The 288,358-nt window shown below is 42.2% G+C and overlaps 2 protein-coding genes and 1 long non-coding RNA gene across 6 annotated transcripts; 2 read left to right on the forward strand and 1 right to left on the reverse strand.

The window, feature by feature from the left end:
- Nucleotides 1–798: 798 nt before the first annotated feature.
- On the forward strand, nt 799–218,333 carry Kair1d (Kainate-type ionotropic glutamate receptor subunit 1D). Its single transcript, XM_076801924.1, has 17 exons — nt 799–913; nt 7,616–7,771; nt 84,389–84,573; nt 115,526–115,683; nt 162,738–162,879; nt 176,792–176,959; nt 186,782–186,802; nt 189,182–189,334; nt 195,078–195,299; nt 199,670–199,961; nt 200,288–200,426; nt 201,775–201,912; nt 207,044–207,242; nt 207,972–208,203; nt 209,459–209,574; nt 209,948–210,103; nt 217,573–218,333. The coding sequence occupies exons 1-17, from the start codon at nt 841–843 to the stop codon at nt 217,765–217,767; spliced, it is 2,745 nt and encodes a 914-aa protein (XP_076658039.1). The 5' UTR covers nt 799–840; the 3' UTR covers nt 217,768–218,333.
- Nucleotides 218,334–218,372: 39 nt separating this feature from the next.
- LOC143362083 (uncharacterized) lies at nt 218,373–223,818 on the reverse strand. Its single transcript, XR_013083573.1, has 3 exons — nt 223,747–223,818; nt 222,334–222,550; nt 218,373–222,240 (listed from the first exon to the last, which is right to left on the reverse strand). It is a non-coding gene; the product is annotated as an uncharacterized LOC143362083 (long non-coding RNA).
- Nucleotides 223,819–223,871: 53 nt separating this feature from the next.
- On the forward strand, nt 223,872–235,426 carry LOC143362067 (glutamate receptor ionotropic, kainate 2). Of its 4 annotated transcripts, none has more exons than XM_076801903.1 (16): nt 223,872–224,012; nt 226,550–226,631; nt 226,988–227,146; nt 227,974–228,155; nt 228,758–228,909; nt 229,352–229,493; nt 229,909–230,211; nt 230,895–231,113; nt 231,634–231,840; nt 231,921–232,005; nt 232,345–232,621; nt 233,024–233,222; nt 233,834–234,059; nt 234,385–234,500; nt 234,573–234,722; nt 235,118–235,426. In XM_076801903.1, exons 2-16 carry the CDS (start codon nt 226,559–226,561, stop codon nt 235,298–235,300), a joined length of 2,673 nt encoding a protein of 890 aa, XP_076658018.1. In that variant the 5' UTR covers nt 223,872–224,012; nt 226,550–226,558; the 3' UTR covers nt 235,301–235,426. The 4 variants fall into 4 exon arrangements, with proteins under 4 accessions (XP_076658018.1, XP_076658015.1, XP_076658017.1 ...); XM_076801900.1 differs by having other exon boundaries at nt 223,876–224,012; nt 233,816–234,059; XM_076801902.1 differs by lacking the exon at nt 223,872–224,012 and adding an exon at nt 225,573–225,615 and having other exon boundaries at nt 233,816–234,059.
- Nucleotides 235,427–288,358: the final 52,932 nt, after the last annotated feature.

A 288,358-nucleotide genomic window follows, 5' to 3' on the forward strand; every position in this document is an offset into this window, starting at 1 on the left:
GGACAACTCCGTTGTCGTCCTCATTTCCATGAAGCTGTGTGGAAGCTTACGTTGGCGTGTCTTATACTTGAAATGCCCCGAGCACCTACTATTCTGCGTGTCCCAGCGTTCAAAGGAATTGGTTGGTCAACAGCACCTAAGCAGCCAATTGAAAAATGTATTGTACACAAAAATTCTAAAAATTTTTTTAATTTATTCTGTTTTTGTGTGTAAAAATATTTGTCACAATACTGCATAATATTAGACGACAGTGAAGCTGTTTCGGGACCAGTGTCCCCGACAAATGAAACCGTTGGTCACCGGAAACGACATTGTAGACGACTATGCGGCGGGTCTCGCGTCCCCGGTAATCTCGGTGCCATAACAGCCAGTTTGAACCGCGGTGCTCCATCGAACAGTGACTCCGAGGAATTTAAAACGAGCCCGAAATGGATGAGGACAGGCTTCCGGGGAGCTCGTCCTCGCCCAGGATCGTTCGTCCCGTAACCTCATTATCCCGTGGCCTCCTTTCCAACCGACGACGGCCGACCTGTCGTCCTCCTCGACTCTCCTAATCCGTCCGAAGCCGGTCGTTATGGTGTCAACGTCAGAAAGCTCCCCTTGCTTTCGTTCGGTGGAACGGGGGAGCGGGGGAGGAGGTATATATTCAGAGACCGGACGCGATGGTTTGCGCGGCGCATTTTAATGAACTCACCACCGTCCCATCTTGTTTTCCAGCGGCGTGAGTCCCTGCGGCAGGAGGGGGACACCAGCTCCCGCAGGGGGCGCAGGGGGCGCAGGCGGGGGCGGTGGCGGCGGCAGCGAACGGGGTAGAGACGTGGGGGCGAACCGGAACCGGAAATGGCTGCGAGGTGGCTCCTGCTGGCGCTCCTCGCCGCCCACGCCGCGGCTCTTCCTGATATCATTAGGATAGGTGAGTATCTTTTCCAGTCTCCGTTCTCCGGTTTAAAAGGCTCGGTCTTTCTCCCTCTTTCTTTCACCCCACCCCACCCCACCCCACCCCACCTCGCCTCTCTCCGCACCATCTCCCAACGTCCGCTTCTTTTCTACCCTGAGTCCTTTGCTAACCGCCGGATGACGCCCTAACAATGAAATCGTAATCGATACGTCTTCCGCGGTCGAAAATTTCAAGAGCCCCACTCTCTCGACACCTTACTCTGCCCGGTAATGAATAATATGGAGCTCAATAAAGTCGCTATTCAATTCCAAATCATCTCTCACTCGGGAAAGCTATTGCCACGGTAGAAGCGAATATTCTCGACAATATTCAGTGTGTTATACACTGGTGGACAAAATGATACAAGGTGTCCCAAAAATGTTGTGTTTTCTTGAAAGGGGTGGTTCCCGGGGTCACCTGAAGTAGCATTCTCATTTGCGAAAATAAAAATCGTGCACAGTTGGGGAGATACAATAGCAAAGCTGTCATGCATTCTTCGAACGCTAGGCACACAGATAACGATATACGCACGAGCATTGTGTCAACGAAGGACATCTTATTCGGCTCGCGAGTAAATAACGGTTTTTCTATTTGCAATTTAACACCGGGGCCCGGCAACGTTCGGACCACACGAGCAAACAGTGCAGTTCCTGGTGTGTCGCTGCGAGCGGACATTTCAGTGAAAAGAATGCCACGGTTGCTTTGCTTTCAATGTATCATTGTCCAAAGCTATTTTCAACGGACGACAACGTTTCAAACAACTTTTCGAGCACGCGTGAATGCGGAATATTGAGATCGAAATGGGCGATTTGTGGACGGAATTGGCCAAAACGGTGAATATTTCTGCAGAAAAATAATATGTTAAACGGACGATTATGTCTCCGGGGAACTGTTCGCGGAGTGTATGAACATTTTTAGTAAAGTGGAGCGTGGAAGTATTGGAAATACCGTGCTGTTCTATACATATGTACTACATATGACTACGTGTACCGCTGTGGTCGTGCGCGTTCATGGGAAAAATGAATTCAGCGAAAAATAAATTTGCGAAGACATTAGAGGAATTTGAAAATGTTGTTACATTATTCCGACGGCCGTGCATCGTCCAGATAGAACGCGAATTTTTCCCGTGCCTCTTAACACATTCCGCGGAACAGTGTATCATCTCTATTGAAAGCGGAACAGCGGTTCCCTATCAATTGTCAATAATTTCCCAACGGTTTTGCTGGGCACGCCGCGCTGCGCTGCGCCGTGCTGCGCGCCGCCGGTCCATGCCAAGCTGAAATTAAACGCACGACTTTGGCGTCGTCCGGTGTTGCCTTGTTTCGCACACGATTCAGCACAATTCGCAGGAAATTTCTCGCGCTAGTAATTAAACCGGCGTTTTGTGTACGACGTTAGCCGGATATACGGGCAACGTATCGAAACGGTATCAATTTACCGTTTTTGTTTGGCCGTCGAGAACCGTCGAGAGAACGGCCGAACGGCACGAAATAATTCATTAAAAATCAATGAATATTCAAGCCCTATTAATTCGGTGAAACGACGGAGGGATATAGAAAAAAAAAATATATATAAACGTAGAAGGAAAGAGAAGTGCGCGTGCGCGTTACGGAGTCGATCGACCGATGAAATAAAGTTAAGAGCGCAAGGTTATCGTGTATGTGACGTTTTTACGCGTCGAATGATAGCATCGGCGAGCATTTTATGCGCAACTGTAATCCGAGAAGGCTACGATTAACTGTTTTTTCACAGAGGGACTCTTTATGTTTTCCCCTTTTTATGGCCCATTAAATCAGTGTATCTTAGAGCATTAACCCAGACCGGCAGAAGTTATGGCGACAGGTTTGCACGGATTCTAATATCATGGGCTCCTCGGGTCCGTTCAAAATTTAAATTCTATACGATATTGTACAGGGTGTAAAGAAGCTATATGTCCCGACTATCGTAGCGAGATTCTACGCCCTCTGTTTGGCGAATATTGATAAAGCTGCGGCAAAATTAATTTTCAAGGGAAAAAGGTCAACCATTTTTCCCTTCTTTTTTATTCTAAATTGAATTGAAGCAAACATAGACAAAGCATACGATCTTCTTTCTTGACAATTTTGGAGATAAAGGCGGTCTAATTACTAGGTTTACGTGCTAATTAATTAGCAACGGGGTCAAATATCACCTACCCAGTTTTGTCATAAATGCGGAAAATCCGCACTTTCCTGGCTATTGATCATGGCAACAACTTTCTGTTCGTTTTCAGTATATGTGTAATACTCATTTCAACGTTGCCCATTCTTCTCCTCCATAAAATATCATTTCCTCTTCGTTATTTCCGCTCATTATCCAGTTTAACGCTCTCATCTGTAAATTTCATGCCCAAAATGTGGCACTTCTTCCTACGCAAACAGCTTCGCAAGCATAAAACTCGACAAACTAAGCTTAAATGCTAGTTTATAATGTTCATTAATTCTCTGTGCTATACGTACAACACTACTACGTAATACAACGTAAAATCGTCATTCTCAACGACCATATTCAATGCACACATCCCCATTATCGTTTCCATAAACTATTTCAACAATACAATTCTTCAAATTTATGACTGCAAGTTACAATACACTTTTACAATGTCATTAACAGACTGAAAATCTTTTGAACTAGTGATTTCCTAGGATTGAAATTTGGATATTCGGAATTTCCTCGCCAAAATCTACAGGATTACGTAAAAACGAGTTAAAAATGTCTGGTTTGCCGAGGTAAAGTTTAACCTGATGTCATAATACGGGACAGGGATGGTAAGCAATGTTGTGCATTAGGTATGCGTAAGAAGGCTTAGAAAGTTCGAGGGGTCCCGGACTGTTTATCGGGTTTTGAGAGTCTCCGTATTAAGGGGATTCCGATGATTTCAGATTTGGAAATCCCGGAGGTCTGAAATGTATTAGTCTCGGAAGATTCGCAGGTTCCAAGGACCTCTGGTAGCTTCAGAACGTCCACAGGGTTCTCGGGAACCCCTGAACCTTTAGATAACACTAGACCCACCGAAACTTTCAGCATGCTTACCACTCCCTTGGACTTCCGAGACGTTCGACTACCCTAACCCTTTTGAGATTATTGAGACGTACCTACAAGGTGTTACGAAGTGTTTTATCGTAAGTAGTACAGGCGAATCTTGTAGCCGTGCATCCGTCGAGATTTGTTCGAATCAGCTGAGAGTCTTCTCAAGCATAATTTTCAGACGGACGCAGTGCACGTTCTAGTGCAGATGACATCGCGCCATCGAAAATTGTAAATACTGGTCGATTCATTTATTCAGGGAATGGTAAAGCTGCGCGTTGTTTTATCACAGAGTTCCCGTTGGTTCGAGAGCACGAGGAAGATTTGTGCACGTCGCGACGGTCTTTTTTTTTCGATGGTCGTCGCCGACGGTTCGCTATATTCCGTGCCGCGTCGCCCCCTCGACGAAGTTAATCGATGCCCGCCCTTAACGAGAGACGTAAATCTATCGCGTAAATTCTATAAATTGTAGAGTCGAGCTGGCGCAGCTGTTCGACCGGTTACTTTATGACATGCACGAGATTAAAATCAATTTATGGCGCCAATTCCTTCCGACGTCTAATTCGAGACGCGCCGGATTCCAATCGATGCGTCTCGCGCGATTGATTTTCTTCGACGTTCCCGCGGCCAGTTTCCGCTCGGACGTTCAGCGCCGTGGGAATTATGCATCCGCGATGAGACTCCTGCTAAATAACTGTCTAAATCTGGGAAACCCCAGCAGCGAAACTCCTGCGCCCCAACGTCCACCATCTTGCAGATCCTGTTCAACTTTTTGCAAATCAAATTCACCCTCTCTCACGGTCCTCTCTCTTTGGCTAACTGAATTCACCCTTTTGCATCGAACGCACATTAAATTGACTCTACTGCGAATTAAGTTTCTGTGCAAATATGTTTTCTTAAACCATTTTTCGAACCATCGAATTCACTGAAAACGAATGAAAGCGAAGAACAATTATGTGTCGACATAATCATTGACATTGTTCCTGGGCAATTGGATGCAAGTTTGATGTCAAGGAATCCCGATGGACCACAATATTGCTGCAACCTGCGCGCAACAACGGGCAACACGTTGTCCAATTTCGAAACTGCACATTTGTCAAACAATTCAAAATTACTTTCGGCTAATAGTACACAAATAAACTTCCGAGTTGACGCAGAGCGAATTTAATTAAAACAGAAAATAAATTAGATAATGACACGGTTGTGGGAGGGTACGACAGAGTTTTTAAAAACTATGGCCGAAAAGTCACTGGACAATTTTAGAATGGAATAACTGTTTTATATTTAAAAAATTCACATTAATTCCTTCATAAAAAAAATCCAATTTTTAAATGGTCCGATTTTTGGACCACTCTGCACATTGCAGGATAATAACGATAACTAACTGCAAACGAGAATACAGAATAGTTACTGTATCAGATGGGAATAGGCCTGTTACTATAATTAACACAGTAACTTACGGAGCACATTATGAACGTTCTCATAGCGGCGCTGAAGGAGTGCATAGTATTAATATTTTAGCCGGCAGAGTTACCCAAATTTTGACTATTCCCAACCATCCCCCTTTCTCTTCGGACCGGCATGAATATCCCTGCTTTATTAAACATTCGCTTCCTTTTGTCCGCTCGCGAGCAGGTCCGAATTTTAAATAGGCGTAACGCCGTGTTCTTTAATTTCCAACTTTCCGTCGCGTCGGTCCATTTGATCGCGACTACGTTACGTTACCCCGTTCTGCAAGTTTTAACTTTCTCGTAGGCTCGGCTCCTCGAACCATCTTCCTCCTCGAGTTCATTGCATATTAATGCCGTCGGAACTATTTATCCGTTCTCTCGTTCGCAACGCGATTTTAAAGACTTCCTGCAGGCGGATATATTTTTTCGAAGACAGATTTCGGGATATTTCTTGCTGCACCTAATTAGTACGTGTAAGCAGCTTCGGATTAGCTCGCGGTTGCTTGCATTTTCCATCGAAGGATCGTTTGTTTCCCGATCTTTGTCGAACCCGTTCCCTGCCGCCGATTGTAGCAACATGCTTTGTGGCAGAGTGCAGCTTGCGTTCTGATGCCGTTGCTTTTGCGACGAATTAATGCCTCAAAGGCTGCATCGATGCGAACTGACGTTGTTACACGAATTCTTGCTGAGAGCGTTCTATTTCGGATTCATGTTTAATGGTTGAAATGGTTTTTGTCCGCTACACCGTCGATCTCTAAACTCCGAAATTCTTGGCACAATACGGAAATTACAGTTACGTGGAACATCATTCCACTGTATAATTTCAGTAAGTTGAGAGCGAAATGCGTTTCGAAATTCGTCTGATGTAATTTCCGATTGTCGAGAAATTGTCGATATTTAAACCGACATAATTCCTTAAAAACAAAAAAATATCACAACAATAGATCTGTGCTAATGTTAGAACTTTGAGTTAGATTTTTGAGATCTGTAAAATTGGGAGAAAAATTGTACCCCAGTCAACGTGAACAGGGGTGCGACGGAATAACATGTAGATACGGGCAGGGGGTGATTCTACATGTAAATATAACTCGAGAAAAAGGTACAACATTTCCTCGTTTGACGCCTCGTTTTCGAGAAAATCGAGTTTAAAGATCCGTCGGGTTCGCGTGCTGTAGTGTATGCAGGAAGTAGAATTGGTCGGTAATGATCAGACGCGTCAGACGATTCCTATCGAACAGCACATGTACTCGCTGCATTTTCGAACTCGGTTTTCTCGAAAACGGAGCTCCGTATGAGAAAATTGTATTCTTTATATTTCTCTTATTTTCTCATAAGGGAGCACCCTGTATAGCGATTGATATAAAGTGAAGTAGTTATTCGTCGAGTTCAGAAGAAAATGAAAAGTTTCTAAATAGAGACAATTAGACAGCGGATCTTTATGCATTTCTGACAAAAATAAATGGGTGTAATTTGACACAGTGAAGCTGTTAGAAGAATTTAAAAATACCGTTATATTGCTTTCAACCTATTAAACATATTAAAAAGGAAAATAAATTTTTATTTCACCCCAATTTGTTGGAATTCAGGTCGAAAATTTTTATTTTGCATGAAGATCAGCTGTCCAGTGATAATCGACTCTAATGACGAATGAACTGGTAATCCCCGGTTAAAATTTTAACAAATCCACCAACCACCGTTTTGTTTAACACTAGGTTTACGGGAGCCGTCAAAATGACGGGTTCTAATATTTTTAATTTACGATTATTGAGATTGTGAAGATGCATCTACGTGGAATTACTCAACAAACTTATTTCCTTAGGTATATATTATTTAAAAAATGGCTGAAAACTTGGATAGACACATTCTTCTTATTTTTATAAAGTAATGTAAAATACACACTTTTAATGCTCCGTAAACCTAGTGTTAAGTTATTTGGAACCGCCTCAGGAATTATTTGTGTTACACCCTTTGTGTTACACCCAGTATACCGATGTCGATTTACCAAGGGATATATTTAATATTCAAACCACGTAAGATATCAGAAAGCGGATAACTGGGTCGAGCGCGGAAAGGAAAGTAAAAAAAGGAGGCAAGCGGCCGGACGGTAGAAAATAAGAAACTCGGGATGCGGGCGCGGGTTCTCGTCAAAGTAACGCTTTAATATGGATGTGTGATTTCCCAGGTGGGCTGTTTCATCCGTCGGACGACAAGCAGGAAGTGGCCTTTCGTTATGCCGTGGAAAAGATCAACGCCAACCGGGACATCCTGCCCAAGTCTCGTCTCAGCGCCCAGATTGAGCAGATAAAACCGCAGGACAGTTTTCACGCCTCCAAGCGGGGTGAGTTGCTTCATTCACGCTCGTTCATTCCGCAATTAAACTCGTTCGTTCCGCCTGGTACCCGCACCGGCGCGTTTCGCGCATCCCTCTTGTTGCCATGCGAATGTTTGCACCGGGGAGAAGCGTTTTCAATTTTCTCGCGCGTAAACAACGGACTTCCTGCAAGCGTCTGATCATTGCGGTTCTGTTCTACTTGTTGGGAACGTTTTACCAGAGCCCCACCGGCACGCGGGTTATTGCAATACCGAGATAATTATCACTCGAAGGATTACTGTAATTATGTCTAAATAGCCAACCAGAAATGGAAACAATGGCCGCCGACGACCGTTTATTTTTAGAACTGTTTCTACACATGGAATTATTATCGTCGTTTCTCACTCACATTTTTATATTAATCCGATTTTTTTATTGAACTATTACCTCATTTTACTGCGATATCGTGGTTATATACGCTTGTTAACACAAACTTTTATTATTGATATCAAAGATAGGTAATTCGTAGAGAGGTAATTTATTAATACGAGGTTAACTCATTTGCAAAATGTATAACAGCATTAAAATACTAAATACAACTGCAGTACGTGGCGGAATCACAACATAAAATAATTTTAATATAATGTAGAAAGCAATGGCAGTAGGTAGTATTATCATTACACTTGTCTGACCATTGCAAGGACATTTCACTTTCTGCTTTTACGACGTTTTACTCGAAATTTCATTGTATTACTGTAACAGTGGATAGTTTATATCGCCAATTAGACTTCCTGTATAATTGTTGAACGTAATCACAGTTTAAAGACGGACCTCCATATAATTAAAATACTTGTTAACGACTTGCCTTTGTAATCAGTTTAAGATAATAGTCTGGCGACTCTCGTCGCAGTCCATGAAAATTACTTTCAGATTACAAGCACGAAGATTAAGTTGCACAAGGATGATAATAGAGTTATTGTAACTGCAGTTGAACTTCAATTATGTAATGCGATAATTTCGCGCAACAATGGGTTTCTTCTCTTAATTAAACGCTTCCGGCGGACAGAAAACTCATTTCTCCTTTCGGAATTCGAAATAATCGTAACTTCCTTCCCTAAATTCTTTTCTTTTCATCGACTCGATTTTGTCATAATTGTATAAAATTCGCGGTCCAATCGTAACAAAATTTTAAAACGTAAAACCAATAATTAACTTTTCGTGACAACCAGTATCCTTCTCACAAAATGCAATCCTGTTTCACGCAATTGGCCAGTTCTTCAACTTCGTTCCCCGCAGTTCCGAACTCGGTCTGCTCGGTCGAAATTATTTACAATACGCGCGCCGTGGTAGCTGCGCGTTTTCTTCGAGGTATCGCAAAGGTAATTCAACTTCCATAGAATTCTCTCTTTCCGAGTTCGGATTCCCCGAGTATTCCCGCGCCTGTGCGTTCCACCAACAATATTCAAACTTCTCCCAGTGTTCATGCATGGAAAATAGAGTTGCACCTTCGTACTGGAGATTTCCCGTGTCAGTTTACGCACGGTGTCATGGTTTCGTCAATGTTGCGTGCTGCCTGCAAACAAACTTTCGTAACGTCGTTACCTCGGGCTCCCGTTGTTTTCGTCAGCGCTTTGTGCAAGGCGCAGCAACAATTTTGAATACGTGTGTTATTTTCCAAAACGCGAGGAAACTCTATTCTTGAGAGCGACGCGATCAATTTCGGAGTTCGGAGATTTTCAGCAAAAATTTTTTGATGATCCCAGCATTTTTGAGAAAATAGCAGATATTTAGATTACATCAGGTTACCTCTATTCAAGATTCGCAGTTTCAAGTATGCACTATGTGATGCCATTACCTTTCAGTTGTATTTAATTTTGCTATTATACGGATCAAAAGGGAAGCAGGCTTAACTTCACCTCGGGAAACCAGAAATTTTAACTTTGTTTTATGCAATAATTTTCTGTAATTTTCTGTGATTAAGTGTCGGCAGAAGAACTGAAAAAAAAAAATGGCGCGTTAATTTACAGAATCCGATCCGGCGGTATAACTCGTTGTCGGTGAAAATATTCCTCGCGGCGGGCGGATTCTCTTTCGCAATCCAGGAGGCGGAGAAAAGATTGCGGGGTGGCATTAATTAAAAGCAAACGTCGTTCGTTCTTTCGCCGGTATTAATTACGGGCGAGTCGGTCGGCCGGGCCGGATTCGAAGCCGCCCGCGAAACGAAAGTAATTACACGATTAAACGGATTAGGAGTAATTGTTACCGAACTGACGGGTACGACGCGGCGCGGCGCGACGATGCGCGGCGTTGGAATACGATGCTCCGGGCGATTAATAATCGCTCGGTTACGGGAGCGCCGCGGAACGCGATAATTATTTTCGCGCGACATAATCAGCGGCGAGCTAATTGTCGACTCGAGGCACCGATTTATTAAACCCGGTCGGCGAGGCTTTAAACGTTGCCGTTGTCGGGCGGCGGGTGCATCGGTGCATCGGTGCATCGGTGCATCGGTGCATCGGCGACGCGTTAAGCTCCCCGCGAGTATCACGCATTGGCCGCATTCCCGTTCGATGGATTGAGATTTGGCTGTGTTCCATGGACGCGCCACCAGCGCGCACATCCTCCCTCTTGACAAATCTGTGTTCGCAGGCGATCATTTCGCCCCGACCGTAAAAACGGGACCGCCGCGACGTCGCACCTAATGCTGCGGCCCGGTAAACTGTTTCGATTTATGGCGGGTCTTTCTTCAACTTTATCTCGTTCGCGGACGATATATCGCAATGACGCCGCCGGAGACCGACGATGTAGGGACGTCCCCCCCAAGAAAGATGAACTTCGCTACCCTGATGTACGTACACGGCACAGATATTCGGGTGTCGCCTGAATCATTCGGTAAACGTCTCCGTAAATCACTGACCGAGAAGGACCCATCGGTAAACGAATATTGATCAGACGCGTAAATCATCCGACGCTCGCGGTGTGCGGATCCACCGACACCTGCTCATTCCGAGGAAATTGTCAAGTGTGGTGTGGCTGGGACGGTCGATCAAAAAAATTTTCACCACGTGCATCATTTGTACACCACTTAACACGGTGTTTCACATCGTACACGTTACCCACCGGCATAATATTTTCAAGTTCATAGTCCACGGTAAAGGACTCTTTTATAAATCACACCAGATCAACAGCAATTCTAATCGTGAAGCTACAGGACACCCTCAGTAACGTAAACTAATAATTTCCTTCCGGTATAACACTATTACTACAAATCTTATTAACCCTAAGCACTCGAATGGCGACTATAAGGCGCCACTAAAAATTGCTGTATCATTATTCAAAATGTTTTTGAGATTATTAAATTTGTTTGTATTTAATAAATTACTGTTGGAACATCAACAAAAGTAAGTCGAGTGTTGAAGGATACTGAGAGTGTCCTGGTATATTTTAACGGTCCTCGGGTCTTTATTTATTGACCCTGGTCAGAAGTGGAAGGCCTGCAACCTTACACTTAAAAGAGGCCCTGAGTAATAAATTAAGGGTCCTCCCACATCTGTTTTCCCGAGTGGACCCAACAGAGGTTTCTTTTCTTCCCCCTAAAACTTTCTCTGTATCTTCACTTCAGTTTCGGCTTGCAAACTATACAGACGTCTTCTGACTAGTTCTTCTTCGTTTTAATAAAGAACAGATACGTTGCATTCTAGTGCGTTATTTTCTTACATTATAAATACCCATTTCCATTAATTACTAAACACTTTATTATTGTACGTGTAAATTGCACCATTTTCGTACGTATAACATGAAAAAATATATATTGGAGAGAAATATTCTAGGTCTGAAGAAATGTTTCGTTTTGAGGTTAAAATAGCTTCTATTGCAAAGGGTTAGTAGGTTCCCGGTGAATAAAGTATTAACACTAGGTTTACGGAGCACTAAAAATGAGTATTTTACATTACTTTACAAAAATAACATGATTGTATCTATCAAAATTTGTGGCCATCTTTTCAATAATATATATCCAAGGAAATCAATTTATTACATAATTCCTCATGGATGCATCTTTACAATCTCAATATTCAGAATCTTTAGAAGTCTTACAATCTTTAGAATCCGTCATTTTGACGGGTCCCGTAAATCTAGTGTTATAATAATAACACACTTTCCAGTACATTTGCACTCTGGGAAATATGTTTAAAACATTAAGCGTGTAAAAACTTTTATGTCGCGATCGAACATGCACCGCATGACACCGATGACTGATCGAATCCGTCATCAAGGGAGACCATAACACTTTCCTCGTGAATCACGCGCACGCTCTGCCCTGGAAAGGGCATTTCCCAAGTTTCCCGGAGTCCCGAACGTAATCGTCCATAAAATCCACGACCGTTGTCCTCAATGAAATTCATATATTAATCTGGGTCACTGCAGACAGTCCGAGAAACTGTCGAAGAATCAGCTCTTCGGGGAGGCTTAAAACTTCCGGTCCGACGAGCGCTTCGACTCGCACGGACCGTTCGACACCGGGTTCCGTCGGGCCGTTCCGTTCCCCTCGTCATTGCATTATGTATCGCGAACTTGGCCGCGAATAATCGGCTCGCGTCTCTTGTATCCGCGACTCGTACGCCCCGAATAAGAAAAACGAACGAGCATCCCGAGGAAATTCCGACCCGGGAGCATAAAACCGTATTACGCGGGGAGCGAATTCTGCTGGGTCGAACAAAGGCGACGCTCGCCCTTCCGCTTCCGCGTCATATCGTAAAAACAGAGCGAAGAGCGAGGGGCGGGGGGAGGGGAAGCAGCATCGAAACGGCCTTCCAAGCTTCGCCGAAACGAAAGAGAGTTCGTTGCCCGGGACACACGCGAATGAGACCGGCACGGAGCAACCGGAACAACCGGGAGACGAATTCGAGACCCCGACGACCCTACCCTCGTGCCCAGTTTATTTGCGTTTAACCGTCAAAAGGAATTACCGGCTCGTCCCGTCTCGTCGAAACGAGATTAGAGCCGACTTTTTGTTGTCCCGAAACGCTGCCCCGAAAACGGGACCGTCGTGTCGACGGTAATTGCACACGGTGTACCGAGGCGATTCGGACGTCGCGTCCTGGAAGCTCCCGGTGAAATTGATCGGGCACCGGGAGTTAATTCTTCACCGTTGTGAACGCTCCGCGACGGGAAAAAGACTGTCTTCGAACGCGCACACTTCGCGCCGAACTGTTTTCGGATTCACCGTTCCGTGGAGTTTATGGAGACCTGGGTCGAACAGATTTGCGCCCTCCTTCAATGACTCACAGTCTGTGTGAAAAAGCACCCTTTGCAAGCGAATAACTGTTTTGGAATTGGACCGAACGACTCGAGTCTTTTCGGGGTGTTAGGAGGATTAATTTAATAGCATATGCGTAAATAATTTTTTTTTAAACTTCTCGCAATTGCGAAGGAGAAAGTTCTTGGGAAAATTTCGGGGGTGCCTTTTCTATAATGCACAAAGTTTCATCTTACCGATTTCGATGAATGGTACATTCAGTCGACCGACTCGATAAAAACATTTCTGCATCGAATTCTTATGGTTCTCTTATAGAGTACTGATGCTTCTGAATTGAAATTATACGTTTGGCGAAATTGCGGATAGTATTATTCTATTTTAACACTAAACCTACCACCACCAGTCAAAATGACCGGTTCCAGATTTTTTATTTCACAATTATAGAAATAATAAAATTGATTTCATAAGAAATTATTGTATAGATGTCTTCAGTAGAGCATGTATTACAGTAGGAGCCGCTCAAGGTCTAAATAAAATTAATCTTGTCATTTTTACAAGGGACCACGTACCAATTATTTTTATGGCTCACTAGTTTCAATATTAAGATGGTGTGTTTAACACTTTGACTGCCAAATTCGAAACCTCAAATATTCCATAAAATCGAAGTAAGTTATTTAATGAAATAAAAATTGAGAAAAATGAAATGTATGATATTCAGTAATCCTCCAACTTTTTTGAATTTGACAGATCCTAATCAAATTAGGCACAATGAACATAATAACGTAAAAATTCATTTTAAAACCTGGACAAATAATTCCGTCCCTCACATACGGGTGACATGGCAGTCAACGTGTTAAGATGCTGTAAGAAAGAAGGAGTTTCATCACACATGTTACAAAATATGTGCTGTTACTGTTGGAGGAACATGAAGCTCGTGCACGCCAAGGGTCTAGGGCCTAGGCGATTAAAATTCCGAAAGAAGGGTTGGCTTTCCCGAAGTTCCCGGGGATCGTCCGTTGTCCAACGAAGCGGACAAACACTCCGTTGTAACCGGATGATGGAAACCGGAAGGAAGATCCCGAATCTTGTTGGAGTTTCACCCCGAGGGCCCTTTCGGTCGGCGTATATGCATCGAAATTGGCCCGGGCAAAGGGATTGACTTGCCTGTAACCTCGTTTCACCTTCCCCCTTTCGAAAACCGAGGAACGAGTCTCCACCGCCGACATTGTTCGTTTCACTTTCGCTAAGCCAATTTTCGAAAACCACGCAGGGGCGGAAAGTTCCGGAACAACGGAGGGACCGTGGGAACAACGAGCTGCGACTGTCCGTCGCGCGGATATAGAGAACCGTGGCTCTAATTTCCCCCGTAACTTTTAAGGTTTCTTCTTCTCCTTCCCGCATAGTTCCCGAAGTTCGGCCCCTCCGACACGTATCGAAACGTCGAGAAGTTCTCGGCGCGTCGCCCGCCGGCGATTTTCGGTTAGCAGACCGGCGCGGCGGTCTTTCCTCTCCGACGGAATTGTGTACCGTCCAATTAAGCATAATGGAAGGAAAACATCGTTCCCGGTCACGAACGTGTCGTAACCCGCGAGGACGATAACGCGAGTCTACCCCTGCGATAGTGTGCCCTCCCTCGGAAAACTACCCCCTTTTCACCGGCACCGTGTAACGGAGACTCGTTGAAATTCGAATTAACTTTCGTCGAACGTTCTCCACCGTCTCCTCCCAAGATTGGGTGCCGCGATATTGCATCGTGTACCGAGATTTTCGAAATTTTTATGCTGGAACTTCCAAAGTAATCCCGCCGACAGAGGACCATATGCAAAATACCCTACGAAATTACCCACGTCCCATTTGCCACGAACTTTGCACATTAGTTTCGCTGTGTGGGTCCGATATCGACCCAGGAAATGGCTCACTGAGCTCGAAGGTCGAAAGTGAGGAGATAACGACGGCTTCTGATCGGACTTGGATAGCGTCTTGCTACTTGCACCGAGCAGTTTGAAAATCAAGAATTCCGTGATCCTGATTACTGTAGCTAATTGTTGCTTTTTGCACGCGTTCCGCCAGTCCGGCACCGTTCTACTTGGGTTACCCTGAGATCGTCGACAACTCATTTCACCGACACTGTTTTCATCGACACGATTTGACCGACATTAACTTTCGTGGACAGTATGTTTTCATCGACATGGTCAGATAGCCGACAAATATTTTCATCTACACGGTTTGACCGACACTATGTGTTCATTGACACGGTCAAATCGTCAACAAATGTTTTCATCGACAGTCTATATTTAGCGACAGAATTAAGTTCATTCGTTCCACTGATATAATCCGCTGCATTTCAAATTACATAAGTCTTGGCTCAAAAAATGTTTAACTTATAATCCTCATACAGGGTGTGGGCTTGGGGGGCGACGCGCCTTCACTACCGGGAAAGTAAGGGTTCAACTTGAAAAATACTGTCTACGCTCGGTGGTCTGCCATGGAAAAGGGGATGTCATATTTTTGTACATTTTTTAGGCCATTATCTAGATCTAGAATATGGAATCGAAAAAATAATAAGAATAGGTCTGGGTCAGATTTGAAATTGTGGCTGTCAATAAAGTACACATGATATAGCAAAGGTACAAATTGGGAAGTATAGTAACAATTTCTTAAGTAGCTATCAGTTCGTGGAAACGAATGAACTCAAACCCGTTGGTAAATACGGACAGTCGATGAAAACATTTGTTGACGATTTGACCGTGTCAATGAAAACAGTGTCGGTGAAATGAGTTGTCGACGATCTCAGGGTAACCCGTTCTACTTTGCGAACGTGCCCGTAAAGATTCCCGAGAACAAATCGTCGTGCATTCAACTCGCGCTCATCGGCGATGTTTGCGCGGCTACTAATGAGTAGAACGTGCGCCACCCGGCTGGCGTGTAATTACTCACGGGATTGGCCGTCACCGCGTTTAATCGTCGCCCACAAATCGACGACCGGTTAATGGAGAATAGTATAAACGGCGGAGTGAATGTTCAACGATATTTCGCGGCAAGCGGAATTACAGCGAGGGCGTCGCCGCGCGTCAGGACACGCTCGGAAGCGTCGGGATTATCGTTTGTCGACGAACGATTATTCTTCGGGATTTATCGTTCGGTCTGATTACGGAAGATCGTGATTCATGCCCATGACCGGTTGCTCGAACGCGCCCACGATCATCCCGGTCCCCCGTTAACCGTGCGCCGCATTTTCGATTTTTCGACCCGGCCTGCTTTTTTTTTCATTTCGTTTACTTTCGTGACCTTGTTTTTCGCGCGTTGTTGGCGTCGAGATTAATATCTTTTTGTTCTGTCGGCTGCAGGCGAGCGGAAGGCAATTTCACACGCTCGTCGACTCGTTCGCTCGATGGGCCTCTGACACTGTAAACTTTGATTTGCGGAGGTGAAATTGTTTCGAAGCTGTTTACGTTTGAATTATACCGCGCCGCGGGAACTCGGCTAATTCTACGACAGTTTCGATAAAGCTGATAAACGAAATTGCGTTTGCACGATTGCGTTATGAACTTTACGCTCGTTTCGCGAACACGCGCTCGCCCGGAAACTGTCGGGAAGGACCTGTCGCAATTTTTAGCGTTACACATCGATTTTCGGTGTGTGTGTGTGTGTGTGTGTGGTATATTTTCTGGCTTGTCGGCAACTTGTCAGAAAGTAAAGTAATATTGTTAATTAGGACATGTGAAACTGGTACAATGAGTCTGCGATAACCTTATTCCTTTCTTAGCTAGGATAGGATAGTCAACATTTCCATTGACAAATTCACAGTTTCATATACGTGTATGGTAGTGGTTAAGAGAAAAGTATAAAGATTGCGAGAGTGTAACAAAATCATTTTTTATTGCCAGACAGTATGGCAAAAATGGGTAGCTGCAGTTCGAAAGGGTACAAAAGTCGAGAAAATTTAAGAGTAAATGAATTGTATTCAGTTTTTTTGAAGTAATTCAAGAGGGAAACAAGCTTCTCGACGTAGACAAGACGTAGACGTAGACAATTTTTCTACTTATAACCCTGCAGACAAAAGGATCCCTCAACCCAAAAACTATGACTAAAAATCTGGAGTAATGCACCGCGCCTGGGCCTTTACATTGAAACTATTTTTCGACGGTTGTAAATCCACGACCTTGTATCGGCGGACAAATTTAAGAGAAAAAACACTCTGTCGCAAGTAGAGCCATCGGGCCGCAGGAGCGACAAAGCAGCCGGGTAATGACTGGTATGAATAATGTAAACCGCTTGTCATGATAGCGAAACGCTTATTATTCTCTCGGTCGGAAGGCGGATAACTTGGAGCAGAGGACTGGAAGAAGAAAAAGAAAAAAGAAAAAAGAAAAAAATAAGAGGAGATCGTAAACGAAGGGCAACCTGTAAGACACCGCGGGAAGATGCGCGCAACAGGAAGTCGAAGGTTGCAGGAAATTGTCTGAGGCGCTTTCAGCCGCAGCCACACGAGATAAGCGCCGCTTCCGACGGAGATTCGATTTTCTCGCGGAACGACGAGCCGGGACTACCTGTTTCAGAATGCACGATCATGTTAGGCGATCGCGACTACGGTTAATAAGCGAACTTTCGGCAGACTAACCCTCGGATCGGACCTGCGAGCACTCGGCGAACGTCGGTTACCGGACTTGCCCGGTGAAGCATGCGTCGTTCTGTTAAAAATGCGTGCCAGCTGTAATTTAGTTCACTACAACACGAATTTAGAAAGATCTGTGTGAGAAGAAGGTTGCATAGTTCACAGGAAATTAATTTTTGTTTTATTCAATCACGCGGTAATTACTGACACAATTTTTGTAATTGTATATACCAGAAACGTCAACAAAGGTCATCGGAGGTTAATGTAGGTAATTATTAACACGTTCGCGGACGCAAATGCTATAGCATTCATTTTCATAGTGATGCGAAATATCGTGAATGCTGTAGCATTCAAATTTTAAAGCCAATTTTTATTCATTTAATTTTATGCAACCTTAAGTTTTTGTAGTTAATATACATTTCAAATTGAAATTTGTTTTTGTAATTAATATACATTTCATTTGTCATTACTAATGACATTTAACTTATTATTATTGTTTATTTCCTATCAGATTTCCGATAGTACAACTAGTTTCAAGAGAAATTGCCTGTCTATTTTTGCAGCTCACTGAAATTTTTAATGTCCGTGAATGTTTAAACACTTTATAAAGGTCAATCAAATGTAACACAGTATTAGATTACATTTTACTGCAGATGTTGTTACACGAACAAAAATTCCAGCTTGATGTACTTTTTCTGCATTCATTTGTCAAAATTCGAGTCTGCATGCACGTCCACAGCTATGTTAATTTCAACGCGCTAAATAAATAAATTCAATTCAACCGTGACGTCGGAGCGCTCGCTAGTTCTCGCTATTCTGTCACGGTGAATACCGTAGCCGATTTCTAACTTAAATGCCTCGAGAAAGTTAAGCCCTTCGCCCGTAATTCGCTTTTCATGCGAGTGCGTGACGCGAGAAAGCGAGTGACAGTAACGCGCGGCTGTAATTACAGTTTTGAGCTTCTCAATTACCACGTCGACGCGACGACACCCACGAAAATGCGGTGGCCCCGCTGTGCAATTCAGAAGATAATTAAACGACTTCATTTTTTTTTTCTATGTCACCCGAAAATCGTGTCCGCTTCTTTCCAATGGTCCGGCGCGTCGCGTCGTTGATTGGATTTCTGTTAGTTAGCGATCCTATGAGCCTCTTTACACCGAATTAATTAATTCCACGCGGCGGACAATAGTTCGTTCAAAGAGCATTTGCACTTTGTTTCGAATTTGTTGGCGAACGACCGGCCGGAGTAATTTGTACCCCGACTTTCTGCGCGAAATTTTACACCGCCAGTGCAGGTTGCGGAGTAATTCACGCTCACCGAGAAATAACGTTTGTCCTTTTAGGCGTCTTTTTCAGCAGTTCATTCCGCGTACAAGGTTATTCTGTTGTTTTTTTTTTATTTAACTTGGCGCGGTAACGCGCACCCCAATAATTTGATTTAAAAATGCATTTCGAGCCCTGTGACGCCGGTCGCTGTCCGAAATTAGCCGAGACAGTTTCCAGTTACGAAACGGTTTGTATTCCCTCTCGTTACTAACAAATGTACGCTACAATCCGCTTGACAAATTTTGCACGGTTCAGGGAATTTATAGCTCCCTGTTTATAAGGCTTGATGGCCGAACACGCGCATACGCACACGTCCCATAAGCTTTGCAATAGCTAAATTAGAATAAACGATTCTCAATGGGCCTCGTAACAGCCAAATCAGGGCGAACAACACTAACCTACACGCACTCACTCGCGTTGCACAGTTTGTGTAGCATTCAAACAAAAATCGAACGATATTTTATTATTTTTAAATGGTATTTCATTTTTCTTATTACTTTTTGGGACACCCTGTGGACATATGGAATAAGACAAAACAAAAGTTAGTTTGAAGTTGCTTTTTTAGGAGAGCAGTTGAGACCCGTACGAGACTCTTGTTCTTCGCGATGAGTACTACAATAAAGAAACACATTTGACTTTGAAAAGAGGGCCTAGGTCAATGATTGCAGTCCATTGACTTTGTAACAGATCTCCAACTATAGGTGCAGAGTCACGCAATAGTCGCGATATACAGGGTGGTTGGTAACTGGTGGTACAAGCGGAAAGGGGGTGATTCTACGCGAAAAAAGAAGTCGAAAATATAGAATAAAAATTTTTCGTTTGAGGCTTTGTTTTCGAGAACATTGGGTTTGAAAATGCAGCCAACGCGCGTGTTATTCTATAGGAATTGTCTGCTGCGTCTGACCATGACCTACCAATTCTACTTCCTACGCATACTAAACCAGGCGAACCCGACGGATCTTTAAATTCGATTTACTCGAAAACAAAGCCTCAAACGAAAAATTTTTATTCTATATTTTCGACTTCTTTTTTCGCGTAGAATCACCCCCTTTCCGCTTGTACCACCAGTTCGACGGTGCTCTACACAATTGGTTTCAGTCACTGTCGCAAAGAACAATGCCGGTGACAGGGAGCATCGACGCGTCCTCTTCGGATTGAATGTTTAAATATTCGTTGGATCCTTATATCCGCGATTCACGGGATTGTGGCTGCTGTCAGCGCCTCGTGTATGATTTAGGAAACATGTCGTATGCAGCGGGTTTTGTCGAGGATACGTGAACGTTTAGCGTGTCCCCTGGAAACGCGGTTCGCAGATGCGAGTGCACCGGGCGAACCCTCGGTTGCCGCGATTTCGCGCTGGAATAAATTCGGATCGAGTTTTCCTAGGACTCGTGTGTACGGTAACACGTGCCCAGAAAACGGAGAAGAAGATGAGAAAGGAAGAAAAGGACGAAGAGGAAGAGGAAGAGGAGGAAGAAGAAGAAGAAGGGATGCCGCTTGAAATCCGAGCGGAAAGACACAATTCTCGGAGCGTTGCTACCAAAGTAAATGGACATATAGCTTAACGCTATATCTTCTTTCCGGGGAACTCGTTTCCGTTAAGCCGACGCAACGAGCTCGGATCACGCTTGAATAAAGCCGATACCGGGGGAGGAAACGTTTATTCTCTTAATTGACAAGTAAAGCTTCGAATCGTTGTCGGTTTACGTTTAAAACTTATTACCTGGAAGGTACAGAATTAGCTAATGCACTGCCTTCCAAGTTGCGTCGAGCATCCACAATCAGTGAAACGGAACTATCATATTGTTCAACAGACCTACGACTCTAACCACTCGTTCGCCGGAGTACTTAAAAGGAACGCTTAATCTGCAATAGTCCGTTAAGTAATACTTAAGCCTTTCGACAGTTGCAACCACGTTGCGAGCGAACCTCGCGAACTCTTTTACGAATCAACGAAAGCGAAAGCACGAAGAGTAAATGAATAGATTGTGAACAAATTCTCTTGATCGGATGTTCACTAGCGTGTGAAATATACAAACGAAAATGTATTACACTTTCGTGTTGAATATCAACGTGGCACGTGATTCATACCACTCGGGGACGTCCAAAATATGAAACAGCCCATGGGTACTGCTGCGTTTCATAATATTGTAAGTCCAACCGACTGCAGAAAGTTTCAACAACAGTGCGAATGTAATTAGTTTCCGCGTGCGATATAATTATCACCGTTGCAAATTAGTTTCGCATCACGGTCGGGCTTTCGTCAATTTTAGTTTTATCCGAACTTTCACCGAAAGATCATAACTGCGGCGCCGCGTATTCACGAATATTAATTACGGCACCACTCCGTTCGGAAAGCTTTTAGAATGGTTTTTTTACTGACATTTTGACAACGCTTCGGAAATTTCTTTGGATGAAAAATATTGTTCACAGACAGATTAAATTTCACGAGCTGGAAATTCGAGTGGTTCGGTTCGAACGGGACACCCTGTACATTCGGAGGAAGGTGCGCATCGACTTGAAGGGAAATTGAAACAGGAATTTCGTTGATGTGATTCTAGGAACTTTTCGAATAGAAAGCAGAAGGGGTTAATATTTGTTTTGAACATCTTGGCCCTTTACCAATTTAGGGTGATCCATTAACTGTGTTTTCCACTCGTGCCCTTCTCTTTTCATGAAATCTGAGGGCGGCCACTATCCGTCCAGCCTCGCCCAGCGATTGTATCTCCTATTTTCATTCCGGGCGAAGCGCGCGCGAGATCTACTCGTGTTTCCCTAAGAAATTAAAATAAATTTACGACGCTGGAAAGTTCGCTCGGCCAGGAGGATCCTCGTTATTTCGTAAATCTACTTGAAATTCTTGGATGCGGCTCCTCGGCGGCCGCCGCGGCGCGTCGCGTCGGGACGGGGGTCGAGCCATTTGCGGTATAAAACGACCCCGGCTGATGCTGCTCTATGAAACCGTATTACTTTGTCATGGAAATAACAGTGTAAATGGAGTTGTAGTTCGGTAATTAACAACTTTAACGGTCGGCGAAATGTGCGACCTGAGTGACACGAATACACTATTTATGCGGTCGCGGCTTCCCGAGTGTGTGCCCGTTCGAGTAATGTTCATTTGTGTGGCGAAACCCTGAAAATATAAATATTACAGGTGGCGAGCGGATATCTGTCGCGATGAAATTGCACCCGCGACTATTATTCGTGTATCATTGTACATTCCTTTCGCGAACAATTGCTTTTTCAGCAGTTTTGGTAGATTTTACTGAACATATTTTATGTAAACATGATTGCACCGATTCGGTGCCTCTTGCAAATGAGGCTCGTTGAAGGCAATTTGCGCAATCTGCCTGCTTTTGTTAATCGTTGGTAGTAAATTGCGCGATATTGGAAAATGTTTTGCGATGGTATAAATATTTTGAGACGTCGAAACAGTAGCCGGGGATTAAAATAAACAGTTATCTTTCGTTTTCAAATAGCGCGTTTCGGTTAAGCAGATATCTGTCCTTGAAAGCAGAATATTATGTAAAAATAACACTCTATAAAAAGCCTAATAGTTCTCAGCGACCAAAAGAAACTATTACCTTACATTACTGATAGCCACTTTTTGGTTTATACCATTATTGCCAATATGTAATGCACCAATTATTTGCTCGATATATGTCCCAAATGCCTAGCCGATAAAAGTCCTAGAACTATCCCCACTTCCGAGGCCTCTAGAGTTCAAAGAATAGTATCTCCTGGCCGATATATGTCGCTGGCTAGACCCTTTTTTGGACATCTATCGAGTAAACACCGTATATGTTATTTTTGTATATTAAGTTCCGCTTTGAATTCGTGGAGTAAAAAGTTATCTAATAAGCCGTCAACTATGGAAAGTCGCACACGATTTTTCATTGCACAGGACAGAGATGAGCAATGTTTCTAGCAGGAATTGTGGATCTAGAGTGAAGGAAAAGTACGATTAAAGTAAACACGTGGTGCAGTAGAAAAATATAGTACGTAAAACGAGAAAACGTAGATTGATATGCGAAGCAATGAGGTTGAATGAAACATAGCAGACAGAATTCAGTGCAAAGAAGAGGTTCGTCGTATTGGAGATGCTATTAAACTTTACCTACATGTTATTTCGCAAAGGTAGAACGTAGCATCAGGCGGTAAAGAAAAAAACCCAGAACAAATTTATAGAAGTGAAAATGTGTCTGAAAAAATTAATGAAATTGTGAACTCCAATTCCACGACCTACTTTTCTTGCCGCGTATTTTTGAATGTTCCTTAGCAACAAGTACAGACAGAAACGAGTAAAATAAAACGGCAACTAACAAAACTGCTAATTGTTTCTGTCTTGTTCCTTCAATATGTTTTGCCATTACTTTCTATCGTTACTTGCATCTCCATCAAAGAATTATTTAGTTAATACATAGTTGGGAAAAATAGGTTTAACACTCGGTAGCTTACGAAAATACCTCTTTGTAAAAATGAATGCCAATTTTGCTGTAAAATGTTTTTTACAGACGTCCCAATTCGCAGAATTTTTCAGGAAAATGGCTCTTCAGTTTCCTACCTGCTACATCGTGTAAAAAATACCTTACAGGGAGGAGAGATACCAAAAATCGAGAAAATTAATATTCTTATAACCTGAACCATCACAAATGAGAAATAATGAAAGAATAGAAAGACTTCACAGATCTGCTTACAACAGTTCAGGATTACATTTAAAATCTCTGCGAGAGCTACAAAACCGGAAAGTAGTTCTTTTAAAACTGCCTAAGTAGATGCATAATGTAGATGCCTTGGATCGAAACTCGAGGCGGATCGCCGCAACCGTTCCGCCCCCAGTCGAATTAAATTCTTTGAGGAATCATGTTGCAGTGAAATTGCCGGTTCGAGAACTGCGTAATTACCAGTTCTCCTATCGATTGAAATTACCCCTTCCGTTTAGCCGGCGAGCGTTTAACGACGAGAGGAAAAATTGATCGGCGAACCGCGCCCGGGAGCTTCGCGGGAATCGTTGCCGAAGCCTCTTTTCGCAGTGTCTGCGAGTCGTAGCGCTCTTTGCCATAGTCCGAGGACAGTATCGTCGGTTACCTGGCGACCGAACGGCACCGGCCGACACGATCGTATCGTATTACGTACCACTTAGACGGTCGTTTAACGTTTCCCGCCACGTAGGATCGTTCGCCAGGATGACACCGCGACGATGACGACACGATGAAACGCAATCTCGAGATTGAAGGTACCAACGGGGCGCCCCGGGTCGGCACGTTCGCAGCTGCGTTTAGTTGCGGATCAAACTGCACAACAGCTCCCGAAGCACTTCGAAATTTCTCGTCTATCTCCGTCGGCGAAATAAAATAGACGCGGAACCATCGCCGGGGGTGGGCGAGCGCCAGGTAAACTGCGCCGTCAGCTTTTAACCCCGTGCACTCGAATGCTCTTTAGCTGCGGGAAACTTCCAACTCGCGAAATGTGTTTGCCAGCAGATCGATCAAAATTTTAATACGCTCCGCGTAGAGACATGAATTCTTTACTACCCCGGCAGTAAAATTGAAATTTTAGTCGAAAATAATCACGTTGTCGAAATATTTACCCCCTGAAATATTCAGTTAATTCTCAAAACGGGCCGATTCGTTTATCACGTGTAAATACAATTTCTGAGAATTACACTGGGCAGGAGAAGCGAAAAGTAGACGAGAGTGATGAAAATTTCAAAAATAGGTTTTGTAGATTTATGTCATGTATGTTATGCAATCATTTCTTGAATTATGGAATGTATAATGAATACTTATGAAACAAAATAGGTCTTGTAGATTTATGTCATGTATGTTATGCAATAATTTCTTAAATTATGGAATATATGATGAATACTTATGAAACAAAATAGGTTTTGTAGATTTATGTCATGTATGTTATGCAATCATTTCTTAAATTATAGAATATATGATGAATACTCATGAAACAAAATAGGTTTTGTAGATTTATGTCATGTATGCTATGCAATCATTTCTTAAATTATGGAATATATGATGAATACTCATGAAACAAAATAGGTTTTGTAGATTTATGTCATGTATTTTATGCAATCATTTCTTAAATTATAGAATATATGATGAATACTTATGAAACAAAATAGGTTTTGTAGATTTATGTCATGTATGTTATGCAATCATTTCTTAAATTATAGAATATATAATGAATACTCATGAAACAAAATAGGTTTTGTAGATTTATGTCATGTATGTTATGCAATCATTTCTTAAATTATGGAATATATAATGAATGCTTATGAATCAAAATAGGTTTTGTAGATTTATGTCATGTATGTTATGCAATCATTTCTTAAATTATGGAATGTATAATGAATATTTATGAAACAAAATATGCAATGTCATTTTCACCCGTTTGGTAATTCTAAGATTAATCTGTTGGCTAGGCTAACTGTTACGAAAATTCCGATCAACTCTTGGTGCAGCTAGTGAGAATGTGTTTACTGTTCTGCACTTTTTGAGATGCATGAATATTGAGAACCGAATTAGCGGGACTGCTGCTCGAAATTTGCAGCGACAGCACCTATTGTAGCGGCAATGGATTCGCGACAGTATAATGTACGTGGCGGTTTATGCGTCTATTAAATACTCGCTGCTTTTATTAATATTCCCCGTTAGTTTATAAACTTTCTACAGCGTCAATAACCATAACTTTGTTTAGTATTTAATAAATTGGATGCCATCAAATATAAAATTTACGACACTATAGGGTTCTTTCAAAATGACAGACAGAGAGTGATCAACAATGCCAAACAAAAATAATGAGATTTAAGTGGAGATTGGCCGTAATTTAAAAATTGATTGTTATAGTGTAAAGTCGTCAACTTATGCAGGTAGTTCTAATGATTCCATCAGCGACTGTAATTTCGTCACGTTTGAAAATTCAGAGGTGCGAAACTAAAAATTACCTTTCGAGAAATAAATTTTTTTCTACACTTTTAGTACCCTGTTAAGACAGTCATGGAATTTAGAACGATATGAGCCAATACAATGGGTTACCCGGTATACGCGTCGCGAAACGCCTGGCGAAATTTCGAGTGAATAAGGGATTTCATAATGTTTCGCTTAAGTGCAGTCCAGAGGAATACGCCTTGTAAATTCTGTGTCCTAGAAAGCTGTCTGTTAATTAACAGTACAGTGAAATATGCAGGGATGCTTTACAGCTTTTCGGCGAGTTTCAAGACTTTTCGCGGACCTACTTTCGCACTCTTTTGTATTAATTTAACCGGATGGCGAACTTCTACGTCCATGAAACGCGATCCTTCCTCTCCCCGCGACGCTTCGCCCCTTTTGTCTTCAACGACTTCCCGCTACCTAACGATCCTGTCATCAGTGCAAAGAAGAAACTGTCCCGATGACTTTCTGTTTGAAGCGTTCCTATCATGTCGGCGACGGTTTTCACTAACGCCTCAACTTCTGACACAAGCGATGAATTCCGGGAAAGTGATCGCAGCTTTTTTTTCTGTCACGTGCGATTTAAAAAAGATCCTCTTTCAAGGCACGTAATCTTTTTTACAAATTCATCTCGACACGTGACGTGGCTTGAATAGATATGTTAGAAAAATTAACGTTCAAAATTTTGCACTTGAAGGCACTCTCTTGTTTAATATTTTCGGTAACATAAAATCAATTAAATTTAAAGAATTAGAGGTCTCGACGGCTCGGAAACTTCGTCCTTTAATAGAAGAAATGCATCTATACTTGACGTCCATTTCTCTGCAATTTTAAAAGATAAAAGGATTCATCGTATAGCACGTAGAAGAAGCACATTTTCATTCAACACATGCTTTTAGCAAATTGATTTAGAAGATCTTTATTCTGCTTCGCAGTGTAATTATGAATAAACTTTAAAGGCGCCGTTAGGCTGAATGAAAATATTTTTGAAAGATCAGTTCTGCCGATTCGTTGAATTTCCTCTTCCCTCTTTATCCAGAAATCAATTAGACTTGCGAACGCATGCGTGGGAATGCACAAGGGTGGGAATCCGCATGAATATTCGTGGTTTATGCATAATCTCGAAGTTTCTCTTTATCCTGGAAAATCGATAGAGAAGGTAGCGATTACTATCGCGATTATGTGGAGAACGAGCGGTGTCTGGCGGTCGAAGTTTCAAATTAAGTTTCCGGGTAGCCAATAAACATTTTATGGATTCGCCGTGCGATTTCCCGGGCGTTACGTGAACTCCGAATCGGGCCGTATAATTCCTCCAAGTTCGACGAAGAATTTTCTATAATACAACCGCACGTTCGACGTCCGCGTGTCCCCACCGCGATCGATTAATCGAACGAGAGAATATGCGCTCAGCCCGTTGCCCGTGCTCGGTTCGTCGTGCAAATCACAATTAACCGACACGTAATATTCCGATTCATTGTTCCCTCGTCACCTTCCCTGACCTGCGACTATTTATCCGCGATTTACTGCGAACGTTATGCGAATTACGCCACGGTTGCTTGTGATTTTGTTAACTCGTTTAAGCATGTAAATTACATCGACGCGCTGCGCCGCGAGATTCGCTTGTGTGTCGCAGTAAATGTCTTTCAACGATTATTCGATTGCGCGTGCTCATAAATATTCACGTAGAAAACTGTTCAAAATTGTATTTCCTCTGTTCACCCTTTTATCATTCATACGTCCAGCTCGATATTTATGAATGTGTAGTTTGAAAGAAAATGGCAAGTGCAGTTAACCCTTTGCACTCGGCGCTATTTTCATTCTAAAACTAAATTTTTCTTTCGTCTTAGAATATTTTCATTTTATTCATACGAAACTGATTCGATTTCCAGATATAATATTTAAATGTTTACTAATCTATTGAATACAAATTTTGTAATGTAACAAATATTTTGTAATTGTTTTTGTAATTTCCTTGAAATATTGCCACAACAATTTCCTCTGTTCACCCTTTTATCATTCATACGTCTAGCTCAATATTTATGAATGTGTAGTTCGAAAGAAAATGGCAAGTGCAGTTAACCCTTTGCACTCGGCGCTATTTTCATTCTAAAACTAAATTTTTCTTTCGTCTTAGAATATTTTCATTTTATTCATACGAAACTGATTCGATTTCCAGATATAATATTTAAATGTTTACTAATCTATTGAATACAAATTTTGTAATGTAACAAATATTTTGTAATTGTTTTTGTAATTTCCTTGAAATATTGCCACAACAATTTCTAGTGGTGCTTCAGAGTCACCACTCGAGTGCTAAGGGTTAAGAATAAAAATGAGCTGTAAATGCGAGAAAATCTTTAGAAAATAATTGTAGTTGTCAAATAAGATAATCTAAATTATACGGTGAGTTCATATCTGCCGTTCTTCGTCTATTACCGAAGCGTTACTTGTACAGCTGAGTAAATAAATGCCATTCCAACAATTTATTCGTAGTCACGGATTCCGTCGAATTCAAAGGAAATGAAGGAATATCTAAATGTTTCTTTAATAGATCGTGACTGTGCACATAATGAATCGAATCAATGCAGTCTGTCGACCAGGCGAAAAGTAGTTTGCCGAGTCTGCGCTTTTCTCGTAATGCCTGCATACATATTTCATACATGTGTAACAAACAGTCGTTCATGGACTTAGCACTTTGTTTCACCAAGAAACTCCTTGTACAAAAATGAACGGTGTTTTTCGCGAATTTTACGATGACCAACGATACAAATTTGCAAACGTAAACGGCGATTTTTAACGAATTGTCCGAATAAGTATTGTTATCTCGAATTAACCACCGACGGATATATTTCATGAAATATTCATTGCGATCGGGCACGGTCAATTACACGCTTATTCAGATCAAGTTTGCGTTCGAAGATCAGCGAATTTGCAACCGGCCCCCCGGATATAAATAAATCCTTTCGTGTTAATTGAACGGAGAAAAATCGCGGGGCCAACAATGGATATTTTTGAAAATTGCTTGCATCGTATGCATCCACGCGTGACCTCGTTAACCCAATTTCCAGCTCTACATTGAGTATTGCATATAAATTTTAATGGCTCCCTTTTTTCGCTACCGACGGCAAACCGGTCAAAGTAGTTTCGTCGCAAAAAATACCATCGCGTTTTGCAGCATGTAAACCGTTCTGAATTGACAATATTTATGCAGTGTTCAAAGTTTTTTGTAACCCTTTCATATTATTTTTGAGATTCTATAACGGCCGTCAGTGCTACGTAATTTTTTGAAAAAAGTTTTATTACGCTTCCCTCGATTGTGAAACATATCGGACAGAATATTTTCGAGTAAAACATTCTCGAAAGTCATTGAGACGCTATAAATAAGTTATACGATGAAATTTTTACTTTAATATCGCATGCAGCGCGGACGCGTTTACAGGCTGTCCTTACTTCGTGTTTAATTAATAAAACAGTCCTTCATCCCCGACGCGGTTAGATCGAGGAATATTTTATTGCAGGGCACAGGCAGAATGAGGTACGATGTTTTCAGCTCGAGAAAAAATTACGGCCCTGTCTGCCCCGAAAACCCATCAAGATTTAAAACTACCAACAAGTCGTTCCTAGCAGACGCGAACTCAACAACGTAGCAGGGTAAAGGATCACATAATTCTTCTTGGTTAGATAGAAGCTACGTCTGACAAAATTCTTACAAGGTAGAGTGCACGGAAGATAGGAGACTCGAGTATCCATCAAAATTATGTAATATTACTTTTCCGTTTTCCCAGGAGAATCACAATTTTATTATAAAATAAAGCAACACCTCCGGAGATTTACTTGGAAAATTATTCACAGCAATAGATATTGCAAACTAATATTGATACACTTTATTTATAAAACCACTATAACTGTATTAATGAATCAATTCACAATTTCCCTGCACATTGCAACGATATTAGCAACGAAGAAGATGTACTGTTATTGTCGCACACATCATAAATTCTTTATGTCCACGCAATTAATTCCTAACCGTAATAGGACACGGTGAGATTCGATCGAGCCGGCCAATGAATGGAGGAATTGCTCATTTTTTTTTTTCAAATGGCCATCGAAGTCGATGCGCGACCCGATAAAGCCATTCAATTTGCATGAGAATCAATTGGGGCTTTTTTTTTTAAACGATCGCGGTCCGCAACGCGATATACTGTTGCGCGTCGTTAGAATTGTTAATAGAAATGCGACGAGCGCTGTTTCGTTCGGGGAACGAGCTTCGAAATTAATGTTCTGCGCGGGCGGTGACAAAGCGAGCGAGGGTGTTCACAGGGTTTCGGGGGGGGGGGGATGTGGCTTTTCACAGCGGTGGAGGGGAGAGAGGGGTTTGTCGTCGGCACACCTAATTATCTCGATCCTATTATCAAAGGAAAATGTTTACAAGAAACAAAGTACACTTCGTTCACCCCGGCCGTGAAAGGAAAAATGATTAATTGCCCGCAGGACAATAGACAATGGTCGGAACCGTCCGCGATCCTCCCGCTGCTGGCCCCCGCCGCCTATTTTCGAGGGACGAAGACTTTTGTTCTTAAAACGGCTGAAAGAAAAGTTTTCCCGCGGTCGGCCGCCGGCTGCTTCCGGTAAGGAGAATAATAAATTACAATTGCAACGCGGAAGACGAAGAGAGGGGAGGAGAGGGGAGCAGCGGAAAGCAAAAGGAGAAACGAAGACCGGAAACGGGGGTGGGCGTAGAGAAAGGGGGATGCGTTAATTGGATTGCTAGTGGCAAAGCGCGGAAAGTTTAGCAATGAGTTTTGCCGGGTAAATATGTTGGAAATTCGTTGACGGTGCGTCGACGTCTGACTGGAGAATGTTATAAATAATTGATGCGTCAATAATTTGTTGCTTCGCGGAATAAACTGACTGGTTCCATGAATACCGAGGAGACCCGGTGTCGTGTGCTTAGGGGATGCAGCCCGAGACGCAAACTCATCGATCTTTTCCCGGAAGTACATTGAAACGTAATGGACACCGCCATTTTTATTATATTTTCTGAGACGAGCATACTTGGTCTAACCTTTAACTATTATTTTTTTTTTCAGTTATGAGCACAGAGAAAATGAATATGCCACAGAATGTTAGAAAAAAGGTTAATTTGAAATTGTATTTTTATTTATGACAACTTTGGAGTCGTGAAAAAATTAACATTGCAAGTGAAATATTTAGTTTCGCTATTTAGTGTTTCTGTATTTCCAGGATAAAATAAAACGGATGGGTTAAAAAATATATAAGAAATTAGATGCGCGACGATTTGAATAGATCGAACCATAGCTACCATAAACATGTCACAAGCATCTGACGTTCCAGGATTAATAATACAGTTGTTTCGGATACGCTAATCTTCACTGATAAATTAATAGCACGGAGTCATTTGGAGATAGATAGAACGTGAATAATGTATTTAGAAACGCACAGATATCACGGTCAAACTTTAATAGTTGTAACAACTGCAACTGTATACTATACGCGCCCGAATGCTGGCCATTATATATTATAAACTCGAAATTATAAACTCTTTCAATTTTTGCAACATTCGTACTTCGTTCTACGCTACGTGGAAATAATGATTGTACAGGGTGTATAAAAAGCAATGGTCCTAGGGGTGAATCTACACCTCCGGATCGGTGGACATTTGTCAAAGAAACTTCCCGCAAAGTTGTTCATAAAAATGTTACAAAATACGAAAAAAAACTTTGTATACAATGTTGTAAATATGAATACTAAACCTACATTATTAAAATACTAATGTAAAGTACACTTACGAATTTTTCAGAATAACCTCTCCCTCCGTCGGATCCACAGCACGCTATTATTGACTCAGGCGAATACGTCCGAATAATTTTAGACCAGAATCACTAAACTCTACACACTTAACGAAATCGTGACAGCGAACGAGAAGATGTTACTCCGACCACGAACAAAATAATACTGTGACGGTTAGGTTATACTGGGGAGGTTAGACGCCGCGGGTCTATAAACGCTGGAAACGAAAATATGGAATTCCGGGAAACAGGGTCGACAATTCAGAATTTTTTTACCTTGTTTTCGAATCTAGCCTTTCTAGACCCTCTTCGTCTTACCTGCTTAGTACAACCTGCCATAACACGTCCGCGGCAGCGAAGCGATTAAAGTCGCAGTATTGTTTTGATCGTGATCGGAGCAATTTCTTCTGTTTCTCTGTCACGATTTCGTAAAATGTGTTGTGTAATATTTAATTATTGTGTAGAAGTATGGTGTCTCGTGCTCCGAAACTATTCTCCGGAAGACAGACACAATTATTCGGACGTACTCCCATGAGTCAATAGTGTGCTGTGATCATGACCATTCTGAAAAATTTGTGAGTGTACTTTACATTAGTATTTTATAATGTAGCCTTAGTATCCGTATGTATAACATTTGATACAAGGTTTTCCTTCATATTTGTACGAACATATGCGAGAGAATGGACTTTGATATGCGTAGATTCAAATGCGCCTCAAAAGTCTGATGTAAGTAGCGCAACAGAAGAATGTCGCACGTATTCACGTTTTCATGAATTTTCAAGAGAAGCGTACGCACAAAGAGATGTAATTACTTAATTGCAGTTCACATTTGCAAATTAAAATTCGCAAATTAATTGAACAAAGTGGTCATTTGCGTTTCACTCGGGATTCATCCGTAATTAAGAAATTGCATAAATTCTTTTTGACGCTGCGTTGAAAACTGAAAACAGTATGACGTCCTTCGAGCATCCTTTAGATATTTTATTTCGAAACATCCTTTAATTATCTTGAAACAGAAAAAAGAGAAACGACATTGGACAAATTCAAAAATACTACATTACACTACTTTACTATTTCACTTCAGTTTTGTTGCAATTGCATTAGACAATTTTTATCTTACATAAAGGTTCGCTGACGTAGGGTTGAACGCATTCTAAGTGTTGACAAAGGAGAGTTTCACCGGTTCTGTTTTAAAAATGGGGAAACAAGAAGCAAAAATGCAATTGCATTAAAATTCAAACAAAATTCCAAGCATTTATGTGGACATCCAAAGAAAGTCGATCGAACGGAGAACGTTCGATCACGAGCGGATTTGCACAAACGCGTTAGTTTATGTTTATTCGGGTCTGTCGGTGTGCGTTCGGCTCGTGTGCATCTGCTGAATGCATTTAGTAAAAATGCGAGTATTGTGTAAGTTGTGGGTCGGGGGGGGTGGGGGAGGGGGATTCGGATTGTAGAAATATTCGTTAAACCGTTCCAGCATGCGAGGGCCGAACAAAAGGAAAACGGTTCGTCATCTCGTTGGGTCGTTGCCGTGGCGCGGCGCGGCGGTTAGCGGCGGGCTGCGGGGGCGACGCATGGTTGCAGCGTTAATCCGCAATTTTCCGATGCAAATGTTAGCCGGCGCGGCCATAACCCGGGGCCGTTTTCCCGCGAGAGATGCAGGAAGAATGGAGCTGGCGTTTTCCAGTGTTTCCCGTGTAAATCAATGTCGCGCGGCCCCGCGAAATGCGTCACGCAACGACACACACGCGGAACAAAGTTTCGCTTTAACGCAACCCTTCTTCCGAGCACTGTGCGACGCGAATGGCCGTTTCGACTCGATGAAACGATCGATGAAACCACCAGGCCACCAGTTTCTTTTTTCATTCCATTAGTTACCGATACGCACGCCAACGCAGCTTTGTAGAAATTTACAAAGTATTACTTGGCCAGGAAAATTGCTACCTGGTTGCCCATATGCATCTTGCAACTCTGACCGCATTTATGCAACCTGGACTATAAATATGCAAAAAGCGTACGTGGTTTGTGCACGAGAGATATGCAAATGTTAAAATACGCAATATTGAGCATACACTGACACAAATAATATTATATCGTAAATATTATGTAGCATATTGTCGTCTAAATAGTATTTATTCTAGTGTATAACACCTACACTTTTTTGGTTTGTGCACGAAAAATACGTAAATATTAAAATATGGAATATTGAGCATACACTGACACAAATAATATTATATCGTAAATATTATGTAGCATATTGTCGTCTAAATAGTATTTATTGTAGTGTATAACACCTACACGTTTTTGGTTTGTGCACGAAAAATACTTAAATATTAAAATATGCAATATTGAGCATACAGTGATTACAAATAATATTACATCGTAAATATTATGTAGCAAATTGTTGTCTAAATAGTATTTATTGTAGTGTATAACACCTACACTTTTTTGGTTTGTGCACGAAAAATACGTAAATATTAAAATATGCAATATTGAGCATACAGTGACACAAATAATATTATATCGTAAATTTTATGTAGCATATTGTCGTCTAAATAGTATTTATTGTAGTGTATAACACCTACACGTTTTTGGTTTGTGCACGAAAAATACGTAAATATTAAAATATGCAATATTGAGCATACAGTGACACAAATAATATTATATCGTAAATTTTATGTAGCATATTGTCGTCTAAATAGTATTTATTGTAGTGTATAACACCTACACGTTTTTGGTTTGTGCACGAAAAATACTTAAATATTAAAATATGCAATATTGAGCATACAGTGATTACAAATAATATTACATCGTAAATATTATGTAGCATATTGTCGTCTAAATAATGTTTCTTGTGTTATATAACACCTACATGTTTTTTAAATATTGTGTTATGTAATTTTGATGGTCTAACTTGATCAAAGGGAAAAATCCACCGCTGCTGAAAGTCGCGTCGAATTAAATCTCGTATCGCGGAGTCCTCGGAATGCTTGAATGCACCGCAAGTGCTTTAAGTTTCGCAGTCCGACGGTAACGGTTCAGCCGCCGCGCCGGTCCGGAGCGTACAAATAAGTAGAGTCGTGGACAAGTTCGATCCGGCCGCAAAATGAAGAGTAAGGTACACTAAATCTAGCATATTCGGTGCTTAAGCGAAAGAGCGGGTTGGAGCCGGCGCTCGTAGGAAGGAAGGAAGGAAGGATGAAACGAGAAGCGGAATCCGTGATGCGGCAACGAACGAGCACCACGAATAAGCATGTATGCAAAGCAGGGGACGGTCCGCGGGGTTGAAGCTTAATGAAAAATCGATGCTCCGGTGCCTGTGCCGCTGATTGCGTGGAAGTCGGGCAAGGGCGAACAGCGGGATGGAAAGGGACGGAAGAAGAGCAAAGTGGAGGGGAAACAGAGAGAGAAGGAGGGAGAGAGAGAGAGAGAGAGAGAGAGAGAGATTCGGTGAATGTATTCTTCGGGGGTGCCGGTGGCTGCAGACGCCAGCAGAAGCGGAGAGGTCGAAGGGATAGGGAGGAGGGTCGACACCAAAGCGCAGGGTAGATGGCCTTTTGCGCGATAAAAATCCCGCGGCTATGCAAATTCCGCAGCGTTGAAATCCCGCGGAAGATTAACAGAGACCCAGCGCCGCCTCCGCGTGCGGCTCAGGCCCTCGCCCTTCGTTTCGCCTCATTCTTTTTACCTTCGCTTCCGTTCTCTCTTTTCCTAACCCATTTCCCCCTCTATCTTTCACTCTCTTTCTCTCTTTATTCGTCGTCGCCCGTATCACTCCATGCGCGTGTCACGCACATGCTGAGGCTTGAATGAGAGGACGAAGTTGTATGAACAGCGAAGGATTCTTTGGAACATGAATGGACGTTGGTGATTCAATAGTTGTCTTATTAAAGAACTCGGTTTATGGTTACCGCGCGGTGCGCGTGACAGCTCGGGGAATAGGAAACTTTGTCGAGTGAAACGTGGCTTTTTCGGCAATTTAGGGGATATCTAATCATCATTCCCTTATCATTTCATAAACATGGATATTGTAAAAATTTTGTTCGATATTTTCTCATGTAGAATCAACCCCTCCACGTTTATACCATCTTGGGACACCCTATAGATATGGAATTATATAGTTTACGAAAGTTTAAAGCTGTTTTTTAAGAGAACCGTTCACTCGAGACACCTGTAGTTCCTTCGAGACTTTAGATCTCCGCGATGAGTACTATAAAAAAAATGTTTTACCTTGAAAAGGAAGCCAAGTTCCATTTATTCTTAACAGATCTCCACCTAGACAGTGGTGCAGAACCACGCAATGGTGGTAATATAATTTTGAAACACCCTGTAGAGGTACATTTTGGCCGAAGTCACGCGCCGAAATTTTGTAAGCGCGACACCGAGACACGGCGCGAAAGTTGTACGGGGTGCGCATTTTTATTTCGAAACGATAAACGAGGCCGGCACACGGCGTCCCCCTGTCTCACTTTTCTATTTGACGTCGAAACTTTCAGATGGGTTTCGCTACGTCCCCATATTAGTTCCAGTTGCGGGAGAATTGTGTTCTCGAAGCTTTCGTATTTCACTAGGAAAACATTCTGCCCGACAAATTGCTTTCACCGCGGCAGCGCCGGGGCGACCAAGCTTTCCATAATTCACCGGCGTACGATGTTGTTTCGTCTAATCGCTTCGCGGTCCGCGTCGAAACTTCGGGGAACCTCGATGAAATTGTAATCGGGCCCGGAGCGTGGTTACAACGCGAAACGAAGCTTTGTAAACCACGCGGAAGGCGTCGTCGTTCACTTATTTGGTAGCCGCCGCCACCCCCTCCCCCGCAGGCCGACTGTTCTTGGGGATGGGTAACGTTTTAATGGTTCCTTTATCTAACGCGACGCCGGGTGTTGATTATCGAGGGATGTAAACCCCCAACCCATAAACTCGGGTCGCTGCTCAAAGCGTTATCTGTCACCCGAAAAACCACCTTCATGAATATTCAGTTTGATTCTTGCTGCTTAGCTACTCATTCCACAGGATTGTTCTCACAAGGGTACTTGTGAAACCCCTAAATTCAAAAAATTATGCAACTTTGCACACAAGTATAATACAATTCTACTTTTTTTCGTGCCACTTCTCGCATTAAAGGGGTGAAATTAGCCCTTGAGAAAATTTCAATATTTTCTTGTTCAAGAACAACAGATGATATTAAAAATAAAAGTTCAAAGAAAAGTTGTCTGGTACTGTTGTATCTCCTAAACTGCGTAGAAAATATCTACAATTGCAGATAATAGTGGTGACTACACAGAGTGTCTCAGAAGGGGTGGTACAATTATAGGGTGAGGCGATGAGGTATAACATTTTATCGGTTGATGCTTCGTTTTTTAGAAAAGAGACGAGTTTAAATTTTCGACGGATTGGTGCGTTCTAGCGTTCGCAAGAAGTAGAAATGTCTGGTTTTGGTCAGACGCGTCAGCCGATTCCTATTCCTATTCAAAACGGATGCCACTGGACATAAATTGATTAATGCTGAAATTAACCACAGTATACTGTAAAGTTAGAATATCATTGTCAACTGCCAGACAATGTTGAAGAACAGACCACCAACTTTGCAAGTTACGAGAACAATGAATTCCCAAGGACGAGTAGATGAAACTCGAAACGGTGGAAGAATTAAAATTGCCAAAGCGGATTACATTTCTCTTCAACTCCTGTTTCTTACAATTGACGCAGAACACTTTTATGTTGCATAAAGGTCTGCCGACCAGTTGTAAATTACATTGGTCGCCTCTATGAACGAGACAGCCGACGCTTGTGTGGGAAACGCATAAAATTGTCGCGGTACTGAACGCGTTGTAGATGAAAATGCGACTTGTACGTAAGTAAACGAGTTCTACCGTACAATTACCGAGGCTATAAATTTTGTCCACGTTTTCGGTTTCGCTGTGCGACCTTCTCGTTATAAACCCAGCCCCGACCTTTGTCCTAACACCGGAGGAGACTGAAATTACGCCGGAAATTCAGGTGGAGCAGCGAAATATCGAGAGTTGGCTATCGGATCCGTCTCGTGTGCTCTATCCTCAAAGGATTCGCGAAGAAAGAGGAAATCGAGGCAGGGATCGCGGAAATTTTCGAGAGAAGAAATTCCATTACCCTCGGCGCGGCGTGCCGTCTTCGCAGTTTCGGGTTCCCTCCGTTCGGGTTTGATCTGTGGCGGATGGGCGAGGCAAGGCGAGGCGAGGCTAGGCGAGGCGACGCACGGAGGTGGAGTCGACGCGACGCTACGCGTCGAAAAGTCGCTCGTGAATCTGGCGGCGGCGGACGGATCGTAACGAGCACCGGCGGCGGCAAGTTGTAAGAACTTTTCCCTTTTCGCTGGTTTAATACCGCCAGGCCGCTGAGGTACAACTGGTCGCCGGGTTTGCGAACTTCTCCACGACGCCGTGATAAAAACTCCTGCCTCCACGGAACGTGTTTCCGGTGGAGTTGGAAACATAAACAGCCGACATGCCGATCCACAGATTGAATCAGCCACGGGGAAAGTATCGGTGATGTTTCCCACCGGCCGGTGACGGCAAGCCCCCGCCGCCGCGCCGATACGTGGATACGGTATCGCGAACAAGATGTCACGTTCCCCCGGAGAACTTTACGATCTCGGCTGGATGTTCGATGCACTTTCTTAGGAAACGCGGCGATCCACCAATATCCAAGTGATTTCATTGAAACGACGACGAGTGATTCCCCTTGGCTGGCGAAACCAACGTTTTTATCGACTGCTTCGGAGAAATTGGAATACCAGCCACTTGCTATATACACTCGCCGAAATTTCTATAAAGTCATCGTCATTTTCATAGATATTTTTAAAATATTACAATTTCTGTTGCTTTATCGTATCTGGCCTTGTGCTTTGTTGACACTCTGATAGAAGGACCGCGCACTCAAGACCGCATTGTTTACTATTTACGTTTTTTTTAATTATTTCTGCGTGGTGCAGAACACAAGTGCGAAGTTTCTATAAAGTCACTTAGTGTTTCTCTGGATTCTGAGCAGAGAACTACGGGAAATTGCAAACATTCTAAAAGTATTATTTTTAGAACTCATAGAAATCCTGTTTTTTATAATTTGATTCGCGTGTAGTACAATGCCGAGAGGAAAAGTACTAACAATTGAAGAAAAAGCATCGATCGATGCTTATAAAAATATGGGCTGCTCTAATCGCGCAATTGCTAAGAAAATTAATCGGTCATATACTGTGATTAATAATTATATCAATTTACGCGAAAATGACGGAAAAAATCATTTTAAAGGTGGTAATAAAAAATTGTCAAAGAGACAACATTCATTATTAATGAGGTCTGCGGCTAAGGAAACGAAAAATGCAGCACAATTGCGAGCTGAATTGGAGCTCCCAGTAACAAGAAGACGTGTGCAACAACTTTTAAATTATTCTGGGCAATTTGTGTGGACAAAAATGCAACGTAAACCAGGCCTTAAAGAAACACATAAACAGGCCCGTCTTGATTTCGCACGGGCACACATGTCCTGGACGAAAGAGTGGGAGTCTGTCATTTTTTTCAGATGAGAAAAAATTTAATTTGGATGGGCCTGATGGCTGTAAATATTATTGGCATGATCTGAGAAATGAGAAAAGTGTGACAATGAGTCGTAACTTTGGCGGTGGTTCCCTAATGATATGGGCTGCGTTCAAAGCTGACAAAAGGACTCCAGTGTGTTTCATAAAACACAAAATGAATTCTGAAAATTATACGGATTTGTTAGACATGGTTCTAATACCCTTTACAGAAAATATTGAAGATGACAATTTTATTTATCAGCAAGATAATGCTGCAGTGCACGCGTCGAAGCACACAAAGCAGTGGCTTCTTGAAAGAAATATCAATGTTTTGCTATGGCCTGCTTGTTCTCCGGACATAAATCTTATTGAAAATGTTTGGGGTATCATTGCGCGACATGTTTATAAAAACTGCAAACAATACAACTCCATTAGCGAACTAAGGGATACGGTGACTGAAGCATGGGCGTCTGTTAAAACAGAAACGCTACAAAAGTTAGTTTCGTCAATGCCCAATCGCGTTTTTAATGTAATTCAAAAAAATGGAGGTTACACTAAATATTAAAATAGATATAATAAAAAAACAATTGTTAATTTCAACTTTATCCCTATAAAACGAAACTGACATTATAGAAATTTCGCAGTCTGTTCTGTGTAAAATTATATTTTTGTTTTCTTTTATCAATAAATGTTATACTTATGTTTTTAAATCGGCGTGTATGCTTTCTTTATGTAATCCCGAAATGCTACCAAATACAAATTTTTCATTGGTAATGGTATAATTATAAGAATTCATTACAAAACACAGTGACTTTATAGAAATTTCGGCGAGTGTACAACCGTGTGTTCTACAATTTTCGAGGACTTCGCTTGCAACCACGGTTACGTCTGGATTTATGTGAATTTATCCTCGCTATCGTCGAACGTACTCGAACGTACACCCTCGATCGCCCGGGAGTGTAACAGAATCACATATATCCCTTGAAAAAATGTGGAGACCATTTTGTTTTTAATTATTTATTCATGAAACATTCACCGATATATTTGTGGCGTTTTGCTGATTAAAATGAGTCGAAACACGATACAGTTTCGGTAATATTTACTTTAATGAAGTGACAATTCAGTAGAACCTCGGTTCAATTTTACAGATTCACGAATAGAAATTAGTAAACATTTAATAGAATGCACTGATTAGTACGGATAATCGAGGCTCCAGTTTGTTGTGAATTAAACTAGTAAATAAGCTCAAACTGTGTCGTGTTTGGTGTTATTTTAATTAGACAAATGTCATATTTATTCTGATGGTTGTTTCATAGAAGAAAAAAAATTAAAAACAAGAAAAGTTTTGTTACGAATGTTGTGCTCTTTGGATTCCGTCATTAAAAATCGGCGAAAACATATATCACCGTTTTGATATAAGAGCGTTAACTCGACTAAACAAAGAGCATAGCCGATGACATTTGATGGGTCCATTTTTGATGCATTACATATTCCCTTTCTCAAATTCCAGATTCTGAAGTATCATCTGTCGCGTTTCCGAATTTGTTGAGTCCGCCTTTATGTAATCGATGAACCATTTTAAGCTTAATCTTTTTAATGCGTCATGTTTCATTTACCACGAAACATTGAAGTTGCAAACATAGTGAACGAAAGTATCGTGTTCCATAAATAAACTAAACGCTCGTTTTCCGTATCTCCAGTAGATGTAAGTCTACCGTATAAATCGATAATTCTACAGCGAAATTACTTTAAAAGTTCAACTTTTATACGGCTGCTACTAAATTCTCGTTATTTCGAATGCTTTAATAATGCATTTCAGCTCGTGAATAATGGAATTCTTATAGTTCTACATAGTGGTATACGGGTGTAGCGCAGAAATGGAAGAGGAAATATCTCGTGCAACATTAACGGGTCCATTTAATGAATTCTTAATGGATCATTACTGCACCACACCTAAGAGTTAAAACTGCAGCAGCCTATTTCGCTAATTAACATCTCTGACTATACACATAAAAATTACTCGGGTAAATTAAAGTTTACCCAGTAATGGAAATAAAACTTGCTAAATAACCCTAACCTAGTGTAGAATATCAAAACCCTAGTTGAAGTTGTTATAAATATCTTTATGGCACAGGAATGACTTAGGGAAGCTCCATTAGGAATATCTGTTTTGAATAATTAATAGAATGAACGCTATAGTAACAATTATTTTCCTTCCAGAATTACCCAAATTATAAATCATAAATTGTCATGATTAAAAAGCAATATAAATAGATTCTCGATGCAATTTAATGCAATGAGAATATTTAAAAGGCCCACTTTACATATTTTCGAACCTTGTATTTCATAGATTTTAAAGCGTATGTGTCCAGAACATGCTTCCCCTACCGATTTGAGCTCCGCTCTATAAAAGCGCGAAAACAATCCCGGGGGTGGTTTTACCGGAGCGTCAGCATGGCAAACGACGTGGCGGAAGTTCGGTTTTACGACGATTTTCCTCCGGCGACCGAGACAAAGATGTTATTGGTATTAATAATTTCAATCCAATTCGTCCCATTGAAATTCCGCCGGAAGTTCCTGCACGCAATTTCCTGGAGCGGCGTTCTCGGTCGCTCGAGTTCGCCCGGAATCGCGCGACTTGTCCCGGCGGCTATAACGCGTCGCCCAGACACGCCCGCTAATAGTGGCCTTGTCGCGAACTTGCAGATGTGTTTGCGACGTTGCATCGGAATTGCACACCCCGCCGCTTGTTCCTGCCAAGTGTGAAGTGTGTAAGGGCGCGAAATCGTTTCCATTTTCAACTACCAGCATACGGAACCCGTGCTACAGGATGCCGATGTTCCTAGAATGTTTATACGCCCCATCCGGTAAAGGTCGCAAAATTGTCTTTTCGCATTTCCATCCGAAACTGCACGCTCTCTCGCGAAACAACTGCACAGCCGTGTTCATCGATGTGTACGTATTTCTTAGGCGTCTTCCGCGAGTGTTTACGCCGGTTCGAGATAAGACGTCTCCCCGTTAGAATGCTCGTACTCCAGCGTTCTCGGAATAGGGTTTTAGTAGGATCGATCCTTCGCCTATCGACTCCCTACAATCATTCTCCCCTGGGAAGGTAACAGCGAGAGAGGAGAGGTGTGCTCACCTCAAATACTCGTCCCTTGTCGCGACCCTAACACCTGCAAATTAGCCACCAGTATAGTCTACAGTCGACTTTGAATAGTGTATTGGGTTGGTGGAAAAATAATTGCTAGGAGTTAAGGTAAATATTTTGCTGCATTTGTCCACCTCAAGTGTGATCTACATACATAGAGCTATTTCATTGCGTTTTGTCTAATAAAAAGCGTAATTACTTGCGGTGTGCCGCGGAAGATAAAAGGTTGCGTTACGTTAACACTTTGACTACCCAACTGGAAACCTCGAAAACTCCATAAAATGAACGAATGAATGAATATTTTATTCGATCCCCTCAGGGTTACAAATTCCTATCCGCATACAATCACTTAAACCTAACCGCTCTTAACCAAAACTCCATAAAATCAAAGTGAGTTATTTAATGAAATAAAAATTGAAAAAATTAACTGTATGATATTGTGTAGTCCTCCAGCTTTCTTGCGTTTTACAGATCCCAATCAAGTTTGATACAATGAATATATTAACATAAAAATTCATTTTGAAACCTGGACAAATAATTCCGTCACCGATATATGGGTGACATGGTAGTCAACGTGTTAATAGAACAGTAAAAGTGAAATTAATTCCTCTGTAATTGAATTACAATAATTCTTTTAAAATCCAAAAGATACGGCTGGCGCCGTATGAACGGCGCGAACTCGTGAGAGGACATCGAGGATACGCGGCGCGATCAACGAAACCGCGAAGAGCAAGAAGAAGTCTTTAGAGCAAACGAGCCGAGGTTGGCGGTAGCGTAAAAATAGTGGCCGGGAAAGTCAGATTCCGCTAAGTGGTCGTAATCATTCCGCCATTCGAAACGAGAACGATCCGCCGGTCTGTCTTGACGTCGGCGTTATTCGCGTGCTCGAGCTCGCGGCGAGACCATGGCGACGCGTCCCCGGAAAATGGAGCTTCACCCTCTCTCGAATGCCGGATGCCGCAGCGCACAACATACGTACCCACTTACATGCACGTCTTACTTTCAACGGCGTTCGAGCGAGCAACGGCGACAATCTACGACGTCTCGTGTATCTGAAGTGTCGCCGGCGCAATTGAGACGACGTTGCAGGAACCCGACTGCGATTTTGCCGGCGCAAGTACTATTATATCGTGGAGCGTGTTCCGGGGATCTTACTCGCCCAGCCGTGTCCTCGTGCTCGAAAGCATCCGGCTAAACCGCACGGGAAACCTCGTCAAGAATTTCGTGCCCCTTGCGTGCACCTTCAGACGGTGGATTAACGCGCGTCTCTGCGGGTCCCATCGATCACGCGACCGGTATCCTGGAAATTTCGTCCTCGCTCTTCGACCGAACGCCTCGCGCGAACCGTTGCGAGTAAATTTCCCATTTTCGTTAGAGTCACTTCGACTTTGGAATTCTTCTCGACTAATTCGAAAGTTCGTCGAGTTTTAGCATACCGGGGATGTCGCGTGAATTTTCCTTGTGCGCCCCGAAGTAGCTTTACAGATGTTCGGAACGCCTATCTCGCGAGCAATCGCCGGCCATAGTGATTAATTCCCGTACGGCACTGTGTCGGGGAGCCAATAAACACGAGGTCGGTGGCTCGCATGCAGGCAGCTAAGTCTCGTGACAGGGTCAGGGTTAATGTTTCCCGTACGTGTCAGCAATGACAGCATATCCCTTAAACAGAGGCCGACGTCAAGCAACGCCGCTCGCTATAAAAGCACCAGTTGCTCCCGTGGTACCTGGCGTAAAGGATCGAGGATGCTCCCTCGAACCGTCGATCAACGTTAATTAACGTCGCCGGGAATGGTCGGGAAGATAGCGGCGAGCGCGGCCGATAATTTCGAACATCGTGTAATTAATAGAAAAATCATCATCCTCTATTAAATTCGACCCGATAGGAGATCGGACGCCGTCTCGCGTCCTCCGTCTTTGTTGCTGCGGGGGTAGATTGTTATTACGTAGCCGGGACGGGGGCTGGAAAGTTCGCCAAGCGATTCGAGACTCCGCGGAAACTTTCCGTTTCCGAGGGATCGAAGATGAAGCACGTAACCGCGAGGAAAGAGGTGAAGAAGGTGTAGCGACGAGCCGATAATTAAAATGTTACTTCGTAACGAAATGACGCTGCCACGCCGCGCCCGGCTGCTCGCAGCCCTCCTCGAAAGTTGGATAATTAATAGAATTTACCTTTGCGCCGGGCGTTTCGACAAACGTAATCCTTTTATCTTTGTTCGCGAGCCGCGGATCCACGACGCTGCTACTTTCTTCACCGTCCCCGAAACTACCCCGTCGGATCCAATTTGCTCGCGTTCTCAAGTCGCCGATCTCTGAGGCGATCCTGGATCCTCGCAACATCGAATCGGACACAATACTGCAGTAGATCCTTCGGTGGTTTCCATTTACACTCATGCCAATATGACCCACGTGAATTATTATCATTCACCGGACACCAGGTCACCCTACATAAAGATTTAGAGGGACCCCGATGACGTACGTGAAAGTTATGAAACATTCGCTGACATGATGTATTGAACTCGCTGGTAATATTTCTACTTTATTCTTGGCAAGAAGAATTAGTAAACGAATTTTTCTTTTGTTTCTTCAATACCTGCCGCTTGTTTCGGCATCAACCAATTTCAATGAATTTCCCAGCGGGTACTGTTGCAATTTTCATGGAGGGCTCGGATAGAAAAAAAAAGCTGTAAAAAGCGGCGTTTACCATTTCCTTCGCGAATTTGACCATACGTATTTTTGCGAAAAATTTAATCCCTCCGTCGAGCGGAGCGAATTGCGTTTGTTAGACCATCGGATTGTAAATTGGCGTTGGTTCATGTAATGGTGTGTAACTTGCGTAAGCACTGTGCAGGTACGAGCAGGAAACGGGCGGGAAATACAAGAATTTATCGCTTCAATTTATGCTGCTAGGAAATTATGCAACTACTACTGTGATATGAAATCTGATGGACAAATTATTCAGTATACTAGCATACAATAATTAATTAACCCTACTTTCTGGAAAGTTAAGTTTCGCCATCAATTACAGCCTCAATAATGTTCGATAATGCTTGATAGATCTGCTTCCTCTAAATTCTATTTGCAATGATACATGATAACGTGCAAAACCTATATAATACATTTTACAATTTAATGGATATCAAATAATCTATAGCTTCAATAACTATACATTCTATAGCTCACTTCTGTTCGATCACACAACATGAATAAACAATAATAATAATAATAATAGCATAGAAACAGACACTATATACCAGCCAAAATAACACACAAAGCAATAATTAATAAATACCACACAGAACAAAACAACAAATCACACCATAAACACACACTGATCACTATCGTTGGGAGCGAAGAATATAAATTATACTAGGCCACAACCATGCTCGTAGAAACACGTGGGTGAGGGAAAATGTTTCAGTAATATGTGACGTACAACCCATGCTTAAAAGTGTCAATATTATTTATTGGTCAAGAGTCCTACCCCCTCCTCTACACTTAAAACGTCCATTCTGTAAATAAGTCTACCAACAATCATTTTCGCCGCAACGCAAACGATACCACGGGAACAACCCCAGAACCGGGCTTTATTTTTCAGGATCCCGCCATCGGATCGGCGGATATCCTCTAGATTCAAATCCGCGCTGTACCGGAGCTTCCGTTCGGCATTCAATGACCCGATTTCCGATTTGCACGAGTGGGAGCCGCGATAAACACGTTTCGCCGGTATCTCGGGGTACGGCTGACCGAATAAGATGAAGAAAAACGTGCGACGCGTTCCTCGCGCGATACCATAATCGAGCATAGCTGGCTAGTTTCGGCCATCGATTCCCATCTCGGATGCCGAAGGTCTGTACTTCCGCGCTGCAGCATTTTCCACGTACCACGAAATGCGGTGGCTGCCTGTAATGGGATTCTACGTCACGACGAGAGCAGCGTTCTCTCGTAGCTGTCTTCCTCGAATATACGCATTCTTTCGCCGTCTCTCCCCCCCCCCCCCACCCCCACCTCAATCCTGCACGACCGGGAAGGAAAGAGATAGGGACCTGTGCGAGAGGGTGGGTCTTGATACTCGGATAATGTCGCCCACGGACCATCTCCTTCGAGAACGTAATATAACTGAGACATTGGACCATGGGAAGAAGAAGCCTGCGGATTTAATATGAATACTTGAGCTAGACCGAGAACAGATAGCGGTACCGGAGTCTCCAATATTTTTCAACTTACCGCCAAATGCTTCTGGTACAAAGTTAGATCTCGATTCTACCCTTAGTTGACTGTTCTATCGACGGCGAAACGAATAAATACGGAGGTCAGTCAATTAACCCTTTGCCGGCCAAAGTTGTTCTCTTTTACTTCGGGGCTTCGTAGAAAATGACATAATACAGTTTTATTTCCATGGGTAGCTCTGCTAATCTGTTTAGAACAGTTTAGGAACGCTGCAGTTTCCTGCAAGGTCCTGGTCTCTCGAGATACAATGTAAATATAGAAAATTGGGTTAAACTTTGCCTCGGGAAACCAGAAAGTTTCAACTTTTTTTCATGCAGCCCTGTAGATTTTGGCGAGGAAATATCGAGAATCCAAGTTTCAATCCTAGGAGATGACTAGATTCGAAAGTTGTGACAGGTAAAATATACTGTGTATTTTTCCTCCTCCATTTTTTGTTGCTGATTGTCTGTCACAAGGTTAGAGTGGCTGCTCGACTCTCCTCCGCGTCTATTTCCGCGAACGGCGTTGATTCGCAAACGATTTTCACACTAGGAATTCGTGTCCCCCCGTCGAAATGACGCGATTTATTAAAAAGCCTCCTGCGAGCCGCAGACGTGTATAGCCGGAACGTTGCATCGGCTCGCTTGCAGTCACGCGCACCAGCATTTTCATATTATATTGTACTCCCGTCGGAGACAGGACTTTTCGAGCGTGTTTCCTGGCATAGTGAACTTCAAGTATTTCTTCTTGTTTGCCCTTTTTCTTCTTGCCAGACGGTTCGCTCGGCGGAGTAACCGCGCGTTCCCGAAAATCCGTGCCTGTATTCGTTCGGTCCGAAGTTGTTTGGGAATAATTGTTCGCGTTAAATTGTATGGAAACCGACGGAGTTTCCCTCGTAATCCCCGAATTCCTTCGTGGCAATTTAAGGAGCTGTACCTTAAATCCCGCTATCTGATCTCCGTGCGAGCGAGACCGGATTTAGGTTTACATAAATTTTTACTTCGACGAAACCGCCTTTCCACGCTCGCTCGTCTGTGAACCATGTGCTGGTTCCTTCCTGGCTGCGCCGACCAGATTCGAATGTATTTTTGCTTATCGACCGGGGAAATGGTACTTCACGGACGTACCGCCAATGTGGTTTCAATTCGAGAATGAACATCTGCTCAAAGCAATTCGAAAGTAAATAAGAATACGTAATTCATTCTCAAAATTCAATGAAATACTTTTAAGCTGATTATTGAGATGGTTTTGCATTGTAATTAAATATTAGTATAAATGTACTATGGGTTGTACTACCATCAAATTAAAGTATTTTAAATATTCCCTTTTACTTTTGCCACAGGGAAGAGATTTCAAAGTCATCGATACTATTTTGAAAATATATGTTTCTATCATTGCTGTGTCAAACTGAAGATCAATTCAATATGAAATATATTTATGATATAGAATATTATGTAGAAATAAGTTTTTCGGCAGTTACGTATCATCAAATTGTGTATCAAGGACTTCACACTATCCGCTGCATATAAACTACAATACTGCGTTTTTAAATTATGTTGCAGTTAGTTTATGAGTACTTACTTATCAGCAAATTGAGTATTAATGGCTTTGCAGTATTGGTTGCATATAAAGTATAATGCAGTGTTTTCGAATCGCGTGACAATTTGTTGTGTAAACACTACGGCATGTATTACTTCATGGAATAGCATTTTCGTGTACCATGGTGGAACCGTATAGAACAGAAATTCGTTGTTCATGCTGATAGTGGACGTTGTCTTACAATATGCCCAGAATGGTCCCGGGACCATTATATGGACGGTATATAATAACCCATGGTGTCTGCAGTGGACCACGTTTGTTGGAAAGCCTCTTCAGCTGGGCTACAGCTACACTCAGCTTATAGACTCTAGTTTAATTACAGCGCGAGTTAACGAGTATATAAGCCGATGGTAGGGACCCTCCAAAATTGTCGATAGCCGTGGGGCCTCTTCATTCAGTTGTCAAGCTTCGTCCTCGGTACAGCTCGGAAATTAAAAGGTTCATTATAGCGAAGCTATTGTACACACTGCTATAGTCAACGAAATATAAGGTTCACAAAGAAACATAAAAAGAAATATATAAATAATGTGAATTACTTGATTGTAAATTACACTATACGCTGTTAAGTGTACAAGTTAATTCGTGAACTTCACGAGTAATTAATAATAACTTAATACATAGAATATAGACGTGCAACATGGAGTTTGTAACATTGTTTAAGGTTTCGTCGTGCGTGTAGTAGAAAGAGCAGTATTTCATCGAGAAAAGGAGCAGCAACGTTTTCCCCAGGTTTATTGCGGCCGTCGTTCCCTTTTTGTAACGTGTAATTTACAGTTGGTCCAATTAAACGATAAATTTTAATATCTCACCTAGAGAACGAACACCGATAGGTCTGTTAAGTACTTGGAAACTGTCCAGATCTCCATTGCTGCAGTGTACCCGCCGTCACCATAACCGTTGTAACTTTTCATTTGCTTAAGCAATATCCGTTTGCTCGTTAACCTTCCATTTGCTTTTCCTTTTTAAAGGCAACGGCTGAGAAATGGCACAAGCTCCGCGGAGGCAACAATGAAACGAGCCCCGCGAACCTGAACTTTCCACCTTTATTCTGGACAAAATCAAGTTTCTTAATATTTCGAGTGAAAAGTGCACGCTGTCAGCGTGACAAAGCACGGCTCGTAATTAAGCGATGCGCCCCTGTTGATCTTTACGATGGAATTCTTTTAATTCATCCTTATGAATTGTGCGCGGTCGATCAAGACACCGGCAATTAATGGTTCAGCACGGTTTCGCCCTAAGATTCGACCCAAATTTCAGCGACCAGGTGGTTTAACATCAGATTAACGCCAGGTCATATTGCACTGTAATTTATTGTGTAACACAGTTGGCGTTACGTTCGATTTAATGGCGACCGCTGACTCGCAACGTCACCGATGATTTGTGTCGCATTGTTTACTCATCATCGTAAATCTAATTAAGAGACTAAATTTCGGGAAGTGATCGATAGAATTACGGGCAATATAGATTCGATCGTCATGTAGATAAAATAATATTAATTAACAGATATGTTGAGGAAATTTGCCAAACAAATGTGTTAATACATTCCAAAAACGTAAATTTGAGATCAACGCATCCATCTACTCGGCTTAACTTCACCTGTCCAAAACGCTGACAATCGCACGCCTTTACGCACGCATAACTTTCGAACTGGTGACCTCCTAGGACTGAAACTTGGATTTTGGGAATTTTCTCGGAAAAATCTACAGGACTGCATGGAAAATAGTTAAAAATTTCCGGTTTCTCGAAGTAAAGTTTAACCATTTACTCAACTTTAAGCAATACTGAATTTGAAGCATTTAATTCTGACTGTAAATGTTGTTTGCACGTTGATAGACAAATGCTGGCAATTAAAGGTTACTCATAACCATGGTATGTTCCAGTATAACGGTCGGAGGTCAATGTTCCTTGACATTCCCGTATCTTACTTCTCTTTGGCCGACACTGTGGCCACACGAACACAATTGATTTCAATGGACCGGTTGTTTGTTGTGACACGTACAGAACAAGAAAACGTACCGTTTATCGCTTCCGTTTCCCAAGGAGGCGACGTTCAATACGCTTTTCATCGACCACCGCCATCCTCTCTCCCTCTCTCTCTCTCTTTCTCTTTCTTTCTCTGTCGTTCGAGCAGGCCAGTAAAGTGGCTTTTTTCCACTCGGCGGAATGACAGCGCAGGAAGCTAATAAACGAGAAATGGTAGCAGGACGGTAGCATTAAAGTAGAAACGCGTGCACCTTTAAAAGGGACTGTAATTAAAACGGCGAAACTGCTCTTGATCAATTTAGCCGGCCATTCTTTGACGTTCCCTGAACCGGAACGCAATTTGTTCACATTAATAGAACGGCCAGCCATTTCGGGATTGTCTCATGACGCTTGTCGCGCGATCGAGCATCTTCCGACCCTACAGCTTCCAGGCCAGCCCACAAGTCAATGAACTTTAAGTTCAGACCAATTGCGTTCTACAAAGAATTTCGAAGAATTATTTACTCTACTGATCCCATGTTGTTGTCGCGTGTACGGCCATAAAAAATTGTGAAATATACGAAAGGAAAATTGTTTAGGGAGGAGGATTATTTGCGGTGTTGCTAAATAGATAACAGCTTTTCAGGTACCTCGGTAATCCTCTGCGCTTCCTTCGTACTCCGCTCGTGAGCAGCTTTCAAGCTGTAATGCCAGTGGAATACAGCTTCTGTTCGCGAACAGCCTGCGAGCAGCTTATAAACAATTCGCGAACTGTTTTCGCCGATGCGGACAGGACATTACACGCCTGTTTCCGGTCCGCGTTCACGGCGATTGATTTCGTTTGCTTTCCGGTCAGGCTCGGACTCGGGCGTGATCTCGCGACCTGTTTTCACGCGCGTTCGCGCTTGTTATGGGCCGGAAATATTGTTGCAGACTTTCGACCGCAACGAAAGTTCGCATTGTTTGCCCATTTTCGCGAAACAATGGCGCCACGCGAGCACCGACCGAGTGCATTACCCCGCGAGCCTGGAAGCGGTAATGGCAGTCCATGGTCCGGCATACATATATGTATAAACAACGATTCAATAGCCGGAGAATTTAATTCTGCTCGCTTCAACCTCTTCGAGCACCCCGCGCATGGAGCTCGGTTTTACGCTTCAATTCGCCTACTTAACGCTCAGTGTTCCACGATTTACCTCTCCATTCCCATTTCGTCCTTTGGACGACGTATGCTCGTCGAGAATTGTAATCTTTATTCTCCGTTTGCAACAGAGCCTCGGGGTACAGTGTTATTATTAACCACTTCGAATTAAATGAAATTTTCTGTGACCGAATGTGCCATTTGTTATTCCACGTTCGTGGAAGCTTAACAATGAATTCAAGAAATCGTCAATTATACAATTTTGAAATAGTGGTCACAATTTTCAAGTTATGTCAAAGAGTATTGTATTGTAACAAAGGTAACTCTACAAAGTAGGTCAGAGAAGGTCAAAGAAGGTTATCAAAGAGCTAACTGTAATTTAAAAGCAATTTAATGGCAGTAATTTAATCGTTTCAGAATTTTTCACGATTTTCCAAATTTAAAGGAAGCTGACAGTTCCATTCAGCCTCTGATAATAAATTTTTATACTGAAACTGGTTATGCCTAAGGCCGGTGAAAGTATCAAAACCGATTTTACTTGGATTTTTATTGAGATAAGTAATTTCTCACGAGACCATCTTTGCAATTGCATCGAGTGTTTCTGTTTTGCAACAAAGAACTGTTCGAACGTTCGACAACTGTGTAAAATAACTTTGCCCGTTTGCCAGCAGTGCCATGAGATTTTTTTCTGGCCAGCGATGCGTGTTTGCCCCGGCGATCGTGGAATCTGATGAGGAAATGCGCGCATATATTCATCCGGGAGAGCCTATGCGCCCGGTCAGAGCAGCTCACCCCAGGCATACCTTTCAGCGTATGCAAATATGACCGCACTGCTCTATTTGCATACCGCGGACTCCACTGGAAAATCATTCCTCGATCGGTGGCCGATCAAAAATCGCCCGGGCGTTTTGAATGCGTAATTCCCGGTAAATCTTTTACATTTGCTCGGCCGAGTGACACTCGCCCATGTGACCCCCTTTTCCTCTCCGCAATAACTCGACTCCTCCCTGTAATCATCGAATGCTAAATGGTACGATCGTTAAACACAACTTTCCTGAGTAACGTTCTACGAGGAGCATATAGTAACCGCAAGATTATTGCAAAAGAAAGATCTTTTGCACAAATTTGCATCAAATACTGCAGTTAGCTGCAGCTGGAAGTAGACATTTTCTTTTCTTTAGTAATTTCAGAAATATTCTTAAATTCCTTTAATCTTTCTTCTACTTGACGTGTCAAACACACATTTCATGCACTTGTAGAATTTTTAATCTTCTAAAACTCAGTATCGTAAGATCTTAGAGTACAATTAAGATTATTAAGATCGTAGCATGTAATTAGAATCCGTAACACAAAATTTTGCCTCGTTTCGTCACATTCCATAGAATTTATCCTGCACACTATCGTACGCTGTATTATGTAATAGATTATCTTCTAATTAGATAATATTCCATAAGTATCTCCTAATCTATAACATTGCTCGTATCGAATGGAGCTTGGTAATGCCAATAACATTATTTCGATATCGGTTTGATCCTCAGGAATGACACATATTGGTATTACCGAGAACGTCATTGAATTAGTTGCATCATTAGCCGTAAGTACTGTAAAAGCTATGCGTTTAGCATCATGTTGAAGTTAATCTAATCAGCGCAGCGCCATGATTAACGAAGCTTATTTAGTACATTATGTATTTTTAAAAGCCCTGGTGACGTGTCGAAACTATTTTTTAGTTTGTTAAGATGAACTGCATACCCAATACTAATTAATTCGCGAAGAAGCCGAATCACTGATTACTAGTTACAATTATTTTCTCACAGGACGTTATGGACACATAAAGTTTGAAGTATTGGCGTACCTGGAGAAATTGATTGGCGTTTCGTGCGCAGGCAATATAGTTTGTTGTGAACCGTAACCGAATCAACAACGCCTTTGTCCAATTGTCACGCATTCCGTCAGTAGAAACAAAGTGGCACGTTTTCCCGAAACTGTAGACAACAAAAAGGTGATTTGATTATACAGAATGTCTGTCGAACTGACGGTACAGTCCGGGAAGAGATGAATTTAAATGAAAAAAAAAATCAATCGAACGCGCATAACTTTTGAACTAGTGATCTCCTAGGATCGAAACTCAAATTTTCGGCATTTTCTCGCCAAAGTGTCCTGGATCACATGAAAAAAAGTTTAAAAATTCTGGTTTCCTGATGTAAAGTTTACCGTTACAGCCGTTTCTTACGGCCGTTACAACCGTTTTCTTTTGCGGCTTTAAACTTCACTTTAAATCGCAAATGTGAATTTTTCCCCATGACATAATCATTTTCATTTGTAGAAAACAATACAACAGCATCTACAAATCCTTCACACGTTTCTACTGTTCTGCATTTGATCCGCTCATTTTTGTCGCGAACTTCGCCGTCTATTCGTCATTGTCAAAAAAAAATTGCCATATTTCCATGTCGAGTATATTCGACAGATACACCTGAAGGGTTGGCCGACTCGCCCTGTGTACAACATGGAATAAAAATCCGCGCGAACTTATGGACCGGTCCGACAATTATTTATCACCTGATTTATGCAGTTCGCAACCGTGGGCCATCGACGGCCACCGCGACAGTCAATTTGTTAATGTCCCGAGCGAGATCGATCATCATTCCCGGTCCGGTTTTGCGGTGTCGGAGGCTGCAAAACGAATGCTAGTTATCGGCACGGGGCGTGTTTGGACTATCCCACGGTTTTTCGGGAATCATTGTCCAACTGGCGCGGCGGTAGCTGGGGTAAAAAAAAAAGGAAAAAATAATTCGTTTTACAGTGTTATCGGGCGTCGTCGTGCCCCGGGTTCCGAACCCGGGGGAATTGAAATCCGACGAGTAAATTGGTTTCGCGCGATCCGTTTTAATTCCGGCCGGTTATACGGGGCCGCGATGTCGGTTGAGGTCTGGCATCAATAATCGAGAGGTGAGTTAATGCGGATAAAGCGCTTTCGCGGCTGACGGATTTGGATCGCATGGGGGAGAGCGGACTTGGTCTGCAACGGGGACTACAAGCAACGCCGATAAATCGCGCCCGGCTCGGTGCTCCGATATCGAAGAACACTGGCTGGCTGCGTCTGTTCCCGCGGTCGAAACGAACGAATTTCAACAGGACAAAAGTGCTCGAGAACACCGTCGCCGATCCGCCCGCGGTGTCACCTCAGACGAACGATCGGAACCGAGTTCCTTTTTTTTCCGGTATTTCCTGACGAATTTTACTTCCCTCGCAAAAGCCCTCGCTTAATGCTCCCGTCGGAAGAAAAGCTCTCTCCTCTAACTCGGCAAGATTCTGCATTTCGCGAACTGATTCGGCGGGAGACTGGTCTTCCCAACACTTTGCGCTCCTCTGTCAAGTGCGACGTCGATTTTATTCGCAGAAAGTGCTGCGCAGAGTGCGGCTCGATAGTTTTCAATCGCCAATTTAAATTGGTATTGTATCCTGTGATATTACTTGTTTTTCTATTAACCCTTAAGATTTTCATTCGTCTGTGATTGTTAGACTGCGACTATATATGCAAAATAAATGGTGTCCCCACCAATTGCAAGGTATAGGAATCAAATATAAATTTTTTTCTTTATTCAATGATTATAGAAAATTTTCGGTTCCACGAACTCTTTGTTGTTGGGTAGTGTACAGGGTGTGGCCATAAGGGTGGTCCAACCAGGGGATGATTTTACATGTAAAATAAAGCCAAAAAAGAGAGGGATAACATTTTTTCGTTTGACGCCTCGTTTTCGAGAAAATCCGGTTTCAAGATGCGCCGGGTTCGCGCGTTCTAGGAAGTAGAATTGGTTGACCATAACCAGACACGTCAGACTGGACTTCCTCGATAATAAAGCGTCAAACAAAAAGATGTTATTTCCTTTTTTTGACTTACAATTGCTTGGCTTATTAGTTACCTGTGTGATGATATAATGTGCAGAAAATGGCACTAATGTCATTTTAATTGAAAATATTTATATAAATTTTAAATGAGGTTCTAGTAGACACTTGTAATTCTAAATTCGACATTCGTTCATTGCTTTTCCAGTGTACACGCGTTATTTTCCCTGATTACTATTTCAAAATTAATATTCAAACAACCTGTAACGTATAATTCTCGGATTTATTCTGATTTAGTGTTACTTTTAAACGGAACGGTGTACAATATATTACGCGTGATCCTCCAGAAACGTTATGTCCATGCGAACATTAGCAAACTCCAGAGCAAATACGGAATCTCTTGAATAGGCTTTCACTCTCAGCTTATGAACATAATCTTCCTAGAAATTAACGTTACGCTAACAACTACTCGGAACTGGCTAATGATCACTAAGCATCTCTAATTGCTTCTACAATTTTTCCAAATGGCACTGCCCTGTAATATTTCAGTTTATTAAATAATATTTCAAATGTCCGGAATCCTGTTTTGTTCCCTTGAACAATCAAAAATGTTTATGGATATTCGTCATCTTAAGCACTGAATACTTAACACTAGAACGACCGAGCAATAAATGCGACTGACGTATATTGCTTTGTAACAGTGACAAGACTGTGCCCATTCGGACTTCATACAACTTTTATTGTAATATGTGCTTCAATGAAGAGGTTCATTAAAAAATTTTTCGATGAAAACATTTTTACAATTTCAGTAATTGTAAAAGAAAAAATTAGGAAGCAGTCATTTTGACTGCTCCGGTCGTTCTAGTGTTAAGCAATTTGATACATCTTTGATTCCGGTACACTTTTCATTAACCCTCAGAGTACTGGGACGCGGAGTACTGCGCCGGGGTCATTTGTGACTCGCACCGACATTTCACTAATAAGGACACGTTCACGGTTCAACGAAAGAGGTGACCAATCATAGTGATTCGCCTCGCCGATTTTCTTCTCTTCTTAGACCACAATCCCCACCATGGGTTCCAAAACATTGACTCCGTGCAATAAGGTTACAACTATCGAGGTTCTACTGTACTCTGTCCCGAAAGGTACAAGGAGATTTTTCTTGTTTCAATTTCGGAACGACATCCGCAGTTTATTATCAGACAGCGCGATAAATAAACCTCGAAAGTTCGGCCAATTATTTACGTGGTGGCATAAACCTAAGAAGATTATGGTTAGGAGGGGGATGGCGGGTAACTGTTTCATGCGCCATGGAAAATCGTAAAACAGCGGGACCGACATCGCAGGGGCCTGGGCGTGCCAATTTGTTTTATCGTCGCGCCTTAAAGCACGGATAAAGGCGGCGGTCGGTATAAATTTCGAATCGTTCGAGGGCCTGACGTGGTGTATCGGTAACCGGGAAATGATGTCCCGCTTGATACCACATAAAATTATCGGAGCACGCGTAAACACCGTAATTCTCTGGCCACCGCGGCGTCCCCGTGGACAGCCATAGACGTACGGCGGCCACCTGTATTTTACCTGACGAGAATTAACGAGCCGTGGAGTAAATAAGCACTTTGCTTACGACGCACCGGCCCGGCCCGGTGTTATACCAGACTCGGCTCATAAAATCCATAAACCATGGTCCGTACCGGAGCCGTAACCGTGAAAATTCCGCGAACACAGGATTCTGACTCTCGCGTCCTCGCTTCTGCCTCGAAATTTACCTTTCTTCTATGATACACGTGTTTGCAACCCCCGTATTTTGCACACAGCGGGTGCCCATTCTTTTATTTTTTTGTTTTTTGCCACGGCGCGGCGCGCTCCCGTGTACACACGGAACGTGCTGCAACTGCATCCCGTAATATGATACAATGTTGCAATACCCTTTAGAAATATACCGATCCCCAGTATTTGACCCCTCGGTGAAAAATAGTTGCCCACTGTAGTAATTCGTTGAACGATAAAATAATGATACTACAGTCGCTATTAATATTCGAAATGCTCTTAAAAGGACGATAACTTTCTTAACATTGGACCGAACGAGTTGGATTTTCTTGAGAAATTACGACAATTACATACACACATGTGTGTACGTGAAATACACGTTCGGAGCAACGATCTATTTTAAGTCTATCGTAAATACGGCAATCTTCGCCATTTTTATGAAACCGCCGAGCACTGAAATGAATTTTCCTTTCATCTTCTTCAATCGCTTCCAATAAAACACAAAATGAAATCTAAATATTTAACACAAATTTAATACAGTATTCGATCGCTGGATTGCCGAGTTTATTGCAACCACTTAGAGCGACCATAAAATCCTCCCCAGTCATATAATGGTAGGTACACCATAATTCCGTTAGCCTGGTGCACCAATCGCAGGAATAAAACGAACTTTCCGAAAAAAAAGGTTCAGACCGTTGCAATTTCCTTCGACGTTTTGTAGAGCTCTTCAGGGTTGAGGGCTCTATTGCGCCGGTTACAATTCCTTGATTTTTCGAATGCCGACCCGCACGATGAGCGGGTACGTTATGAACCGTCGACGAGATTTCAATATCGACCGCGACGATTGTTAAAAAACTACAAATCACAAGAAACACGTGAAATAGGCATTCAGTTCACAGTCATTTCTTTGAGATGAAGAAACGACCGATATTTTCATTTTGCTACATTGAGTTCACCAGATACAGTATTTTATTTCCGACGCGGTTTTGTACTAGTCCAAAATGTCACTCTCACAAACACTTTTTGCAAAGCTTTCCACACTCGAAGTGGGATATTCTACACTATTTTTCGATTGCGATTCAGTTGGGGCTTTGTGCCGACCAAACTGAAACCTTGAATCGTTAAAAATTGGACAACTCTGGTTTTTGACATGTGTTTCATACCCTGGATCTATTGAAAAGATACACAGCAACAGTTACGAGCACACTTCGCCTCGCTATCCTCTTATGTAACAAATAAAATATATCCCTTTGTTAATACTTCGGTGCAAAATCGAGTGGGGAAGAAAAAATACTAATCCTTTCTGAAGCTGAAGTAAATCTGAAATCTGCTTCTTGAATTTTAATTAATACAGTCTTTCTAAATGTATCAACATTAATATAAATTCTTTAAAAAAGTTCCCGGGCGTAATATTTCCTTCTAAAAATTCCGCAGGAGCCGATATTTTCCTACACGAAATACACCGGAAGTTCGAACAGCATCTTTCTGGAAACAAAAAGTGCCCGTGCGCTGCGATCTCTGCAAAGAAAGTTCATCGCATTATTGCAAAAAGCTTTCACAATTCCCGCCTCGGTTTCTGTTTCCGTGACACTGTCGCGTGGTATTCTTTAACCGGAATCACCGGTGTTTTCCGGCCGCCTCTAGCTTTCACTTGTGTGTGAAATACGGAAACGGTAGACAAACGGATTAAACCGCAGCGCAGCTCGCGCGGAAATTGAAATTCAGCGATGTAACCTGAGCAAGGGTGGCCGCGCGTTTCGTGGATAGAATTTCTTCGTCGCGCAGGGGAACTTAATTTTGAATATTCGCCGGGCGTAATACGTTTCCCGCGTAAACTCCTTATCCGCGGTATTTCAGCGGGACGTAATGTTCGCATTACTGTCGTTTCCACCTTGATGGCTCGGGTTTTCCGCCGAAGTTCCCCGGTTGTTCCATACTGTGCTCGGGGGAATTTAAAAATTTTACGAATCCCGTCTTAATGACGTAAAATGGCACTTGCCGTTTCGAAAATTGAGAAATTGAATAATAAACCGCGCACGGATACGGTCTCCTCGCGGCGAACGAGGAATTCGGGGCTAACGTTTCGCATTGAAACTGTTTATGACAGCTCTCTGGCATTCATTCGGAAGAAACGCGAGGCTGTATACGCGGGCTTTCTTATCCCGATACCTCGGCGCAACTGTGCTCTTCAATTTACGATTATTTTCACCGCGACGTTTCCTGCGCTATTTTACTATTACGGCCGCCATTCCGATCCCTCTGTCTTTAGAGCTTCGGACGTCGCATTTGTGAACGGCATTGTTCTGATTCAATTCACCTGCGAAGCGTGTAGAACTCGTACGAAAGTAAACACGGATTTTAATAACGTTTTCATTCAAGTATTCTTCATTTTCTTGAGTTATTACAATTCATTCAAAAAATTATTTACTCAAGCTGTTCGGTCCAATTTTGATACTTTTCACGGTGACTGTAGCCACAGTGAAGCGGTGGTTGCAACCCCCGAGAAAAATGGTCGTTTCCCGCGGGTTGGATCTCGCCGGGAAGTGTATAATAAAATAGTATTCGTGTTCCATGGATTTTCGACTTGTCGTTTTCTATTTCGGTCATAAAGCAAATCTCGGGGACAAGGTACGTGCGACGCCTCCGTCCGCGATTTCTTCCGCGGCGGCCGTATCTCTCGCAGAACTTTCGGAATATATATGTGTGTGCGCGTTTCTTATCCCCCGTTCGTGTAACCGCGACCGCCTCCTCTCAATTTGGCCGCGCAACAGCGAAATCCCGGGACCATCCTTCGGAACGTCGCGCCTTTTCACCGGCAGAGAATCTCGGGCTAGAGCGGGCTCCTCGTCGCGGGAACTGTTTACGACAGCGGGTACGCGCGTTTAAGCATCTATTTGCAAAGAGCGCGCGGCGGCGCGGCGCGCCGGAGCGATAATAAACCCTATCCGAGACAGCCGGCAGCCAAGTGGAAATAAAGAGGCGGTCGGAGGCGAACTTTATCCTAAGAATAGCTGCGTGGCGAGAGTGCTCGTTACTTCTACTTGCTGCGAGCCCACGCCTCTCTGTCTTCGTGGTCGCCGGGGCTCCGGCGGCTGTTTCGGCAACCCCCGTCTCGGCTTTAAGGCTGTTAAACGTGCGCGAGCGAACTTCGCTTAGCTGCTCGAGGACCCTCGCTGGCTGGCCTCGTGCCGATCCACCGAGCTCAACAAGACTTGAGCGGGGAACCTGTTGAGAATTCAACAATTTTTTCGGAATTTTTCAACGATTTATTAAACCCACTGTTGCGACGCGTACCGACCAACAAATCGCTCAACGGTTTTCGGACTGTCCTTGAGCTACCTGCGCCCTCACCTTCCTTAACAATGGCCTAGGCGAGCCGTCTGTCCGCCACGTGCCTAGCGAAAAAACGGTTGAACGCCACTACCGAGACGCGTCCTTTTACAACCCTTGTAAATCCACATAAATTGCCGTTTATGACATAGCTATAATAAATCCCCGAAGCCATGGGACATAACTATTTAGCGTCCGATTTTCAACTACAAATTTCGTTCCCGGGCCATCTGTTTGCCAGTCCGCGCTATCCTATTCATCGCGTTTTTAACTTCAATGTCTTGCCAGGTCCGAAGCGCTTCCTTGGTTTATTATCTGCTACGGTCATCCTCCAAATTCAACTCCGCCAATCACAGCCCCTAGGCCGCTTTGAAAACTCCTCCCAAAAATGACGAAGGGAGGGAATCGCAGCGAGCGTAGGTATAAGTATCGCCAAGCACTAACATAGATCAGATCAGAACACCAGAAATCGCGAACAACAACTGAAATCGTATCGACCATCGTATCGTAACTCTAACACCGGGCAGTCGCTGGAACGCTCGTAGCATCGTTGTAACGCCGTATCGAACTGTAAACGCGAAGAATCGAATCGGCAAAGTCTACAATCAAGTTTCCTTGAGGTCAATTAAACTGATAAAATCCACAACGCCTCTATTCATTTCAATGAGTTCAGTTTTTCGTTAATTCGAAAACGAACAAGAGCAACGCGAAACGAAAGTCGCGGCATCGCTCAACACCCACCTTCCGTCAACCGTCTACCATTCACTGAACTACTGTACTGTAGGGTTATGAATGAGACACTGCATTAGAATGATTGTTTAGAGTGACTGTGGACGCGACATCGTGGCGCCAACGTGTTTGGGTCCTGCGTGAAAGGAAGTCTGTTTGGGCCGAAGTGTGAAAGAAGAGTGTTTGGGTCTCGGTGACAAGAGTAAAGTGTTTTGGGGCGCCAAGCGCAGGGCGTACGTGATTGTTTGGGTTTTCCGAATGGATGTGAAACTGATAGAGAGAGAATGAGAGTGCGAGAGAGGAAGAATGAAAGAGAGCCTCGTTATAAAAGGGGACGAATGCGAGGGATGTTGGGTCAATCGAGAGAGAGTCATTCGGTAGAGCGAGATTAGTAGAGCGAGAGTTAGAGAGTAGCGAGCGAGTGTATTAACGAAGTATCGTGTTATTATAATATATAAAGGACTTTAGCGAAATCGGTATGAGATAACTCCACCCGTTACGTCACACCTAGGACATAGGAGTTTCCCTTAAAATATTCCTACAGTACCAATATCTTTTAAAGCTCCTACAGTAGCGCGCAATTAGCCCTTAAGTGGACCTTCAAAACGTACAGGATGTTTCACCTCTGGATGCACCTTTGTATCGATGGAGATCTATTAACAAAAAAAAAATGAATCGCATGATTGACCTTGACCCTCTTTTCAAGGTAAAATATTTTTTTTTATTCCGTACTATAGTACTCGCGCGAACTGTAGGTCTCAAGTGAACCGTTCTCTTAGAAAACGACTTTAACCCTTTGCACTCGAAGCTGTTTTAACTCCAAAACGAAACATTTCTTCCGACCTAGAATATTTCCCTTCTATATATTTTTTGTCGTGTTATGCATACGCAAATGGTGCAATTTACTCGTACAATACGGAAGTGTTCAGTAATTTATTAAATACGAACAAATTTAATAATGTGAAAAATATTTTGAACAATGATACAGCAATTTTTAGTGGCGCCTTACAGTCGCCATTCGAGTGCTAAGGGTTAACATTTCGTTAAATTACTGCACAGTTGATTTTCATGCTGCTTTGATTTCGACAATTGGTTTTCTGTTTCCGTTTTCTGGAATAGCTTTTCTGTGGAGCAACCTCCCCCGTTGTTCGCTATTACTATGGAAAATATTTTTCGTATCCTCTGCGTTCATTGGATGCATGCTATTGCTAACAGGACTCGAAACAATGTACCGTACATGAAAATTGATCTGGTTTAGCAAAGTTCGATTTTCGATTTTATGGCTGACGAGGTTTTGGTTCCAACCAGTGGGATCAGACGAGATCAGAGAGATCATATTGTGTTCTTCCAGTTGAGTTCCTGGTCAATTATTTTTTATTTACCGTGAAAAGTTTTGTATAACCTTATTGTCCTATGATAGTGTGACCCTTTCAGAATTTTCGCAGAAAAGACTGCTGCTGTACGGCGATTTTTCCCCTAGAACGGGCATGAGCAACGAGCACTCTTCGCTCTGAGAGCACTATGAATTGCCCACGGCAGCAATGATGTCAGAGGAAGCGACGGAAGATCTACCTATCTTGCTCTCTTTTTCTGTGTAGAACGCTGTGAACAGACGTGGTTTCATTGCTCTTGATTTCGATTGTGCCAGAACAATGACCCACAGGGAAATCTGTACCCAAGCCTGCCCCGAAGCTTCGTTTGTACCTGGCCTGAGCACACGAGCTGCAAATAATGCAATATCTTGCTATGAACGTAGCGAACAATGCTCGAACCAAACGCAGTAAAACGTTGTTTATACGAATAGGATCGTGTTCAGCGACAGATATACGAACTCGTAACAGAGCGTCCATTATCAGAACCGCGGTGCAGCGAATTTTCAGTTTAACGAACGCAGACGTAATACGTTTGCGACGAAATTGTTTCATCAACCTCGGTTTCCCGAGCGTTGCACTTCGAGAAATGGGAGCTGGCCGAACATAATCATATTTCTTGTCATTTCTCGTCTCCAAGTTGAATTAAAAAGGGTGTAAACTTCACTTTGGCAACCCAGAAATTTTTCACTTTTCACTACATGATCCTGTACGTCTTGACGAGAAAATGCCAAAAATCGTAGTTTCAAGGCGAGGAATTAACTGGGTCAAAAGTCATGCGGTTTAACACTAGATTTACGGGACCCTTTAAAATGACGGATTTTATTTTCTTTAATTTACAATTATTGTGACTGTAACAATGCATTTACAGGAAATTTATTTAACACATTTATTCCTTGGAACATATATTATAGTGAAAGCCTGCTAAAAATCTGGCTGAATATATTCTTGGTATTTTTATAAAATAATCCAAACTGGCCACTTCTAGTGCTCCGTGAATCTAGTGTTAAAGTCGAGCGATCATTTGTTCTGGGACGAGCTATCCCTTGGAAATTTATTTCTTTTTCGTATGGATGGATACATTTATATACCTTCATATTTTTCAATTTCGTGCATTGACCTGTCTGTCGACAGGTTCGGATACAATAGCTTACAATTGGTTCACTCGGTTCAGGTGTTACGAAAAAGTCTCGCCGACTGTCGCTGCCAACAGTAAGGATATTTGCTCGCGGGGTATTTTTGGGGGTAAAAGGGCACTGAGAGATCCATTAGCGGAATTGTGCCCGATTAGCGGAAGTTTGCCCGATCACTGGGCGGACAGGAAAAATTGATCAACGTAATGGCGCGGGTATTCTTCCCGAAAGTAGATGGCGGCTGCACCAAGCTGGAAGCACCCTATTTTCCCGAACCGTTGCATCCCCCGTGGCTCCCTGGCGGCGATATTATCGTCCGCATTGTATTGGAAATCAACGGGCCACGTTTATTGAATCTGTCCGGCGGATAGGGCCTTAACGGGAATTTTATTCTAATTAGATCGACGACCGTGAGCCCCGTCGGCTGTACGCTCACCCCTATCCTTGGATACATACGACGGGTTATGAGTACAGGAAGTCGTTCGACGGGACGGTTCACTGCCTCTCCCACCAATAAAGTCTTATCATTCGTGCCATTGTAACCCCCCGATCAAAGTTACGAGGCACGCGCGCCAATAACGAAATCGGTGACCCTGTCTCTTTATTTTCCAAGCCGCCATAACCCTATGTCGCTCAACCGGCGTCGTCTGCCAACGAGAAATGATAGAGGAATGTAGGTTGTGGTCCGGGTTAGCCAGCCTGTACGCTGCGTGCCATAACTATAAAGCCTCCTCCATATATCGCAATTCAAATAATAACAAACGTGGTATGCCGTCATTAAGGCTGACTCCACCACTGCCAGTCTAATGAGGCCGTCAAAATTTTCATCTCATTATTATTGAAATTATAGGCAAAGGTGTATCATCCTCTCAAGCTCGTATCATATACTCCCAGATAGCACAGGTATGCTACCTTTAATTTCTCGAACACTTGACAAATCAAATGATAGAAATAATAGGAAATAAAGGACGGTGTACTCGTTATTAAATGAGCATTACTGAATATACATAGGTTGATGGTAGATTAAATAAATATCTATTATTTTACAAGTGTGCTATCATTCTGTGCTTGTTATTATGTCAATTACGGTGAATTCTCCATATATGTCGCCAAGGCCTGGGTGATAAACGTCGCGGAATTGTCCCCACTACGGGGTATCGACATAGAGTTCGATTGAACCAAAGATACTCAGCATTTTCGAAATTGGGACCTGTTTTATTTGAGAGGACAAACACCTGGAGGTACCAAACGGAAAATTTGATATAGCTTTTGGATTTTTTTTCGCGGACATCGGGGACGAGTAGAGTCCTTATGGAAGATAAGTTAACAGTTCCGGGAGGATCTGATCTGGAGGCGATTCGCGTTCGAGGCGTCGTCGAAAGTGCTCGCGAATTACAGCGTTGTCATCTCTCAAATCGGGCACGACGACGTCTCGTCGCGTCGCGTCGCCGCGCCGAGGATATTGCGCCACGGGAGATCGTTAAACGGAATAGGAAGCTACGTAAGTACAGGTAGCAGAGGCTATAAAGGGCCAGCTCCGCGCTGCAGCCTTAAGATTATGCTCGGCGGTGAAAAGTAGATCGCGCGGGGAATGGGCTACTTTCCTCGGCGGCGATCGTCGTAATTACGTGTCTGCTCCAGGTAACATCCAATATGTCGTCGGTCGAAAAGAATCACAGACGAAGAGGGAACAAAGCCACACACACACAGACACATGCACGGGCGGATTAAACAACGGAACGATCGTCGGTGGAACGTAAACGCTGCGCTGTCCCTGTTTACGGCCCGGTAACGTTATAATTCGCCGCGATGAAAATGTTTGAATACAGTGATTCACGGGTATCACTCGGAGTCCACTTTAGAATCACTCGGCCAGTAAGAACGTGCCATTTTCTCCGGGCGTTCCGCGAGCCTTACGGCGCGGTAAAGCGCGCACGAGCCGCAATGAAAAGAGAATAGCCTTCCAAAAGAGCATATCGTATATCAGCTCGACCCACATATGAGAGTACATAATTCAGCGAGAGGGCCAGGCCACTCGCAGCAGTCACTTCTGGTCGATCGGCTCGTATCGAATTTCCTCGTTCGCCGTTCGACTCTCCCCACCATTGCCCCCACACCCCTCCTCGCGTTCCTCTCGAGCGGAAACCAGGGTCAAACATCGCAATTTCACTGTAGCATAACCGAAATCTTACATATCTCAACACGATATTGTAGAGGCCCAATTTGGAAGTTCTATATCTCTTTGGGGCACGGTGGGATTAAAAATGTCCCACCTTTTTGATGTATTTTACGGCATGGTGAGACATTTCTTCATAGCTGCATGTGCATAGGCTTATATTTCGTCTTATTTACGTAAAGCCCAATAACAACAAATTAAATGAACTATTACTATTTTGTTATGTTTTTACATGATGTTTATTAATAAAAATATACCAATTTTGTTTCATTTGAAACCCGATAAAATTCCCGTGCAACATGGGTCTATTTTTTATCTGAAATCCTGTGCCGCAAAGAGATATACCGGGACAAAAAGAAGGGACGCCCGAGTAATTTTTGAATTTTTGAATTTTTATTTAGTATCGTTCCGTACGGTTTAATTTCGTACTTACACAGTTATAACACGAATGTCTGTAAACGAATTGCAATCCTACACCGCGCATCCAAACTTTGCGGCCATAGCCGTGATAAATGTCGATTACTTTTGACCCCGTTCTCCGCTACATTCGGCAGGTTCGACCGGCGCCGGATTCGCGGGGGCTTATCCGAGGCTGCAGTTTTTGCGTCGTCCGAAACTTCGGGAATTAGCTTAACGCATTAACACGGGAACGTCTCCGGCGAGGGTCTCTTTCTCTCCTCGTTTCCGGCGACTCCGGAGCTTCGCTGGAAGGGTTTAAACAGGTCCCCGGTGTCGGCAGTCCGGCCTATCGTTGGATCGCGTTACCGGAGTTCCTTCGAACCGGAGCGGCAACTTTTCCCGTCGCAAATGTCCATCGTTCCGCCGCCTAATTGCGAGCAGTTTCCCTCGAATCGTCTGACCGGGGCCCCCTTATTTCGCGCGTCGCTGCTGAAACTTCACCGTGAACGTAAAAATAACGATCACCCCGGTGAATTTGCCTCGGGGAAACTCCCCCTCTTCCCACCCCTCCCCATTCAGCCCGCCCACCATTACCGATAAAGTTGCGACTTTTAATTTTACCGCCGCGAACTGCGAGTAAGTTTTACGGGTTACAAGTTCCGGTCCGAGGGAAGTAACTGCGACCTCGTTGCTCTGCACACTGAACCGGCCACTTCTCTCTCTCTCTCTCTCTCTCTCTCTCTCTCTCTCTCTCTCTCTCTCTCTCTCTCTCTCTCTCTCGTTCTCTCCCATGCTCTCCGGCTCTCCCCTTCTCTAATTTTTTTCTTTTTCGAGAAGTAATTCCAGGGATGATAATGCGCCTGTACAGGGAACACAAAGGAGGAGCAAATTCGTAGCGGAATTTTAACGAGAGCGGCACGAGAGTTCTATATTTTTAAAAAGCTGATTAGCGTGATGAGAAGCAAGTGGCTGCCCGAAACATCTGGGTACCGTTGTTCACGGACGGCAACAGAGAATTATTCGACTTCTCTGCACATCTTTATGCTAACCTTTTAAATGATTTATTTCATTTCGAAAGCGTGTGTTTGCACGTTTAATTATTTTTAAGCGATGCACACCGTACTCCACAAAAGCCGAGCAGGCGCGCTCGCTGTAAAGTTGAAACGAATTATAATAACGGGTCGAATTTTTCCAAGTGCTCCTCCGCTGTAAAATTTGTGCTTCAACGATTCGTTAACATTGGATTTGTTAACAAAGAATTAAAATTTTGCTTCATTCGTGAACGAAACGAAAATAATTCGGTATTGAAAGTATTTTTGTACTCGATAGTAAAAATATTTGGAAAAGAATGATTCGAGACAAAGAATGTAATTTGTTTCTAGAGGGAGGAATGGTATTTTAATAACCCATGCTTTGGACAATTATCGAGTAGATAATGCACTTTTACATACCTAATAGTAGCACGTAGAAATATTTGAAAAATATTTTTAATCTACTAGAATTATTAAACAAAAACAAAAAACCACTGCAGCACACAAATCGTTGGTTTTGAAACAATTAGAGAACTGGCCACAATCAAGGCTGCACAAAATTACTGGACATCAGAAGTTAACGGCCGCTTATCTGAAGCAGAGCAAATGACATCGAACGTCGAACGCAATGGCGTCGACTGCTCGCGGAATGTCTTCATAGTAACTTCGAATCTTTCTAATGGTGCGGCAGATAAGACTTGAATTGTTCCAGGAACGACTGGCACTCGTTCCTCAGGAAACGTTACGATAAAACTTGGTTTATTCGGTTCAGAACGATCCAAATCTTGATTTATCGTAGTCAAGAGGAGAAAGAAAACGTTCCGCTTCTTTTGACTCGATCAATGAAAGTTGAAGCTCTAACTCGATAGATTTCCTCAAAGTTGCACACCTGTAAAAGGAATTCCGTTTCCGCGAGAACGCCGAAAGATTGATTCTTGATCCTTAAATCGGGGTTTTCTTCTCGCAGTTTTGTATCGTGACGTCGCACAGTGGGCCGGATTGGAAATTCACACGACATTTGTGAATAACTTTTGACTCGTAATAGATATCGCAATGAAATTTGAAATGAATACTTAGAACTATAATTCCGTTGCAATGATACATTTTTTGTTTGTTTAATCCATTTTTTTATTAATGTTATAAACAATTTTTTTATAGATTATATCATAAATCAAACATAAATTACATTATAATGAACATTATATAATATATGTATAATAAACTATATAATAATTAATAATATTTAACAATAAACTATATAAAATATACATAAGTACAAGAATAAAAAGAAAATATGAGAAAAAGAGAAAATAAAATCTATTTTTACTGTAATAAATTCAAAATGGTGGAAATAAAATGTAATGCTGTAAAAAAAAATAATTAAATTAAAATTAAGTTAGTTATTGCATAAACCATAAAAGAATAAAGTGTTAAAAGTAGAAATATATGTAATGTAACTTACGTGTCATGTAACTATATTTCTCTTAGTTAAATAGATAGCAATTCCATAGCTTCTGGATCCAATTTTTTCCGTTCTTTTTTTGTTGATTGTATTCTTAAAGAAGACATGTACGGATCTGACGTTAATAGAAGTCTGTAAAACGTGTCTTCATTTGTAGAGATCCTTGAAATTTTTCTGGTATTTTTCGTCCTGTATTTTTTAAAATCTTTGTGTCTGGTTTCTTGTGCTTCCTCGGACAATTGTCCAATAGGAAGCAATGCATGTTTTATTATATCTGCCCCGTGCAAAAGAAGTTCGTGGACAGACGGAGGCATATAATACCATCCGTAATTTTTAACAAAATGGTTTGCCGTTTCAAAAGTATATGCCTGAAATTTATCCGGATCTATTTCATATGGTGATGAGATTACTTGTAAAATGATATGAAATCGTTTTATCAATGTTATATCTAATTTTGTTATTTCTGCTGAGATTTCAGCATTTTCGAAGAAACGACGTGCGGTATTTCCGTCGTTTGAACTACCCCACCCTTGTTTTACATAATCGACAAAAAGACCTAATTTCTTTTTGAATAGTTCTTGGATTTCTTTTTTTCTTTCTGCTTGTAGCTGCTTCATTTGTGGCTTGGTTGCTGCCCATTTTTGAAATGGCAGATTATATGATATATGCAACAAGCATTCAAAACTTCGAATCCAGGCATGGAGTGATGAAATGCCAAAAGAATAGTTGTTCGTATTGCACGGTTTGGTAGAGAGCAACGTTAAATTGTTCATTTCTACTGGTGTAGCGTTGCAAATATAGCAACGCATTGTAGACGTTGTACCCGTGTTGGCGTTACATACTTTGTTATCAACCATTGTTAATAACATGTTATATTTTATTTGAATACTTCCTATTTGAACTGATTTTAAATTTTCTATTTCATTGTTAATACGGGTTATTTCTGAATTTAAAACTTCCGTGGTTTCTTTGATAAATTCAAATTTTATGGGACGACAAAACCACGGGGATGATGGGCGTGGATTATCCCATAAAACTTCTTGATTTCTTTCGTTATGTAATCTTAAAGGCACAAGACTAGAAATTAAAGTTGATTCTTCATTTATATCCTGACCTGTGTGAGATATTTGTTTGTATCTGGGTTGCCCAGAGGTTCCATCGCAACCCCATTTGCATGTCAAAATTAATGTGCTATTTTTTTCCAATTCCTTTAATGTTTTTACCAATCTTGAGACTGTATGATTTAATAAAGTTTGTAATTCCACTCTAACATAAGTTTCTGTAACTGTTATAGCACTTTTTGGAGGATAGCAATTTTGCTTTTCAGCCGCCAATTTAAAGTAAGAAGGAAATGGATTATTTTTGTATTTTATTGCCTCATTCCTAATGCTAATGTAATGATATTTTGAAAGATCTGCTAGTATATAAATGTTCAATGCTTCCGTTGTTGTAATTAATTTTCTATTTTGACACACTTTTTTCTCAAAAATGGCTTTAATCTTGTCATAATAATTATATCCTTGAAGGCAACGAATTAAATACGCTTGGTGATGCATTCCGCGCAGCTTGAAACTCAATTTTGTCGCATGTAGTAACTCTTCTAACGAGAAATTGTCAACTAAAGAGCGAGCTCTTCGCAATTGCTCTCTATCACTACAATCTAAAAACAATTTTTTTCCTTTATATATTTCCACAGTTGAGTTTCGTCTTAATGTTTTTGATGTTGAACTTCTTGTTGATGAAATGTTTAACATACTAGTGGGATAAATAAAATCTGTCTCTAACCATTTTTCATTTTGTTTTAAAAATCTGTGTTCAGTATATCTTGCTTTAATCCACTTCTGCTTCAGTTTCCAAGTAAATTTCATTAATGCATTTCGTAACGTTTCCAAATCTTCTGTCGGAATCTCAACCGTCTCTTCTATTTTTTCACTCAAAAACAAATAATCTTTAAAATCTTTCGAAGCGTTTTTTAATTGGAAGTACAAATCTTTATATTTGCGAAATGCCTCCATTTTAAAGTACTATCTGCATAATAGGTAAAAATTGATCACGTGAGAGATAGAAAATGACTTAGAAGTAGTTTATAGGAGAAAAATTACTTACCAAATATATGTAGTATGAAATGTAAAAATTAAATTATACGTATAGCTTATACAATAAATAAGACTTAAATAAACTATGACTCAGCTTAAATTGAGAAAAAACGTCGTGGAATCGTTGTGCACTGCCGAAAGGAACTCGTCGAACAGAATGCAGTTAAAACATTAAAAATAACTGAATGCAAAACATAAAAGCATCAAAAAAAAAAAAACGAAACGTAAAACAAAACGTAAATGCATTACATGCTAATAGCCTTTATTCGAATTCAACGAATTCAACGCGCACGTGTACGAGCGATGCAGTTGTGTTCAAACAGTAATTTCTCCCGGGGTGGTTTCGAGGGGGATGTGATTTTTGTGGCATTACATAGAAGAAGGTTCACTGAAAAGATCCTTACTTGTTAGAAAGTGGGATATAGTGGGAGTAAAAAGATCGGGACTGTCAAAGATAAAAAAATTTCACAATTGATTGCATTTTATTCAGCATTTTTTTTAAATATGTTATATATCATAATTGTTAATGAAAACTGATTTCTTATCAATAAAGGGTGTATTTTGATGTAGAAAAAAATTCAGGGCAAGAAGTTGCACACAGTTATCAGGACACTTTAAGAACGAACGACCAAATTATGTAGGGAAAATCGAGATTCCGAGAATGTCTAACTTTATGCGTGTATTGCAACTAAAACTGTTATTATATTTAATTAATTTTTTCATTTTCGTAGTCGGTGGACATTTAGGAATCAATAGCAATTGAAAAAATACCAAAATTAGAAAGTCGACTTTTTCGCAAAATGTCGTGTGAATCTCCAATCCGGCCCACTGTGCGTCGGTCGTCGTTCAGCCTGGAGCAACTGTGTTTGTGCGATCTGGCAGAGCCCGTTTCCGAACGCCCGACGTCTCTTGTTCGCGTCGTCGGATCCGAACGTGAAACGAGCACCCCTCGTTTCGCTTTTTCTCGCGATTGCTTCCGAGAGAATAGCTCGATCAAGCTTTTCACGGTGTTTCGTTGCCCGGCTATTGCCCCGTCCGTCGAATTTCCTACGAGGCTCTCATAAGCGTCGAGAGAAAGAGAAAGAGAACGCGTACCGCGCTCGTGTCTCAATGAACACGCGTGAAATGGAGGTAACCGCGAATATTTGGAGGTTTCCAAACTATAGTTGTTCCGCCTCCATTTCGGCATGTCTAAATAAATCCCTGTCAAATATGCTTTCACTCGAGTCGGGACGAGAGATAGGGAATTTTTCATTGAAACTGGAAAATTCTGACGTCTCTGACTCGCTCCGAGCACGCTCGTAAATACTGTTCAAATCCGCATCGAGGCGGCCGCGGAGATTCTTTTAAAATTGCAATCAGAGAGCCTGCAGTTTATTGGTGCATCAAAGCTCGGATCAAGGGCGCGGGATAAAAGACGTTTCGCCTGGCAGCCATTGCAATGTTTACGTTGCGCGGCCGGTCATCGAGCGAAAGAGGTTTGCGTAATGGAATTTTCAATTTTAATTGCAACGCGAGTTCAATTTTCGTCGGGAGAAGGCCGGAAGACTCGAGAGATACTGACGAACCGTGAAAGTAAGAACATTACGTATTGATACGTGAAGTAGATACTGCCTGAAGTGATCCTGGCGATTTCAATTTTTACGAAAGCTACCGGATGGTACAGCTGCGAATGTTCGCGAATATTAATTATGCAACGGCGTGGCCAGAACCTGCAACAAATTTCGGCTGAACGGAACCGAAATTTCAGAGCTCGTTAATCCCTGTTTACCTACAACAGCTTGATTGCACGTTGTAATTAGGCGTCTCATAAAACTAATTTTATTCGACCAGATGTCTAGCCGCAAACTAATCAAACGTGTACTACACTGATTATTCGGTAACGTTCACTTTGTTGGCAGGAATATGCACATTTTAATACCGTAACTTTCTATCTAATAAATAAATCATACGTTTATAGTGATGCAGTGGTTAGAGAAATTGAAACTTTTGCATTTTCTAATTATTATAATTTTCGGTCACTTAAGTTCAGGAGACGATTTGTTCAGATACCGCATAATTTATTAATACGACGTGAAGGAATTATATTTTAGGGTTTATGTTGTGGAGTATTTCCGTTTTGTTCGGGTGAAACATTGTCCACAGTTCTGGCGTATAATTAATATTTTCGACATTTTTAGAGTGAGGATTTTGGACGTTGTCAAATCGAGATTCGCCGTTCCCGACCGAAATAATGCGAATATCTCGATTCATCGTTGCGCCATTCCGAGAGAGCATTATATTTCTCAAGCTGTCATTTCCTGCGGCAGCTGCGACTATTTAAGTCGCGTCTGAAGGCTCTGCAAAGCATCGAATCGCTGCTACGGCCGTGAGGGAATTAGTTTCATCTCGAAGGCTCCCCGGAGCATTCGATTTCTCATCGACGTTGCCGGCTTATCGCAAAGAATCGCTCGCGACCGTAGATAAAGCACGTCTTTGCGCGACAATGTCCGCTTCGTTTAAGGGAGGACGCGTTATCCGCGCCGGTATCGATCCCTTTCACCCAGGGAAGCCGAGGTACGTCGGGGTTTTTTCAATGTTAACCGAAGAAAACCGGGTTAACAAATTGTTCGCTAAACACGCATAAAATTACATACACCATATCCCTTCGTGTTTCGAGCGAATCTTCGATAACGGATTAAAATTGTCTGAGCAGAATATTCAATATCGAAGTTGGCGGATAATTGATAGACAACTTGTTGAATTTTTGGCAGCTGTACTTTACTTCTAGAAATTATGCAGTTCTGCATAAAAATCCGCAGTCCACGCAGAATATACCGAGAAACACACAGAAAATTTTACATTTTTTAATCCTGGAACCAAATAAAGTGAAGACACACGTAGATACACATACAGCGTGCACGTATTGCGTATTTAGCTAGTGTCTATCATACCACACACCTCATTATTATTTGTATCTTTTGTAAAATCTTCATTCAAGTCTTCCTGCACTTCAATTATCAATTATGAAATATCCGTACCTACATCTAGCAAGCAGATTCGATTACACTCGAGTTTATTCATTACTTCGAGTGTTCAATGCAACAAAGTGCACATGCACACACGCACACGGAAGCTTGAATTCTTCCCAACAGGTACAGGAAGGTAGAAGTGATATTGCAAAGAAATGGTTCGCTTTGATTGGGTGTGCGGCGGCAGTCGATCGCTCGAAAAAGCACGGCGCAGGGAAGATTAAAGGACAATTCAGTCCTCATCGCGGAAGGATTAAAATCACTGTAGAATCTGCTTAGCGTCGTGCACGGTGCGCCATCCTTGTACTCTCGTTTCAGCTTTCTGCGTTTCCGTGGCTGCGCGCGGATATGAAACCGACTTGTCGTCCATTGTGTCGACGGAATTAGCATAATCCCGCGTTCGCGGATAAACGAACGCGCCTTCGCCGGGATCTCTGATCGCTGTCAAGGGCCCGCGATCGATTCCGCTTCGATTCGACGAGGCCGGGTAGCTTTTTCCGGGCGTAAATAGATCTTAGATACGGAGACGCGAGGAATTGGATGGACCCTGTTACAGGGAACGGCGAAACGAAACAGAATTGAATTTATTCCGGTTACTGTATTTATTCGAGCGTGCGGAAAGATACCGGGTCTGCGGGGCCGGGCTCGATCGTTCGTGTTTCAGGTGTAATTTTTCGAGCAGCGCGGATTCGAGCTCGATAAAGCATCGATGCGCATTGTTTTGTTTTTTCGTTAGATTTCATCTTGATTCGATTTCGCATTTCGAGAAATTGTGATCGCGGCCGTTGACGTCGACGACGATGCGCGGAATTGTTTAATTTGCAAGAGGCGGGAGTGGCCGTCCGTTATTTACTTTGCAGCATTTTTTTAATTTTTTGTTCAACCTCCCCTGGTGTTTGTGCGCCGTTTTATCAAGGCCATTTATTTTCGCGCAGAACCCCCACGTTTTGTAATCTCCGTTTCGAGAGCACGCGCGGAATTCTGTCAATCTCGTGCACCGGTGTATATTTATAAACGCGGAACGGACATAATCTTCTAAATCCATTATGATTCCGGCAGGTTCAAGAACGGCCGGTGACAGCCAATTCGTTAAAATAAAATGCTAATCTCAACGCAGTCGACATTAGCGCAAGAACCGTTATGATTTACGAAGAAGTATTAATGCGTCTCGTGAGTCGTACACCTGGACCTTCGTGTATTACAATATTTATGCCTTTGTGCCATAATCATTCAATGCACTGCTCCTATATTAATTTCGCTACGTTTCCGAATATCAGAGTGTTATTCTGTAGACTTTACAATAACTGTGTGACAGTTTTGTTACTTTTACCGCCAAATTGCTTCACACGTTTTTTGTAGAAAATATGCAACAGAATGATAATAAAGAAGGATCGGCCGGGACTGAAAATATTTTCACCGAAAACAGTCGACGAATATTTGAATAATTTCGGCCCGATATCCCTGCATCCCCATCGCATTGAAAATATTTTTCCAGAAAACAGTAATGAATATCTCAAAATGTTTCGTCTACAAATCCACTTACCATAAAACCAGTGTGTCCGCAAGCAAATTGCCAAGTATCAAAAAACCATACGCACAGAGGAGTGGGGGTCACGGTGAACGTTTAAAAAATTTACGAGATCGCGAAATTTTTTCGGGCAGCAGACATATCTATTCGTGAAACACGTCGGTCGGATTATGCGGCAAATTAGTCGTTATTAAATTTTCCCGCAGGACGTTCAAACCACGATTAATTATGCGCCGTATTAAATCTAGAGCGATCTAATCGGCCGGACCCGCCGCTGCTAATTGCTATTATTTAATCAGAATTTGCTCTCGTCGACCATAAATGGCCGGCGAAAATGGGCCCGCGTGGCTGGAACTTTGGGACGCGAGCGGAGGGGAAGGTGGCTCGCTTAGCGACACTTCCCGACCGGGCCGTACTATAAAATTATCGCGGTTTTACGTGTAAATTTCCATAAACCGCACCGCGCGATATACCGTCCCACGGATGCTGCGGCGACACGGAAGCTCCACCTGCGTCACGGAACAGCGCCACCGGAAGTATGAGTAAGAATACCTAAAATTCGCTTCACTGAATCTGTTACAGATAGAAATGCGTATTTTTGTTTCTAACTGCAGAATTCATGTATGCGAAATTGACACGGAATGAGATGTGAAATATTGTAAGAGATTAGTGGAGGATGGCTACTGCTAGTCACTTGATACGAAAATTGTGTATACCACAAAGAGTAAACACCCGAATCTCGTTGACTTTGGCGACTACGCGATAGCGTTTGTTGCATCTCAAGCCAATAGCGTGTAAAGATAGTCACAATGTGTCTATCTTAGGCCGCAAAAACACCTCAATTTGGAGAACTTTCTCACCTGAAGGGTTCTAGCGAGCACGGAAAAACCGAAAGGTGGATCCGGGGCCGCCAGGCTACAAAGGGTCGCGAGGTTCGGGTAAAAGGAAATATGATTGTAAATTAAAGCGATTAACCGTCCGGTGAAAGTCATTGCGCATGTGGCATGCAAGGATGAGCCCAGAATTTGTATACCTGGGACGACGATTTAAAATAAACAGTACAAAGCGACAGCTTTAACCTTTTCCACGAATCTCAGTTTAGTTGATAAAAGTAGGGGAACAGTATGTAAAGCGCGCGAGCGAACTTTCAGTTCAGTTGTCCATTCGTCGTCGAACTACTACGCAAATCCGAATTTGTTAAACGGGTGAAAATAAAGTTGTGTTCAGATACAGAATCCTTTCAAAATCTCGAAAAAATGTTAACCAACTCAATTTTGGTGTGCAAAAGTTAATTTCGCCTCCAAGCTCGCCCATCACATAATTTTCGGCTACGAATCTCTTCAACATCCCAGCGATATTATTTAAAAAATAAAAAGTATTACAGAGTTAGAGCAACCATCTGGATTCTGGCGCGTTCCGGGTCGTCGTCAGCGAAAATAAAATACCGTGGGCCAATTAGCGGGGCTGCGGACGGCTAAGACTTTGACAGGCCGTTGACGAGCGGATCCGCCATTTGTCACCGTACCGTTTTCCGGAACGATCGTTACCTGGCGGCGTCGGGACGCGTTGCGTCGCGTCGTTTCAGTGTTGGTACACCGATCTTCTCTGTTGGCGTCGCGCGGCGTGCAACGATATGTTTCCGCGCCCGTGAACGAGCGAGCGAACGAACGAACGCTCGCGGAATTTTTGGACTGCATGCTCCGAGCACCTTCGCCTCGCGGAATTTCAGCGTATGCTGGGCCGTGCGAGCGGCACGGGGAAACGACCGTGGGAAAAGCGAGACGACGGAGCAATAGGTAAACAACGGTAGGAGCGAAGCGGACTATTTTTTCAGTGAGCACGGTTGATCGGCTTTTTGACGGTGATACGCATTGTTCGAGCTCGGACGACGGGACGCGACGCGACGCGACGCGACGCGCCTCGCGCGAGACTAGGCGAGGCTAGGCGGATCGAAAGCGTGACAGGAACTGCCCCGGTGTTGGTGTTCGCCCGCGTTTTTCCCATTCGGGACCGGTGATCGGGACTCAATAGCGCAGAAGCCATAAACGTCTCTGGATCCCACGCTCTTTTCCCCCGTTTTCCATCCCCGTAAAATAAAGTGGCCCCATTAACCGCGCCGATATCCACCGGTCGGAAGCGATGGTGTTTTTCGCGGGCCCGGTATCGTTGACTATTATGTTAAGGATATTTAAGGAACAGTTTATGTCGGTGGCCGCGGCGGCAGCGGCGGCCGCTACGGCTACGTACTATCGATCTTCGCCGCGATACCATCGCGGGAAATCTGTGGGACGAGGCGAGAGACCGGAGCGTGTCGTATCTCAGCCGGGCTATCGGCTCGGAAACCATTCGGCGGTGCGGCGCAGATGAAATTCCATAGAACGAGCCGAGACGGGACGGAATTTACAAACCGTGCCCTTCGCCGCGGAGAATAAGAATTAAGGGCTCCCCCGAGACTTCCAGCCGAAAGAAACGCGGAGATCTTCGATCACTAAGCGGCAATGCTTACCGGGAAATTCTCATTTTTACCGGAGAAATTACTCCGCGACTTCGAAAACTCATAAGAGCTTAAATAATCGAGCTGCGAAAAGAAAAGTGTACAACACTGTTTGGGACAGCCTGTACGGAATAGTTCCTGCAACTGCGAAATTTGAGCACGTGGTTCCGAGGAGAACGGTAAAAAAGTTTGCAAATGGACAATTTAAGTCTGAATTTTGATGATGTCCCGAAACTTGATGAAAATTGAATAATAGGTAGAGTAGTCTGATTCATTTTTTTCGGGGCGGCGCGCATACGGCCGAATGACCAAATTACGACGACAAAAATATAAAATGAGATTTTATTTGAAATTCTGGTTAGAAATGCTTATAAGAAGACTGCTTAATAATTATCTTCGGAAAAGTAGCTACTTAGGGTTAATTGGGGCCATAAAAAGGGTCAAGGGTCCGTAGTATGTTAATTAAAACAAAACAATTAAATAAATTAAAACACTAAATTATTTCTGTAGGTTTTAGTGAGATATAATATGCAATAAGAATATTATTTTACAACCTCATTGTTATTTTCATCATTATCGTAAGCATCATCATCAAGCTCATCATCACCATTACTATAGAAAGTAGGCATTCTTAGCATACTTAATACAACCTGATTAAACTTTGCTTCTTAACTGTACGTTTTATTTGTATTATACAATGCTTATAAAGTTCACTAACACCAAACTTGTCGAATGTATACTTTAACAATCGTTCATTACACTTAAATAACGAAAACTTGAAAAACTGTTCACTTCTTAACACATCAAATAGTTCTTTTCTCGTAATCTTCATTTTCTTTACAGCACGGTCGACGCGACTACCTGTAAACAATTCGATCTATTGATAGACAGGGCAAAGATGGGGACTCATTTTTTAATTTTTTATATTAGTTACAAGCCATTTTTTCGAACTGGTAAAGAAAAATCGGTGTACTATTTGGAACTTTTTCTATAACTCTAGCTAAAGTAAGCATGTCGATATTTTTTAACCAAAAATAGTATATGATAAAACATACTATATTAACAGTATGTACAACTTATCTTTGTATTAGCAATAATTGCAGATGATAGCTTGAATATACATGTAGGAAACTTGGCGAATTTAAATTGGAGAAAATAGGATGAACGCAATTATGTCGTCAACAATACTGGCGCAAACAACTGAGATTCGCCGCCCGAACCATAACCTCACTTTGCGCATGCGCACGAACTACTATGTTGCATTAACAACAAAAATTCTCACGCTATATTGTAGGCCGTTTCTTAGAGTAGGTTATGATGGTATTTGTCATTAGTTTAAAGAAAATTTTTAAATCTACTTTTGTCGTCGTAATTTGGTCATTCGGCCGTATGTGCGGCGCACCCCCTTAAGGGCCCAGTGCGTTTTAAAACCAAACAGGGCGAGATGGTTCGGGGGGCGAGGACGAAAATACGGCGGATAAAGGGAGCTCGAGGGATTGGAAACGTTGGTGTACGCGGACTACCGGCTCTAATCTTGAATAAGGAAAGAGTACCGGTAGTCTGGATGAGGTCTGGGAAGCAGGAAGGACAGCGAGTCGACCGGCAGACATACTGAAACGCTCGAATGGTTCCGACAGAGAAAAGCCTCGGGAGGATAAAGACATATATCGCTTCCACGAGAAGAACTGTGTCTTCTCCGAGGAAAGCACTCGGAGAGTATCAGAAATAATAATTTCACCTGAACTTCCCTGGTTTCACGGACATTGCGTTTCGTTTGCTTTACATGCTGAATCACTGGCTGAATCTTATTCCGTTTTTGCTTGCAGTGAAGATAATTTAGTTGGAAATTGTATTAGCAGCGGGACGTTTCAACGAGCTGAACTGTTAACGTCGTAACAGTATTAAATACCGGAGAAATCTTTGGTCACAGTACGAACAATCTTTTTACAGAAAGTAGTTTTATTTAACACTTTGACTGCCAAACTAGAAACCTCAAAAATTCCATAAAATCAAAGTAAGTTATTTAATGAAATAAAAGTTGAAAATGATTAAATGTATGATATTGAGTAGTCCTCCAACTTTCTTGCATTTTACAGATCCTAAACAAATTTGGTACGACGAATATATTAACGTAAAAATTAATTTTAAAACCTGGGACAATTAATTCTGTCACCCACATATGGGTGACATGGCAGCCAACGTGTTCACGGTATGGTCACCGTCTTCGGATAATGTTACCGCTAACTAGAAACGAATTAATTGGTGAAACATTGGCGATATAACAGCACGAGAAGTGTTAAGGTGTTGATAAAAGAAAATAAATTCCCATTTTCACAGATTACTTTGCAAAAACTGTGTGATATGAAAGGTATTATCGGATACAGTTAAAACTTCGATAGCTCACAGAGAAAAAACATTTCGTGGCAAATTTCAACATTCTATCCCGACTAGGAATATGGACACAGAAAATATTCGGATTACCCAGGTTTCTTTCATTTTCCGTATTTAATCCCATGCAAAAATTCTGCTAAAAATCTCGGCACATTGCGCATGTTGAGATACATGCTATGGACCTTTTCCCGATGTTTTGGTTCGAAATCCCCCCATTAAAAAAAAAACCCGAAAAATTTCTTATTCATGTTGAAACACGAGAGTCCATGTATTTTTACAATAACAACGTATTGCTGCAATCTTTGAAGAAATAAAAAACTCGCTACGAGAAAAATAAAATGACAGTGTTACAAATATTTGCTGATACAAATGCTTTCATGTATCTGTCATATTACAAAAATATATTAAACCCTGATACTGAAATATTACACTGAATATTCGATCAAAAATCGATTCCATATTTGATACAGTGCATTTATCTGCAGCGTTACATATTTGCAACAGAAAAATACAAAGTTTCGGGAAACGTTGAATCTGCTTACGCACACAACAATAAATACAGTTCACGATGTTCGTATAATTAAGAATGGCAAATATACCCAAACTCGTTACACTCTTTTCAAGTATCAAATTAATCCCCTCAGATAAATACTGCCACGTTGAAAGCGAGTTGCTGGCTTCGTTATTAAAATTTTTGACGACACCGTTAACACCAGTTTCGCAAACTTGAATTTGCCAACAATCCGCCTACAAGTTTATATTTTATTGTACGGGAGGTCCCGGTTCGTAAAGCTGTCGTTCTAATAGGACCGATTGCAATTACAAACCTGCTGTTAATTGTCGCGTGTGCGGAGCCTGATGGGAAACCAAGGTATTAAACACTTCGCGCGAGACAAAAGAGAAGGGTCTGGCGTTTCTCGGGGTACACACGGCTTGCCAAGTGGCTTTGATACATTAGCAAGCGATAATCCTATCCGCTTGCAAATCCAGGATGATACCAACCGGATGCAGGCAACAGCACGGACCGCGAAATACGCACTCGGCTGCCGCGCAGCTATGAAATACTCTCCGAGACTGCCGTTCTCTCTCTCTCTCTCTCTCTCTCTCTCTCTCTTTATCCGCTTCTCCTCGCGAGCGAGGCACGCTGCGAAATGTCTCCAAGTATCTCGCATCTGCTTCCGCGCTTGCTCCGGCGAAAGAAGAACTTGGACGGGCGATGCCGAAAATGCTGGAACACATTTTCCCCGTCGGTTTTTGCCGTTCAAGCACTTCCTCCCCCTCCCCTTCCGCCGTTATTGGACAAAGGAGGAATATTTCGCGAAACCTTCTTCGCGTGGACCACCCTATTTCTCCGTTTCCACGGGGGGATAACACCGTGAATTTTTTACAGCGAGATGTGAGCGAGCTTTGACAGTTTCAGTCCCTCTCGAACGAAATAAATTCGCAATACTCCGATACGGTCCCATCGAGCGAAATTTCCTCTCTATCGTACTAATTCCTCCCCGGAGACGGTCCTTCTTTAAACAATACATTTGCCGTGGCCCAATCACCGTTTTTCCTAGTCGGCTAGATCGAGCTCGGCTATATCTTTTCTACGAGCGAGCCCGCCTCGCCCGAGGCCGTCCAGTGAAATTGCATCTGGAATTTCAATATAGCGCATATCATACTTCAACCTTAAAACGCCGCCAGCGTTGTCCGGTATTACTTTGAGGTTTCAGCCTCTGGAAAGCTGACTTTGCGGCCCGATTATAGAGATTCCGATTGAGAGGATGTACGTAAGTACCACAGGGGAGGCAGGCTCCGAAACCCTCGGTCGATCCTTCCCCCCCGGTATAAAATCAAGCCTGTGGGGGACATTAGGTGGATTTCCGCGGAATGAATGATCAAAAGCCGCGCATATAAATCTGTTCCCTATCGGTGACGCGCTATATCTCGACGCTCCCGTCGTCTCCTGTCTCGCTGCGTCGTTCCCTACGTACGGTCGCAAGCGGAATTCACGAATTCTTGCGGTCGCTGCATGCCTGAATAATTTTTAATGGCGTCGCCGGAGTCTCCATCCGAAAGGATCGTTCCGTCTGAAATGGCCAACATGCATTATCCCGATGGGACGTGCATTGTGCCCCGGGTCCTTCTCTTTACATTGCATCGTTTCGTAATTTCTGTCCTCTCGTGTCTCTCTCTCTCTCTCTCTCTCTCTCTCTCTCTCTCTCTCTAGAGATACTCGGAGAGTTTTATCTTGATCTTGTATATTATATTATTCTGAAAGCGATGCTGTCCTTGTCGTCTTCGTTTCGAACTTTTTCATCATGCAGCCGCAATGAGTCCCGCGCATATTCATAATACGAAAAATCCTGTACAAACTTTTTCCTACCGGAAGACCCGTACCGTATGCAGGATGGACCAAACCTTTTTACTTCGAGCGAGAATTAGGCGAAAATTTCAAGGCGAAAATCGCTTTTTCGAATTAATGCCGATTGAGCTGTAGCGACAGTACCTCCACCTTGCATTAAAATAAGTATTTTCCCCTGAATTCGTGCTCCCTCTCAAACTGCAAAATAGCAATTTTCAAACACGCTTAAGTCGATCTGCAAATTTCTTTCGCCGACGTCAATTTGGAACTCCAATTTCTGCCCCGGCTATTAAAGTCATTAGTCGAGATAATCAGACGCTATTTAATTCCAGTTTTCATAAATTATCCCGTGAATTTAAATTTGCATAAACACTCGCAGCCTGCACGTAATTGAATAATTAAGCTCCTCCCGGCATCTCGATGCCTCGCGCTACCCTAATTATTCATCCAAACGTGACTAAGTCCGTCCACTTGAAAGATTACTGGTCTCGAAGCTCAGGGATCTCGCGAAATCCTCTGAAACCACCGAAGTCAGGAAAAGAGGAAAAATTAACGTTGTTGCTGGAGAAACTGGCAGCCGCCGCCTCGATGCCTATTGCGTTCGCATGGGTGCAGGGGAGACAGAGTTTTCGGAGGCACTTTTAACGAGGAAGGAATCCAATTACGAAATATTATCTCTCTCGGCTAATTGTCGGATTGTGTAATTCGGTGTTTCGTGGCTGGGTAAAATGCGGCGATTAAACGTATCAATGCGAATCACAATACCGTGAACCTGAGCACAATTTCACCCGTAAAGGATGTCATTAAAGTCAGGACAATGGATTTATCTGGCCAAGGTCTTGACGAGCATGACAGTTCGGTTGTTATGCGCGACAACGTTTGTGCAAGTCCGCGGGAAACGGGGTATAGCGGAAAGTTAGCATGTCGAAAGTTGCCAGGAGTTCGCCTGATTAATCGATACCAAGCAATAGTTCCGCGTTCGGCAAGTTCGAGCTCTTCGGAACATAATCATGAATTACGCTCGCGAATCGCTCTCCTCGTACCGAGCGTGTCCGTTCTGAGCATCCGGGGTCCTTAAATAAAATGTAGCTTGCCGCCGGTAACGTGGCATTTCAGCGAATAAATCCCGAGATTATCGAATCGAAAGTGATATTTCTTTGAGAGTTGCTCAAGTACAATTTGTCACTTTGATTCATGCGGTCCTCTCAGCGCCGCGCCGCGCCGGCTAGATTTCATATTCGAGGGAGAAAAGATAAAAGCAGAAACAGAAAGTTAAGGATTCCCGCTAACAAGTGTGTCAACGACAGCGAAGTTGGACTTCCGGCGACGTTGAATTCAGGAAAAGTTTTCCAGCTCCGTGGCTCGGAAGTTACGGGCTCTAATTCGATATTCTAACCTCAAAACGCGAACCCGTGTTTCGCGTGACCGCTGATTTTCGAATTAGCTACCATTAGCATAGCGGCAAGGTTTCGGGCGGATGTGAGCGAAATGAAAACGATCCTTCTCTCTTACGGTTTGCTTAAACAAATAGGGACGACGGGCCGTGAATTGCGACGCAAGAATACCCAACGAGAACTTTTTTTGTAGAAAGCTTCAGAAAAATTAATTTAAATTTTAAAAAGAAAAACGGGAACATTTGATCAACAAGGTATGCTTAAATCGTCAGACAGGAAAAATTATAGAATACACACCATATTGATAATAACAGTTTAGTTGTAAATAATGATGCGGCGCGTGTCGCTTTTTGAGAACCAGTGGTGCACGTGTTAAATTGACACGAAGGGCGGTACGAGAGTTGGCAAAATAAGTTGGTCTGTATAGGGAAGACTCGTACACGTCTGTATCCCCTTTGACGACAATCCGAAACCGGCTGTTTGCACACCCTCAAAATTGCTCATAACAAACTGAAAGAGCAAATAACCGGCTGTAAGCCAGTGTACGTAATACGGACGTGTTTGATTTCAGTGTGTCACTTGCTTCGGAGCGGAGTTGCGGCGATTTTTGGGCCACAGAGCGCGCACACCGCGTCGCATGTGCAAAGCATTTGCGACACTATGGAAATTCCGCATCTAGAGACACGCTGGGACTACCGACTGAGACGGCAGAGCTGCCTCGTCAACCTTTATCCACATCCCACTACACTCTCCAAGGTACGTAAATCTTTCCACGGTAATACTCTTGTACAGACATAAGCGAAAATATGCTATGGCAAGGAACCATGATATTTGGCTATATATATTTCTTTCTAGTTCAAGTACAGCTACTCGCAAGTTACAAAGCACTGTAAAGTCCTGATCCAAGCCCAATCCTCGGGTCCGTGCTGTGACATAGATCGTGTAGGGCTACTATTTTTTACCGTCAATTGAACCACTAAATACGGTTCAAATTATATCGCGTTTAGTGTCATTTATGGAATCTGGAATCTCCACTTTAGCCCCACATACTTTTCTCTCAACCACTTTCTCGTATCATCAAAAATGATGAAGACATTTCCCGTGGTCTTGTCACTTTGTGCCAGGTCTGGAATCGAGGACAAGGGACTAGAATTACCGTCTCGATACTTGATGATATCGTATAAGGTCATCAGAGAGAAGCCTTACTCCGTCGTATAAGACGCGCGTCACCATCAGTCATTTGTTTCACGCTTGATTGACTCGAAAAGGGTAAAAAATGGGACGACAGTGCAATTTTCGAAAGTAACACGTCGGAAGCTTACCGTCGACAAATATTCGACTCGAGAAGGAATTAGTTTAAAGTCATTTGTAATTATTCTGTGAATCTTTGCGGGAACACATATTTTTATCACTAACTTCTGAAGCTCACATCAGAGGAAAATGCAATTTTTATTCCTAGTTTAAGTAAACTAATTTTTCAGTTGCTTAAATATGCTAAATATTGTGAATTTTTGTACGATAAAAATTGCTCCAACCAGAATATTTTTAAGTTAAATGAACGGATGCCTTTCTCTTGACAGTTACACTTTTGCAGTTAACTAATGCGCGGCTGTATGGCTCGAGAAATTTTTACTTTAAGGGAATGAACTCCTTAATGTCAATATCTGCTGAACAATAAAACAGTGAACATATTAACCCTTTGCAGTCGAAGCTATTTTAACTCCAAAACAAAACATTTCTTCCAACCTAGAATATTTCCCTTGTATACATTTTTCTTTCATGTTATACATACGAAAATGGTGCAATTTACTTCTGCAATACTGAAGTGTTTAGTAATTTATTAAGTACAAACAAATTTAGTAATGTAAAAAATATTTCGAATAATGATACAGCAACTTTTAGTGGCGCCTTACAGTCGCCATTCGAGTGCTAAGGGTTAAGTATGCGAATGATGCAATAAATATTTCGTCTACACAATTCACTTGCGCGATTTTTGGAATCAGTTCGTCGTCGGACTTTGCCTTACAAAACAATTCCGTAAAAAACGTTAAGGCGTCCTAGCCTCTCCGGGCGTCGTAAGACCATTCGTTCGTCCCTCGCGGAAAATCTTCCTAACGCAGAACGACGCTTTGCACTTCTGCCGGTAAGATCCCGAAGGCTTCGTAGTTCCGGTGCGTGCATTAAGATCGCCCGGTAAACGGCGCCAGGACAAAAACAAAAGAAAAGAAAAAAGAAAAAGAAAAAGAAAAGCCCGTCTAGAAATTATTCAGAATCAGAAGAAATGTGTTAAGTGGCACGAAGCTGCGCGAGAGCAAGCCGCGCTTTTTCACCGTAAAACGGCCAGGACGCGGTTCCGTCGAAAGCGACTTTCGTCCCCAGTTACGCGTTCTGGTTGCCGGTTCGCCGGCAGTCAGAAGTTCTAACAAAAGAACGGGAAGTTTCCGAATTTCTCTTAATAAACGAAAAGTTCCAGGCGTAAAGTGGCTGAAAGCGACGCCGCGACGCGGCCGCATTCCCCGCTTAACGAGAGTTCTGTCGCGGCGACGCGACGCGGCGTCGCACGAAATCTCGCGAACCTAATATTTGCCGCCTGCGAGTACCTGGGCTCTGGTGTACCCGCGACATTTTCACCGCTATTAATATTTTCCAACCGTGGGACTTATTTCCTCGAGAAAATCTTCGGCGCGTCCTCTCCTCCCCGCCGGATCCATGAACTTCGACGACGAGCTATCGACGCGAGATCTCTCCCATAGTCGGCGAACTTGCTGGAGATCGTTAGCGATATTAGGGGAAAATTTCGAGCTGCCGAAGGAAGCGTTCGATGGTGTCAAGCTTCGCCGAGCTCAGTCTGTGTCCCGGCTCGTTCGCCGACGAATAACGAATCAGCATCCCGAGAGATCGAACGTCTTTCGCTGACGTTGAATTCTTCACCAGCGGCGAAGGCGGCGAGCTTCACTAGATAAGCTCGTCGCTATTAGCATCCTAATGTATTCGGAAACTAGTCTAACTGGAAGAGCACACAGGGCGGGGCGGAAGTTTTGTTCACCTTCGATCCGAAAACTCTCGTTACTATTCCATCGCCAATGATGATCGACCTCTTGCTGCGAATGCTCCTGGAAATTTGTGTAGCTACTCACAGCCACGATTATTGGCAGAAAATTCAACGTTTGAAAACACAAATCGTCCCAGAATGTCATTGTACATCTTCGTGAAACATTGTACATCTTCGGACAGCTGTCTTAATCGTGAAAAAGTATCATTCGTTTTCATATGTCTGGAATATCCTCAAAATACGCCGAGAAGCAACGGCAACGGTAACGAATTGCACGGGAACAATGGTTAATTGTTCCGCTAATGCGTGCGTGAGTACAATGCACGGTTGCATTACGCGTCATTTTGGGTCTTCCGCCGTACGTCGTTCTCGCGGAACGCCATCTTTAAATTAATGCGCGCGTCCGATAAACCAAATGGCTAGCTAAATAGCGAACGCGACGCGTTAATGCGGCAACCTACGGGCGCGCGCTGCATCTTTCAACGCCGAGGACGCATTACAGCGCGCGGCGGGTCGGTTTAATGTTTTTCCGTCGGTGTTCGCCCGTCGACTGTGCGCAGGCCAAAAAGCCCCCGGCCGATGAAATAAATCTCCTAGTGAAATATGAATTACTAACGGGAAAACTGAACATTGACATCGCTTTACCGTGACCCGGGGGGGAAGGACGGTGAAACGGGATGTTTGAAATTTGCAACGCGACTGCAAAAACGCCGAACGGACCAGGAATAATGCAGCGAATTATGCGTTTCCCGTTTCAGCGGAACGCGTGATTTTGACAGTGAAAATCGCCCGGGTACAACGATAAAATAACGCGGTTTGTAATCTCGAATTCGATCGACATTACCCGATCGAATCATCCGAATACGCTCAATAAAAAAGGATCAGGGATATCAACTCGAGCTCGTTCGCATGGTCAAGAGTTTAGGGTTGACAAATATCGTGCGTTATCGCTTTGCTATTGTAACTGCTTAATTATTGGTGAAATAAATTTGCAACGCTGGTATTTATTCGATTTCGGAATTATCTTTTAGAAGAACGTTGGTGAAAAGAGAATCTACCATTTCCCATACAAATTTTAAATCAAATGAATCGAACATTTACACAGAGCAATGCAATATCATAATATGGATAATTTTTTTCCGCTTCAATTGTGAACCGATGCCCAATATTTTCTTAATTCTGTGTACAAATGGCGGATAATTAGTGCTGTGCACGGAAATAAAATTTTTCGTTAGTGCTGAACTATAAGAATGAATTTCAAGCTTTTTCTGTGCTATCAACGCGCCGTAGCCGACAGCGTTTCACACGAACCGTGTGTTCTAGGCGTAAAAAGAAATGACAATAGAAGATGTTCGTCATCCGTCCATTCTCCTGACGATATTATTCCGCTCGATTACGGCCGGCGATCGTTCGTCTTCGACTTGACTCGATTAAAAGTTCGAAGACTGAAGCATCTTCGGCAAGAAAGTGGCCTTGATCGCGCGATAAGAGTTTAATGAGCAACCGGCGAGCAGACGGGTGTCCGTTGATCATAGCGCCGTGTCAAACGGAAAAAGTGGAAACATCGTCGTTAATCGTCTCGCGTTTATGCAAAAAGTGTCGAGCTAATGGCGCCAGGGGAAAAGTAAACGATACAAGTCACGTGTAATGCGATTCCGAAAACCTTTGTGTTTTATTTCGCGCGGAGAGCACGTACCAATTCTGTCATCGGCTTTCGCTACCAACGGCGCATGTTTTTGACAACGCGCGATCTCGTAATTTCATTTAAAATCGCAACGTACGGCGTGACGTTCGAACGTGTAACCTACTGTTCTTTGTTGGAGTTTTCAAATATTTCGTGAAAAGGTTCTATTACGTTCGATAAAAATGTTTAATTATAACAATCATTACCAAACAAAGAGTGGTACGGAACGCGTTGATAATGAACATTCGACACGGCGGGTTTTGCAGTAACGCAGTCCCGTAAATGAATTGCCATGTTATTCAAGTATGAACTTCGTTAAAGCATTCTATCGCAAAAGAAAAATACTTTATGCTACAGAAGAAAAGATCAGTGGTTGTATTCAATTAATAATTATCTAAGTATTAGTATCAATGTTTGAGATTATTAAAACCAGTCCGTACGATACGAAAAATTCTATTATTCGAAGAACTATATATAACTATATACTAAAATATAATGCAAATTGATTAGGACGTTTACTTCTTTTTTCTTCGATTGCAATCGTTCAAGTGTAATTTATTTTTATGATTTACATCCACCTGCAAAAAGCGACATCCGTAAACGCGTACTATTATATTAAAACGCAATAAATAATTTTAAATAAATGTGTGTGCTTTTTTTACGCGTGCTCGCATCATTTTTATTTATTTTAAGGCGTAGGAACGATTTCAATGGTTTCACAGTTCTCGAAATGATCGAAGCAAGACTGCGAACGATGAATTTTCGACTGATCGTCGGTGAACCAATAAATGATGATTTCCGGTTGCGCGGTCCCGACTTTGAAGAACGTCGATCAAAGAGAGGCAAGCGATACCCGCGCGTCACAAAGAGCACACAAATTACTGCGTCAGAGTAAGAATTTCAATTATAGTCTAAACGCACACTACGAAATTGAACTCTAGCCATGCGTTAGACGTCACGGGGGGGGGGGGGGAGGTTCCATATCACGGCAACGATAGCGCGAATTCCTGGAATGCCGGCTGTCGAAATGCTTCAAGTCGGGCAAGTGTCGCCTGATAAAGGAACATATTGCGATCGGGCGAAAAATAACGATTGCTAGGCCATCCCGTTTGCAATTTGTCACTTTATCAGCCCCTCGCGCGTCGAGTGCTCGGATTCTGCTGGGTCATATTGAATCAACGTCAGTGGCAGGCTGGCATATAATCTGTTCGATGCACGAACAGAAGCTCGATAACCCAAAAGCATACCAGCAGAATCCCGAAGAAATCTTAATACAGTGCCGATCATAAATATCCGAATTTCTCTAAGCGAACGATAGAACGTTATACAATTCGGAAAACGAAAATTATTACGTACAGGAAACATTAATTTCACGTCCTCTGTATATTTCAAATGAAATTTTCCATCCAATATCTCTCACGTTGAAACTGTGAAAATTACGTTCAAGCTATGAGCTGGAACTCCTATGAAAAATAAAATCATCTTGGGAATTATACGGTAACGGGTCAAATTTATTTTTTAATGATTTAATTCCAAATAAAATAAAATTGAGCATTATGCCACTATTAAATCGTTTTTATACCACCGTCACACTTTTCTAGCAATACCAATCAACCACACTCAATTCTGAAATAAAATCACAATAAAAATCACAATTGTACGCAAACAATTAGATGAAAAATTCTAAAACTTCTACATGCACCTAGTAAACACTCGCACCAATCAATTTTGCCTAGCATATAGTTAAAAAATAATTTACGCGTTCACGTCCTGTTCAATGGTTGATGCGACGTACATGCTAAATTTATTGCAACTGGAGCTTAAGAAATGAAGGCGCCCGGAACGAACAATACATTACCGTGTAGATGTCTTCCCCTTTGAGTCGCTAATGTTTCCCGTAGGAGGATAGAAAGCAAGTAAGTTGTATCAGTTAGTCCCACCGCTGCTTCTTATCCGGTATCGCGGTACAACAGAACGAAGTTATTTGCAACGACTAAGCCCCTGGTTTTAGGGATTCTAAAAGGAACGGCTGTGTCCATTTTCCACGCAATTGTTCGTTGTTGCATCTCACGATTATACATCCGCCTTTCCTCCAAACGATACTACAGAATTCTGTCCTCTGGGGGTCATATTATTTGTATGCCTTAATCTGTCGCAGAAGACGCTCGACTTCTTTGATCAAAACTTCATCTTCGTTCCTGTAAGCCGTTTCTTTGATCTCGTCCTTGTATAATATTTGTTTATAATATTCTTGTTCGTCTTTATTTGACGGAGTGTAATAACAAGCAAATATTTTCGTTGCAATGTATGAATAACAGTGAGGCAATTCTGAAACCTCGTTCGTTTCATATTATTATTATAATCGTTGCCTTTTGGCTTAGGATGTCCGGCTACATCGATCTTAATTAGATTATCTTACTGCCAATCGATTTTTCTACGTTAAACGTGAGAATTTCAATTCTGAGTTTCTGAGAGCTTGCTTCTGAAAATAATAATGATTAATCGAGGATTATTCAACGTCTTCTGATATTTATGTTCAAAAGTGTGTTGAAACCATTGGAAATGAACTTAAAATTAGTTGATTTTTAGACGGTTGTAACTATATATCTATGAACAATATTTTCGTGGAACTTTGATCTTTCACCCCCGTACCATTTCTGCGGTAGCAATAAACTATAAATTACGATTTATATAAACTATATACTGTCTGTTTTTCTGTTTTGGTACTGAATTTAAAAAAATTGATTTATATAATTATGAACGAGAAGTGATGCTCAAAGAGTTTGCAGGATCTAATTTATTCGCGGTTTCTCGTAACCATGGTATAGGTTCTTGAACGTATTACTCGCAAATACGACGGCTCCGCTGTATTTTCTGCGCATCAAGTAACTCAGTTTACCGCGCGCCACTCTTTCTGAATATAATTTACCTACTTTCTCGGCACCGTCGTGAAGAAAAAATCATTCGGGCACCCTCGACGACCGGGCTCGTTGAAATTAAAAAATAATTGAACTTCCCGAATCTGTTACAGAGATGATGGCGAAATTGCCGAAAAAAAGTATACAGCATTATGTTTCACTGTTTTTAAATCAAACCATTTTGATTGGAGCTATTCGTTTGTTTCAATACCTCGCTTCTCGACACACTGATTACTGGCCACCATTATTCTGGAGGGCTGGAACATCTGAAATGAGATGTTCTGATTAATTTACCAAGAGAAATGAGATTTTTAAAGTGTTCGATCACCATACAAGTGGCAATTATTTCAACTTGTTTTTAATCAAAGAAGTTACCTTTCAATATTCATAGAAATTAAAATACTAGACACATTTACTTGTACTCGTTTACTAGGATGCAATCTATTTACCTATCGGCTGCTGTACTTTCGCGACATGTAAAAATTTTTAAAAATCTTAAACTTAAAAAGTAAACTTAACCCTTTGCACTCGAAGCTATTTGAACTCCAAAACAAGACATTCCTTCCGACCTAGAATATTTCCCTTCTATATATTTTTCTTTCATGTTATACATACGAAAATGGTGCAATTTACTCGTGCAATGCTGAAGTGTTTAGTAACTTATTAAGTACAAACAAATTTAGTAACGTAAAAAAGATTTTGAATAATGATACAGCAATTTTTAGTGGCGCCCTACAGTCGCCATTCGAGTGCTAAGGGTTAAGACTTAAAATCTTAAACTTAAAAAGAAGCTTAAAACGTAAAAATCGAGGAAAAAGGATTCGAATCCTCTGATTCGTCAGGGTGATCAGCTCCCTTCGACACTATCGGTTGGCTGGAGGGTCTTTAGATAAAGCCACAGCTGCCCGAGCGCCATCAACCGTTCCGATCCTCGGGAACGTCGAGGAGAAATATTCGGTTCGCGATGACTGAACGAGACCGATGTTCCACGCAAGGAAAATCGACGCTTGGTTCCTTTCCAACGTAATCACGGAGCCACTTCCTCCTGCTGAATTTTGTATTTCCGTTGGAAATAGCACGGGAACGGGCGCGGAAGGAAACACCGACTGAGAAAATGCAGTCAAAGGAATCACCTTGGCTCGAGCGTTGAAAAGACCGGGCATCCTACGAGCCACTTCCCCCTTTTCGCCGTGGTAAACTTACGAGCCGCCAACCAAAACGCGAAAAAATCTGGGCTCAACGAGTGCGCGCGCGCGCGCGCGAGAACACCCGACTACAAATAAACTCCCGGATCCCGACTCCTCTTCCTCCGCCGACCGAGATGTCTGGTTACCGCGTTCCCGCCATTCGTTCTGCCTTCCTCGAGGAAATCTGTTTTCCATGGTGCCTCTAAGAACTCGCCATTTCCAACGGCACGGAATTTTCATAAATTCCCGCACGGCGAAATTCATCGTTCGGCCTGGGACAAATTTTCATATCGAGTTTTCTCCCCGATTTTTCGATCTAAACTTTGAACAGTAGCGCGACGTATCCTTTGCGCAGATGGCACGGGAACTGTGAAATATTCACGCTTGCAAACGGACACCTGCATACGAATAACAAGATTTTCTTTTTACGGAGAATATACGGGCCCACTCCTCTGCAAAAAAAAGGAACTGTTCTTTTATTTCGAAGAAACGTACGATACGATTACTCACACTGGGCGTGCGATAATTTATTGCTCTGAAAGCTTTATTTCAAGCATAGAAAATTAATGCAATATCCATCATTGTGCACCCCATTATAAGCTTTCTGTCCCCATAAATGCGAATTGCGCGGAGCTTCTACTTCCGGTGATGGAAGCGTACAGGAACCAATAACTCGAAGGAAACGTTGTTAGCGTAATGACCGAGGAAATGTGGTTTAACTTCCTCGAAAATCCCACGGCTGAATGACTCTTGCCTCTAGACCCTCTCGCGTTTCTTTCTTTTATCCGAGGACGGTTTTCGAGACTGCGGAGACCGACCGAAGATCACATCCGAAGAGGATCCCCGTCGACTGTGAAATTGAAAGCGGGAAACGTCATGCGGAAGTCCGTGTGCGCGGCAGCGCGGAGTTTCAAGGATGTTACAAGTAAATTGAAAATTACTCCGTTTGAAAATCCGAACGTTTTCCATAATCCGGCGGCACGGTTACACAGCGACCATGCAGAATTCGGTCGTAGCGGGTCAAAGTATTCGGGAGGGGGGGGGTGGCGGGGTCGGGAAATTCCCGCGGAGATGAAATTTCGGCGCAGAATTTAAAACGGTTCGTTAGTGTGGACCATCTGGCTTTTGCTGGCCGGGCCCGGATCTGCATGAATCGCCGTTTCCTAACGTTATACGAGCGGAAACGGGGTGGCCGGGGGTTGGAGGGGGTGGAACGGCTATCGTCTGTAAACACGGTGCATGGAACCGTGTAATACTCGACGATATGACGAGGCACGCCGCAGCCCGGTAGGCAGCCGGCCGTATCAAAGGAATTTTCCTGATCGAAAATCTTTTGTAAGAAGCCCACGGTCGCCGCTCCCTCGATCGAGCCTGCAAAACTGATTGCAAACTGCAGACTGGGTTCATAGAAGGCCGCCTATCTCTCCCTCTCTCACTCTGCCGGTATTACGCCGATGGCAAAAGCGGAAGCCTAATAACCCGCATGTCCGAAACGCAAATAGCTTTGCCTGCGGCAAACAAGTCCGACGATTTTAAGACGACGGCCTAGATCAGTGATCAGCAGCGCGTGGCCCATCGCGCCCATCGATCAGCCACAATGCGCTCCAGTTAACCCTGTGCTACCGATCGAAATTTTTACCACTGCGCGGCAATACAAATTATTACTGTAGGGTTGTGAGTGTGACTGAGTCAGGATGTATGGTTATGAATGCGACTGTGTGTAATGCGAGACGCTGAGACCCGCGTCGATGTCGTTCGATTGGCGATAGCGTTTTGCTTTTCGAAGGAACGTTTTTGTTCTTCGTAACGTTTATGTCCTTCGTAACGGAGCAGAGTCAGTTGAGTGAGAGTCGCGAGCGAGTTAGTTGTCGAGACAGCGAATATCGAATTGTAGCTTGAGAACAGAGACGTCGAACTAAGATAAAGTATTTTAGTGAAATCGGTGTCGATCACTTCACCCGATACGTCACACCCGAGACGTAGGAGTTCAACATACTCCTACATTACGTTAAGTTCAACTCGATTCAAAATTTTCTTGACAGATAAAATATGCAAGGCAGTAATCGATTATTTTGTGACTGCTTTTGTAATTCGCGCGAAGAACAGGCATGCGATCGGTAGTACAATGAGCCAGAGAACCTACCGTACGCGAAAGACGGTAACAAAGGGCTGGATCGCGCAATGCTATTGATTGACTTTTATCGTTAATAACTCCGAAACGGAGCCGTTATACTGAAAACGTCATTCTTCATTACCCTGTTAAATTGGTTTGTAGAATCAGCCTTCACGATACTTGACACATGCAGCCGAACACCCTTCCACACAATATACGTACAGTGTGCATATTTTCAATCTGACAAGTTTATAAAAGGGTGGACACAGCACGCGAAAAAAAGTAAATCGAAAAATTTACAATACCGATTTTTCAATTTATTCGATAATATTTCGATTTAGGGAAAGTCGATTTGCAAAAATTGACAGGTTTGCGTGCCCCGATATTTACCAATAGAGCGGACAGGTTACAGACAGATATGCCCGCCAATCTCTACTCAATAGCACGCGTACTCGACGAATTTTCAAATTCGATTGTCTCGTAAACGAAGCTTCGAACAACAACATTTTATTCCACACTTTCCAATGATATTTCACGCAGATTTCTCCCGTTCGCATTTGTGCTTTCCCCCAAAATGGTCGTGCCGAATTTTTCCACGCTGTTTCATTTCTTCGAATTTTTGTCCGGAATTTTATTAATGCCCGATACAGAAAACAACGTACAAATGAATGGGCAACGAGAGAGATCATGTTATGTTGAAACGAATAAAATGTTTTCACCTTCTCAGGAAAACATTTTTGATAGTAGAAATGAAATTTTTGTGCTCGTTAGCGTGCTTAAAACTATATATTTAAATTAAAATTAGGACCTTAATTTCTTGATCAGAACGCTTCACGATATTTACATTCTAAAATTTTGTTTCATTAGCTACTGCCATCGGGATCGCGGATCTGGTGATTTAAAAATTTCCGTGACAGCGAAAGGGGCGTGACGGGGATTAACGCGACGAATCGGAAGCAGAAAATGGTGTCTTACGGCTTGACAATTTCAATAATCCGATTGCCGCTCGACGCCGTCGACGGCCAGGGTGGCCGCAAGCGTAGACGCAGCCGATATATCCTTGCCGCTCTAATGAACCGCGAAGTCCGGAATTGCCGCTGCCGTGCCAATGATTTAACGATCCTCCTTTTGACCGATAATGGACCGCCGTCTCCTCGCCCGCGCCCTGCGCCCTGCGCCGGCCGCGCCGAATACTCTCAGGCCGGACTCAGTTGCGCGATCGCTCGAATCAGCCGTTACGTTGCCGTTGAAATTCAATTTGTACTGTTTCGTAGTCGGCCCTTTGCTCGTTACGGTTTCCGTCGAGCACACCCGCGCAACACGCCTGCAGCGTCCACGCACACGTAGAGAGTTCAGAGGCGTGCAGAGGGTCACAGCCACGGGCGGCCAACACACAGAAGCAACGCGCACATTACGCCGATCCACCGATAAGCACTTTCAGGTCGATCCAGTTACTTGTACACGTTGCGCACGGGGATGGCTGGGCTCCCGTCGATAGGGCGAATCGCGTCTTCCACTCGTCTTTTCCACCCCCTTTTCCATCCCCGTATTTTTCCGTCTCCGACCAGTTTCCTTCCCACCGCACGGCCCGAGCTGACCGGCCGCGATACACACGGAGCCCCGGCCATTCTCGTTTATTTCCGAAAGTAGTTACTAATCAACGCCATTCAGGGAACACGCGGCCGGGCACGAACCACCACCGTCCTCTCACAGCCCGATTGAAAGCCGATTGCCTCGACTACCCTTCGGGAATGTTTGTTAGAACCAGTTATTTGCTGCGCCGCACCAGCACCACCCGACCGTTTCCCACCCCACCCCGCGCCCCCGCCGCTGTTTCATGTTTCTTCCGATCCTGGGCCCTGTTCGGATCCCGGACGCAATAATCGTTGCTCCTGCGACGGATCGCGTGAAAACGACGGTCCTTGTTTTGATCGGTGCACCGGGCACCGCTCGTTACCACCGACGCATCCCTCGTGGACATGTTTGCGCCATTAACGGAACGGCGGCCCTAGACGAGGCAATCTTACGCGTCTGGTTCAAGCTGTCCGGACTGCTGCATCCCTCTGTTGTCGGGTCGAACAAATATGATGACACGGTTCGTGGATTTAGCGCGCTACGGCTGACAATAGCGGGCCGGAGCCCTTGCGTCGCATGACATTCTTGAGCCTGTATCCTGATCGTCTGATCGACGTCAACGTTTTACTCTGACTTTTGTCTTTACGATCGATGCACAACATTTCTATTTTACCAATTACGATGACACGTGCTTGAGAAATACAGGGTGTCCCAAAAACTTTCTTCCCAGTAAGATATTCATTATGTCTCTCTAAGTTTACGAGAATCCTTTAAAAACAGCGTTCGTATAGAGTCTTATAAAGTTATATTACCACCGAATTTATGTCCTCTCGGATTATATTTTCAGAATGTATAACTCCAGATTTATATTGCGATAAAACCGAGCACGAAATCAATTTCTTGAAACCATGAAGCGAGATTGATCTTTTATGAGATTAAAATAGACAGAAACGGAATCTCCGTCAGCGGCAGTAGAATAAGGCGAGCGATAGCCAGACCCGCTGCTCAGCGCGTCGAGGCGGCAGTAATTTATTAATACGTCGTTAGAATCGTAACGTAACATGGCTCTGTATAAATATGTCTGACCCAGCTGAATTTTATTATGGCGATGGTAGCGTGAATGTAGACCGGCGGATGTATATGAGCCGCATATCGTCTGTCTCAGAGATCACGATGAAAGATCACGCGATACCATAAAGCGGTTTTACCTCCTCTCAAGTGAATAACTTTATCGTTGGCTCCACGTCCGACGATTCTGGCAAGGGAAACACAGAGTATAATGGGGATAACCGACGACACAGACTGACGATCAAAACGTCGAAGCCATATCGTCAGAGGATTATCTCGTGTGTGCGATAAACCGCAGTCAGTGGCCATTTCGTTTCGCGGCGTTTCGTTTCGCGGCATCCGGGCCTTGAACACGGTTCATGTTTAATAATTTAATACCGTCGCCTGGATTTAAAACGCAAACGAGCTTCCTGCGCCCAACTGCCATAACAGCCGTCCTGCGTTTCCAAGCGAATTCAGAGCACAACTAGTTAGTATGGGTCTCGATAATGTCGCGGACGTATTATGCCTACACTTGAAACTCGGATTTTCGGAATTTTCTCGCCAAAATCTACAGGAATCCATAAAAAAGAGTTAAAAATGTCTGGTTTCTTAAGGTAAAGTTTAACAACCGACGAATCAATACCATGTGGTTTTTATTGTGTGTGACTTCGTATGCCCAGTTCCAAAAGAGATATTCGAGAATGTTAGAATTGGTCTAGGCCAAGTAAAATTAATTCATAATTTTTTGATTTAATATAGAAACCAAATTTTCGAGTTTCGTTCGGCATTGAATCGAACAAAGTTCCCATGCGGTGGGAGTAGTTAAAAGTTCGAGTTTGTATCTTCTAAATTGACTTATACCTTCTAAAGTTCAAGTTTAATCCGTGTGGTCCAAACTTCTGAGCTAAAGTTCTTGGCCGTCGCGTTAAGCTTCTGCAATCTTGACCATTGGAATTTTTAAACATTCCTAGCAAAAGGTACAGTTGAAAACAGAACGAAGCAATCGTTATGAGAATTGTTTAAAATTACACATCGTAGGATTCCATGATTTCGGCGAACAAAAGATCCCTTTTTGGGGGGTAGTAGTGTACAATTACTATTTTTTTAGCTGCACGAATGTCCTGTATTTGCACACAAATCGAATGAAAATTGGAACATCCAGGAAAAGCCTTACTCCAGCAAACAGGGAACATATTTGAGAACATTTGAACAAACTTGTGTAAAAATCGGTAAATTCTACTTAGGCTACGGCGTTCAACGTTTCGTAAAATGGGCTTTCGAGAAAAACACCGTTCAAAGTTCTCGGAAGGTTTCTCTCCGCGAGAACTCGGTGCGCTGAGCTCACGTATTCAATGAATCGAGATAATTCCCGATTCGTATGCCGATTTTGAATAAATTACGTCTTACTCTTCAGATACAATATTGACGTATGAGAAAAATAAATCTCCGTTTTTTTTTTCTTCTGGAATCAGTCATATAACTTATTTTCGGATGAAATATTGATTCACGAGGAAAATAAGTTTCGCTACTTGTATGGGCGAATGTAACCTGTTGGAGTAAGTCCCGACAAACTTGAAACATTACGAGTTTTGGCGTTGTTTAATTTTGACCGTTTTCCCAGCACTTTTCGTGTTCGGTTTCCGCCAGTGATTTCCAGGAGGGACGGCGAATCCCGACGTTTTAGAAATGTAGAACATCGATTCGGACGGGCAGACAGCTTGGAAATGCATTATTTGAAATCGCGCGGAGCGGAGGAAGGCTCGTAGAAGGAACAGAATTAAAAGCGAACAGTACTCCGTTGATTTCGCTCGCTTCGCCGGAGAATGGGTTCGCGGAAGTTCGTGGAGGAGCCGTCGCGAATCCGAACGACGAATCGAAGGATCTGCGAAAAATGCATCCGCCAGGATAGGGGAAAGTACTGGCTGAGTGCATTTTTCCTCGGAGCATTAGGGAATCCAAATAGAAGGACGTTATTTGGAGGGCATTGTTTCAGAATACGAGTCTTGCGTCTGACGGCCGTAAAGGATTTGATTTACGCCGAATAACTTCTGAACCGTCCACGTTCGGCTCGCACACTTTCCCAATAAATTTAAATTAACGCGATCAACTCCGCGAGCCGTGAAGCTGCCCGCGCGAACGGGAATACTCTTTTTCTTGAAAAATAAATTATACGCGTAACGCGTTATAAATTCACGTTCTTTCTTCGCTACCGATCTCGTCGGAAACTAGTATGAAAGAAATTAATGCTTGGGAAAATGTGGAACGCGAAGAACACGTACTGAGAGGAATATTGAAATAATTTGGGAAATAAAAAATCTCTCACGAACACCCTTGGCTCACAGGAGTTTTTTTTACTATATTTTTAGTTTTTGTACCATAACTTGGGCAGATTTCTTAATAATTCATAATAATAAGAAGCAAACTATTTTCTTCGAACTCGGTAATGATACTGAGGAATATATAATTAAAAGGACGAAGTTTTAATTTGAGAATTATTTTTTATTTATTTACTTAATTTTTAATCTTATTATATCATCCTTATAAAAATTTTTATTTCATTTATCACAGAATGAATTTCTAAAAGAAAACGAGCACACTTTTTCGAGAGATGACAGAAGTCAATAGAGAATTTAGGTTATTAGTGCAGAGTTTTGTTGCATTCGTGTGTTTTTCAAAATTTCCTTAAAGTTTCTTAGCTGTCTCACTATCTTGTCCCAGAAAATAAAAACCACCTCTCCGTTGGTTTCACGGTTTGATGGTAGATTTCCCGGCGTTCTCTTTTTCGCCCTCCTGTGTTTGAGTTTTCCTCTTGTTCCCTTTTTCGGAACCGGCTCAACGATGTTGCAACGAAAATGGAGGGAGGTTTCACTGAAGTTTCGGTAAACTTACCGCAACTGTTGGAACGGACAATGCTCAGACAGATTCCGGGGGAACCGACGAAATTATAATCGACAACCCCTGACGACAGTAACTCGTTATTTCCGGAAACGTCGGGAAACTCCCGGCTCGTGTAGGGCCAGCATAGGACGAGACGATAAGGGCCTTGAACTTTCGCCACCGTTTCTGTCTAACAACTTCAACGGCGCGCGCAACTTTGTTTGTTCGGGAAACTTTGATTTAAGCACACAATGGCCAACGAATTTCCCTTTGAGCGCGACAAAACGTATTAGACAGCATTAATTTTCTAATTAACTTCGGGAACAGCGGAGGGATCGTCTATCGATTATGGAAACTCATAATCACAATATCATCATTTCGGGTTTGCTGTCGCGGCAGAGAATTTCCCGAACTTCAGCCATTGCATATTTATTAAACCAGAACCTTTTGTTCGCTACTTAACTTCCTCCAATTATCATTAAATTCCAAATGTTTAACCATAAAGCAAAAAATGCTTCATTTTTGCCATAAATGTATAAAGTCCACAGTTCTTGCATATTTCACTTCTCATTTCATTTGTCTATGCGAATAATTAAATTGATGTGTATTATTAAATATCCACAGGATACAAATTTTTGTTTATTTCTTGCCAATACTCAATGTGTTACAGATGTAAAAGTTTGGGATTGGCTTAGGTTTTTTTCTTTTTTAAATTTGTTCATAAAATTGAGAATCCACTTATCGCTGAAATCACATTTTCCTTCTTCCGTTGCAAACAGAGTCGAGGAACGAGGGGAGAGAAAGAAGGTATTCACACATTAATTTTAATATTGCACCACACAGATGCGAGGCTGCATCGAAGTTCCCACTCCAGAAAATTCCACGGCAGCGGAGCAAAGTTCACGCGAGTCTCGTTAAAATTCAGAGATCGTGAAACAAGCAAAAGGGCAAAATATCAAAAGTCTTCGAATGCAGGCCGGTATACGTGACTGGAGGGCACGTGAAACTTCCATGCCTGCCTTCAGAATTTTTCTCCATCGACACGCACTTTTCTTACGAGTATTGTTGGCCTCCGCGGTGTATGTCGAATAAAATGGCCGGTCGCTTGTTTCCGCCGGAATATTCTTCTATGAATTTTTACAGGACGGCGTACCGGCTGCTTTATATGTATTCATAAGCGGAACGGTGTTTGATAAAGCAACAATAGGGACCATCAAATGCTCGTCGGTTCGTCTTGCTTCGGATACAATATGACGAAGCTCCGCTGATGGGTTCAACATAATCCATTTAACTAGAAAATCCTCAAGGTAAATTTCCCTACAACTGGAACGGTCCAACCATAATTCTCGAATATGCATTATTGTTGCTCAACAAGAGATAGTAAAATGTATTAAATCAGGCAATGTGTACCTACGTTAAAAATTTAACTGATAATTTAACCGATAGTTTGCACAGGCGTACACGATAATAGATTTAATTGACGATGATGAGGTATTCTCTCTCTCTACATAATGCTTTGTCAATGCCTTTATGTTCGTTCTACCGTCCCTTAGTAGGTGTATCATGGCCGGTTAACTTGAATAGAACCTTAATACACGAGTGATTCTAAATAATGTATACGCGGGCGATGGAATTGCTGTTATAATGGAATGTTCGCGGAATCGTAGTGGGTATTCTGTACATAATCATGCTGTCAGTCCTAAACTGCTCCCCCACAGGAAGGACCTATAGTCTGCCTAGTAGGAACGTAATCGATTTAGTTTCTAAATTGACCACACTCTTGATTATTCACTTAAACTTAAATTTACTTAAATTTACACTCCTACTGCTACTCCAGTGCCCACGAGAATCATACAAAATCAAAACAACATATTTTACGGCTAAACTTCACTTTCTGGGACCAAAAATTTTTAACTTTTTTTATATAGTCCCGTAGATCTGGACGCGAAGATGCCAAAGATCGAAGTTCTAAGGCGAGGAATTCACTGGTTCAATGAATTAGTTTGTACAAAATACAAAACCGTGTTTAACAGTTGCAGTTGCGTAGAACGCGCTGTGTCAAAAAGCATCATTAACCGGATCTGATGCGAGGAACCTAAGCTCGTTCCCGAAGCGACTATCAATCGTCTGTTGTCGGACTGAAGCAAACGCGTACTCGATTACGTTGCCGCGGATGATGTTGAACCCGTTCACATTCCAAAGGGCCGAATCAACTGCCTAAACAACTAATCCGATGAACGCTTAGTCAGTCGAAATGCGCCGTTTCCGTACAGCCGGCAGCCAGAATTGTCCTCGTTGGGACTGGAACGCAAACACGCAGACAGTCAAGACGAATTCAGGATTACCGGTGACTGTGTCACCGACTGAATGAAAACTGGGCGTCAGAAGTGGAAGCGTGCGTCCTCGACGAATAATGTGACGCGCTTGGCGAAGTATCGTTCCCGTGGCAAGTGGATGTACGTATCCTAATTCGAGGACATCGCGACAGAGTATAGTCCGTACACACCGCGTTCCGTTCACTATTCTCCTGTCTACTGTCAGCGACAAAAAGATGGGATACGTTTCTTTGTGTTCCCATACGACAGCGGGAGAAAATGTGTATTTTAGTAAACTAATTATACCGTACACGTAGTTGTAAATATCTGCACGGAAACAATAAAAAAAAGTTATACAAATCTCTGCTCAAACGAATAATTCCCGCGATAAAAAATAGAGGAGGCTCTAGAAAATGTTCAATATTCCATTTTTTAAACACAGATCCTATAATTTTGTCGCATTGATTATTCACATTCTTTGCGTCTATCATATTTGTCATAGTCATGGCTTAAGATATTCTAATCATTCAATTCGAGACGTTCAGGAATCTGGACGTAGGACCTGCTGCGGGGAATAGCAATCTCCAGAGAATTGTAATGGGGGTGCCATTTACATGATTATTCTGCCCATGTATTGTATGTAAATGCGGCTTATTAAAAACGTGTGCCACGTCTGTGGTGTTGCATAACTTCGGTTCGGACTGCTCCCGCAGTCCAATTTCTTAAATGCTCTAAATATTTACCGTTTCAGCATGTGCCTCCTCTTATATTACTAAATAGTTAAAGCATTATAATACAATGAAAATCTTTCATCTTATCGTACATAAACGATTCAATTTGTATCTTCCTATCGTTATAAGTTTATAATTTATGTAATAATATAATTGAATTTTTCGTAGAAAAACATGATATTTTTTAAAAGTTCATTGATCGTTACAAGGTTCCAATACAATTGTCACGCAACAGTGAAGAAGATCTAAGAGGTGAAAGGGATCGAAGAGATCCAGGGAAAGGAAGTGTGCGTTAAGTATCATAAACTACAAAATGGCGCGGTCCTTTTCGAGATTTGGGTTAAAACGGACTCACAGTGTGGACGTTCCGGAGGCAGTAACATGATTTTCTTCTCCACGGGCGAAAAACTTCGGGATTGTTTCGCCTTAAAACGGGTTTCGATGTTACGGTTAACCTTTCGCGTTAGTATAATTCGACTAGCGTCGAGCGGCGGAAGATTAGCGGTTACAGTGACGACGAAATGAGCCGAAATGCCACTTTAATTTTGAGGTTCCCGTAGTGCATTAAGTGGAATCACTCTCGCGGCGATAATTCACAGGTAGAATTAAACGAAACGCCCGCAAATGTTGGGAACGGAATATTTTCGAAAGAGCGGGCAAAGAGAAAATGCGGGAATGGAATGAGAATTGGGTGTTACACAGATTACCGAGATTGCGTGTTCGAAGGGATTATTCAGATTAACTGGTGAAATATTCGGAATGGAAGATTTGCCGTCGGCTACTGCTCAGATTTATGCGCATACCCAATTAACTTGACCCTTGACCGCCGCGCTATACGACAGCAAATTTAAAGTGCGAGAAGTGTTAACCATCTGCCCGTTTACGTTGAAACAGATTCCGTATCGCGCACAGCGAATCCGGATCCGAATGATCTATATCAGTTCTATTCGGAGACGCTAACATGAAATAAAGAAAAGCTCACTATATTTCTACCTCTGCGCTTAGATTCTACCGTTCACCGATCTACTGTTAATGACTTTCCGAAACGGTTCTCGATTTCCTCGTCGACTGTACACCGTTCAATCCATCGTGTTGTGCTTTCACTCGATTCGAGAGACGACACGGTGAATCGATTAATTCACGCAAATGATGTCGAATTGTACGCGCCACGCTTATGCTATTTACATGCCGAACAAACGTCGCATTATTGCTCCTGTAAAGGAATTCACGTTTCATTAAATGCCGGCGCAATATTCATAAAATTATCGGTTCAGAAAACAAAACGGCGTATTCAACTGGGCGATTGCGGGACACACAATAAACATCGGCGAGTTGCATAATAAAAAGGTAACGCGACGTATCTCCGTTATAATAGCTGTATAATGAACCACACGCGATTTTGCGTAAACAAAAATCATATGAATATTCATTTTTCCTAAAGATCGGCGCGTCCTCTTTCGCCGGGTTTATAAATCGCAATACATTAGTAGATTTTATCCATACGTGTGACAGAAATTGTTGGGGTAATTACGAAACCGTGACAACATTATAAGTAGCGACAAATATTTATTAAACTTATTAGTTCTGGTATTTTCCAGCTGTTTCTACTATAGGCTAGGAAAAGCAAAGCTACACGTGGGATTTTAATTGAATTATATAGGGTGGGGCGGAAATCGTAGTCCAAACGGGCAAGCAGTGACTCTAAATACAAAAATAAATCGGAAAAAGGGAATAACATTTTTTCGTTCGACGCCTTGTTCTCGTGAAAATCGAGTTTAACAGTAGGTTTACGGGACCCGTCAAAATGACGGGTTCTAATATTTTTAATCCTTTGCACTCGAGTGGTGACTCTGATGCACCACTAGAAATTATTGTGGCATTATTTCAAAGAAATTACAAAAAATATTACAAAATATTTGTTACATTACAAAATTTCTATTTAAGAGATCACTAAACATTTAATTATTATATGTGGTAATCGGATTAGTTTCGTTTGAATAAAATGAAAATATTCCAAGACGGAAGAAAAATTTAGTTTTAGAATGAAAATAGCGCCGAGTGCAAAGGGTTAATTTACGATTATTGAGATTGTGAAGATCCATCTACGCGGAATTACTCGACAAACTTATTTTCTTAGGTATATATTATTTAAAAAATGGCTGAAAACTTGGATAGACACATTCTTCTTATTTTTATAAAGTAATGTAAAATTCTCACTTTTAATGATCCGTAAACCTAGTGTTAAAGTTCGCGTGCTCCAGGAAGTAGAATTGGTCAGTCGTGATCAGACGCGTCAGACGATTATTGTCTAGTAGTACGCGTATTCGCTGCATTTTCAGACTGAATTTTCTCGAAAACAATGCTCCGGAAGAAAAACAGCTATACCAAACTTTTTTATTCTTTTTCCTCGTAGAATCACCCCCTTGAATTTCAAGGTCAACAATTTTCTATTTACTTCATCGCAAGGATAAAAACTCAAGGCATTAATAGAAAGGAATAGATTTTTACGGAACCTCTATGTCTTGCAATTGCATCAGATAATTCCAGTTTCGCGTAAAGAAGCGCCCAGTGTATTTATAACAAATGCTCGCCGCACATCTCACGACATTGTCGAAAGATAATTATTCCAGCGGGCACAATGACGCCATTGGAACCCGCGCCCGATAAAACAGCGAGTATTAGTCGCGAACGGGGGGTTCGGACAAAATTAGTTTGGATAAATGGAGTTTCGGATAAATGGACTTTCACTGTATAGGAAAATGCATACGATAATCCGTGTCGCGTAAATAAATTTCCGTTTGGTTATCTCCGGGCGCATTCGTCGCCGAATTGGAAGCTACCCCGTTGATCCTACGCGGACAGGTTTCGAAAAGCAAAAGTCTCTTGTTCCCGGGCACACCGTGATACGATCGGCGGGCAATTTGTAAAATAGAAGGCCGAAGGCACGGACATTTCGTATTCTCCTCGCGAACCCGAACGGTGGGCGTGTAAGGGACCCGCGGACTTTCACAGACGATGTAAATTGCGTGGAAATATCTCACTACCGGCTCCGGCTGGCGAACCACGCCACGGCTATCTTTATCACGGTATCGGTGAAATTCAAGTCCAGGGACGAGCGTGTCCACGCGGGAACCACCAACGAAATTTATCATCGCTATTACGTTACCATTTCAGGCACGTCTGCGCCACCGAGCGTTTCGTACTTAACCTCTTATCTTTCTCAACGAGTCTATACATTACTTTATTACCATACAGTTATTTTCACATGCGGTAAATCACCGCCGAAATCATGTATCATAGAAACATCCGGACACATAGTAAATTCATGGATATTCTGGATTTATGCCACAACAACGTGTCTTTCCCTCGGTGAGAATAATGTGTTTACCGGACTTGAAATATTCTGCAAATTCTTAGCACAAAGTGATGCGAGAATATTTCAAACTGCTTTCTCTACGGGAGTACGGTGGATCCAAAAAGATATTAAATACTACATTTTCTCGAAAAATTATCAGTATCGTCATATCACTTCCATATACATTTTTGTTTACTTACATTGAGATTTTACAAAGTTAACGTATAGTGTTTACGCATTAACTAGGTTACTAAAATTTGTAAAAAACACATTTCTGCGTTAAATATTGCCTGCCTTAAATTAAAGTATTTTGAATAAATGAAACTGTGAAATTCATGGAAATGATTATTCAAATATTAAACGATTATACTACATTTTAACAGAGAATTATATTCCTCATACACGTACGACCAACAGGCAAGCCGAACACGTTAAGCACAAATGTGAGTTCCACCATTGTTCTTTTTCACATCGCTGATATCACTTTTGCTTCACTTTAAACGAAACATGGTAAACAAACTGTACCTCGCAAGAACATTCACGAAATTGTGTACCATGCAAATTTTTTCTGACGTTGCATCGGAGAATTCGTAATAATAAGTGAAACATGTACGCGCGTTGAACATTCCAAATGGAGGCAGGGATTCGTGAAAAAGTACGATATTCGGCAGCATGGAAATGGAAAAAGGTTGCTTTGAAACGCCGGTAAAACGCGTAAAACATCCGCCAAACTGAAGACAAAAGGGTATGGTGCTGCGCGGAGTTAATGGTAATCCATTTCAAGACATTGAAACAAAGATACCTTCATATTTTTGGGAGTACCAATACATATATATATTTTTTCCAATTCCCCTTTTTGCTCTCACTGACACTCGATTTGATTCTACTAAATTTTGTTGTATGACTGCCATTGAGTTGGATTTTATTAATTCATGACAAAAATGAGTAGGTGTAATTTAAAACACTAAAAATATTAAGAAAGGAAATTTTCTGCTTCACCCCAATTTGTTGCAATTCCGGTAGAAAAGTTTTATTTTGCATAAAGAAAGAAACGCGTTGCCTCTTATTTATTCACCCTCATTTGTTCACCCATATGCTGTTACTTTGACTTAAAATACAGTCGGAAATTTGTATTAAACTGAAGTAAAATTTAAAAACGACCAAATCATGTTACGAAATAATCGTTTCGGAATTAAAGTTTTATTTAGTGCATTTCGGGATCGAAGTTTTAAATGGAAATCATGCAACCCGAGATTTAACCGTAGCATGGGTTTTCGGCTTACGACCTCTCCAGGCACGAGATAACTTAAAACCATCAGAATAAAATGCAAAAATATTTGCTCGCGATGTATGCCATCTCGTTAAAAGGATTGAAGAAGGACTTCTCATTTCGTGAGAGCTTTATGCATTCTTCGCTTTGTTCTTATTAAAGTCCGTGTCACTTCAGCCTTGCTTCAGCTACAAACGACACTACGTGGATTTTATTGAAATGTCCAGAAAGCTACTGCTTAATAATGCATTTGCTGTAACGTTTCGAGTCAGGTTTCGATGGCGATAAAATCTATTGCCTTTCCTACTGTTTTGAATTTCATCTTTGTCATAAATGCATAATTCCGGTTTCATGAGACACCATTTATTCACGGACAGCATAAGCACCGAAAAACAACAGTCGGCCACATGCATCGCGTGTTCCTGTTAGGACGAATCGGTGCAAACAGTTAACGTTCGCTCGTACAACAGTGCTAATTGAATATCTGGAAAAAAGGGTAAGGGGGAACCAACCGGCCTCCGTACACGAGTAAAACGAACAGAACCAATTCCATTTCTGCGCATCGGTAGAAAAGTGAATACACCGACCATGAAACATCATCGATTTTTATTTCTGTTAAAAGCTCGGCACGATTTCTTGAACGGTTCGTCGTCCGTCGTGTTCTTTTGAAAAGGCGAGCCGCTAACCCCGGCTGCATTATGCTCTTACGCTCATGCATAAAACGCAAGTAACAGTGCGCGCAGCGCGTCATAGTGTCTCGCTGCTAACGAACCCCTTGGCAACGTGCTCGTGACGAGGGTCACAAAAAGAAAGCGCTCGTTTGCAGCTCCTACGGATCCTCCTGTCTATGCCTGTACGCACCACGGTGGCTCGAACTCCGCTCCTCTATTTGTCTCATAATTTTTCCACGTCGCGCGGGTTATCGTTTCCTTGAATGCCCGCCATTGTCCCGGCACCGGCGAATCCAACAAAGTACACGATGATTCAGAAGCACGCGGGGCTCTCTCTCGCGGACGCGATCGGTTAAATGCGTCCCTGGGTTTCCTCCAGCGGAAAATAAACAGTAGGGTCAAGAGCTGGCGTCTGAGAGGAATGTGGATCGTACTCGCTGAAAGATAGAAACTCTCGCGTTTTATGCTCCCGCTGTCTGATAAGTCAAGATTGTTCCCTAAGAGGACTTCCCGCTTCAACGACTTCAGAACACCAAACTTTTGTTCTGTGTTCCCTTGGACGCGAGCGAGCGAACTTCGGCAAACTGAATATTCCGATTTTTTTCCGAAACTTTGTGCAAAGTATTCAGAAAGGTATTGGAGAGTTTCAGGTTTTTCACTCTTTTCTGATTCTTCGCAGTCGAATCATCCCTTTACCTGTTATCCTGTTTGCCTGTGTATCTTTAACCCTTAAGTGGTACAGTGTTTACTCGAATCACGAGGTATCATACTAGGACCCCTCTAAGGTTGTGTAAATATTCCTAGATAAATTTGAGTACGTAATTTAGGAATAAATAATCCAGGTGTTCCAAAGTTACAGAAACTTCCTATGTCCTTCACAGTTAACGCTACCACGTTATAGTAAACTATATAAGAAAGACTGTAGGCAACGTAATCCATCGCATGGACAGGTGTTAATGGAGAACTCACAAATAATGAGGAACACAGAGGAAAGAACCGGGGAATCAGAGAAGGAACACGTGCTCGATATTACGATTGCTAGATTTATTTGAGATTCGATTGTTTCGATGCGAACAGGTTGAATGTAGTCGTAATACTAACGGCTCGACAGGACACGCCCGAAATCAACAACGAGAGTAAGGATATGTGGGAATGATCGCATCAGCTGTGAAGGCCATCAGCTGACCGGGTCGTTGCCCTCGCGTCATAAACAAGCGTCGCGCACCCGATCGTCGAATGCCGGACGTCTTTTGGAAAAACGCGACGATACGGTCGGAACCTCGGAACCACGGAAACGCGATAAACGACAGTACCACGAAAACGCGATCAACGAGAGTATCACGAGAACGCGATTAACGATTAGAACGATTACGATTCACGGCTTACGATAAAGGATTAACGATTACGATTACGATTTACGGCTTATGTTTAAAGGACCACGAATACGGATACGTTTATTTGTTCTTCTGTCGCGATATTATTGTAATTTTCGACACTTCTACAAATAAAGGGCAGATACTTTCTATCTATAAAAATCCTGTTCCTACAGATATGTGAATAGCTGTAAGAGAGAGTGATAAGAATGTATACGTATGTGGATATAAAGTGTGCATGTATATGTAGATCAAGAGACTAAGTATGAAACATAAACAGTGCGCGTTGCTCTGTCGAGAACGTTCGCGAGTGTACCGGGTGGTTTCGATTACTGAAGCGATGATTTTGCTGCAACAACAGGAGATGTATTTTTCAGACTGCGGCTTTAACAATAACACAATCGCCGACAGTGCCACGGCAATGGAACAATTATAATTAATATATCCGCACGGAGCACGTATTCCCGCGTAGTTTCGCGAAACATTTCACCGCTGATGGAACAATTTGCGCTCGCAGGATAATGTTTATCTTGGCCGGGCACGTTCGCCGGAAAAATGACGTCGCTTACGGGCGAATAAGGCGTCGACGGGCGGTGTCGAGATAAATCGGTTAGTTTGGCCCGGAACGATATCGTTTAAAAGGGGTTGCGGAGTAAATTAACTGGACGGTGTTGGTGTCGGTCTGGCAAGTAACCGGCGCGGAAATGCATGCGCACACATCACGACGGGATGGAAACGTGGTGAACAGCGGGGCGTTGGAAACGTGACTTTAGCGACTCACGATTTCCACATAGCGAGCGCGGAGGCACAAAAGCGGCGTGCCTGGGCCCGCCGCGAGTCTGCCCGGGCTGAAATGCCGGGCATGGTTGTCGCAGTCAGATTTACAGTGTATTTTCTGCGATTGCGGTAGACGCATGGTATTGCTCGGCCTTGAACAATCACGATGCACGCCGATTTATTCGCAGCCGCCGCGCTGCCCTTCCCCTTCACCCCTCCCTTCATCCCCCTCTTGTGGAGCCACCGACCGAGTCAGATGAGATTCACTACATGCCGCGAAACCGCGCCGGCATTTGCATACGCTTCCGCGCGGCGCACGCTCTCGCATTTGTCATTCCGTATCGCTGCCGCCGTTCGCCCACGATTTTCATGCTGTATTCGATATTAATCCCGAGCACTTCTGCCCCGGAAAAACGGGGCTAACTCCCTTATAGTTGCCAACGACGACAGAACGAAGAAACGAACGGGTCCGCCCTCTCGACGACACGTCGCGACGCCTCGCGTCGACTCGCGAGAAAATCCAATGCACGGCGACGGCGAGATGCCTGATGGAGTTCCTTGTTCGCGCTCGCAATCTTGCCGACAATTGACATGACCGCCGATCGACGCGCCCCGGGAAAATGGTTGTTACTTTGTCGAATTGATAATCGAATCGGTGCGAGCGGTGGTAAAGAATTTAATAAGTTGAGAAGAATATTTCGATGTGATTAAATTTCTCTAATGTTTTCTACTGTTTTCTATTTTAAATCATAAACACATAAAATACACAGTTTAATCATTAGAGTCAATACTACCGAATAACAAACATTTAGAGAAGCTATAAAATTGAGTGTGTAATTTTTCTGATATTTTGTCTACTTCTTATTTTGTAGAATTGATCGATTTGAAAATTTAAAACGAGTCGGGATTTGTTGTTGCACGATTTTTTTTTTTGACGATATCTATACAAAAAGTTTGCAAACATTTTTCGGTGTCGCTGCACGATTTGTTAAAGTTTTCGAACGCTTCTGTGTCTGGGACTCGTCGTTTGCTGCGGCGGGTTGACTTCTATTAGGGCGAGTGAATCCATAATCGATGCCCGAGAAAATATTCGCCAATCATCGATCAACTGTGTAGGTAATAAACTTAATTGGAGGTCCGATAATTAGATGGCAAGTTAATATAATGACACTTCAGGTCGAGGGAGTTGTAATTGGTGGAAACGAACAGTGTTCAAATTGAACGATCCATGGGAAAAACATTGGTGAACTAATTCATGCGGTCGAACAAGATATATCATAAATTTCAACTGTATAATGAGCGAAGCTTCGGTTTATATAAACTAACGTTGCTCCGGAGGCATTAATTGGACACCGGATTAATACAGTGTCTCCTCAATCATAGCAATAAACTTTGACTAACGCTTATTAAATTATTATGGAACAACGCCTGTTGTATTCAATATTTGCGCTCTGAGTATTCCGAATCTACCCTAAAATACGACTAGCAATTAGAGAAACACTAATTGTTGTGGTGGTCTGCCAATTGAATTAGGAATATTCGCGTTCCACTTTTGTAACGTGCATATAACAATTATGTCGTGTATTTCAGTAATACTAATTATTTCGGTTATGTCGGTTTATTTAATTGGGAGGTAGACAAAATTCGCCAATATGTTCGCCTCGCTATAAAACAAACAACGAATATACTCGTATCTGTGACTTGACCAAATTCATAATGAACTATATTCTCGTCGAAACAAACATTGCATTCAACTCGAATGTTTCACAGGTTATTATTAAACTATTAGGTGGACAAATTAACTCTCGGCCCTCACAATTAATCAGTTGTAACATTGTTTTAAATCCAAATCTTCCTCTAAATTAAAAATTCATTAACTATTCATAGGTTGGAGTGAATAAACGAATAAAAGGCTACGAATTCATTTTTACACTCGATAATATGAGAGCTGTACAATCGACGCTTCGACGCACATTCACACGGTGTATTAGAAACTAATTCCAATTAAACGCCGCATTATAACCACAATTCTACTGTTTCGCTGCGCGTGTAAACTTTACCCTCTTCCTCTTTCGAACAAACGTTAATTATCCGGAAACGCTTTCCGAGTTTGCAGCATCAGTGATTACTGTCAGCAAATAACGCGCCCCCCCCCCCCCCCCGAGGGAAATATTGACAAATAATTCAATTGTGTAACATCTCTCGGGAGACGTCGCGGAGCAATTGAATCGAGAACTTTCTATTAATAATCACTGTCGAGATCCGGTTGATCTCTGCGAAACCTGTCCCCGCTAATTACGCACTTCCATTCCGCGCGGCGCGCGAAACATTTACAACGAACTAATCAATCTCGCGCGTTGCGGGGCCCGGTATCAAAAGAAATTCTAATTAAGCAGCAGAACCTGCTCAATTAATTAGCACGTCGACCGTGGAAAAACTAATTAAAACCGATATCGCCGGAACAGTACCGGCGCGACGCGTCGCGTCGGTGAGATTAATTCATAGGCGGCGCGCGAAAGTATCACCGGTCAATACTTTGATCAACCGCCCCGCCGCAAATTACGATCGACGGATCGCCAGTTTACGAATGTTCCAGCGAAATCTGAAAATGAATTTGCCCCGACTCCCGGAATAAAACCAACACGGTAGCATAAACTCGGCGCGGCCGGGAGGGGGTTGAAAGCGGCGAGAGCAAGGGTTCGGAATCGGTGTAGGGGCGGAGGCACGGCGAAAGTTACTCGCCGGAAAATATACACCGACGCTTTTAGGAAGTTCGGATTATCGGAAAAGCGGCTTCGAAATGCAAGTTGCTGCCAAGGCGGGGATCCTCGTGGAAACTCAGCCGCGAAGTTGCTTCTCGGGGTCGACTCGGCCATTGGAGAGCGAGCGGCCGTGATAGTCGTTTTCCACGTAAAAGCGTGCGCCCGTGGAATCGCTGTATCCGCGGCCAAACACACTCTGTGCCCTTCGCAACGCAATGCCAACTTCTCGATTCCTCCAGTTGCCGGATAGCAGCAGCCCCGGCTGCTCTCGGTTTTTCACTTTCCATCGATGGGCTTGATGAAACGCTCTGCGGTTGCGCGAGAAACTTACTGCTCATGATTCGGCGGATCCCACCGGGAAAATGGTAGCGACGGCACCCCATTTCGAAAGCTGCTCTTTTCTGGATAGACTTAGGAACCGGGCAATGAAAGGGGTAAAGGTATGAATGAAGGGTCCAGGCGATTTGACTCTCATCAAAAGGTTCAATGAAAGGATCACATGCATGTATGAAGTCGTTGAATGCAAATATTATAAATCGTTTTCACCAACAAATATAACGAACATCAGGTTAAATGTTCACTGTAACATAGCTCTCTCTCACAGAAGTTAGACTGTACATTTTTATGCGGAATAAAAATTATGGGATAACAACTAGACCCTAGGTCGTAGCAGAATTGACAAAAATCTCATATTTAAATATTCCATTCCGGAATCCCTCGATTCTTCATCATAATATAAATTTGTACAATTTTATACAGGCTGTTCCAAAAACGTGCTCCCTTGAAAGAGATGATTCCTGAGGTAGTTTGAAGTAATTTAATTCGTTAAAGATCTGTAAAAAGATCCGCATCCGTCCATTTTTCAATCACCCCGTGTTCCCTGACACGGCCCTTTACGCCACTGAAAGGGGTAAAGGTATGAATGAAGGTCCAGGCGATTTGACTCTCATCAAAAGGTTGAATGAAAGGATCACATGCATGTATTAAGTCGTTGAATGCAAATATTATAAAGCGTTTTCACCAAGAAATATAACGAACATCAGGTTAAATGTTCACTGTAACATAGCTCTCTCTCTCACAGAAGTTAGACTGTACATTTTTATGCGGAATAAAAATTGTGGGATAACAACTAGACCCTAAGTCGTAGCAGAATTAACAAAAATCTCATATTTAAATATTCCATTCCGGAATCCCTCGATTCTTCATCATAATATAAATTTGTACAATTTTATACAGGCTGTTCCAAAAACGTGCTCCCTTGAAAGAGATGATTCCTGAGGTAGTTTGAAGTAATTTAATTCGTTAAAGATCTGTAAAAAGATCCGCATCCGTCCATTTTTCAATCACCCCGTGTTCCCTGACACGGCCCTTTACGCCATTGAAAGGGGTAAAGGTATGAATGAAGGTCCAGGCGACTTGACTCTCATCGAAAGATTGAATGAAAGGATCACATGCATGTATGAAGTCGTTGAATGCAAATATTATAAAGCGTTTTCACCAACAAATATAACGAATATCAGGTTAAATGTTCACTGTAACATAGCTCACTCTCACAGAAGTTAGACTGTACATTTTTATGCGGAATAAAAATTGTGGGATAACAACTAGACCCTAAGTCGTAGCAGAATTAACAAAAATCTCATATTTAAATATTCCATTCCGGAATCCCTCGATTCTTCATCATAATATAAATTTGTACAATTTTATACAGGCTGTTCCAAAAACGTGCTCCCTTGAAAGAGATGATCCCTGAGGTAGTTTGAAGTAATTTAATTCGTTAAAGATCTGTAAAAAAGATCCGCATCCGTCCATTTTTCAATCACCCCGTGTTCCCTGACACGGCCCATTACGCCATTGAAATTCGAGTCGCGCCGGGACCTCGTATGCAAACGAGCAGAGTGAGTCTGGCATTAGCTGTCGGCGGAAAGTATTCATGTAAAATCCCGCGGCATTGTTTGCGCACCGATCACGGCCAATGATTGACTACCTATGTTTCAGGCGTACGTTGATTTAGTAAAAGCCTGGGGCTGGAAAAGCTTCACCATCATCTACGAGAACAACGAAGGGCTGGTGCGGTTGCAGGAACTCTTGAAGGCGCACGGACCCAGCGAATTCCCTATCACGGTACGGCAACTCAGCGAGGGCTCCGAATACCGGTAAGTTTCCTACCGGTCTCAAACTAAAAGTGTTCGAAGCTGTCCGTGATCCGTCGTCGCTCAGTTAAACCCTAATTTAATTAACCGTCACGCGTGACCAGAATGTCCTGCGTGGAATGTCCACGGTTTGTTTAATTTCCGACGTTTCCTGAACGACGACCTGGTTGTTTAGAACAACCGAGCAACCTCAAAAATAACAAGACCAGTTGAAAATCTTTAAATTCTTAAAATCTTTGAATTACTCGTAAATATATAAACTCTGCAATCTAATGATTACACTTAAAATTACAAAGAAAACGAAATGTACCAGAATTTGGTTAAGCTTCACCTTCTGGGACCAAGAATTTTTAACTATTTTTATACAATCCTGTAGATCTTGACGAGGAAACGCCAAAAATCGAAGCTTTAATGCGAGGAATTGATTGGTGCGAAAGTTATGCGTAGATGTGGATCTACACACTGTTTTACAGTAAAAATGATCACATGTCACATCACAAAATTCTTGCTTAATGCTGGAGTTTGCTGTCTCCGTGCGGGGTCAACGTAGAAACTTAAACTAAGTTTAATATTTTCTTTTGTAAGTCTGAATTTCTCGGGAACTGTTGCGAGCATGTAGCCGGTGTTGTTCTGCAAAACAGTTCCTTGAACTCTGCGACAACGTTTTCGCGGAAATTTTGTACAGCAGCCTCCCTAAGTCCTTTAGTACACAAGACGGTTCCGTTTCAACTAGCGGTACCCGAAATCCCCTAAAGCGTAGACAGAGTTCCCTGTAGTCGGAATTCGCGATTAAGCGACTGCCTTGTAATTAACGCGGATTTGCGAGTCGGGGTTTTTGTTTGGCGAAAACGGGGACCGTAGAACTTGGATATTGCTGTGTCCTTTAATTGCACGGATGATAAGAGAATCGGGTGTTTCTTTTCCCGCGGCTAATCCTCTTAAGTAACGAACGCTCGGCACGCAAAAGAGAACCGCATTTTTCGCGGGCTGTAATAAGATTTGAATTTGCCGCTAATACGACGCACGCCGGCGATTACGTGATCGCGGCTGACCGGAGGAACGAATAGAATTAACCACTTAATGACCGAGATCGCGTGGTTAAAAGTTCACTCGGTAGAATCAACTCGTATCATCATACAACTACAATCACTGCAAAATAAAAACACTGTATTTGATTATTATAGATAGAGTTATATATATTAACAATAAAGCACTAAAATTATATATTTTTATTTTAAGGGCAGGGACGAATATAAAATCTTCCAACAATTGCAAGCAATCACTGGATTTCACACGAGTATTTCAAAATGCTAATATTGAAAAAAAATTTATGGAAACGTGTTGAAATAGTTAATATATAATATTTCATTCTGTTAATACGTAGGTCCACGGAGGTTTTGTTGCTATTTTCTATTTGGCAACTATTGTATGTATAAGCGCGTGAGTACAGCTGAGCACTCAGCTGATTAGAGTTTAAATGGCACGCCCCAGAACTCGTACTTTCAACTTTTAATTGTTAATAGCTCGGGAACGAAGTCTGAACTAACAGAATGGAAAAAGGAGACGCAAATAGAATATTTGCGTTGGGAGGCATTTGTGTTTCTGAGTGTTCCATATTTCAGACCACTGCACGTATCGCCATAGACGTAAAAAATTGAATTTATTATACTTAAATATAGTCTTCGTTTGCAACTCTAAATATATATATTTCTTGATATAGCATTTCCGTAAAAAGCCTCGAGAAATATCTAAAGAAATACTGGATTGAAATAGTCAATTTTATTCAATTATTTAGTATTCTTTGTAGAATATTTTCTATATCTGTCATACTTTCATTCGTATAAGAGCGAACGGTTTTTGGCAGCATTTCGCATTTTTGAGTTCAAATAATCCCCTTTCCCTGAAGGAATGGAATCTTCAAAGTCCTTTGTGACAAACACCAGTTTCATTCGTTCACTTAAAAAAAAATGTTTCGCTCTGTTTTATAGATATAAAAATTGAGAGATCTGGCACAGCAAACAAAGTTTTCAAAAACCTTCACCACGAAGTCTGCTATATCCATGATATTTTGTAAAAGTTTCCTGTGACACTTTCGAAACTCACTGCTCTACTACTTAAATCACAATTGCAATTTCTTCAAAATTTCTCTCACATCTTTAAAAAAAAGTCCGAATATTAAAAAAGAAAAGAATATTAATGCGAATATTATTGTACGTAACTCTTCACGGTCGTGCTTCTTCCAGCAGGAAAGGAATTCGCCCGAACGTTCCCGGTGAAATTGCAGGTGTGTGTAAATTCGATTGCGTACGACGTGTCAATAAAAGCTCTCTCCCCCTGCCCGTTCTGTGTATGCGACGCTGAAGACGCTTGTTTGTTCCCACGTGGCGTGGCGCCGCGACGCGTCATCGTCGCCGGGTTCCTCATGCTGCGCGGCGAATCCATTATTGCCGATTACTTTGGCCACTTTAAATCCCGCCGAGCGTGATAAATGAGATCGATTTGAACGGCGTTCCCAACCCTGGATTTAATCGAATTACGTTCCGATTTCGATTGCGCTCTATTTGACCCGTTAACGCTCGTGTCCATTGCAAAACCCATCCTCGTTCGATCGGAACGCTCGCACACGTTCTGTCGATGACTTTCACCTCTGTTTCCACGTCTTCGTGATACTTCGGTTCATTAAAGCCGAGTCGTTGATTTTTGTTTAAACATTTACATTCGAAAAATGATCGTGACAACGATAAGCGTCGTAGCAGATGTAGCAGTCGCGGAATATTTCGAATATTTTTGCGTCTTTACGAGTCCACAAATCAAATACAATCGCAAGCATTCTCTGTCTTTGCGAAAGAAAACTTAAGTATTCGAGCATACTTTTGTCAAGAACTTCGTCCAGATGTATACGTTCCATGAATACGTAAAAGCTTTTAACAGATCTTAAAGCAGATACGCAAATGCCTCCCGACTCTCGAAGTGACGTACATTTCTGTCATCTGCAAGCCACTGGAAGCGACCACGTTCTTGCAAATTTTGCTTTATCTATTATTCACGCGGCTAAGTTCCAAGAAGTCCTATTAACTTAACCGGATCCGCGTAACAGCGCCATTAACTTTAAAACTCGGTTCCTAAGCTACGAAACGTCTGCGCGTCGAGTTACTCACTCCGGGAATTTTCATCGAACGTTCAGCATGGGAAAGTCGGCCAATAAAACCGGCTGCATCCGGACGATCCATCAAGATCACTCGCAAAATGCAGTCAATCTATCAAATGTCATGCAACATAACTGCCTCCAAAAATGCGGATTCTAACAAGCCCGATCGTACACCGTTTTGCTCTTCGTTCCTCATAACTCTAAAGTGAATCATGTCTGCACTTTTCTCGCTCCGTGTCTTGCATCTGATCCAAAATTCAATAGATCAATTCTTTCATATTTAAACTTCTTTATCGTTGTACAGACATTTGTATCGACACATGATGTATCAATAATAAGACGCTTGTATTATTAAGTAACATAATACAATGCTATGATCTTTTTTCTCACACTTTTTAGACTCAATTAATTTTTATCAGCCTCAATTCACAATATTTAATAGAAATATAATTTTCTCTACATATTGAAATTTATGATTTACAACGAATTCAAGTTTTAGTATTAGAAGTTAGTGTCTTTCTGAAACTATTTTCGTAGAAATTCATTTAGCAATTTCTGCATTATATTAATTAATGTATATATTAACATGTAATTACATTGTGCTAACTTGAGGCATTAAATACTGCAATGGTGTGAAGAAAAAAGATGAAAAGAAAATGTTAAAGAATGTCATGATGCAAGAAACTTCGTGTTGACAGAAATGACCATTTCAAAATAATTTTATTCCTCATTCCCACATTTATGCAAGAACTTAGGAAAATAGGAGTTCGCATAAAGGTGTGTGTTCTAATTTTAGAGACTGCACAAATTTTAACAAGTTCGATTTTGAATATTCGAGGGTACGCAACGTTCGAGTATAGGTAAATGCAACACAATGCGTCTGAAGTGTGTGCTTTCTATGTTTCTGGAATGAACGTTCCCAAGTGCGGCTACTGTGCGGAGAGAGTCTGAGAGGTTTTGAGAGCCAGTGAGGTTAGGACTAAAGTTTGAGAGCCCGCGATTAAAGAGTGATTATCCGGTGAGTTTAGGGGGGGGGGAGAAACTAGAAACAGAGTACCGACTTAGCGAGTTTAGAGTATTTAGCTAGGCTTTTGACAAGAGATTATACAGGGAAACCTTTATAACAATATCATTTCCTAATTAAACAGAAATATGGCGCAACAAAAGACCAGCGAATATTTTTAAATATTCTCGCATGCCCTTTGCTCTCATTTAACACTTTGACTGCCACACTAGTAAGTTATTTAATGAAATAAAGATTGAAAAAAATTAAATGTATGATATTGAGTAATCCTCCAACTTTGTTGCATTGGTACAATGAATATATTAACGTAAAAATTCGTTCTAAAACCTGGATAAATAATTTCGTCACCCGCATATGGGTGACACGGCAGTCAACGTGTTAAACGAATCGATAAAATATCATGGCGTCAGATTCTTATGCCAGCCCTGCCAAGAACAGAATATTATACTGTGGAAACAACGAAGTGTATAAAATTAATTTGACAATCTCTAGGTAAACCGTAAAATTTCAGCATCTAGATTTTCGACGATCGATACTGGCCGGCACTCGAAGACTACACCATTACGAATTAAATGCAAGAATGGGCAAAGCCGCCGGTGATCTTCTTACGCGTGCACGGTGTGGGTGACGTATCGATCGCGACCGAAAAGTGTGTCAACCGCGTTTCACTCGGTCGAATAGAACAAATCTTCATCTTATTCGCCGGCATTATGGCTGGTACCGGGTCTCGGGTCTCGGGTTCTTAAAATCGAGCACACCTATGCTTATCTCCGTGCACTTTCCGCGGCGTCCCCGTGCCTGTCTTGTCCGTATCCACGCGAAAATAAGTTTTCCTGCCCCGGTCGTTGCATTATTCATAAAGCCGAACCAGCGACAGTGACTTATTGCGGCTGCCCTCTGGCATGAAGGGCAGAACGATAGGGATTTGAATAAATTCAGTTAGATTTTCTGCCCGGTGCTACGCAACCTACCCATTCCAGCTTAAAATTCATTGCTCCCTCTGTGCTTGGCTCCTCCGGGCAACCCGCTAATATTGAATGCATTGTGAGGAAATTGTTTATGCGCGCGCTCTCTGCATTCGCATTCTGAACCCGCGGTAACCCTTCAACCTTCGGTCCACGGACTCCGAGAGATCCAACACGCGCCTCATCTTCTTCTTCTTCTTCTGCTTCTTCTTCTGCTGGATATCGTATTTCAGCTCCGGATGCCCGTTTTGGCTTGTAATCATTTGTCTCGGGGTCAGGACGTGTGGAACGGAGATGACAGGGGGTGCGAGCACGCGGAGAATAAACATTTCGTATTGATATTGCACGTGTTTGGTAATTTTGTTATCACCATATTATTATAAAAATTATAGAAATTACAGCAAAAAAAGAGAAAAATAACCGGATAACTGCTGAATAAATTAACGTAGTGGCGAATAGAATATAAGAAAAATTAGATCTCTTCAGCGGGACATCTGTGAGCTTGAAATAATTGATGAGCAATACGATCACTATATAAATTTCAACACAGAACACCGTAAATGTTACGTTTCCGTTTAATTACGTTCACTCGCCGGACAGGTCAGGCTGGTGCAATTAAAAGTTCGAAAAAGCTGGCTTTTAGTTCAGCATGACAGCGGGACGCGTTCGCGGTTGCTTGTCGCGCGAGGTAACGTCGCCGCGGCTCGGACGCGCGAACGGTAATTCCGTGAACGGTCTGCGGTTTCAAGGTGAATAGACAATCGAAAGTCCTCGAGTGGCGGGATACGGCCGGCATTCGGGGAGCAATTGCTGTCGTTCCACCGACAGTGTCGTCCATCAAATCGAAAGCATCCTGGCCGGCCCCCGAACGGGACGCGGACGGTTGCGGCACGTTTGTGTTCCACCGTAAACCGATAGCGGCGAAGTGCGAGCGACAACAGAGCCGAGGCTTCATTTCGAAAATGGGTCCGATGGGAGCCGCTCCGGGGCTGCTCATCCCGATCGTTGGTCTGTCTTCGTGAAATCGATGGCCCGCGGCGGATTCGAACGCGCCAACCCCACACGGGACTACCCGGCGAAACTGTTGAAGAAACGAAGACCCTCCGAAACGAGATTTACACGGGATTCGTGATTTCTAGCGCGTTTAACAACGCCCCGTATGCTACATTCGTCACCGAAATTGTTTAGACACTACTTGCGATTACACTCGCTTCCACACTGTAGGGTTATGAATGAACGAGACACTGTGTTAGAATAATTGTTTAGAGTGACATCGTGGCGCCAACGTGTTTGGGTCCTGCGTGAAAGGAAGTCTGTTTGGGCCGAAGTGTCAAAGAAGAGTGTTTCGGTCTCGGTGACAAGAGTAAAGTGTTTAGGGGCGCCAAGCGCAGGGCGTACGTGATTGTTTGGGTTTTCCGAATGGATGTGAAACTGATAGAGAGAGAATGAGAGTGCGAGAGAGGAAGAATGAAAGAGAGCATTATTATAAAAGGGACGAATGCGAGGGATGTTAGGTCAGTAAGAAGAGAGTCAGTCGGTAGAGCGAGATTAGTAGAGCGAGAGTTAGAGAGTAGCGAGCGAGTGTATTAACGAAGTATCGTGTTATTATATTATATAAAGGACTTTAGCGAAATCGGTGTGAAATCACTCCACCCGTTTCGTCACAACTAGGACGTAGGAGTTTCCTTGAAAATATTCCTACAACACTGATAAAGATTCTTGCGAAACGTTTGCTCGAGTCAGAAATTATTTCGGTTCGATACGAAATCTACCACGATTTTTTAAAATTTGTGAATATATTTTATTATTAACCCTTTGCACTCGAGCGGCGCCGATACGGCGCCCGCCAGATTTGAAGTGTCAACTCGAGCGGCGCCGCACAGTGGTCCAAATCGAGAAATTCAGTGACTTTTGGCCCGAAAACGAACTTTCATGTATCGATACCTGATCAATGAACATTGCTTCCCAAATGTCCATAGACCTCGGAAATGGAGAAATTAGTACAATTTATTAAATATTATAGTTGTAATAAATATTGAAAGTTGGACATTTTAAGAAGAGTATTTTTCACGAGAAAAATTGCTTCACTTTGATGCGATGCCCTGACGTTCCTATTTAATATTTTCTCGCGCTTTTTTTTTTAAATTAAAGAGCAGATTTTTGCGATAAGAAATCGTGTCTTACATTATTAATTAGTCTGCACAATGTATTAAAAGTTAATGCTGGACTAAATGGAGAAAATTAAAAAAAATTTTTATATTCGGTAAGAGATATCTTTAAAGTCCCAGGAAGTCCCAGTTTCTAATAAATTGGACTATTTTCAGTACACCTTCCTCTATATGATGGTATAAAAATTATTTCCGCACTCTTCCGCCTTTGCAAATTATAGCAGTTTAAAACTGACAATGTTACGATTATGATTGGTATCCCATGCCTGCTTCAGTCCATAAGTTATTAATGCATGGTGCAGATGTAATAAAACACGCATTATTACCAATCGGACAATTATCGGAGGAGGCTCAAGAAACACGTCACAAAGACTTTAAACAATTTAAATACAAACATACAAGAAAATCAGACAGAATATTAACAAATGAAGATGTATTTTATAGACTTTTATTGACATCGGACCCACACATGTCAGCAATGCGAGTGAAATCATGTAAGAAAAGAATACAAAATTTAGAACCAGAAGCTGAATTATTAATAATTAAATAATAGAAAAGGCAGGCTTTGAAATGGATGGACTATAAAAAATAATGCTAGACAAAACCATTTGAGAATGAAGACTGACAAAGTATAAACAAATGTTATTTTTTCATATTTCATGTTATTATTAGTATATTATAAAACCATCATTGTTATCACATTTTTATCACAAAAGATTTACAAAAATGTTACTAAATTATTTTATATTATATACAATATTACAAATATTATCAATTATTATAAAAAATATCTTTTGACACAGTTATGTGACGTTTTTACCTTACCCGACTCCTCAAATTTACATTTTTCCCAATTCATTAAACATTGCATGTGTGAAACAAATATAAAATACACACTTAGAAAGAAAAAATGGTTTGGAAGATTGTATTTAAACAATTTTTTTTTAGTGAAAAATATCAATGAAAATGAATAAGAAATTATTGTTTAACAAATTTAAAAAATATTAATTTTTCTTTAGTTCAAATTGACTATTTTTTTTAATGAATTTTAGTGCAAATTTCATCCCGATAACTCTTATGGTACAAAAGTTATAACAAAAAGTCACTGAATTTCTCGATTTGGACCACTGTGCGCCGATGCGGCGCCCGGCTGATTTGAATCGGATTCAAAATCAAAGAACTTTCGATAGAAATGAGGTAGAGTGATGAAATTTTTTTTAAATTCAAGCTGAAACTTTGTAGAATATGGGAAAAATAAGAAGATTATGGTACGAACGTTTTTTAACCTTGAGAAAATTCGTTAAAGTTGCACAATTTCAAGCAAATTGTGGTTTTTCCAATACCACGCGCGGAAAAAATTTTTTTTAACATGTTATACATCATTTCCCATAGATTTTTTCACGCTGATTTCAAATCTGGTTACAAAATTTGTCTACGACGTCAGGATTTTGTAAAAAATTGATTTTTGTGACAAAAACTAATGAAATTATTTCTATCGAAATTTCTTTGATTTTGAATCCGTTTTCGTCCAAATTGGCCACTGTGCGACGCTGCTGCGGCGTTACAGTCTTTTTTTTGGGTCATGGAAATGTGCCTCATCAATTCTTACCTTCTCTACAAACAAGAGAAGACTAAAAAAGGGAAAAAGCCACTGAGCCATTTGCAATTTTTAAAAACACTTGTTGAGCAATTGAGAGGAACATATCGCCAGCATCGTGAGCAAGATTCAACGTCGCATTCTGATGACATCAGACTCAATTGAAAGCTGCACATAGTACTTAAAGGGCCGAAAAGGGACTGCAAGGCTTGCTCTGACCGTAATACGCCTGGAGGTAGGCGGGAAGTAACATATTATTCTAATACGTGTCCTGATAAACCTAGGATGCATCTTGGGCATTGTTTTACGAAATATCATACAAAAACTAATTACAGAGTATAATATTTCTCAAATTATGTTGTTTTTGATATAAAAATAAATAAATTGGTGAAATTTTATTATTTGTATACGTTTGTTTGTTTATAAATGATTTTAAAGTACTTGTAAAATGTTTCCCTAATTTGGCCGAAATCGTCTCGAGTTGCTGGTTTGCGCCAGCGAAAAAGGCCTCGAGTGCAAAGGGTTAAATTATATATTTTATGAGTACACTTATCAGTAGAAGAGAACATCGTCAAGTTGTTGACACACTATCGGCGGGAAGGGTATTAATACCTTTTCCACAGACTGGCGCCAATCGGCGGGTCGGGTATTAATACCTTTTATGCAGAACGTACGCTAAGTGTTAGTAAAGCACTTACCAATGCTCGTTTTTTGTTTCGTGTAACGAATATTTTGTTTTGCACAACTCTTTGTAAGCAACCTTCAGGTTGTTTTCGCCCGCTAGACGTGTGTGTCAAGCTCATGGTGTCACCCGCCGATAGTGTGTTAAGGGAAACGTGCAGTGTTTTCTCGATATGTGTCCACAACACGGGTCTACCCATGGACATGTATCGGATAGAAGATACTATTCATTGATACACGGCCGAACGTAGAAAAGGCGAGCTTGACGGGGTATAACACACAGCAGTGGGGACAGTTGTAGGACTTTTATCAGCTAGATATTTGGGACATACATCGAGAAAAGACTGAAGCCGTTGAAATCGAAGAAGTTGATGCGATAATAAAAACCTGTGAGAAGAAAACAGTTTTATCTTCATCAATTATACCGAATATGATACAACTGGACAAGGAGTGATTCCGTCAGTATAAGTGTGGTCAGTCCCTTGGTGTAAGTGTATTATCAAAACCACTTTTCAATGTGAAAATTAAATAAGATTGCGTACGTACATCACGTACATTAACACTAGAACTACCGGACCAGTCAAAATGAGTGGTTCCTAATTTTTTCTTTTACAATTACTGAAATTGTAAAAATGTTTTCGTCGGAAATTTTTTAATGAACCTCTTCATTGAAGCACATATTACAATAAAAGTTGTATGAAGTCTGAATGGGCACAGTCTTGTCCCTGTTACAAAGCAATATACGTCAGTCGCATTTATTGCTCGGTAGTTCGTGTTAAGAAAATAATTCCTGATACCCAACGCTTCCGAGACCAGGATAGCCAACACCCAAAACGATTTCAAATTTCCCAAGCTAGCTCTCTCGGTACGAGCGAATGAAGCTTCGAAACAGCATAGGTACGGAACGTCTTGTCTTTTATTTGGCCTCGTGCGGTACGCCGCGCCGGTTCAGAATGGACGGCGGCTCCGGGCGTGCGGGGCCGAAGTAAAATAAAAGTGCCCGGTCAGAAAATCCAATTTACCTTTGAATCGAAGATACGAGCGTGCGTTTCCCGGGCGAAAAAACTTTGCCGGGGCTGTGCCTTCATTTCGGACCCGGCGATGAGCGTAATTGACGTCGGAGGAGGAACGGTGTGTGCGGGGAGATGGGGTCGACGAGGAAAAAGAAAGCGGACCGGACCGGAGGATACCACCCGTCCGGGGAGATCTCTTTGATCAATCAGACCAGCGTTTCGCGGACGTGACGTAACATCTGCGGTGGACCGAGTCCGTAGCCGAACTCGAAGGCAGTGGCCATTGCTCGTCTCGAAGTTCGACGCGTCGAAGTTGCCCGGATACGTTTGAAGTCTTTGCCCTCGGCTCCTTATCATGCTTCCCGCATACCCTATCCCGGTCTCGAACGCCTCTCTGCTGCCTCCCCTCCCCTCCTCTCTACCCCCACCAGCTACGAAACATTTCAATTACTTACCCGATTCCCGGCGTGTTCCTTCCTTCCTTTCGTTTCTCTCCATTAGCGAGCAACTTTGTACCTCTTTTGCTGCCGGTGTACCGTAAAATCTCGGCGTCGATTTTGTTTTACACCCGACGACGACGACGACGACGCGTAGACCGCTGCCCCGCCGGGTCCGGCGAATTATAGGGAAACCTCTTCATCCGGAACTCCGTGTACCCTCGCCGACGAATTATGAATATTAAATGAGCAGACGGCTGTCGGCGTGATGATTACAGAGCTTGAAATCACCGTCGATAAATTTCCTTCGACTGTCGCCGGCTCCCTGACGAATCCCCGCGTCTAACGACGTATAAAAGGAACGCTGATGCGGCGAACGCGACGAGGATATTCCTCAGAGTTCCTGAGAGTTCCTTCGAACGGCGCCGTTCGATTCCAGGACCGCGACAGTTACGTGTCACTCAGCGAACGCGAAGAGTCTACCTCCCTTGTATCTTCTTTCCGAAAACGGTCTACAGTGGTAAATCTAAATAATTACGTTTCTAGTAAGAAAACTACTAAAAAAGAAGTAGTTTAATCGATTATTTTTCTGTCATTCGTCCCTCTCTGGAATCTTCAAAGCATTTACCGGGTTATAGACTAGTTGCAATTGTATTAATTTTTTTTACAGTAGAAATACAACTATACTGCTACTTCTCTAATGCAAGACCTGTTAAATATACAGTGTTTGCAACTCAAAGTATTGTTTGTTACAAGCGAAGCATTTGATGCTGTTTAATGATCATATTTTCGATATTAACACTAGGTTTACGGAGCACTAAAAACGACTATCTTACATTACTTTATAAAAATAACATGAATGTATCGTTCAAAGTTTGTAGCCATTTTTCTAATAACATATAACCAAAGAAATCAATTTGTTAAATAATTGCTAATGGCATAGGTGGGTTCTAGGTTTTTTTTACTGGATCACTGCTGGTTGGTTCACGAGCAATTTTTCCATAAACTAATTCATGCGGAGAAAACTTAGTTCCTTCATGTACCGATGTATTATATGAGAAATAATTGCTAATGGATGCATGTTTACAATCTCAATATTCGCAATTTAAAAATATTAGAATCCGTCATTTTGACGGATCCCGTAAATCTAGTGTTAAAATGTGTTCCTAAAATACTGTTTTAAATACTTTCATGTGGTCCGTATTATGTGCCCGATATTTAATTCGCCCAGCATCGTGGAAATATACAAAATCGGGAGTGACACGAACGCCAGATGACATCCGCGCCTATTTTTGCGATGTCATTTTTCTCCGGTCTGTCTGTCTAGTGACTGGCGAAACGTAGAGGAGCGCTGACGTGGCGAACCCCTATCGTGAATTTTTCTGAAATTTCTTTGGATCGGCGTGATGTAATTTGGGAACGAGGGACAGTAACGTTGTACACGATTAATACGGCCGGTGGCTGTTTAATGACTGCAGAAATGGAGCCTCGTTGGTTCAAAGGAGAACATGGTTTTTAAACCTGATTTATCACGACTCGCGGCGGTCACGCAACGTTTCTCCAGATTATTACGTAAACGCGTATACGTTTTTGCACACGACTCTTCAGACGGTGTTCTCATATTTTTCAATATTAACGTACAGAAGATATTTTCGGGTACGAAAATTGTTGCAAAACTCATCTGCGCGAGAAACGTATTTTTCGGAAAATAATGTTGTTTGGAATGTAATTTTGAATAATATGTTCCTTTTATTATCGCGCATACTACGTCAAGTTTATTGTAAATGGAAATGAGCATAGTGATTGTAATTTACGTGCTAAAACATCCGCGTAATACGTAATAAATGCAGTCGATTTCCCGATATTGTTAAATGAGAATATGGAAACAATTTTCATCAGTAGCCTGCGAGTTTTTGTTAAATTCGAGATACTGAAATTTATATGAGACCAGGAATGAAATACAAACTTGTGAAAGTTTAACGGGCACAGAAATTGAAGACAAACTTAGTAACTTGAAAAATATATTTGTTAGTTGTCGAAAAATATTAAATCTGTGTTTGACTTCGTTATAACATTTATTTTATTGGACTTCGTCCGGCAGTGTTTGCTGTGAGTGAATGAAACCCTGTACTGCTAACGCACCGGAAATGAGGAGATCACTGAATCGATATTTTTTTTACATCGAAGGGAATGTACGAATGCATTATTTTTTTTTATATATTTGTGCCGATTATTATGAAAATGGTCTCAATGTTAACCAAATGAAATTTATTATGTATTCAATTCGACTTCAACGAGCCAAAATGCATATTTCATTACCATGTAAATTATTGTAAAATAATTTTATGCATTTATGACAAAATTGAGTAGGTAAAATGAGACAGTATAAAAACATTCAAAAAGTTTAAACAGATTTTTATAGTATCCCAAATTTATTAAAATTGTTAAAAGAGGAATTCATTTTTGTATGATTTCTGTTTCATATAGTGAATAAAGAAAATATTTTGCATAATGATCCGCAGTGTAGTCATAACTGAGGAATTCACGACTCGCGATACAATCGACGGCTCGGTTACGCGATCATCCTCCAGGCAGTACGGAATCATAAATGGCGATCCCTCGCCGAAGTTTATGGTCGCGATAACTTCCCCGATAATTCCTCCCCGCGGTAATAAAAGTGGAATCCGAGAAAGCGAAAGTATTGATATCGTTGCGTGGTGAAATTTCACAGGGCACGAGCAGCGGCTTAGAGCTTGAACCTTCCAGGGTTCCCTCAAACTTTGGCAATATATCTTTTTATCAGGGTCGGATGAAGTATGGGAGAGGAAGACTTACTAATATTCGGGCTTATCGCTGTAGCAGTCTCGCAGTCAATAAATAAAATACCGATATCGCCGTCGCAGTTACCCCTTGAACTCTAAACGCAGCTCGATCTCAACGAAATGACATTTTCATCGATATTTGAATTGGATGACTCTCCGATTAAGAGCACATACGAAAACGTAACGACCAAGTAAAACCGAGACAACAAAAATTGTACCATACCCAACGTGAATATAAATACTTGAATGATATGAATAGTTTATACCAGTACGTATACATGGAATAATAAAGTGGGAGAGTTACTCGCATACTAAAATGTACTTTTTATAGTCTTCGCTCACGTTCACGTATAACGAAAGAAAATATATTTCCTGGTTTCTAGGAAATTGCTTTGCTTCTTTCCACTGTTGTTGGCAAGGTAGTTTAATTACAAAGATAAACTGTACAAAGCAAGGCATGAAATATTGGAAAAAGAATTCAATGGAAGATACGATCGCTGGTACAAGAAATTATTAGAACCACAAAATAATGAATTTACATTAAAACAATCATTTTTTTAAATGAAATATAGCTGCACAGAATTTGTATTATTTTCTTATGAAAAAGTGATGTTTCCAAATTACAAATATACATTTAGGGGTTAAACTTTACCTAAACCAGAAGTGTTTAACTTGTTTTTACGCAATCCTGTAGATTCTGTTGGGAAAATGCCGAAAATCTAAGTTTCAATCCCAGGAGATCCCTAATTCAAAAGTTATGTGCGTGTAAAAATGTGTTTCGCCTATTTTGTCATAAATGCATGAAATTTGCAGTCTAGCAGTTTCGAATGTCCAACGACTTAACCGATCCGTATTCAAAAGTCAGGTGCACCGCGATCCAGCAGAACTGTAAATGCGTGATCATAGCCGGTCATTCATCTCGTTAAAGTGGGCCCAAAATCGCTTTGCGTTTGACCACTCGAAAGCATTTAAGCTTCATGTTCACGTAAGCTCGATAGATATTTCCGTCGATGGAAATTTTGATCAAACGTCCGCCGGTGGGGCCAATTCAATGACATACTCATTAATCGCAATTTGTATCAATTCGCGAGTAATACACTGCGGTATCAAACGGATATTAAATGCGATCACGAAGTACTGGCGATAATATCAAGACAGGGGACAATTTCGATCGTGACAAATCTAAACTACTATATAATTATCTCTGTATAATAAATGTTGAATGTGTCACATTCTTCGATCGACTCACGAGTAAAAAATTTTGTTCCAGTAGAAACTGTTCTTTCACGATTTTGAAACATTAATAACACCGCCCTACACCAATTTTACAATTTTCTCTGATCTGATCATAACAGCGAATGATTCTTACGTTGAATAATTCTGTCACGTAGTTAAACATGTTTAAAAAACGTTTAAATACAGCAAGACTGTTAAATACAACAATCCTCAACTACTTTCTTCTTCAGAAATCGCTTTAAAAATGTTCAAAAGACAAAACAAAAGAGTTCCGCGAAAGACGAGATATCGTTAACTATCCTCGAAGCCAACAATAACTATTTTATTATGAAACCCTGATTTTATGTTAGTATCGGAAAGAATTTAGTTCTGACCTAATGATTATAATTAATTGCGCAGAGGACATAATAGAATTGACAGCAATTGGTCCAATTAACTTCAACGCGGTTCCAATTATTTGGAAACGTACCGTGAAATCGATCCATACACGATGCGAGATATAAATGTATCGGGGGTATCAAGTCTCAGTCGCATCTCGTCGTACACGTGCTGGGGGATCAGGAACGGGTGTTCTTGATTAATCTGCGAATAGCGGCGGGTCATGTACGATTCAAAGAGGGATATTTCGGCTGTCAGAGGTCGCCGCTCAAATACCGACTAGTCGCAACCACGAATAATCCATTTAATACGGTTTATCAAATTACGGGGCTTCAAATGATCCGATGGGGCGTCTCTCTCGATTAAATATCTTACACTCGTATAATATTCGGAAATACCTTTCTCTTTCCTATTAATATTTTTCTCAAGTACTTATCTTTATTTTAAGAGCATTAAATCCACAATTCCCTCATAAACGTTCTACTATACAGGGTGAGTCACCAAACGTTAGCACCTCAAATATCTTTGTTGTTTCTAAAGATACGTAAAATATGGTAAATATGCCTTGACCTTGAATGACCTTGGACTAATTATAGTCACTGAATTCCTAATGAAAGGGACTATCATTGTAGGTGTTTAAAAAAGGGTGGTTCCATTTAAAAAAGTCAAGGTGACCTTGATATCTCCAAAAAAATGACATAAAAACAAAATTTTTTTTGCATCGTGTCAGCCCCATTGTACCATTCAACTTTGTCCTTACCATATTTTACGTATCTTTAGAAACAACAAAGATATTTGAGGTGCTAACGTTTGGTGACTCACCCTGTATATTTTATTAGGAGAAATATCATGACACAAATTTTGTTTCGTGTTATTGCTTGCACTCGTGCAAGTCCACTTTTTTCGTCAAATTTTGCTTGTCCAAGTTTTACATAATTCGATATATCACTGCCTTATTTGACGAAAGAATTACACAAATTTTCAAAATCTGAACTTACCCGGTTTCTGCGCTGAGTTCTGCAAATATTCCACTACTGTTTCACGATTTTGCAGCGTCACATTAGCAGCACCGTGCACCACTAATTTCACTGGAAGAATTTTTTCTGATCTGATCACAACAGCTGCCCGAACGATACTCGCGCGGTTCATTTAATTACGCGGGATTCAAATGATCCGGCGTGGATGGGGGGGGAGGGCGCTTCGCTGCCGGAGAAGCGGGAGGGGCCATCTTGAAATAAACTCGTTACCTCGAGCGTAACAATGGGCTCGATTAATCTTTCGGCTTTACCCGGGTGTCGGGCCCTTGACTTTTTCTCCTCTACTTCCTCTTTTTCGCCCGTAGCACGCCGGCCTCGTATCGGAATACCAGAGGTGCGCGGAATTTTTTTACGCTCGAATATCTTTCCTAGCTAAGTCGCGATTTCCATAAAAAAGATTTAGACCCAGCATCCGCGCGCCGCGCCGCGCCGCACCCCGCCGGTCTGACCGGGCCCTCATAATTATTCATAACATGCAAATCTACGCGAAATGTCAGCCTTTTCGCCTGCAAAGAAAAAAAAAGCCCAACCTCGTCAACGTATGGACGCCGCTGCCCCTGCGCCGTTCGATTTCAAAATAGACGGGGGCACGGGGAAGAAGAACCGAACAGCGGAGGAGTATAAGCGAAATTTCGATCGGTTTGATATCGGTTTTCATTATTGCGTTGCGCGTCCAATGCAAATTTTTTTCGAAACTATTCGGAGAATAATGAAATCCAATTTATCTGCTGGTTCGACCTCATTCAATCTGTTTTCATTGAACGGTCGAAATTTGACGGCAGAGGCACGATATTGGCTGCTCATTGCTGCTCGAAAATATGAGATTATGAGTTACAATTAGGCCCGTTCTTTTTCACGTAGAAAATTTTGTTAGACATTTATTTGCCTGCACGTACACGTGTAACTGACAATCTTGCTTGACAATTACTTGATGAAGCCTTCAACAGGACAAAGAAATTCTTTTCCATTTCATTTTCTGTAAATTGGTTCATTAACACGTTAAGTACCCAGCCCGATTTTACTTACCGTTCCGTTCAGGCCATAGTTAGGTCCGTAAGGACCGGCGAGGCCTGAACGGAAAGTCTAGCGCCGATCATTGGGGACCGGCGTAGAATTTAACCTGTTAATATTACACAGTAAAAATTTCATAATTTTACAGTATAATAATTACAAAGTAAATTTAAAACGTCAGTTTTAATTTTAAAAATGTTATTCTCCTTTGAAGGTGCTTCGCGCATTAATAGTGGTCACTGTGTAATTCGTTCGCTACAGAGAGAGAGAGAGAGAGAGAGACGGCAATTTAACGAATGAGGCGGAACAATTGTTCAAAAAATGGACGACCTTGGCGGAGAGGGGAGCCGCGAAGAAACGGGATCTCGATCGGATCGGTAAATTTTCTGCGGTCTCTCATGGTTTACTTTCGATGTAGCTCCACCTGACCGAGTTCGCTTGGCAATATAACTGTCTGCCCCCTCGTCGCGCTCCACTCGACCCCCCCACCCCGTGCCGTGCACACCGTCGCAGTTTCTTCGTCGGCAGGGGGTGGCGTGTCTACTCCGCCGGCAGCAAAACAAAAGAGGCGATTAAACGGAACAGCGAATCCGTCAAGGGGTTTCGCCGGGCTCCGCGTCCAACCCACCCTTTATTTGTATTAGTCCGTCCACCCCCTCCGGCGGTACCGTCGCGAGACAGCCCGAAAATCCTCTCACGGCGAGCAATTTTGTCGCGAGCGTTCCGCTTAACCGGGAAGTCGCGCTGCCAGCAGGTCACGAGATTTACTTAGAATCTCGGGGCGATGAGCTGCGGCGGACCGCGTTCTCCGACTCCTCCTCCCCGTGACAAGTGTGACGATGTATGAGCATGTATGACCGTGATTGCCAAAGAACTTCCGTCGACGGAATTCTCGGCTACCCCCGGAGTCTACAGTCGAGAACAAAAAGAGAGGACACCCCACAAATCAACCGTTCTCTTGAGAAACAACTTTCAAGTTTCGTCAACTATTTCGCTCCATACGTCTACTGGGTCTCCCCGAAGGGTGTAAACGTGGAGGGGGTGATTCTACGTGAGAAAATAAGTCGAAAATACAGAATAAATTTTTCCCCTCTGACGCGTACTTTTCGAGAAAATTCACTTTAAAAAGCCGCCAAGTTCGCGTGTCTAGCGTTCCTAACAAGTAGAATCAGTAGGTCATGGTCAGACGCGTCAGACGGTTCCTACTCAATAGCACGAATTTTCAAACTCAAATTTCTTTTCAGTGGAAAGGAGGGGCCAATTGACAAATCTATTTTCTCATGCAGAGTCACCCCCTCCACGTTTTGGACACCCTGTAAACATATGGAATAAAATAGTTTACGAAACTTTAAAGTCGTTTTCTGAGAGAACAGTTGACCGCATGGTTCCTGTAAGATTTTTGTTCGTCGCAAAAAAAAAACAATTTTGTCCTTGAGATTCAAGGTTAATTTTGAAACTATTAATCATTTAATCGTAGAGATCGTTCATCCCCGTGGCGCACTTCTCCGTATCGATAATGGCTTCCGTCCAGTTTCACGGGCTAGCACACCCATAACGTCCCATGATGGAATCGTCAATCGTGGAACAATGTAGCCGTGGAACGGTGGATGCTTTAATCAAGCGAAGCCGCGAGATTGAAATTAGTAAGGATAGATTTCAGGCAGGAGGTGTGCCATTTCGATAATTAAATTTGATTTCGGTGAATTAGTCGTGTGGAAGCGGAGAAACGCACTTAGCTAGGCGTCTGCTGCCAAGGAGAGAAATTGGCAACGTGTCTGCGGGAATTTGTCGAACTACGTCAGAGTTTCGAGTTAATTATCCTTCTGCAAACAGGATGCCGACTGTACTTTCTTTTCTTCTCGAGAGTTCATCAACGAAAACAGAACGAACTTGATGTCTGACGACTGCAATCTCGGGAGACGAGTCGCTAAAAATAATATTGACCAACCCCCTGCCGATGAAATGTAGCTAATTTCGATTCATCGGTTGGAGTCTGTCATCCGGTTGTTTGCTTTTCGGTAGCGTTGTTGGTCTTGTGTCGGAAGAACGAAGCTGGATGAATATTATTTCTGAATTTCATGGTAAAGCAACATTGACTTTTGCAAATATTTCTCCTATACTGTGTGCCGATAATTTCTAATAGAAGAATATTTTTAAATAATCCGTATTTTACAACGACTAAATTTTACGAGGACGAATCCTTCCAATGTATTCTATACCCAAGAAGAGCAAAAATGTTTTACATAAAACTGTGATCGTATCAGACTACCATAAATCCCAACTTATAAACCCGTTACCCAATGCATTGAATACAATAGAATCACTCTTACAGGAGCACCCGTTATTGGAATGCACTGTTCTCCAAATATCGTATTATTGGAACGTTCTATTATCGATACAGTATATTTCGATTCTATGCGATACATATAGCCCATGTAGCATTCACTACTTTCTATATTCATGGCCACATGAATAAAGTCTATTCATAATATCACTCGATGTATCAATGGAGCTACAATAGTATCGTTAATGTACAAACGTCAGCAGGCTGACTGCAAATTGTAATTATTTTAATCACAACTAAAACAACGCAATTTTCATTCCTGTATTTTTCTAACTATATACTAACACTACTTCTTCCTTTCTCTAAGATTCTCCAAGTCATCTCACTCTAATACTACTTAAAATTTAAGGCCGTTGCTCGGACAGTAGTACAAGCCAATATATTTCGGCACAGTAATGGGATTTTAATTTACGGTTTTGCGGGATCAGTGCTCGTTAGGAATAAAATATTCTCACCTTGCATATCACGCTGTAAGCACGAAAGGAAAAGGGCGAAACGAAAGTTTCAGAGCCGCGCACATAGTTTCGTGGAAAAAGGGGAATTTCAATATTCTGAGATACTGCGTTCTGACACCGCACATATGAAACACTTGCAATAAGAGAGATTCCGGGTGAATTCTGCTGGCCGATCGATCGACTTCGTGGAGCACTCGGCGCGTCAACGACTCGTCATCTTCGGTTCCCGACCACCGGGGATCGTTCGAGAATGTTAGCTCGAGCTGGCTAAACTCACCGCTTGTCTCAACAAGCTGGCCGTCGGGTGTCGTCGGTGTTACCCACACGCAGCCCGGATCCCGCGGGGCCATTTCTCATTCTGACTGCCTAACGGCGCGTCTGAAGCCGGTCTCGACTTCCGAAAGAACGGAAGGAAGAGGAGAACGAGGGGACGGGGCTGCAGGAACATCGAGTGGCACGCGATGTTCCCGGGACATCGGGGAACTGCGGCGCGGCCAGAAGAATTCATTCGGTGTGGGTAACGGATGAGGCGAGAAAGTTTGCGCGGCAATAACTCATCGTTCACACCTTATTTACCTAGTCCCCGTTCCGGGGTAGTCGATCGTTCTCCCTGCTCCGCCTCGTCGAATCCTACCGGATTGAATTTTAACGCGCGTTCCTCTCTCTTGATCGAGGAACCCCGAGACGCGACCGCCTCTCCGCGTGCTACTAGAGTCAACGAACCGGCTAGGGTTTCGAACGGGGCCGAGCTTCGGAATAAACAGGAAATAAATGACGTCGCAGCACCGTGGCCCTATCCACCGGGGAACCGATGAACACGCGATTCTTATTTATATGGACTGGAAATGGGATTTTTTCTGCTCGACGTGCAACCCTCCGAGAAAATCTTCATCGTTGTCGAGCGAACCCCTTTTTCCTCGAACCATCAGATGCTCTTTGTTGTCGGGGATGACGGAAGTTTGTTCAGACGACGTGTCGTCGTATATGTGCCAGTGATCACGAAACTGGCCTAAATAAAAATCCCAAAGGAATTGTGGACTGTGGACCTTTATCCGAATAAAAATTGCTTTTATCAGCTGGAGGATGTTTTTTTTTATGCGAAAACTGTTTTGAGCGACTCTCTAGCCGATTTCTAGAAGTCTAGAAGTCTTCTTCGGATCATCTTGGATGAAAACTGAGCGAAACTTCTGCTTTCGCTTATCGAAGTTTTCTTCTTGTAAGATACTTGTGTAGTGGGAAGTGAGGAAAAAAGTGAAGATAATTTCTTTTCCGCGAAAGTTTCATAATTTAGCTTCGCGGAGATTAAACAATTTTTTTTTTCGTCCCTCAAACTATGACTAACTAAAGACTGAAGGTTTCCGTTCGCGGCGGTACCATTCAACTCGTTAAATGAACTTGTAGTACAGTTTTCTTTTATTTCAAGGTGGTACATTTGCAATGATCCATCCACACGTGAATATTACCGAAGATCGTTTTCGTTGAACTTTACGAGCAGAGTCCAGCTCACGGGCACCCGGAAATTGGATAAGGTGTGTTCGGTCGATGGAGCAGCGTCGTGAGAATTGATAATTCGAGAAACCAGTGGCTCGTGCGCCATAATTCTCGCCGCTATGCGTTACATAGATCAAATTGCTCGGTGAAGAACCTGATGAAGCAGCTGTCGTCGACAGATAGACTCGTTTCCCCACGGCCCGGGCCACTCTTCATCTAATTCTCATTTCTCTCTGTTCAAGGAAGGGGGTCGAAGGTTTCTGTTTCCGTTCTCCCCGGGTTCGCGCGACGACTATCTTAATTTATATGGGTCTTCCGGTTGCTTTCTATGGCCGCGCTCATCCCCGATCCCTTTTTCTCCCATTTTCGTACAGTTGGTAGTCCCAAGATTCTACGGGTATCGATTACGGGGCAATTCCTTTTTAACGAGCTCTCGATAGCTTCTCGAAAGGGTGTGACCTCGGACGGGGTGGATCTGATTTAGCGCAAGGACCGTACGATTTAAAAAGAAACGATTCCCCGGCACCCTCTTTATTCCCGCCAAACCGTATAGCCCCGTAATCTCCTATCGATCGGTAATCTCGGTCAACATCTACGGAATTTTTTCCCGGAAACAGCGGCGACGGCGGGATAGAATTTTTCATCGGCTCTTCCCAGTTATCCGCCGATTCGTTCGGTTAATTAGAAAACTTTCTCTCGGCGCGGCGCGGCGATCCGCTTGACTTTTTCTATTCTGCCAGCTTTAAATTACCACGGACTCGCCCCTGTTCGATCGCTAGATACTAATTTCATACATACAACTTCGGTCCGAGGCACTATCACTTTGTCGTCGCGGAAGCAGAACGATGTTGGGAGTTTGCAATTGCTGCACAATTTCTGTTCAACTTTTATGAGAATTTCCGATTGGTATACTTGGCTTTTGCAACTGGCAATGCTTTGTTCCATTGATTTATTTATTTCACCATAACAGACACTATTTTCGGTTTGTCCTTTCTGAAATTTCTGAAATGATAGCCCCGGACAATTTTCGTTTAGTCTGAATTACGAAAAGAAATTGTAAAAGTTGCTTTCCACAAATTTTTCTGGAATTTTCTGGATTCATAAAATTGATATGCGCGTTAAAAATTTCGTCGAAATTGATTAACTGGTTTATGAGTTATACAAACGGTGAAAATTATGGTGTATAAAATGTTTTCTCTACAATATGTATGAAATGGTAATATACATATATAAAATGGTAAGACGCGAGTAAGAGGCAATCCATTTGCCGTTGTCGGCTGTTTCCGAAGAGAATTTCGAAGTGGCGTTTCTATGATCAAACTCGATAAATAACGCGGATCCTTGACATACAGAATGGCCTAATTGGGCTTGACGCTGTGGAAATGGCAACCGTGCCTTCTAAGGATGGCAAGGAAGCGACGTCGCCGGCAGTAAATCGTTGTTATGAAGCAACGGGAACACCGCGCGGAATATCGAACCGTCGTAAACCGAGAGAACCGTTGTACGACAATGCATCACCATTGCAGCGCGTGTACGCGCTATATGTCGGCCCCGCAAATACCTGAGAGCCCAGTCACGGCGTCGAAGTGGCCGTTTGTTTTCGCGCCACGGGAATATCATGCTGTCGCGGTAAAAATGTCACAACGACCCACTTTTCCAGTTGCCCGTGCTCCTCGCACCGAACAGCCGTTTAACCCTTTGCGGTTCTACGACGGGTCTGATTCGACACCGCATTTCGCCCCTGCTGGTCTTACGTCGGACTCGCCACGACGTACAATTTTCTGCTTGTTTCCAACCCTAAAGGCTGTCGCATTTTCCTGATTTTAACTTTACCTGAGGAAACCAGAAATTTTTAACCATTTTTTGTGCAATCCCGTAGATTTTGTCGAGAAAATGCCGAACGTCCCTTTTAATCCTAGGAGACCACCAGTTCGAAAGTAACAAATTATTAAATATGTTTTCGGTGCTATTTGCGGAGTGAGGATTACATGTCATGAACTGCAACGATAATACATTTTTAAATAGATTAATGCACGAGCGCAAATATATTATTCTGTTTCTCGGTTCCTGCGCTATTCGAATACGCGGTGAAACTGTACGGTGAGATAAAAGTGGTCTAGCTGGAACGAAACGGCAAAAGTTGCTAAGACCGCAAAGAGTTAAAGGTTCACGAGTTGAAAACGGTACGCTGCCCCCCAAGGATTCGGGTTTTTCCTCTAAACGAGTCTCCGTACCGGATATTATGCAAATTGTACCTGCGCTACGCTTTGCTCATTGTTTTGCACAGAAACTATGCAGACGCGTACGTTGTTGCTGCTGTGGTCCCTGTTAACGTTAAATACCATTAATTGTTCTGCCAACAGTTGTCACAGTTACATTACTTCATTAGGTATAGCGTTTTTCCATTTTTAAGTACAATCCACTAAAGAGATACTCTGATCCAAAGTGTTAGAGATTCTTTTTTAAAAAATCGGAACACCTTTTACCAACATATTCGTGATGAAATATCGTCGATTCGGACGTTTCACTGAAATTGAACAAATAAATATTATATAGGTTTCACTGAAATTATATAGGTTTCACTGAAAATTGAACGAATAAATATGAACTAAATTGTACCGTGTTTGGTATCATTTTAATCGGGAAAACGTCACGAGTGTGTTGGTAAAAACTTCACAGAAATAATTAAAAACGAAAAAGTTTCCAGACCTCTGAACAGGCACATTAGTAGTGGAGATAAGTTTTTCACGGAGACATGTACATCTCTGACACGTATATCGAAACGGTACTGTACTCCATTAATCGAACAATTCCCAACTGGAAATACTTAAATGGTTCGAACAACGGCCATTATTTTCCGGAGAGGCGCCGCGTTGCCACACGGGTATACCCCCTAAAACGATTTTTCCTGTCGGGCAGAAATTTCCAGAGCCGGCGATTCCACGAAACATTTTCAACATTATTCGGTGGTCGGGGTTGGTTCGCGATGGCGAGTGTTGCGCGCCAGCCTTTGCGGTCATGTCCCTCGAAGCGGAAACGAAAACGGAAACCAAGAAAACGATAGTTCCGGTGAAAAGCGTCGTTTCTCCGGTTTCACGTCGGGGTTCGCCCGGGAAATGGCATCGCGGTGGAAAAAGTCAAAGGTAAACAATACTCGCTGTCGAGTCGTCCGCGGCGCGCGGAAAGAGCAGTCACGTAAAAAGCTACACTTTACCGGGTTATTGAGTAGGCATCGAATGTGTTTGCGGTGTCGACAGCCGGGCGCCGCGACGGCCAACAATTCCCGGCTCCGTGAAAACGTTCGGACTCGCGTCGAACAGGATTCCCGGTGTGAAGTTACCAGGAACGTTTAAATTCTCGCGTGAATGGCCGATCATAATAAATATCGCGGCGGTACCCGGATTACGGTGTATTGCACGAGCTTTAATGTGTATTGGACGGGGATCGGTGTAATTCGAGAAGCTGGTTATTTAGCGGATAATAACAATATCTGCCGATACGTGTGTAATTTATTCAATAATAACAGTTCGTTGGGTCCGGCACGAGTCCGTGCGTCAATAAGTACAATAACGATTAAAGGATTAAAACCGGTAGAACTGGTTGGCCCGCATAGAGGCCTGGAAATTATGAGCCACGGTGAAATTCAAAAGCGCTGTAAAATCGAAGACGCGCGTGTATGTTAACGTACATAGAGCAAATTCAAACAGGCACTCGACAAAATGGAAAATTTCGGAATAAATAATATCGTCGAAATGTGCTACAGTGAACGAGAACGATAATGATGTACGAGTGCAGGGATCCAGAGCGATATCGAAATTAATCTGCCGACAAAGGCTGGAGAAATAACCACTCGTGATTTTGTTATAATATTTTATGTATAAAACAGTGGAGGCTAGATTTGAAAACGTCCCGCCATCTTTCAGTTAACCGTCGCATAACGTGATACTAATGCAACGTGGTTCCGAAATTGTAGCAATACTCGTATAACGCGAATGGCACTTTCCCACAACACGACGCATAGACATGCAAATACATAGTCACAGGAATACCAAGTGGCAATTTGACATATGGCTGTACAACGTGTCACATTATAGAGATGCATTGTTCTCCTACATCCCAGAACGTATCTAACATGTTATTTTTCTTTGGTGTTTCTGTAACATCGTTCATTCCGATACTACGAAACGCCTCCATTACGTACGTGCAGAATATGCAGTCACATATTCTTAATATCACCAATTTCAATAATATTCTTTTAGTGTTGTAGATTATTTCATCTGTGTCTATTTTGTTTAATAACTGTTAACTCTTTGGTAACTTTGTGTACAACTTTAGAGAAATATTATTTACTATTTTTATTGTTTGGAGACTGTATTTTTATATTTTTACCCTCTATACTTAGGTACTTGGGTATTTACTTCAAAATTAGGATTAAAATTTGTCGCGCGTTCCTGTTGACAACTAGCTAAATTTTAGAATAATTCATTCGCATTTGAGACGTAAAAATATGTCCTAAAACTATGTAGTCTGTCGACTAGGGTATTGCTGAACGTGATAGAAAATTTCGAGTACTGACATAAGAATTAAATTAAATTTGTCGCGCGTTCCTGTTGACAACTAGCTAAATTTTAGAATAATTCATTCGCATTTGAGACGTAAAAATATGTCCTAAAACTATGTAGTCTGTCGACTAGGGTATTGCTGAACGTGATAGAAAATTTCGAGTACTGACGTAAGAATTAAATTAAACCATCGTTGAACTATTAATAAAATTGAGAAAGAACAACAACTCCGTAGCGACAGAAGCATCGACGATGCGTCCTCAAGAATGGGCGAAGTCAGAAATTTCTCGAGCGCCGGTCACCGAACCCCGATGACTGCGTGTCTTGTCAGAAAAAAGTGTCTTCGTGGCGTCGGACGGCGCTCTCAGGATGAAATACCTCGGACAGGATATTCTCACGTACAGGCGGACCGAAAAAATTCCGCGTTTAATCCACCGCCTCGATATTGCTAACATCCATCACGGCTCCGAAGGATTTCAGCCAGAGATTCTCCGACGTCCGACAACACTTTGGCGCGCTGTATCCTTTTGTTAATCGCTTAAGTAGCTGGTACCGGCCTGTACAAAGACGGCCAGATTTTCTACCGGTTGATTCTACCTCAGCCCGGTTCCACGGATTCGTTCGTTCGCACCGAATGAAACGCCGCGACGCGCGCGTTCGCCAGGCATCTGTTGCCTCGACTTTGTTACCGCTCTCAATCACGAAACAAGATTACGTGTGCACGCGTCGCGTCTTCGCGCACCTCTCCGAGGGATCCCGACGGTTGCAGACGCGATTATTCGGAGACTGGATAACCGGGCGCGGAACGAGAGTGGTCCCTTTGAAGTTTTCGTTTTCAATGCGTCCGGATTCAGTCACTTTGACGGCGCTGGAACGAGGTCGGCTTTCCTCGCGATGACGCCGCCGCGCCGGCGACGTTTTTCAACCATTGTCTGTCCGCGTTCTTTGATGACTTGGAAATCTGGACGCCGAGACACCGAGCAGCCCGCCGCTCAAGAACCCTTGCAAGCGAGACCCAGCCGGGACAGACCAGCCCGGCGGACGATAAATTGCTAGCAATTTAGGTAATGCGGTGGACCGGTGCCGTCCCTCAATGTGTACGACGTCGCGAAGCTCATCAGAAAAATGCTTTCATTAATTGTACCAGAAAAGACCGAGGTTCTGTTCTGTTGCGACACTTTGCGCGCGATGTTCTTATCCAGAATGTTTTTTGCCGAGTTTCTACGGAACAGTCGCGCGCTATGACTGCTCCGACATCGATCGGAAAAAATTGCGATTGGTAGGAAGCACACGAAGAAAATGAAAATGGCAGTTTTTAACACTTTTTGCTTGAACCCGTAAAGAAAATTTGATATATCAGATATTAATTATACTAAGAAAATTACAGTTTTTGACGACTTTTGGTCAGTCTCTGCTTAAAAAATCCACAAATTCTTACATTTTTCGATGCGTGTCACTTTTTCTGCTAGAACTAATTTCGATGGAATGTTTTCTTTAATGAAAATACATTTTTTTGCATAGATGGATTTTTCTCGTTCCACTTAAGTTTTCATTCTCCAATAGGAAGCGAGTATGATCGACTATTCGTCAAAGTAGTGCGTTCAAAACTGTATCAAATAAGATAAAGTATCCCGTCTTGGCCGCCATGAAACCGCGAAAAGCATCAGCCTCGCGATGGTTAAAGGTTTTAAGCATGTTCCTGTGAAGTTTTAAGTCAAAATTCGTTAAAGTGCTGAAGTTTATCACCCTCTTGCTACGTCGCGATAGAGATGACATTTTATGGACCCGGGATGTAGCTATTTTATAGTTATCAGTATAAACTCCGTAGAACATGAATATCCTCTTTACGATTGCGCTCAAATTTGTTCCGAATCTGCGGGTCAGATAAGGTAGAAATGACGAGAGTTAATGTAGCCGATATACTAAACGACCGCACGAACCTATTTCACATCTCCACGAGACATTCTTCGCGCAGATTTATACGAAGATCAGGGAGATGATCCTAAAGTATCTCGTGTGCCGATTTCGATTACTATCAATTTAAATATAAATATAAACGTAATGAAAACACGATGAAACAATACTAAAGACAAGCTATATTATAGTATATTCATGTATATTCTGGTATATTCTAGTGTATTCTGCTATATTCTAGTTTATTCAAGTATATTCTAGTACATTCTAGTGTATACTGCTATATTCTAGTATATTCAAGTATATTCTAGTATATTCTAGTGTACTCTGCTATATTCTAGTATATTCATGTACATTCTGGAATATCCTAGGCTATTCTGCTATATACTAGTATATACAAGTATATTCTAGTGTATTTTGCTGTATTCTAGTATATTCAAGCATATTCTGGTATATCCTAGGCTATTCTGCTATACACTAATATGTTCATGTATATTCTAGTATGTTCCAGTGTATTCCGTTATATTTTAGTATATTAAAGTATATTCTGGTATATTCTAGTGTATTCTAGTGTATTCTGGTATATTATTAGGTTGGGGAAAAAGAAATCCATTACTTTTACGTGAACTTCAAGACTTTATTTAACATGTTTCGGATTGTCCGATTTGGGTCAAATATGCACCGTTTTGTTCTATAATTTGTTGCCATTTTAAAGGTAGCTTCATAAAGCCTCTCTGATAGAAGTCTTGGTCCCTAATGGCGAAAAACTTTAGTAATCGATTTTCACAATCTTCTCTTGATGCCAATTTCTTATCACTAAGAAAGTTTTACAGTGCAAGAAAAACATGATAATCGCTTGCTGCCAGGTCTGGCCTGTATGGTGGATGCATCAAAACTCACAACAATACTAAACCACTTACTAAACAATACTTTTTCTGAACTAAAACCAAATTTGTCGGAAATTGCGAATACCGCAATTCATAAAACTTGGACCAATTCTATATTTCACACAGCTCGTCGATTTGTGCGTGTAATCGGCGACAACGGAATAAACTCTGCACGGTGAGATTTTTCAAAAATCCAGTATCCGATTAAACTGGTTGGGAGCACCGTACGCGAGTAGTTCTCCTGTTATCAAGAAACTCGCTTCAAAGGAAGCGTTCTCGTCGGACACTACACAGAAATCAGACTGGAACGCGTGAAAAGCGAATGGCCGGAGTTGTGTTCAGTTTTCCGAGGTACGGAGAGAGGTCGAGACGATAAGACGACACCTACACGAGGCTTGGCTAAGAACCGTGCAGCACGGTTCTCGCGTCGCGCTATCGGCACACGTGCCCGCTCCGAGGCAACGCGACCATAGGAACGAGTGTCTTTCACCCTGCCTCCCCCGATGGAATGCGTTTGCCGCGCCAGCTCGAAGATGAGAGCAGAGCTCCCGTCGGAAAAGTTTCGCCCCTGCTACCCCGATCGCGCTAATGCGAGTTTGAGCGCGCGGCGCTGCCATCCGGCCAGGGCGAAACTCGAGCGGAAGTAACTTTCGGAAATTTGCAAACTAACTGATGGAAACCTCATTTCGCGCGAGTCATCTTGAACGTGGCGTTTCCGCCGGAACGTTGTCCGCGCAGATGCCGTAGCGTCCAGAGACCGGACCGTAGTGACTCCTCAAACTTGAAAAACACGGACACCAACTTACCACGAGATGGCCACGATCGGTGCGACGTTGCAACCTCGAACATCGCGATTAAAACATAGTGGAGGACGGGGCAATGGCGGTTACGTATTGATTTCCGAGTTTCATTCTGAAGAGTAAACCTCTCCGGAGCGTATGTTTCCAGCGCGGGGCCCGAAAGCAACTCTTTAACCACTTCTTCGCCGATAGTTGTCGTTTCTACACTCGCGGGCGTAACTCGCGGGAGTCTCTCGTGTGAATAGCCCTCGAGGCTCGCTCCTATGTAGATATCTAACACCAGAACCCAGGGAACATCGGGTCACATGGATTCTGGAACTTTTCACCATCGACGTTCGCTGTGCTCCGCCACTCCAGGCTGTTTTACGTTTCCATGGTCATAATTAGACTGCAAGTTCTATACATTTATGAGAAACACGAAACGGAAAATAGAAAATATATCGGGAGAATTTGAGGACACTGTTATTTCATTTGCAAGCCCTACAGCTGCAACAATTATAATTTCTTTGTCTTCAAACATTTCCTGACATAAGAGAGAAAGAATAGAATTTTATTCCGTTCTAAAGAAAAGAAATAGAATTTGTATTTAGGTGACCCTGAAATCTCCGAAACTCTTTCATCTACAAAAATACCGTCATATTCTACTGCTCTTCATACCAAAAAACTTTGGCGAATAAAGTTTTCCCATATTTTCAAGAACAGCGGCGGTAGCGATGCGCTAACGTGCACTGGACCACCCTGTATATCAAAGCCATTGAAACCGGAGATGGCCCGGCCGTTCCGTAGAATTGCCAAATTCTGATTTCGCATAAACACGCGCAGTCTAGTCGTAACTATGAAAATCAAGCTCGGCGATAACTTGGCCGATCATCATAAATTACCCTGTTCCGCGGCGCATGTCGTTTCACCTTCATTAAATGCCGAATCGCGCTAATATTTCCATCGGCGGGCTGACGCGACGGTTCATTAAACCTGCCAGTCGGTACGATATCGAAACGCGCGTTATCGGAAAGTCGTTAAAATCAGGGACCACGTCGACGCGGAAGTTGTATCAATTTTTTGCCACTTTCGTCGGGAGAGCCGATATTTATTGTGCAATAGCCGGCTCGGCGGCGGCGTACACACGATATATTCGACGAAACGCTCGGCAGACTGCAACCAGTTATCCTCCCCGGTTGCTTCGGCGCTCATGCTCCATTGGGAGCTCTTCGCTTATTCGAATCCAGACGCTCCAGCGGCATGTGTGCCGCAAGAATAATGCCGGTGGCCAGCCACCGAGACTTAGGGTAACGCCGAAATGAGACAGAAGACGGATCGGTTTCTTATAGTGTTTGTTAATAGCGCGCACGGTTTATCGTGGCTCTCCGCGGAATAATTCAATCGGAAAATAATCCGTCTGTCATTTGCAATTTTATGGGACGCAATGTATTTTTCAGAGACTCTTCCGAGTGGATATTTAGCGTTCCTAACAATTAAAATTCTACGCCACTGGTTTTGACCATGCTGACTTAAAAAGAGAAATTAACTAACTATTCGAGACCGCGAACCTTCCATTGCTATTCGTTCCAGGTACTTCTTTATAAGTGACGTAAGAATCTCTTCTAAATAATTTAAATTTATTCCTTATATAAATAATAAATTGACTGAAAATGGTAAAGCATTTGATTACGTAGAAAATATTGTGCTTAAAATTGGCATAATTTAGAGTTATTAAATTCTATTATAATTGTAGCAAATTGTGTAATTACTTAATTACTCGAACTTATTTCTGGATTTAATTATATTAAATAGTACCTATTTAAGCATTCGTTCCACGAGCGCATTGTAATGCAGAATGTATTCTGTCCTAATTGGAAAAAGTTTCCACTTTGAATGTAATAACCATTATATTGTACGATAATGGTTTCTGTTCAGAACACAAGTTAATATCGGAAGTTAGTTAATGTCTAATATATTCATGTGGATCTTCTCGATTGTGTAGCACACTATACTGAAAGCATTCTTTGCACGTTTTAGTGTAATGTGTATAACGGAGCAGATAGAAGAGATTCCTAACAGAAGGTTGTAATGATAATTGAAAATAAACAAGACAACGTTCAGTTAATTCCGCGAATATCGAAATGAAACTCGCATACTTTCAGATCATTCCCGGCGAAAATTCTCACCGTCGCTTGCAGTTATTTTACACGAAACTGCATCGTACTTCGGTCAATTTTAATTCGCGCGATTTTCGTGTCATTAAAGATGAAAGATTCTCGACGGGGGAATCTCGCTTTCAACGGTATCATAATGGACAGTAAGAATTCCGGAAATGTCAATAACAAGTTTTCCAAGTTTCCGAGTACCATGGAAAGCCAACTTCGCGAATTCAGAACTCGCAGTTTCGCGAATTATTTCTGACAAAATGTTCAAAGCGAAACCTGCGATACGAGGTGCGGGAACAACTCGTCCTTGGCGCAAGCATAAATCACGGACGGCTACAGGAGGGAGGGAAATTAGAGTGCGACGCCCAACTTTCCCGGAGGAACTGTTCCCTTTTTAGCTATTGTCGATATTTCCACAATGATAACCATCTGCGGTGGAACACCGTTTCGACTTGGTATCACATTTTATGAATAAGACACTCACTGTATAAATGGCACTTTACTTTACGGTACGAAGATTTTCAAGTTTTTGCCTGTGACGTCCGACGTCGAATTTCAATTATCAACCGAACAGAATAATAATTATTCCAACGGATTAAAGTGTATTCGGATGCACTTTGCCAGCTTCTCTTTCGACGTCCGCGGCTCGCGTGTACAGATGCTGGGAGTAAGTCGCCGCGGTGACCATAAATTCCGGGGAAGTTAGACTTGCGGTAGTTGGCCGCAATAATTTCCTTACAATTGATTCCAGCGGTGTTAGTGTTCCACAGTAATGCAGCATTTGATATTTGTCAGAGTTCCTTCTGTCCCTCGGCCCGCGTGATAAACGGGAGGGCCAGGTCCCCGCGTCGTCTTTATGCGCGTGCACGTGCCTCCGCTTAACTATGGCATAACTACTGGGCCGCCGAGCCGGTGACAAAGTGCATCGTATAAATACACCGTGTGAATGCGTGCGGTTATTTTTTAGGGGATAAGGCCTTTGAATACGAAATCCACGTTGCCCGCGAAATATATGCGCGCGACTCGGTCACGTAGCACGGTTTATGGCGAATATATTGTTCCCGACTTTTCTTCGTTCGCATATATTAACCGGCCGGCGCGATTATCAGTTTTGTTGCGCCAACCAAATGAAAACAATTCTACCCGCGACTGTTCTCTCAATTCGGGGCCGCCGCAGTAAAATTCGATAATGCTCGTCGATTGATTCCGCGTATACACGGCTTCAAATTAAATCCGAATTGGGTCGTATGCGAAGGTTAATAACCGGGGAACCGTAAAAGTATTTTTAAATTTATAGGCTTGAATGTGTCGAACTCGTTAAATGGCTTGATGATTTTCGCAAGTGACGGAAATGGAAACACGAGAAGATATGGTTGCCTCAGTTGTATAGCTTCGTTTATTTTTCACGAAATTGTGAATAAGCTGCGCTTAGTAGCGGAATTTTGTTTTTAGGAAAATGGTTCAAATATATTCTCCGAATATATGGATATTTTCCCGGAATATTCAGAATTTTCTCTGAAAGAGAAAGAATGCAAAAGGGTAAAAAAAATGTTAAGCAATCTAATGCGTTAAACAAAATTGAATATATTACAATCATCGCCAGAGGCTATTGATAGCTAACATTTTTACAACTGACACGTTATTAGATCAGGATACATATGAAGGAATCTTCCATCTTTAAAAAAAACTTTAACAGTGAATTTATATCCATGGTTAATCCCGTTAGAGCTAATTATATTTTAGCAAATTCCTCATTTCGGCCGTTCGATTAAAATTTCTTGGGAAGCTAAAAATGTCAGCGACTCGTTGCATGAGTTTGGTCACGTGGCCGAGATGAGCACAAATAGATGGAAGAATCCGGTTAGCGTGGTAGCATTCGCAAGGGCGAGCAGCAGAGGGGCAAGAGTTACGTTACACTCTTGCCCTCTGGAAATATCGTAAGCCCTCCTCCCCCCCCTCCCAGCCCCTGTCCGCTTTAACTCCGTGCCAGGAATTTCGAGATAACGAGTGCCGAATAATAACATTACTTTCACGCGAATGACTCGTGTGCCTCCGGCCCCGGACGGGGCCGTTCATATTTTTCTTGCACGATTACGAATGGTAATCCGCTTTCGTGAGTCGCGGAGGACTACTTGCGCCGCGCGAGGTATTGTAATTTCAGACGCGACCCGCGGATCTTAGGAAAACAGTTCCCTTGCGTTCGAACTTCCGGCTTAATTCACGCTGCGCACCTCGAACGGCATTACGTGATTTTGACTTTCAAATCGCCCCCGCGATTTTTCGGACCTCTTGAAATCACCTCGTCCAAGATTTTTTCAGCCCTTTCGCAAACTGTTTAAGGGACTTCAGCTTTGGTAAAACACGAAACATCTATTTTTCCAAGTGATATCTAGCACGTTAGATCTAGTTCTTTTTGGAGTACTCTGTCAAAGTTCTATATCTAAATTTTTATGTACATGTCGCCAAGGCCTGGATGATAAATGTCGCGGAATTATCCCCACTGCCGTCCGCCATTTAATCCCCATCGCCTCGAGCATTATCAGGCATCGCGGAGCTCCGCTCGCGAACGAAACTTCACGATTCGTGCAAATAAAATTTCTCGCGGCGGAAAAGGGATATTTATCTGAGTTGCGCGTGGTCTCCGCTTTGAAATTATAGGCCGCGCGAGAAAATTTGTTCTCGCGCGTCCGTGTGTATTTCTGCGAAGAAACTTTCGAGATCGTTCCGGAACACAGTTTCTTTTATTACTGCTCGCGTGCGACATTCGTCTCTTTCTCTCGCCGGTGCTTCTTCAAGGCGCGCGTCCCTCTTCTCCTTATCCGCGCTCATCTTCTGGGTTGCGTCCTTCGTGTCGTCTTAATTTTCGAGCGTTCGTATCCTTCGCGAGGTCGCAACCCCTTGCCCGATTTACGTATTATTACGGCACAGGATAATCGTGACTCCCGCGGACGAGAACCACCACCGGTTTCGTAACTGGAATCTCGAAATTTTGCACGCGATCACGTAGCGGTGTTTCAGGAACGATTTTCTAATCGGGTGTCACCCGTTTCCTGGAAGGACGATCGAAATCCTTTCACAACTTTTTCAACATGAACGAAGTATACTTAAAAATTCGGTTAAACTTTACTTGAGGAAACCATATATTTTCAACTTTGTTTTATGCAATCCTGTAGACTTTGACGAGACGATTACGAAAATCCGAGTTTCAATCCTAGGAATTCACCAGTTCAACAGTTGCATGCATCGCTTAACCAGCGGAGCGCATAAAGAGAAGTTAAACATTTTTGGTGTCCTAAGGTATAGTTTAGCCAAAAATATCATTTCATAGTTGAGATGAATATTTCTCGAAGAAGCTTTGTCAGGATCATAAATGGGTAGCCTGTTATGAACAGAAGGACTAGGCTTGCCATCTTTTATTCCGAGGGTATCGTTGACGGTGCACTCGAGTGCGTGCATCTCCTTCGTGCAAAGTGCACCCCTTGAAGAATACATACACAATTCTTCCGTGTGTACCACCTTAGAAAAATTCCGTCGATTTACCGTCGCAGAGCTCCCTGGGGATTTGCGGAAAGAAAGGCGGAGCGTACGCGACTCTGTAACTGACGCAGTGATTCTCCCTCGGGAGGGACCCAAGGGTGGCAAACGCGAGTACCGGATACTCTCTCCGGCCAGTATTTCTCTCTCTTTCTCCCCCCCCCCACTCTCTCTCTCTTTCTCTCTCTTTCTCTCTCGATTCCTCTTATCCGTTGTTCCCACGGTTTCTCGTTTTTGGCTGGGCGCTGTGTGCTCAGCGACGTTCATTGAATGAACGACTCGTTGAAAGGTGAAGCAAAGCAGAAACTGAGGAAAACGAGATAGAGTGGAGAGCTGCGGTGCCATGCCGAGTGCGCGGAACAATGGAATGGGTGTTTGCAATGTTTCTAAACGCGCGCAAATGTTAATGTGGCTCATTAACACGCGTCCACTGTCTAGCGATTCGTACGAGCCTTACGCTCCCTAGTTGTCTACTCAATTACAGAACCATTTTCCGTTTCAGCATTTTCCGCTCCATCTTTGAATTTCAGGAACTAGAAGCACTAAGTAGCAGCAAACAGTTTGATAAAAAATTAATACCAATTTTTAGTATTCTTCACTCTCTTGTGTAATATCAGTATCCCGGGGGATATTAATAATTGTGTTATTACGGCCAAGTTCCATTTCGTAAATGTTACTACATATCTATCTTTTTAGGTCTGGATAAAAGTTCCATGCCGACGTATACTGTAGTATTTTTTACACAATTTGAAAAAGTAATTAACACGTCGAGTTTTGCGATCAGAATTCTGGAACGTCTATACGACTGATAATAAACAAAGAAGTCTATTTATCAGTGCGGTGTGAATGCTTAACGCGCGACACAAATATTTACTCCGAAACGCATTCGATTATTTTGAAACAATTTCTTTGTTTAAAAACCAGTATCAATCGCTCCCCGTTCAAAGCGAGTTCATTAAGTTCCCCGGCTTCCAATATTCGCGTTAATTGCAATACCGTTTTGTTTTCGCGGAGATTCGTTTCAACGTTTCTCCGATATTAATTCGCGTCGGACGAAACGAACCTCCGCAAAAGTTACAATCCCGAGAATATAAGCCAATCGGCGCGGCGGCTCGAATAATTCATTAAAAGGCAGCCCCCAAGTCTCGTGTGGAAACAATGTAATGGACTTCGATATCGGAGCATCATTGATCAGTTTGATTAATGCCCGTGATAATTTTCTCGTCGTTTCCGGTCGATGCAAATCGATAACCAATCATTTCACGAAGATCGAGTTACCAGCAACAAATTTACTTTGCGCAGTCTCCATCGTAAGTGGTGGTATTAGTCAATGTTGATCGACAAACAATCTCGTACAAGTAAAACCGTACTTAGATGCATACAGTGCCTACCAAAAGTTAGGGACTACGTCAATCATTGTTTCGTTTTATATCAGAAATTTTACTGTTGAACTAAAATGGAATTTTTCAAAATGTTTTTGATTTTTAAGTTCATTGAATGAAATTATTTAATGTAATATAATTATTTGATGATCACTTCATGATAGCATGATATACGTTTGTACAGTTTTTTAGTTATTGGAAACTATGTTCGATTAAAAATGTTATTTACATACATAGACTTATAGAACAGATCTACAGGGTGTCCCAAAAGTGTTGCACTTCCTTGAAATGGATGATCGCTGAGCTGATTTGAAATAACGCAGCAAGATTGCCACAGTACAGTTATGCAAGTAGAAACAGACGGCAATAGACAGACACGAGAGTTGAATGGTCTTACATACAGGGTTTCCCAAAAATGTTGTTGTCAAGGAGTTACATTTTTGGGGCACCCTGTATACAGTAGATCTATACAACACGTGTTCAAATTATTGCGTCACGTTATTTGTTATTAATGGAGCATTTTCAGAAATTCAACTTTAAATATTCACACAATAATGCTTGACAATTTGATATATTCAATCTTGCATAACGATTAATGGAAATAATTATTGTGGACTTATTAATATTCGCATGTCCATTAATTATATTTCGAATTCTCCAAACTGCGTTTTTTACTAAATGTATTTTATGTCACGGTTGGAAATACGTTTCGAACGAGAACTATAAAAGAGTTTAACGATACTGATCTATTATTTTCAAACCATTAAAATTATCGAGACAACAAATAAATGTCTATGTTCCCGTGTCTCGCAAGGAATGCAAACAATTCTTATTTTGCATAAAAATCTAGTATGAACCTTAGCTGGTATCTCCGTCAGAAGTCAAAACTTGTTAAAATCATTTGCATAACTTTCGGCGAAGGGTAGTCGACGAATTGGTTGCCAAAGTGTATGAGACAGTTTACCTGGTGTTTCAGCCTACTTCAAAGTTGCTCCAGCTTTTTTTCCAAGGAGTGCTCGAGTCTCGATGAGAACTGTACTAAATATAAAAGTGCTCCTCCGCTAGGTTCTATCCTCGATAATTAAGGCTGGTTATTTCATGCCGATCCTTCCTTTCGTCCTAAGGACCCGCCACTTTCTGCAAATCGAAACGGAATTATGAAATCGTTTGAACATTCATTCGCTTGAAATTAAACGCCCCGATTTAACAGGGATAACGTTTGTTCTACGATCGTTTTATTTTCTAGTTGGAACATGTAATAAGAGGCAACTAAAATTCAGATAAAAAAATGTTACCATAATCAACGTAAATACGATGAAGCATTGAATTGAAAATAATTTTCCAAGAATTATGCAAACCTCCGATTGAATATCGTGTGAAATTTGCTTAAAATTGATGATTGTAATGTGTTTATGGAAAGCTGCTCACACGAATCCATTAGTGACGGAGGACTAATGGATCTTTTGTATAAAACTCGCAGTTTTATTCCACCATTGTTGGAAAGATTCGGATGCGGAGAGGAACCTTAAGTATCCCGGATAAGCGAGAGTAGGTCGCGATTAAATGTTGTTCTGGCTCGGACGTCCGCCATTACGTAAAACCGTCTATTTTCTGGCAAACGCCGACACCCCTCGCGAAATTTCGCATTTACATCAACGGACTTGTATTCCGACACTCGAACAAGTGGAATTGATTGAGACAGTCCCCGCTCGTAAAGGCTCCTCTTCTACGGAATACAGCCGGAAACGGGAATTTGCACATTTCAACGATTGTTTTTAAGTGAGAGAAATTTTCGAGCACGCGATTCAACGGTGAAAATAACTTTTCCTCGAAACCACGGAAGTTTACCGGCGGAACAAAATGAATTTCAAATTGCCGGACAAGTTGTCTGACCGAGTTTCCACGGTTCGGGTGTATGTATAGTACCGAACTCTGTCTACCGACGCGAACATTTATGCGAACCTTCGCAGGGATCATTGCTATTGGCAGGCGAGATTCAAAAATTCATTGAAGCTCGGTCGCAAAGGAATTGCATTGCTGACTTTTAAAAATTTACAAACCTATTAGCGGTGAACGCGAGCACGCAAAAAGTTATCAATGTTGACTTTAAATATTCATACACCCATTACGGCGTTTTTGACAACATTCGACGAGTTGTTTGCATTAGTTTTCGATCTCTAAATGATTGGTTGTTTTCATCGAATTTTGTGCAGTCTGGGTTTTCAAGAATGTAGGTTGCAACCGGGTGAGGTGTCAATGACTCCTAACACAGATCTCATTCAACACAAAATACGATAATATTATCGATGGACACAATGCGATTTATGAATTAATATAATTATTCTAATTCATTATTGATAATAAATAACTATTATTAGTGATAGTGGTAATTATACCTATTGATATAATTAGTTAAGCTAATATAGATTATCAGGCTTAACGAACGCTTAGTCTTTTATCATTTATAATTTGTTGTCAATATTATAGAACAGTAACGATCGTGAACGACTAAATAATTTGTATATTTTATCTTTACAATTTGAGGAATATATTGTTCACACATAGAACTTAAAAATAATCGAAATTAATTATTCAAAATGGCGTGAATAACAATTCTGGTATATAATATGCAATATATGATGTATAATAAAATATTATGAGCTCTTAAAAGTAGAAGAGTAGCGTTACTAAAAAAAAAAATAAATAAATAAATATATAAATAAAAATTATCACTGCTGATTTCCAAAGTTTTATGAGCGCTGCAATGTTTTAAAAATAATAGTTGTACTCGAAGCGATCAGAGTTGTTTAATCCAAGTGTTTCATCTTGAGATTCTAGACTTGATTACTGTTAACTCTGCGGATTAAGGGACCATTAGCATCGCTCGTCACGACTCGAGATGTAAATTAGTATTTACTCCGAAGATTGAGAGATCCTTAGTGATTCAGTGGTCATCCTAGCGTCTGAAGTTTCTATGGTACTATTATACTACTCGACATTGTTGTCCCGTACAAGTCGGAGGCTGTAGTCACAATTCCAAAGGTCAAACGATCGCAATTCTTAAATTTCACCACGTTTAAAAATTCGAAGCTAAAGATTTCAATATAATTCTGGAATCTGAACGATCGTATTCCACAACCATAAAAGTACCCGGTATCGACGCTCTCTATCCGGGTGCCGTTAATACTTCGCTCCGCAGACTGTCTTTAATATCAATTTATGTGGCGCTTACTTTCTTACTGCCACGATAAATTTACCAATTCTGACAATAATTATTTTCATTTATTAAAGATCTTCGATCTTTACGATCCAATATTAAAACATTTCACTTTATAATTCTCTTCTCGTCGCCAACGCTTTTTCCCGTCAAGAACTCCGCAGGGAGCCAAAAAGCTATCTTTTATTTATTCGAAGAGGATCCCATGCAAATTTCTGATAACATAAATGGTCATAAACAAAGTCCCTGAAAAATTTCGAACACGTCGTATACTTCCTCGCGAACCTAACAAAATTGAATCAGCCTTCGTAGGAAGTTAAATAACAGAAGCTTAAGTGACACCCAGCAGATCGATCCGATACAGTTGGCGGTGCAATAATTAAACCGGTGATCAATCTCAATATCCAACCGGGGATCTGATTACACGGGCGTGTGTAACGAACGCGTTGATTACCGGCGTGGCCGTAGCCCGAGGAACAATCCATCTTTTATCTGTTCTTTCCACGTAGATCGCGCGTAGAAGTTTCATCGTGCCACGCCGCGCCCGGTGGGCAGAGTTCGATCCCTCTCGGCCGACCAGCATCCCTTGCTTTCTTTTCCCCGTAGCCGGTTGGCCGTCCCAACAGGATTAAAAAATTCCGTGAGACTGGGCTTGTCGCCAGCGATTCCGCGGCAGTATCTTTCGGTCGCAGCAGCCTATCCTCCCAGGAGGACTGCTATCTCGGGGGGGTATCTCGAAAGCCATCTAGAAACGGTGACGAGCCAAGTGGCGCGAGAGAGGGAAAGGGTTGACGGGGGAGAGAAGAGAGTCGAAGGAAAAGAAATAAGAGACGCTGCTCGGCTTACGCGCCGGTCCGTTCGAGCCTTTTGAGAATAGAGCTTCGATGATGGTATTAAGTTAAGGTTGAGGAGCTGGGATTGGGAAGAAGAGTGAAGAGGGAAGGGAACTCGTTCGATCTCCTCCGGGCCGTCTTATCGATTCCTTATCATTCCCAATGCAAACTTTATGCCCCCTGTTCCCGGGGTTTCGCTCGAAATAAGACCGGGCTGTCAGGGCCCGCGAACTTCGATTAAGAGTCTCTGTCCGAGCAGCCCGTAAAAGTTCCGCGGGTCTTGAACGATTCCTCGAGTACCTCCGCTCCTCCTCCTCCTCCTCCCCTCCTTTTTCTCACCGGAAACGCTGGTTTACGAGTACTCGTAAAGCGAGATGAACCGTGATACATTGTTTAGTCTGGCGGACCATTCGGCGACCCGGTGAGATCGCTCGATCTGCAGTAAAATCGAGGCCGTTGGAACGTCTCGGGAGCTTAACGCGACGGTTTTCGCGGTGCGACGAGCCCGCCTCGACGAGGATTCGTCGGACCGGAAGTCACGGGGAACCGCTTCTGAATAAAGAAGCAGCCGCCCCGACCCAGCCGTCGGACATGCACGCGTGTACGTGTGCGCGAGCACGCGCGATTCAAACTTAAACGGGAGCGGCGTTACAAAGTGGACATGCATTTTTAAAGGCAACGCCACGCTGCGGTGTCGTAACGGCCTGATCGTTGCACGGGGCTCAAAGAGAATGCCACCGGCCCTGGGGAACCAGCCGGCATTCTAGAGGGAAAAATTCATAGGAGCGTGTACAGATGTGTTTACTATTAGAGTAGGACCTATATTATGTGAACTAATTGGGCGAGAAAAGTGTTCGCGAGCAGTTTCATATTCTTGTTTACCGACGTTGTTTCGTATTTAGATTCGGACATAAATACTCGGCTCCCGTTTTTCCGGCGTTGTTTCCTACCCTAACTCGACACTAGCACAACGAAACGTTGAAAATATCATTTATGTGCAATGTATTTTTGGGAATTTCTCGAAAACTGAGTAGCGATGACATGTACAGCGAATTCTCGATATATGTCGACAACACGGGTCCTGCCAGCGTCATGTATCGTCCAGGAGACATACCCCGCGGTAGTGGGGACAATTCCGCGACGATAATCGTCCAGGCCTTGGCGACATATACAGAGAAATCACTGTACCACTTTCTCATTTTATTTTTATTCGTACAGAGACGTCGTGGAATCGGGCATTGAGCCGAAATTGAAGCAAAATTTTGGCACCTTGACAACATCAAGTTATTGATAATGGCACCGTCATTTCGTTATAATTTCCCAGTAAAAATGTGAATAAAATCTACGTTCCCGTAATAAAGTTTGAAGACATAAGCAATGAATTTTGAACTTCAGTTTCTTCCACGTTTGTCTGTTCTTTCACAGTGCAGTTCTATTGGCAGGTTCGTGAAATAAGAGACTTGCTGACAACACTCCCAGGTTGCTGAACCACAGAATTCCCGTAATTGCCGAATCGCTTCCGGACAATACCGCCGAGACGTTCCGTAACACAGGAGAAGCTACGTCCGGGGGATCCTCCCTTGGATATTGCACCTTGACTTTCGTGCTCACGCTGATCCTCCTGGCAATTAAAGCACAATTCACTCTGGCCCTGTAATGATACAGGAAGTGTACTGTTGTCCACTAGCCACGCTGACCGTCCAGCAGCATTTAGTTTAACGGTTAAGCTGCTGTCGTTGCCCCTTTCGGAATAACAAGTGCCGATTTGGAAAACGAGAAGACCCTTCTTAACTCTCGGCTAGCGTGACTTGGGTCCGTTCTGACCCGGAGCCTCGAGCGTTCCATCTGAATTCTAACTTTAGGAGTGACGTTAACGAACTAAAACGTCTTGCAGAAGCTTTGCCAGGCAAAAATATTCAATGTAACGAACGAAGTCAAGAATATTACATTTTAATAACACGCAACGTCCGACTGAACGTTTCGAGAATATTTGCTTTGTGCAGCAATCACGCGGTGTACCGCAATAAGACCAATCACGTCGCACAAACAAGAACAAGAAGAAGAAACGAGTTTCATTGGACTTTAACGGTATCATAAAACTGCAAATGATAAATCTGTTGTCCGCATTAGACACGCGTGAAAAATGCGAACAACACGAAAGCGGTGATGAAATCAAGAACCCGTAGCCTAGAGTGCTTCAATCAGAAACAGCTTCCAATGATCTATCTATTACAGAAGCGCTCTGGCAAGGAGCATCTTCGAAGAAAGGCGACCGCTCGCCGGATTTATCGTCTCCATTCAAACTTCCTAATGGCCGAATTAATAGCTCTCAAATTCGACTAAAGAGCGGCTCTTGTTCAGTCAGCGGGAGTTCGTGGTGGCGAGATTCTGCAACAATAAATCTGGCTTACCGCTGGTTCGGCCGCTCGCGATACACCCTTATAAATCCCAGCCAATCACGAAGAATTCTGCGACGGACAGTTTCCACGTTATAAAACGAGAGGGTGCGTTTCTATGCGATCCCCTCCTCGCCTTCGGTACGTAGCCGCCGCCGCCGCCGCCGTCCGGTGTTTCTGGCGATGGCACGTACGCGTTTCATTGTGCCAGGGTAAATTCGACGAAGGCCGGCACCCTAAGAGGTCCGGGGTGCACCGGAACGACGCGCATAAAAGCGACTTTCCGGTAAATTATACAGGCCGCATGAAAAATTCCCGCAATGAGCGGCAGTCCAACTTCCACGGAGCGCATAAGGAGATTCGCATTATCGTGCATGTTGGATGAGAGGAAGCGAGACCGAGCGAACGGCGGCTTCGCCAGACCCCGGCCGCCTGGGCTTGCGATATGAAATTTTGATCAGAGAAGTACACTCGCCGCTGGAATATCTCCGGAATCGGAAGTTACTCATCCCACGGGCAGAGAGCTCGCTGGAACGGAAGGTCGGCGCTCCGTTTGATCCGTAATCAGACGTTGCATCTGGTTCCGCGTCTCGCAACAGGCCTCGATTATGACCCCCGAGCGACCCACCCGATTCCCAAACGAGCCGCTTAAATTCGCCCCTGAACACAGTACAGTGAATTCTTGATATACGTCGCCGAGACCTGGAGGATAAATGTCGCGGAACCATCCCCACTACCGCCATCCAATCATTTCAACGAAAAAATGACTTCACTAGTTTTTGTCACAAAAATCTATTTTTTGCAAAATCCTGAGGTCGTAGACAAATTTTGAGACCAGATTTGAAATCAGCGTGAAAAAATCTATAGGAAATGATTTATAGCATGTTAAAAAAAAATTTTCCGCGCGTGGTATTGGAAGAACTAAAATTTTCTTGAATTTATGCGCGTTTAACGAATTTTCTCGAGGTTAAAAAACGTTCGTCCCACAATCTCTCTATTTTTCCCATATTCTACAAAGTTGCAGCTTTCATTTAAAAAAAATTTCATCACTCTACCTCATTCCTATCGAAAGTTCCTCGATTTTGAATCCGATTTTGTACAAATTGCCCACTGTGCGGCGTACGCCCCGCGAGGGGCCAAGAAGCTAGAGAGACCTCGGTCGCTGTGACTTTGACATATAAAATGTAGGACGAATATATCCTTTTCTGATATTGTGAATTAAATGTGTATTACAATTGTTGGTGTCACGATTCAATTGAAAGTACAATATACAATGGAAATATTGTTATCTACGAATATATTGTGAATTAAATGTGTATATCCTTTTCCGCATCAAGACCTGTGTCGCTGACATATATCGAGAATTCACTACCGTTCCGTAATTGTTTCTTTCTATCGCCTGAAAGGGTCACGGGGACCCGTGTACCCGCGCTGTCAAAGTTTCGAAACGGGGATTTGCAGAATTGTTCTCTCCCCGACCCCCTCCCCTTCCGTTTCGTTTACCTCCGCCGGAACTCTGCAACTTTTAAAGAGTATCACGCGTGTCTGGTTTCACGCAACCGCTTACACGTGCATCTCGATGCACCGTCGCGTAGATACAGAATAATCGGATTCTGATCGCGGTGGATTCGTACCAGATCCGCAGGATCCGCGTTGAGCACGTGGACAATGTTCAAAATTATTGATGCGCTGCTTCGTGAATTGTTAAACCTAGTTGTTGGTTTACCTGCCGGCTGAACTGTGTCGGTTAAATTGTTTACGAAGCGCAAACTGCATTAAGGTTGTTTCTGGCTGTGCCCTGTTTCGTTGCGTTAAACCTGCGATTGATATCCAGTTATTCGTCGGTTGGTGTCATTGGAATTGTTTTAAAAGTCCCCATAGAGTTTCGACTGTGGTGGATAATAGTATCGGAAATTCCGCGTGCAAACACTCATAACTAGACTGCGGATGTTTATCTGTCAAAAACTCGGAAAATCGCACATCTTTACGCACGCATAACTTTTGACTGATCTCCTATGATTAGAACTTGGATTTTCGGAATTTTCTGGCTGAAATCTACCGGATTACGTAAAAAAAAGTTTAAAATTTTTGGTTTCCCGAGGTAAAGTTTAACCGAAGATATGATTTAGCTTCTGCTTCTTGTAACTAGCATAGAAAATTTTCATTTTCCATAATAATCCGGAGTCTAGTTATATAAGTGTTTGTATGTGGAATTTCGAACAGTGCCAATGCACTTTTGCCCACCACTGTAAATTGCTTAAAATACACGAGAACAATGTCAAAAAATATGTGTTATTTTCAACATTGAAGCCGTTAAATTTTAACGAGCACAATATTTGTAAAAATGTCTTGCTTCGTATCTCACTTTGGCCGTATAATGTTCGTTATTTCGTGCTGGTTCATGCGCGCGCGCGTTTTTTCCCCCTTTCATCATTTCAGAATTAAGAAATTCTTTTTATTATTGTTGTGCAGTTGAAAGCGTCCGTTGGTCTTTCAAGTATTGTATCTAGACGAACTTTAATTAAATCTACCTTTGAGTTTGACTTAAAAGTTGCAAATATAAACACAAACAGGAATTTAATACGAGCACAGTCGCTCTTCATCCTTTATTATAATTTATTCCGAGTTTTCGCGAAACCTTTTTACTTTTTACTGTCGAAAGGAATAACGCACCGTAAAAAAGTGCATGGGTACAGTGACGGAGTGATGGATTCAATCAATACTTTGACCAGAAAAGATTTTGCATATTGTGTGAATATTGATTGACAGCTTTGAGCACTTTCTATACTCGATGGCTGAAGAACATAAGTAAATCAGAAATATGAAAGTTTTACCGTTCCTGTGTGCAGTGCCTAAATTAAATTAACACTTAAGCTAATTTATTATTCATGTAACTTATTAACCGTGCAGGGGCATCCCGGGGTCATGACCCTAACAAAATTTCTGTATGCTAATTTTTGCTTCTGCATTGCAAGAACCATGGTAAATTTTTACGTAACTTTAGAAAAGCTTCAATGCAATACTTCGTACCCAAGGGTTAACCCTTTGCACTCGGCTCTATTTTTATTCTAAAACTAAATTTTTCTTCCGTCTTGGAATATTTTCATTTTCTTCATACGAAACTGATCCGATTTCCACTTATAATATTTAAATGTTTAGTGATCTGTTAAATAGAAATTTTGTAATGTAACAAATATTTTGTAATATTTTTTGCAATTTCTTTGAAACAATGCCACAATAATTTCTAGTGGTGCTTCAGAGTCACCACTCGAGTGCAAAGGGTTAATACTGATCGGTCATTCGGTGCGCAAACTAATGAACGTCTACGATTGCTGTCGAAGAAGTGGAATTTCCTCGTCGGTTTTTCTTGTTCACCAATATGGTCCACATTCATCACTTCTCCGAGAACATTGTTCCCCTATCTCTTTCACCGGCGCAGTGTTAGCGAAGACTCCGCGTTAATAACGAAAATAACATGCCTCGTCTCCCCGCGGCAGGTGCACGCACATTCGCGAAATACCCAGGAGGCGAATACACGCACCGCGCGTACTAATGCGCGAGTCGTTCTCTTTCTGTTCCAGGCCGTTGCTGAAGCAGATAAAAAACTCCGCGGAGTCGCATATTGTACTGGATTGCTCCACCGAGAGGATTTACGACGTGTTGAAGCAGGCGCAGCAAATAGGGATGATGAGCGACTATCACAGCTACCTCATCACCTCTCTGGTGAGTCTTTTAATTAAATGGGAATGTAATTAACGGCCGGCTTCTCGTCCCCTGACGGTCTTTCCTCGTCGCGTCGTCGTCGTCGTCGTCGTCGTCGTCGTCGTCGTCGTCGGGTACGGTGTATAGGTTACTCATCGCCGGGCCGTCTGAAATTAGAACTGTCATGTAGCGCGCGTGAGGGTTGCGTACGTAAACTAATTATCGCCGGGGCTGACTCGTTTATCACTCGGCAATCTTTTTCCGGGACGGTTTTCCCGAGCGCCGGGGTGCACGGCGCGACGCGACGCGGCGCGGCGTTCGTGATCGGAATCGATAAGTCCCCGGGCCAGGGAGTCGCGGTAAATTATCGATAAGAACGCGAGAAGGAATCGATAACCGCACGGACACAGCCTGGCTGTCGGTTAGATTGGCTTCCGCTGTCGTTTGTCCGTGGCCTCCGTCGCTCGAATCAACGTTAACGGGGCGAACGTGAGGCTCCGTGCTTCCCTGCCCGACTGCCTGGCTCGCTCGCTGCCCGGGACTTTAATGGAACTTTCAGGCGAGAACCGTGCCAGAGAGCTCCGCCGTCGACAGAGGTACTCGTGTAACGCGATGAACGCACCCGCGTTTTATTAGACTTAAATTACGCGGCTTGTTCGTTCCGCCGTTGCCCGGGAAACGAGCACCGGATGCCGAGGAAAAATATCGTACGTTCTTATTGAATACGTTCTCCTGCCGCGATATTATTTCCTCCCGGCCCGCTGGGAAAGCCCGATTTTCCGGACAAAATTTTGTATCTTGATAAATAAAAGTGGTGCGAGAAAATGTTTCGGAGACATGTAATCACTGAGAGCTTTTTTCGGGTCTGTTTTATGTTCGTCTCTTATTCGCATTCAGAATGTATTAAATCCAGTCATGTTTCTATACCAGCTCCGTATATTAATTAATCAACGATGTACATATCGTGGAAAACGCAATTTTTTAGCCTTCTTGCCTACAGCAATTGAAATATTCATAATTACTAACAGGAAGACGAAATCGCGTATCAAGACCGAAAGTAAATTTAGTGAGAAATCTGTTGATCAAATCCGTATCGATTCAAAGAGAATATTCACATCGGAGGTGCATGAAAAATTCAAGTTCGGTGCGTGCATCCCGCATCTCGCGAATTTTTGCGCAAACTGCACACGGAATCCTTTAATGCCGGAACATTTCTCGCTCCGGTTCGGTTTTACGTGAAATCACTCGTCAGCTCAGGACGATCCATTAAGGCCCGAAGACCGTGTTACATTAAACCAGTTTCCAGAACGATGCAAATTCGGAGTAGCCTTGTGTGCGGGTATGCTTATCTGTAACGGAGTTTCTCCGTTGCCCCGTCGATTTCCTCGATCACGTTCCTGCATTAATGCGCGCAAGGGACTGGGCCCTCCGTCGTCATTGTTCGACGCGGAGGGGGCATGTCCTCGAGGCTCGAGAGCAGACTGCGATTCGGTTTCGCGGATGAAAGGGTCTGCGAATCGCTGTAGGCCACGATTGTTGCAATACGGACCCTTTTTTGTTTTTTCTTTTCCGACCAGCACGGTACATTTCTTTCCGTCATAGCACGGTATCGCAAAACAGCGCCGGGAACACGCGAATAAAGTTCTTGAAAGATGGATGCGTCGGATCGACGTATCGTGTCACGCGACAGCGTGCCATAGTTTCTGACAGAGAAACCGTGTACGACACTATCGCGAAAGAAAAGTTTTACTACCTCTCGAAGCTTCGCAGCTTCTTCTTATTCTCCGAATTATACTGGATGGTCGTACTACTTTTGTTCGGCTTGAGTATTTTCGTTGCACGTCTGGTAAAGTGATCAAGTATGGAAGAAAAATTGAAAGTACATTTTTTAATTAAGACAGATTTATAAAAATCTTGAGAAGCATCTGATTTTATTTCAGCTGGAAAATGGATCAATATCGTAGCTCTGTTACAATTAGTTTACTAGTTACAGTGAACTAATTCCTGACTTGATTGTTACTGTGACAAACTGTAGATATCCCTAAACTCTATTAATTTGTCTCCTACTGTAAATTCAATCTACTGATTTCTGTCATAAATGTATCAAAGCTGCGGTCTAACTATAATATACGGTGTTAGTATTGTCCGTACTATTATTGACGTAATATTATTACGATGTAATATTATTTTCCATTGCACAAATTGAAGCCATTGATTCATTGTCATTCGTGGAATTATTTACTATTAATTAATTATCTTTTATGTAGTATTAATGTTTCGCACTGTATAGCGTAAATTTTCATTTGGATCAATTTCCTTAGTTCATTCATATTCTGGTGCATAGGCTACTGGGAGGTACTGATGGTACCAATTCAATAGCATATCCATAACGCCAATACGTATCAATTCCCGAGATCATGTTAGAGCATCAAACAGGTATTGAAATGTCATGTCATTGGAATTAGTAAAATCCTTGTGACATCGTCTCGTGTACTATCGATGCGATATGATTACGAGGTAGCTAGTCGCAGTAATTTATTGATACCAACGGATCGAGGCACGGCTTAGGTAATAATAAACAACTCGGTGTAAAGTATATTACGTACTGAATGCGTTTGCAACATTAGCCAGCGATTTTCTCGTGAATAGTGAGCATACTGAATAAATGAGAGAAGAGAAGCTATTCTTAATCATTACTATTGATCTCAATCTAGCTATTACACTGTTTTTCTAACATTATAACGGAGTGTGTGATTTTCTTGTAGAGGAGATTACTACTGTATTTGTCGATATTTCTTATTAACAAGATTACAAGGAAGAATAATACATTATATAATAATTTTATATATATAATATATATAATAATAAATAATAATAATTTTGAATAATACGTTAGTAATTCGGCTGATTAAAACCGTTTTCAAAGACAAGAATTGATTAAGATTTATTGTATTACGTCTCTCAATTTTACGCTCACGTAATAAATATAAACTACATCTACCATCCCATATACCTTGCATCAGGATATTAATAAACGGTTCATCCTGTCATATTGAAATCATCCTGTACTATTTATTGAAAATAAATACTTCGCCGACCGATTACAGCCCAAAACCAGTAATTGAACATGCTGCACAGCGTTGCCACGAAATATTGGTAAATACGATGCTATAAAATATTTGAAATATTTTTCAATTCCGGACATTGTATGGTCCTGACAACCGTTGAATGGATCGTTGAATTTGTCTTAATACACGTTTTCATATGATACGAAAAAATGGCCAGCATTTTATTGAAAAATTGACAATCTCCTCTGCTTCTCCCAAAAAATATTCACAAAACATTCACATGTTACCTAAAACATTTACTTTACGATATTTGTCAAAGAAACTATTTGTCATTTTTCATGTATTTGAAGTTGCAACATATGAAAGAAAACCATATATCCAATGTTCTACTAATACTAATCCTACATTATAAAATACTAATGTAAATTGCACTTACAAATTTTTCTGAATCTTCTGTTTCGCCGTCGTATCCACAGAACACTATTTATTATTGACTCACGTTAACACGTCCAAATAATTGAACCACAATCACTAAATTCTACACAATAAACTTAACAAAATCGTGACAGCGAACGAGAAGAAGTTACTCCGACCACGAACAAAATAATACTGCGACTTTAGGCGCTTCGCTCGCGCGGACATGTGACGGTCAGGTTATACTAATTGTAAGCAGGTGAGACGCAGAGGGTCTATAAACATTAGATACAAAAACAGGGACTTCCGGGAAGCCGGGTCGGCAATTCAGCCGATAAAATTTGTTTACCTCGTTTTCGTGTCTAGTGTTTTCAAACCCTCTGACCTGCCTAGTATAACGTGACCCTAACACGTGTGTGGCAGCGAAGCGATTAAAATCGCAGTATTATTTTGACCGTGGTCGGAGCAACATCTTCTCTTTCGCTGTCACGATTTCGTAAAGTGTGTCGCGTAGTGTTTAGTGATTGTGTAGAAGTGTCGCGTTTCGTGCTTCGAAAATATCGACGGAGGAACAGATCATTCTGAAAAATTTGTAAGTGTACTTTACATTAGTATTTTACATTGTAGGATTATTATTCTTAAGTGTAACATTGGATGCAAGGTTTTCTTTCATATTTTGCAACTTCAAATTTCTGACCCTATGAGGGTAGTTTAAAATATTCTTCCACCGATAAGAAAATATGCGTCGCTTAATTTTTTAATCTGCTTTAGCACTCGAATGGCGACTGTAAGGCGCCACTACAAAATTGTTGATCTTTATTAAAAATATTCTTTACATTATTAAATTTGTTTGTATTTAATAAATTACTAAACATTTCGGTGTTGTACTAGTAAGTTGCACCATTTTCGTATGTATGACATGAAAAAATATATATAGAAGGAGAATATTCTAGGTCGGAAGAAGTTAACTAGTTTTGGAGTTAAAACATCTTCGAGTGCAAAGGGTTAATATAACACCTTCTTTGTAACTCTGATTTTATGGTATTGTGAGCTGAAAGATTCTGTAATGAGAGAATTTACTTAAAGCTCTCTAGTCCGTATCGTCCGTACTGCACGCGAATAAACTACGCAATTCTAGTTGCTCGAAACGATCTATGTCGACTATGGTTGTAAAATAATTAGAGGAAAACATTCGAGTAAGAACATAATGCGAACGATAACGAAGTCGTGGATGCGTTCAAACCTGGTCTTTTACGAACATAAGGATACCATCGCAATGGCATGGGTCTTCCATAGCCAACGCCGAAATCGTGGCAGCGTCGTGAACATTACCATCGTTGCGACTATAACCGTGACTAAAAGGTACGGTTAGCGCTCGAATCGGCCTGGTTATCTGTCTGTATCTCATCTTTCCTTAATTATCCAGCCCATGATCGGCATTAAGCGCCGTTAAACCAAACGGAGCACCGATTAAATACATAACGATCGATTCTCGGGGCCAGCGTTACGGTGATCCTCCATCGAGAACAGGATCAAGACGAAGAGATATACGGTCGATTTCCTTTCGTCTACACGATCCTTGGGGACTTCGTTCGAAATAGGCCGAGACAACGAGAGAGCACCGGCAGCGAATCGTTGCCTGCTGCTGGCTTGTAATTATAAATTACACGTAATACAGCGGCAATTTGTAGTCATCTCGTCTAACACGCGGCGCGCAATTATTCGGTGAATACACCTGGAAAATGATTCACCGTGCGATCTGAAATGAGGGATAAAAGAGTGTTCCTCCTCGGCTCCCTGGGAATAAGCTCAGGCTATCTGACCGGAGGCCATCGGTTTCACTCTCGAATCCCTCGCTCGTAATTGGAAAATTCGTTTGCCTCGGGACGTATTCCTTCGCGCGTTTATCAAGTCGTTCAATAAATAATGCTCCACGTGAAACAGTCTTAAATCGACGCCGATATTGCGAGACGTTCGTGGAAAAACGTTGGACATTATCGTGCAAATGCTACGTATAGACAGGAGGATTGCACGCATTAAAAAAATTTTTAAATAATTTTGTATCTATTATTTCCATCAAAGTTCTAGAAAAAAGTAATTCAAGTTAGATAACTGTATTTTAAAGTCTGTAGTTAAATTCGAAATTGGAAAGAACAGTTGACGAGTTCAATCAGAAATTTTGTATAAAGTTTACTTCATGGAAATTTGAATGGACTTCAATTTCTGCCAAAAATGAGAAAACAGATTGGGAGGGAAAAATTATAAATTTTGTTCTATAGTTTTGTTCTAACAAAAGTGAAGTTTGATAATTTGAAGACCTCGAGACACCAGCAATTTCGAAACCTGAAAATTTAACATGTCGGTGTTTCGCGAGATTGAAAAATTGAGAGTTTCATAATCAAAAAATTTTAAATTCGATTTTCTTGACGAGGAAGTTTCGAGAAAATTTCAATGGAAGTTCTCGCAGTTGATATTCTTGCTTCGAGGCGAAAGACCGTGGCGAAGGATCCTCCGTTTAAAAAGGTAAAATAGCGAAACAATGCGTAATAATAATTTCCTGACGATTTAAAAAACATGGTTGAACCTCGGCGGCTTCCTTTCGCGTACTTATCTTCTCTCCGTTTCCGTGGAAAGGGGAAATTTTCTATACTTCCTCCGAAGTTCAGAGCGAAAGTCTGCCTCGGGGTAATTAGCAATTTATCGTTATTCACGGTTAGCCGACTTCTTCGAAGCATCTCTGCACCGGGCGGGGTAATCGAGATGTAAGTCAGAATGCCTGCAGGGACAGAAGAATAATAATTGGAAGGTTATGTTGTTTGCCGGGGACTGTCGCCGTTTTACGGATTTAATTGCAATTAACGCTGCGAAAATGTCTTGGTCACTTAATTCCTGCCGGCGCGGCGTCGCGTCGGCGAGTTTCAGACGCATCGGGCACACAAGATTTCAATTACACGGGGCAATAGATTGGCTAAGCTTCGAAGACGATTTCACGCGACTTGATGTCGTCGTTATCCTTCGGGAACATTTCGATTGACGATTGGAAACGAATTGTCGTTATTGGACATCGGATTTCATGCGCTTATGGCAAAAGTATTAATAGGTGTAATTTAAAACGGTAAAAATATCAGAAAAATTTACAGATACTATTAAACATATTAAGAAAGGAAAGAAAATTCCATTCCACTCCAATTTGTTACAATTCGCATAAAAAATTTATATTTTCCATAAGCTCCGCTGTCTAGTCATTATAAATCACCAAGATTGAGTTTCTTGCAATTTAGTAATCCGAGGACTGCGGGTTGAAATAGAATTTCTTTTTTGCATAATTAACTATTACATTATCCAATTATTTTATATTAACTTCCATTAAAGTTTCATTAGAGTTGGGGAACGTCAGTTTGATATGTTCTCTCGTTAAAAATAAATGATAAAAGAAATTGTTTTTCTCATCAATGTTGAAAGGTCATTATTCTCTTGCACAAAAAAGAATTTGATATACGAGAAAAATTTTAAACAAAATGACAGCTCAGAGCAGCGCGGAATGAATTTTTCATCGTCGGCAAACAGTTCCCGGGTGATTTCTTTCGGGCGGAGCGCGGGGTTTCATCAAAATTTGATTACCTCGCTAAGCAACAAAATTGCCAAACATTTGTTCGTGAATAATGATTTTCTGCGTAAATGCTGGTTGCCGGTTCAATATCACGTTCGCACAGCGCAGCATTGTTTGGCTCTTCTAATGTTTACAACATTATGGAATCTGGTGTTCAAACAGCCAGCGCAGCGATTCGAACAGTCCGAGCAAGATGCACGCACGGATAATTGCAACCGGAGTGCATTACATTTCGCAGCGAACAATAGGTGAATAGGTGAACGATTCTGGTAACATAATTTAAAACTAACGCTGTCTACACGGCGAGGACGATCTGTCTTGCAGCTATTTATTTTCATACGCGGCTATCAAACGGTCCTCTGTCATTCGGTTCGACAGGAAATCCTGTTGCATCCATCAACCTGGAAAAATCGGTTTCAAAAACCTACTGAACTAAATCGATCAACACCGAACTTGTTTTATCAGGAGCAAAATTGACGGACAAGGTGACAGAACAACGTGTTTTCCGGGTTGTTAACTTTCGTGCATGTTGGACTGCAACTGATGCCAGTTACCTTTTATTCTTCACATTTTACAAACGATCGCTATGAAGTGTTCACAATTTCCTTCGCGATTCAAACCATTATGCACTCGAAGAATGAAGTCTCCCCTTTTCAACGACCTCATCAAATTTAATATTCGAGTTTTTATTACGGTTTTTATAGCACTTTGAGTGGAAAGTCATATAATGCAAATTCATATTGTGATCCTAAAAGGAAATGGGTAGTTTTATTTAATACACAAGGCACACTCAAATATTTTTAATAAATTTTAAATTGCAGACAATTTTCTTACATTCACAATTTAAAAAATGTTCTAATGCAATTTTCCTCGCGTCCTCGGCTCCAACCCCTTACCTTCCGATTTCTTCTACAACTACTGTAATTAGAACTGCTGTGTTGCCAATAATGGTGTGTATGGAAAGGGAAATTTATGGTTGAACTTCACCTTTTGGGACCAAAAATTTTTAACTCTTTTTTCATGTAATCCTGTAGAGCTTGACAAGAAAATGCCAAAAATCGAAGTTTTAAAGCGAGGAATTGACTGGTTTAATAGCATTCAACTATTTCAATAGAAAATAAATTCATTTTGACTTGTCGTCGAGCGACGACAGGAATCATGCTATTCGGTCGAACATAGGAGGTTCAAAAGTCTTTTACTGGGCCACTTTTAAATGGTTCAATGGGCTTCCTATTATCCTGCATACGTGGAGAATATTTCACGCGATCTCTCGCCCGAGTTTTCAGGAGCGTTACGCAAGTATTCGCGATTCGCATTCAAAGCGTGTACGCGACATTTCTCTTCGACTCGCGTGGATGTCCTCGTCGGGTAAGACAAGCGGAGGCTGGGTATGTGGAACGCGTCGGGCTACGTAAATCACGGAGAATGATGGCTATCGATCGATGCTTGACTCAACAGTCATATCTCGTTTCGTTCTGTTCATACGCGACGCGCGTGAAAATTCTTCCGTCGGAACTCAACGTTACGTTCGATCAAACTTCCAATTGCGAGTCGGCAGACATGATACTAATACGTTCACCGTCGGCGAGCCACAGTTGTTCGAACAATTATAACAATAATATTTTAAAATATTATCTTACTCGTAATATTTTTAAATTCCTTTTAACCCTTAAGTGCGTAGGTAAACTAAATATTAGGAACGTGAATGCATACATGGGGTCCATTGAGGACCCCACTTACCTAATTCCTTGCTAACTTTGATTACAGCAACAATTTATTTCTGTAAACACATTAAACATAACCTAAATATTGACAGAAGCAAATAGCTGAACTCTCAGTTCACAAATGGCGCGGCTAAAAATGTTAACACAAAATCCAATACTGGGGTCGTTTGCGGACCCCACTCATGCATTTAAGGGTTAAAAAGAGGAGCAAACAATTGCTACACATGCAACAAACACGTGTAAAGCTATTCAAAGAGGGATCGCTTGTGCGTCTTGCGATTTCAATTATGATCGCGAACCGCTGACGCCCGTCATCGGCGACAGGATTCAGAGATTAAACAGGTGTAATGGATTAATCATGGAAGGCTCGAGTGTAATGGTAAATAATGTTTGCGTTACAAATAGCGGTCACGCGTGCGACGTCCATTAAACGGCCGCGTATTAATGCCGATAAAATCGTTCGGTATCAATTGGGCGGGAGATCGTCGGGACAATGCATCGGAGGATTGAACAAGAAGATCCGACCCAGATTTCATCGCGTCGGCGTTAAACAAACACGGATAAGCGGGTGATCGCGTGGATTGTGTTCTCGTTAAACGGTCGGTCCGAAAAACCGATCTTATTATCGATAACGACGAACGATCCGCGCGCGGGATAATTAAAACGCGGTCGACTCCTTGAGGTTTCCACGGAGCCTGGAGGGAGGGGAAAAAAAAAAGAAAAAGAGGAAACGGAAAGGAAAACGCGGTGTACACCGGTTAAATAACTCGGCTGTAATAAGGAGCCGGCGCTCGTACCGCGACGTTACGCCTACTAAACGCTCGTAATAAGAAGCTTAATGGCAACGCCCGGCTATAACGACGATAACAATCATCATAACCGTAACGGGGCATAATAACCGTAATGACCAACGGGTTGCGATAATACGTCGCCGTTCCCTGGATTCGGAGGACACGCCGAAATTTGTGGCCACGGAACGCGGGGGAGGGGTCTGCGTACCGGCCATAATTCCGTGTCCGGAATCAGTGGCTCGTGGGCCGAGGTTAATAAGCGAAACCTAATTCGTCCATGGTTCAAGTTCGCCGAGCGGGACTTGTAGATACTTCAGACGGATGGCTTACCTGGGAATTGTTAGCTCGTTCCCCTACCGTGAACACCAGAATGATTTAGGCGATGCACTGCGGTCGGTAGCGTTGCAACAGCTTCCAGGAGATCGGTTTAATAATAGTGGAACGCGCTGGTTGCTTCACACTGGTTTTATGGTAAATGGAACGCTCGATACACTCCCACACTCTTTGTCACACTGAGATCCTAACCTCCAACCTCAGTGTAGCCAAGTCCCACACTAAGTGTCGCCAGATCAAGACTTGCGTCCCCACTCTAACTTCCCCTTCCACCGCGCTATTCCCCGGTCACGTGACGCGTTTCGTCTCTGTCGTGCATACTCCGGTACTGGCAGAGAGAGGGTAACTTTTTCCCCTCAGTTCGTGCTCCCTCCCCTCATCTGGTAATCATTCTTTGTATTCCTTTTTCGGTTCTTTTCAGTTATTTCCACGCAAGCTTCGTTACAAATATTTATCGAACCTTAATTTTGAGTGTTGTTTCTACCCTTTTTAAACAAAAGAAAGTATTTTAAAAAAAGATGTGTGTTAAGTGGTTTTTATAGAAGCGACATTCCAGCAACGTTTTATCAAAAACGAATGTCGTTTTATTTCTTAATCCAAGTAATTCGTTAATAATGAAAACGGAGTTCTATTGCTATCTTTATTCCCAAAGTAAAATGTTATTGGCGTACAATACTGTGTCAGTTCTACGTCCCCGCCGTTTAATAAAGTACGAGGTTAAATTAGTTGACAAGAAGTTAAACTCGCACAAAGTTTCGCAGCCTCCACTTGTAAGCAATACGTACGAAGCACCTCAAGACAAATAGCAATGAAAGGCTCGAATGTTAGCCGAAAGTTTGAGGAAAGTTTGAGCTTCTGGGTTACAGAAAAGCTCAAATTTAAGGGATGAAATTACCTGTCAAAGTTTGACATCTGCAATGCTGTCGCGCCAGCGTCTCGAAGCGGAATGAAAATTTACGAAATCAATTTTCTATAATAAATAGAGCGTACACGCATGTAATAATCGTGTCTTAACTATTCAATTTGCCATCGTCGAGCCTGTATAAAACTTTACAATTCAATTTTCCCGACAGCCAACGTTCCAGATATCGTTAGGGTGCGCCGCGGAGAATAGGACCGGGATAAAAGTTGATAAGATTCAGTTAACAATTACCTCCCGGAAATCGAAAGTATAGTTTGCCCTAGTTGCCGGGTAGCTATTAAAAGAGTTCTATACCTATCGGAGTTACGCAACTCTCTGCACGAGTATCAACTTCGAATAACCTAGCATCACGAGATCGCTCTACCGATTGCTGCCTCGCGAACGCGTCGTTCGAACAAAAATCTCATATTTATTTAGAGAACTCCCTAATGTTTGATCATTCAAATTCGGATGATTTGATCGATTCGCTCGGGGCAGCGGGCGCGACAGTTCTCGTGAAGAATGAGAACGGACATCCCGAGGCGTGGCGATGATCGATCACCGGGCGAATCGATCGGCGCCGGTCTCGATGTAGCGTCCTGCTCGTCGATCGGAGAACTCGTGAAGCCAGTGGATCGGGAATAGCGAACTTATCTATGGCAGCATGGTCGTGGGACAAAGGATAATAAATGGCCACCGCTCGAGCTGCTTGAGCATTCGAAAAGGTGGACGGAGTTGTGCTTTCAGGCCGGACAACCTTAAATCACGACCGCTGCCACCGCGATGTAGATAGCCGACCGGAGGAGCCGGTCTATTCTATTCCCGAGATGTCTCTATTTCTACTGACAGACACTGTGTGCCCAGTCGACCGATATCTGACACGAGGTGGTGTCAAGTATCAGGTTATCCCAAAAGTTTGATAAAAACTCCCAGTAAAAAGAACAAACAGAAATACAGCGATTTCTATATATATGTCGCCAAGGCCCGGATGATAAACGTCGCGAAATTATCCCCACTACCGCGGGCCATACGAGGAGGCCTCGGACACCGAGGAGTGTAAACATAACACGGCTCCTGGACGCTATAAGACGCTCACAAGACATATATCGAGAATTCACTGTAACAAGTTTCCGAAGGTCATCTTCAATCGTCACACCTTTGGGAATCGCACTCGAGAGAACCCCTGTATTCAGTTTCCCACCTTCTATGGCATATCGTCGAATAAAATGAGTCAATATCGTTTGAACTGAAGTTTAACCCTTTACACTCGAGTGGTGACTCTGAAGCACCATTAGAAATTGTTGTGGCATTATTTAAAAGAAATTACAACAAGTATTACGAAATATTTGTTGCATTACAAAATTTGTATTTAATAGATTACTAAACGTTTAAATATTATATGTAGAGATCGGATCAGTTTCGTATGAATAAAATTAAAATATTGTAAGACTGAAGAAAAATTTAGTTTTGGATTGAAAATAGCGCCGAGTGCAAAGGGTTAAGGGGGCCGGCAGGGTTTGAAATCCATATACGTATGCATGGGTCAAAACCTTTTCAAACTATCGCTTCAATATTGCAATGAGCAGTTTAGAAGTGGTCAATTGTGTTTCCTAAAAGTCCAATCTATGTCTGTATAGAGCCCAAATTGCGAATTTTTACCTCATCGTGGAGTAATTTGTAATATTCGGCAGAAAATTCGAATTCTGAAGCAAGTATGACGTCACAAGATGGCTGCCGCTGAGAGATTCTCTTAATTTCGCGAGATTTAGTGTTCGTATCGAAAAAAGGGCTCTATACAGACATAGCAAAGACATGCACAAACACGGTGGTATGCATTTTTAATTGATTACTTACTTATTTAAGACGTAAAATGTCTAGAAAAAAAGGCATAGCGTAACATAGCGTGACAGTCAAGGCCAAATGCCTGCCGGCCCCCTTAAAAGTCGATTTTCTCGGGAACGAAGCCCTGTCTGAAAAACTCCCATTCCACGTTGTCGACTTATTTTTGCATAAACAGTCACCTCTCCTTCGGCTCATATGTTCCGCACACTCTGTATATTGAATTTGATCCCGTCCTAGTCTTCGCGGATTAGACCCTGCTGTTCACGGGTGGGGCCCCTTACCCGCTTTCGACTCCCTCCATTCATCATTGCCGGTAAAGGACAACGGCACCCAGCGCAGGGCAGAGAGTATTCAGATCCTGGCGTTCAAGGCGGATGCCGGTAGATTGCGTCATGCTTAGCGTCTTGGTTCCCTAGACAACAGAGCTGGAATAGTGGAGGCACGATTTACTCGCGGGCAAAGCTCGGACAACACGGGATTAGACTATGCGGGCAGGGGGCGATTAAATTGAATGCCACGCGCATAGATCGTCCTGGCGAGGCTCGTGGAAAGATAACAGATGGATTTTCCCCGGCGAAATTGATTACGGCAGAATTCATATTCCGATCTAACAATATTTCTATTAAAGAACGCCATTCTGATGTTTCCGATGTGTTAAAGATTTTAGCGTACAAAAATTTTCATCTTCCATGATGTTCCGCAACTGGTAAGGCAACACACGAGTATTAAAATCAGAGAAAATCGCTTAATTCATAGTGGAATTCACAATACACTGAATTTTCGATATATGTCGACAACACTGGTCTCGCCAGCGTCGTGTATCGTCCAGGAGACATATACTCCGCGGTAGTGGGGATAACTCCTCGACGTTTATCGTCCAGACCTTGGCGGCGTATATAGAGAAGTCACTGTAATTAAAATTGATCTATGAGAAGATATTCTGCACGAACTTCGATTTCAATGACTTTCAATCTACAATTGAATTATCATGAATTCCAGGACGATGTAAGAATCAGTTCGCAAATTCCGCAGTGCATATGTAATAATAGTACTTCGAGTTATTGGCAGCGTGACAAATTTTGTTCAGCCACAAAGTAGAACGTTTTACAAATCCCGTGATTCGCAGGGGACGATGCGGGGCTGATATTAAACGTTTATAGATCAAGAGTAATAAAAGTCTCCGGCGAACAGCATGCAAAAAGGCGACTATACCTTCGAGAGATTCATAAAGTGATCTAAATTCCTTGCAGGACCTGCACAGCGTCGATCTGGAGGAATTCAAGCACGGCGGGACCAATATCACTGCCTTTCGATTAGTGGACCCGGAGAAGACAGAAATTCAGAAGGTTGTGCAAGATTGGATCTATGGCGAGAAACGTTATAATCGGGAACTCGATATGGGACAAAACTCCAACAAGGTATGCCGACATTTTAATTAGCCATTATTCCGATTACGTACCGGTATCGATATTTACGGAAGGTTCAACATTAACGTATAATATTAAAAAGATTATATGGTAAAAGTCTCGACCATTTCGTTGATCCGTAAAATTCCATGCCCTTCTTAATTAATACGAGATTTAAACAGTAATTTCATTTATTCGTAGTGTACCAATTCAAACACTCGTAAAAAGTATATTACTTGTTTCACGTCACGTTTATTTTCAATATTAACGGTTTTTAATTCGAAATTGCAGAAATAATTGGTTGCGAATTCCGTGGTATATATTAATTTCGTCAAACAATTAATAATTTGCGGATATTCACATTGTTTTAACCGAACCGAATATAACGGAAATTGAAATGAACTTTATAGTCTCCGTTAGTGGTTTAAAATTTAGTAGTGATATTAAATTTCAGATTATTTATGATTTCATGCATTTCTCAACATTTTTATATTTAAAACGTCGTGGTCGAGTTAATTGAAGTCTAATTCCTCTGAATTTTATAATTGAGGAAGCAGGGCTCTCAGTTGTGAATTAATTTACTGGTCTACATAAAAATTAGTACATCAGAAGGCAGCGGACTGAGATAAATAATTTTTTGTCACTCATATGGTAGCTGTAAAACTGTATCAGAGATTATAATAAAAGCTCTCTCGGGTCAGCTGTTTAATGGATATTTAATATCAAATGCGCACACGAGCGTGAATATTAATTCCATCCCTTTGTTTTCTCTTCTCGGGTCATTTCACACTGGGCGGATTACTTTTTCAGCACGAGGGCAGACATTTTGATGAAATTGGAAATCTGTGATGCAGTCCAGACGAAATTGGGGATAGATTAGTGTTATAATTTTGTTAATTCCTTATTAATTGAAAATAGTATACTAATAACATTTTAATACTGTATTTTCGTACTGATTTGGGTTGAAAATTTGATCACGAGAATCGATGGGCAGCTCATAACCGACTAAAGCTTGGATCGATGATTGAAACGTTCTTTAATTTTGTATGTAAATCATATGACATCATGGTCATTAAAACCTTAATTTTCACGCATAAATGACCGTTCAATATTCGATAATTTCTCTTTAATGTTACACCATTTATGCGTGTTATAGTATTTTCTTCTCTCGTCGACGGATCACCTGTATTGAACATATCAGTGACAAAAACTAATTGCCTTCTTTGCGCAAGCCGATGATGCCATATAAATTATCATAAAATAACGCAGCCAGTTGGGTAGTACGGACGAGTATTACTAAATTAATACTGCGAGATACCTGCAACTGTTGATTCTACTTTTGAAGCTCTGAAATTCTCCAAATTATGGATTACTTATCGATACACTCGTTACTTATTCTCAAATTAGGTGATTTCAACGAGGCACTAATTATATTATCGTTGCCTGAATTCTGTCTACCCTTGATTCTCCGTTTTTCGTTTACACTGAATTCATAGCTAGACAAATCATACCACACTTTTAACATTATGAATCAAAAATTCAGAATTATTTGCAATACTACACACGTACGTATCGAACGAGATTTACCGGATTCTTTTACGTTTCACGGAATAATGTTAACAGACCACTCAACTGTTCTACAAAAATCCATTCCCGAATGGATAAAAAAAATAGGATAAAAGGCTAAAACATCAGCCAACAATAGTGCCAGCCGAAAATTGGGGTTTTCTATGCACAAAGGCAACACGTGTTGGGCGTTCGCGCACGGATGCGAGTGCTCGTGGCAAAACATTTATCTAGTGAACAGATTAACGAAGCATTTGCCGTTCAGTTTAATCGGCAGAACAAGTCCTACAAGCTGTCGAACCATTTGTTTTTGAAAACGCATCTGCCGGTACAGTCGAGCAGCCATTGCGCACTCGATCGCGCACTCGAACATCTCCCCGGTCTCGTGCGATTGTTTTCGCAACGTGCCGTAGGATTGGGGCATTAGGGCCGGGGAGGAGGGGGTATAGGCGAATTTTAGCGTGCACGAGTGCGAACTTAATTATCAGACGATCGTAGAGACGGCGAAGGGATTTTAACGGGTGCAGGGCTGCGGCGTCGATGTAATTTTCTCGGTGAACGAGCGTACGAACTCATCGGATCGGCCCGTATGCATGCAAATGGCACCAAGATTGTTCCGTGACGTACAGCCTAATACCCGCGCTCCCACAACAGCGCCGGGAGTCTTAATAATATTCTAATTCCACATTCTTCCCGCGGGAAATCCTATTACGCCGGCCCGGCAATTATAAGCCGGACTTTTTCCCTAATTCTTTATTTCGGAGGAACTCTCTCAAAGTACACATTTTTTAAAAAATTAGATTTGATCTCACAGTGTTGGTACTTGATCCCATCCCTAACCGTGCCAGTGATCAAACTGCCAACGTGATAGATACGTATTAACTATTCAATAGTTGAATAGCGCGGCGGAAAATTCAATTTCCCGTGGCATGTGCCATACCTCATAAGAATGCAAATACCACAAAGGCGACGGGTCTCATGCCGGAACCTATTGGTCCGAACTTTTCGGTTGCCGGCTACCGAACGATCGATAAAAGATCGTCCTGCTTGTGAAAACTTAATACTGGATCCTCGGGATTCCTCTCGACCGTGGACGATCAATCTGCATTTTTATTTCGATGGTCGGGATCGCCCCGCGGAGAGAATCACAGTTTTGTTTGCACGACCAATGAAAATACTGTTGGGATTCTCGTGTTCGAGAACCGCCACTTTCCTGTCGCCATTTTCTTAATTACAAGCCTAGAAAATTCATAGCACTCTTAACTTATTACCGTTTGCCTTATGGTTAGACTGTGGATTTTTATATAATTTTCAATTTTAACTCTTAGCACTCGAATGGCGACTGTAAGGCGTCACTAAATCATGTATCATTATCATTATTCAAAATATTTTTTACATTATTAAATTTGTTTGTATTTAATAAATTACTAAACTTTTCAGTAATGTACGAGTAAATTGCACCATTTTCGTATGTATAGCAAGAAAAAATATATGTAGAAGGGAAATATTCTAGGTTGGAAGAAATGTTTCGTTTTAGAGTTAAAATGGCTTCGAGTGCAAAGGGTTAAGAAGGTGGAAACAAATATAATCTTATTATCAGTGGTCCAGCAATGTCTTGATCTAAATCGGACGGAGCTACACGATCTTAGTCAGCAGATCTTTGGGATGGATGTACAAAATTTTTGATTTTGCAAAAACATCTGCAATCTAGTTCTAACATTTAAAGACATTTGTACGATGGAAAGCAGGCGTTGCAAACGAATAACAAATTATTGAAATCAATCCAGTTTTAGGGGTAAACGGTTTACATAAAAGTACATGAACAACGATAGGGAAAAGGAAGGCAGCGATGAAAAATGATTATGTTTTTACGAGGCTAAAAGCGACGGAGAAAATGTCGTGTAAAAATGAGAATGATATTGCAAACTCTGTTGTCAACAAACGAATTTAATATTTCCGCAGGATCGGTGCGGAAACAATTGAGGGAATGAATTGTTCTGTAACTCGGAATAGAGAAGTCGTTCCGACAGTTAACACGTTCTTGCTATTTTCATAGTCAAACGAAATTCGTAGCCAATTTCGGTGTGCTGTTCGATTGATCGAGGAAATTTCGTCACGGAAGTTACCCATGCAATTTACCCACTTCCTCTTCGTGTTCGACGCTCACATCAGTCGCATTAAACCCGCTAACGAAATAACATTGCGTTACAGACTACGCGAATGTGTGTGCACGGGAATGCTCACACCTTCGCCGCGTGTACGGGCTGCACACGCGTTTCTGCATCCATTAGACGAATCATTTGCGTTCCCTCTATTTGCTTTATATTTTGAAACGCAACGGCGGGAATTGCCGGCACGATCAATCGAATCGTTACGCGACAAAGATACAGGTTTTCACGTTTAGAAGAATTGGTCGTTCTCCGTTCTCCTCGAATAATATTGCACAATAAATTTTAACTTTTCCCCTGGCTTTTGAGAAATTTAATTTTAAAGAATATCTAATTTCTAAATTTAAGAATTTTCTCTGCTTCAACCGTGAAAGCTGTGTGAGTAAATTTAAAATTTCTCCTGAGAAGAAATAAATACGGGAAACGCTTTTAATAACAGCAACTTTATTTCGTTCGTACACGAGTGCCGAACGAAACATTATTGAGGTACAATGCGAAAGGAATTTCTCCTGAGTTCTTGCGGCAGCTACGGCCCAATTAGATCATGGCAGAAACTTCTGTCGGGGCACTTTTAATCGGGCTTAGCGGTGGAAAGGTTAAATACACTGCTCGGGTTACTCGAATTCCAGCAGAGACGCAGATGCTTCGAACACTGATCGACTCCGCCAGTTAAGAAAGCTGCAGGCTAATCTTATTATACCGGAACGGATTATTACAGAACTTCCCGGCATTCGACATCGTTAAGTTACAGAAACTTGCATAGCAAACTTCTAAATAATTCTCGAACACTTTTATGCTCGTTCGAGAGTGCACCGTGTATAGCGACTCCGGAAACTTCTTTGAATAACTTTCAAATATTTTCTCGTATAAACTGCGCACTTATGTGTGCTATTTTGCGATTCTGATAATTAAAATGCACGAAAACGTACTTTCACTCTGCCTAAGTAAAATTTTCGTTACACGTTTGTTTTATCTGCTTAGAAGACAATATAAAAACAGATATAGATACAGAAAATAACAGAGTGACTGTTATAAAAATTGAGAACATCTTTCACGCAGTCAAGAAAAAGTGTGGGAATGTTTTAACGAATCTGCTACTTGTTTTTCCATTGTGAGCATACTTCAAATTATGGCGTCACATGGTGGCAAATGGTTCGATACCGAAGGTATCCCCCATTTTTCTTTCGTCCAGTATCGACCGAGTTCTTATTCATGTTTCGCCACTAGCTAAACAAATTTATAGTAGAAAGTTTCGCGCAAGCGGAACGGGCCACCTAATTGGTAGTTCTTTGAACGGGCCACGAGCCGACATCACCGGAGCAGATTATATCATTGTGCGCATCTGGCACAGTATCAACCGCGAAAAGTTGAGCGGCGAATTTTAACGCCCGGTCATCTCACGGGAAGCAACATCTGCCGCACCCGACGCCAACCTTCAAAAAGGCTAAATTGCATCGGTTACCTCGTATGTTCGTGCAAAACTTCCTACCAACTTTTTACCGAAAGCGCTACGTGATACGTTAAGGTGTCGGGAAATCTGATGGATCACCCCCTCCCCCCGTAAACCCCCGTTTTGATATTATCAGTTGCCAGTTGATAAATTGAAATCATTTTTAACACTGCAATACTCGTGCTAAGCTCCAGCAAAAATATAATTGAACGAGAAACGTCTCATAATTGATGGCACACAATTGAAATCAGAATAACTTCTTTGTAAATGGACCAAACGACTTCAGTCTCGTCTGTCATGCTAAACGGGTTAGAAAATCGAAATTTCTAGTCTCAAATAATATATAAATATTCATGATCTTATAATAAGTAATGTGAACAAGCACGTTTTCGGAGATGTCGTCCGAACCGTTTTACATAATTGATTAATGGCTTAGCAAACTTATCGTTGAAATTTCTATATGATAGTTTCCTGTCACTTTACAGGATGATTAGGCTGAAATGTTCTACACGTTACAGAAGAACATTATTTCTTGTTTTAAAGTTTGACGAAACTTTCTAAAGTGATGTTTTTCTGTTATATATGTAAATAAATGATAATTATCTTGCCTTCGTCATTTATACTTGACGTTATGTCACAGGTAATTTGCGTTACATTAATAGACAATTCAATTTTAATTTTTTAGCAAAATAATTAAAATTCAGAAAACATGATTAGTGTTCAGGTCACACTATGGGAGCCGGGACACGTGATCCCGAAGAGACGAATTGCTCAGGAATATTTTTGTTCCATCGAGTCGGGCAGGTGAAACCGAATTTAACGAAGACCTAGGTAAAAGTGCATTTCGAGGAGTATCTATCGCGGGAAAGGGTTGGCTTTCGTGGGGTCGTTTCCTCCGCGTTATGAACGGGTCAGGGATCAAACAAGCGTGCCTCTTCGGGGAATGAAATGAATGGAGGCAGGTATAGGAAAGCTAGAAAGACCGTGGGTAAAAAGATATAAAGCTCGGCAACGTTAGGATGCCCCGGGGTGCCTTCCACCAGCCCGAGCATCCATTATTTAACCTCTCGCCGCTGATCTCGTTCAATTGTTTGCGTTTTCACAGGTGAATCTGATCTTATTTTCTGCGTTTCTATCGGCCCCTCGCGAAGCCTCCGGTTATCTAAAGACCAACGGCTTGGAATACTTTCAGAACGCCCAATGTGGCGTCAATCGCGCCGCATAGTACGCGTTTTCTGTTATTAGGTTCCTGCTCTTGGAGCGTGAAACCTTTCACTTCATTCACTGTTTTCTACTTTGGTTGGAACTTTTCTCTTCTATTTTGTCTAGTTTGGTGTGTTTCTCTGTTCGTCCACTTTTTGGTAGAATTTTTGCAGATCTTCGCCCAAACTGCGAGAATTAGAATACAAATAGAAGGTTCATTCTTCTTCTAATAGCTTTGCTGGATTCAAAATAATGTTACGACATTCACAAATTTTTGTAATCTTCCTACTTGTATTTTAAATTCCACACACCCATAGCAATTTTTCCATAACGTCTGACTTTTTTCTATGTAATTTTAGAACCAACAGCTTCCTCCTGTTAAGTCATTCACCAATTTTTGTAATCTTCTTACTTGTATTTTAAATTCCATAAACCCATAGAAATTTTTCCATAACGTCTGACTTTTTTCTATGTAATTTTAGAACCAACAGTTTCCTCCTGTTATGACATTCACAAATTTTTGTAATCTTCCTACATGTATTTTAAATCCCATACACCCATACAAATTCCTCCATAACGTCTGACTTTCTCCTATATAATTCTAGGACCAACAGTTCCCTCCTGTTATCCAGTCCACAAAAAAAAGTGTCCAACTCTCTCCACCCTCCAGTATAGAGGAGAACCAATCAGGTTAAAATATCCGTACACATGACTCCTTTTTCTTTCCGGTAGTACAGTCATTCAAACGAATTTCCGAAAGGAAGTGCAGCGGAACGAGACCCCGGGGCAATAGAGGCGCGACGAAACAGGCGATCCGGCTGATTCTTTCCGGCATTTCTTGCTGGAGTGTCACGAGAAGTGTCTCAATTAACATAATGGAATAAAGAACCGACAATAAAAAAAAAACAAAAAAGGAAAAAGGGATAGAAACAAGTTCGCCCGACGCTAATCGAAATAGAATTATCGTGCGCCCGTACTTTCTGTATTCCCGGCGTTCCCCCAATGGAATAAGCATCCAAGGGAGTGGCCGGGAGCGGCGCGTCCTATCAAAGAAATTCGTCCGAAAATTAAAAAGAGCGCCGCTGCTCGGGAAATTTGTATTCTCTCGGTCCGCTGGCTAACCCGATTTATTTCTGCGAAGCATGTCGGCCACTCGATTCCCATCGCGCGACCGGCAGAAAGAGTTCGCCGTTGCAAAAAACGGCGCTTTAATTCCGGCGAGCGCGCGGCAAAAGCGCAAGCGAAGATTCTTTCACCGTGCGTCGGTGAAAGGCCGGAACAAAAGGAACGGGTAACGGTGCGGAGGAGGGAAGGAATAGGAGGGGTGGGGGGTGGGGGAGAACGAGCAAGGAAATTCAACGAATACGGAATCGCGTTTATTGTCCTCCCCCCCCCCTCCCCGTAACTCAGCGCAATTACACGTAACAGAAAGTCATTAGCTCATAGGGGAGATCGCCGATACAGGCGGCTGCCCGGAGAGTCGCGCGAGCGCATTAGAAATTCCGCGCGAGTACTCGGATAGGCGAGCGCCGACGGGTATGTAAATACGTGTACACATGGATGCGGGAAAATTGAGCGGATGTGAGTAAATGATGGTACGTGGACGATCTTAGACCGGCGACAGACAGGAAGTCTCGTGACGCTCGATTTCCGGTGTTCCTCGGGAAACCTGACGCTCGATCGACCATCACCGCCTTCACGCCGCGCCGCGCGATACTAAACGATATTTTTCGTTGTTCGGAACACATCCGTTTTCCTCTGTACATGATGTGACACGGTCTGTGCCAAACGCGATTGAAAAAAGAATTTCTTCTTCTCGCGTTTTACCGTATGGTATAGTTTGCTCGGAGAGACCTTATTGTTCTCGCCATTAGGGCTAGATTTTTCCGTATTATTATTTAGATTTTATCCCAGATTTTTCTATATTATTATTTACACTTTCAGTTTCACTATTGGTAGTAACTAACACTCGCTGAAACTGTGTAAAACTTGAGATCCGAGAGCGAAAATATCATTTTCCCATGAAATTTATCATCCGAGAGCCCCCGGCACTAATTAATGGGGCTAAGAAGATTAAAATGAAAAATTCTTAATCCATGGCGAAAGGGTTAACGGGGATACGGATAGAACCTCATTTGGCAACTGGCTCAGAACGGAGCTCGGCTCAGAACGAAACTGAAAGAGGAAATGATCCCCGGCGAGGAGGTAACCTACAGGCGATCCCTTTAAAACCGGCGTGCTAGCGGTGGAAAGCATGCTCTAAAATAGGTGTCTCATTCATTGGGAATTTATCAGAGGAAAAGTTCCGGGCGTTTTCCCGATACAGTCGAAATAGAAGTCGAAGAGACTCGACGCAGCCGCGGTTGCGCCGGCGAAATTTCCTGCGGTGGAATTTAATAATAACCGTGCAGCTTTCATCGTTGTTTTCGACGCCGATTGCGAAGACGGACAAACCTCGGACGAGTTAATCCCGCCGACCCTTTTACAAGCCGATTCGCGAAAGTTTCGCCGGGCATTCGCCGTTCTTGCGTCCGTTGATCTCCGAGTACTTCGTATTTCGTGAAATTGAATTCGCGACCGGATAGTTCCGCGAGTTTTTTTCGCTGCGGGGACGTACTAATGACATCCTCATAAAGAAATCCACGGCACCCGATAGATGAGCGGAAAATTAATCGCCGGTTTACGGTATTTTGTGGTTCGGTGCTTGCACAGGGTCTTTCAAAATCATATGACCACTATAGCGTGATTCTGCACCTTCGGATGGGTGGACATTATTCATTTATATGGAATATATTTGCTACGAGTAGACGTGTTATGTGAGTTCACATTTTCGTAGACTGAAAAATCTGAGAGTCCAGAGAACTGCTATTAAATTAAATGCGGAATTAAACGTATTAAATTTTAACGCAATTTAATGCAACGTCGATATCCGTGTTCTAATTATCGATATGTCGCAGGCACCGTTTTGAACAAAATCATACTGATTAACTAGAATCACGTGCACAGGACAGCTGATCGTTAGAATTACACATGAATTGCTAAATGCTTCTTGCTGTAGATAATTCTGAAACTAGAAATGGGCGTTACGTAGGTATTAGAGTCGTTTGGTAGCCGTTTGATCGTACCTGCGTAAATTAATGAATCATTGTACGATTATACAACACGTATTCGTTGGAGTCATCGTTTATCACGGCAGATGTTCATATTTTCAACCTTTTGATTCTATGAAACAAGAGATATAACATATTTGAATACACGCTTTTGTTTTCTAAATAATGCCTGCAGATGTCATTTCACATTTCGAATGCGTAATATTCCTCTATATTTTCCGAACCTGTAACATTTCAAACAGTTTTGCTGGGAACTGTATGCCACGCACACGTGTAAATAAAATTCATCGTTTCTTCGAATAATGAATAACTTCTGTTTCATGCGCACGCGGAGCAGAACAACCTCACCTGCATAAAGGTAAGACCTGGCAAATTTCCATGCACTTTGCACATGCTCGTTCAACTTTACACACGCATAACTTTTTAACTACTGACCCCCTGGATTTAAAACTTGGGTTTTCGGCATTTTCACGCCAAAATCTACGGGGTTACATAAAAAAAAGTTCCAAGTTTCTGGTTTCCCGAGGCAAAGTTTAACCCTATTCTCCATTTATTAATGAAATCGTTGGCTACAAGTGATTTCTATTAAATCGTTCCGATTATATTTATGATTGTCACATAAGCAGTGATAGTTGACACTGCACACTGCAGTATTAAATATGCAGTTGCTCGGTTTTTGAAGAATTTATTCTGAAATTACGACGACCAGCGATAACGTCGTAACTCGGAGCGCGTTGACAACGGATTTACGATTAACGGCTAGATAAACGTAATGCCGGGCGACTTCTACAAAATAGTCTATTACGAATGAATTATTATTACCGCGACTTGATCGCAAATGTCAAACTGTTCGGCCGTGAAAACCGCACGAGCGCGTACGCGCGAACGTGAAAAGTCACGCTCGCACGAAACTACACAATGCGGTGTCCGCGTCGTGTTTCCGGCTCGTGTTCAGTGTGAACGCGGTTAATAGGATGATATAAAATCGCTGGCGCAGGAGCGGCAACGTGGTCGAAAAATTCGAGGAAGTAAAACTTACTGGTTCAATATTTGCGAGGTAAAACGAATATTGAACTTTACTATTCGAGGAGCGAGTACATTGTTCAACCTGTTCTGGAAGTTGTGAAAGCGGGAATTTCTCGGAGGCAGCGATCACATATTTTATCAAATTTATTTCTGAAATTACGAAGCATCATTATTTTTTCAGTCAAGTAATTCATTTAAGAATTAATTTCTGATATTTCACAATTTTAAAATGTAGTCGATATTTTGTACTGTTCATTCATGCAAGTGATACATGTCTTCTACAATTTTTCATTAAAACTTGTAATTGGACTGCAGGATCTTTATGCAAGATAAAAAGTTTCGTTGTAAGAAACAGGAATTATATAAAATGAGTTTGTTCTTTTAATAATTATGTCGAAAGCAGTGTGACGACATTCTTAAATTCGTGTTTCACCTACTCAGTTGTGTCACAGATGCATGAAATCAGCAGTCTACTTGTGATTAATTAGTACACCGACAATTCCGATTATTATTCAAAATATCGAGATTGATCTTCTTCCTATCTCTTTTAACTTGAAAATGGGATTTGACAAAGTTTGATCAGACGCTGTCGAATTTAATCAAGCATGATCACGTAAGTTCGAATCTGCTCAGATTGGATTGAATTTGAACCAATCCGATAAAGGTTTCACATACACAAAGTAGATCGTCTAACACGCACACCTGCAAATTTGCATGTTCTTAAAGGCCGTAGAGACATTCCACATCTTTAGTTCAATGAAACTGAATTAATACGTTGTCTGTCAAAATAACTCATTTTATATAACAATCGAGAATAATCTGCTTATCTTCATACGAAACATTATTTAAACGACGCTTTGTATCTGGCAATAACTCTTAACTTTTTACGCATTCTGTCGACTGGATTAATCTTGAAGCGTATTAGATGATCTGCCGCATTTAGTATCGAAATAAAGAAGCTCCCGCCGTAGTCTCCCAGAACAATGATCCCTAAATCGAATTGTAAATCTCCGAAGATACAACATAAACACAAAAGTACGTCGCGAAGAAGCTGTTTCCGGGACACTGACAATCCCTGGGAAAGTCTATAAAGTGGTAGTTCGCGCTAAGCCTTTTAATTTCGCGTAGCGCGCGTTGTTCGAGCAATCTCGTGTCGCAACATAAACGCGAATCAGAAACACGATTGGTTTCAGGGTAAATAGCCCTCGAGCCGGCCCTCGTAAAATCCTGTAAGGATATTGGTTGTCCGGAATGGAGGTACGGGCGTCGATAGGGTACGGGTTCGAGACGTTGGAGGGTTTTGTTGGTGCCGGCCGAATGTCGCGCGAAATATAAACGGCGAGGCGAACAGAGGCGTTGATTCGCCATGAAATTGTGGAAACGCGGGCGACCGAGCCCGCGGATTCTCGTCTGTGGAAATTCCGTCAGCGACGAAAGAGACGAAATCGTTCGATGAAACCGTGCGATACGGATTCCCTTTTACGAGCAAGAATGCCGCTCGTTCGTCCCCGCTCATAAACGGCAATTCCGACCCGGTAACAGGCGAATTTCGTTCGAATCGATTCGCTTTAAACGCGCTCGTGATCTGATTTACATCGCGGCGCGGTCGTTGCTCGAATTTGTCGTGAATTTGTGCGCCGCCATCGCACGCGACCCTTGCGGAAACTGTTCGGGACCGTTCGCAATTTTCACTGTTTCGAAATGTTTTCAGACTGAGACGTCCCTGATGTACGACGCCGTGCATCTATTCGCGAAAGCGCTCCACGACTTGGACACCTCGCAGCAGATCGACATCAACCCCCTCTCCTGCGAATCGACCGACACCTGGCCGCATGGATACTCGTTGATCAATTATATGAAGATTGTGAGTACCTTCATTCTCTTGTATTTCTAGTCATAGTCGATATATGTCAACTATACGGGTCTTGACAGTGACGTGTATCGTCCAGGAGACATGCCCGAGCCGTGTTTTGTTTCCACTCCTCGGCTCACAGCTTCGTGGCTACTCACCGGGTATACCTCGCGGTAGTGGGGATAATTCCGTGACGTTTATTGTCCAGGCCTTGGCGACATATATATAGAGAAACTGTGTACTGTTAACGGTTTGATTGTTCGCCATCAGAAATTCGGTTATGTAGAAATCTGGAACGTGTAATGCAATGTTAATGGGGAATGGTTAATTTAATCGAACTAAAACGTATCGGTTTACACCACTAAAGGGCAAGTTGATACTGCGGTCAGGTATATTGATATACCCGTAAAGTTTACGAGGAAAGCGATACATTTGATCTATCGATTGTTAGACGGTCGACGGGAGTTGCTCACGAACAATTTATGTATTCGTTTTATAAAAAGGTGTAATTAATTAAATCATAGTTGACACGATCACTCGAAAAATCCTTAAGTATTTGAACACTAAATTTCCGAATTGTGAAAAATCGTCGATATTTGACAATTTCGTGAAAAAGAAAATAGTACAGATGGGAAACCACTGTAAATCTGTCCCCAGTTGAAAAGTGCAATTATTAACTTTTCCCAAATTGCATCGTGGCACGGTTTCCGCAAATTGTTCTCCGGTCGGTAATGTGCTGAGTGGAAATGCATCAAAACCCATCGAAAGCGTTCGAAAAAATGTTTTCCAAGAGGTGAATCGAAACGAGGGAGAGAGAGGTCCGCTGCACCGCGACAAAAGAGGTTAATTCTATTGGGCCCTTAATTGTGTTACGATGTCGTTTGGGACACTCCAATTGCAAGCGACGCGGGCGATCAGGAAACGTTGTTTGCGTGACGATGACGTCGCAGTCTCGTCGTTCCGATGGGAAAACGGCCTATAACGTGATTGGGCAAAGAGAAAGAAAGGACTGTCGCACTGGGAAGTAGAAATCAAGTTATCGGGTTAACATCGTGCTTTCGAACCGGCAGCCATTTTTCTGTCGGATCCTGCAGAACTTTGCGCAAGCACCATTTAAACAGTGACATCGTGCCGCGGTATCGGAAATCATTTAAATCCACAGAGTTCGGGGACTTGGTCTGCAACGTTTCCTCGTAAATGTAATCACTGGACTGCGGTCATTTATGCAAAGTAGAAACCGCCCACGTGGACTGCAAGGTACCGAAGCTAAACGGAAATGTATTTATTCTGTTAACAATTCTAGTAAGTCGAATAGATTAGACGTACGCCAAAGTGTTACTCTTTTCTTACAATTTTCTTTCTGTCACATACGACGAACATTCATATAAGATACCGCTTTATTACCAACACTAGGTCAAAGTTTCCAAAAAAAAATGAAACAAATGATATTCCATCGTCGATCGCCGCAGCTCGCATTACCGCCGTAGGAAAAAGTGGTGGAACGAAAGGCTCAACTAGCGGAATGCAAATGAAGCACGCGATATCGCGCCGAATAACAACGTAAACACACGTGACACGGCTGGAAATCCGGTTACGTCAAAAATCAGTCGCGCCGATAACGAGATACGACACCGACAACTATTTTTTCCGGTGCTTTTATTATTTTTTTTTTTTTTTTAATATCTCCACTCACTAACGATGTACCGAACGTTATTATTCATCAAACACCGGGACCGGTAGCCACGCGACATTTGGATCGCGTTGTCGTTCGTGCTCGCGCGTCCTGGCATCGTTGTAATAATGTTTGCCAGCGATATAAAAAATAGCTTCCGGTCGAACAGCAAACCGGGACAGCGTCGCCTTCAATTTCGCTAATTACTGCGCGTAATCGAGAACAGGAATACGCCGGGGGAGGGGGAAAGGGAGAGAGAGGATTGTTCCGAACGCGTAGAAACGACGGGTCGGCCGCGTAAATTGTCCCCGAAAATTCGGTCGAAGCGTCAAAGCTGACCCAGTAATTATGCCGGTAATGACCGCGCTCGCCAATTTTCCTATGCCGGTTGCTGTTTGACGGCCGCCGGGCACAGCGACCCGAATTTACCGCGGTATCGGCTCGAGCATTCGCATTTCGCGTCGCGATCACGATGCACCGGTTGCACGACAATTCCCGGCGACCGGGAACACGCCGAAATATTTTTCCGCTCGGCGGCTCTGAAATTCCCCCGAAAATTCGAGGATTTAGCGCCGCGCGAATGATCATGACGTTGAATAAACGAAATACGGGCGAACGAACGAACGAACGAACGAACGAACGTACGAGCGAGCCTGCACGACGTTTCGGCCAGATGAATTCGAGTAGCATGCTCGATCGGTTCGTGAGTCATTGATTAGTACCAGTCACCGAGAATATCGCGTGTAATTATGCCGCACATGTCGACTCGCAAACATGTAGTTCATATTCCCGTCCACGGTTTGTTTCGGACAGGAGCCGACGATGCGAGGACGCTTACTTCAATGTTTCAAGTCGCCGTGACGCGGAAACTATCGAATCGAATCGCGCACCAGTCAACTCTGACAGCCAAGGAATATTGGCATAGCCACTCGACGCCCCTCCCCCACCCTCTCGCCGCCCAGTTTATTCACCATTTCCGCTGTCCAATCAACTGATAAGCAATGTTTTTGAGTGGTCGATCATCGCGGTTATTCGTTGAATCACAGATTTTTTGTTTTGGAAAACGTTATCACGTTACAATTTATGGCGAATAACTTTAACCCTTAGCACTCGAATGGCGACTGTAAGGCGCCACTAGAAATTGCTGTATCATTATTCAAAATATTTTTTACATTGTTAAATGTGTTTGTATTTAATAAATTACTAAACACTTCGGTATCGTACGAGTATATTGCACCATTTTCGTATGTATAACATGAAAAATATGTATATAGAAGGGAAATATTCTAGGTCAGAAGAAATGTTTCGTTTTGGAGTCAAAATAGCTTCGAGCGCAAAGGGTTAATATTCTGGCACCATCTTTACTTTGCCGAATTATAATTTTGTTCGTAACGAGAAAAGAATTTACATGGTCAGGGATGACATTGAGGTACTTTGATGAGGTCACAATGGTGTAAATTCTATTTACATAATTTACAATACTTGATGAATAATGGATTTTGAATGAAACAATATCTGATTTGAACATTACATCCATTTTTGGATACTTTTCAGAATTAATAATCTTTTTATTATTTTTTATATCACTTGGAAAATGATTGCAGTATTTCGAAATCGCAAAGTATTTATTGCAACATATAAGTGGCCGCGGTCATAAAAAATTACGATGAGTATTTCGCTGATTGGAATCTTGCAATTATTTTCTCGTAAAATTCTAGCTAAAAATGTTAAAAGAGTCATTTCTTTGCATAACAGCAATCGACAATTTCTTAACCAGTCCATAACCGAAGGTACACTCCCGTTTCCATGTTACATCCGCCCATAACGCGGCAACTAAATGCTGTTCGCTCGTATATTTCTCGTTACACGGAGGGCCATCCACGCTAATCGATGTCGTGTGTATAGTAATTCATGTTTCTCGAGGCATATTATCAGCACCCGATCCCGGGAATGATAGCTTCCATGTAACGACGGCGAAAGCTAAACGAAGAAAAACAGTTCCCTTTTCTAAAAAATATTTTTCATATATTCCATTCCAGAAAATATCAACATACTAATTTTTAAAGAGACTTACAACGTTCACCACTCAATGATATCAAGCCTAATTTAACCCTTTGCACTCGAAGCTCTTTTTACTCCAAAACGAAACATTTCTTTCGACCTAGAATATTTCTCTTCTATATATTTTGTTTTCATGTTATACATACGAAAATGGTGCAATTTACTCGTACAATACTGAAGTGTTTAGTATATTTATTAAATACAAACAAATTTAATAACGTAACAAATATTTTGAATAATGATACAGCAATTTTTAGTGGCGCCTTACAGTCGCCATTCGAGTGCTAAGGGTTAATTAAATAATTTTCCTTAACAGAAAATTAATTTCAACTTGAGAAATTTAAACGTCAGTCAACTGACTCGCCAGAAAAGTGTAAGAAAAATTCGAAAGGTGGAAAATCAATTTGATGTCGGGTCCGAGGGGTGACGACAAAATTTTCCTTCACACTCAAAAATAAAGTATGGAGGTTAAAAAAGTGGAGAGATCAGTTCTGGAGCTGATCGCTTTTTCCTAAGATCTGACAGCAGCGATCTTCAGTTTGGTGGCGGGGGTTATATCTCCGCTCGCTACGCGAGCAGAGTTTATCGGTGGACATATTGCGCGCGTAAGGGTGCGTAACGTGGAGGGGACGCGGCCAGGGGTGAGCAGGAGGAAATTAATTTCGCGGAATTATGGACATCGATCGGCCGTCCGGGCAACGTAATAAGCCATTATAACGATATGCTTAATCTGACTGGTCCTACCCCTCCCCCCGCCGGCGTTCAGCCGCTTATTAACGAGCGCCACGAGTGCTGCCATGTGCAACGCACCGCGAGCATCCCTGGTACTGGTGACGGACGACGCGCAGTAAACTGTGCCGGCGCAGAAGGCGGGACGGCTCTTCCTATGTTCCGCCGATTGTTCTGCCCAAACAATGGAAAGTTACTCCCCGGGTTAAACGAACCCGTCCCGTCGGACCCCCCGTTGACAAATTATAGCCCTCGCGGTTTTGCCAGCGAGAGAATCCTAGCTGACGCCGACCCTTGTCGCCCAACTGCCGGATAGCACGAAAACCGAGCGTGTCATCGCGCGGCACACGAGTCGATCGCGTGATTCCCGGTTGCGACCACTTCACAATCGCCGGGGAGATGTCCGTCGAATCGATGTTGATCAGCGGAACCGTTTGACGAGCTGTTCCGCGTGTCCGTTTTGCTATATTTGTAGCCCAATCCCGATTTTCGGACGCTCCGGGTAAAAGGGGACTTTTCGACGTCCAATCTGTTAGGTGCTGGGGATATTTTCCGTCCAGTTTTTCGGGAGTTGAGTTAAATTTTTTTTTTTAAACCTTCGGGGACGAAGGAGGATCTGAACTTTATAATAATCGGTCGAATAGGCGTCTCCGTTAAAGTGAAGGGACGTCGAGGACCAAAAATCGACTGATTGAAATTATTATGAGAAGTAATCGAATGTAATAGATCGAATGCAACAGAGTAAAAATATTTACAGAATTTGTTACTAGGAATTGTATTACATCATTACTAGGAATTTGTAATTTTATGTTTAACACTAGGTTTACGGGGCCCGTCAAAATGACGGATTCTAATATTTTTAATTTACGATTATTGAGATTGCGAAGATCCATCTACATGGAATTACTCGACGAACTTATTTCCTTAGGTATATATTATTTAAGAAATGGCTGAAAACTTGACTAGACACATTCTTCTTATTTTTATAAAGTAATGTAAAATACTCGCTTTTAATGCTGCGTAAACCTAGTGTTAATTAACAGCTGCGTGGAGATACCATTTTATTCAGTTACCTTCGCTGTTTCAAGAAGTTATTTTAGCGAACTATTATCCGTGACTAAATACATAAATATGAAAAGTATTTACACGTGGAAGATATTGAATAGAAAATAATTGAGACGAATATTTTCTAGTTATTTGAAATTGTGTTGAATTTGGGTCACTGAATTTCCAGCGATTGGCTGTATCGGAGGTAGCATTTCGTTACAGAACACGTTCGGTATTTGTTTTCAGGTCGAAATGACTGGACTCACAGGAATCATCAAATTTGATCACCAAGGATTCCGCTCGGACTTCATTCTTGATATCATCGAACTGAATAACAAGGAGGGACTGAAGAAAATAGGAACGTGGAACAGCACGAAGGGAATAAACTTCACAAGAAGCTACAAGGAAGAGTACACCCAGATCGTGGAGAATCTTCAAAATAAGACTTTCATCGTGACAACCATACTGGTGAGTGTACGACCATTCGTAATACAAAAAGAAACCATGGTAGTTATTTGTCCTTCGAAATAGAAATAAATTTCTGTGGTTTCTTTATTACTTCCAAATCAAGTTGATGTTACTCCATCACTATTTACATTACTTTTCGACATCGTTTAACAAACATCGTTATACATAAATATTTTATGACGGTACAAGTTGACTGTACCAAGAAAAATTCAGCAAATATGATAGCTCGGAAAATTATATAAATTATTGCAGTTTTTCACATATCCGAACTTTTTGAATCAATTAAATCAAACAAATGAATTCTCGTGTTGCCTTTTTACAAAACTTCTAAATATATTATGTATACTTTCTTATACTGTGTATCAATCCGAAAACCAAATTAACAAAATGCAACGATTTATAATTATATTGTAGTATAGTTACATTAATTCATATTTATAGTTACAGAAGTCAGAATCGTTACTTGTCAGGTACCCTTTTAAGCGGAGTGACATGATTTTACTAATGCAACATTATAGCTGATGAATAGACAACTTCAACGATGTATGTCGTCCTACAAATTCGCTTTGGCCGAGTAATACGCTAATTACTGCTTTAATTAACTTCCCGCTTCCGTGCATTTAATAATACGAATTAAATCAACATTGAATTTCTTGCATAACTCCTCCAAAGGGGTATCTGCATAAAAAGAAAAAATACATTATTCTATTTTAAAAAAGGCCGAAACTATAAAATTTCGTAGAACATAGCCTTCAAAAGAAAGTCTTCTCGATCTCAATAATTGCCCCTCTCACAGAAACACTTTTTAAACACCTTTTCTTGAATCATCAACCCCTTCCCTTCTAACAGTATCAATTCCTTTTAAATCGGAAAACAATTTTGCAACCACAAACTAGAATTTGTAATAAGAACCGAACCATTGAATATTGATTTTGCAGCAACACAGATTATTTTATTTTCCATCGGTGCGCATTTAGAGCGCCGGACGAAATGATGTACGTTTCGAGGGTTGAATTAATTCGGATTCAACGAATCTCGATGCCATTTATTTACCGCAATGCACAAACGACTAATTTTCGTTATGCGGTCGGATATGTATTAAAAACAACGAAGCTATTTCCGCTCGGAACGTCGGACAACGCGAGCCAGCATTTCGAGTGACCGTGTCATCGCGGGAAAGTGAAATCTATCCGTCGCGCTTGTCCGCGGGATCTCGAATAACCGGCTCATATCAGAACGCTGTTTATTTGCCACTCCATCCTGCTCTGAATTTTTAATTTTCGTGTCTTCCGGGCGGCGGGTAGGTAAATCATCCGCGTATCGTTAAAACCTGGACTGTTTGTTTTCCCGGAATGAAAAGGAAACAGAAACGGAGTTGAGCGAACGCTGCGCGGAAGCGAGTTATTTCCTTTTCCTTTTGCTCTCTCCGCCCTCTGCCAGCTCGTTAGATTTCTCTCGGTTTTTCCCCTCTCTCTCTCTCTCTCTCTTTCTCTCTCCCCTCTCCATTTTGCGGGAACCGAAGAAAGCCACCGGCGAAAGGAAACTCGGGGACGCCTGGTGTACGCGATTTAATTGAAGTTTTCACGGCGAGACCGACCGGCGGAGGGGGTCTCGCGCGTTACTTATTCTCGCGCTAATTGCGGCGACAAGTAATGCACTCGCGAATGTATTAACTGGCTCGAAAGTTCACGAGGAGAAGTGTCGGCGAGAACGTCGAGCCCCCCGGTCGCGCAGCCACGAGATAAGAGTCCTTAGCACACCCGAGGAGACGCCGCTCGACGGTGCTCTGGAAACTTGAACGATGTAACGTCGGTTCTTGAAAACCGGGTCCCCGGTTACCCACCGTCTCTATTTACGAGGATATTAATCGGATCCTGCGTCGTTGAACGCGCACTCGAACCCTCCCGGCGAGGCTCCTTTTGCCAGCCGAAAATCCCGAAGTTTGCGCACGGCGACGGAGACTACGTTCGGCGAACTACGGCGTTAGGCGAGACCCGGCAATTAGAGAATTCGACGCTGCCGGGACGTTTTACAGTCCTTCTCCGAGTTACGCCCAGTTTACGTAACTTCTTACCGGCAGCTTCCGGAATGAGAAAGGAGGAATCGATTATAGAGAGCAACGCCAGGACCCTCGTGAACCGGACGATTTGTTGGCAAACCTTACACCGTTCCGAGCGGAACTGCGTTCTTTGCCCATTAAAACGTGTTTGCACTTTTACGCGAGGACTTTTTGGGTACACGCGAGTAATCCGAATGTATAGGAAGGTCGTGATTAGACTGAGAAATTTAAGCATTTATCGCAAAAAGTACCGGTTGGGTCGCTCGGACTAGAGTGCTAGAGGATTTCTTGGCAAACGTCAGACCATTCCAAACGGAACTGAGTTCTTGTCCGTTTAAATGTCCTTCCAGTTTTATGCTGGACCACTTAGGTAGGATTTTCTGGGCACGCTTGAGTAATCTAAATCCGTAGAAATGCCATGATTAAACTATCCCCACTCCGACGATCACTGATGAGATTTAATTATTAAAATTATAAGAGGAAGAAATGCGTGCCCGTTGAATTTCTACGCTTTCCAAGTCGCTCTCACATTAATTTCTATACTCTCGTTTCAAAACTAGAATTCTCGTGTTTAATTTCACGTAAAGCTGCCATCCTTTATAATCTATTGATTAACGTTCAAATAAGAACTTCTCGCATCAATATCGTATAGATACATGTGGGTGTGATTTAAAATATCTAAATGTCAATAAAGTATACCTTAACTCATCGATTACTCTAAACGTTTTTAGTAACAATATGTTGTCTTACGCCCTTCCAGTTGAATTAACAACATCTAGTAGGATTAATGTAAATTTCATCCATTGCACAGTAAGGAATGTCGTTTTTAATCAGATGTTCTTGTACATTCATTAAATCTCCCACGTGTATATCACATACAACATGACTCGGACATTGCTCACGTAGTGCGTTAACATTCGTTTGGAAGTTAACATAAACGTTTTCCAAAATACCAAAAGCCTAACATCGACTCGTTCGCCACGGATGAGCAGCGAAAGAAAGCCAACCGAGACAGGAGCACGCCATTTTAATCGCGAGCACGCGCTCGCCGTACATGCATATTTCATTTCTCTCTTGTGCCCGGCGCAAATCACGGTTGCGTTAATTAAGCAGCGTCGGAGCGCGAAAGGAGCCGTGGACTCCTGAATTTTCATATTTGCCGAAACGGCCTGCCTGCCTGCCTGCCCCGCACGCCGGAGAATATGGCGTTTGACGCGCGCGCGCGCGTGAACGCGTCCCTACGTGAGGTTCTATTGGTTTAACCGGTGACCTGGCTGTTCACGTTCGTGTGCACGTATTCAAACCCCGTGCACGGCAACGAGGGTTCGTGTGTACGTGCTACCTGTGCAAGTACCTACAGGGTCGGCCACTAAAAACTGGCCGCCATGATATCCGTTCTTCGTTCGATGCTGCGGAGCATATATTACAGGAAATGCGAAAAAAGACTCGCACGATCTCATTCAATGTTGCAAAAATATCAAAATTGTTATTCCATTGTATTGGACGATTGCAATGGCCCGTGCTCGATTTGGAAATAAAGCGGTTACCTGTTGACCCCTTGCGCCAAGATTTATTCTGCGGTTGCAGCCATTAGAACTTCTTCGTGGTTCGCATTTTCTGAGAAGAAGAAGAAGAAAATTAATTTCAGAAAATGTTATAGTTATTTGTAGTTAGATATACAAGCTCTTCTCTAAATTTTCAGCTTCAGTATCAGGTTCTCTATGCAGACCTATGCAGATTAAAATGAATTTTTACGTTGATATATTCGTTGTACTAAACTTGATTAGGATCTGTAACATGCAAGAAAGTTGGAGGATTACTCAGTATCATGCATTTAATTTTGTGCAATTTTTATTTCATTTAATAACTTACTTTGATTTTATGGAATTTTTGGGGTTTCTAGTTTGGCGATCAAAGTGTTAAATAAATCTTAATTTTCAATTGAAAACCCCACGAACTTTCGTCCCAACCCAATACATGTATGCAAGTGCACAGTCAAAAAAGTTCCAAAAATCTATAAAAGCGTAAAATACGATTTTCTCCGAAAATTTTCTTCAACATTAACTAGCGATTTAACTCTTCTAACATCTCGGAAAGAATCTCAAGTAATTTGGAGCGTTTTAAAAAAGTTATTCCGTTTCAAAATAGTGTTGACCTCTCGAAACCGGCTACTCGTTGGTAATATGTGTCTCCGAGCACGGTCTCGAGAAAATATTAATATGTTCTATGCAAAGCGCGCCATTCTGTATAAACACAGACATAGAGAAGGCTGAGGGTATCCGACTTGTGACGTCAGCTCATTACCCTACAGAGCGCGCCGTACTGCATGAGGAAGGACTCGAGCGATACGCTCACCGGAAATGCACAGTACGAGGGCTACAGCGTCGACTTGATTTACGAGATATCGAGGATCCTCGGCTTCAATTACACATTCCGGTTGGTGCCGGACGGACGGTACGGGTCCTACAACAAGCAGACGAAAGAGTGGGACGGGATGATGAAAGAATTGCTCGATCAGAAGGCGGATCTGGCGATCGCCGATCTCACCATCACGTACGATCGGGAGCAGGCGGTCGACTTCACCATGCCGTTCATGAACCTGGGTGAGCGATCTGTTTAATCAGGGGGCACGCTTTGATCCGGCTTATTGGCCCCGAGGATTGATTTAATGATCGACCTCGGGCTTTCCCTGATTTCTCAAAATAGAAAAACCAGCCGTGCGAGAAATCCTGCGGCGTTCCGACCGTCTAGCGCTGGTTTCAGCGGGATGGAACTTGAATTTCTATCCAATAATTCCTTCCATCTTGCCACTCCTTTACGCGTATTTTCTGTTTCTGTGAAAAATATTATACAAATTATTTTATAATGTAAAAATATTATTAGTGGCTCAGGCTTTTGGTAGTGTTAATTTTTCGTTTGGCTCTTCCAGGTATCAGCATACTCTACCGTAAGCCTATAAAGCAACCGCCGAATCTGTTCTCGTTCCTGAGTCCCTTGAGCCTCGACGTTTGGATTTATATGGCAACTGCTTATCTGGGCGTCTCAGTGCTGCTCTTCATACTCGCCAGGCAAGTCAATCCACCTTTCCGAGCCTCGATAAAAGTATTATACATACAGCTCCGACTACACCACGTTGAACGAACGATCCGATAGGTGCAGGTCCCTGCGACGTAAAAATATCGTTCCGTCGTATTGAGAATTTAACAAGCTTCTTCCCGCGTGTTCGGCAGATTTTCCATCCACGATAGAAAATCAAAATTCCCCGTCGACGTTAACCGATGTTCAGCCACATTCTACACCTTTACAAATAAGATGATAATTTTTCAATACAGCCGCGTGACAAGTAAGTATCCTCGGTGGCTGGCGAATATGGTAGTGCTCACTTAAACTTTGCAAATTTTGGGACCCAGTTACGTTATGAGCTAGTCTTTCTGTTCCAGGGACTGTCGGGATTCTTCTGATTGAGATTCTTAGCACTAGGTTTGCGGAGCACTATAGAAATTATAGAAATTAGAATTATAGACAAGAAGGTGCTGCCCAAATTTTTAGGCATTTTCTTTTAATAAAATACACCCAGAGAAATAAATTTTATCCTTGGACTCTTAACACTAGGTTTACGGAGCACTAAAAGTGACTATTTTACATTACTTTATAAAAATAACACGAATGTATCTATCAAAGTTTGTAACCATTTTTTGAATAATATGTACCCAAAGAAATAAATTCGTTAAATAACTGCTCATGGATGCATTTTTACAATCTCAATATTCCCAATTTAAAAATGTTAGAATCCGTCATTTTGACGGGTCCCGTAAATCTAGTGTTAATAATTGTAAACTAAAAATATAAGCACCCATCATTTTGACGGGTCCCCGTAAACCTAGTGTTCATTTCGTTGTTTATTATGCATTGAGTCTACAGAACTCGTCCTATTTACCTCGTGTTTGGACTCGTTGTAATCAGAAAAATCAGAATAATCCTCTGGCACAATATTTGAAAATTTACATCTTCGAGGTGCGTCTGTCTCCATTCCTCTAGTAGTTTTATTCGCTCTTCTTGTCCGCGGTAGGTGAATAGCGGGGGGGGGGGGGGGCGGATCGTGTAAATTACAGCGTAGCAGATTTGGCAAGTTCAGGTGAGCGCTATTGTATTCGTCGAGCGGCGGCAGTTTTAATTTCACGATTGATCGTGACGCATCGCGACCACCGATCGCGGGGAAAAACCGTGTATAAAATCGACGGGAGAACGGACTAAACAGACAGGGGGACGGTGACTTGTCGCATTCCGTTCGACCTCTTTTTCTCGATGCCCGGACGCGGTTAATCTTCATACGTAAATGGCGATCGGCCGGCCCGGGGAAGACAGATGCGTCCAGGCCGAGGGGGATCAGACGTTGTCTAGAGTTGATCAGTTTAGATTCACCCCGTACGAGTGGTACAATCCTCATCCGTGCAACAAAAACCCGGACCATCTGGAGAACCGCTTCAAGCTGCTCAACTGCATGTGGTTCACCATCGGATCCTTAATGCGGCAGGGCTGTGACATTCTGCCCAAGTAAGCCGTTAGATTGGCATCACGATCGCTTGAACGTCTTCTACCTGTTTACTCTTTTCGTTTATTCTCGTCCACCTTTGTTTCGTTATCCTCGACGCCTACCTTACCCCCCCCCCACCCCCAACCCACCAGCCCTTTGTCCAGCTCGAGTATCGGTTGCGCGTTCCCTTACGACCCACGCGACACACGTTCCTCCGTACCGGGACGCATGTAATCGGGATTGCATCGACGATCGACGACCAATGTAACGATCCACTTTCGTAGCGATTTACTTGCCCCGAGTCCCGCAAACTCGCACCGCCCCAGACCCCCGGACTACGAACGAAGAATGGATGAATTATTCAGCGAAACGAATCCGCGCAAACCGACCCACCGGTGCTCCCGATCGGAGGGTTTAGTGATATTTGCCTTCGTTGTCAACTACAACGAACATCCACGTGAAATTTTTTATTAAACACTATACTAAATTGTTTATTTGGGCACTGATTTAAACGAGCCCCTATTTGTAATGTAATTTTAACTCAACGCGGGGAATCGATTTGGCAACCAAAAATTCTGAAATAATTCACTGTACTGTGTGCTACTCGGTAGAATGTTCATGAATTTTTTCGTAATTTTTTACTGAACAGAACAGAAGAAATAGAGCATAATTTATTAAACCGCGTTCAGCCTGTAACTACTCTTGTGGTAGGGGTAGCGACTTGAAACTCGTCACAGAGGGGTTTCTTTGGGAGCCCTGTCGATTGGTCTGACCAGAAATCGATTTGGTTTGGGGGCACTTTTGACAATCTTGTCTCAGGCTATGCCCTTTAGAACAAGTCTATTGTAGAGAGCAATAAAATTCAGTGGTTACCAATATGGGAAAGTAACTGTTTCAGCAAAACGTCACTGAATTCTCCGATCCGTGCCATTGTTCGCACCAGGCCGGGACCGGATTGTTTGGTACTGTTGTAGTCTCTCGTAGATGAAGGACGCTCGACACGAGAATTGAGAGTTCGCGAGAACAGGCGTCTTTTTAAGGAGAGGCGGCCCAGTCTGTCGAGTTAAGAAAAATAGCTCGTTGATCGCAGAAAGCGCAATTGTTGTTCGGAACGACGCAATGAAGCCGCGAAATTTGCACGATCCTCCTGAAAGCTGTTGTAACGTGGAGTTTTATTCTGGTTAACTAAAAGCAAAATCGAGTCCGCACAGTTATCTAAAATGAGAGGTTCTTAATTAAATGAGAGAATTTTTCCGGAGTCGTAGACTTTTTTCGTTTATGTACCGTAGACACTGCAAACAAGTCGGCACGGAGAGAACCGAAGTGATTCGGGGAAACAATCAAAAATTCAATTAAGGAAAGGGAAACTACGAATTAAACTTCCTTCCTTCTTGTGCAAACTTTCTTCTCCTCTTCGTCTCTCCCAAAGCATTTGCGGGGCGAAAGTGGCGGAGCAATTATGAGTTGCGTAAAAGTTTCTTGGTGATTGGACAAATTAATTCGCGAAGAAGGTATGGAGAATGGTGGAGGAATGAGTAACCACCGCCGATAAGTGACCGCCGCTTTGTCCCGGTATAATTTCTTTGTTGATTTTCTCTCGGGATGTTTTCAAAAGAGATTCGATGGAAATTTCTTCGGAAGAAAATGATATTTCGACGACGAGGTAGCAAATTATTTCTTTCAAGGCGGTCTCTCCTTAAGACGTCTATTATTTACAGATCTATCGATTAACAAGCGGACAGCGATTCTCAGAGTCGCAGCTACGATCAAAGACTTGAAAAAACACATGCGCGTGTAACGTACCTCTATCAACGGTACGTTTGCGTTTCAATTCTCCTTGCGGCAATATTATTCCATTTAAAGCTCGCTCGAGATTAAACAATACGTTCCTCTAACCATTGAAAAATCATGCTCTCCAATATCTGCGTTGATGCCAACAGTGGCTACAGTAAGTGAACCACGAAATAATTTCATAGTTTCATTTTGTAAATTGGGTTTAAAGACCGGTTCATTTAGATGCACCTGTAAGATTCGAAAATCGGTTTTTAAATTCAATTGAGTTCATTCGATTTCGAAGCAATGTAAAATGAATTGTCTATGCAATTAATAAAGTTAACATTTGTAGTTGAATTACACACGAACCCTTGCAAGGCGGACACCTGACGATTTCATAGCAGTCATCACAAGATTCAATCAAAATCTTACGCATTAATTCATATTAAATATACTCTAATTGAATCAAACATAAATAGCTGATGTTTTGACTGCTAGAGAGTTAGAATACAGGTGGAGTGATCGTCGAACTGGGTCAAAATGGACCCAAATCCCGCCGTCCAAGGGTTTGAAATAATCGTTCAGTGGTTATAATAATTACATGGTATGTAAGAACAATCGTAGAACTATTTTAAATAGGTCAGTTACATATGGGAATTATACTGTGCTATAGCAAAGTTCTGAAACAAAGGGCCGCAAAGGGTTGAACAGCGATTTTTCCGTGCCATTGAGCACGAAACGCAAGAATGCAAAGATGTCGGATCGATCGCTTCGAGTCTGTAATCCTTGAGTAACTACGCACGTTGCGACTCTGAGGTCTAATCCTCCCCGTTCTCCTTTCACGTGTCTGCAGGTTCAGCCCCTACGAGTGGGAGAATCCCCATCTGTGCAACGGACAGTCCGAGGTCCTCGAGAACGAGTTCACCCTGATGAACTCGCTCTGGTTCACCATAGGCTCGCTCATGCAGCAAGGCTCTGATATAGCGCCGAAGTAAGTCACCGAAGGAGCACACTAACTATTCTGGTACAATCCGTGGTCCGAGCCGGTGTATTCCGGTCGCGGGGGGTAAACGGGGGTGAACGCGTCGATCGTTGTGTTCCCGGGGCTCTCGAGCCTCGAACTCGAGAACTCGTGTCGAACTAGTTAACCGGTCCGCGGACGGGTTCACCTGGGGTGCACAATGGTGAATAGAAGTTTCGGAGGGTCCTCTCGACTCGCGGGAGGGTTCGCTCGGTCGGCAAGGAAGACGAGATTCGGGGTCGATAGGTGCTACTCTTCTGTAACGATAGCCTGGATATGCTATATCGTAGGCTTGCTGCAACCGATCACGTTCTACCGCGTGCCGAGACACGTCGGCCGGCCGTGCTTCTCTATCGCCTGTCGCCTAACCGCTCTGTCTCGTTGCCAGTCGCAACGGCGACGTTTAATGGAAGTTGTTGCTGCCGCTGTTCTACCGGGGGAACTCGTAACATAATGATACGGAGCCGAGGCAACAGGGGACGACAGCGCCGGAACGTTCGATAACTTCCGGCGACGGCGTCGCGTCGCTGAATTTTCACGGAGTCTCGCTTTAAATTGGAAACCGACGGAAACGGAAACATTCGTTACGTTCCGCCGTTTCGGGACCCACCTACCGGCCAATTCTCCGCGTGTTTGGATAAGAAGAAGATTCGGCCGAGTTCGAAATTATTTCACCCACTCTCGTGTTCTATTTCGTTCAGCACCATTAGCTCCTCGCACTCGAACGCTATCCGCGACGCGTCAGTCGAATTTATTACGCGAGAAACAATGTTCGGCGAGTTACGCGCCAACAGAATATTTTTATTAGATCGGCCGAAAAGTCTCGAGTGTTAAAAGCAACAAGAACGATCCATTCGATCACAGAAAAATCCGACATTAGCATGGATCATATTTTAGTTTTGATTTGACGAAGAATTACGGTTTCTCCAAATTTTTAATCAATCCCAATACTATTTTTGCTCGATGTACATTGGCTGGTTTCGAGGTTTTCCATTGATACATTTTCGTGCGATGCGAATGTACGACTCTTTTTGGAATAAAAAAACGTTCCGGCCGAAGCAGCGTAATTTTTTTCCACGAATCCGATGTAATTCAGTCGAATTTCGCTGGTTCATTTGCATGTTCCACAAGAGATGAAAAGATTACGCGATTTACATAGAGAACGTATGCTCGCGGAATCAAGACTTTATTTTTACGTGAGAAAAGGACAGGAGATTGAATACATTTATTTATCGCGTAGTCACCGTTCTATCGAGCAAATGTTAATCAATGTTAAGGAGTTGTTGCCACGAATGAGAAAACCCATGAGATGTTTCGAACCGTGCAAATCCACGAAACGTTGGCTGCGGAATCAAATTTGACGAATTCCTTGTTGGCGGGGAAGGTATTCGAATTATTTAAAGGAGGCAGCAGCAATTTCTCTGCGCGTTTAATCCGAGACACCTGACACTTTCACTACTCGTTAGACACAGGAGACTGTATTTAGATGCTTCTGTCTTCCGACACTCTACGCGAGGCAGCCCCTATTCCCCGAGTCGTTATCGTCGTTCCTTATTTAGTAGGATTAACGCTTAAGTTGGTGTCATGTGTGTTACATTAGACGGATAGCTCATAGAAGCGTAGACCGCGTGAGTTGCATGAGACGCGGTACGTGTAGAAGCTTGCAGTATTCCTGGGTATTAATTGACTAATTAAGTTTTGGGACTAATGCGGGCCGCGAGATTAAATTCCGCGGCAAACGAAAAAGCATCGTTCACCGAATATAATGCCGCATACTATGAGTTTAGACAATAAAGTATATAAAATTCATTTGGCTTTAACCCTTGATTGACACGATGTTAATATAATTCAAAAGTGATAGCAATTTAGTCTAAGGAATTTAAACAAAATTAGTATTTAATGGGCTACACCCCGTGGCAGTGGGGATAGTTCTGGGACAATTATGGACCAGATATTTCGGACAATTATCGAGTATACGATACCATCAAAGGTTCAAGTAAAAGGAGGAGAAGCATTTTCCAATTTCAGTTACGCACGAACGCAGTAGTCCCAGTCTGGATTAGGCAAACGGTACACTAAGCACATACCTTACTTCCTTTATGGCAAATTGAAAAAGTAGGTAGTGTTGAGCAGTCCGATACTTCGTGTTAGATTTAAATAGCATAAAATCTGCGAAGCTGACTAAACTTGTACATCTAATCACGAGACAATTTAGACGTCTGTTCATTTGATACAACTTGAGAATCTTGATACAGTCGATTGTATATTGAAGTAAATGCAGAAATTCGCCGGCGGAGAACATGCTCGGAATACTTTCGCGTCGAGGTTCCTCTGCACCGTTCAAATTCTCATCGCAGGGCCGTGTCAACTCGCATCGTGGCGGGGATGTGGTGGTTCTTCACTTTGATCATGATTTCTTCGTACACTGCCAACTTGGCCGCGTTCCTCACCGTCGAGAGGATGGATTCGCCGATCGAGAGCGCGGAGGATCTCGCAAAGCAGACGAAAATCAAATACGGCGCCCTCAAAGGAGGCAGTACCGCCGCCTTTTTCAGGGTAAGATCGCATGAATATCTTATGAACCCTATACAAATATCCGCGTAATCGCCTCATTGAACTCGGTTCGGTATTTTTGAGTCTGTATGGACACGTCGGCAGACGCGAACGGATAGATCGAGGGACGATTTACTTGGAGAGTAAACGCACCTTACTGTTATATCACGCGTCAGAGAAAGTTCCGTCGTTTTTTTCTTTCTTTCTTCTGAATTTAAAGTCATTTATACAATGCCTTTATTTTTATTTGGAATTTTTCTTTCCACGTTAAAAATATATTCGTTTCAGCACCATTCATTCCAAAGTAACAAACGGTATAAGACCCGTATTGCGAATATTAGAAGCCGCCATTTTGCCGTAAACCTAGATCTAGAAATGAACGATTTATTTTTTAAAAACTCGATCTTATTGTATTATAAAATATTCGTTTTAAGACCGTTGGGATTAATTGTGTTTCTTCTTATGGCGATTGGTTAATCTTCGAGGGTTAAGGTTGAAATTCGAAACGCGCTTAGCGTTCAGGGGGGGGGGGGGCAAAAATGAAATTGCAAATCGCGGGAACGGGAACGGGCGTTATCGATCGCCGCAAAGGCAAGTCGGCTGTGATTTCCATGGGACCGCAGACGAGCGGGCACCGTGTAATAGTCCTCCTTGAAGATTAACCAATTTCGGCCGACGTTTCATCGTTTAATGGCACGCGCAATCGACCATGAAATTCCTGGCGTGATCTAGGATTCCAATTTCTCGACGTACCAGCGTATGTGGTCCTTCATGGATTCGGCAAAGCCGGAGGTATTTACAAATAGCAACGTCGAGGGCGTGGATCGAGTGATCAAGGGTAAAGGCAGCTACGCATTCCTGATGGAATCCACTTCTATCGAATACGTAATCGAGAGGACCTGCGACCTCACTCAAGTCGGCGGTCTCCTGGACTCGAAAGGATATGGCATAGCCATGCCGCCGAGTAAGTGCTATGAAATACTCCAGCGTACGGGAATATACATTCTATATACGTGTACAGAGTGCCTCACAATATAGCACCATCCGAAACATGCTCTTTCTCGGCACAAACATGCCGAGGGGTCCATTCTCATTTTTCAAATTGAAGATTCACATTGGGATAACAATTTTTCGGAAGCTTCTTTTCAATTATTCAATGAATAAGTCAGTGACAGAAGAATGTCATGAGTATAAAAATGTATTAACACGTCGACTACCACGTCACATTACTTTTTAATAAAGGGGTGGGCACGGTAGGGCCCCTGCTGCCTGCTTCCCCCACCGACGTCTCTTTAGTACTTATACTCGAGTCATGAATATGTGTCGGATGGTTCTGTACTTTTGGAACACCCTGTACAGCCGACAGTAAAAACTTGTCACCTAGATGCACCGTTAGCCGATTATACCGAATAGCTTTCGAGCGATAGAGACGCGAGTTATTTCGGCCGATCGACATGTATATCCTTGATTTATAGTCCTTGATTTATAGGCAAACGCCGTCGAATCGTAAAGATAATTTTTCACGTTCGTTGTACGGATTTATAGGGAAATTAGGGGAGCACCGATCCCTGCAGGTTCCAACGGGAATTTTAACCGATTCGAAGCTTCGCGCGTTTCGCGGGAACCAGCTCCGCTGCTTAATATTCGGTGTCTCGTCGAAAAGCGAATCAGTGGCGTCCGTTGTAAAAATATTGTATTTGTAAACATTCGAAAGCGATACCACAGGTCACAGATTTTCTCGTTCTCCCTCGCCTGTGCACGGTTCCCTGTTTCGGCGACGAAGAAACTGTACCGTATAGAAACTGAAGGATACAATCTGTAAAAAATGAAAAATATATTCGCCAGGCGGGGACCGATTAGCTTGATTTTGAACAAATTTTCTGTTGAAGGTAGTTTTCACAGAACAGTATATTCGCCATATATTTGATATTGTGTGATCCGTTCGCGCAGTTAATTTATTACATACACAATTCTACCATTCGCAATATTTTTTCAAGTACTTCCCAAAATTTTCTTCCACAAGAATGATAGAAGTTAAAATATGATAATTCTGTAATGTTTTTGTGAGGACTGTTTTCGACGAAAATATCTGAAAAATCGTCGAGTGTCGCTTCAGTATGTTCGCTGGTTAGAAGTGACAGGTTTCGAAAGTTTCGAGGGCGATAAAAGCCGACTGGTAGGAGAGATAAGACTTTCTCAATGTGACCTTGGGACTTCAGATTCGCCGTACAGGACGGCCATAAGCGGGGCGATCCTGAAGCTTCAAGAAGAGGGGAAGTTGCACTTGCTGAAGACACGCTGGTGGAAGGAGAAACGCGGCGGAGGATCTTGCAGGGTAAGCATGTCAATTCCCTCATTGCAAATCCCCTACTCTCCTTGGGAAGCGTATACAGTGATCTCTCTATAAATGTCGCCAAAACCTAGACGATTAACGTCGCGGAACCACCCCCACTACCGCGGGGTATACCCTGTGAGGGGCCAGGAAACTCGAGAGACCTCGGACGCCGAGGAGTGTAAACATAACACTCTCCTGGACGATACATGGCGCTGACAAGACCCGTTTTGTTGACATATATCGAGAACTCACTGTATTTCGTTCCGGTGGTTCTCCGAATATCGGAGGGTTTCTTAAATTATATACAGGTGCCCCGTACTGATGATAAGGTGTATTTCAGACTTCACAATTCGAGTTGTTTGTCTGTCCTCAGGATGATACCTCGAAGAGCAGCTCGACGGCGAACGAGCTGGGCCTCGCGAACGTCGGCGGCGTGTTCGTGGTTCTGATGGGCGGGATGGGCATCGCATGCGTGATAGCGGTGTGCGAGTTCGTTTGGAAAAGCCGGAAGGTCGCCATTGAGGAACGGGTGAGTGAGGTCAGATAGCACGTCGAAGAGGGCGTGATCGCGCCAGAAGTAACGTCGTCCAACACGCATCTCGATCCAGACGCGATCTACCCCGACATACCGCGCGAATACATCAGTTGATGTTCGCGCGATGGTGGAGTTCCTCTTTAATGGTCACGGTGCAAGTACAGAACCACTCGGGTTTGATCGTTCTGCCGTCCGAACGACGGAATCACTCAGCCGAAACATTTGCAAATATCCCGTATCGAGCGAACATTCTGTACCCGTCATCATAATCGCTTGCGGCAAGGAATATCATTAAACGGTTCCCCTTCACTTCGTTGGTGCTATCTGTACAGAGCGTTCCATAAATAAGGGATCAAGGTTTGACATCTCATTGTTCTCACGTACACGTTTCTCTAGGTTCGCAATCGCTTTTTATGCGATTAAACTGCATTCAATGATTGAGCATTATCCAGTATGAACAGATTGCATGGCTATTGAGAAGATTGTATTTTCGGGCATTAGAGTTTTTGTAAATTCTGAAATCGTAGTACTGCCAATACATGATACTGCCATAGATAAGAGTACCTATACGATAATTGGCATGCTAAAATTCTAGAGGAAAGAGCTCAAACTTCGATTTCTTGTTTTTTAGACGCACTGTGTACAGTGATTCCTCTATATATGTCGCCAAGACCTCCATGATAAGTGTCGCGGAATTATCCCCACTACCGCGGGGTGTGTCCCATGAGGGGCCACGAAGCTCGAGAGGGCAAAACCCGTGTTGTTGACATATATCGAGAATTCATTGTATTTTACGTCATTTGCACCTATGGTGAATCCCTAAGTGGAAAATGTTGTAATTGTACAATTTCGTTTTTCTTAAATGCATTTTCGTAATATATTAATTATTATAAAATCGCTAATTATTAGTTTCAGTTTAAATATGCCCTTTCAACTTACATACCATTGTTCGCAATTCCTTCGTTTCAATCCTGCACGGATTCCGTTCGAGTCGAAGAAATTTAGGACACCGAGTGAATGCAAGGATACTGGAGCGTAACGCATCTTTGTTGCTCCGGAGAGTTTACGATAATTATTTACGTCTGTAGGCATTGTTTTAGTTCCGCTCCGCTCGTAATTCCCTCCTGTACTTTCTCTTCATTTCCACTCCGTCTTCATTCGTTCGTAAATAAATCGAAGAATACCTGCGCGCCATCACCGGTTATCATTATCTATAATATGGCAAGCTATATTAATAATAGTAATAATTACTATAGTAATTATTTTTAACCTTTCGTTACGTTTTCATTAACCATTCATTACGCATTCCATTAACCACTCATTTAGGATGTGGTAGATTCATTTCATCGAACTGCTAATCGACTCGGAATTTTGTTTTCCTTTTTCCACTTATACATATTTTCATTACAGCCTCCAGATCGTATCGAAGTGATTTGTATCGATTTGATATACCAAAATAAAAAACATTATACGTGGAATAGAAAAATACTGAGTAACTTTCGAACGAATTCAGATTATATTTTACAGTTTAATATACCTTATATTGATTAGTGTTTCAAGCACGTAATAAGGTAGTGTATCTCGTTGAAGTTACAAATTTTATAAGGGAAATTGAAAGTTTAATAAGATTTGTGTAATAAACTAGTGTTAAGGGGACACAGATGATCAAGTGTTTGCTCGGAAGAAAGATATCGGAAACGAAAGGATCATTGACGCTCAATTAATTTCGAGACGGTAGGGAATGGAAAAATCGATGGTGGGAAAGTTGGGAAGCGCGAAGCGAATCGTTCCGAGGCGAACATTCCTTCGCGGGAATGAAATTAAGACACAGTGATACGGCAGCGGGAAACTCGCATACGAAGGGGGATCGCGTGTCTACAATATGTATTCGAGCTACCGCTTGCGTACATTCAAGCGGTAAGCAAATAGGCAAGTATTTGAGAAGGGCTCGTCCACAAATACGGATATGCAGCTTTGCGACGGCGACCCCGCGCACTCGAGAGCAAACAATCCTACAAGCCAACAAACGTCGGTATCGCTGTTCCCCTTCGGACCGCGATACTTCAGACCACAACAGAGTGGCCACGATACTACCCCCGTTTCTGAAACTGTTAATCGTTCTTGCTTGACGTCGGGGGCGGAACGTAATTGTCGCATAACCCACAGCGTTCGCTGTGTTCCCGTCCGGAAACACGATGTTACAATTTTACATGACGCCACGGAGCGAAACTGGTGACATACTCTTCTTTTTATACAGCACAGTAGACCTTCGTATCACGTGATCAAAAAATTATTTGAACAAAGCTGTGCAAAAACGGTGCCAGACATTTAATCATTGGATCGTGAAAAATTATGTAAAAGTTCCAGAAAACACAGTTACACCGAAGAATTGTAACAAGATTTGTCTTGTGCTAAAATTATAGTTATTTTACTGGTTGACGATTAAATCCCTGGGACGTGGCATTAAACCAAACTATAATATTGACTTATACCGCTTTCCTATTAATCGGCTCATTTCCTGTCATAGTAAGTGTACAGTTTTGTAAAGCAATTCTTTATACATTTGTTGTCACGAGTAGAACACGATCAAACGCGAACTTATGCGAATACGACCGGGTGCTACATTTGGAAATTTATACGCAGTGATTCTACATGCAGAAACAAGTGAAAAGAAAAGAGTAACAATTTTTCGTTTGATGCCCCGTTCTCGAGAAAATCGATTTTGAGGAATCGGCTGGTGTGTCTGTGTCATGACCAACCGTTTCCACTTGCTGCAAATACCGGAGTCGCCAGACTAAAACTTGTCTCCCCACTCTACCATCCCCTTCTACTACGCTGTTTCACCACGCTTCCGGTCACGTGACGCGTTACGTCTTTGTCGAGCATGTGTCATAATGTCACGTGACTAATCCAGCACTGGTAGAGAGGGAGGGCGTAAACTTCTTCCCCTGAATTCGAGATGATTGGAAAACCTCGTACCCGATTTAAAAGTAAAGTAAAATCAGTGACATTTTAAAATGACATTTTTATCAATCAATTATATAGTTATCGCTATTTTCTACGATTCAAAAGCCGGAAAAACTGTGTGGTTTCACTTAGAGAAAGGTCTTGTTCTCTGTGAAAATCGGGCACGGCTTTTCTCAATCATCCGATATTGCTTTATTATTCTGTGCTCCCTTGACGAGTTCATCGAAAACGTTCTTCTCCACCGGAGTTGCAAAGATTTTGTTTGTGCCGGCGAACGGTATTAAACTTCGGAATCCGGGACAAAGACTTGCGATCTCAATCCTTATTGAAGAAAGAAAGCGTTACACGAAAGAAACTCGGTTGTCGTTTCTCAATTATCTTATTCCAGGCGAATCACTTTACATTGAGCTTATTACAATTTCCATTCTATCCGGTACACACCGTTAATTTCTCGACTCGTAAAGAGGAATATTAAAACGAGTTCCGTGGGGTTGCTGTGCTACTGCTGTTTCGCTAACTCCGGCCTCGGCCGGTGCTGCTTTGTCCTTTGACTCGAGAGGAATCGTACACCGTGTTTGTCATTTCCCCGGCTATAATTTCCTCCCCTTTTGTGCCCGCTAAGCTTGTTTGCTTCTTAGAAATTTCATTGGAAAATCATTGTTGCGACGCCACGCCGCGCCGGTTCTTTAAGTTTCCTTTCCATGCCGGTCGCGGCTTTTCCCGCGTGCGTCGCGCCGATTTGATTCGCCGATATTCACCTGGCCGCAATCTCAACCGAGCAATTTGCTGTTCTGTTTTAGAAGCAGAAATCCTCGGGGAAACCGATCTGCGAAGCTTTTACCGATCTACACTAGCGGGAACGGTATAACGATCCCGTTCGCAAAACGAACAAATAAACGAAACCAAAAAAAAAAAACAGAAACAAACAAAAAAACATCTCACAGATTTCCAAGCCCGAGAAAACCGTGTCTGACCCGATGGACCTAAGGAGGAACTCCACCATGAGTGATCGAGAACTGTGTGAAACACTGACAGACACGAAAAACGTGTAGAAAGTTGACAACAACAACAAAAGAAAAAGCAAAAAAAAAAAAACGAAACATATAATCAAAACGAAGGAGCAACGATCCTCGACCTTTCCAGTTTTTCTCTCGTCCTCGTCGAAAATCCCAGCAGACAATCTGGCGCGATGATCGATCAAAAGGCTCGTTGACGATTAAACGAAGTGACCGTAAGAGTCAGCGAAATAAACAATGTCTCTCTCGAGACAAAATCTGTTGATACATTTCCCTCGGATATAGTTCGCGCGCGTCGTAGCCAACTCAAAAATTGGAAAGGTCAACGCGTTTGCCATATTGCTCATATCAAAACTCTTAGATTAATTGACGACGACTTCGAGCCTCGCAGCGAGAAGCCAACAGTCTCCCGGGTGAATTTGTTAATGTAAAGAAACGAAAAATAAAGAAAACCGCGGCGTAATACACTCCTCGAGCTGCAGCGCCGCGGGCCGCGACTGAATTAAGTGCTGCAGATTAACGAAAAATATTTACAAACAATCACGATTTTATACCGAATAGATAATTAATGTATAGCGTGAGGTTGCTAACGTTTTATTGTATATGTACATATTGTGTAGTTTCGAGGGAGTGGCCAGCCATGCCACCACCGCGCGGAGTCCGTATGTTTCTGATAACAGAGAAATATGATAACGAGAAACGCGAACAAAACGGCTCAGATCGAACGTTGTCTGTCGTCGGAGAATTATAGGACCGCGCAAAGAAGCCCCACGGATTCTTTAGTGAGACACGAAAGAATATATATGATAGTCGGCACTGTATGTTTCGGCTCGTAAACTTGTATCATATAAATTACCGTAATGGCGGCGTCTCGGTTTCTTCCAACCCGCAATAATGTTTCCGTCTGGCTACCGAGCTTCGAAACTTAATTTTTATTTGATTTATAACTTCATAACTCATGTATGCCGTAAGGACGCCAATTAGTTTTCTTGCTTTCTGGACTCAATCAGGGAAGCAGTACTTGATTCTAATTACTATCTTCCACACGCTCGTAATAACCTCACTGTTTGTGTACGTCGCGTTTATTGTCATTGCATTTCTTACTTCATTCATTCTCATCTCGAACCAACTGCGGCGTTTCTCCTTTATTTCATTTCGACTGCAACTTTTCTTGCATTCTTTTGTGCCTGTCTACGTCTCTTCTTGCAGCTATTCCAGTTTCTACTGTCGATTTTGGACTCGATATTTTTCTTAATTATTTTTGTTATGGATAAAAATCTGCTAAATAAATTATTATTATTAGTAGACTGCGGATTATATACGCTTACGACGAAAATGAGTAGGTGAAACATGTCCACAATTAACTATAAAAGAAAAACGTGTACAGAAATCATTGATTTTAGCATCCAATACTGCTGTACTCCCTTAAGTAGAATATGATGATCTTTACACAGACGTGTCTATATGAGGAACGTATTAAATTTGAATTCTCTTGTACCTAATATTTTTATTAAAGTTACGATCGGTTAAACAACAGTCTTATATTTTCATTTAAGTTTCAGATTAACAGAATTCAGGAACATTAAAATCAATGAAGGAGTAAAATAATAATAAAGGAATAAATAATTTCGCATGAAAATCTGCAGTCTAATTATTACGAGTGTGACGAATTGATTTCTTAAAAATATATAAAATTTTCAGCAAAACGTTTTGTTTGAACTATTGAGTCTTGGAATTGACGTTGTTGTTCAGATATTTCTAATGAAAATGTAGAAATGGATAGGAACGGCTCGAAATGCTGCCAATACGATAATTAGAAACGGTCGGATTGCAAAACGTAGGGTTTAAGTGGATCACATACGATTCGGAAGGACACGCGCACGATGTGTGACAGTTTAGTATGACATTGTTAGTTGTGTCGCAATGTTTCTTGCCTCTCTTTCTCTCTCGCCACGGATACACAGGAGGTGAGCAACTTTTGTACTTCGTCTCTGCTACTTGTTGTGTCACAGCACCGGAACTAAATAAATCGTCAAGCATGAATTTTTAGACAGAGTTCTTTTTGTGTTGCCAGCCTGTTTCTGTTATTTTTCACTACCTTCGCCTTTCCTCTGCAACGATGAAAATAGAATTTTCGGAAAATAAAACGAACGTCACTGTTTATTTGTTCATATACTAAATCCGAACATTTCTGCTTCTGCAAAATTCTAGAATATTGTGCAGTGTGTAAAACAGTAAATACCAAACGAAGATATCAAACGAATAAACTCATAATACACTGTACCTTAAAAATATGTATCTAATTTTATTTAATTAACGATTTGAAGAATGCACGTCTTTTGATATTTAACACTATATTTACGGGACCCGTCAAAATGACGGATTCTAATATTTTTAATTCACGAAGTCTAGGTATATATTCTCTAGGTATATATTATTTAAAAAATGGCTACAGATTTTGATAGATATATTCATGTTATTTTTATAAGGAAATGTAAAATAGTCATTTTTAGTGCTCCGTAAACCTAGTGTTAAGGAATTGATTTTTTGAAACAAGATTTCCTCTATTTTCATCATTGACATTTTCAAAATTTCTTTTCTCTCGGTGAACACTTATGACAAAATTTTCATTTCACCTCAACTTGAATCTTTTGCTTGTTAATTAGTTCCAGCACACACTTGAATAAAACCAGCATGATGCAAGTTGTAACGCTTTCTACCTATGATTTCCACGCGTCACCAAATATTCCCGGAAAACGTTCTTGCAACAAGTGCACGTTCACACGGCAATGTTCTAGAATAGAGATGTCAGCTTCGTGCAATGACGCGTATTACCGGAACAAAAGAACTGGAAATTCCAGCGGAAAGACGCGATCAGGGCTGACGATATTCGGGCGATTCAACGGGAACTCGTGGGAACAGTCGTAGACAGTCTCTTTTTGTCAATTCTCGCAGTCCTCCAGGACATGGCAAACGTTTCCGCGCGAGATTGCGCGAGGGCGCGAGATTCTCGCGTTTCTACAGTCGTTCCGAGATCCAGCCAGCACATTTCGCTCTCGTAAAAAGTTATAACCTCGATAAACTTGATATCGCGATTTCGTCGAGCGAAGGGCGGCAAGGGGCGAGTGGCCAGGGAATATGCTGGCACGCGTCATCGCATTTGGCTGACTTATACTGGGTCAAAGAGGTATAGGCACTGAATTCCGTCAACTTTAAACACGCATAAAGTTTGACCCAGTGAATTCCTCGCCTTAAAACCTCGATTTTTGGCATTTTCTCGTCAAGATGTGCAGGATTGTACAGTCAGAAGTGAAAAATGTCTGGGTCGCCAAGGTGAAGTTTAACCACGGCAAGGGTTAGAATAATCGGAGAAGGGAAACCGTGCCGATACTTCGTTGACCCGGTGTAGCTGCGCAGGCAGGCCGCGGCCTGTGGGGCGCAGAGAGGCGTTTCCATCGGTGGTTTGGTCGCACTTTGCAGAAGTCCGTGTGCTCGGAGATGGCGAGCGAGCTGCGTTACGCCCTGGATTGCGGCAACGGCACGAAAAAGCCGGTGAAAAAGCCGCTGTGTCGTCGCGAGAGGGAGCAGTCCAATCTGTCGATCGTCTCCGAGGAGGGCAAGTACCCGGCGTGCAACAAGTACAGGCACTTCGTCGGGAAAGCGCCTCTAACCTGAGCCCGAAACGATCAAGACGGACGAGAGACCGACGCGACGGATAATCCGATCCCCGTTCCAACGGACTAAAAGACGCGATCGATCAGCGAAGAAAGCAACGAGCCGCGAATCCAGCCGCCACTGCTCCAGGACGAACCGGAGCAGCTCACCTCTCGACTTTATTGTATACCCCACCTTTTTTTATTTTTCTTTTCTTTTTTTTTTTTTTTTTTTTTGTTCCGACTGTTTTCGCCATCAATTTTTCGCGTCCACCGATCCGAACTCAGCTCTATACGTAGTTCCCTCCAGGGCTATACACTCCGCAGGATCTACACCGGTCGATCGTTAATCGAAGCTCGCCAGGAATTCATTGTACCGCGCGGGAGACAACGGCGCCGCTCGTGCGGAAGGATTAACGAGAAGGAGGAAACACGACCAGCCGTTATTTGTCTTTTGTCGAGCCGATGGAAACAGATGTCTTTAGTAAAAAATGGGACCGCTGCAAGGTTCACGGTATCGTGATGGATGCGGCTCGGTGATGATTATTTATTGAAGCCGGTGGAGAACTGTCTTGCCGGTTCACTTCGTCAAAATACGGATTAAAAACTAACACCGGGTGGTGGGTCATTAAAATTATTCCTTCCTTGACATTTCAACTGCCACGCCTTTAAGAAATGAGTATAGGAATTATTTTCCTAAATATAAATATAATTCTTTACACTAATATATTGAGTGTACACAATTTGATTGGAAATTGTAACATGTAAAAACCATCCAGTGAAAATTTCTAATTTTGTTCTTTAATTTGATTCCTATGAATTATTTTATTATACAATAATGTTTGATTTCCATAAAATTCCAAAAGCTTTTAAACTTTTGTTTATGTTTTCATGAAATACAGCTACTTGAAACGTTTTATTTATTATTGATTTTGAATACAGCATGCCGATGTCTCCCGCGCGATATCTCGCGAGCAGGCCAATTTTCGTTTAGCGAAACGTATCGCGCGAAGAGTTATGCGAACGAAAGTGTCATTGGGCAAACTAGAAGTGACTCGAAATCATCGACCACGTTCTTAATTTCTAAAGAAAGTATCCCCGATCTTATTCGAATCGACAAAAGAAGGCTGTACAAATGTCATTATCTGTTCGGTGATCGTTCAGATACTCAAATTTATTGTAAATAATCGTATTAACCGTTAAGATTACGAATCGTACGATCGCGTCTCTGCTATGGCGTTGTATTATAGGACGTTCACGGGGAATGCATCTTAATCGAACCTATTCGTGCATCTAGCCACAACGTGTTTCATTATTTCCATACTGTAAAATAATATGTCTGTGAAGTGTTTCCGTTTCGACATTATATCGACGCTTCATCGGGTGTAGATAGGACAAGTGACTTTATATATAAACATTTTGTTTTCGTACGTTAAGCAATCCATTCTTCCGTCAATGTTCGAATTTTACCGCGGTCCCACTGATCCGTCTGAGCGAATTAATTCTTTGAACAGTATTCTCTGCCATATAATATAATTATACTCGTTAATATACCTACCAAAAGACAGACTCGCATAATGTTTCGTTCACCAAAAAAAGAAGCTCGGCTGTAGGAAAAACAGGCTACGATGGGGACTTGAAGTTCTACTTCCGCTAGTCGCTTCAGCGAGTACAAGCCCGACAACAATGCAGAAAAGTTTTTACTCTCGAGACTAAAATTCGCAAAACTCTAGTCTCAAGTGAACACCCAACGCCACGCTTGTCTCGATAGTAACTTCTACTTGGACGCTTAGCTTAGTTTTATTTTATTTGAAAGGAGTTTGAAGTATTGGAACTCCAAAAACTGTGGACGTTCCAACAAGAATTTTGTAGGAAGCATTTACGAAAATATTTGCATGGCTATGGACGTGGATACTATAATTTCGAACTTTAAAACCCTTGGTGGCACTTGGAAATAAAAATGAAACCATTGCAAAATGATTTATAATAATTTATTGTTAAAATTGTGTTGATATTCAACTTCTGCAATTTTTTATTCCCATGAAACTAGGTACACCTTTAGCTGCAAGCTCTGAGCTGCTATTTTTAAGGTTTCATATTAATGATAATTGTCGACTTCTGACAATTATTTTTTTCTTAAGTAACTCGTCAATGTGTTCACAATGAGGTATAAAAAGTAGTAGTACGATCGACAATCCATATCAGAGCTATTCAACATAACACTGATTTTAGCTGTCCAATGCTGCTGTACTGCCTTAAGTAGAATGTGATGGCCTTTGCACAGACGGTTCTACTTGAGAAGCGAACTAAAGAATACTCTTAAATTAGATTACGCTTTTTGCTAAAATTATGATTAGTTAATTAGTTATTGTAGACAAAACAACAATCTCATCCTTCATTTAATTGTTATCTTGCATACAAAATGGATATAGGATACACGTGCAACTTTTTTATTTACAGTTGCATTGTATTCCATTCTTTCCTTTTATTTCGTTCAAATTTAAATCGTTAAAAATACTGTAACATATTCATTTAATCCCTTCAAAATTCTGATACGGAATATTATGGTGGACAATGAAAAATATTCAGTGGAACGTTTGGAGCCGGTGAAAAATAGCCCGATAATGCCAGTCCGTTTTGATAGTTTTCTGCGCTGCTGAACGGAGTCTTCCAATTACTCTCATCGAAACGCTTCATGTTCGAAGGATTAAGCCAGATTACGAGTTAACAGAATTAACAGAAAGTCGATTTTGCTGCCGGGCACGTTGCTATTCACGAACGCCACGAACTGAACAGTATTAATTTCCGTCTTCCTTCTCCTAAGGCGTAAACAGGCTTGAATGTCGTACGTGCACAGGTGCCCCGGCAGAATGATCGATTTCCGGAGTGCAGATAGATCAGTGGGATGCAATTAGCCTCGATATTCGGAAACGTTCGATGCTCGGACGCGACTGTCGTGTGCCCCCTTAATCTCCGGGCACCGTCTCACCTCTGTCATCGTTTCCACGAACTTTTCTGTCGTTTTTTACTATCGACTCGAATATTTACCATGTCGACCGTACACCGACGAATCGAACCGTAAACGTACAAACGCTGAGTATACACATTAACGACGCACCGAGCGTATTCAAACACGTTATTGTAAATATTGTCTGTACCACGACACTGCGTTCACGTCGTAACGAGTTTGTTAAGAGCCTATTGATTATACTTCTTACGTAAAACTGTACTACGAGCATCATATTAAACGTGAATAAACTCATCGTCTGTAAATTCTCATTTGCCGTGTGTCTTATTGCCTTCTCGTCACCTTCGGAGCATTCCTTCATCTTTTCCTCATTTATGCAATTTGCTATTTTCAGAGTTGATCTTCTAAAAATTGAGTTGAGAGAAAAATTTGTTTCGCTGATTAGGAGACTCGGCCGAACTTCACATCCCAGGATCAAAAATTGTTAACTTCTTTTACGCAAGCCTGTAGAACTTGACGAGTAAATACCAAAGATCGAAGTTTCAATGCGAGAACGTGAATTCCTCGTTTTTAAACTTCGATTTTTGGCATTTTCTCGTCGAGATCTTCAGGATTGCATAAAGAAAAAGTTAAGAATTTTTGGTTCAAGAAGGTGAAGTTTAACCAAAGATTCCTTTAAGTCTATTAGTAATTGAAAGTTTAATTAATTTTTCACTTGATGACCTATTTAACCTCTACAAATATAGTAGAACACTGAAAAGCAGTATGAATTCTCAACAGTTGTGACACACATCTTAATCCATTAGAAGTTTAATATAAAATTTTCCTGAGTAACAGGAATGATCAAAACCTCGATTCGAGAAATAACGAGGAGCATATAAAAGTCACAGTAATTTAGCAGAACCATATTGTAGTAATTCTGGGAAAACAATAGCTCATTTTCTACAACTCCAGGAATGAACGTCTTATTTTGTTAATGCTTTGAGCAGCGAAACCATCCGTTAGATCTCGTCGCATGAAAAGCCCTCGGGATTTATTCGCGGCAGCTCCGCAAACGCTTTCTATGCGTTTCTGTGATTAATTGCCGGCTGTCGGGTTCTTTCGTTCAAACAGAAAATTATTCCAGGCGTAATATACTTAACGCGCGGCCATAATCCCCTCGTTGATTACGACAGAGAACTTCTAGCTTCGCCACGGCCACGTAATTGGTCCCCGGGAAGTTCTACTTTTACATCAATTGCCGCAGCCTTCACTCTTCGTTCTCTTGATTAGAGAACTAAATCCCAAACCGCTAACGTAACTAATTCACTAATGTATCCAACTTCCACGGCTCTCGCCTTCTCTTTGAGCCCGGAGCGTAACCATTTAATTTACTTCGCCCGATATCCCCGCGTTTCCCGATGCTTTCTTCCCTCGGGTGCATGTCTTGAAACACCTCCACACGCGTGTGACACGCGTGTGTCCGCAAATCTTCTTCATTGGCCGAAGGAGCGAGTAATTAATTTGCTTGACGGTGGCAAACTCTAGCTGGAAACACATGGAAAATATGTAACACCTACGAACACCGATGAAATTGAAATTGAAATTGATGGTTTTCAGTAAGTAAATTATGATATGTACGTTAAGGCATGTCATCGGGTCATACTACCTCCATTTTCTAAATTTCAGGTAGCCACTACAGTAAGGGACCCAGTTACTGTGGGGTAACCAACTACTGTGCGTACGTTAATTACTTATTTTTCAAACACAATTTTGAGAAACTTCTGTAGATTACAATTGTATTTCTTGATGGACACACTCCATAAAATTCGCATTCTGAAGTAGGATTAAAAGTTTTCTAAAAGAAGCAGAAAATTAATATTTATTCCATAACTATATTTACCTTAATGCTTACATACTGGTTACAAGAGAATAGATTTTTATTTCATCCTAAAAGAAAAACATTTGTATTTAGTAGATTTTATACAAGCGATTAATTGACATATTGATATTTGCAGTGCCATTTTACTTGTAATAACAGCAACGATTGGCAGTCAAGAGTTGATGAGATTTACATTTTTAAAACATACCTCGAACTTTTCCCTTCGTCAAGGTTCCGTACTTACGAACATAATTATTCGTACGAAGAAGCACAATAAAACTGGACGAGAGAATGTTAAACCAAAAGATTGCTCCTAAAACGCAAATTTATTCTGCGAATAAGCTGAGCATAGTGTCAAAAGTAATAGTCGTCCATCTTGGTTTTACGTCGCGTTCTTGTCGTGTACCGCGCTCTTACGGGGAAAATAACTACACTTTACAGCGTGCCGTTAACTGCACTGTCGTTTCCATAAATTTTTCTAATCTGAGTTCTGCGTGTAGAACGAGTCCCCGTGATAAAGAACAAGAAATAACAAAACCCACGTGATACACGACCGCTCGCCCGTACGGTGTGTAAGTATTATAGTTGAACAAATAAATTCACGAGAAATTCAAAGCTTCTGCAAACAGTGCGTACACAAACTGGCAAGAGAGACATCCAACTATCGCAATATTTACAATTCTTAAATTATTCGAGTGAAAGCTTATCAAATCCCTTTTTAATTACTAAATTCTATTTGTCATTGGCGAGCAAAAAATTCGGATTTCGCTGAAAACTCGTAGATTTTCTCAATTGCTACATCTGAGAATACTGTAAAATGTAAAAGTCAAACGGAGGAGCTACAAACACTATAAATGTCTTTTTCTTATTTTCCAGATATTTATATATAATTTTTCTCTCGATCCTTCAACTTCGAAAACTTGTATGATTAAATATTAGCGATTAGTGAATAATGATACATATAATCAGACGAGTGCTACTAGTACACGAGTTCGTAATTAATCTTTAAATTCGGTGGCATACGAGGTTGTTGCAAGAGGTACCAGAAGGCTCAGAGCGAAACAATTGTTTGTCCAATGGTTCTATAATTAATGTTAGTACTTGTTCTTGGACCGGCACGTTGGAAGACGTAGAAAAATCGATGGTAAACGAATGAAAAGCGTCGTACGTACGAAACCTTCAGCGAATCCGCGTGTCGTGGACAAAGCTCCGATGGTGGATCTAACAATAAGTCGGGTCTCGAGTCCCGGGGTGCCCGCCATATTACGGTGTACAAACGAATCCAAGAGGTTTGGAAGGGAGAGCCGCGTGTGCGCAGTGAAAATCCACTCGGGAAGTGGCGTTCGGAATTAGAGTGCATGCCGCGACGTTCGTTCGGAAAAGCACGTTTATCAAACTTCTGTTCCAGGTAACGAGCCGTGTGTAATTGCAATTTTAGGTAAGTTCCTTCTCCTTTAACGCTCGACGCACGGACGCTCGCTTTGTAACCATTTAACGCTCGCCATCGTGCTCCTAACTCTTCCTCCGGCATGGGCGCGAGAAACATTTTTACGAGTGCGCTCCTTCGAAAGTCCTGCGAAAACATACACGTCTCCTCCGTGTGATCTATCCACGCTCTATCCATCGGTGTCTGTACCGTGAAAATTAACACAAAAAGAATAATCCTGAAATCGTTTTCCCGGTGATAAGTTGCGTAAATAACTGCTCGCGGTTTCAAATCATTCGAATTAACTGTTGAAGTTGACTCGAGAGTAAATGACTGGCCATAGACAGAGCGAAGGTGAACAGCCCGAGGCCTTCTAGAAAAATCTTCGTCACGGACTGTCTTTCTATTAGTAGAGCTGATTGATGTTACGTTTGTTGTTGAGTGCACGCGAGTACTTGAAAGGTTCAACGGGAACGTGCAAAGCTAGCAAAAGTCGGTTTGAAACGAGGCGAAGGTTCGTCGGGAAGTCTGCGTTTCGAATCGATGGTGTTCGCGGAAGAATGAAAGCGCGACGGGCACGCGAGGTATTTCGTGGAAACACGAAATGAAACGCGGGGCCGATAGATGCGGCAGGTCGGTCAGTAGGCGTCGTTAATTGCAGTTCAGCGGTAACTATGTCACAGAGCTTATGGGCGACAAGCGCCACTGGCGACGACGCTCGCCGTCTAAATATATCGCGCTCGTTACGCGCACTCCGACCGTTTTCGTGTGTTTTTTAAGCCGTCGCGCGTTCGAATATGGCACGTTGACACCGAACACGCGGTCGGATTTCCGTCGTCGACGACCCCTCCGCTTCGGCGACGGAGCGGGAAGCGCGGGGATCCCGTCCCGTGAAAGAGAGCCGGCGCGAACCGCGTCGAGTGCGCTGCCGATGGACGAATGAATGAGCGAACGTGAAAGAACCCGCGTCCCAGAATGCGTGCGTTTGGCAAGGTGACAGTTCGCCTCGGCGAAACACTGAATGCACTCCCCGCTGACCGCCGTTTGTCAAAACGCGGTGCAACGCGATGCAACGCGATGCAAAGCGACGCGCCGCGAGCGGAACGCACGCACACACGCGCCCCGGCAATCGTCACTACCAAAATTATCCTGTCATGCCGCGCCGGAACGAAGTCTCCGCGCATCTATCGCCGCTGCCAAAATGTCAATTGGGCGGGCGACGTTTGATAGCTGGTTTTTCGGCGCACTCGGTCCGTTCGGAACGCAATGACGGCTCCTTTCCGCTCCATTGTGCTCGCCGCGGATTGTTCCGCGCGCCGGGCCTCGACAGGATTGATTATTCTTGTTTCGTGAAATTCTCTAAATTAATTTATTTTCCCTTTGACTGTCGACAATTTTTACTTTGTGTCAAGATTACAGAAATTCGCACTGCGACCCATGGGATACAAAACTCCACATTTTTTTCATTCTTCTGTTCAATTGTAGTCGTTATTCGTGATAACTTCAGCCTGTATTTTTCTGGCGCTGGTGAAAATCGATTTACACACAATATTGTCTAGAAATTTGGGAACACCACGTGTTTAGAAGGACGTACATAAAATTTGATAGGCAAATTGTGAGTAGGTAATGACAGGAGTTAAAAATGAAAACAGTTACACAAACATCGAATCGGAATAGCGTCTCGATTCACTGGAAACGAATAAAACCGTGTTTATTTCGACACCCGCGGCAGGTCCAATGAAACACTTTGGTTCTATTTTCACGAAAAACATCATCCACGAAACGTCGACTTCATTAACAAGCTCGTTTCCGAACCCCGACGCCGGATATGTTATTTTTACTCGCAGCATGCCACCATCTCTCCTGTAGAAACGTCCCCGTGTTCGGTCGTCCAGAAAAGAAGGGAATCGAACGAGTTCTCTCTCTCCCTCTCTCGGAAAAGGAGCAGAAAAAAGAAGCTGACGAAGAAGCTGGTTTTGAGATGTCGGCGGAGAATTTGACAAGTCCGAAGTCCCCTCCGATAGCTTCGAGTAAATAGCGAGACTCAATATTGGAGGATTGATTTTAGACGGGTCTAAATATTTACGCGTGCCGAGAATTCGAGCATGTACGCTTCCCGCTCGGTTTACACAACGTCGCACTGTTAAGTGTTCGTTTGAATCCGAGCAGCCTGTTTGAACGGCTTACACTGAACACGCGTGCACGAGATCTTATTGCAAACAAATCTGCGCCAGCCTGTCCGCTTATGCTCGATGGCTCGCCGATTTTAACAGGTCACACCAAGTCGCTTCCTTTCCTCCATAATATTCCACAACTACGACCCACGCTTCGCAAATTGTGTGTTGTTGCAAGGATTGAACATTTTGTTATTTTCTTATATGAAAATGCATATCCAAAGCTTTGAATCTGTCGGTAGAACCGGGTTTGATGATGTTTGAGAACAGCTCTACTGAATTAGCTGTATTGGAAAAATTCTCTTTAAAACAAGCCACTTTATTTGTTTGATTATTTCACTTTAATGTTCGCCTTTTGTTACTTTATATACGTAGAATGTCTATATGATGCTGGTCAAGTGTCTCCCATTCGTCTTCATATCGTGTGCCCTGGGGTTTCCCAACAAGGTTTTCATAGGTAAGACTTTTTTAATTAATTATCGAGTACAGCACTATTCATGCGATATAAATATAAAATATGGAAATTATTCATTGCCTAAACTAAGAGAAAAATGGCTTTAGAACTCTCTTAGAAATATTTTGAAATTTTTAATATCTGGAGCGTTGACCCTCCTGTAATAATATTGAAAATACCAAACAACCTACTTTTAACTATACTATCTCACTATGTTGCACGTGTAGTACGTGCAGTGTATCCTTTATGTAAATTATTAAATATGATAAAGAATGGCATGTCTGTCTTCAGTGCGAGGATGTGAAGCGCATAATCACCGCGTATTAAAGATATAGATGTGTATACATGATAATTTTCAGGAGGGCTATTTGACAATGGCGACGAGATAAAACGGACCTTCGAGACGTCCGTGCAAACGGTCAACAACCAACGACACTCAAACCCGGAATTCGCGAACGTGTTTCTCGGCGCAAAGTCCAACGAAGTCGAGACGGATCCATATGACGTGGCGGACACAGGTATACCTCGAGATTGGTCAGGGCTGAGTAGAACTCGAAGAAAAAATATTTCGAATGCCGTTGAAAATATTCGACACTTTGGAGCAAATGATATTTCAAATAGGAAACGAAATGTCTTCTAAAACGTTTCTTGGCAATGACAAACATTTAGAAATGAAATGGAACGAAAGGAATCATAGCAGTTGGAGATACGAATTTATTTTTAGTTCAAGTATTGCTATTCGCGTGAAATTTTGATCGGTCAGGCTACCGTTTCATGAGCACAAAATCAACCTGTCGAAATGCAACAGGATTGTTGAAAATAAAATCCAACTATTATCGAGATAATTCTTTCAAATAAATCTGAAATTTTAAATACCAATTTGAGAATTTAGGAAATTTTATTTTTTATATTTGCTGGACTATTTCAAGCAGATTTTTGCTATTCGAAGTAAAATTATTCACCAATAGCATAATAGAGTACTCGAATGATGAATTAATTCGTCATCCGCAATTAAATGGTTAACGATGATTAGACTGTGGATCTGTATGCAAAGCAAAATTATTTTGCATCGATTGTGGGAAGAAAAAATGATTTCATCCCTTAATAATGTTGATGCATTGTAAACAGTTTGTTTCGGTCAGCCAATTTCTCCGTAAACGCATCAAAGTCTAATAAGGATTTCGAAATTGATGATTTCCAGGCTTATTTTAAATTGCCTCTATAGTACCTGTTGTGTGAAATAACATTTTACCCAGCACTGTCCACAGTATGCGTTCATAGATTGCATTTTGATTTGTTCGCCGTTGAAACGATTTCAATTGGATTGACTTGTTGACATGTTCAGTTTGTACATTGATGGCCAGTGGAGTGGCCGGGATTTTCGGACCCCAGAATAGTATCAATTCGGATCATGTGCAGAGTATATGCGACACCATGGAAATGCCACATATTTATGCGAGGTGGGAACCCGATCAAGTTCGTGGAAGAGGAATAAACTTGTACCCCCACGCTGAAACACTTTCCAGGGTGCGTAGAAGCTAAGGGTAGCATAAAACGCGATGCTGGAAATATTTACTGCATTATTCAACTTCACCCAACTACCGGCACGAATGCTCAGAGATTCCATGAGATTATTAAAAGAAATTGAACCAAATTTGTGTGTATTACGAACAAAATTTTAACAGTACGAAAAGTCGTAGAAAAGTAATTGTTATCTGTTGTCTTGAAACATTTTTATTCGAGAATATATTTTCCTAAGCATTGAATCAGACGTGGACGATATTGCTATATTTTATATCTGTCTGAAAAACACAGTTAACATGAAAATACGTAGGTCATTGTTCCCGTTAAAATAAACTGAACATTGATATAAATTGTGCACGCTACGTTCACGTGGGAATGATACAAAAATATTTTCAATACCGCGTTGTGTTTTTAAAAACACAATCTGAAATTAATTTCAATTTGATGCATGCTATGGCAGCGAAGAATTCATACACGTTTTTCCTTTGTATTTTCGATGGTTTACACGCGGTGAATATAACTTGCATGCGGTTTCATTAGTTAACGAATAAAATAGTATCGAGCTCATGTGTTTTCCCAGGATAACGAGTTACAGAAATTTTCAGATTTTCGATCTGTTGACCACCGATTTTGAATGGAAATCGTTCTGTATATTGTACGAAAACGCAGACAGTTTGGTGAGCGTTCATCGTTTGTTGGAACGTGTGGATAAACGCATGGTCTTTTTGTATCATTTAGGAAGCGGCCCCAATTACAGGTACGCCTACATATCACAACAATACCGTTTATTCATTTTAGCGATAATACTAAGTGTCGATTAACCCTCGGACTCCTGCGAGTTCTAGGCCTATGCCCGAGTCATAGACTCAGTTCTGACTCACACCGATATTATGTTGACGGTCGCCACCACTACGGGTCACAGATGACTCCGGCACAGCGTGCGGAGGGTTAATTGACGAAACATTGTTCGGTCGAATTACGAAATGACCAAGAGACTACGAACGAGAACTGCCGTCGAATGAAATTGAATTGATCGTTCGACTTTGTCATGAATATGCATGGACACAAATTTTTGAAATGTTAAATAAATTCATAGCGGTAACAATGACTCTGTCGGTTCCGCTTTTGTCCGGCTATAATCGATATTCTCCAAGGGAGGGAATAATTAATCATACAATGCTGCGTCAAATTTTCTGCAGGAAGGTGATGCGAGAGATAAGAGACGCGGAAACCGAGAACATTGTGATTGATTGCTCAATCGAAATTCTTGCGGAGGTGCTGACACAGGCGCAGCAAGTTGGCATTATGTCGGAGAAGAACAGAGTCATAGTGACTTCTCTGGTAAAATAGTATTCGAACAATAAATCACATACGTTTCAGTTTTAAATCGAAGATTTTACGATATTTGAAATATAACCAACGATTAATCCACTATTTTGCTTCAGGCTTGCTCTTTCACTACAGCAAAGTCAATTCTCCTTTATAGTTTCCCAATATTTGCTGTTTTCGATGACTCACATAACTGTCTGATTACCTTTCAATAATTTTTTAAAAGTGGGCAAACGACTTCAATTTTTCCGAGGAAGCTGGAAGCATTAGTTTAACAGAGGGCGTGTAATTGAAATTGTGAAAAAATTGTAAAATTTTTATTAAGAAAATAGTGGATTATGGTGTATTACTTGATATAATAAAGGAAAAACTTTTAATGTAATTTACAAGCAAGCCTGCAGGTGACTCGTTAACTTTACTGTTTCAGGATCTCCAAACGATAGATCTCGAACCGTACCAATTTTCCGGGGTGAATTTCACCGGGGTCAGGCTGATAGACCCTGAGAGTCCTTTGGTGATAAACATTACGGAAATGCACAAAAATGAATGGGGTTTGGATTATGCGTCTCAGTTACGGGTTGAGCCTGCTCTCATGTACGACGCGGTGCAACTTTTCGCGAGAGCTTTCAAGCATTTAAAGGACGCTGTTAAGGGTGACGTGAAACAATTATTTTGCAACGGCAGCTTAAGTTGGGACCATGGCTACAGCCTAAGCAACTTTATACGTCTCGTAAGTTCGTTGTCGATCTAAAAACAAAATACGGATAAAATTTGATTTTTCCACTTTTCTTTTTGTTCATCTACATTTCAATTGTGACAGTAGTAGATCATCATAGAACAATTGAACAATTCAATTGATATTTGTTCAGCACTGGTGCGTATTTAACACTAGATTTACGGAGCACTAAAAGTGAATATTTTACATTACTTTATTAAAATAAGAAGAATATGTCTATTCAAGATTTTTAACCATTTTTAGATAATATATACCGAAAGAAATAAATTTGTTGAGTAATTCCACGTAGGTGGATCTTCATAATCTCAATAATCGTAAATTAAAAATATTAGAATCCGTCATTTTTATGGGTCCCGTAAACCTTGTGTTAAAAACGCAATAAATATTAATGGTCTGTGGTGTCTTCTGTAATAGTTGTATAAATTTCAATGTCTACAGTTATGTAAGGATTAGAATGTTCGATGAAAGGTACTACGCACGATACCCACGTCTATAAATATTAAAGTACATGTAGTGATGAAATAGAGTTAATTTTTTTTTTAATGAAAAGATATTGAGAGTGAAATTTCAGTGTTAAGTTGCGGCGATGAAATTGATTATCGTTACCGTTGACATTGTATTGGGGGAGTGTGTGTGTGTAGAGGACCTCGGGTAATTCTCTCTGGTTACACTTTCAGAGCGAAATGGAAGGTTTGACCGGTTTGATTAAGTTCGACACGGCCGGGTTCCGCAGCGATTTCCAGTTGGACGTGGTGCGCGTGACGGAAGACGGCCTGAAGAAGATCGGAATGTGGAACAGCACGAACAGCATCGAATGGATGCCGGAATCTCATGCTCCGAAGTCAGACATCGAGCTCAGTCTGCAGAATAGAACGTTCCTCGTCCTGATAGCCATCGTACGTGCCAGAATGAAATTTAAAGCGTCCTCCTACATTCTTCGCCCTTTCCTCCAATTTTCGTCAAACTTTCTGACGGACGAACATTAATAATGGCGAAGTTTCAGCAGATATACCTTCGAAAAGTATAACACCAGTTCGAAACCTAATTGTTCCGATGAACATTCACCGTCGAGGTGGAGAATTTTCTTACTCGGTGAAAATTTTCATATTTTTCTCGGCTGGAAATCAAAATAATGTAACCAACGCAATAGGAAACTGGAAAGTAAATCACGATGCTAAAACTTTATCAAAATATTGTTATTACAGAAAGTTTTGCGAAGCACATTTCGTAATTCGAAATCCAAAGTGATCATAGTGAATTGGGACGTCTATGTTCTTGTTGTATCAATTTACTGAAAAATTTACGAGTACTGTGTACTTTAATCAGGTTCACTTTAGATGACTCTAAATATGTTGATAAACAGAGCTAGAATTGCATAGAATTATTTATGAATGGTCCCACTTGTGGTGTTCGCAGAGCCCCCCTTACGGCATGCTGAAGGAATCTTCGAACATGATGACCGGGAATGATCGTTACGAAGGATTCGGAATCGATATCATTCAGGAGCTCTCAAAGACACTCGGCTTTAATTACACGTTCGAAGTGCAGTCTGATAACGTGTACGGATCCTATTCGAAGAAGTTGAAGAAATGGGACGGAATGCTCGGAAAAATCATAGATGGTGTTAGTTACAATATCGATGCAAACGCACGCTACAGTTGCGAGAACGTTGAAACGCAATATCCGATAATGTTCTGTTGCAGGAGGCCGATCTGGCCATTACCGATCTGACGATTACCGCGGCGCGAGAGGAGGCGGTCGACTTTACGATGCCTTTTATGAATCTAGGTAGGAGGATACCTTTGGCAATACAGATTTTCATAAGTGAAAAATGTAGAATAAAATTTGTTCACCAGAGGCTCAGTTTTCGAGAAAATCGACGTTGAAGAACCGTCAAGTTCGTGCGCTTAGCATTTCCAACAAGTAGAATCGGTAGGTCATGGTCAGACGCGTCAGACGAGTCCTACTCGAATAGCCCGCGTGTTCACCGAATTCTCGAACTCGATTTTCTCGAATACGAGGCGTCAAATGAACAAAATATTCATTCGATATTTTCGTGTTTTAAAATTTGTAAAAATCAGCAGTGAAACTTTACGCTGAAGATCACATTTCCCTCTATCGTTTCAGGAATAAGTATTCTGTACAAAAAACCGATGAAGACACCGCCTAGTCTTTTCTCGTTTTTGTCACCATTCTCCGGTGGAGTCTGGTGGTGTTTGATTGGAGCTTACGTGTCTGTCTCGCTGCTACTGTTCGTGATCGGCAGACTCTGTCCTGCCGAGTGGAACAACCCTTATCCATGTATAGAGGAGCCAGAAGAGTTGGAGAATCAATTCACTTTCAAGAATTCGCTGTGGTTCACGATCGGTAGTATTATGCAGCAAGGTTCCGAAATTGCACCGATGTGAGTTCACTTTTCCGCTGCGATTTATTATACTAGAACTTCTTTCTCGTCCATGATTTCTTAGAAGATGAAGGAAGTTTATGTTTGAGCCGTTCAACGCGAATACGGTGCAATTCAAAACAGCTAATCGATGGATAATGAAAAATTAAATTAGAGTTCTATAAAACACAATAATATGTCGAAGGATGTTTGCTACAATATTTACAATAGTTTATTAAACGCATCGTTCTATGACTATGAAAGGTGAACAAAATTTAACAAAGGACGGTTTTCTAAATAATCGTGCGTCAATACTTGAAACAGCAACGCACATCAAATAATTTCGCTGACTTTCTTTCTATAAAATAACAGCGACGCAGTAAACTCTGTAAACAATAAAAATTACATCTTTCTGGCTGTCAGTGGACTGTCAACGCGGATGATGGCTACTTCCTGGTGGTTCTTCTGCTTGATCATGGTATCGTCGTACACTGCCAATTTGGCGGCGTTTCTGACAGTCGAGTCAACGGTGTCGCAATTCCAAAACGTCGAAGAGCTGGCCAAGGAGAAAAAGGTCAAGTACGGCGCTAAAGACAAAGGAGCTACCTTCCTATTCTTCAGAGTAAGTTGATCCCCGGACTACGTAATACAGTGTACACATTATATTACACGGTGTAGTTTATCGACGAAATATCGGTCAGTACCCAACGTGAAGAGTTCACGCCCATGCTCATTACAGCACCCGATGTACTTTTCAAACGTAAGAGATATTTACGAGTTTTAATTAGTTGCTCGTTCAGTAGGTCCCAGTGTAGAACATGTGAATTCAAATGGAAAATATTAATACAAACGCTTTGTTTCACCCAGATTTATTAACCCCCTGTCAAGGTTTCTTGCTAATGGTTATGTATTAATATTAATGGTTCATTGCACATCAATTGTGTAACAGAGAAAACATTTATAAGCTCCTTTCAATTTTTTCCAGTAATGGAAAGCAGTTATGCAAGTTTGTATCCACTGGCGATGTATGATCAAAAGTAGTAATTACTTGGTTTATTTTTTCATAAATTCTCTAATTTTTTAACATTTTCTTTAATTGTAGTTTCTTAGTCCCTTTACTAACCGAATATTGTCCCTCTAATGAACCTACGATTCGTGTTGCGGATTAGACATATGATTGTTGGTGTCGGTCTTTCTAATTCAGTTTTTTGAAAGAGTTATGCTCATTCCAAGGATTCCAACTACCAGACCTACAAGGATATGTACGAGTACATGAAAGCAAACGCCAAGGATGTCCTGACGCAGGACAACGACGCTGGCGTGAAAAAGGTAGAGAAAGAAGATTATGCTTTCTTGATGGAGTCCAGCTCGATCGAGTACATCACCGAGAGATACTGCAACTTAACGCAGATCGGTGGACTCCTCGACGCAAAGAGTTATGGGATCGCAATGAAAAAACGTGAGTTAATTATGCTAATTACTCTAGAGAATCTGATCAATACGTTACAGTCGAACTTCGGCAACTCGAGCCACTGTAACTTTAAAACTTCTAAAAGACAATAATTTTGTTTCTTCCCCTCTGCTGCTGAGAGCCTCTATACTCTGAAATAAACCTAACTTTAACTCGAATTATTTTACATTTCCAGATATAGTATTTTACCCCTGTAATTCGAATTTGGAATAGCCAACGTTAGTCTTATGATTATTTATACATATATAATCTGATATTTTATATTTTTATTTATGTATGATACAATCTGATCCTTTTAATAATTGAATTTCAGATTCTCCTTATCGTCATCCGTTGAACGCCGCCGTGTTGAAGCTGCAGCAAAGTGGTATGATCACAGAGCTGAAGAAAAAATGGTGGACGGAAAAACGAGGAGGAGGAAAATGTCAGGTACGTGGGCGGACTGGACTAAATCCAAATGAAAATAAATACATCGTTAATTAATTGCAAAACATTTCGTAGGACGAAGGCGGCGGCAGTCAAGCCGATGAACTAGGTCTTGATAACGTAGGAGGCGTTTTCTTGGTATTGAGCGTGGGCGTCGCGATGTCCTTCTTTTACACTCTACTCGAGCTATTTTGCGAGGTTGCGGCCACATGCAGACGTGAAAACGTAAGTGTGTTTGCGTGTCTGACTGTTCAGTGTCGATAAATTACGAGAAGCATGCTTTCATCTTAATTTACTAATGAATTAAGCGTTCGTTGCTTCCTACCGTTGAAGACCTTTTTCATTTTATGAGACCTTGAGAATGCCTTTCGAGTTCGTAGTTTCTAGCAATGCTGTTTATACGATATGATTATAAACGGTTGCGTATAGCTTTTCTTTTTTGGTAATTATACAGAAAGGGGACACCTCGTCGATTTCGATGACCTTGGAATTGTTTTTCAAGGTCATCATTCTGAACAACTTTTCCCCATAGATTTTACCACCTCTCCGCCTTCGTTTATTAGATAGTCGCAAAAATTTGTTAAGATGACAATAGCTGTAACGATATTATCGTTTTGTAGCTTTCGTTCAAAGAAGAACTGCTGGCCGAGTTCAAGTTCATTATCAAATGCAGCAGCGCGCCGAAACCGGTGAGAAGAAAAAAAGGATCCTCGAACAGAAGCAGAGAAGATAGTACAAGAGGTTGCACACCCCCTTACGGTTTCATACCAGTGATTAGAACCTCGAGTTCTGACGACAAGTGAAACTGATAGAGTAATCACGTGCCACGAGCAACATCAGGTTCCCATTGACGTTAAAAAAAAAGTACGATGTTTTCTCGAAGAATGCGACTGGCGCAGGTGTAAATAAAATTCATCCATCTCGAATTTAAATAAGGTTTTCAATTTGCTGGCCTGACCTTACCTAACCCTAACTTTCCCATTGCGTGACAGTCAACTTCTCGTGATTGGTCACGCGTAATTGAGTGTGTGAGAAGTTCTCAAACATCTGTTCTGCACTGGTATGCAATTTCCTTTCCACGAGATTCCGAAAACAACAGGTTACAGTGTCTCTCAAATTACTGAACAAAGGCGCATGACCGAGCTGTCACAGCTTTTAGGACAAAGGCGTGAGAATGAAACTGAAAACTCAGTCATAATTCAGTGACAATTATGGTATCGATCGGTGTACGAGTCAGACATATTTAATTGGATGTATTTAGTTCGTTGGAGCTCTACAGGGTGATATTTCTTGTTAAGAAATATCTTCATTTCTAAAAGAAATGCGTTGGTTTTGATAAATACCTAAAAAATTGCACGTTTTTCACGGAGTTTTTGGGGCGGTAGAGCATTGTGTACTGACGCAAATTCAGCTATTGTCCATGTGATAGTAGTTTGTTCATACGAGGTTGGAAAACGAATTCCAAAATTCATAAGATACGCGCGTTATAAGGCACGTACCGGCTAACGTGTCTGTGTACAACTTACCGTTTCTACTTATTGGAGGCACCACTGCGTGCGCGCTCGGCGAACTTGAATTCGGGTTAAAACTTTATTCCAAAGAACCCAAAAGGGGAAGGAGAGTCTTCTCGAGTTCACCTGATTGGAAATATTAAAAATACATTATTACTTTAATATCGAAAAATTCTATAAAATGATGTTCCATAATTATAACGTAGCGGACAACTTACTTGCTGTACATTAAAGTACATACCTTAGGGTTAAATATATGTGACAAAAAACGTATAATTACCTTATAAGTAGACTCTGAAACACTGTGCTGATTATAAGGCACAAATTAGTGCTACACTTTATACACGTATCGAAATCATTATACGCCATAAAATCAATTTATTGACATGGTTTCCCCCGTTTCGGACCCCTTCCAATATCTTGCCATAATAATTTAAAAATACCTGTGGTGTCCACGAAAATGATTTTTATCCACCTACATTGACAATTCGTCACGCTGCACGGCGTATCGAATTGAACTATAAAAACTTCGTTTTGTCCTTGCAACGGTGTAAAACGGCATCGTAAAAGGAATTTCACGATCGCGTAGGCATTCTGGTTTTTCCGGTTTTCAGCTCTGTGAGTGCGCGCGCGCGCGCACGGTATCGTCAATTTTCTTCGCTCCGAAAAGGCAAAAAGGATATCGATCCTGCGCGGCTAAAATCCGTCGAGCGAACGACCGGTGGCAGGACGTCCCATAGATGCCCGGCCGGTTGATTTATCGTCGGCATTCGAATTCTTTCGTTCACCCTTTCGTTCCGAGTTGCACGCGACGGCTTAATTGCAATCGCGTCTGATTCGTTTATCCCGGTAGAGTGCTGCTATCTCCTACGACTCGTTGAACCGTCTGCGACTCTCATCGGTAAGGTAGCGGCCGAATCTGTTTCCCAATCGTCGATACGAGCCCGGTGTTCCGATCCTACCGCGGGCCTAGTGTGAAAATAAATCTGATGCCAAATTTGACTCTCGTGGCCGATTTTCTGGCCCTCGAAAGCCGCTTCACCGTTTCCGCGGCTCCTTTACCATCGGAGTATAGGGATAGATCATAGCGCTTATTACGGTGAGAACTGAAACTCAAATACATTAACCGCTTGAACGCTTATCTCATGACAGCTAGATCGTTCTAAATCGATAAATTTTCTTTCGCACAGCTTACTTCTGTAATTGGATCATAGATAGGAATTACTTGGACTTGTAATAACTGTCTCCGCCGGTCCTATTAATTCAGAATTGCGACGCAGGAGTACAGCGAGAAAGTTAACTTTTCTTAAAAAATAGAGTAGAATGTAAATTGGCAAAGTTGCTCAGTCTCAAGACTTGTAATAATTGTATGTAGCAATAGTGAATTTATTTTTATTGGTTAAAGATAATTGACTCCAGCATGTTACGTGCGACAATCGACACTTGAAAAACCTAACTATTTCAATATTCCGACCTTGAAAAAATTTCGCAGACACTTTTTCATTCTATTAAAAAGATTGCTTAATTGATCAGCAATCGTGCGCGCGAATTAAAGGAAAGAGATAAACCTAGTTTCTATGCAAGAAGCTATTAATCCTCTTCAAGGATTTGACGTCGAGGGACATCCTGTCACGCTCTGGATTTCCGAGGATCCTAAACTCGTGAGAAACTCCTGCGCGATCACTAGGGGCACCTCGTGAACTTTGATTACCCAGAGATGCTGCTGCACATTCGTCTGGATGTTGGAAGTTTGGACAAATAAACTCGAGAGCATTGGGAATGGACACTAGTGCGTCGAACGTCTTGACGTAAATTCGAATCAACTGGAACAAGTATTTCAACTTTATAAAATGTCAACTGATATACAGTATGAGGTCGAAATGAGAGCATGGGATAGTACTCGAAAAAATGAACCAAAGATATTCCATAACAATTGTTTACATGAGGATGGAAAACCAATTCCAAGTAGGTAGGTACTGACTAATGCGTCTGTGTATGGCTTACCGTTTCTACTTAAGGAGGACACTAATGCATGCGTGCTCCACGCATCTTATGCAGGGTTAACAGTTTGGTATAGTGCTTCATACAGGAGCTCTAATTGTCGAATATCAATCAAAAAGAATCGCAAAAGATTAATGGAGCCGAAACTAGAAAGTTCAAATTTATTACACTGGATTCTAATTTAACTCTTCTGCATCTTAAAAATCCTAATAAAATTTTATTCATTCGAATATAGCACAATAAAAATTGTCTGAACCTAGTAAAAAATTATGTGACAGTTTACATGTTAAGTATTAACGAGAAGTTAAATATTTAAAGTTGAAAGATGCAGTGGAAGAGAAGGTTCGTTTCTGGAGCATGAAAGTAAATAAGAAGGTTGTACGATATTCAGGACATGATCATGATTTACGTAACGAAATTCCGAGTTCTTTCACGTCGCACGAAATCCTCTGTCTAAATGGAAACCCATAAAGCAGCGTGAAACGCTCCTGGATATACGTTCAAGTAGAACTATCGTACAAACGGTTGTAATAAAATGACAATTTGCATCTTATGTTCGGTATGAACGTATTACGTATCCACCGCGTTTTCAGCGAGTACCAAAGACATTTTTAGTGCACCGGGTTTTATAGCGGCTCTGCACCGTTGCACTTTTGCACAGTTTTCATTGCACGTTTAACCACTGCGATTTTTACATTTAAACAGCTCGAACTTTTCCTTCTCGAACACAATAAAAATAATACGATTTTTGCCGAACACTTTAAAGATTATTCCTTCGATTCATTAAATTTTCATTTCTCCCGTTTGAAGATGAAGTTTCCCGAGAAAATTCGTTCAGAGCGTCAAAGAAATTCGCGATCTTCCAAACAATTTATTATTATGGAATTCTCGCTCGGCTGAGAAGACAACGATCTCGCTATCGATCGTCTCCATCTTGATTCCTCGCCGAAAAGACAGAAAACGCGTGAATTCTTCATCCCAGTTTTAGAACAATGAACTCCTTAAAAGTGGAAATGTATTTCAGTCTAATGCACAACCCAATTCGCATTTCTCCGTCGGGATGGGACAGCGATTACGTGTGGAATATACGTTCGATAATTCATTCGATGACTCTAATATTCAGCAAATTACCATTCCGTCATCAGCGTCGTTCGGCTGAATAATCGTTAAAAAGTGTAATCCCCTTACTCCGAATACTTAATAAGTCACTCGTGTCTCGTAATTAACAGAATCACTTCGATAATTTCCAGCAGGGCCGGGGTAATCCTAACCGCTGTCCGGTAATTCATTACGAAGACTTATCGGTGATTTAATCGCACGATAATCAGAATAGCTGACCGGTAATCGGATTACAGATTGGCCGAGACCTGCGGCGGAGCGAGAGCAACACCGACCTGCAAATTCTGCAAGGCGAAGCGCAAATGGCTGCGAACACGATCGATCGTAATTCTTCTTTCGCCACGAGTGTTGGCGCGCGTTCCACATTCGCCGCGAAAAATTCCAATGGCACCGGCGACACTTATCGCCGTGACATTTCCATGCGGGATGCATTAAAAGGTCGGCCGACGCGACTGGCTGCTGTAAAAATCGAGGCGTCGCGCACCGCTTTTAAAACAGCGCTCGGTCCAACTGCGACCAACTACTGGGTGTCCCAATATGAATGGTACAACTGAAGGGGGTGATTTTACAATAGAAAATGATTCTAGAATATGTAATGAATTTCTATTTTTTCACTCGACCCCTCGTATTCGAGAAAATCCAGTTTGAACGCTATTGAGTCGGACTGGTCTGACGTGTCTGATCATGACCTACTGATTCTACTTCTTGCGAATGCTAAGCACGCGAACTCGACGGACCTTCGAAGCCGATTTTCTCGAGAACAAAGCCTCGAATGAAAAATATTTATTCCGTATTTGCGACATATTTTCTCATGCACCATCAATACTAGGACACCCTGTACGATTCCGCATACGTATAGCGGCGATTTTCGTAGAGATTCGCGTTTCCGGTCGTTAACGCTCGGTAAGCAAAAGTCGAAGTGTTTTAATAGAGATTCGTAGAAAAGATGGCGGTTCTTCGGTCGTTAACTGTTGGCAAATAAAAGACCCTCGGTGATTTAGGAGGTGGAAGCAAGTTGTGCAATCGAAAATGGCGATGCTGTTGGTAAATGAAAGACCCGTGTTAACGACCCCCGGAGATTTAGGAAGTGGAGGGAACCGCAAATTATGCAATCAAAAATGGCGAAACTGTGGTGTTTTTAGCGGTTAGACGACCGGTTGAAAGTGCCGTGCGTCGCCGCCCACGGTTTCCATTTGAGCGAACGTAACTCTCGAGCATCATCAACGTTACACCCGGATCGGTCTACATTCTTCGGTCCCCATCCCACGGTCGCCGAAAGCCGCGTTTAATGGCCCGCGAGTTTACGAGGTTGCGGTCGGAACCGATGACACAGACACTCAGGAATCCCGGATTGCCGAGAGAGAGAGAGAGAGAGAGAGAGAGAGAGAGAGAGAGAGAGAGAGAGAGCCGGGACTCCGGGACCTTCTATGCCTGTCGAGCCGCGCCGACCTGAACAGCGTCGGGGCCCACCTTTATAGACGCACCTTCCAGGCGCCTATTCAAAGGTACCATCGAACGCACACCTCGTGGGTGGGGATGCTTGCAGTCCCGCAAGTAGAGATGGGATCAAGTATATTGCAAGTAGGTTCCAATCTGACCAGTCCGAACGCTGCGCGAGCACTATCAATGAGAAAAGCTATTTCGAATCCCCTGCGTGTTTCCTTATTGGCATTGTACTGTAATTAACACTTCCACTGGCAAGTCAGAGTGATACGATTTCCTACCAAAAATATCTTGAAACCGGATTGGTGGAAAGATAAATTTTTATAGGTGATCGAATTTGTCGTTTAATCATTGAAAAATGGACATGGTTCGAATCTTATACTTCTCACATGACCGATTTTGCATTGCTGTTCTCCTTGGCTACACGATCCGAAATTGAGTTTTAATTACAGCGGAGAGCCTTGCTCGTCCAAACATGTCGCAGGCTGAGACAATTCATTATAACGTTTTTCAATTTCGCTCGAATTGGTCACTATAGCCTGTGTTACGCGCTCGCGAGTGTTATGGATGCATGAAACCTGCAGGCTGCTTATGAGTAATAGTTGAAACACATGGAACGAAACTCGCGTCCTGAAATTGATTCAGATTCGTGAGTAGGTATTAAACTTGATCCCATCCCTACTAGCGAGGTAGTATTAAAAGGCCATTAAACGGCCGGACATGACATGTGGCTTTGTGCGTATGCCCGCGACCCTCGCCGCAAACGAATCTACCCCTTTCCTCCCTCCCCATCTACTTGCCGCCCGTACTAATAAAACCATATAAAATCACCGGGGCAAGATCTCGCCTTGCTGTTTTCAAGAGCGTTATGAATAGGCCCGAGATGTTTATGCATTTATGTCAAATACGCGCACATAAAACGCCGTCGAATACGTTAGCCATAAAATATAAATTACAATTAAATTCAATATTGTTTTTGCCGTAGCGTTAACGTATTGCAGTCATTCGGAGAGAATATAAACTTCTGTTTAACTCCGCTTCTTCGGGTCCACGACCGTGCGCGTTTCGAACAGTGTTCTTTTAAAATTACTTTTTTCTTTGGTGAATACTAAACTTTACCTCGGGAAACCAGAAATTTTTAATTATTTTTTACGTAATCCTGTAGATTTTGGCGAGAAAATTCTGGAAATCCAAGCTTCAATTCCAGGAGATCACTAGTTCAACAATTATACGTGTGTACTCATGTCAATAAAATTTAGCTGAACAAAACTCCATACATACAATGTAAGAAGCTTCAAATTAATTTTCAGGTTAAAAAACGCGAATTTATGGCGCAATAGGTGGCCCTGGAATTTTATTTTGCGAGAGGTACCGCATTCTGATTGTGAATCTCGCAGCGCATCACCTGCGAAAAATTTATTATACGGTCGTTGGAAACAGGTGCTACGATTTCTGCAGTTGTGCTCTTTATTGGAAAATTGGGACGATTGTTGTACCAAACGTCGAACCGAGAATTTTTTCGTTAGACAGCGCATACCAATGCAGAACTGATTAGTAGACAGCGGATGTTTATGCAAAATAAAAATTGTCTACCTTAATTGCAGCAATCTGAAGTGAAATTGAAATTTATTTTCTTTCTCATTATAACTTGAAAATCATTGAATAGTATTTTTAAATTCTTCTAAAGTTTTTTCCGTTTTAAATTGCACCTGCTGATTTTTGTCGTGAACGCATAAAATCCGCTGTCTACTGATTAGTATAGACATCAGGCTTGCGTATATGATTCATATTAAGAAACTTCCGCAATCAACCAGCGTTTATATTTCTCTATTAGTCACCTCTTCGAAATAAAGTAGTCATAAATTTGTAGCTTCTTTTTTATACTCAGACTGTAATGTCAGTTTAACGATTATTATTCTTGATGAAATAATCTAGAGGGTCTTCGCTTTAACGAGTCCATTTAGAACGTTCCCACCGTTACGAGGAACAGGCGATGTCAAATTAACGTAAGCACGGAGTCCTTGGAGTTTATGTGGTACTAGGAACCGGAAGTGAGCCGTGACTCTCGTGTTTTTGATGAATCGTCAGACACTTGTTGAATGCCCAAGTCATTGACTCAGAGGGTCGCCCGTGCTCTGCTGAATAGCCAGAAAATAATTTGTAGGACACAGTTGTTCATACATTTATCTTTCAAGTTATAATTCGTGGCAACATCAAATCCGTATCAAGATGTAATAAGAAAGAAAATAATTTTGAGATAGAATCTAGTGGCTCGTTCCATCCCGTATTTTTAAAAGTCTTCGGTTTATCAACATATACTTGCAATAAGATTTAACAAAAAATATCGTTTAAACAAATAAATTGCACTCTCCAAGTGCCATAAAAATGATAGGTGCCCACATACTTTTGAGAGTGTACGTCTCGCGCGATCGGGCAGGAATGTCGCGCGAGGTTCAGATATCTGGTCCGCGGGCCGCCACTTATCCGTAAAATTCGCGCGTCTGCTTTTAGTAACCGGGCCTCTCGTTTGCATCGGGGACGTAGATATATACATCCAGATTATCCGGTTTTTTATTGTCCGGTTATTTTAGATGATTTCGGCCGGGCGTCATCGGTTCTCGAAAGCTCATCGCATTAAGCGGCTGAATTAAACCGTGAACCCCGGAGAAAACGAAATCTCGGAACGAGAGACTACGGGGAACGAGAGAACCGCAATAAAGGAGCGAATCAACGGGCTCGTAAAGCTATTCGCGCGGACGGAATAGAATATTAAAGCTTTATTAGCGTAGTTACGTTAGGCGTTGTCCTATTCGTCATGTTTCATGCCGTACGAACGCCTCTACCCGACGATAAATGGTTTCTTCGGACATGATGGCTCCGAACAAAAAACGATTGCGTTAAGCACGCAGATAATCGTGGGTTTGTCATCTCGTCCCGCGTAGAAGACATTCAAGTTGCCGCGGAAACGAAAGGTATCGGTGCCCGGCGGCTGTGAGCGAGCAGAAAGAATTTCCACGAAAATGCGCCATAAAATGTATCCTTAATCATAGCTAATTACAGTAATTCCCGACAAATTTGTAATGCGCCGCCTTCGAACCCAATGTAATGGACATTGATAAGTAGCATCTTGTATTCCTCCGACAGAGAAACAGGACTGCCCAGCATCCAGAATACGGGTAACCTTGAACTGTTGAGCTGGTTGAGTCTTCGAGTTCCCATGGAACTTTTTTCCTAAAAAGCAACGACCCGAACACATTTATCGAGAACAGAACGTTCGCGGTGAAACTTGTTCCCATAACACTTTTAGCACCACCACATCAAATGTATATTAATTGTTTTAAAGTCTATTATTTTTACAATTATTTTCATACAGTTGAATTCAATATTTTCAAGTATTTGTACAGTTATAATTGATTGCACAATTTTTACGAAACTAGCAGTATTGATTTATTCATACTGTTTCTAAAAATAGAGCCTGGAATTTTTTCTGAACGATGCGACCCACCGGATGTGGTATAAACGTGAATTAATCTAGCAACGTCGGAGCCTCTCGTAGCAACAATTAGTATTAATAGCAACCAAGTAATGTTCTGATCTGGAAACACGCAATGATACGGTCCGAAGCGAAGTTCATGACATTTCTAAACAAAAAAGGACAGTTTGGAGGAAATTATCATTCGTATAAGACCATATTTCTTAGACATGAATCTTTTTAAAGTACTTGGAAGCAGTAATAAAGGATAGACATAAACACGTGTAAAAAGAAACTGATCTTCTTAGAAGTTACCCGATATTTTGCACACTAAGACGATCATCAGACAGTTATTTAATCACCATAAGAAACGGACCAACCAGTTCAGATTTATTAGTCGACATTATAAAGTTCGCATAAACTTACGGGAGCACTCATTCGGGGAACACAGATCTCCGCAAAAAACGTTCGCTCTACGATTCACTTAGCTCTCGCGTTTAAAGTCATTAAATCATAGGTTCTGTTCGTCGTTACATGACACCATGTATACTTTCCTTATGTAGTTAGATTTTACGACTCGCGTCTCCAACGGTAAACGGATTGCCATAGTATACCGACGCCTCGTTGACGCCCCCTTCCCCTAATCCTTTCAGCGTAGAATGTCGTAGTCGCTCCGAAACAAAGTAACTCGAATTGTGATTAGAATTCATTTCTTAACCCGCGTTACGTTCGCTTATGCAGGGGCTCAAAAAAATATTTGGTCAATCACTCTCCAATTCTCGGAACTTTGTTCATAAAGGGATACAATTTTGTAAGACAAAAAAAGCCTCTTCTTTCATAATTCATTTTCGTCAAAATATATTTTTGCATGACACAACAGGTCGGAAACTGAAGACATTTTTTCTCAGAAATACTGAAAATTAACACGTCCCTGAAAACAGTGGAAAATTGTGTTCCTAACTGAATTTAGTATAGATTTGAGCTCCCCCTTTGCCGAGGAAAGGCGCACTGCCAAGTTTACAAAGCGTACTCCGCGTTGCCACTAAATGCAGCAAAAGAACATAATAATACGAGTCCGAAGGGAATCGAGCTCGCCTGAATTTTAAACGCCCTAATTCGCCGGAGACTTGTATCCACGCGAAGAGTATAAATCCTTTCTCTGCCCCGGCGAGATCAATGGTTTCGTGCACGCAAAGTTCCGCTGCATTTCGCAACCAGTTCTTTTGACTCTGTCGTCGGATACGATACCCGCGATATTAAAATTAATACACATTGTATCTCACCGAGTTAACAACGTTGCGTGCACGCCCGGGGTAACTGAATATCTCGTTCCTCTTTGGTGATTCCCCATTCTTCTGGCGGGCACTATCAAAGCCGCATCGTCGGGAAAAAAATTCGTGAATCGCATGTTTAACCCTTTCAGAAGAAAAATACCAGGTGTCAGGACACGTGTTTGACTTGTGAATATTATCGCGAGGAGGCTCGATTTTTCCAAAGTTATTACTTTGTTGGTCATTGGAAGCCGAACATTCCGATGATTACAACTATTTTAATATCAACCAAGAATTAATTTGTGATCGAAAATTGACTATAAATCTTAAGCTGATCACGTTTCGTGGTTCGCCCTCTAGTAGACAGAAAAAGTATTAACGCAACCGAACTTTTTCATGGTAAATTAAATGATAATTCTAGTGTAGGTACTGCTGAAATGCAGATTGTTTGATGCTTTATTATATGGACGATTACGTCTATACGTCGGTTTAGGAGCGCGTGTAATTTCGCAACTACTCGCGTTCAAAGTTTTGTGAATTTTATATCATAGCTTCGAGCACAAACTTTTCTCAGTGCGAATACTGTGAGAACATGATGAAAAAACGACTAGCCTAGGCGATATCTTCGACGTGCGGTGCTTTGCATAAAAGGTCCCGAAGATCCGATTAAGAAATTATTGCCATTGCTCGCCTCGGGCGGATTCGTTCTAATAACCTGTTACGGAAGATGCTCGCATTGCGTCGCACGCAACAGACTATTCCGTTTCGAAAAATGAAAAAAGAAAAAAGAAACCGAGGTCGCTTGTTTACTTGTAGCGTACACACCAACAATTTCTTACCCACCGCAGTTCAGTTTTAATGGGACGTCGGTTTTACAAACGCGACGCCGGTTGTTATTATCATTCCCGAGTCGACTTTGTGCAACAGTCGCGATGTGGCAGGATGCAATTTCAATAATACCAGATATTATATCGATGTCGGTTCGTATATTTGTTTAGTAACAATGAGGGATCGACGCGCCTGCTATTTCGATTTTAATAGGCTCCGAGCCGTGCTTACCTGTACGTCCGTCGAGATGGAATCAAAATTGGCACCTGAATTTCAGGTGTAACGATCCTTGTGGTTTGTTCTTCTCTGAAAAACGCGTCTGATGATCTGTTATTGTGTCGCAATTTTTCTTAGCATTTTAATGCGAATTTTTGTCGAGACCCCGGTACTTTATAAGTCCTTTGTTTTTCATTTAATTTATTTTTCTTTTTTTCCAGCATAATGATGAAGTAGAGATATCTCTAAATATGATTTGATTTTAAGCATTTATGACAAAAATGAGAAGGTGACGTACTATTGTCAACTCATTAAAATGATTAAAGAGAGAAGGAAATTTTCATTTCGGTCCTGCTTTCTGTAAACGCTGTGCACAATGTTTATTCTGCATAAAATATTTGTACAAAAACGTATGATTTTCTGCTGTCGTCGGAAGAATATATTTTGCATTATTGCACGTAAACCGCATATTTGTAATCGTTTGAATTTTGATATTACCGTTCTTCTACTTTGGCAATACGTTCTTTATAAATCCGTAAGATCTTTCGCTGTCGAAACCACTGAGAACGGTCAGATTTTATTGCTGAGGAACGCGTAAGGGCCCTTAAACAGCTGGACCCCGGTTTGCAAAGGAGGCAGATTTTTGTCAAGTGGCAGCGTTCATTGGCAATTCATGTTCGAACGTCCGCGTATTCTCGTGGCAGCAGAAGTGGCGTGACGGATAACAAATTCGAGGGAGCGGGACGCATATTTCAAGCCTTGGAAAGAGGGACGAGAAGGAGGAGAGGTCTGGAAGGTTGAAACAAGATTAAGTGGCACGCAGTCGTGGACAATACGACGTGCGTCGTATAGTCGCGAGTGTAGCCTGTCATGTTGTCACGGGTGTTTCTGTCCCGCGTTTGAACTGAATAAATCGAACGCGCGAAAAATAAGTCCGAAGAGATTTCCCCTGTACTGTCACCGGACCGGAATCCATCTATAATTCCCGTGTGTCAAGTTCTCCGCTGCGCTCTCTGTTTCCGGGATGATGCATCGACCGCATACGGAAGCGATTATTCATTTTGTCATTCTCGGACGAACGGGTCTCGTGATCCTCGGTGCTAGTTATTTAACTCCTGCACCGTATCGTCCGTTCGGCTGCACACGAGTCCGTTCACGTTCGAAACGAGACGACTAATAGTTATTTTCTAACCGGAGTCTCTAACCGTTCAAGTCGCCGATGCAGTTTTAATGTGACGTGCCCGAGAATGCAACAGACGTCTCGAACAGTTTCTATGAGCGATGATCGACACTGATCTTAACGATAGACAGGCCTGAAACATCTATCAGAAATATTGAATTTACTTTTATTCGATCAGAATCGATACGGTCGAAATTCCGCCTGAAGCAGAAAATATTAAGCCTCGACAACACTAAACCTACCACAGAATGACCGATTCTATATTTCACAATTATTGACACTATACAAATCTATTTACAGAAAATAGTGGAATAAATTTCCCTGTGGAAGCATTTATCGTATTTAAAATTACAGAGGATCTGAATAAATTTAGTTCGCCATTTTTACAAGGCAATATTTACCAGTTAATGCTCGGTAGGTTCAGTGTTAATCCTGGTGCACGCTCTCGAACAAACATGCGTGGTCCAGAAACCAATTCACGGAACTCCGCCGGTCGGTGCAAGCGCGCTAACCGCATTAGAAATTTCCCGCGAAGTGCTCGAACAATACTAACCGGAGTACATGGTGTTAGGCGAGCGTTCGCCTCAAGTTGACCGACCGGCGTAGCGACGAGTTTCGCGCGTTAAATCCCGATCGGCTGTAACGGTGCATGCACCCACGCGCGATTAATGCGAGCGATCTAGCGAGGGAACTCGCGGCGATGCGTCAGACGTCGGTTGCATGACGGATGCAACGGCGGTGCGCCTGGCGTGCCGGGAACGCGTTGGTTTCGCGTTATAGCCGGGCGAGGAACGCGAATGTAAATGCCTGCCCGTCGGGGATCGAGTCGATCGCGGCTGATCCACGGACTGGTAACAAGTCGTGAAAACTTGGCGTTACTCCGGGGCACTGTTTCCGTTCGACGCTCCATCGTTGCTGGATAGCCTAACGCTGCGGACAAATAAATATAATATATTGCCGCATTCCGCTAGATTCCCACCGGTTCCGCAACCCGCCGCGGGTAAGTCAAATCGGATCCCACGCGCCGGCTCCTCTTCGCCGAGCCTGGACCTCCAACTATTCCTGTACTCGAGGGTGATTAGATTTTATACTTTTAGAGGAGGCCTGCACGCTATTTAATTAACCTTTCCTTCATTATTTTTTTTTTTAATGGTCAAGTGAAGCTCTCAGTTCAGAGTTATATGTGGACAGGGGACGTTATGCGCCTAGAAGGAAAATAAGTGAAATTTTAAAGGGAGGAGTAAAAGAAAGTAGTAGAAAATTAGTGAGGTATTGACCAGTTAACTGTGTTTTCTGAAGAAATGGCAATATTTTGTGTCGTGACGAGTATACTCGTCAAAACAGCTATAATTCAAACAGCGGTTAATTTTTGCGACGCAACTTGGGTACACATTTTTCAAAGAGGTCGCAACAGCTAACTGGTTAATTGACGTGAGAGTGAAATTTTTAGTTCGCATGAAGATCCGCAGTCCACCGGTTCGAGCTTCCTCAAAGTTTACAGTGGACCCGAAAGGTCCACAAAGAAATTCTAGAAGTTTAAACAGCAATGATTTTGTTTTAAAGAATAAATAGCACAGCAATGTACTTGACGCAGGTAGTGACAAAGTTAGGCGGACTTATACGCCGGTTGGAAGGGTTACTCGTTTTGGTGGGTGTGCGGCGACTTTTCCCACGGACTGTACGAGTTCCAATTAGAAATAGCGGTTTCGGTAGCCGAAGCAAACCAGGCTTGAGAAATCCTCGGCGCTGGTAATCCCTACGCCGCCAAACGGTCGATCCCAGACCGGGGGCCTGGGTAAGCCGATCGCTCGGCTCTCTGATCGGCGTGGATCGTCTAGCGCTAGATCCGAGGGCCGCGCGTCATTTCCGTAATGTAATTCTCAATAAACAAAGTTCCCCGTGGGGAAAACTTGGCGAACGAGCGTTCATTACACCCGAGCGACACGAACGGTCGCGTCCGAATGGCTGGAAGACACGAGAGGCAGACAGACACACACACAGAGAGAGAGAGAGAGAGAGAGAAAGAGAGAGAGGGGGGGATCTAGGAGCCGAACACCTCGGGAAACGAGATTGAACCGTGAACCGCTCCTCACGGTTTAATCTCGTTTAAGCGGGAACCTGGTCTGGGTGTCGGCCGAGTCTGCATACCGAAGTTTCCGCGAAGGAAAACGATCAGGCGTCTCTCCCGACTATAGTTCGCGGAACAGGGAAAGTTCGACGCGTGAGAACACGGCGAAACGGGGGATCGGCCCCGATGCAGATGCAGATGCGACTTTTTCCCGTTGGTTACAAGCCAGTAGATTATGCCTGTCCGCGGCCGCGATGGGACGGTAGTCGTGGCCCCGAACCCGGCAGAGTAAGGCACACACGTAATTGACCATAACTCAAGGAAATGAAGCGGCGAACGGTACCGAACATCTATATTCTGCCGCTGCTCGAACATCGGGCAAGTTAACCTTCGGCCTGGTTGCGCCGCGGCCGAGCTGCGCCAGCGACCATGCAGAATACGTTTCGCAGCGTACTATGCTCGAGTAGCAGCGATACTCTTCGAGAATCGCGCGGTTCCTACACGACCGATCACGATTACCTTTTCCAGCGAACGCGGATGCTGCCTCCGAACAATACCCGCGGAATCGTGCCCCCGGAGACGTTTGATAGATGGAAATTATGGCGACCCCCTTACTTTCCGCCGGCTGGATGCTGATGCTCGCGTGACTTTCAGCATGATCTATCGGATTTTTCGAAATGAGGTCGTTGTTCGACTTGGGAGTATTGTGGTTGTTTCACAGACAAGTTTCACCTCTTTCGTTCATAAAAGCCCGTCAGCGTTAGCAATAACAGTTGTTGGTTACTTGATAATGAAGTTCTCATCGTACCACTACGATCCAGTTAATTTCAGTACTAATGAAGTGATATTCAGCGGCTTGAGTTTTGTACCTACCAGTTTGCCACGTGCTAATAACGAAATTACTTTCTGTTCATTATGATTAAGTCAATTATTTAGTATTGCGGTAGTAATACAGTTTGTAGAAAAACGTACGCATTTCACGACTCAACAAAGTAACACATTATTTACGCAGCAATTGGCTATTGAATTATGGTCCTCGCGTGAGAGCGTACAATGGACGGTGTACGGGAATTGCAAATATTCGGTGTACGCATTAATTCGTGGCTCTGCGAAATTAATCATTCGAAACTTTGTTTTGTGTTCAAACAATTCATTGGATTCATCATTCTGCGAACGATGAAAAGAAAACGAAACATTCTAGAATTATATTTCATACAAACTGTTGCATGCCGGAAGAAAAAAACATTGTTTCGCTCCAATATGGAATATGAATTCTCACGGTGATTGGAAACGCTCATTCGTGGCTGTAACATGCAGCGAACACCGATCAAAGGTACCATAATACATTTTTTGTGAAATTGTACAGGATGGAATATGAATAACTGGAATATAAAGAGAACAAAATTCATCGAATAGATTGTTTTACTTTTATGGCATAAAAGTTTCCTGTAGTGGAAAATTAATTTAATATTAGTCGGTAAAGAGTAATTAGTGGTAGCGGTGAGTGTTAGAGGTTTGATTAAATTTAATAGCGTTTAAAGCTTCCGCAGTAATCCACTGTTATTACTGGAGGGATTCCAGTAATCCTTAGTGGTTCCGAAAGAGACTCGATACCAATTCCTAGATCCCGATGGTCTCGTAAAGACATTAAAAGGCTTAAAACAGCCATTACGTCAACTAACCTTTTTCCCATTTCTAGGAAAGCTTCGCCGACCAAAGTTTCAGCTAAATGCTGAAATATCGAATTACTGTGAAAATATTTTTCACATCGTATAATTTCTTCTTATCTACATCCTAGAATTGTTTATTTGTAAGGATTATAATTGTCGTCGACTACCATTGATCGTACTACAAAATCGGTGAGAAAATTTATTGATGCTACGTTCTCACGTAAATTAATGTGGGATATTAGGCGAGCGTCATCAGTAACCGAAAATGAATTTTTACACGAGATAGCAACGCCGATCCTGTGTCAACGAAACCGGTTCAGTTTGTACTGGATCGTTCAAGCTGCTTAATCATCTCGTGATGATCGAGAACATCGTTTGGCAGGACCCACTTCGCGATACGTGACGGTGGATGTTTCAATTTGTAATCGGGAACATCTACATTTATTATATGCGACTACGGGCCGCGCATTACAGCCTCTTGGTGGCGCCCGATGATGAGATATTAATCATTCCCGATTTAATGCAGGACCGCTACCGAACCAGTTCCGCAGGGACCAAAGGACGTGTTGCGAGATTATTTCGTGTGAGCTTTACCAAACTAAAAGGAACACCGTGCCGCGAATTAATCAGGTCCTCGCCCCGTTGCGATTACAAGCAGGCGGGGATAAACACCTGGTCGAAAACGTATATGCCCCGAACGGAAGAGGTAATTTATTAAGACATTTATTATGTCAGATTTCATGGCTGAACGTCGCGCCTGATTGCTCGAGGAATAATTAGGTCACCGAACGCAATCAACCTCTGAAAGGAATTTTTTTCAGATCCCCGACTAAAGAGAAAATACGAAACAATTTGAGATAATTGTGACCCTGTGCCCCTGTGATCATTGTAACTGTTCTTCGAGATTGAATCTGGTCGCCCGTTTGTCAGGTTCGAGTTTCATTTCAGTATTTATTTTTTTATTTATCTTTTCTCCTATAACACAAAGTAATAAATTAGTTGAAATTATTATTACTTCATATGAATTAATATAATTTCTGTTCCCAAGCAACAGTACTGAAAATGACGATGTAAAATCAATTATATCGAACAGTTGTTTCTTATTTTCATTTCCAATGAAATTTACCACGGTCTGAGTGGAAGACATAAATTTAAACACACGTTATAATTACATCATTTTTGTTCGACAAAAAGGTTTCAATTTCAAGTCTCTTTTATCTGCTTGGAATCGTGCTCGAGTATGTCAAGATAATAAAATTGCTGAACTAATTTTATAGATAACCGCTAGGTGGTAAGTAAACAAGGACAAAGAAGGCGCAACGCATATATCGCGAACGCTGAAATTATTAAATTGAATGGAGCAGAACAAACCTTAGAGAATCGTGCAACCTATGTAATTAAGAAATGAGTAATACGCGTAACGCCCATGTTATAGCAAATTGATTATTTCTGTCCGTGGATTATAGCCGCATCACTTCGATATTTCTACCAACCAATAAAAAAGCTGGAAGCGATTAAAGTCGCACTTGAGATGAAAACTTTAAAATCCCGCATTGTAAAGGAATTTAAACATCGAAGTCATTCAAGTCATTTAGAATCGGCTGAACGTTGAAGCCAACAATGATTCGACGTTTGCCCGTCTCATATAAACATTTCATTCCTTTCTTCTGACAAGAAACTTTTAAATCGGTCTGTATACTCGGCCAGCAATTAGCTTCCTCCAACAGGGATCAAATTATACATTGCGAATCACCTAACTGTTAAGCCTACAATATCTCTGGCATTCTCAACGTTATGGGATTATGTATCAAACAGGGAATGCTTGCTTTAAAGGGGCACTTATTGCAATGGGGAAGAGTTTTCCCCCGATGCTTCAAGACCATTAACCAATTTGCATCATTAGCGTATATATATACGCTCAATTTTCCTGGTCACTATCATTATTCGTTACCTAAAAAATAGAAATGGAGGGTGTCGTTGGAAAGTAGTAATTCTGATTTTTTCTTATAATGCTGAGATATGAAGTTCTTTTACTTGTAGTCATTTTTGTACTTAAATATAATAAAAGAAAAAGTTTGGTGACAAAGGCCTTCTTTTCATATTTCCTTATGATGCAAATGGGTTAAACATTTTTGCTAAGTACGACGAATGTATTGTAATACAGCTAATAAAAATACGACAAATGTAACATTCTGTCAGTGCCAGTGGTTGAAGTGTCGAGTGACTCACCCTGTATACATACACATATCGTGTAATGGCTGAGCAGCCGATAGCGAGCGCGATTAACGGGATAGCAAGAGAGCACTCGCAGACCAAATTGGGAATCGTACACGCGTAGGAGTTTCGAAGAAATGGCGTCGTGGACTGCGAGTCCTCGTCTGGCTGCACCCGTCTCGCGGTTTTACAACGCGAATCGTTCCATCCCGCGTCTGCTGCCCCCGCTGCGCAACCCCCTTCAACCTGGTCATCGCATTCCGCGCTAATTGCGAAATGCGACCGCGACTCTGACGATGGAAAGTGAATTTACATAGCCCCGAGTCGGCCCGAAGAACGTCACCTTGAGCGGACGAGGGTGGCCAAGGCGCACTAGATATCCTACTATACTCCACGAAACATTAATACTGATTCCTCTTTCAGCTAGCTTCCAGACGCTGCTGAAACCACAAACCCATTTTCTCAGGGTTTCCATTGGATCCAATTACTTTACATCTAATACCATATCTTTCATTTTGCACCGCCCCCGAAAAGGTTGCAGTATGTTTAATATTTTATTTATTCAGTAAACAAGCGTTCTTAAACATTCGCGTTATCTGATTGAAAATATATAAAGTTCTAGTACAAGAAGAGCTGTCATTCCTAAATTTCCAATAATAGAGATTCTACTGTACCTTAAATTTTGCTTAAGGTTAAACTCTACCTCAGGAAACCAGGAATTTTTAACTTTTTTTATGTAATCCTGTAGATTTTGGCGAGAAAATGCGGAAAATCCAGGTTTTAATGTTAGGAATTCACCGGTTCAAAATTTATGCGTGTTTAAAGTTGAGCAATTTTGAGAATTTTTGACAGCGTTTAATTTTCTAGTTCGATAACTTCCTATAAATTTGATTAGGTCGAGGATTTTTGGTCTTCAAGCTGCAACGCAGTCTAAAATCTCTTCGTTAGAATATAAGATTGTACAATCTCGGAATGACCAATTTCAGCGCGTAATGTGGTTACTGTACGTCCCTCCTAAACGATGTTATGTTCGTTTTTTGTTTGCTGAAACAGTTTTCTAAGATGCTCTTGATATGCGAAGAAGCTGTTTGCCTCCGTTCGGACTCCCATTGTGATATTGAGTTATCTTTAGCCTCTTTTAATAGATCATCCATAAATAACCTGGCGGACTGTGCTGTGGATGTTTACGACTTCTTCAGCTGCCTCGTCAGCCGTTTGATAGCCAGAAATGCCAATATAACCGGACGACATGTAAGTTTCACTGTCTTCTGTTTATGGTTTTTACGTTTATCTCGAAGCTATTAAGGGGGCGATCTTTCGTTCGCAAAAATAAATTCCTTTAAATCAATAACGTTCGCAACGACCGTGTTTGCCAGGCACACGTGCGAGAACAGTGTCGAACACCAAAAATATTTCGAAAACGGAAGTTTAGCGTGCCGCTACTTTTAGGAGCCACTGTACGAGACTTTTACCATCTCGAATTCATTCCTCTGTGCGTGGGTCGTGGGAAACGAGCGTTCGTTTGCGTTCAGACTATTGGTCGGCATGGTAATCGCTGCGTGTATCGGCTGATCTTATCTCGGTTAGATTATCAAGTCGTCTCCTTGGCTGAGCGGCAGGCGGGCAGCAGAAAAATGGCAAATTGATTCCGAGGACAACGCTGCCTCGTATTGGCTGCGATTCCGCGAACGGACCGCTTGTAATTACAGTCTTTTTTTGCGAACGGCGGAGCTGAGTGGTGGACGCGTTGCCCTCTGAATGGCGGGACTCTTCCTATCGCGGAAACCCGCGCAATCCCGGCGATTCAATTCGATTCGATCGGTGCCGCGCCATCGATTTTACAACCCGGAGCGTTTATTAGTTACAGCGGGCGTGTGTGCCGAGGCACCGGGGCACTCTTGAAAAATGATCGAGCATATGGCGACGCCACCGGCGCGCCGCGCCGACGACATACTACGTTCGAGCATTCCGCGACCGATTTATTGAACGGTCTCGGTTTATGTTGACTCGCACGATAAATATCGGCGCATTAATACGAGGTCGCCGTCCCTTTTTCAATTAGCACGCGCGCACACCGGGAACAATAGTATCGCGATAAACGTGTTCCCGATACGCGGGGCATCGTCCTCTTTGCGCGGAGTAGCCGGATCAGGGGAATCGAGGGGGAAAAGTTACCCCCTCTCCGGATTAGTCACGTGAGATTGCGACGCATGCGCGAAGGAGACGAAACGCGTCACGTGACCGTGCCGTGTCGGAAGCGCGAGGGAATAGCGTCGTAGAAGGGGAAGGTAGAGTGGGGGGACAAGTCTTAATCTGGCAACTCTGCCTCGGCGTCGCACGGTCGTGAATTTCTGCGGATAACAGTGCGGCCGTAATAATATACAATTGGCCGGAATTATCACTTTTACAATAATTCTGCCTTTTCATTTGCCGAGCGCCGCAACTGCGACCATAGAAAAGAGCAAGAGCGGCGTCCTTTGAACGCGGGGTTTTAATTAGGCAAGCATTTCCACGGTAGCAACGCTATCGTGGAAGAATTGCATTGTCATACGCATCCTTCAACGTTGCTACGCTAAACCATTTTCTACTAGCGAACATTGAGCTTGTTAGATGGCATATTAATAAAATGCTATTACTAGATTGCGGATTTTTATGCAAAATACAAATTGTATGCCCACGGTCAATATTTTTGTAACAGCAAAGTCAAGATCTTCTAAAGATTCTGTTTATTTCGGAGAGTATTCGTTGAATAAAATAAGAGTACGAAATTCCACAAAATTGCTACCAATCTGGTCCACCCGGACGGTCAATAAACTAAACGTTATAGTGACAGCAGAAGCCAGCACGCAACCTGTCAGCATTCGCAGACCGACGTTACAAGATTCCCCGGGCCGGTTGTTCAGATGCGTTCGAATGCGTGTCCATCCGGTGCAGTCGAATAAATTAACCAAAGATCAAAATGCAAATGGGGGCGTTTATTTGCGATTTCGACGAGCGTCACGAGAACGGACGCAATTTTCTCGACACTTCTTCTTGTTAGCGTACGCCTAAGTTTATGCGGTCTATTTGTTCCGTCGCATTCCCCTTCTCGGCACAACAGGGTATAAAAATTCCACAAAAGTCAACGACGGAATTTTTGTTGTATTCACAACTGAATCTACTGAAACGTTGCAAGACACAATAAAGTCTTTAGATTGTATCAATACTAAACAATAATTGTACCAAGTTTACACTATCTAGAGCACATTCAGTATAATTATTAATTTACTAGGTCTTACCAGCTCTATTCGCTCTGACGATATTTTGACGATATTATATCAAAACGTTGAAATATCGACGTTATCGATAACAGTATGAATAATCACACTTCTAGGTTCTACTGTACCTTCGCCGCTGCGTTTCGGGAAAACGAAAGCGCCCCGTTCTTTGTGGCGACGTAACGCCCTCCCTTAAGGGCGCCGGCAGGCATGTGGCCTTGACTGTCACGCTATGTTAATTTATATATTATATAATATTAAAAATGCATACCACCGTGTTTTCACATGTCTTTGCTACGTCTGTATAGAGCCTTTTTTTCGATACGAACACTAAATCTCTCGAAATTAAGAGAATCTCTCAGCGGCAGCCATCTTGTGACGTCATACTCGCTCAGGATTCGAATTTTCTGCCGAATATTACAAATTACTCCACGACGAGGTAGAAATTCGCAATTTGGGCTCCATACAGACGTAGATTGGACTTTTAGGAAACACAATTGACCACTTCTAAACTGCTCGTTGCAATATTGAAGCGGCAGTTTGTCTAGATTTTGACCCTCGCATACGTATATGGATTTCAAACCATGCCGGCCCCCTTAAACGGCGAAGGTGACCCAGAAGGTGGGAAGATTAAAGTGTCCTTGCCCCTCGGACAGCCAGCCAGCATCGTCTTCGTCGTCCGGACTGTACCAGAAAGAATCCTCCGCCCGTGGACGGCCGGGGGAAGAAGAGCGGCAAGAAGACCGGAGCGTGTCGCCGAGCGATTCCACGCGATAACGTCGTTCCGGTTCTCGAAACCGGCGTGCTGGTTCGCGCGTGAAAGAACACGTTTGCGGTACGGCAATAAAATATTAGGCTGCGGGCTGGTTGTGTACGACGCGCAGCAATCCTTCCTAGAAAATTAAACGCGATGTTTTGCTCAATCGCGGCGTCCCGCCGGGTTTTCTCACGGGCCGCTGTCGCGTGAGCTTTAAATAGGTCGGGGCCGGTGCGCTTACTTTGCACAATGAAAGGTATTCCGGGGGAATTGATGGGTCGGGACGCGCGGTTTAAAAACGATGAAAAATTAGTTGCCGTACGCCGGGGCGTAATGGCCGTCATGCTGAGCCGCGCGAGGCATCGTTTTCTGTGATATACCGTCCAGCCATTGTCAGACGCGATGGAAATAGTATTATTGGTGTTATTACTCTCTTCGAGTGTCCATTCGTAAGGATCACGGCGGATTTTCACTCGAGGCGACCCGGCACCGGTGATTGAAAATCATTGTCGACCCTTCGATAGCCTTCGATATTGAATTCCTTGCGATACAAAGTTATATTTCAGCGACGCAATTGTTAACAATTATGGATAACTTCAGGCGGAAATTGTACGGATGACTTTCAGAGTCTTTCCTCGAAGAGGAAACATTTCCTGCGCCACCTTTCCATTCTGTGGAGTCCACTGGCTCTTTAAAGGGAACAATATTTGCCTTTCGTGGCGCTCATTACCTCGGCTCGAGGTTCGCTAATGTAAATTAACCGGGGAAGCGGAGATGAGCTCTGGGTGTATCAAGGAGGAATAGTCTCTTCTCGCCACTTTCTGGCTGACACGTCGAAAGCTTTGCCAGAAGGAGCTCAAAATCCCTGAAGACACATTCCGGTGAGATCCTTGGAAGGCTTGGTCGTTCCACCACTGTCTCTCGCCGATTATTGCGAAACATTTTCTTCATTTCACTGGCAAAAGTCTGTTGACGAACACTTTCAAAACACATTTTCACTTAAGTCATATATTTTGGCTGTTATTATATTGTCGAAGAGTATTATAAATATAAAAACAGTCTTCACATGATTCGAATTCTTCCGTCTATTTAACACGTTGACTGCTATGTCACCCATATGTGGGTGACGGAATTATTTGTCCAGGTTTTAAAATGAATTTTTACGTTAATGTATTCACTGTACCAAATTTTATTAGGATCTGTAAGATGCTAAAAAGTTCGAGGACTACTCAATATCTCAATATTTTATGGTATTTTTGAGGTTTCTAGTTTGGCAGTCGAAGTGTTAAACAACAGATAATTAAGAATTATTCCAAATCATTTACGTTGATTATTATATTTATTTCAGGGCTGTTCAACTTACAATTAGCCGAATTTAATTAAATGAAGTTTTATAAGTAGTTAGAAATATTTGGACACATTTAGAAAGACGATAACTTTATCAAGATTGTGCACAATTATTTAAAGAGTGTTTCATTTAATTTTGTCCAATGTTGGTGTTCACAGCATGATTTATGGTAACACATACGTGTCGTTGTTGTTGAAAAATTGTAAATTCGCAAAGAACGTGAACGTTTAACGTTTTTCCGGTACCATTTTTGATGGCCGCAAAAGCTGACGATATTACAGAGGGCAAGATAAACAAAACATCCAAAGTCGTAACTCTTTGCCCGTGTAACGATCATCCCCACACAGTCGACCTTTATAGTCGGGAAAATCATCCTCCGCTGAAGCGGTTCATGATAACGACCTTCAATAACCGATTCGGTGGAGAGTGTGTAGGTGGTTACGGGGCAGGATCGAGGTGGCCAACGCTCCGTTGTCGTTCGTTCCAGGCTCGTTAGCGGTCTTTAATGTAAATCAATCGGAAAGTAAGGCAGTCCGTGGCGGCGCGTAGGATTAATAACCAATTAGACGCAGTTTGAGGCCCCGCGAGCGGTTCTCAACGATTCCACAAGTCCTCCGATCGACATATTAAATTACGCGTTTTTCTGCTTGTCCGGGCATTACCGGCGGCTACTAATTATGCGCGGGACCGGTGAGCCGAAGAGGAGAACTCGGCGAGCAGAGGAAAGCGGATTCGCCGCGGCTCGCTCGGAGTTGGCTGGTCTCTGTATCAATAGCAGTGGCTATCGCGGTGGCCCGTTTCAAAATGGGAGAAACGACTCGGTAATGGTCGTCTCCGCTGACTTGCGTTTCATTAGATAGTAAACGCTCCTGAAACTCCGGCCCACTGATTGTGTGTTAATTTTACTGCCGCCGGCCGCTTGTTCAGCGTTTCCTTTGGTTCATCCACCGGACGCTTCGTTTACTTAGACGCGGATGATTCGTTAACATTTTTCTGATTGCCACCGGCACAGTTCCGGGCAACTTGGTTGCTCGATCCGCGCTCAGCGAATTACACGTCGGTACTAACATTTTACGAGTAAGCATAAGCAGTAGTTTATGGGAGAAGCTTGATTTTGTTGCGTCAACTTGTACCCTTGATTCTAGGGTGCTTTTTGTACGGAAGGGCGTAGAGCGCATGGCGTTATATGGCAGTCAATTTAATGTACGAGGTATGAAGAAGATGAGAAACCATTAAATAAAATAGGAGTAAATTAGTGAGGCTTATGAAGCAGTGAATATTTTGCTCAATTTCAAAGTACAGTAAAGTCTTGATCTAAGCCGAACGGAGCTACACGATTTTAGTTCGCCTATCCCCTCCACTGGGGAGAGGAGAAGCTCGAGCTGCCTCGAGCAGTGTATAGTGTAAACACGCCGCGTAATCCGATACCGGTATATCGGTGTGAACCACTACTGATTCAATTACGAAACTCCTTTATTTTTCATTATTTTTTTACGGAACCTTCAGCGACATATTCGTGAAATTTTTCGGATTAAAATGACGCTAAACACGATATAACTCGATTCGTATTTAGTGGTCAATATCTACTGCGCTGTTAGGGCAATATATTCAGCTGTGAAGACAGCAGCATTATTGTACATAGCTTGTACAGTTTCGATGTTAAACTCCGAACAAATGGTTGATCCAACGCAGGAATTTACTCGGATTTTACTACCATCTATCTACGCGGTACACGAATTATTTTCGCATATGAATTCTTGAATCATCTTACTTTAACAGCCAAAAAAGCTGTTTTATAGTTTCAGCATGTGAATAAGGAACGTCGTGTTACGCTCAGTGCCAAATACCTACTGAACTATTACAACGCTTTTTCGCTGGTGAAACTCTGGCTGGCTTAAATGCGTTTACAGGAATTATCGCATCGGATAGGTTCCCGTGTAAAAGTCTCGTAAGTTTATCTGCGTTCATAAAGTGCAGCGTGTCCGTCGAGTTTTAGCCTCCTATATTTCATTAAAATCACCTCACGCTTGTAGCAATAAAGGGCGGCTTACTCTAGTACGAGTTCCATGAAACTTTAGTACCTATTACCCTAGATGAAGGCAGCATTAACTTGAAATTTATTTTTCCGTAATAAGACACAACAGATTCCACTCGTGTTACGCATTCCACCTCGGTCGCTTAACGACTCCGCTTCCCTGTTTGCTCAATTCGTGCACGCTGTTTGGGCCATTGTGTAACTAACATTTTCCAAATTGAATTAGCCGCTGAAGGAGGAGGAAGCATTTCAGAAACGCGAGGTCGATATTTATAATTTTCGTGTTCCTGTGACAAAAGAATATAATAAATTAAGTGCGAAACATCAATAATAAAAATTGATCTCGTTTCTTAATAGGTCTAATAGGTGGAAAACAATATAACCATATTTCAAAATTCGTCTAATTTTGAATTCGTCTTGGTTTTACCGTTTTGTACTTCTCCTGCACATTTTTGTGACAAATACAGAAAATCTAATAAACAAAGAACTTTTGATTTTTGTAATTTCTATAACTATACGATTCGCACTTGCACACAAATTTCTAATTACACAAATGAGTGAACACGATTTTCTCAAAATGTGTATAGCTTGCAACCATACAGTGCAGATTGACGACTTTCTATTATTTTTGTCACAGTTCGTACATTTGCACATTCCCGCAGCTTCTTTGCTTCATACACTTCGCCTTTGTGATGCCCATGCAGTTCTTGCAGTTCATGCAGCTAATGTTCTTCACGCAGTCCGGAGTTTATGCAGCGCTTGTTAGTTTCTACGGATCATATACCGCATTTCGTTCATGCAACTTCAAACTGTTCATTCACTCTACATACTTAATGACCTCCGCGAAGATCATGCGGTGCATGCATTTGTACGCAGTACGCAGATAATTGCGGTATCATGTTCCCACTTGTTGAAGTTTATAGTTTACAATAATTCTCGAAATTTATTCACTTCACGGAGTTTATGCGCCCCGTGCTATTTGTAGGTTTTATACAATCTATAAAGTTTCACTCTAAAAGAACTCCTACGATTTACGATCCAATAAAGGATCTCACACAGTCCGTCAGTGGCGATTCGTTCGGATCGCTCGCTGCGTGTGCAAGTTTGCTTGCGTTATTCGACACATTTAATTAAGATAATCAAGTGCTCGTGGCGATAACAACGAAAAGGTGATTCAGAAGAAAAATTCTTCGGGTGTGTTTGTAGTCATACGACAGGGATAATTAGATCGTATTTTTTTTCTAAACGGAATTAACCCGTTCCCGTGCCATCTAGTTCGACGAAATCCGGGCCCAAACGGTAGGGGTCAATGCGCGGTAAACAGACCAGAGTGATGCTCGAAAACAGTTGCTATACTAGCCGAAATGTAAATACCTGTGATACAGTCCTTTGTAAATCATTCCACGACTCTGACTCGTGATGTTTACATTTGGCAGATTTTCAGTCCACGCGTCGTACTCGTGATGTTTACGTTTGTGCCAAAATCTTCATCAGACTCGTTAAAGTACGGGAAGGGGTTAAGATTACGAGTAAACTATGTATGGACTGTGGTAATTTCGCAGACCTAATGTCGCGGGTAGCCAGCTGGCACGATAGGAGGTCAGGTAAGAGTCCAGAAAATTGGATGAACGGTGTCCCACTGCACTGTATCTCGACGAGATAAAATTCGAGAGATGAAAAAAGGCGATTTGTGAGATCCAACGGCTCGTGGAATTCCCACCGAGGCTCGCGTATCTCATGGCCGGTGGTTGGACGAGACACGGGTCAGTAAGTCGCGCACCGCGGCGATTCGCGCCTTCTCGAATAGCAGAAACAGGTGGCCGTGTTCCGTTAAACGTCACCGGGCCCGAGCAAAATCCTCGTTGACGGTGGTGGATGCGAGCCAAGCGGCGCGCGGCGTGCTCGGGAGTCATGAGGCTGCTTGACTTCTTATCCGGGATCTCGGACGATGGTAACTGTTCATTTGTCGTCGGCCGAGCCACGTGATAGGGAACACGGCCGGCGCAATCTGTCGACCTACTAGCAAGAACACCGATATCAACGACTTCCGGAACGAGTAGACAACTCCCGCGGCTCTCCAACAGATTTTTTAACGACCTCTCGCTCTCCTCCACGTCCCACATCGTCGATCCTCTCGAGATTCTCGACGGATCCTCGATCGATACTAGATAGAGATGTCGATGCAGATAAACGGAACCGAGATTGCCCGAAAACCTCTCATACAGTCCGTGACAATACTATAAGACATCACTTAAAACAAAATAAATATGTATTATATGAAAGAATTTCATTGTCTTTCATGCAGAGTGTTATTATTTACTTCGGGGGACGTCGTTCCACGCACTGTCCATGACCTCTTGTTGGCCGCGACAAATCTATGGCGACAGTTGCTCGCAAACAGTGAAAGCAAAAAGATCATCAATGAAATATTCTTCTAATGTGTCAGTAATTGAAGTAAATAATTTAAGTAAAACCTGAAAAATATTAATCAACTTGCAATATTTGTGGTTATACAAAATGCCACGAGGAAAAGAAAATAAATGAAACAGAGATTAAAATGATCAATAATTTGCGAAATGAAAATCATTCAGTGGCGAAAATGTCTGAAATTCTTGAAAGAAGCCGTTGTGTAGTTTATAATTATTTAAAAAATAGTGAAAACTATGGTGAAAAGAATCCAGGAGGCCGTCCAAAGTTGACAACTGCATAAGACAGACGGAATATTTTACGACATGCATGGAACTCTACATCAACGGCACGACAAATTGCGACAGAAACTGGTGTAAGAACAAGTGTCAGGTCAGTACAACGAATAACAAAGGCTTCAAATCATTTAAAAAGGCGTAAAATTTTGAAAAGATCGCCGCTAACTAACCGTCATTAAGAAGCCAGATTAGAGTTTGCAGAACAACGCACGTATCAGCGTAAGAAATGGAGGAAAGTAATTTTTTCTGATGAGATACGGTTTACTTTAGATGGCCCTGATAATCTAAATTATTATTTTCACGATTTAAGAAAAGAGGAATTGACACTGCAAAGGCGACAAATGGGTGGAGAAGGAATAATGATTTGGGTGGCTATAGGATATCATGGAAGAACTGAAACTGAATTTATTTCCATAAAAATAAACAGCAGGAAATACATAGATGTTATCGATAAGCACTTGTCAAAACATGCTCAGTCCATAGCCAACCAAAAATACATTTTCCAACAAAACGATGCAGCTGTGCATTCAGCAAAGATAGTACAGGCCTTCTTTAAAAATAAGGAAATAGACGTTTTAACATGACCAGCGAGATCTCCCGACTTAAATATCATTGAAAACCTTTGGGGAATACTAGCCAGGGTGCCTAGTATTGTAGAACAATTGAAAAACTGCGTTGAAATGGTATGGAAGAAAATTAAGCAAACAACGATTAAAAACTTGTATAAATCTATTCCAAAAAGAATGTTACATGTCCTAAAAAATAAAGGTGGCAACACAAAATATTAATAACCGATAAAAATAAGCTGTACGTGTTAATTTTTTACAAAAACATTACCTGTCTTATAGTTTTGTCGCAGTTAATAAAAGATAAGTTGGTGTTACTTTCAAATCCTTAGAAATACTAACGAAAACACTGCGTTAAACGACGTCTCCAGAAGTAACTAATAACACTCTGTATGAAAGACGATGAAGTTCTTTCGTATATCTCGAATCGGGAAGCACCGTACAGATGACTCGGTTCAAGGTTTTTTTTAACCCTTCGTGATCTATGATCATTCTATAACCTAGAAATTTTATTTTATTAATTACAATATTCCCGTTACGCAGCGAATAAAAATTTTGGCTAATGTGAAAATAGTATTCGCGTAGCGACGTCATTTGTGTAATGGAAAACGAACATTTTCGAGAAGATTAGAATAACCAAGATAGTGCCGCATTCAATCGAGAACCTGAAATGTTCAATATTTTGCATCGTGCCGCTGTGAAGCCGGAAAGCCTTACGCCACTAATGGAGGAAATTGAGATATAACAATTACCACTCGCTTGATTACCTCCGCTCGATTTTAATAATCTGCTTGAGTGATCGGATTCTCAGGAAACGTAGCTGTACAAGCGACATTAAAATTAGCTTTCTGCAGCGGGTCACTTCCTCGTTGAATATTAATTGCAATCCGCTGCCGGGATCGCGAATGCTGATGACCAATTAAAAGCTATGAAGCAGCAGAATTTCGAAGGTGATAACCGCTTCTCTGGACCACATGAGAAAATAAACTCGGTCAATTTACGCGATGCAAAATGGCGATTCTCGTTTAGTTCTTCGTGCCTCGAATAAGACCAGCCGAAGGAGAGGAAAAAAGAGATCTCGGAAAATCAACAGGTAGAAATAGTATAATCGCCTAACGGTGACAGGAGTAACGGTGGACATAAAGTTCCAGCATCTTTCGCTCTATCTCGACAGGTCATTTGACCGTTACACTTAACAGTGTTGCGGGAAATACTGTTTGCTATCATGCTTCCCACGCCACGGGCAAAGATCTTGAAATTCAATTCTATCTTGTTTCTCACATACTTTACAATCGAAGAGAATGCTGGGTCCCTGGAAGACCCGAGAGAGTAGACTATAAATTACTTTATCATAAAATTATAATGTATTTCGATTATTTGTTAAAATAATTCATTAAACCTGCCATCAGAGATTTTTCCATCAATCGACTAGCGTTTATACATTTGTTGCACCCAAGATCTCGTTAAAACAAATTTTCATTCATTAAACCTGCTATCAGAAATTTTTCCATCAATCGCCTAGCGTTTATACATTTGTTGCACCCAAGATCTCGTTAAAACAAATTTTCATTCATTAAACCTGCTATCAGAGATTTGTCCATCAATCGCTTAGTGTTTATACATTTGTTGCACCCAAGATCTCGTTAAAACAAATTTTCATTCATTAAACCTGCTATCAGAGATTTTTCCATCAATCGCTTAGTGTTTATACATTTGTTGCACCCAAGATCTCGTTAAAACAAATTTTCATGCATTAAACCTGCTATCAGAGATTTGTCCATCAATCGCCTAGTGTTTATACATTTGTTGCACCCAAGATCTCGTTAAAATAAATTCTCATTCCTTAAACCTGCTATCAGAGATTTTTCCATCAATTTACTGTTTACAAATTTGTTATGCCCAAGGTCACGCGAAGGTCAGAGTACTATTCATCCGGCGAGCATTCGGAAAACATCAGGACACTCGGTGACAGGTCTCCTCGGTCCGATCGTCGCACAAATCACGATAGTATAGCGATCAGAGATTTTTCCATCAATATACTGTTTACAAATTTGTTGTGCCCAAGGTCACGCGAAGGTCAGAGTACTATTCATCCGGCGAGCATTCGGAAAACATCAGGACCCTCGGTGACAGGTCTCCTCGGTCCGATGTTCGCACAAATCACGATAGTATAACGATCAGAGATTTTTCCATCAATTTACTGTTTACTTTGTTGTGCCCAAGATCACGCGAAGGTCAGAGTACTATTCATCCGGCGAGCATTCGGAAAACATCAGGGCACTCGGTGACAGGTCTCCTCGGTCCTATCGTCGCACAAATCACGATAGTATAGCGATCGCGGTCGACGGTAAAAACTAATCAGCGCGCATCCTCGCCGGGGCGAAGAAGCGATGCATCAAACGTGCCTGGGAACGAGCCACGCGCAACGAACGCGAAGATGACCGAAAGCGATTAGAAACGACAATGCCCGGTATCGTCGAGTGACGAACCCCTAAGGAGACGAGCGGTGCATAGGGTGCACCGTAGGCGTTGATTGAGTACATGCGAGGGGATCGGGCCGTGGCCGGTCCGTTGGCTCGTTTTTCTTTCGCGGCTGGGAATACCGGGAGCGGACCACGCGGACAAGAAACGTCCGTCCGGGAGTTGCCCTCGGCCTGGTTGACACGGCGACTTCCACGGCGGTTCCATGGTGTTCGCGTACTAACGATACAATCAAGATATCTCTAACCCGAGGAGTTATTATCATAATTAACGGCCGCGAGCTTAATTGACTTCTACCAGGCAATTAACGACTTTCTTGAATTTTATTACCCAATAATGGCTCGCCGAGGGTTCATCGCGATCGCCAATTTAAAATGTACCGCTACGTCTAATCTTTGCCCCCCTCCCACTCCGCCGGACCTCAGAAACGTTTCGTCAGTTTTGCGATGGAATCGTAACGGTGGAAACTTAATTTTCTTTTAAATTATTTACTTATTCGGTGTAGAAATGCTGTTGGGACGCAACGAAATGCGAGACCCATAAAAGAGCTCTCGAATGTCAGACAGAAATACAATCGCTGCGACCATCCGCAATAAATTACTTCAAGGAGCGAAAACTCTTATGCCCGACGCGACGGGACTCTTCCTAGACTCTCGAATGCCAGAACAGAAACAATCAAAGACTGCGCCTGGTCAATGTCGAATCCTAAAAACCAACTTCCTCCCAATAACATTCAGCACACGCAACGCCAAGCACTTCGAACCCCGACCATAAATTAGTCTAAGGGTCGAAGAGTCGTGAACCCGAAGCGACGGGACTCGTCCGAGTTTTCCACGCATTTTAGGACAGCGCGTCTGGAAAATCTCACCATCCTCTCACCCCCATTCTCTCCTCTCATTTTACCACCTCCACCATAGAATTACAGCCCTTAAATATCCATCTTTGCGAGCGCGTCGCCAGTCTTCAGCAAATCTTCCGGCACTTTAAACATACACTCCTCGTTTCCGCTACATGTTTTGTACGCGTTACCGTTATTAAAGTTATTGTTATTAACAAGTTGTTGAAGTAACACTCAAAACACCTCACCTCTTACAAATAACCGAGCGCGGCTTTAATTAATCGCGACGGAGTGATCGACGTGAGGAAAGCCGAAATCACTGGTCTTTCCCGTCCATGCACGAGCAAGTACAAATGCATACTAGAACTTTGTCACACACACCGAGGTGCACGCACTCGAGTCATAGCAGTCACCCACGACGCCATAGATAGATTGGCAAATGCCCTTCCTTCTCGAATTTGTCGATTATTTGCAAGCAATAGAGATAAATTTTCCTAGCGAAAATAATCTCCATCAAATCGTTTGAAATCGTTCGAATTGGACGGTTACAGTGATATGTAATCAGGGAAATGACATTTTACACTGCCTGGAAGTATAAAATGGACGCATTTTGAACCCAGGAGCTGAAGCGAGTTCAAACTTCGCGTAACTGTTCGAAACCAGTACGCGACACCTCGTTCAATTTCGTCCGATGCAGAAACTGCACACGGGTACTGCACACGGACTCGTATTCAGGACAAAGAAAATAACACCTATCGAGAGTTAAATGTCGATTTGCGTTGGATCCAGCCGGTGTATAACTTCAAAACGATCTGCCTTCGTTTCTTTTTTCTTCTCGCTCTAATTTTTCATACGATCGTTCGTGTTCGTTGCACCAGGCTAATTACATTCGACGCTGTATTTATTGATTTCTATTTCCTGCCGGCAACAGTATCGATTTTGCGTAGCTCGAAAGCGGTATCGCGTGTGTAAAATAATGATTACAAGCACGGATTCGAGAGGTAATGTAATGGCAATTAACCGTGAACACCTCGACACCGTGAACGCGCGGTTATCGTGCGAATTATCAGTCGGGTAGAGAATTGGAAAGCGAGCTTCGATTTCTTTGTGTCGCGTCGAAGCTCTCTTTTTATATTTACATAAACCGATTTCTTGAATTCTCGCAATGAACGCGGACTATTTTAATCCTGCACAATGATGAAGCGTACAATTTTTTATTTACTCATTCGATCGACTTTTTATTTCTAGGGTGTGTAGAAGAAAATAAAAAAATTGCACCTTGAGTTCGTGAAGATATAGAATACGCCTATGGCAGCCATTTCTTTGCATTGTGTACAGTTTATGATCGTTTGCCTGACGCGGCGACGGCCATTAAAACTGTTTGTCACCGGCTCCGACCGGCAACTCGTACGCTTCGCGCAAACGAGGACGATTATTAATAATAAATCATTTGTACACGTTCGCTTTCCGAGTGCGTCGGCACCAGCTCGTCAAGCTGAAAGTCCTGTTTGTCGCCGATGAAATCGGACGGTTAGTATCGCTGTACAGAGGGATCGGCAACGTCGGAAAAAATCCCGGTACCGTTCTAACGATTACAACGTACGTAGACGTGTCCGCTTCAAGCAAATCGAATTGTGTGACATCGCATGCGGAGGAGCGTCATTATCCGCGGTAGGTGTCCAGCGTGACGCGGGGGAACCAAGTGAGTGCCAATGATCACGAGAGAATGCAACCATAAGCCCCGGCGTCGGCGTTCGGCTCTCCGAGTGATGGAAATGAAACGGTAAATAGGAATCGCCGGCGAATGAGTCACGCTGTTTATTGGATATCGGACCCCACACCGATCAGCCATTATTTTTTCCCTTTTTTCCGAAAGCTCAATAAAGCAATTTATCTAATCACAATTATAGTAATTGAAATCTATCCTTGGAGTTTCGCTCTAAGATGACTATATCGGCAGCGCGAGTCCTTCGAAAGGATTCTTCCTTTACCGGTTTCCTACCTTCATAATTAGTTACTATAGTCGCGAAAATAACAATGTGTACGGCTATAGTTCGAGCTGGTAAGTAAGTATGAATACAAAGTTTCACGAGGATATGTTATTTACTGTGTTTGAGAAAAAGAATTCTTAAAGTACACCCATGTAAGTCGAGCAGGAATAATGTGCACTGCATGACAAATTATTCAAATTGAGTATTTAATTTTTTAGTATTTGCGGAGAATATGATTACAGAATTTAGTATTCCACAGAGGCTCAAAACTAATTAGATGTCGGAGAAAGAAAGATGCTACAAGGAAATTTCATGCTTTTATTTCTAGTTGCAAATTATGCTCTGATTATGCATTGATTATTAGAAATAACCGTTGGAGAAATAAAAATGCGTGTAATAGGTTTCTATATAAGTATGGCAAATGAGATGACTGCACAAAGTAGCAGGTTGAAAGACCTCATTAAAAGGAACAGAAATATTCCAACGTGTGTTCGGAAGCCAACCGGTTTAGCAGATATTCAGGTTTCTGGTTCACCAGCTAATTTATCTTTCGTGGTTTTTATTTGATTCTTGCTCGCATCACTTTCTGCCAGAATTACGCATAATTTGCAGGTAATAACGCAAAAAAATCGCGGGACTTGTTACGATCAATAATCGTCTTCGTTACTATAATAGCGTTACGAAAAACTGGCCATCCCTGAAGCAACGTATAAATCGTTGTACACCATTATTGACTAGTGTGAAACGCGTACGCGGTGTTTATTATTTTATGCACATTGTGTACTTAGTTCTACGTACAATCCCGGCAAGAAGTATCCATTTCATTAAGCCAACTATGCATTTGTCACAAGAATTTACGAAAATTGCAGAGCTAGAATATCTTCGTTCATAATCGTTCACATAATCGTTTTTTTTTCTTTTTAAACTAATATTCGACTTCCTTTCCTTGCAAACGAAGCGTAGAAATTTTATTTTGCGTCCAGTCCGTTTATCAGTTTTATATTTTTATTCGAACGGGGTGTACTTGCCGCGCAATTTAATATATTGATGCAATATTTTCTGCGAGGGATAGTTGCACCGATTACAATGATTGCAGTCGACGAAAGATCGTATTTTCATAGGGACCAAGCAAATTTGCGGTTCGACCTTCGGGGCGCACACGTCGATCAGAAGAAATTCCTTTCTATGTCAAAGTGCAATCATCGCCATGCAGGCCAATGATCGTCCCGCAGCACCGCTACAGGCTCGAAAGAACCTTTAATTATCGTTCCGCAAAAATACCGTCGTGCAGTAAATACCACGTAATACCCTCCAATTCATCTAACCGCAGCAATCATCGAAAACGTTTTCACGTTACACGGCTAGCGGCCCGTAGGCCATCTTCTAAACCTCGCCTCGCTACGTGAACAAAAAAAAAATTACAAAATTGACAGTACGAAACAACTCCGTCATGAAACGCGCTGGATGCTCGCGAAAAATTTATAAAAATAACAAGAATATTTCTATGTATTGAATAATTTCTCACGGATGCTACTTTAGAATCTCGGTAATTTTAAATTACAAAATACTAGAACCCGTCGTTTTGACAGGTCCCGTAAGCCCAGTGTTAAAATAACGAGCAACAAAACAGCCGAACAGGATTCCCCAACTCCGTTGTGGAAAGTAAGCCGTAAAGTACGGCAATTATGTTCTAATTCCGATGAATAATTCAAAGGAGCGTTTGATGTATGTATAAAATTGATGTTCCGCGTGAAATTAAAATGGCAACGGCAATATGGCGGCAGGAAGCGGTACCCTTTCATTTTCTTGAACACGGCCACGCGGCCGATAAATTACAGGCAACGATTTTTCAAGAACGCCGGAATTTACGGAGCAGCCTGACAAAGAAGTTCAGTCAGCCAGCGACGGTAAACGGGACCGGGAACACTTTCCGAGGAGAGAAGTGTCGGTACAGTATCTCGTCATTACCAAATAAATTAAAGCTCGGTGTCGGCTGCATCTGGGTCACCGGGGAGCACTCTGCGCAATGAGAAACGTAATTCTTCGCGCCCGGCGGAAAGCGAAACTGTAGGAGACTGAGGAAACAAGACACGACCAACAGGGGCGAAACGAGTTACAGTAAAGCCTCGCTCGTTGCACGAAACGGGACCGTCGGAGACGCGCGAATATCGAGGTGATGCAACGAAAGAGGTGACCAATCGCCGTAGCCATAGCAATCCCTACCACGAGTTCCACGAGTGATGGGAGTCCCCAGTGTGCAACGAACGAGGTCCCCCTCTACGTCAATGAGCTGTTTTTAACCCGGAAAAATTCTATTTCTCAGTTATTCGTTAGAGAAAATATTAGGTTGGCAAGAAAGTAATTTCGGTTTTCACTAATAGATAGCTTTATGTTTTGTTTGATTGACTTCTGCTAACGTTGCATTTGTTTTCTTTCCGACATTTCATAACTGCATCTTTTAGGTTACTTTTGAAGCAAATTACACGTAATTTTGATTAAAATTGTTAGTTCTGTGTCAATTTGAACACGGAGTGCGAAAACGAACATTATAGGCACATATTGCTTTTTTATTTCCGTAGAGGTAAAAAAGCTGCCGAGGCTCACGAAGATATATGTGAAGTTTATGGTGTGGATTGCTTAACAGAACGCACGTTCCAGAATTGGTTTAAAAAATTCCGTTCTAGAAATTTCTCACTTAAAGACGATCAACGTTCTGGTCGACCATCTGAAGTTGATGATGACCAAATGAAAGCCATTATTGAATCGGATCGTCATATAACTGTCCGAGAGATCGCAGACAGGTTAAATGTCTCGCATAAAACTATAGAATATCGTTTAAAAAGTCTCGGAATCGTTAAGAAGCTCGATATTTGGGTTCCACACGAATTGAAAGAAATTCACTTAACGCAACGCATCAACATATGCGATATGCATCTCAAACGAAATGAAATCGACCCTTTTCTGAAGGGAATCATCACTGGTGATGAGAAATGGGTTGTTTGCAATAACACAACTCGAAAACGATCATGGTCCAAGCGTGATGAATCGGCCCAAACCACACCGAAAGCTGAATTGCACCAAAAGAAGATCATGTTGTCAGTTTGGTGGGATTACAAAGGTATTGTGTATTTTCAGCTGCTCCCAAGGGACCAAACCATCAATTCAGATGTTTATTGTCGACAACTAACAAAACTGGACATAGCAATCATAGAAAAACGGCCAGAATTGGCAAATCGCAAAGGAATCGTGTTCCACCGTGATAACGCAAGGCCACACATATCTTTGGTATCACGTGAAAAGTTATTGGAGCTTGTGGTTGGGAAGTGATGTCACATCCACCATATAGCCCTGACATTGCACCATCAGATTATCATTTATTCCGAAGTTTACAAAACTCTTTGAATGGTAAAACTTTCACTAATGATGACGGTCTGAAATCGCACTTGGATCAGTTTTTCACCGAAAAGGATCAGAAGTTTTATGATTGCGGAATTATGAAGCTACCAGAAAGATGGCAAAAAATCATAGAACAAGATGGAAAATGTTTTATTGATTAAAGTTCATTGCTTTGATACAAAAATTGGATTTTATTTCACCTAAAAATACCGAAATTACTTTCTTGCCAACCTAATAAGTCTGAAGACGGTGAAATAATTGTTCACCGTGAAAAGTCCTGGAGAACGGGTGTAAACTAGTAGTGTTCCGTTGCCACGACATCGTTCTGACAGCCGTGAGCAATGGTCGTCATCCGCGCGAGCCAACCCGGCATTATAATGAAAACTTACGGCGTCGTAGGTCGCGCGCCATTGTGACCAACACTATCGCCCAACACTGTGACTGCCGTGGCTTGTCCACCGCCGGCAAAAACTTCTACACGGAGGATAGATAAGGATCTGCGGAATACCGAGCGGATCCTGCGGACCTCCCTAGCGGGCTTCGTCGCGGAAACGAGAAAGCGAGAGTTATGTCTGTGTGGTTGCAAGGCAAAAACGACGCCGGGACCCCGGGTTTTCACTTTCTAGGTATTGCGGTTGAGAGTTGAGAGTGCCCATTCTTGTTCCCTCACTTCGACGCTGGCTACACTCTTATTTCACGACGAGGAAATCTCAATGTGTCGATTTCTCCTCGCTTTGTGCCACGACTCGCACGGTTTTGGAAGAAATAATGCGTACGCTGCGGATCTTCATGCAATCGTGACGAAAGTAAATAGAAGAAATATGAAAGGATGGCATAATTCCGTGTTAATAGTATTCTTGCTCGTAGGTGGACGCGTGGGGGACGTATGAAGGTCGACTCCGTTTTTTAAATCAAAGTGACACACTTTTCTATGTACTATCAGGACTCAAGGTCGTTCAAGATCGTTGAAGGACAACTGCGATTAAATTCTTTAAGACGTTGCTTATTTTGTAAAAAAAATTATAAGACTGTTTGAAGTAAATAAATAAACGCAACCTGTCAAGATCCGCGCGTCTTGTGAAAATACTTTGTTTCAGAAAATTACAAAATTCGTTCAGCTAAAATTCTTGACAGCTCGTTGCACGTGCATTTTTACTGTTGCACGTGTCTCGGGTAAATAGATTAAACCGAGCCCTCGGCGGGGCAGCCTGTTGCGACAGATAACATCATAATGTGAATCCCACGAATCGTCTACGCGTTAATTGCGTTAATTGCGAGCGGAGAGACGATTCGAAGGTAGTCGGGGGATCGGCGCACGGCGAATGAAACGCGCCGCTGAATAAAACGAGAACTCTTCAGCGAGCTGGCTCGTTCCTGTCTTTTTGAAGGTTTTACGGATCGTAGAAATTTATGGGAGGATTATAATATCGCCGGTCGTCGAGATAAACGTCCAGGTGATACCGCGGATTGCCGAGGAATGAGAAAAATCGCCACAGCTGTAGTAATGAAAGCTTGTCGTCGCGGATCCTCGATCCTTTCCCTTTCGTTGATCTCTTCGCTGTGTTTTGAAACGCGCTGTCGAAAGTCGGCATAAGTGGAACGTGAATACGAAGAACGAGATTATGCATATTAAATACAATGTAAGAGAATGAGAATATTAATTGGAGGAGAAAATGTTTCGTAGAGGCAGTGGAACTCCGTATAATTATTGCTTCCGGGAGCAAGCAATGTTCCAATAAATAATTAACTATTTTCCGTAATGAAATCGAGGGAGAATTTGAATATTCAATTTTTTCCAGGATTCGTTCCTTCAGTATAGCTAATACGTTAGACAAAGAAAAATGGTTTCTTGATCGACAATTGAAATTGTCAGTCGAAATTTGAGCAAGGAATTAAAAAATTAATTATCCACTTTTAATCGACTGTCGGATAACCAGATAAAGTGTTAAAATGGACAGGAGAAAATATAATATAAATCGAAAATAAATTGCGAAATGTTTGAAAATAATTTTCGTTTGGATGCAAACGAGTAAATGGAAGAAGCCAGAAGCGAAAAACGAAAAGAAGAGAATTAAGTTTCTCGGAACTCTTTATGTGCTCAATTTCTTATTCTCGTTTCTCTGGATTAAGTATAATATCAAACGTATCGCATAGCTTTTGGTTTCCCTGAATATTCCAACGGTGTTATTAAAAATTGCTTTCGCGCAAGAAAGTTCATTTACCGAGAAAATCTTTTACAGGATACACGCCTGGAATCCGTATTTATTATTATTGCGATTCCTCGCCGGTGTAGTAATGTGCGCGCAGAATTTACGTAATAATTTAGTCGCGGCGCGAGATACTCACGGTTCCACTGTTATCTCCAGACAAAAAATTATGAAATCTGAATAAAGTGAGAAATATGAGATGCACAGCGTGGAAGCAAACGTGGCCCGTTACTGAATACCAGAGGGGAATGATGTGCCGTCATAAATAACTCGCGGGAGCAACACTGCCACTAACATATTCTTAAGAAAAACTACTTTTTTTGCCGGGGATCGAGTCTTTTCGAGTGGACACAATACGTCTCCTTTCACTTGCATTCAAGGGTTTGTTTCAGATGAGACGAACCGTCGACTTGGTAAAACAATTACTACAGAACGCCAACATTTATTTTTAGATCCCCCTTTTCATCCCCGCAGAAATTCTTAAAATTGTCGGAATCACAGATTCATGATGCGATGTATCATCCGAGTGACCTACTCAAACACTGAATCGTGAAACGAGGAAACCTTGCAGAAGCAAGGGAATCGCATCCACGACTGAAAAAGGTTAGGAAGAAGTGCCCGGTGAAACTCGAGGAAGACTCTACCCTCAATCTTGCAGTCAACGCGGAAAATTGCTGGCACGTTCCAGGTGTTGCGTCTCCGATAACTCAGTCGTTTTCCACGCTCGACGGAGCTGACGTTAGGTTCGTCTCTCGCACAATGCGTCATCGTGTCCGGGGTGCGCGCAAGATAGAAATCTTCGAGAGCTCGAGGCGACGACGTAACGCGGCTTGTAAACGGACGCATATAATTCGGTGGACGCGATAGAGTTCGCCTTGCGTGAAATGCACGCCGTTTATTGCAATTCCAGCTCGTTCCGCCGCTTTGACGGGACGGATCTGAAGGCTGCCATGCACGTCGAAACATGCTGCGATGCGTGCACCGATGCGAGAATCGCATCCACGGCAATACTATACAGGATATTCCAAAAATGTTCTTCCTCGAGAAGGATGATTCCCCAGGTCATTTAAAACAACTTTTTCCTTTGCGAAAATGTTCTCCGCCGCTTCGTTAAGGAGTTATTAACAAACAAACACGGGCCAATCAGAGCGCGGCTACGGCGGACGGATCCCGGCTCGGCGACACGCCCCGCTGGGCGGGACGTTGGCATTGGTTGAGCCGGAATCCGTCCGCCATAGCCGCGATCCGATTGGACCGCATTTTTCGTTAATAACTCCGTAACGAAACCGCGGAGAACATTTTCGCAAAGGAAAAAGTTACTGCAAATTATATCAGGAATAGCCTGGTTCAAGGAATTGCAATTTTTGTTATGTCAGATGAACAGAGTTGTTGAAACGCCCTGTAGGGCAAATGGTTGGTCGTGTGAATGCGTTCGATGCACCGATCGACGTCGAAAAACCGCCGCGCGGAAAAGCGGCGCGATTTATGCCTCCGCCAATAGCCATCGATCCTGATTCCGGAGATTTGTTCCGCGATATCACTCGCAAGTATCAATTTTCGCGCATCCACCGATCGCTCTCGTCGATATCCCGATGGGGAGTTTACTTTACGCCGTGTCCAACCCGCGAAGGCGTGAAGTCTTCTTCCCGTGTCTGATTTACAGCATCGTGAAACGTGCAATTTGTTGCTCGTCCCCTGAGCCCGCCGACTCCCATTTCTTTCGCCGGTGGCTACTAATTCGATTAGCCGACTGGCGGCCCCTCGCCTGATTGTAAGAAATATAACGTTGCAATCGGCGACGGATCAAAGTTTTATGGGGATCCTGTGCTTGGCACTTCATGCCATCGAGGCGCATTAAAGTTCCTGTGACTAACGCATGTGTAGATTCTTTATTATACAATTTTTGGGTGCAACTAATTTATTATTCATCTAGATTTATTCGGGTCAAATTCGAATTTCTTGTTTGTGATCAATTGAAAGACGGTGGTTCCTAGCAACGAGGTCGATTTCTTAAGGGAATTTCCACGTTCCTCGGTAACTCAGACGCGAAATTTTCGCCTCGACGATGAAGTAGGTCAGCTTCGAATTTTCCTTGATTGATGCACCTTTTCGCTCATTCATCTTCAGCAAAAATAGGTGTCACCTAGTTCTGGCTGGTGTGTTGTTTAAAGTGGTCTCAATGGAAGTGAGATCAATTTGTCTCCGTCTATTCGCACAAGACGGAATTAAGATGTTGTTTAAAAAAATAAATGAATCGAACATTAGTTTCACATTATCAGTTAGCGAAAATATTACTTTGGAATTATTTAAGCCTACAGGGACAATGTTTATGCACCGTACAGAACCGAACCTACGCTTCAAAATTTATAGGATTACAGACAGCTATGAAAAATATGAATAAATTGATATCATCGATTACGGTGAATCCCGTAAAATGGACATAGTCCTTGAAGAGTTTATTTTGGTTGAGGCACACTATGGGCACTGTGTCGTGCTCAGAATATTTTCTCTTCCCCGTTTCTGCTACAACGGTGCGCGCGGGATCGAGAAAACGAATGCATAACAATAGAGTTATAAAGTACAATGATTGGGTACCGAACGAGTAGAATGGGCTATAACGCGTACCAGTTTCCCATGTTGTCATACTTGAAGAATGCCTTTCCAATAAGAAAATCAGAATACTTTCTAGGGATCCATAATAACGTATTACCACTACACTCTTTCGTACAGTTAACAGATTTTAATCATTAACTAATATTCTGCAAGTATCGTAGTCTTTAGAAACAGACTATTATAATCCTATCAACATCTATCTCACAAGTAATCTCTACATGAACGTGAACTTTCACAAAACTATTTTTATGGTTGTTTCATAATAAAATTGGCAAATAATATAAAAGTTCCAATAGGAAAAAGTATACCTTCCATTTGTATATACAATTCTCGAGATATTCAAGAAAATATACTTTTCATCCCCAACATTGAGGGCCATTTTCACCCCTACGACATGAACGATATCCATAAAGAAAGAAATATGTGCCAAATATTTTTTTCGAGAATTATCCCCACATTTTCATCAAAGTCTGTATGGCTGGGTTTAGTTTGAAATTTTATATTTATTAGTTTGAAATTTTCATCATGAAACTAAATCTATATTATATTCCAAGAGGTTTAATGTATGTGTTGGGCTTCACTTAATCAGATGTAGCTCGATTAATATATATATAATCTGTATTATAACATAAAACTTTGGCACACTCGCACTGAACGTTGAAACATCATTATCCACTCGATTCTAACAAATAAGCAGTATACCTGAGCCATGTTATGTTCACACTCCTCGGCGTCCGAGGCCTCTCGAGTGGGGATAATCTCGCGACGTTTATCATCCAGGCCTCGGCGACATATATCGAGAAATCACTGTATTTAGAAATTTTACAGAAATTAGGGCAATGAAACTCGCGCTTCATATTTCCAGTACGAATACCAGTTCCTTTAATCTCACCGCGTGCTTCCTCAGCAAAATTTCGTCTGTCTGCAGATTAGACTCCAGTTCGCAGCACTCTTCCGAGGCGAGGAGCAGCGGCGTCCTCTAATCCAGCGTGTCCCCATTAGCCATTAATCTTCCTCGAGCTTCTTAGAAACTGTCATAACGAACAGTCCGGGTGAACAATCGCGAGCAGAAAATGTCACGCGCACCCTCGGCTACGTCGCGGTGCATCTCTCGCGAGGTGCAGAGGTTGTGCATCCCGCGGGTATGCACGTACTCGCGTGCATACACGCGCGGGTCGGTTTGTGGTCGCGCGTATTATACGAACGCTTCAGAAACAATCAGCGCAGGCTGCTCTTCGAGTAGAAGGACGCGAGAACGTGGCTGGAATACAAATGGAATTGGCATTCGCCGGGGTGCATGTATCGAGCACCGAATGTCCCGATGCACCGCGCCGGGCGAGCGGCGCGCACGATCTGTATGTACCATGTACGGATTTGCGTTATTGTTTCCCCTATAGCGAGAGATACCGGCGGGCCCCGCGGGCCACGGCGCATCAACATGAGGATGTACAAACGAGTGCGCCGAGTCCTCTTTGATCGGGAACGAAACTGCTACGACGGGCCCGCCTGTGTATCAGCTGCGGATCCACGGGAAACGATAGTGTAGGTATTGTGTTGCGCTACTTTATGGGACGCAGCCGTGCTATTTATTAGATGGCCGGTCTGCCTGGTCCACAGGCTGAAAATGTTCCGCCGTGGCTGTTCGATTGAGTCGAGTCGCTGGGAATTAGAGCTGTAACTGGTCCAGTCTTGCGACTGTTCGAACACGAACGTAATCTACTCGACGTGTCGCACTAATTATCATCGAACGCTCCGCACACTAACAAAAAAATATTCGTATCACCATTACCCGAATACCCTAACAGTTAAATAGCTGACAACAATACCCTAGCTAACAGTTACATTTTCTACCACACTGAATGACCTTGAATGACCTTCGGTGACCAAAGTGTTGTAAGTCACTGAACTAGTCTCGGGATACTCGCTTATCTAAATGAAAACATACAATTCCGTGTAAACAAAGCAGAGGTCACCTTGAAATCTCGGAAGCATGTCCGCCTAGAGAAGATCTGTGACCAACATAATTTTTTACTGCGAGCTATAGTTTAGGAAAGAATATCAATACGTCGACAAGACTAATTTTGAGCTGAATTAATTGTAACTTACAATTAGTTGAACTTGAGTAAAAGTGGAGGTAACAGAGGGGATTATTCAAAGCAGGAGTTAGTAACAAAGAAAACAAGTATTGAACGTATAATAAATCAAAGAAGACACATGATTAGTGTTAATTATAATAATAATCATTGCGGAATGCGTTCATATTAGTGCCTGATTGAATTGAACCCATTAATCAAGCAGGTATGAGAAGTATCTACGTACCTAGAACCTAATTACTAATATCATGATGGCAACAGTTTCTTATGGCAACATTAGTTAATAAGGAATAATGGCGATCTTAATTAAACGTCTTCATTACCTCATTGCTCGACCAGTACTGATAAAGATCTTGCTTCATCTCACGATCGTCTTTCACTTCTTAACACTGCATTCCATTTATGCCCAATTTCAAATTTCCATTTAGCAGCGTCAAGTGTATAAAATATCTCAATTAAATTATTTTTTACTTCTCCCGTGCGATTTACCAAGGAATAAAAAAAAACAACGAATTTTAAATTATTCTTATCGAATCAATTCATCTTTGATCAGCTCATTCGTACTCGTTCCAGCCAGATCCAATTAGCTTCAACAAGATCCAGTATCCTCAAGTTCCCTCCAGTCCATAAATCTCACAATTTATTCCGTAACCATTTCTTTTTTTTTTAACCATTGCAAACTGCAGGTATACATTAAGTAGGTGCATCAACTGGAATAAACTGTGTGCCTCAGCAGTCTTTATTACTCTCAACGCTGGAAGCACTGGAATTCGAAACGACCAATTTTTGATTATTTGTTTGAAATCATTAAACTAGTTTCTGGTATTCGTGTATCACCAGGCTACGAAAATCCATGCAAGTGCATGAAAATTACAAAAGTTATCAAATGAGAAATGTTGCAAGATAATAACTCATTTCACTTTCAGTTCAATCGAAGCACATTCAGTGGATAGGTAATAAAACAATAAACGTACCTACTCCGAGAACATTTCTCAAATATAACAAACTAGTCGCTAAGTAGACACCTGTAGCGTTAACAACGAAACATGAAACCGAAATTTTCGACAAACTTACTACCAACACACAACCAACTATACTGACTACAGTTCGCCTATGTCCAAAATGACAAACACTGTGGGGAATCGCGCAGATCATCCTCAGCAGCACCGAGTAAATTCCCGGGAACAACGGCAGAGGAACCTCGGAGACGCATAAATCGGCATCATGCTTTCAACGCTGAATTCACCGGCGCACGGGACACGATCTACCATCCGGACAATCCGGTTATACAGTGTTGAACAAAATAATAAGACACTTTGAATACTTACGTGTTTCGTATATTTGATCGTAGAAAATATACTGCTACTCAAAAGTATGTCGCCACTTTCGTAATTGCGACCACCTAAAGTTACGTAGCCATTAATACTAGACCCATGAAGCTCCAAAAATACTTTACATTGCATCTTCGTATATCTTCAAATTTTTATCGATTTTTATTGTCACTATTAACACTGAACCTACCACGGTGAAATGGCCAGTTTTTGTGTTTCACAATTATTCAAATTACGAAAACGCTTTCACAGAAAATGACTGAATTAACAAAGTTTAAGTAAATTCAATCTTCTCACTTCTACAAGGCGTTTCACTTTCATATAGTTTGTGCTCATTAGGTTTAATGCTAATTTAGGGACTCACCAGCATTCTAGTACCGATTTGTAGAATTTACTCTTTCCAAACCACCCAAAATATTTCCTTCGGAGGACTAGAAATTAATTTTGAAAGAAATTGAAAATTTGACTTTTAACCGCGTTTGAACGATTAGGGACCACGTCGTTGAAGGTCAACGATTTCCGGCGAAAATCGAGCGCTCCTGTAATTTTGCCGGGCAGTGTAGAAGCATGCAAAGTGTCTTATTGTTTTGTGGAGCACTGTACGACGACCTTGGGGCATCGATGCAGCATGGTCGGGGCGGTTGTTCGAGGCACAGTATTTAACGATAACCGGGCAAGGAAAACAGGTTGATGGTGTCATAGCGTCCCCGTAAATCATCGACGCCGGTCTCTACCCGGTGGCCACCTACCGATCTCGCTGGGTCTATTTGTCGTGGCCGTTCGCGACCGCGAAAAATCGGCTGATTCACATTCGGTCGGTCGTGTCCTGTTCCTCCGGCGAGCCTGGACGCGTTATTAGAGCAGAACAACTGGTCACGCAAGTGCGTAAGCCTGCGCTCTGCGATTCACGCTCGCCATTAGCACATTTTTTGTCGCGACGTTCCTCATGGTCCTCTTGCTCGATTTCCCCGTCGCGTCTAGTCGCGTCGAGCCGGGGCGAAGTTAATAACTCGTCGCTAAGTGCGTGAATTCATCGGGAAAAATCCTCGGGAGTGATTATCAGCGGGGACACGGGCGGTATGTAGTGGACGCGCGTCAGGATAACTATTTATAATCGCGCACGGCCCGGGTAAAAAAGGGCAATTAAACCCGTTCGCAAGATGATTCGCGGGGAAAGATGAATCCCCCCCCCCCCATTCCCGAGTCCACGGCCCCGAGACGTTTACACGGTCCGGTGACCGCGATTGAGTGATTCCACGTTTTAATTCGAACCCCGAGCACGTATAATTAGGCTCGAATTACACGTAGCCGGCCGTTCTTCTCGCTGCAGTTATCAGCGTTGACACTGTTACCCGGCGTATTAGCGATGCAAATTATCTCGGTCGCGGGACGAAATTATCGGGACGGCTTATCGACTCGCCGGATGAAATCTAGACTAATGAAGACGACCTAATCGACACGATCGCGGCGATAGATGAGCGCGTATTTTCAGCAGTTGATTGCGGGCACAGATGACGGGCTAAACTTTACTTCAGGAAACCAGAAATTTTAAACCATTTTTCTTATAATCCTGTAGATTTTCGCGAGAAAGTGCCGAAAACCCAAGTTTCAATCCTAGGAGATCAGTAGTTCAAAAGTTATGCGCGTGAATGACAGATAAGGGCGCCGCCATATTGTTATGTACTAAGATATCGTCCATGTCGGGATTAGGGGAGGAGGGCGTTCGCTATTCGCCGTGACAAATCGAGTGAATCCAATTTTTTCTACATAATGAAACGATTGCGAACAAGAAGATAATTCTCAGTTCCGAGTGACGGACGTGAAAACAGTGTATTGTCAAGTATAAGAAAGTACTGTGAGGCGTTCAGAAAGGAATGGAAAAAGCTCAACTGTACGAGAATAAAGTGCATCGCGCCGATTGAGTTTTTCAATCCGCCAGTGATTTTCCTCTTTCTAATTCCATCATCGAGATAGCTGTCGCCTCCGGCTCGATGGAGCCCGGAATTCATGATTTATATTTACCGAAGGGGGACAAGAATGCGGCCGCGCGGTTCACTGAACTGGAATTCAAAGCAATCGAACTATCCGGGTCGACGGCGGAATCCTTCCGTCTAATCTTAATATCGTGGGACGGCTGCCACCTACGGTCCGTCGAGCAGATTTCCACGCGATACGACCACCACGATTTTTCGCGAGACACGATGCGGCGAATTGTCGAGAATCCGGGCTGCGAAACAATCACGGTGCTAATCAGAAATCTGTATCGAACAAACTACATATGTAACTGTTCTTCCTCTTTTTTAACCCTAGAGTGCATAACGTGGGTACTTTGTATGCCCTCCTTGATACTCATTTTCAGATTCCGTTTACAATTTCAAATGCCTGATTTATGAATAGAACAGATTTGTTTTATAGTGTGCGGACTCCTGTGGGTACTTTTTACTCGCGATATGTAAACCTGATGAATAGTGTTCCTTCTCAAGAATTCTTTCTCGAGAATTTCTCGAGAATTTCTCGAGAAATTTTTTAATCGATTATTTCTCATTTCTCGAGAAATTTAAATGTAGGAAAATTCTTATGAATCTCGGTTATTTTATAACATATAAATTTTTAAATTCTTATTTAAAACTTTAGAAAAGCTGAATACTGAATTGAGTAACGAGTTTCTTGTTGTTATTAAAGAAGAAATATCTAAAAGAAGAGACAAGATTGTTGTATCCCTTATAAACTATCTGCGTAATCCAGAATCTCTGCAAAAAGATTCAGAAGATACATTTCTTTTATTTAACATCCAAGTCAGATATGTATAAAATGGCAGAACAAATTCTAAGCAGACTTTTTGGAAAGTATAACAATGATTCTTATGAAAATAGTGAAAATCTTTCAGATTCTCAGAATGAGGAACTATCACTGGAAAAACAGTTAAAATTAGAAATTGCAGACAGCCTTCAAGAATTTAGTGTCAAGAGTTTAGCGGCAGAAGAAAATACATTCCGGACTCTAACAAAGGAGTTCCAAAATTTTGAGTCCACTGGAAAAAGGACACCCAATCTTCAGCAACTTTTGGATGTTCTGTATACGATAAAGCCAACATTCACACAAAATGAAAGAAATTTTTCTACGGCTACAGATTTTGTTACAAAAAAAGAAAGAAGTAGATTGTCTGATTCTACATTAGACGCATTATGCTTCTTAAGAAGTCATTTCAAAACAAAAGCGTAATGTTTCACTTTATGAAAGTTTGGTAAGAGTTTCCCAATATTTTTTTATTTTATTAAAAATTCTCGAGAATTCTCAAGAATTATCGAGAAATATATTCTCATTTCTCGAGAAATGAAAAATGTTGAGAAATCAGGAACACTACTGATGAATGTCACAGTCATAAACTCGTCCTAATTAGATAATTCTATGCATTTGTGACAAAAATGGGTTAAACTTCGCCTTGGCAACCCAGAAATTTTTAACTTTTTTCTATACATTCCTGTAGATCTTGACGAGAAAAAGCCAAAAATTGAAGTTTTAAGGCGAGGAATTCACGACAACGTACATTTGCATCGGTGTTAATTACTAGTGCACTGATAAGAGAAGGACGGGAAGATTAGAAAAGAAGGGATTGGCCGCGTTATCTCGCTCGATCCCACGGGCGCGTCCTAATTCGCGGCGGTATCGAATATCTGTGATCGAGCACGGCGATCGCAATAAAATTTGCACAATCCGTGCCACTAAAGGCACTCGCTACTGGTTCGACAGCTGTAGCCCTCGAGGCGCGTTGTAACTCAGGAACGTCGGCAATAAGATTCTTCGGACGCGTAAATCAGACCGCGAGCTATTACTTTAGAGATTGTTATCCGCTGCAGCTATTTTGTCAGCGACAAGATCGTTCCTCGAAGAGAAATGGTACCGGAGCCTTTCTGCCGTGCAACAACAGCCGTGCGCCTTGGATCGGTCCCTTGGCAAGTCAATTAATCCAATAGATTGTTGCACGCTGAACTTCGTTCTCCATTAAACTTAACGAAGTTAAGAGTTCCTCCATTGATTTCTTTTACAAATACCTTGCCAATTGACTCGTGATTTATTTCACTCGCAGGGGAACGTACCGAACGATAATAACCGATTTCTGTATCGCTTTGATCGAAAACTGGCTCTCAAAAAACTATATTTTCACACTGGGTTTGCTTCACGTTGCTTTCTAAAAATTAGGAAAATGTGTCTACCCGAATTTTTAGCCAAACTTTTCGCGATTCATTGAGTATAAATTAGTTTAGCTGAAAATTTGTTGAGACCCGCTACATTCTAGCGGCGCCCCAGTGCCGAGGATTAAAAAGTCGTAAAATTCGGAACTGGCTCCCTTTCCTGTAAATATTTACCGCGGGACCATTGTTTTCCGCGGAAGCGCGTCTGCGGAACGACAACTTCCGCGTTAACGCGGGGAAAGAGTGAAAGGGATGCAGAAGGACGAGCGTAAGGACGATAAACCGGATATATTTCATCCCGCCGCTCGACATTCATTGCGCGTAATAACGCGCTTTATTCGGCGGAGCAGGGTGAGCGCACCAAGAACGATATTCACTCGTTGATATTATTCAGACCGGGGCGCGCAACGGCTGCGATTCCGCAGTCGAGCGTAAAATCGTGAAATTCCAGTCGACCGCGTAACGCTGGCCACCGTCTCGCGGGAAGGTAACGATCGGTTCGAGGGTTCGTGGTTTTCCGGAACGAAACAAGCTCCGTTTTTCTCAGACGGACGGAACCACTGTGAGACGGGGGACATTGCGGCCTGAGAATCAATCTGGCTCCGCGGTAAGTCGATTACAGGACAGTTCGAATGACACATGGTCTGCTGTGCGATTCCGTCGCGGATGGGAAGAGCCGAACAAAATTAGTAGGAAACCGCTAGACCAGACTCGGATGCACCGTTAGCAACCCTCGATAGAAACAGTTTTGTTTCTTCGATTTTTACACAAAACCGCTAGTTTCACCTACTTCGCGCGGGAAATATTCTGGGGCACGTATATCGGAAAGTATCGTGAAGTTCTATAATGTTTTTGACAGTTATTTTATACTGCAATGTCATTAATTATTCCTTTGACTGCCAGAAAAAGGTACAAATTTCGTGCCTGCTGCAAAAGATTATGTTTCTCAATATATTTTTGAAACAAATGATTTTACGTAAACCTTGTTTGCATGGTCGGATTTGTAATTGAAAACCAAACAATTTGGAAGACAATTTCTTTTTCTACACCCTCTATTTTACAAAGTGTACTTTTCACCACCAACCCTGAGGGCTGTTTTCACCCCTTCCGCACGGGTGATCGCCGATAAAACGTACATACCGAGAACTACCTCTAACATAAATTTCATCAAAATTGGTATGTCTGAATTTGCTATGTTGCCTTGTTAGATAAAAAATTATATTTGTTTAGTTATATTCGATACAATTAGTAAAGAAGGAGCTGCTTTTTAAAGTACATTTTAATACACAGAACTAAGAAGAACAGAAGTAGGAAGCTTTTATACAAGTTGTTAGCAGAAAAAATAAATTTGCAATACGTTTTTCGTCCACATATTTCGATCCACCCTGAAACGTTTCAGCCAGCTCCAGTTTCGATCTGCCTTCGAGTACTATAATTCTTCCCAGTCTGCCCTAACCGTCTGCAACCCAGTCGAGCTCAGATCTACCATCAACCCCTGCTACAGTCAGGAAATTCGAAGTAAATCGATCGTTTACCTGCCGAGAACCATTTTCCAGTTTTATTCTACATGTTTATCGATACGAGGAACGATTTCCATGCAGATATTGTAAAAATCACACACTCGCCGGGCAGCGAATTGCATTTCAATCTGCAATCGACCATTCTCGCCATCGGAGAGGATTTGCGAAGTACTAAACGAAAGGTTCTACGCAACCGTACGCTTCGGTTCTCTTTTTACGATCGCACGGAGTACTGTAATCTTAGCTTCCTCTTTCGTGTGTTGTTCAAGACACTCCGACTGTATCGAATCTTTCAAGTTGATACAGTGCAACCAGATTAAATAACAGTAGATCAAATTTTATCACTAATTGTGCTCGATGGGATTGTTGATACTGTGTCGCGTAACAGCGACCGTGTGATAAAAATTAGACATCGCCGACTGTATTCACATGATCGGTGTAGACATACAGGCTGCTCCAAAAATAAATGAAACATATAAAAACATTCGAAAAATTAGGAAATACTATTTCCATCATATTTTGGTCCACTGTGTTGCACAATTAAGGTGGAGAACTTTTGCTATTGTCTGACTAGTCATTACCGAATGATACATCCATCATTCGGTAACTGCGTGTCTATAACATCATGAAACACGATCTGATCTCATAATTTTCATCCAATTACCTGCCCCCCATCAGTTCAGTGGAGTATTTATCCTCCGCGCATCACGGACATTTGTATAGGAAAATGAAGTTATAAATTGCAGAGGAAATATAAGAAAAATATATGCGCTACCCAGAAGAAGCAGAGGAAGAGCGTGGAACGTAACACCGTGGAAGGGAACCGATTGGGTGCCGTAGTTGATAACAACGTACTCTGGGACCTTCGACCTCTTCGCACGACGTTAGGTTCGACGTAACACGTTTCGAACGTAGGCGATTTAAGGTAGGTGGTGGATAATGAGTTCCTGGACCGCTAGGATATTGTATGCGGCTTATAAGGATGCGCCAATCAGCTCGCCACTCGTTCGTATATAAGATCGATGTAGCCCGGCGGATAGATGAGCTGTACTCGGCTATTATTCGTGAGTCGTGATCCTGGGTCAGCCGACTGTAGGGGATATCCTCCATTACTCGGATTCAATACGATAGAGAGATGGCAATAATGCATGGACCCCGGCCTCGCTGGAATCCCCCTACGGTCCGTTGCCTTATCCATTGATCCACCGTGTCATTTACCCTAATCGCGTAACGATATCAGTTACGATAGCCGGGCTTTCTAGTATTCATATTTGTTGCTTTCATCTTGAACGCGAGATATTGAGAAATGAACCACGCGAATGGGAAGCAATGCGGTTCTGCTTCCAGCTTAATTCGATGGAAATGATCGAAGATCGTCATATTGCAGGAGTTTCTCCATACGCGAAACCTTCCAATTGATTCACAAAGAATCTTCGATCATCTTGGATCACTTGGGTTAGGAATATTTATTTTGTTATACGGATACACACACACACACACTTTACTTAAGAAATGTTCATTTGAGAAATTATTGATG

The sequence above is a fragment of the Halictus rubicundus genome, chromosome 16, assembly GCF_050948215.1.
Source record: "Halictus rubicundus isolate RS-2024b chromosome 16, iyHalRubi1_principal, whole genome shotgun sequence".
In the NCBI taxonomy this organism is placed as follows: domain Eukaryota; kingdom Metazoa; phylum Arthropoda; class Insecta; order Hymenoptera; family Halictidae; genus Halictus; species Halictus rubicundus.

What these genes read in the sequence shown, in the direction of transcription:
- Kair1d (XM_076801924.1), top strand. Translation starts at nt 841, where the DNA reads ATGGCTGCGAGGTGGCTCCTGCTGGCGCTCCTCGCCGCCCACGCCGCG. An exon ending in ATCCCACTACACTCTCCAAG is followed by an intron (nt 84,574 to 115,525) that starts GTACGTAAATCT and finishes CCTATGTTTCAG; the next exon opens with GCGTACGTTGATTTAGTAAA. An exon ending in TGATCAATTATATGAAGATT is followed by an intron (nt 189,335 to 195,077) that starts GTGAGTACCTTC and finishes ATTTGTTTTCAG; the next exon opens with GTCGAAATGACTGGACTCAC.
- LOC143362067 (XM_076801900.1), top strand. Translation starts at nt 226,559, where the DNA reads ATGATGCTGGTCAAGTGTCTCCCATTCGTCTTCATATCGTGTGCCCTG. An exon ending in ACGCTGAAACACTTTCCAGG is followed by an intron (nt 228,156 to 228,757) that starts GTGCGTAGAAGC and finishes AGAAATTTTCAG; the next exon opens with ATTTTCGATCTGTTGACCAC. An exon ending in TGGGATCGCAATGAAAAAAC is followed by an intron (nt 234,060 to 234,384) that starts GTGAGTTAATTA and finishes ATTGAATTTCAG; the next exon opens with ATTCTCCTTATCGTCATCCG.